Below are 280,112 nucleotides of genomic sequence, written 5' to 3'. Positions count from 1 at the left end.
GTCATAACAGGAGTCGGTAGAATACCCCTCCCCCCCCCCCCCCCCCCCCCCCCCCCCGTCAAGCACTGGCTTGGCCCTGACTGGCTCAGCAGAAAAGATCAAAAATCCCCTAAACCAATCAAGTGGGAAAGGAGGGGTTTATTCGACACCCCCTCCCGAAAACACACCCTTTATCCCTACACACAGAACACAACCGTAGCCATCTTGAAAAACCTCCGGTAGAAAGCAATGCATAGCATAAGCCAATACAATGCCTGCTACCCACAAAAAGTGTAAAGGTTTTACAACAACATAAGTCGCCTGTGCGTGAATCCTATACCCGTTGCCTATGTCATACATAGGAAAAAACGCCGAACGAGAGTAACGGCTAGGCCGTGAAAAAGTGTGCGTACGAGCATTACTGCAACTAAACAACACAGCATTGTGAAAACACATATACTTAGTTAAAGCAATGGAATAACACCAGTTCTAATTGCATGTGGAGCATCAAGCTAAATAGAACCTATTACCGAGTGTAAGTTGCAGACCTTGCTTAACCTCGTAACACAACACAACTCACCCCCCAACGTAAACAGGGTAGATCCATATATACACAACCCCACCATATGATTTGTTTGAAGAAACACACAGTTTGTTCGGCCAAAACACAGTCCCCCTTATGTCGGGGAACTTTTTTTATTAAATAATAAAGTTTAAGGCACAAAATCATAGAGGGGCCGGGAAGGGTGTAGGAGAGGGGATACAGAGGGGAAAAAGTCACTCCTAACGGCGTCTGCCACCTCGCGCCGCTCGAGTCTTGCCACCCCGGGGAGCCCCGGAGGGACGGTAGGTTACAGTCTGCTGGACACGACGTTCCCTACCGTCTCCTCCGGTCTGGGATGGGCCGGCGGTGGCCGAAGCGCCGTTTCGTCCCCTGGCCCTCTTGGCAGGGCCAGCAGCGGCGGCGGAGGCAGTGGTAGCGGCGACGGAGACAGCTCGACGTCGCGGAAGCCTTCTGCCCCCACCGGCAAGGACGGGAGGCGGAAAATGGGGTTGGAGGATGGATCTCTCCTCTGCCATCTCTCTGCATGTTGAGGTCATCAATTGCAGGGCCTTCCCGAACAGGCCAGCGTCGGAGAGGGCGGCCGTCAGAAGAGGGGCTCTCTTCTTCTCTGGCACACGGGCCTGCTCCAGCCAAAGGTGACGCTGGCCCAGGGTGGCCAGGGCGCGCACTTTCCCCATGGCTATGGCCAGCACCTGGGAAAGGTGCAGGACAGCTCCCGCAGCCTGGGTGATCTGATCGCATTTTACCTCGTTCAGATCCGTGCCGCCCGTCATTATCCCCGATACAAATCTAGCCAGGTGGGCGATGTTAGACGCCGCAGCCAGCGATTGTGTACCAGCGATGAATGACTGGTCACCCCAATAAGCCAATCACCTAGCCGACTTCCCCTGGAGGACCGGCTTGCATAGGGGTTCCCACACCATATCCGGACAGAGGAGCGCAGCCATCGGATTGTCAAGCCGAGGCACGCCCTCCCCCATACCTTTGACTAACCCCGACACCCGCGTAACTGGTACGTAGGCGGGAGTTAGTCCCATGATGTTGGACACCGCCTGACCCCGACGAACATAGGCCCCCATCGATGGGAAAAATGGGTAGACAACGTCCACCCCTCTCACTGGGGGACGCTGCCAGGGATGGCCTATGAGGTCATCAGGGACAGGTGCAGGCAATGGCAGCGGCAGCGGCACACCGTTTGCGGTGGCGGCTACCGCCATGAGCTCGGGAAACAAGGCCCGCAGTTCCCCCTGCGAACCTTCCTCCACCGACCCCGCATCCCTCGCATACAGCAGGCTGCGACTGGTCAAGGAGCCACAATCCGATGCGGCCGACAGTAGGGCATCCTGCTGATGAGGCCAAGGTGGTTCCTCGACATCCTCGAACAAGGCGCCCCATGGAGCCATTTCTCCCCCCTCCGGGGTCTCCGGAGGAGGGATACTCTCCTCCACGGGACCATCATACAAGAATCCATCCGCCTCTTCCATGAAGTCCTCAGTTTCCATCAGAAATCCAGAGTCGGACGCATCCTCGCTGGTCTCCAGCAGCTCCCCAAACCCAGGCCGTTCGCGTCTGCACGCCACCATCTTGCGACGCGAGCGAGCAGACGCGAAAAGTTTGCGTCGCAAATCCTCCGGCTCCAAAACAATCCCCCGTTCATCAACGGGCGATTCCCCAGAACCAGAGGAACCAGAGTCGAGATCAGGCCATCGCCGGAGCGACGGCACCGAACCCTCGGCTCGTCGGTGAGGAAAACTATCCACCGGCAGTCTCCCGGGCTGGGTCGGCAACCACGAGAGTGGCAACAGCCCAGCCCCGAAGCGCACGACGGAGGCGGGAATGGAGAACCGGTGGTGAAGAGTAGGTCTAGCGGGTCTACTCTCCGCGGAATACATTATGACCCAAAACCTTTTCTTATACAACAAAGTGAGAGAAGAAAAGATTAAGCACAATGTAAACCAGTCACAACTCTTTTCAACTAACAACACGTCAAGTGGGGTACTACCGAAGGCACTTACTTGTGGTGAAAGCGAGAAGGAGGAGAGCAGGTGACCACACACCTGCTTATGAAGGTAAGCTGATGAGGGGTGTGGTCAGACTAATACTGGTATTAAAGGTATATTTGTGGAATGTTATTCAGTACGCGTGCACGTACGCGAGGGAGTGCAGTAGGTGATGCCAAGCAGAGCCCCTTAACGAAACAGAACATGTATTATCTTTCTTCATATACATTTTATACATAATACTATTTCAAATTAGGAATGCACCGATACAGTTTTTGAGGCGGACACCCATATCCGGCTTTTCCCTACAGCACAGAATAGGAGTACTATAATCCTCTATAAGTACAGGAGAGCCTACGTTTCAGCACAGTAGGGTACTATAATCCTCCATAAATACAGGAGAGCCTACATTTCAGCAGAATAGAGTACTATAATCCTCTATAAGTACAGGATAGCCTACATTTCAGCAGAATAGAGTACTATAATCATCTATAAGTACAGGATAGCCTACATTTCAGCACAGTAGAGTACTATAATCCTCTATAAATACAGGAGAGCCTACGTTTCAGCACAGTAGAGTACTATAATCCTCCATAAATACAGGATAGCCTACATTTCAGCACAGTAGAGTACTATAATCCTCTATAAATACAGGAGAGCCTACGTTTCAGCACAGTAGAGTACTATAATCCTCCATAAATACAGGAGAGCCTACGTTTCAGCACAGTAGAGTAGCTACTATAATCCTCTATAAGTACAGGAGAGCCTACGTTTCAGCTCACTGAGCAAAATTAATATTCATGGGTGGGGAGGGAGGGGGAATAACTATTTGGATGTTTATTATACTTTAAAATGAAGTGATCCGTATTTCGCTGCCTGCGAGGTAATTAATGTGGGGGAAATCTTGAATTAAAGATGTAAATCTTGACACTTTGGCAGGGGGGGGTCGGTAAGGGACAGTGGTCTCCAAGGTCTGAATTATTCTTAGCGTATACCAATTAACACCATGTATCCTCTTTTATGTTCACTTCAATTAAGGGCCTTTACAATTTTTAACTTCTTTTCTTCTGCGTTAGTTAGAGGATGTCAGAGGCACTGATCAAAGGCGGGCGCTGCCGTCCACGCACCATAGGTAACGCTGCTTTGCATAAAGGAATCTGCATATTGAAGAAGGTTTTCATTTCAGTTTGCATGAATTAGAGCGCCAGAGGAAGTCGTACAAGCCGGAGACGGGGGGAGTTATACGGGTGCACACACACACACACACACACACACACACACACACACACACACACACACACACACACACACACACACACACACACACACACACACACACACACACACACACACACACACACACACACACACACACACACACACACACACACACACACACACACACACACACACACACACACACACACACACACACACACACACACACACATACATACATACATACATACATACATACATACATACATACATACATACATACATACATACATACATACATACATACATACATACATACATACATACATACATACACACACACACAATACACATACATGCATACATACATAGATACATACATACATACATACATACATACATACATACATACATACATACATACATACATACATACATACATACATACATACATACATACATACAGGGACCGAAACTAAAGCCCGCCGCCCGCCAGGGGCGGTCTGTTTTTACCTTTGGCGCATGACACTTAGAGGGCTGCCCGCCATGTGGCGTGTAGACGTGTAGTTCATAACGATACTCTTGTGCGAGTACAGATTATAGCCGCTCGTCTTTTTTTTCTCCGCCGCGAGATCGTTAAAAAACTACAAGTCCCACATTGCACTCAAGTCAACGGTCCAATCACAGTAGAGTGACGTGACTGGTTTCATGAGAAAAAAAAGCTATATCGGACCTCCACGAGCTAACGTTACTGTTTAAACAATGACCCAGTCAACTATTCACTTTTAGTTTAATACATGACGAGGCATTGTCTAACGGTATCTAGCTGGCTAGCTACTGATAGCTGCTGATATCAACAAATGCTCCAGCAATAGTCTACTCGAGTGCATAATACCTCCGTTCCCTCGTTAGCTAGCTTAGCTAGCTCACGTTAGATGATCCATCTGTCCCAGTAAACTAAATTGTCTTAACGTTATCTACCGGGATAGCAGTAGCTACAGATAGCTCCTGATATCAATGTCTTATAACATTGATTGAATGCGTATTCTAGCTGAGGGCATGTTGAATGTGATTTGACAAAAGAACGGTAACGTTATAAATAGGGTCCAGCTGCATCGCCGGAGAATCCTTGCATGCTGAATGTAGGGTCTAGCTGAATATAGGGTCTAGCTGCAGGGCCGGAGAATCCTTGCTGGAGCTGGAGGCTACTCAAGTATACACACAGACAGTGGAGCTGTTTGCAGATAGCAAGCATTTTGACTTATTGCGTGGTGGCGATGTCTCGCAGATAATACAACTACAAGTATGATTATATAATATATATTTTATTTAAAAAAAAATTTGTATATAAAATATATATATATTTTTTTTTAATCAAAATATTTTTGGCAGGTAAGAAATATGCTTGGCGGGTAGACTCTTCTACCCGCCACTGGCCGGTGAGTCAAAAAGTTAATTTCGCTCCCTGCATACATACACACACACACACACACACACACACACACACACACACACATACACACACACACATACACATGCATACACACACACATACACATGTATACACACGCACACACACATACATACACGCACATACGTACACACACACATACAAATATACACACACACATACACACACACACACACACATACATACACACACACACAAACACACGACATATACACAAACACACACACGCACAAGCACATGCACAAGCACATGCACACACACGTACCATATAAAGCATCATTACTGGAGCATAACTATTATCAAACTGCTATCAAACTCTCTTTTATGTCTCAGATCCGGCGAGATGAGGAGAAGACAGACCACGGCAACACCAGTTGAAGAAGAACTACTCTGCTGGTGTTTTGTTTTAACACCAGCTGTTGTAGAGCGCATGTGTCCCTGTTGGGGAGTGGTAGACAGAGAGCAGGAGAGCTATTGCTAAATTGGGTTGCAGGCTTTTAAGGAGGCTTCTGTTACAAGCTGTCGTTGGCTATTAAGAGTGTTAATAACGTTAAAGATTGTACACAGTGGTGTTAGCAGTGTTAGCGGTGTTAGCACCCAATAACAGCCATTCTTGGGAGTGAATGGTGTTAGCAGTGTTAGCGGTGTTAGCACCCAATAACAGCCATGCTTGGGAGTGAATGGTGTTAGCAATGTTAGCGGTGTTAGCACCCAATAACAGCCATGCTTGGGAGTGAGCGACACGCCCTGATTTATGTGGGTGATTTCCGAGCAAGAGCCTTCTCACGCTTTGTTTGTCTTTCACTTTAACCAGACCTAGCCTAATAAGCCCTCTCCTCTCTCCCTTCCTCATCTCCTCTCTCCTCCCCTCCCCTCCAGTCTCTCCCCTCCTTTTCATCCTCCCCTACCTTCCTCTTCTTTCTTCTTCTTTCCTCCTCTCCTCTCTCCTCCTCTTCTCTCCTCTGCCACACTAATTTGTGTATGCATTTCCTTTATATTATCTTGCTTTTAACCTAGTAGTTAGTATATTGTAGTGTGTGTGTGAGAGAGAGAGAGAGAGAGAGAGAGAGAGAGAGAGAGAGAGAGAGAGAGAGAGAGAGAGAGAGAGAGAGAGAGAGAGAGGGAGAGAGAGGAGAGAGAGAGAGGCCTCCCTACAGCTGGTGCTGAAGTCCTTTATGGCAGGACAGATAGATGCTCACAGGACCACACAATAAAACACAAAACAACCTGTTTACTAGTGTGGTAATCACTGCCACTTAATTACATTACGCTGCCAGACATCAATAAATCAATGAGCAAATGAACTGACCGGCTATGAGCAATCGCCATTCACTGTGTTCCAGAATTATTCTATTGATGTTCCACTAACGGCTGTCCTGGATATATTGAATGCTATTTAGGCGAAGTGCTGACATCATAATAAAGGGCCACCACGCTCTGGCCGGCTGTGTGGTTTTGCGAGCTCCAGGCTAAAGAGACGGCCGTCCTCTGAAGAAGAAAAAGAATGGCAATCCTCAAAGTCAATACTGCTACCAAGTACTCTATGTGGTCTATACCGAGTTACCGACTATAATGAGACTACGAATAGCCTGCTATACAAAACAGACCTGTGTACACATGACCATCAAACTAACTGAACACACCACCACTTAACACACTAGCACTGAATGAATGAATGAATTACTTGTATTTATATAGCACCCTTCACAGCACGAATGCACAGGGTGCTTTACACTACAGCTTAGTATATAAAAAACACAACAAAACAAAATCAGAAATAAATGACAACAACAACAGACAGCAGTTAAAAACAGTGAAACCAGATAAAAAAGTAGAATAAAAGAATTTGGATAAAATCATGAGTCACTAATTAAAAAACAAAACTATAGTAACAGTGAGGACAATAAAGAGTGCCTATGTATGACCAAAGGCTTGTCTAAACAAATGTGTATAGTTGTTTTTTAAAAGAGTTTTCAGAGGGGGCAATTCGCAGGTCTAGGGGGAGAGCGTTCCAGAGCCTTGGTGCTGTCACCTCGAAGGCTCGATCACCCCTTGTTTTAAGCCTGGACCTGGGGGACCACCAGGAGGTGCTGATCGGCAGATCTGAGTGAGCGGGTGTTGTTGTAGGGATGGATGAGTTCATGTATGTAGATAGGGGCCTGACCGTGGAGTGCTCTGAAAGTAAAAGTGAGGACTTTGAAGTGAATTCTATAGTGTACCGGGAGCCAGTGCAGGGATACCAGAATGGGAGTGATGTGACATTATTTTTTTGACCTTGTGAGTAGCCTGGCTGCAGCATTTTGGACCACAGAACACATTAGCACTGAACACACTAGCACTGAACACACTACTACTGAACACACTACTACTGAACACACTAGCACTGAACACACTACCACTGAACACACTACTACTGAACACACTAGCACTGAACACACTACTACTGAACACACTACCACTGAACACACTACTACTGAACACACTACTACTGAACACACTACTACTGAACACACTAGCACTGAACACACTAGCACTGAACACACTACTACTGAACACACTAGCACTGAACACACTACTAATGAACACACTACCACTGAACACACTAGCACTGAACACACTACTACTGAACACACTAGCACTAAACACACTACTACTGAACACACTAGCACTGAACACACTACCACTGAACACACTAGCACTGAACACACTAGCACTGAAAACACTACTACTGAACACACTACCACTGAACACACTAGCACTGAACACACTACCACTGAACACACTACCACTGAACACACTAGCACTGAACACACTAGCACTGAACACACTACTACTGAACACACTACTACTGAACACACTACCACTGAACACACTACTACTGAACACACTAGCACTGAACACACTACCACTGAACACACTACCACTGAACACACTAGCACTAAACACACTACCACTGAACACACTAGCACTGAACACACTACTACTAAACACACTGTTACTGAACACACTACTACTGAACACACTAGCACTGAACACACTACTACTGAACACACTACTACTGAACACACTACCACTGAACACACTACTACTGAACACACTACTACTGAACACACTACCACTGAACACACTAGCACTAAACACACTACCACTGAACACACTACTACTGAACACACTACTACTGAACACACTAGCACTGAACACACTACTACTGAACACACTACCACTGAACACACTACTACTGAACACACTACCACTGAACACACTAGCACTGAACACACTACCACTGAACACACTAGCACTAAACACATTACTACTGAACACACTACTACTAAACACACTACTACTGAACACACTACCACTGAACACACTAGCACTGAACACACTAGCACTGAACACACTACCACTGAACACACTACTACTGAACACACTAGCACTGAACACACTACCACTGAACACACTACTACTGAACACACTACTACTGAACACACTAGCACTAAACACACTACTACTGAACACACTAGCACTAAACACACTACTACTGAACACACTACTACTGAACACACTACTACTGAACACACTAGCACTAAACACACTACCACTGAACACACTAGCACTGAACACACTACCACTGAACACACTAGCACTAAACACATTACTACTGAACACACTACTACTAAACACACTACTACTGAACACACTAGCACTGAACACACTACCACTGAACACACTACTACTGAACACACTACCACTGAACACACTAGCACTAAACACACTACCACTGAACACACTACTACTGAACACACTACCACTGAACACACTACCACTGAACACACTACTACTGAACACACTACTACTGAACACACTACCACTGAACACACTAGCACTGAACACACTAGCACTGAACACACTAGCACTGAACACACTACCACTGAACACACTACTACTGAACACACTACTACTGAACACACTACTACTGAACACACTACTACTGAACACACTACTACTGAACACACTACCACTGAACACACTACTACTGAACACACTACTAATGAACACACTACTACTGAACACACTAGCACTAAACACACTACTACTGAACACACTACTACTGAACACACTACCACTGAACACACTATCACTGAACACACTACCACTGAACACACTAGCACTAAACACACTACCACTGAACACACTACCACTGAACACACTACTACTGAACACACTACTACTGAACACACTACCACTGAACACACTAGCACTGAACACACTACCACTGAACACACTACCACTGAACACACTACTACTGAACACACTACTACTGAACACACTACTACTGAACACACTACCACTGAACACACTACTACTGAACACACTAGCACTGAACACACTACCACTGAACACACTACTACTGAACACACTAGCACTGAACACACTACCACTGAACACACTACTACTGAACACACTACTACTGAACACACTAGCACTACACACACTACTACTGAACACACTAGCACTAAACACACTACTACTGAACACACTACTACTGAACACACTACTACTGAACACACTAGCACTAAACACACTACCACTGAACACACTAGCACTGAACACACTACCACTGAACACACTAGCACTAAACACATTACTACTGAACACACTACTACTAAACACACTACTACTGAACACACTAGCACTGAACACACTAGCACTGAACACACTAGCACTGAACACACTACCACTGAACACACTACTACTGAACACACTACCACTGAACACACTAGCACTAAACACACTACCACTGAACACACTACTACTGAACACACTACCACTGAACACACTACTACTGAACACACTACTACTGAACACACTACCACTGAACACACTACCACTGAACACACTACCACTGAACACACTACTACTGAACACACTACCACTGAACACACTACCACTGAACACACTAGCACTAAACACACTACTACTGAACACACTACTACTGAACACACTACCACTGAACACACTACCACTGAACACACTACTACTGAACACACTACTACTGAACACACTACTACTGAACACACTACTACTGAACACACTACTACTGAACACACTACCACTGAACACACTACTACTGAACACACTACTACTGAACACACTACTACTGAACACACTACTACTGAACACACTAGCACTAAACACACTACTACTGAACACACTACTACTGAACACACTAGCACTAAACACACTACCACTGAACACACTATCACTGAACACACTACCACTGAACACACTAGCACTAAACACATTACTACTGAACACACTACTACTAAACACACTACTACTGAACACACTAGCACTGAACACACTAGCACTGAACACACTACCACTGAACACACTACTACTGAACACACTAGCACTAAACACACTACCACTAAACACACTACCACTGAACACACTACTACTGAACACACTACCACTGAACACACTACCACTGAACACACTACTACTGAACACACTACCACTGAACACACTACTACTGAACACACTACTACTGAACACACTACCACTGAACACACTACCACTGAACACACTACTACTGAACACACTACCACTGAACACACTACCACTGAACACACTACTACTGAACACACTAGCACTGAACACACTACTACTGAACACACTACTACTGAACACACTAGCACTAAACACACTACCACTGAACACACTACTACTGAACACACTACCACTGAACACACTACTACTGAACACACTACTACTGAACACACTACCACTGAACACACTACTACTGAACACACTACTACTGAACACACTACCACTGAACACACTACCACTGAACACACTACTACTGAACACACTACCACTGAACACACTACCACTGAACACACTACTACTGACCACACTACTACTGAACACACTACCACTGAACACACTACTACTGAACACACTAGCACTGAACACACCATCACTGAACTGAACACACTACTACTGAACACACTACCACTGAACACACTAGCACTAAACACACTACCACTGAACACACTACTACTGAACACACTACCACTGAACACACTACTACTGAACACACTACTACTGAACACACTACCACTGAACACACTAGCACTGAACACACTAGCACTGAACACACTACTACTGAACACACTACCACTGAACACACTACCACTGAACACACTAGCACTAAACACACTACTACTGAACACACTACTACTGAACACACTACCACTGAACACACTACCACTGAACACACTACTACTGAACACACTACTACTGAACACACTACTACTGAACACACTACTACTGAACACACTACTACTGAACACACTACCACTGAACACACTACTACTGAACACACTACTACTGAACACACTACTACTGAACACACTACTACTGAACACACTAGCACTAAACACACTACTACTGACCACACTACTACTGAACACACTACCACTGAACACACTACTACTGAACACACTAGCACTGAACACACCATCACTGAACTGAACACACTACTACTGAACACACTACCACTGAACACACTAGCACTAAACACACTACCACTGAACACACTACTACTGAACACACTACCACTGAACACACTACTACTGAACACACTACTACTGAACACACTACCACTGAACACACTAGCACTGAACACACTACCACTGAACACACTACTACTGAACACACTACCACTGAACACACTACCACTGAACACACTACCACTGAACACACTACTACTGAACACACTACTACTGAACACACTACCACTGAACACACTACCACTGAACACACTACTACTGAACACACTACTACTGAACACACTACTACTGAACACACTACTACTGAACACACTACTACTGAACACACTACCACTGAACACACTACTACTGAACACACTACTACTGAACACACTACTACTGAACACACTAGCACTAAACACACTACTACTGAACACACTACTACTGAACACACTAGCACTAAACACACTACCACTGAACACACTATCACTGAACACACTACCACTGAACACACTAGCACTAAACACATTACTACTGAACACACTACTACTAAACACACTACTACTGAACACACTACTACTAAACACACTACTACTGAACACACTAGCACTGAACACACTAGCACTGAACACACTACCACTGAACACACTACTACTGAACACACTAGCACTAAACACACTACTACTGAACACACTACCACTGAACACACTACCACTGAACACACTACTACTGAACACACTACTACTGAACACACTACCACTGAACACACTACTACTGAACACACTACTACTGAACACACTACCACTGAACACACTACCACTGAACACACTACTACTGAACACACTACCACTGAACACACTACCACTGAACACACTACTACTGAACACACTAGCACTGAACACACTACTACTGAACACACTACTACTGAACACACTAGCACTAAACACACTACCACTGAACACACTACTACTGAACACACTACCACTGAACACACTACCACTGAACACACTACTACTGAACACACTACTACTGAACACACTACCACTGAACACACTACTACTGAACACACTACTACTGAACACACTACCACTGAACACACTACCACTGAACACACTACTACTGAACACACTACCACTGAACACACTACCACTGAACACACTACTACTGACCACACTACTACTGAACACACTACCACTGAACACACTACTACTGAACACACTAGCACTGAACACACCATCACTGAACTGAACACACTACTACTGAACACACTACCACTGAACACACTACCACTGAACACACTACTACTGACCACACTACTACTGAACACACTACTACTGAACACACTACCACTGACCACACTACTACTGAACACACTGTTACTGAACACAATACCACTAAACACACCATCACTGAACTGAACACACTACCACTGAACACACGTGGAAGTAACTGAGACAAATGGCCTCTGGACAAGGATGAATAAAACAGAAAATAATATGATGGTATAATCATCTCTGTAGACACTTACTGTAGCCTCGTCTTGTTTTGAAATGATTTAATCGCACACCTACGAAAGCCCTACCTGACCCACAAAGAAAATCTTGATTTGTCTGTATATGTATAATTGGCTATTTCAGTTTATTTTTAAATCTTCCCCAATGCACTCTCCCCTCTGTCTGTGCATGTGTGTGTGTGTGTGTGTGTGTGTGTGTGTGTGTGTGTGTGTGTGTGCGTGCGTGCGTGTGCGTGTGCGTGTGTGTGTGTGTGTGTGTGTGTGATTCTGATTCTCCTGACAATGTCAGGTTTAATCCGTTGCTCAAAGTGTTTCAAAACAAAAAATTGAAAAATGAACTCTTGACTAATTCCAACATCAAGACATTTGGCTGAGTGCTGTTTCTTTGCAGCGGTGTGTTTTCATAACCCCAGTGTCTCAAAGTATTATCAACAACCAAAAAATATTTTAGCTCAGCCTCCAGTTCCAGCAATACAACTGGAAAGGGGGGTTGTACCGGCTATAGGGTTGCACTACATACACATGATAGACCGCCATCTAGTGGCGGGGATAGGTAGGTGGACTAGTCGACTGAGAGGGTATATAATATTACTGTTGACTAGTATGCAGATAACGTACGTTTCAGAGAAGGAAAATAAAACATTGTATCACACCGACACGGTCTTGATATTAACGAGCGAGCGGGGCCTCTGTGATGCCATCGTTATTACACAGAAGCTGGGAAAGAAATAAATACAAATAAATAAAACCCTCACACGCTTGTGCTGTGTGGGACCAACAGATCCAGAGGGAAACACTAATGGCCCGTGTACAGAACGGGTCCTTTCAACTCACACACATACACACACACACACACACACAGTTAATAATCACACCCCGGTTAGGCCTAATCGCTAGCCTGCTGCGCGAGCTTGACCTCTCCTGGGGACGCCGCTGCAGTGAAATAACAAGACACATCTAGTGCTGGGGACGGCGTTCCGGCGCCCAACCTGTCTTTAAGAGTCGCCGAGGCCGCGCTCTCCCCGTTCCCCCCGTTTACAGTTAACAACCGCAGACGACCGCGTTGGTGTTAATGTATGCAACCCAAATAAACAGACGATAAGAAACAAAATGGCGCGTTATCGTGTGCATATTGGGGGAACATGAATATGTATACGTGGAGCGTTCAAACGCAGACACAAAGGGAGGCCTAACCTCTTGTTGTTGTTGTTGTTGTTGTTGTTGTTGTTGGCTCAGCCCCCTTTTCCCCACTGTGAACACCCTGCTCCCTTAATAATCACCCATCATTATGACAATAGATGTTAGCAAAAACACACAAGCCACGCACAAATCACACACAAAGACAGAGAGGCACACACACATCACAGCTTCATAAATAAGGTATTTCACTTATTTTACAAAGAGTCTCTGAACCTAACTCTATCTCTACGCTGTTTATTAACAAAAGAGTGGACAAAAAAGAATCCACTATACTACAAAAGTAAACCATTACTGTACAATACTGTTTCCCAACTGATCCAATTCCTTCTGACAGATCCTAATCATTCCTCATTCAGCGCTCGCCTCCTCCTCTCCTCTCCGTGCCGTGCAGGTAGGGGCTCCTGGCGGGCGGGGCCGTGCTGGGCGGCACCTTCACGCTCGCAGGCCGGCTCCCAGACCCTTATAATGTAATTGCTTTTCATTGATCCTGTCCGATCAGGTGGCCGCCGTTCATCCCTTACAGGCGGCGGCTCGCGAGCCCTTCAGCCCCGTCCTGAGGTGAGAAGTGTGTGTCCTTTTCAGCGCATATAAAGCAGACCTTTTCTCACACAGACACAGAGTGACACAGAGGGACGCTTGGCTCCCCTGAAAACTTCTGGTAAATAAGCATTCTGTGTGTGCATGCGTGTGTTTTAGTAAACATATGTACATGTGATTGCTGCTGCTACATTTACATATTACATTTAGTCATTTAGCTGACGCTATTATCCAAAGCAACTTACAAATTGTGAACAATAAGTCAGCAGTATAGGGATACATCTCTGGCAGCTAAGGGTCAGTGCCGTCGACTAAAAACACACTCCTTCAAAAAACTCCTCAAAACATGGCCTTTGACCCCTAACTTCTGTCTACCATGTTTGTTATTGTTGTTTTCCGCCCGATGTAAAGCGACCTTGGGTTTTATGAAAGGCGCTATACAAAACCAAGTTATTATTATTATTCAATCAATATCTGAAATGAAGAAAAAAACCTAACCTTCTTACTGTCTTATCCTATCATGCACTCTTCCTACTATACTATAATGTCTTCTTTACTACTATGCACTCAACACTGCAGCACCCACATTTCAGCACTGTTTGATGAACATTGTTACTCAGCTGTAAGAGTTGTACCCTTCCTGCTAACTTGTCGTACAGAACTTGTAAGTCACTTTGGATAAAAGCGTCAGCTAAATGACTAAGATGTTCATCAAAGAGAATCGAATTTGAGTGTTACACTCTGAGTGCATAGTACATAGATATTAGCATAATGGGTAGTTGTACAAGTATAGTAGCATAGTAGTAAGGTACATAATAGTAGTAGTAGTAAGAAGGGTTTTTCAGATATTGTTTGAGGAGCTGCTACATGCTACACTGACACCTACAGTTCAGTTCCCATGATGCAGCACCAGCCAGACCTCAGGGGCATGTTTGTGTTTTGCTCCATAGCTTTAAACATGGAAACAGCACTTACGCCAGAGGCATGCCGGAAAGCCGGAACACCGGAATGCCGGAACGCCCAAGCGACGTGAAGCCACATCATCATGTGAACGGGAGTCTGGCCGTTCACATCAGAATATTTTTTTTCTGCGCTGGTCGATAAGAGATTCTGCTCCTCTGCTGATCACATGTAGACATTTACATTTAGTCGTTTAGCTGACACTTTTATCCAAGAGCTAAGTTCTGTAGAACAAGTCAGCAGGAAGGGTACAACTCTGGCAGCTAAGGGTAAGTAATATTGTTCTTAAAACAGTGTCGAACCTGAGTGCTACAGTCTTGAGTGCATAGTAGTATTAGCATACTCGGTAGTAATATAGCCAAGGTAGATTCCTTAGTAGCAAAGTGCATAATAGTAATTTCAGATATTGATTGAAGAAGTGTGTTTTTAGTCGACAGCGGAAAGTTGGGCGGGTTTCAGCTGTCTTGACTGTGGTGGGATGGTCCGAGAATAGCCTGCTTCGCTTTGATGACCCCCCAGGAGCTCGGATAGAAGTGGGTCTGAGACGGATCGCGGTGCATTGTGGTGCTGAAGATCACACTGCCGGTCTTAACGTTACGACCGGTTAACGTGGTCGGAGAGAGTAAATCAGCTGCTCTTCCTGGCTCTTCAGCGCCCCAGAGTGTGTCCCCAGAGTTATGGTGTCTCCAGAGTTATGGAGTGTCCCCAGAGTTATGGTGTCTCCAGAGTTATGGTATGTCTCCAGAGTTATGGTGTCTCCAGAGTTATGGTGTGTCCAGAGTTATGGTGTGTCCCCAGAGTTATGGTGTGTCTCCAGACTTATGGTGTGCTGCCCGACAGACAGACAGACAGACAGAGAGGCCTTCGTTAACCAATAAGAAAGACGCATTTAGAGGCTCAGTTTCTCGGTGAGCAAGTCTTTGTTTGTCTCAGAGGACAGACGGTGAGAGAGGAGCGTCCTGTAAGGTGAGCCGGTCCGAAGATTTGGGCCCGGACTCTAGGCTGCGGTTACACACAGGGGTATTTTCGTTTCGTTTTCAAGGTCAGTTTCGCTTTCCAGAACGCAACGTAATGGCAGGCCAGTTAGACATTTGTTTTGCCTCCTGAGCACAGTGATGTAGTACAATGCCAAAGCAGTAGGTGGCAGTAGGTGGCGAACATGAAGGCAATTTTCAACCAATCAGAAAAATGTAATGTGCCAATACACTTCCTGCAAAAAAACAACAAGCCACCATCTTTAAATGCCTCACGTTAGCCATTTAGCCAATGTAGCATTTATTTTTCAGCAAAGAAAGTGCAATAAACAAAACGGATACATTCACTGTGTTCTGCCTCTCATTTGTTGATGAAACAAAACTAACATCAACACAATTGACCACCAAGAGCGGAGTTTAGTCTCATCGTCGCCGATTTTGTTAGCTTACATGCTAACACGATAGGGATATGCCATTATAACAGTATAGCATTGTGGCTAGCAGCTTGGTAACGTCAATGCTAGCAGAATGAATGGATGTAAACTTTATTTAACAGATTGCAGAATGGGTACAATACAATACGTCTAAATACACACAATTGTTAAGGGTATGCAGACTGTTGTAGCTTGGACTGGGCTCCTTATAACAACTAACAGGGTTTGGAAGTAGCTAACGTTAGCTCACGTTAGCCAGCCAGCACCAAACTGATGATATCAGGAGCTATCAGTAGCTAGATAACATTAGACAACGCCTCATGTATTAAACAAAGGTGAATAGATGACTGGGCCATTTTGTTTAATGCTTGTTAAGATTGAAAGAGGAGCTCTGAGCTAACAGGGTCTGGTAGCTAGGTAGCTACGGCAGGTAGCTAACGTTAGCTCACGTTAGCCAGCTGCTCATGCAATCGTTAATGCTAGCAGAATGAATGGATGTAAACTTTATTTAACAGATTGCAGAATGGGAACAATACAATACGGCTCAATACAAACAATTGTTAAGGGAATGCAGACTGTTGTAGCTTGGACTGGGCTCCTTATAACAATAACTTGACAACACATGGTAGCTGCAGCTATTTGGGACAGCTCTGCTGTCTGTCGTCACCGGACGTTGGTGAGGGCACGCAGATGTCAGTATCTACTGCGCATGGGCGTTGAGCAACAACGGCTCCATGCAGATTACATGACACGTTGTCGGCGAGTTTTGGCGAATATCCAAAACGGAAACACAATTTTAGCGTTGTCAGTAGGGCAACGCGTTATCCTGCCAAAACGGCATTTCTATTTAACTAGGACAGCAAACGTAATCATTCAGCAACAAAACAAAAACAAAAACCCCCAGTGTAACCATGGCCTAAGAAAGATTCCCCGGTAAGAAGCCAAGGCCAGGCGGCTGTGTGTCGGCAGGCTGGGAGAGTTCTGAGGGACGTTTCAGTTTGTTTGATTAACACGACAGAACGCATAATACCTCCAGGAATACATTTCTCCTAGTGCTTTTTCAACATGCCTCGGAACCCAACTGGACTACAGCCATTAGTCCGGAGTGTGGCGCACATACGTGCAAACGCGCACATGCACATGCACACACACAGACACACAGAGCGATCTCTCCTTCTCTCAGTGGAGTTGAATCAATTAATATGCAGTCCGGTTCTTGGTGGTATGTCAGGGTTCTGAGAAGTCTCCGGCGTTTCCCTTCCCCTCAACATCACAGTGACTTGCCTTTTTTGATAGAGCCATTAAAACGAGACTCAATTGTCTTATGATGCTCATTAGAAATATTAACCTTCAATGAGGAGAGAGTCGGTCCTTTCCCCCCCCCCCCTTTTTTTGGAGGATGAGGTTCCTTTGAAATTAATGGCCTAATTACAGAAACTAAATGCGTTATTACACTCATACGTAACCTTGACTGCAACTTCATTCACCATAGTTATGGGGTTATTTCACACAGGGAAAAAAAGGGGGGGGGGGGAGGATTTATACTCCTTTCAAGACGGTTCTAAGAATCTTCACATTACACATTATCATATCAGATACTTCCTGATCACGGAACTTAAATGGCTGGTGTTATCTTCCTGGGTGTGTAAGACATGTTCGTAGTGGATGTAGAGGTGGTTGTGAGTGACTGTCAGAAACAGTGGCGTCGTCAGCCCTGGGCTTCCGGGGCTTTAGCCCCGGATGTTTTTCTCCTAGCCCCGGATCTAAAAAATAAAATAAAAAATAGTTTACATTTTTTTTTTTTTTTTTATGTCAGCATTCCCATTGTCTGTGCTGAATGTTTGTTAGTGTTTGGTATTTTTTGTTGGTTTTTAGTACTTTTAAACATCCATTTTTAGTAAGTAGTTTTCATTTGATCCTATAATTTTTTCATTCACCGATTTGTGGACTTTTTTTTTAGTGTCCTGAAAGGCGCCTTATAAATCAAATGCATTATTATTATTATTATTATTATTATTATTATTATTATTATTATTATTATTATTATTATTATTATTATTATTATTATTATCATCATCCAGGAGGGAAAAGACAGTAGGGACTGCATCTCTGCCTGTCCTGACCAGGAAACACTTTGCAACTGTGATCTCCTCTGGCAATAGTTGGATATTGTAATGTGTGGCGAGGGGTTGCAGCAATTCCACTGAGAGAAACTGGTCTGAGGCTGGATAACATGCCTGTATGCCTCTCATAAGTTGTTATCCAACTCATGAGAACCTGCTCTCAAGCTCTTGCAGCATTCTGTCGACGACTGGATAGAACAGTCTCTGAGCTGAGGTCTGAGCTTGTGCCACAAGATGACTCAACTACATACTCGTCCATCCTTTTCTGCTTTCTCCTTTGGCTGGTAGTATGTTCCTCAATCCAAAGGCCATTACATATGGCCTTTGTCCTGTCATACATGTCCACTGCCATCTCTGAGGTGCGATAACCTTTGAGTGTGTCCTGCACTGTGCTTTTAAATAGTACAGATATTGAAGATGTGCACTTTAACGCAGCAGCACCTGGAGCCATCCATACCCATGTCCAGTGTCCTATAATAAGCTTTAATCGAACCCTGGTTCATTTCCTCGGATAGTCCGGTTGGTTTGGGGTGGTGTGAAAGCTCATTCACTCTTGCAAGTGAACCCTGCTGCGGTTCATTTGAGATGTGAATGCAAAGCGGACCAAAGGCAGGAAAAGACCCAAAAATCGAATATTTTTTTTATGAGAAGACTGAAACATATGTATATAATGAAACACACAATACAGTTTTTTTTCGATTGCCTAAGCATGATTTTGAAAACGGGGCCCGGTGTTTCAAAACACACAATTAGCACAACCACACACACAATTATCAGAACACATCAGATCCTTTGCTAAATTAAACACTTGTCAAAACCATACACTAATTTATAAAAACTACATTTTGTTACCATATGAAACACACGTTTCATATGACTTAATTCTGTTTGAACCAGTTACACACACTGCTGTGCTTAACCTAAAACACATTTAGCAATTCTACTTCTCAGTGATTAGAGTACTGTAAGTGAAGTACGCAGAGAATGTGCAAATATACAATAAATTCACCAAACACTACACAAGACCAATGCTGTGATGAAAATATAATTTATTTATCTACATATACCCAAATCAATGATGCAGACTGATGAAAATATAAATGTTCTCTCCATATAACCAAATCAGTCAACATTTCAACATGGAGAATCACAACAATACATGTCCCAGTTTTCATGCTACTATGTGCATAACACTGTAAGCTCAGCAAATATCAGACAAACATAAAATACTGTATCCAGTACAGGTTAAAATTACAGTAAAACAAAAAAAAATTGAAAAAATGTAAACAGAAAATACTAGACATTATCTCTTTGCCTAGCTGGATCTGGCAAGATAATTTTTTGTTGTGATTCTCCATGTTGACTGATTTGGGAAAATGGGAGAAAATGTATATTTTCATCAGTCTGCATCATTGGTTGTCTTGTGTAGTGTTTGGTGGATGTATTGTATATTTTCACGTTCTCTGTGTACAGTACTTCACTCTCCTTCCATTTTGGTTGAAGACAGGTGAACTCACCTGCTGCATTTTTATATTGCTTAAACCTGATTGGTGTATCTACAATTAAGCAATGGTGTATTTGTGCATCTGATAGCTGTGTTTAACCAATTGGCTCATATGTGTGGTAATTTGACATTCTGTGTCTAATGTAATGCAAGTGTGTTTAGTGTTTTGCAAATCACTGTGTGTATTGTTTTGCAAAAAGTGTGAGGCTGACATTGTAGGGGTGCAAATCTGGGCCTATATTTTGCTCCTTGAGTGTAAGGTTTTGATAATTGTGTAATACTTTTGATTTGAGTGTTTATGCAATTGAAGAAAACTGTAAAGACTAGAGATTAACTGTTTATTTCTTTTGTACATAGGCTGTGCATATGTTTGTTTGTTTGTTTATTTGCTTATGTGTATGATTCTTAACTGTGTTTTTATTTTGTTATTGGTGTATATGTGTGTATGTATGTACAGTATATGTATATATATATATATATATATATATATATATATATATATATATATATATATATATATATATATATATATATATATATATATATATATATATATGTATATATATATATATATATATATATATATATATGTATATATATGTGTATATATGTATATTTGTACTCCTGTTGGGGCTTCTTGGACCAGATCAATGTTTTATCTGGCTAAATAAAGGTTAAATAAACCCCCCCTCCACCCCCCCGGGCTGAAGCCCCCAATGTTTTCTAACCCTAAAAACGCCCCTGGTCAGAAACCCTTGCCAATCATCGCGTTGCAGTTGTCCGTATAAAATATGAAACAACGAGATATACGAGACCTCAATCATAGCTCTTTATCTTGTGGCGTGGTCGCGTATACCTATACCCGGATAACAATCTAACACCTACGTGAACAGTGTCGTCAAGAAAATCCACCGTGATCCATTATCTCCACCAGGCAGAGCACGATTGGTTGCTTGGTGAGTGTGTGTATGTGTGTCTGTTTGTGTGTGTGTGTGTGTGTGTGTCTGTGTGCGTGTGTGTGTGCGCGTGTGCGTGTGCGTGTGCGTGTGTGTGTGTGTGTGTGTGTGTGTATTTGTGTGGCTGGGATCATATCTGACCAACTAAAAAGCAGACAGCAGGCCAGGGACCTGAATTCTGGAATATTTAGCTAATTTTATTTTTATTAATTTCCATCATTGTCCATTGAAATACAGTAGATTCAATATGAAGTTTTAAACACAAAAGGGCAATACTAGACAGGTTTGCTGCTCAGAGTCTCAGGGAATCAGCTCTCTGGCCCGTTTACAACAATGAAATGCCATAGTGAACTTTCATGCATTCACATCATTATATTTATGACATTATAAGCCCTGGTGCATTGTTTTCCGCCTATGGCAGAAATTAACGTCTTTTCCTTTACCGCTTACCAGTAATTTGGTCCTTGATGCTGCATGTGGGGTTAATGGGGAAATTGTGTTTCACCAAAAGATTTTATGTTTTGTTAACATTCCAATTTCTAAAATCCAAATTGCTAACACTAAATGATGGGGTTTTGCAAAGAATGCACTGGCGCTGGTAACGTCGGGTGACCTGATCTGCAATACTAAGCTAGTTTTGGCAGAGAGAGACATGTAGATTATTACTTTGTTTACAGGACCACCGCTTCCACAGACGAAGCTAGGAGCGAGCTATTAATAGTCCATAATTTTTCTACAGCTGCAGCAAAGACTGGAAACTCTGGAGTAGCCAGAAAATACATCACCTGTGAGAGGTTGTTGCCATACCTATGCATTGCAAACATTTATGCATTAATTAATTTCCATCATTGTCCGTTGTTCAACGATTCTCTTCAGCTGCTAATCTGTGACTCACTTCCTATTTCCTGTTCCCATTTGCATGCTAATGCTAACAAATACACAGACAACTCTCCAATTGTAATTATTAGCATTAGCATTCTAACGCTAGAGTCGGTAAGAGCCTGTGCCTCTTCATCTGTCACCAGATGCTTTGTGCTTGGAACCCGTTTCTACCATGCTACCTATCACCCTTCCTATGCTTCCTAGCATCCTCCCCGTTTCCTAACATACTTCCTATGCTTCCTAGTTCCTATCACCCTTCCTATGCTTCCTAGTATCCTTCCCATGCTTCCTAACATCCTCCCTATGCTTCTTATCACCCTTCCTATGCTTCCTAACATCCTTCCCATGCTTCCTAACATCCTCCCTATGCTTCTTCATTTAGGTGTCATTAGACTAGAATAAGTCAAATTAACTTACTGTCGTTGTTTTGAGTCTCGAGTAGAGTAATGGCGGACTTTCAGGAAGTGAAAAAAAAAATAAGCGCTTCCGATTTGTGGTAAGAACAGCAGAGGTGGGTGCAAGCGGTGTAAAGTAATTGACAGAATCGACTGTCAATCAAAGTTTACACAATACACGTGAGGGCATGTGAACGTGAACAAATAAATGGTTTCTCTCCTGTATGACTTCTCATGTGGATCTTCATAGTTCCTGTCTGAACCATTTTCCACAAAGTCAACAACTAAATGATTTCTCTCCTGTATATGAGTTGCCATGTGGTTCTTCATAGTTCCTTACTGAATCCTTTTCCACAAATTGAAATAAATGGTTTCTTTCCTGTATGAGTTCTCATGTGTGGCTTCAGAAATCCTTTCATTACTATGTAAGAGAGAGAGAGATCATAAAAATAGAAAACTTTTATTTATTTATTTTTAAGTAATTAAAAAAATGTATTATAGTTTGCCCGGGCACAAATAACAAAATATCGGTATCGGCCGATTGTGTTATTTGAACAATCAGTATCGGTATCGGTCGAGAATTTTCATATCGGTGCATCCCTAATGCTAATGCCAATAACTATATTTGGAGAGTGGTCAGCGTGTTTGTTGGTGTCTTTGTTAACATTAACATGCTAATCCTAATAACCACAAAGAGAGCGGTCAGTGATTCTGTGTGTTTGTCTTGTGTGCATATCCGTCCGTCCGTGTGTCCGGCGCGCCGCCCGGTGGAGATTTGCGCTCCTACTGAGCGCTCCTTTCTAGCCGCGTACGCAGGCCAATCAGCTGCATTGCGATGCTTTTCCAGCCCGTCCTGCTTTCCGCTCCATTATGCAGTCTGTTCCCGAAGCAACAGCTCCCCCCGCTATAAGCGCCGACCACTAACACGCCGCGCTAATGTGATGTAGAAAAATTGTATAAAAAATGAATGATGAAATTCAAGGAGCCCAAATGAAAGAGAAAACTGATGCGTGTGCACGTGTGTGTGTGTGTGTGCAGGCCTGAGTGTGAGCTTGTGTGTGTGTGTGTGTGTGTGTGTGTGTGTGTGTGTGTGTGTGTGTGTGTGTGTGTGTGTGTGTGTGTGTGTGTGTGTGTGTGTGTGTGTGTGTGTGTGTGTGTGTGTGTGTGTGTGGGTGTGTGTGTGTGTGTGTGTGTCTGTGTGTGTTCAAAGGTGAGGCCTTGGGTGATAGAGCACCGGCTTCCTTTACCTCCTATAAGTACAGAGGATGATAAAAGCCGCATGTAACGACCTTGGTATAATGAAGGCCTGGTGATTTCCATGATTTCCCTGCTTTCATGCCACCGATCCTCCATTCCACATGAGAAGGGGGGGGGGGCTCTGTCTGGACAAACATTAGCCGACAACATTAGGCCTCGACTGAACGCCATCTCTCCTTACTAGGTTCCATTCATTCAAGGGACAGATTGTGATCTCCAGGAAAATTAATACATGATGAAACACATTTTTCTAAACAGGCTGCTTTTTTCTTGCTTTTTTTTGACCAATTTAAGTGCAATTTCCCCTAATTCGTGAAATTATTTAGAAAGTGATGTAATGCCGATTACCTTTTTTTATTTATTTTTTTTCGCACAAAGGAGGCGGCCCGTTCGGCGCGACGAACCGAAAAAAGCTTCAAACAGGCGTCTCGGCGCGGAGCTGATGAAGCGCTGTGGAACGACCTCCAAATGTGATTAGACTGTGGTAAACACAACAATAGGGAACAATAAACAAGCGGTAATTGGTGTGATCTTCCGTGCCGACAAAGGGAACGGCTCTTGATTCGATATGAAATATGAACATAAATGTTTTTGTACGCCATTGCCCCCTTTTTTCGGGATATCAAACGGACCCCGTTCACTACACGGTGGACCTGTCTCATTAAAAGAGAAAGAAGGGGCCTGTCTGGGAAAGATTCACATACGCTCAGCTTACTAATTGACATGACCCCCACTTCTGATTTGAGTGTGCCGCGCGTGTGCACGAGGTGAGGGGAACATACTCCACCAAGCTTACAGTGTGTGTGTGTGTGTGTGTGTGTGTGTGTGTGTGTGTGTGTGTGTGTGTGTGTGTGTAGGTGTGTAGGTGTGTAGGTGTGTAGGTGTGTAGGTGTGTAGGTGTGTGTGTGTGTGTGTGTGTGTGTGTGTGTGTGTGTGTGCACGCGTGTGTAAAAACATGCATGAGTGTGTGTGTGTGTGTGTGTGTGTGTGTGTGTGTGTGTGTGTGTGTGTGTGTAAACATGCATGAGTGTGTGTGTATAGATGTGCACGTGTGCTTGTGTGCATGTATGATCATCATGTATGAGTGTGAGAAAGCAAGAGAGAGAGATGAGAGAGAGAGAGATAGAGAAAGAGAGAGAGAGAGAGAGAGAGAGAGAGAGAGAGAGAGAGAGAGAGAGAGAGAGAGAGAGAGAGAGAGAGAGAGAGAGAGAGAGAGAGAGAGAGAGAGAGAGAGAGAGAGAGAGAGAGAGAGAGAGAGAGAGAGAGAGAGAGAGAGAAAGGAAGACAGAGAGAGAATGTGTCTTGCCAAGGGATCCCAGGTGAAGTGTGCCCCCTACAGGCGATTATCAGGCACCTCACACTCACACCTTCCATCCCCACTTACTTTGAGGGGAAGATGCGCGCACAGCGTATGGATTTCACCCGGCAGCGCGTCCACACATTCAGGTGAAACAATACATACTGTACCACACATGTCACACATAAAACAGTATATAAGCCTCCCACACATATCCGAGATCATCAGCTTGCCTCCTCACATCCAGGTCCCCCCCCCCCCCCCCCCGCCTCGCTCTCCATATCTCCAGCACACATAATACCTCTTTCATTAAAATATGATGAGAGAGAGAAACGTCTCTACAGACCTTCGGCAGAGGCATTGTTTCTCTTCTAAAGTCCTCTCGGATGGAGCGGAGTCGACTTCAGAGAGCCAGCGAGGCGCTTAATGAAAGGAGTCTCCTCCTCTGCGGCGGCGCTTCGCGCTGCGTATTAGGAATCTAAATGTTGACTGAAGAGGGTTTGATTTTCTCTCTGTGATTTTCTTAAGGAATAAAAACAGCGCTCGCGTGTTTACAGTGTAGCTCATGAAAGCCGCCCGCGAGGGGAGAAAGGCTTGTCACGATCCGGTAGCCATTTTAACTTTTGGGGGGGGGGGGGGGGGTTCGGTGTGTTTTAAGACGATATCGAACAAGGGGGATGTTTTACGACAGAGATCAAAGAATTTATTTATTTCCTAACAGTAGTTTCAACAGCGCCTATTATTGGACATCAGACACCTTCATAATTTATGAGTTCTAAAATATGGCATATGATCTTGCTATATGTACCAAAATACTCGCATACATTCCTTTCACATATGATGTTTAATGGGGAATAATAATATAATCATCACTAATATCCAGCTATAGATCACAGACAGTACTGGAAGGACTACAGTTCCCCGGCCCTTTCTCACTACAAGACACAATGTTCTATACCATTATACTTATCCCTACAATACATTTCATACCATTTACCGTTTGCACTCAAATCAAGTACATACTTCCTGCTGCACCCTCTCTAATGTGCAGGGGAAGCTAAAACGAATGAAAGTCCAGTATCATCCTGTACAATTAGAATGAAAACACAAAGAACTAGGGATGTCCCGATCGCATTTTGTCGCTCCCGATCCGATCCCGATCATGTGATTTTGACTATCTGCCGATACCGATTTTTCCCGATCCGATTTATTTATATATATATATATATATATATATATATATATATATATATATATATATATATATATATATTTTTTTTTTCCCTTAACACTTTCTGCGCCAACAATGAGTTCCTTTTTTATTTTAACATTCTATTCAATGTCACGGACCTGTATGTTGCCGTTAAAAGGCATACTGGGACCCTGAGGGTGCAGTACCGGCCAGATCCTGCCAGGTGGCAGTATCAAGAGTGCAGTAAACCCTGTTCCAGACCCTGTGTTACACTCAAATGTATCCGGGCGCTATATTTAGACGGAGCCGAGTGAATCGCTTCATCCGACCACTTCGAAACGCATCTGGCACACTCGATCCATAAGTTATGCCAAATTATGTCTGGGACCAGATGGACACCAATACCCCCGACCAAAGGTAAGGACTATCTGACATCAATTTCAGCTTGATCCAACAATGTTTTCATATCGATCCAGCTGATCGGCTTCTGTAGTGTTCAACACGAATGCCGTTACTGGCCATCAAAGCATAAAAAAACGACCCCCCCCCCCCCCCACTTTCATGCATTCATGATGAAACATAATACCTATTATATACATTTGATTTGGAAATAGTAGCGTGTCCAGGCAAGAAACGCCAACGCAAGTAGAATACACATAGCGCCCTATAACTCAGCGTTTCATGAATTATCCAGGATCACTCCTAAACTATACTTATATTCACCACGGGATAACGCGCAAATGTATGCATGAAAATGTTTCTCTTTTTTGCATGTTCGACGGAAGAAAGTCAGTGTCAAATGACTATAGTATTGTCTCCATAGCTATAATATAGAATATAGATATAGCTCTACAAACAGGGTGACGCACTTGTGTCTTTAAAGCGCCGTGGCATAGCTACAACGGGACCCGGCTAATCCCTGGCGCTGAATGAGTTTTTTTTTTTTTATTTAACAGTATCCAACTATCCATTATATCCAACATGGATATGGCTTTTTTTAACAGTATTATCCATTATATCCAACATGGATATATAGCTTATTTTTTTCACTTATTGCAGCATTGGATCAAAATTCTAAACAAAATAAAAATAAAGCTCATCAGTGGTGCACCACAAAATAACCATGTAAACTAAAACAAGTGATGTGCAGAATAGTGCAATAACAAAGGTAGTGCAGTAACAGAGGTAGCTTGACTAGCTTCACAAGTTCAGTTACATTCAGTCATAAATAATCAAATAACATATCAAATTGGCTTAGTGCAGAATAATTCTAGACTATGAACTAATCCAGTTTTTTTTTAATAAAAAAATTATAAAAAGTAAAAAATGTATCTGATTTTTTTTTTTTCGATTCCGATCTTCTGAATATCACGTGATCGGATCGGGTCATCCCTACAAAGAACCCTCCCTGCTAATGTGGGGTTTCAAGATTTCAAAGTTCTATTCTGTACAATGAGACGTTTTTGGTTGTTGTTTTTAAGCTCGATGCATATTGAATTCGAATGTGTTTACTGCGTGGCATAAAAGCCAGTTGTATCCTCTGTTGTTTATTGCAATTGTGAAATTGGGGGTAAAAAACGCATGAACGTTAACAAGAGCAGTAAATAAATCCTAAAGCAAAAGTAAATATGCTGAATTCAAAACATGTGGAAAAACCTTTAGGCGGCCTTTTTTCAACGGGAGAAGGGAGAGAGATGCGTCGAACGGGTCAAGAATCAACGAGATGAAGCTTATCTTTACAGAAGCAACCTGGCCGCAACCTTAAGGGTTGAAGGCAAATGGGCGGCTAGGTGGTGCAGTGGGCAAGGCGCTCACCACCAATGCAGGAGACGCTGGGTTCGAGCCCAGCTCTCCGCATTGCTATCAGCTTGGCTGGTCGTTCATACTAATACAATTGGCAGTATTAGGGGGTGGGAAGCTGATGGGTGGGGATCGGACGTTGTGGACAGCGACTCCTACAGGTCGGTTGGTGCGCCTGCGCAGCAGAATCAGGAAGCGACGGGGGCGGCGTGCCCTCCAAACGCAGACCCCCGACGCTGAGAAATCGCGCTGTGCCGGTGAAAAGATGCGACTGCTGCTTCCTCGAGTACCGGAGGGGACACGTGATGCAAGGCTTCGTCCACATTGCAGCCGGCTTGTGGGAGGCATGGCCTAACAGCATTCGAGACAGGGGAGGATGATACGAAATTGGGGATGGGAGAAAAATAGAAAATGGGAGAAAAAGTAGATAAAAAAAAATGTAAAAAAAATAGTTGAAGGCAAACACGTGCACGTTCTGAACACGTAAAAAAAATTAAACGCAGTCCGAAATGTCTCTACGGTACACCAGCAACACAACAATTTCAACTCTACTCACTCTCCTCATTAGTGCAGATTGCTTATCGCCTACTTCACAGAGAGTCCGCGAGACGTACAGCACGGCTGACAGCCATACGGGAGAGCTGCATACATGAACTCCGAGTCCTCGCTAGCTCTTTCCTACGCTAACCAGCTCTCCCCCTGTGGTTTCAGCCTCGGCCAGACCTTTGAAATGTCCTTCAAGGCGTGGAGGAAGGGGGGAAAAAACAACATGCACACACAGCTTTGGGTAAATCCTATTTGTACACTGTAATTACACTTTGAGAAGTTACAAAGGTTAAAGTTTCGAGACCTTCACTTTTTCCTCCTCTTCTTTCTGATATCGATTAGGGTCTAAGACACATGAAAGGCTCTCTGTAGCAAAGAACAAAGAGGTTCCTGATTAGGTCCCGTGCCTCTGAAAACTTTGAATGGTTCAGATTTGACTTACTGCTGTTATCAAGGGAAGCAATCAGAGGAATCCAGTCAATAATGTTCACAGCGGCGCATACAGCATTAATTTGCTCCTACAACCAGGAAAAAAAGCTACAGGCGCTTTGTGTGTTCATCCGTGTTTGTTTGTGTGTGTGAAAGAGACCTGGGGTTGAGGTGTCTTTATGTCTATAAAAGTACAGAGGAACACATTCTAATCGATGATATATGAATGATGTATGCCGCGCAATTTGCAACGAGTCAACATTTAGTAATGATGGGTTATCAGCGAGAATCAATATCTCCAAAAGTTGCTTCAAATGTTCCCCTGGCCACCATATACTGTAATACCCCAGTGAGCATGCTTATTTTTTTTAAAGAAGGTATATACATATATATAATGATATATGTAACACAGAAATAATAATAAAAAAGAGGCCTAATCAAACTGACCAGTTACAAAAAGATTATAATAAAAAAAGAAAATGTAAATGTGTTTACTATCATGCTACTAAATAATCTACCTTGCCTATATTACTACCTACTATGCTAATAGCCTTTACAAGACTGTAGCACCCAAGTTCAACACTGTTTGACGAACATTGTTACTCAGCTGAAAGAGTTGTGCCCTTCCTGCTGATCTGTTGTACAGAACTTGTAAGTCACTTTGGATAAAAGCGTCAGCTAAATGACTAAATGTAAATGTAAATGTAAATGCAGACTAAGTATAGGCTGATTGTGTGATACATGCTAATCCCACGTAAAACAAAAAAAGAAAGATGATTTCCAGCGGCTTCCATCAAACACACTAAACGCACTAACGTGATAAAGACAAAAGTTTACACACTAAGACGTCACACCGTGTGAACGGTAGAAAGTTATTCCCTCTCTTTTTCCACGGCGAGTGTCATGCGTGGCCGGCGCCCCATTATTTGAACTGACCTCTCAACCTTGATGCCGTCTGCGCGGGGGGAGAGCGGCGGAGGAGCCACGATGTCTGGGCCGACTCCTCTCCACACACACACACACACACACACACACACACACACACACACACACACACACACACACACACACACACACACACACACACACACACACACACACACACACACACACACACACACACACACACACACACACACACACACACACACACACACACACACACACACACACACACACACACACACACACACACACACACACACACACACACACACACACACACACACACACACACACACACACACACACACACACACACACACACACACACACACACACACACACACACACACACACACACACACACACACACACACACACACACACACACACACACACACACACACACACACACACACACACACACACACACACACACACACACACACACACACACACACACACACACACACACACACACCAATCAATAAGATTGTCCGACCCCGTACACACACACCCGGCCCGGGCTGCCTCGATGTGGGGAGAATAAAGAGGAAGGGACGGGAGAGAGAGAGAGAGAGAGAGAGGAGGCTGGAATCAGGCACAGATGTATCATTGTTATTCATGAAAAGAGAGGCAGGATGGAGTTTATATACAGTAAGGGGGCTAAATTGAACACACAGGGCCGGGTTCCTGGAAAGAAGTACTTCACTGAGAAGCAATTAGGGGGATAACTCAAATCTAGATTATGCATGGATAAAACGGAGCGAAATGTGGGTGTCGATTGAACCCTTTCACCACCACCACACTACAGAAGTGACAGGGTTAACCGTATGTAGTGTGGTTGTGAAAGGGTTAACCCTTTGTCGTGTGGCAGTGAATGGGTTAACCTTCTGTAGTGTGGTAGTGAAAGGGTTAACCCTGTGTCGTGTGGCAGTGAACGGGTTAACCTTCTGTAGTGTGGTTGTGAAAGTGTTAACCATTTGGTAGGGTGGTAGTGAAAGGGTTAACCTTCTGTATTGTCGCAGTGAAAGGGTTAACCCTTTGGTAGTGTGGTAGTGAAAGGGTTAAAAAAGGAGAGGGAAAATAAAAAGTATGGAACACGTTTAAAAATGGACAGTGTGTGTGTGTGTGTGTGTGTGTGTGTGTGTGTGTGTGTGTGTGTGTGTGTGTGTGTGTGTGTGTGTGTGTGCATGCGTGTGCATGTGCGTGTGCGTGTGTGTGTGTGTGTGACCACTTCTCAGCTGTCTTCCAGCTGTAAAAGGACATGTGGAAAACACTTCACATGTGACCAGTCAGATCACACCACCGAAATGAATGTTGTGAAGTAAGTGCCCTTCCAGTGAATGTGTCAATGCTGTTCTGGAACTTTACCTCATGTTGTTCAAAGCTCACTTTGTCTGTATCCCACTGAGCGTACAGTTGTTAAAAAGTGTAACTGTCTCTGTGTGTGTGAATATCTGAAATGAGGGGAGAAAAAAAGGGAAAAAAAGAACCTTCTTACTGTCATGCACTCTTCCTAATATACTAACATACACTCAACACTATAGCACTCAAGTCTTCTCTTCGGGGTCATCTGGCCCATTTAGGAAATCCCGGAACATGATATTGCATTGGTTTGTGATAGATTATTAGTTACTGGGTATTTCAAAGTACCTCATATTTGGGACCATTTTGAAGCTAACAACTAGGGCTTTCCAATGATATAAAATAAGTGTATGATTATCATCATACTTTTTATTATTATGGTTCATATGTAGTTGCACTTAATTTTCAAGCACTTTCCTTGCTTATTTTAGATTTATGTGTAATGAATGGAATGTAGACAATCTTGTTGGCAATATAGAACAGCTGACAGATTAGAAATAGCATCTATTGTTCAAAAGTTATGAATTAATTAATGAAACTAGATTAGATTAAAAAAAAATTAAAAAATTGTTACATATTGTTATAAAACTTTCATGTGTGTGTAAAAAATTGTCTTCAAACTTACCCCATTCTCTTCATAGAGCCCTGTCTTCCTCCATACTCTCTGCCGATCTAGACCCATCTTTCCTGGGTAGGGTAGGAGCGTGGCTCGCCCTGGGTCTCCCTGGCTCTCAGCTGGTGTTGATAGCCAATGCTAGCATGGTAGCTAGCGTCCAGCAACTAGGGCTTGTCGTCAATTCTAGGTTGATAAAATGAAATATGTTACATATACGAATATGACCCACTAATGAATACACTAAATACAGCAATGTAGCTATTTGAAAACACTGCATTTGCGAAATAAATACGTCAATTGTGTCACGCGTTAGCTCAGCAGCTAATGCATGCTAGCCCCTACTAGCCTGGGTGAAAATATTAGCACACAGCGGTACTTTTGAAAACAAGCTTTTTGAGTGGAAAATATGACCAGAATCTCTGGAAAAACATCTCACAAACACTATAGCAAGGATTCAATATCAAAGAGACGTTAGGGACTGCAACGTTCTCTGCTTCACCGAAACGTGGCTCACACCGGAGGTTCCAGACCACGCAATTCAACCAGCCGATCACTTCTTTATCCATCGCAAGGATTGGACAGCAGCAGAGTCCGGTAAACAACGTGGAGGAGGTATTGCCTTCATGTTTAACAAAAATTGGAGCGATCCAACTAACATGAAGGAATTATCCAACCACTGCTCCCCAGAACTGGAATATATAACCATCAAGTGTCGTCCTTTCTTCCTCCCGAGGGAGTTAACGGCGATCGTCCTGATCGGAGTGTATATTCCACCGCAAGCCAGCAACAAGGTTGCGCTCTCCAGACTACACGACGAGGTAAATAGAATACAAGTGCCGAACGTTAACGCCGCCATTTTAGTGCTGGGTGATTTCAATAGCGCCAATCTGAGAAAGGTATTACCTGACTTCTATCAGCATGTGACTTGCAACACCAGAGGCGGTAACATCCTAGATCACTGTTACACGCAATTTAAAGGTGGCTACAAGGCTCATTCTGATAGTGGCTTTGGTAAATCAGATCACGCGTCAATCTTTCTTTCACCAAAGTACAAACAGAGAATTAAAAGTACTCCTGTAGTCTCGCGAGAGGTGCAGAAATGGGATTTGACGTCAGAGGAGACGCTCCGGTCTGTGTTTCACGGCACAGACTGGAATGTGTTCCGCGACACAGATAACATTAATGTCTACACGGAGACAGTGCTGGACTATGTTTGTACTAGGGTGAAAGAAACAATCCCCACTACCACAATGAGAGTTTACCCAAATCAAAAACCCTGGGTAGACAAATCCGTCCGTGAAGCTCTGAGAGAGCGCACCAAAGCATACAACGACGGCCTAGTGGCAGGCAACATGAATGACCACAAGGTGGCGCGATACAACGTAAGGAGGACAGTGTCAGAGGCCAAACGGCGCTACAGGGATAAAATTGAACTCCAGTTTGAACAAGCTGACTCTAGAGCTATGTGGCAGGGGCTCAAAACGATGACAGACTACAAAGGCGCCTCCCTCAAACTGAACAGTGACATCTCCTTAGCAAATGACCTCAATACCTTCTATGCGAGGTTTGATGCTGGTAATAACAACACAACACCAGCTCACAAGCCACGGCAATGGGGGGGGGGGGGGTCGGCTGCTGATGGAGGCGCAGTGTTCAGGGTAACAGAGCATGAGGTGAGGCGGACCTTTAAAAAAGTGAATATCAGGAAGGCAGCAGGTCCGGACGGCATCCCCGGCCGCGTCCTAAAAGTCTGTGCCGACCAACTGGCCCCAGTATTCACTGACATATTTAACCTGTCCTTAGAACAGGCTGTCATCCCCACCTGCCTGAAGAAGTCCACTATTATCCCTGTACCCAAAAAATCCAAGCCTGCTTGCCTCAACGACTACCGCCCTGTAGCTCTCACCTCCATAGCCATGAAGTGCTTTGAGAAGCTAGTAAAGGGCTACATCTGCTCCTCCCTCCTCATCAACATGGACCCCCTGCAATTTGCATACCGCCCCAACAGGTCCACGGAGGACGCCATAGCCCATGTGCTGCACACAGCAGCATCACACCTGGACAAGAGGCAGGGGAACTATGTGAGAATGCTATTCATCGACTACAGCTCGGCATTCAATACCATAGTCCCCTCCATACTCATAGCCAAGCTCAGGGACCTGGGCTTGGGCTATGACCTCTGCCAGTGGGTCTTGGACTTCCTGACTGGCAGACCCCAGGTGGTGAGAGCAGGCAACTGCACCTCCTCATCAATCACCCTCAACATAGGGGCCCCCCAGGGCTGTGTTCTGAGTCCCCTCCTCTACTCCCTGTACACACACGACTGTGTGGCTCAGCGGAGTAGCAATACAATCATCAAATTTGCTGACGACACAGTGGTGGTGGGCCTGATCTCTGCCAACGACGAGAGGGCCTACCTGGAAGAGGTCAAGGTCCTGGCGGGATGGTGCCAGGAAAACAGCCTCTCCCTGAACGTCAGCAAAACAAAGGAGATGATTGTGGACTTCAGGAGGTCGGGGGTCAAGGACTACAGCCCCCTCAGCATCGACGGGGCACCGGTTGAGAGAGTCAACAGCTTTAAGTACCTCGGAGCCTACATATCCGAGGACTTGACATGGACCACACACATTGACAGTGTTGTGAAGAAGGCACGACAACGCCTCTACTTCATCAGGCGCCTAAGGAAGTTCCAAGTCAGTCAGAAGATCCTTAAGAACTTCTACTCATGTACAATAGAGAGCATCTTGACCGGCAACATCACCTCCTGGTTTGGGAATAGCACTGCACAAGACCGAAGCAGACTACAAAGAGTGACACGTTCAGCCGAACGCACAATTGGAGGGGGGCTCCCCACCCTCCAGAACATTTACAACAAGCGTTGCACGGGCAAGGCTAAGAGAATCATTAAAGACTCCAGTCACCCGAACAACTGCCTCTTTGAACTGCTGCGGTCAGGCAAGCGATACCGGAGTCTCAAGGCGAGCACAGAAAGACTCAGAAGAAGCTTCTATCCCCAGGCCATCAGGCTGCTAAACGAACAATGAATGAACACTACACAACAACAACCACCAAACGCACATAGCACACACATCCACACGCACACACTCACTTTAAACAAACACACTGTAGCACCCACTCCACACACTTTATAGCACACACCCACTTTAAACAAACACACTGTAGCACCCACTCCCCACACTTTATATTTATTGATGAAGGATTGCACTACAACTCGTACACCTTACTGTAAATTGTACCTAAAATTGTACCTCATCCCATTTCTGCTTTGCACTAGATAGTACTGTACATTAGTACACTGCATAGTATTGTATATTATATGGTAACTCAGAACATTGTACATATGTCTATACCGAACACTGTGACCTCATTTTTCTTCTTCTAAATTACATGCTTATTATGTTATTTGATACTATCTTGTCTAGCACAGTCTCTGGAGCGTAACAGTAAGAAGCATTTTGTATGAAAGTATTCTGTACTTCTGTATGACAACTATTAAAGAACTTGAACTTGAACTTGAACTATAGACGGTCATAAACGTTAACGAATGCTATAATAAGTCCAACAAATTACTATAAACAGTACTTGCACGGTCGTTTCGAAATTCTCAATCGCGCGTTGATTCCCCGGAGAAATTATTCTTTGACTCCTTCGCTCTGGGAAAAAATACTAAAAAACTCGGCCTGGTGTCGACGGGGGCTTTTATAGAGTTCGCTAAGACCTGCGGACTAATACTTGCTGTGCTTGTGGTGGTGAGTCTTCCTAATATGGTCACAAAAATTGGTGTCCCTCCGCCAAAAAATGGCCAGACAGGGTGGATCAGAATGACTACCGCGCCCTAGATCACGGCGCCGTGAGGGGCGACCCGGAAGAGCACGTGAACATTGTTACTAAGCTGATACTAGTAAATGAGTAAATGGCAACTATTCTGTACAATGATTTAGTGAAGTGTCAAGGAAAAGTTTCTGACTTTAGCCTTTAATGACGATTCACACTAACCAGCATATTCAGACTGCATGGAGAATCCTTGATGCAAACGAATGGTAGACTATGGTTACAACACACACAGGCATGACATGGTATATAACGTGTTGTGTTCGTGTTTTGTTTGTTAAAACCTTTATTTAAGGTAAATTAAGAACACATTCTTATTTACAATGATGGCCTCCTTAGCAAATGATCTCAATACCTTCTAGGTTTGAGGCTGTGAATAACAACACCAGCCTACAAACCACTGCAATGGAGGGGGGGGGGGGGGGGGGGGCACTGCTGATGGAGACTCAATGTTCAGGTTAACAGAACATGAGGTGAGGAGGACCGTTTAAGAAAGTGAATATCAGGAAGGCAGCAGGACCGGACGGCATCCCTGGCCGCGTCCTAAAAGTCTGTGCCGACCAACTGGCCCCGGTATTCACTGACATATTTAACCTGTCCGTCATCCCCACCTGTCTGAAGAAGTCCACCATTATCCCTGTACCCAAAAAATCTACACCCGCTTGCCTCAATGACTACCGCCCTGTAGCTCTCACCTCAAAGCTCCATAGCCATGAAGTGCTTTGGGAAGCTAGTGAAGGGCTACATCTGTTCCTCCCTCCCCATCAACCTGGACCCCCTGCAATTTGCATATCGCCCCAACAGGTCCACGGAGGACGCCATAGCCCATGTGCTGCACACAGCAGCATCACACCTGGACAAGAGGCAGGGAAACTATGTGAGAATGCTGTTCATTGACTACAGCTCAGCATTCAATACCATAGTCCCCTCCAAACTCATAGCCAAGCTCAGGGACCTGGGCTTGAACTATGACCTCTGCCAGTGGGTCTTGGACTTCCTGACGGGTAGTCAGGAAGGTGAGAGCAGGCAACTGCACCTCCTCATCCATCACGCTCAACATAGGGGCCCCCCAGGGCTGTGTTCTGACTTCTGAGTCCCCTCCTCTACTCGCTGTACACACACGACTGTGTGGCACAGTGGAACAACAACACAATCATCAAATTTGCTGACGACACAGTAGTGGTGGGCCTGATCTCTGCCAACGACGAGAGGGCCTACCTGGAAGAGGTAAATAATCTGTCGCAGTGGTGTCAGGAGAACTGGCTCTCCCTGAACGTCAGCAAAACAAAAAAGATGATTGTGGACTTCAGGAGGTCGGGGGTCAGGGACTACAGCCCCCTCAGCATCGACGGGGCACCGGTTGAGAGAGTGAACAGTTTCAAGTACCTCGGAGTCCACATATCCGAGGACTTGACATGGACCACACACATTGACAGTGTTGTGAAGAAGGCACGGCAACGCCTCTACTTCCTCAGGCGCCTGGCTAAGGAAGTTCCAAGTCAGTCAGAAGATCCTTACGAACTTCTACTCATGCACAATAGAGAGCATCCTGACTGGCAATATCACCTCCTGGTTTGGGAACAGCACCGCACAAGACCGTAGCAGACTACAGAGAGTGGCCCGTTCAGCCGAACGCACAATTCGCGGGGGGCTTCCCACTCTCCAAGACATTTACAACAAGCGGTGCATGGGTAAGGCTAAGAGAATAATCAAAGACTCCAGCCACCCAAACAACTGCCTCTTTGAACTGCTGCGGTCAGGCAAGCGATACCGGAGTCTCATGGCAAGCACAGAGAGACTAAGAAGAAGCTTCTATCCTCAGGCCATCCAGTCCCGGCGCCATGGGCGGGCATTAGGGGGCCGGGCCCGCCCACTGAGTCAGCTGTGCCCACCCTGGTCAATTTTTTGTCAATCAAAGTCGACTATCCAAATCCTTAGTCGGGGACAGCCCTAGTGGGCACTGATGTCAACAACAACACTACTGAAGCTAGCACGGCACTCTGTGAGAATTCGTTTTCTACCCTCAAGAACGTCTTTACAGAACATCGCCTTAGTATGCTTCATCGACGCAACTAAGGCCAATTTAGCCAGGCGCCTGAGGAAGTAGAGGCGTTGCCGTGCCTTCTTCACAACACTGTCAATGTGTGTGGTCCATGTCAAGCCCCAGCAGGTCTGTTATATATATCCGTTCAGTCTGTTTTTGTATAAGTGAAAGTTCTTAAGATTAGAAATTAGAAATTAGATTTTTCAATTGCCTCTCTGCTGTTTAGTTCAGCACCGTGGGCAGCGCCAAGCAAGCCACAGCGCCGCTGTCCCAGCTGAAACGTATAAAAGGGAACCTGTGTTGAAAAACCATTGTGCCCCCCGAGAAAATTTTATGCCCCCCCACTAATTTGTTTCTGCAGCCTGGTCTGAGGCCATCAGAATGCTAAATGACAATAACACTATGTAACAACCATCAAATGCACTCACAGCACACACATCCACACGCGTCGCACACACTCACTTTAAACAAACAACTCACTGCAGCACCCACTTTACCCACTTTAGAACACCTAAACACACTTTATATTTATTGGCAAAGAATTTGCACTACAACCCATACCTCATTACACCTTACTGTAAATTGTACCTAAATTGTACCTCATCCCATTTCTGCATTGTACTGTATAGTATATAGTATATTGTATTGTAACTCAGTTACTTTTCTACTCTGCATTGTACATTGTATATATGTATATATTGAACACTTTTGTCAAGGTCTACGTACTTGACTTCTATTTTATACTTACTATACTTATTTTATACTTATCTATTTTTATCTAGCACAATCTCTGGACCAAAACAGAAAGAAGCATTTTATATAAAGGTATTCTGTACTTCTGTATGACAACTAATAAAGAAACTTGAAACTATAGTAGTGAGAGGACAAACGGTCCTCTCGGAGGGTAACAGGAAAGGGGACAAAATAATGTAATAAAATAGAAAAGAGACATGATACATACATCACAGAGGTAATGGCAATAATTAAAAGACACATCAAACAAACAACCAAATACAATTACAATGTATGCAATGAAGCAGAACAGTTAAAAGGCTGGGTGACAGTTGCAGGTGTGTGTAAACAACTCTGCGATAGTCCTTAAAAGTAGTAAGGAGGATAAATTTGTCCATTTTCAAAGTATTTTGCATCTCGTTCCAACTGCTGGGAGCAGCAAATTGAAAGGAGGTTTGACCAAAGGAAGTGTTAACACGGGGAACATCTAGCGAGATATGGTGAGCAGCGCTGGTGTTATAGGGAGTATTGATTGATTGATTGATTGATTGAAAACTTTATTAACAGATTGCAGAATGGGTACAGTACAGTACAGCTCAATACATACAATTGTTAAGGGGATGCAGACCAGAGAAAGACTTTCGTCTTGTTTTCATCAGGGTCCCCCATTTTCAATGCATCATAACATATATGACATACACGACATACAGATAGACAGTACTGCTACATCTATACATTTATGACATACCAGATTTGCAAATACAGTACTGTTTTTGCAGTAGATGACATACTTACTCGAGTTATTGCAGAAAGACAGGTGAAACTGAATGCATCTGAACATCCAAGAGACTGGTGCATCATCTCCTCCACCTGGAGGAAGTTTGCTTTGCTGCACGTGGGAATGTCTCGCGTTACTAGCGCTTCCTGGTTACCAAGGGAACGAGAACTTGAATGCTGAGACTCGGCAGCGTTTTCACCCGCGAGAGCTGTGACGAGTTAATTACGCTAAATAAGATTTCCTGTGGAGAGGTTTTGCCTTCAAAATAAAGGCGCTGAACTTGGCACACATGCATGTGTGCATTAATGCGTTTGATCAAGTGCATGTTTTTGCAGTAGCCTACACAGCACAAATAAACAACATTTTGGGGGACCTCTCCATTACCTATATAGTATAGAAAACCCCATTGAACATATTTAAAAATAGTATGATGTTTGGCCTGATACAATGTGAAAGAAATATATTATTATTATTATTATTATTATTATTATTATTATTATTATTATTATTATTATTATTATTATTATTATTATTATTATTATTATTATTATTATTACTTCCTACTGCCGTTATAGTTTATGGCCCACGCATATGGCCTGAGTAGTATAGTGGATTAATGCACACAACACTACAACAGTGTGTCAGAGAGTGGTGTAAATGGAAATACGTATGACTCAATGATTCGAGTAGTAGTTGTCTTCAGAAACATAGTGCAACTGTGTATGTCATAAATGTATAGATGTAGCAGTACTGTCTATCTGTATGTCGTGTGTGTCATATATGTTTTTTTTTGTTTCCACTTTTTCTCCCATTTTCTATATTTTTTCCCATCCCAATTTCGTATCATCCAATTCAACCCTCCCCTGTCACGAACGCTGTTTCTTGCCTCCCACAAGCCGGCTGCAATGTGGACTAAGTCATACATAGCACAAGTCCCCTCCGGTACTTGAGGTAACAGCAGTCGCATCTTTTCACCTGCGCAGCTCGATCTCTCAGTGGCGAGGAGTAACGCGTGGGAGGCTCACGCTGCCCCCGACACTTCCTGATTCTACTGCGCAGGCGCACCAACCGACCTGTAGGAGTCGCTGTCCACAACGCCCGATCCCCACCCATCAGTTTCCCACCCCCTAATACGGCCAATGTGTATTAGTATGAACGACCAGCTAAACTGAAAGCAATGTGGAGCGCTGGGCTCGAACAGGCGAGCCCAGCGTCTCCGCATTCGTGGCGAGCGATGTGTCATATATGTTATGATGAATTGAAAATGGGGGAACCTGATGTAAACAAGACGAAAGTCTTTCTCTGGTCTGCATCCCCTTAACAATTGTATGTATTGAGCTGTACTGTACTGTACCCATTCTGCAATCTGTTAATAAAGTTTTCAATCAATCAATCAAAAACTGCATTTACTATTGGCAAGATTTCTTTTTTTCTAAAAGATAATCAAACGATAGGGAGGTACGTGAGTTTACAGTAGTCTGCCATGCATGGGTTATAGTTGTGGATGTCACACTCAAAGACCAGTGGCATTATAGCTGTCCCATATGTTTCTCAAACATACTTATGATGGCAGTTAGCTGTAAATAAATGGTAAATGGTGCATTTATATAGCTTTTATTTACATTTACATTTACATTTAGTCATTTAGCTGACGCTTTTATCCAAAGTGACTTACAAGTTCTGTATGACAAGTCATCAGGAAGGGCACAACTCTATCAGCTGAGTAACAATGTTCATCAAAGTGTTGAGTGCTACAGTGTAGGTTAGTTTATTAGGACAAGTGCATGACAGTAAGGTTAGTTAGGGTTAGATTTGAATAAATTTTTTTCTTTTTCTTTAATTTAATTTATTATTTCAGATAATGGCCAAAGCGCTTTTTTTTAATCCAAAGTGCATTACAATTTTGTTCCTCACATTGACCCATTCACTCACACACCGACGGCAGAGGCAACCATGCAAGGTGCCAACCTGCACATCGGGAACAATTAGGGATTAAGTGTCTTGCTCAAGGACACATCGACATGCTGCCCGGGAGGAGTGGGAATCGAACAAGGAACCGTCCGACTACGAGATGACTGCTCTACCTCCTGAGCCACTGTCGCCCCTACTGTCGCGCTGTGTTTCTGGAGACAACTACTACTCGAATCATTGAGTCATACGTATTTCCATTTACACCACTCTCAGACTGTCTGTTGTAGTGTTGTGTGCATTAATACACTATAATCAGGTCATGCCGTGGGCCATAAACTATAAGGGCAGTTATAGGGGCGACAGCTGTGGGGTCTTTCTTTGTTCATATTCTAAAGCTGTCATATTCTGTGTGACAGTGAACATACAGGATACATTTGTAAGCAATGGGAAGAGAATGTGTTGCATATGAGTTTTAGGAAGGAAAGTTGCTTTTATAGGATGATATACTGCGTGTCAGCGTGCACGTTGTGTGGCAGGGTGCAAACTGTGTGATGATTAATTGTGATGCGTGAACCAGTGTTGTAGTCGAGTCACTAAATCTCGAGTCGAATCCAAGTCTGAGTCACCAAAGAAGAGCCAGAGTCGAGTCCGAGTCGAGTCCCCATTACCCTAGTCCGAGTCCGAGTCCAAGTCATCAATGTCCACTCCACTCAAAGAGTCGAAGAACTGACATACAAATAAAAAAAGGTCTATACACATTAAACATAAATGACACAGCGGTCATCATTTCAAAGGGAGTTGATTTACTTTGTGACACAATAGCCAAAGAAAAACACTAGCCATCAATATCTTATGCCAAATGATTAGTGCCTATTACAAAAATAATGTCAAATAAATAACTCTATTTATCAATGAACAAGTCCGAGTCCTCGTCTGCACCTTCCGAGTCCGAATGCAGTCAATGAGTCCAAGTCCAAGTCATCAGTTCTCAAGTCCTGGACTAGAGTACTACAACACTGGTGTGAACCATGACATTAATGATGAAATGTGCGAATGATAATCAGTATACAGTGCGTGAATCAGAGGGCCAGGGCCACCTCAGGGGGTGTGCGAGCAGTGCGGTCGCACAGGGCCTCGCGGGAAGGGGGGCCTCGCACAAAATAAATAAAGAAAGAAAAAAAGAAGAAAAAAAATTGCGAGGCCCCCCTTCCCGCGAGGCCCTTTTTCATCACAGACCTAAAATCTAGTTTTTCTTATATGCTTATATATTTCACATTAGACACGTTTGTAGAATGTGTCTGACTTGTTCCTGGCTCTGAGGCTCTGCAGGCAGCTCTGAGGCTCTGCAGGCAGCAGAATTGGTTTCAATGAGGGGAGGGGTTACAGGTAAGGTAGCGTCTGTTGAGTTCATTGTGTGTGTCTGTGTGCGTGCCGCGCGCGCAGCATTGGAGGTTATGCCAGCCAAGAAGAGGACATCGTTCGGCAGATGGACTGAAGATGAAAGTTGTTGCATGTTAGACAGTTCAGTCAGGCTAGCCATCCCGGCTAAAGACAGGGACAGCTAGTTAGCTTTAGCTACGTTATAATATTGAGTGCTAACGTGTGGTTCAGTCGGGATGATACTCAACTCTTCCTCTCCTTCCCTCCCTCAGATATCCACGTCTCTGAGCGGATCTCGGCCTGTCTGTCCGACATCTCCGCCTGGATGACGACCAACCACCTCAAACTGAACCTAAGCAAAACAGAATTGCTCCACCTGCCGGCCAAATCCTCCCCCCTGACCGACCTCTCCATCACAGTCGAGAATGCAGCTGTGACCGCGTCCCCGACCGCCAAGAACCTTGGTGTTGTCCTCGACGACCAGTTGAACTTCTCTGCTCACATCGCAGCGACAACCAGAACCTGCAGATTCCTCCTGAGCAACGTCAGAAGGATACGCCCCTTCCTGACAAAAGAAGCCACCCAACTCCTCATCCAATCAACAGTCATCTCCCGCCTCGACTACTGCAACGCACTGCTAGCTGGCCTCCCGGCCACTGCCACCAAGCCTCTTCAACTCATTCAAAACGCAGCGGCCCGCCTGATATCAAACCTACCGAAGTCGGCCCATGTCACCCCACTTCTTAGGGACCTGCACTGGCTCCCCATTGCTGCACGTATCCGCTTCAAGGCCCTCGACCTAGCATACCGTGCAGCAAAGGGAACCGCTCCCGCCTACCTCCGGTCAATGGTCTCTAACTACACACCCTCAAGACCCCTACGCTCTGCATCTTCTGGCCGCCTCAGACCTACTCCTATCCAAGCTCCCGGAGGGTCATCAAAGAGAAGCCGCCTATTCTCAGTCCTTGCCCCACAATGGTGGAATGAACTACCCATCCCAGTTAGGACAGCCGAATCCCGTCCAATCTTTCGCCGTCGACTAAAGACTCACTTCTTCAACCATTATCTAAAATGATTAAAAAAAATAAAGAAAAAAAAAAAAAAAAAATCTAACCCTGACTAACCTTACTGTCATGCACTTGTCCTAATAAACTAACCTACACTATAACACGCAACACTTGATGAACATTGTTACTCAGCTGATAGAGTTGTACCCTTCTTGCTGTCTTGTCGTACAGAACTTGTAAGTCGCTTTGGATAAAAGCGTCAGCTAAATGACTAAATGTAAATGTAAATATAGCCATGATGATGTCGGCTAGTAGCTAGCTTAGCTAAAGGCTAACTAGCGTTAGCTAACCTAGAGACAGCGCGTGCAGCATTGTTATGCCAAGATGAAGAGGATGGTCGTTCGGCAGATGAACTTCGTCAACTTCACGCGGTTATCTCCATCCTCTTGGACGTTTGGTGAGTTTTTAATGCACTCTATTCTATTCCCGCCGTGGATATCTCTCTCTCTCTCTCTCTCGGGAGCCAAACGGGCCGACTAGCTGTTGTAGTACTAGTAGCTAACGGTGTGTGGCCTGGTGTCGGTACCTGGTGCGAGGGAGGTGAGCTTGGTGTTTCATTATGAGAATATCTCCATGCTCAAGTCGGCTATAGTCCGCGAGGGACTTGTTGCCGGCACCGCTATGGTAAACACCACTCTGTAGTGGGACGTGTATTGCCTTCTTTTTCCCTTCTCTCTTCGTATGAGAAGAGGAAACACAGCGGCTGTCTGAAGTGTTGGCCTGTATTGCTTTTCTCACGTTGTACAGTTTTTCAGTGGTAGCCGCATAGCTTGCTTCTGCGTTAGCTAATGGTTAGCGATAGCCGGGTTGAGCTAACTGTTAGCCAGTTAGCTGTTTAGCTACGACGTTAGCTGCCGGCTGCGCTCGGCTGGGAACGTTAGTTTGATGCTATCAGTTAGCCTAGAGTTAGCTGTTAGCTTGTGCTACGACCATTGACACTAGCCGTGAGAATAGCAGGGGGCCCTGGCACTCTGACTACGACATCATCTTTGACAGAAGATGTAGTCGGGCCTGCACCATGACAAGGCTCCGGCCATAGCTTCTTTTTGTCCCGCCAGCGAGAGGCCTTTCGTCAACGTGGAGACCTGTGTTGCGGCCTTTCGCCCTGCGTTCCTTGGTGCAGGTAAGATGTCCATTGGACATTACCCCACTCTTCCTTCCTTCCCCTCCCGAATGTTTTGTTAATAACGATTTTTTCCAGGCAAAACATATGTTACTTCACAACATTTGGAGATACGACATGTGCTGTGTGTGAATTGTCTTGGTCGTTTGTGTAGCTTGGGTAGCGTTGGCCAAAGCTGTGTGTGGCCTGGTGTCAGTACCTGGCTACTCTATTTGCAGTTAGCCTATTTAGCTGGTGTCGGCCATTGGCTCCTTGCTACTTTGTTTTCTCTGGTATAGACCCTCTTCTCTTTGGATTTAAGTGTTGATCTTTGTCCTTTTGGATCTATGTATATTCATGTTGCCTTTGTGAAGTTATCTTTTCCTTCTGTTTTGTTCTTCCATTAAAAGTTGAATATCCTTTAGGGGCTCATCTTTGCTTATCTCTCTCTCATACATGCTCTCTCTCTAACACACACACACACGACACACAGACATGCTCTCTCTCTCTAACACACAAACACACATGCTCTCTCTCTCTCTCTCTCTCTCTCTCTTTCTAACACACACAGTCTGCCTATGGCGGCCTTTCTCGATGGCTAGGCTGTGCTCGCTGAGTCTGTATCTAGTCAAGGATCTTCAGTCACAGTGCTCAGGTATTCTGCCACTGTGTACTCTCTGTTTAGGGCCAAATAGCATTTCAATTTCTTTCCAATGTGTCTCTCTCTCTCTCTCTCTCTCTCTCTCTCTCTGTACACTGTATATTGACTGTAGAACGGGCGCTCTCTCTCGCTCTCTCTCTTGCTATATGTTGACTGTATCATGCCCAGCCTCGGGCAGCGCTATTATTTAAGAATATGTTGACTGTATGACATTTATTTTTATTTTTTTTACCTTTTGGGGGGGGGGGGGGGGGGGGGGCTCGCGTTTAAAGCTCACACAGGGCCTCGCATTTCTCCCAGGCGGCCCTGCAGAGGGCATTTTGTGTTTCATTTTGGATAGAGTGTGTGATGCAATTAAGACATTTATCTTTTATTTTTATATTTAATTATGTCTACGTCTGTGTACGAAAGTATGGCACATCTAGTGCAAGATTCACACGAATTAGAGTGCCATTACGAATAGAACGCATGCAGTCTACTGGATAGACATGTCACCAGTTAATTACATAATCATTTGAAATGCACAAACATGCACACAAGTGCACTATTGATTATACATGAAATTTTTTTGTGTGCATGACAATTAAGTTAAGGGAATATGAAATGTATGCACAGTTAGTGCTGGGATGTTTTCTTTTTATTAGCAACTTGTTGTGTGAGTGTGGAATGAAAAGTGTGTAATGCTGTTTTCAATGGTGGCTTTTTGTTTTTTTCATGATTTGTTGTGTAGTGGAAAACTACTTAGAGGAACCTGCCAACATTATGGGAAATAACGGATAAGGATACAGGGGAGAGGGGTTTTTGACCAACAGCTAGGCTAGCTGATCCGCATCCATTACTTTGTGCTAAGCTAGTGTAACCAAACGGATTTGAACCTGGAATCATATCCACAGGTGGCTGCAGTAACCAGCTAAGCTAAAGGGTCAGACCCGTTAGCAGGTGCTGGTTGACTGTGACAGACTCGTTTAGTAGTTTACACAAGGCTAGCTTACAGCCGGATAGCTTTCTATTGAATGCACAGAGAGGAAATTGGTATCTATCTTCTTGTCTTACTCTGGAGAAGAGTCACTTATTGCATTTCATATAAAGTTGTGGTGTGTTCTTTTATAATTCTCTTTCTCTCTACAGGAGACCAATGTCATCATTTGGAATCCAAGCATAATTGGATATGTATCAAGACTCGTCTCAAGAGACATTTTAAAGACTTAAAAATTTAAAAGCAGCTAAAGACAAATTCACACAGGCTACAAATCAGTTTGGACAAATGTGTGGTATATCAAAAAATTTACATGGCAATAAAATAGATCATTATTGTAATTTATTGTAGTGTAACACCTTTTTTTAAAGTTAAGACACTGGTGGTTTATTTACATTTAGTGACATTTAAACATTAAATGTCAGTTTAGTTTTAATACCTATTTTATTTAACTATATGTAGCACCCTGAATATTCGACTATTATTCAGAAGTGCTGACTTGGCCTTTTATCTCCCCTTTGTGCACAAAGACATGTTAACCAGTTTCCCTTGATATTCTCCTGAACAATGACGCAAGTTTCTCCTTCTCTCACCGGCTGGAATATGGATTATAAACACTAACTGAATCATATTCAATTCACCCAGTTCTTCCTGTGGGGCTAGTTGGCGGTGCCAGCAGGGGGCGGCGGTGGCAGGCGGAGCGCAGGAGGGAGGCGTCGAGGAGAAGCAAGTCACCTGAATGGAAGTGGAGAGAACCAGCCTCTTCGGCGTTGAACGTGAACCTGAGAAGACGTGTCGTTGAGGAGCCCCGTCTTGAAGCACACGGGTGACTGTAATTGGACTCAAGTATATTTCGGGTTATGATAGAAATATAAGCGTTAGTAGCGTATTGAACATCCTAACGGAACAACCCTAGTGATACAGCGAGTTATCCTAGAAGCAAGCGGTATATTAAAGTGGCTAATGCTAACGTTATCCCCTCCAGCGAGGTGCCCCCGGAAAGCGTTGCCTGAAGAGAGCTGGTGGTTAGAGGCACCGTGCGTTGCTGCATGTTTGATTAGCAGGAGGGCCTTCTCAGACCCACAGAGTAGCTTCAGTTAAGGCAGCCATCAGATTATCACGCGCGCCAACACAGCTCGTCGACCAGCAGCTTGTCAGCACCGGCAGTCAGCAGCCTAGCACGGGAGTTTGTCTCGTCGGAGCAGAGGACGCCGCCTCTCCAGCAGAGGTCGCCACCACCCAGCACGCGCCTTACCACCCGGACGAGTGGTGGTGAGGGCGAGGCCGCCATCTTGGCTAAGTACAGTGGCACTTCGGTGACCAAGATCATATCGTACATTACACAGTGTGTCGCGGCCTACGGGTGAAGATAATGATTGCTAACCACAGTGCATAGGGGTACCCCACAAACATTTCATGCCGGCATTAGTTAGGACTTTTGTTTGGTAAAGTGGGCCCATATTTTCGTTTCATTTGAGTGTGATAACGTGTATGTTCATTCATAATAATTTCCCATCCAGTTAACCCTTCTCTTCTTGGGGGTAACGTAACGCTGCCATATATGTAAAGCCTTAGAGAGGTATTATTATTGGTACTAGCCCAGACGTGGGTAATGAGTCAGTTACATTGTAGTCTGCAATATCTGGGTCTATTATCTTTGGGTCTGCAATATCTGAGTCTATATTATTTGGGTGTACAATATCAGTTGTCTGCAAGGTATTGAGTTATAATAGGAAAACTACATTTCATTTGACCCATTGCCAGTGGTGCAGTGCTGGGCAACCGCGGTCAAACGACGTTTGGGCTTCGAAGTGCGCGCATCCTATTATTATGCAAAGTCTAGGTGATAAGTGCCTATAGACTTTGCATAATAATAGGATACCGTTTGGCCTCCGCCCATATTACGACTGCACCCCTGCCCATTGCTATTGAGTATTTGTAACTGACCAGTCCTTAAATAACACTAAAGGATGTAGATGGGAGTCTTGTGTGCGTGTCAATTCCTGAGCCTTAACACTAACCCTTTTGGTGCGGGTAACATTAATACATTTAACCCTTTCCTACCCACCTTCCCCTTTCAGTTATTAAGGTCTCTAGTGTCACTGAGGGAGGGTACTGCTTGCGGGAGGAACGAATCTATTTATTCATATATCAGTCACTAGGTGTGGGAGGGTTAACAGAGGTATTGGGGGAAGTGAGAGCGAGTTGGGGAGTACTGCTGACTGCCCCGGTGAGGCGAGGAAGACCAGAGTACCAAACCAGGTTGGTAAATCCCGGGCCCCATTCACTCCCACTGCCGGGCCCCAGTTTGACGCTCCAGGCCCGGCATGCCAATGCTATTTGCCTTATCTTCTAAGCATGACATGTTTTCTTTGTATTCATGTTTTCTGAGGCTACACTATGAAAGAAGAGGGCTTCCTCTCTCGTGTGGGATTATGTTTTGTATGTTCACCTTCATAAGGCCTATGCATGCGGCCCATAAGCTATAACAGGTAGTAGGAAGTGGTTTTTTAGGTTGCATTCTAAAGCTCCCAAATAAGAATTTGATACTACTATGGGTTTAACCTTGTGCGTTTATGGAAGAAGAGGGCTTCCTGTATCATGTGGTATATGTTTTGTGTCTTGTTTTATTCTGTACTTGCAGCCCATAGGCTATATAGCAGGGAGCTACTTTGCACACCACACACCACATCCCGACTGTGATTATTGTATTAAAATTAGGATATTTAATTTTTTTACTGTTGTTTCTGCTGCTACTCTGCACACACTATATCCATACTGTATTGTCCATACTGTTGTACTGTAATTTAGGGCTATTTCTAATGTTGTCCTGCTGTTATTTTATGTAGTATTTTTTATTGCCATTATTTTATTTTATTTAATGTCACTTTCAAAAATAGAAAGTTATTTTAAAGGAAGGAGGTACTGTATAGTATAGTTTAGATACATTAAGAGTTAAAATAGTAAATTGTAAATTGTATAGTAGTGTATATAGGAACCAGTTTCTCTGGAACTTAGCATGTCTTTTTTTTTACCATGCATATCTTACCTATTTAATTTTTTTCTATGCCTATATTTATTATTGTATTTTGCACAATCAATGCGGGCATGACCACCCGCATTTCACTGTATGCCCTGGTATGTATGTGACAAATAAACCTCTTGATTCTTGATTATTCTTTATGTTACTGCTGCAAGGCTGAGTAGCCAGGACAGAATAATAATATCACTCCTTTGTGCTTGTAGGAAGTAACAATGTGATGTGACAATAAATATCTGAATCTGAATCTATAAATGACCCAGAGGGTCACTGGACACTGCTTTACTTGAAACTCCATTAGTACAAAAGCAGAGACCTTCCTTTAACAAAGTATTTTTTTAAACTACTTTCATCAAGCCTTATATGTGGACATAGGTTAATCAAATGCCTGGGGTTATTATTATATCATCTAATATGTGCATTTATATTCGATTTCACCATTAATATGTTAAACTTTTCAACATTGTATAGGTCCTCTTATAAATGGCATTGCAATGATAACCTTTATTCTGAAGAATCGAGTAAATGTATGCCCGGAAGTAGAATTCCGTATTTAACCTGGCTTGTTGACACCGGTCCCAGCGAAATGAACATGAATGGGATACACAACAAAGCCTAGGAATTGCAGGTGATGTTTCACTTATGCTACTAGTTAGCGATTCGCGTTTTAATTTTACGAAATGTGTCCTACTTTCCCCAGCTACAAAATAACGTTACACGCATTCATTCGCTCTGCGGCTAACGTTAACGTTGCACTGCATCCATTGATGTCGCTCCTCTCTGCTAACCTTAACGTATCTGGCCAACGTTCATTCTGTGAGCCGAGCTGTTCAATTTAGGTGGTTAAAGTATTTGCGTGTTTATTAATATGCATGTGGGTTAGGCACTAAAGTAACGCTACCGTGAACGTTATCAGGTGGTTAATGGGCTAACAGCTAACGTTAGTGTGCTGTATAATGACAATGCATTATGAATTGAAAATGGGGGACCCTGATGTAAACAAGACTAAAGTCTTTCTCCGGTTCTGCATCCCCTTAACAATTGTGTGTATTGAGCCGTACTGTATTGTACCCATTCTGCAATCTGTTAATAAGTTTTCATTCATTCATTCATTGGTTAATGGGCTAATAACAACGAACGTTAGTTAGTTTGCTCCCCCATCCCGTTGGCTTTGACAGTTCGCGCGGAAATGTAATATTACTAACAGTCCCCCCTCTGGCAACTCTTAGCTAAGCTGCTATTAAGTTACAAGTCAGTAAACTAGTTCGCTACCTTCATGTAGCGTGAACATGTTTTTCTTCCCGATGAATTGAAAATGGGGGACCTTGATGTAAACAAGACTAAAGTATTTTTCTGGTCTGCATCCTCTTAGCAGTTGTTTGTATTGAGCTGTACTGTATTGTTGTTACTATTGTACCCATTCTGCAATCTGTTACAGTTTTCAATCAATGCTTTGCATATGTCACAAATGTAACTACTATATACCTGTATATGTCATGTATGTCCCTATGCCATAAATGTCATGATGTCATGTATGTCATAAATGTCACTGAATTGAAAATGGGGGACCCTGATGTAAACAAGACCAACGTCTTTCTCTGGTCTGCATCCCCTTAACAATTGTGTGTATTGAGCCGTACTGTATTGTACGGACCCATTCTGCAATCTGTTAAATAAAGTTTTCATTCATTCATGAATTGAAAATGGAGGACCCTGATGTAAACAAGACAAAAGTATTTTTCTGGTCTGCATCCTCGTAGCAGTTGTTTGTATTGAGCCGTACTGTATTGTTACTATTGTACCCATTCTGCAATCTGTTAATAGAGTTTTCAATCAATCAATCAATCAATGCTTAGTTGCTCCAATGAACATAAGCAAAGCTGTTTAGCTTTGATTGTGTAAAGGAATCTATGAAGACTGTATTTGAATAAGCTCAGCTGATTTATTGTTTCTGACTCTACAGAAGGTGTTTTTTTTACGAGTAACCAGTCGATGATCTACACATCTACATTACAACATGCAGCCTCAAGTGCTCGAGCCTGTCCTCAAGATGAAGGTGGATGAGCTCTTCCTGCAATGGTTGACTGAACCCACCACCCTGGCGGTTCTCAAGGCGGTTCTCAATGACTATCTGGATCTAATAAAGAGTGGACAGAACGTTAACCTGGGCTGTGTGGATGGCAAGGACAAAAGGTCATTGACCGTCAATAAGAATAACAATGTAGTGTCCCAGAAGAATCTAGCGGAGAGGGTATCCACTCCGCTCAGCGCCCCCTCCAGCCTCCCCACGTCTCCCCCCCTGCCCTCTGGGAGTAGCAGTAACGCCCGGGTGACGGGGCCCAACGGCAGAGCTCTGCGGAGGTCCATCGGCATCAAGAAGGTAAAACCCTTAATCCCACCATGATAACTGTTTTTGAAGTAAACTATTTGCACACATTAGTAATTCGAATCGACCTGCATGTTGCAACCTGCACGTTGCATAGTGACGTGTTCCCTCCCGTCAAAACTGTTATGAAACCGTTTCACAGGTTGAAACAAGATTCCGGGGAACTGGTGCCACAGGGCTTTCATCCAGGATTATGCTCAATAATAACAGGGTGTGTTGTACTGTGAGTTTGTGCCTGTTGGGAGTCACCTGTCATTGCTGTGACTTAGAGTCACACCTTTGCATGGCCCAGCATGCTCCGCTCCGTCCCAGTCAGGACACAGTGTGACAATGTGTTTGTGCTGCGATGGTTACCTTTTGGCGTGGAGATGTGAGGAACATGATGACACTTTGAGATGGGTTACCTGGCATGCCTTGTCTATTTTTGGAATGGAAATGGTTTAAACACAAACGCATGGTCAAATCTGCCAACTTGGCAGTCACTCTGTACTATGGAGTGCTCGCAATCTAATCGAGCACTGCTAATCCTAGTTACTGACGTGATAATCACCTTTTGCAACTAATTAAATATAAAGGCTCAATCGCAGATTGACTCTGCACTCGAAGAGCCAATTGGTAAATATAAGTTTTCAATGGCTGTATTTTTTGCCTGTACATTATTATATATTTATTTATTACCTTTATTTAATTTTTTTAACAAACAGTTACACACATTCACACCTGTGAGCTGCCCAGCACAGCACCAGTCGGACACTGTTGGCCACTGAGAAGTTGCCATGCTCAAAGCATAACCCTTTCACTGCCGCACTACCAAACGAAACCCTTTCACTGCGACAATACACAGAAGGTTAACCCTTTCACTGCCACACGACAGCCGGTTAACCTGTCGGTTGTGTGTAGTAAAGGGTTAACCTTCTGTCGTGTGGCAGTGAAAGGGATAATGATCAGATGCATTAATTCATTCACATTGGTAATGTTTGGAAATATTGAAGTAAATAGACTTATTATATTCATAATGGATTAATTAAGAAAGACGATTGGTTTGAGAAATGCAAACAACCCGGACAGTTTCCTCTCCCCTCGTGTGCAATGATGATGGGTTCTGCTTCTGCCATGTTCTGTTTCTGTGATGGCACTAGGGCTGTGTATAGGCTAGGGTTGGGCGATTAACATTCTGTGTGTTGTCGCAGTGAAAGGGTTAACCGTTTGGTAGTGCAGCAGTGAAAGGATTAATCAAGTTTCAATTTAAATCGTGATTTTTGGCTTCCCACGGTCATGAAAACTAGATAATCTAGAGTTAAAACGAGTATAGTGCTGCATGCCGTGTTGCTCTCATTTTGTCTTGCGTTGTAAACACAGCGCACCCTTGACTGCATTGGCTTGTCAAAAAATCACTGTGAAAAGGGTTGATAAGAATATGGTGATACTGATGTATACTGTATCACAATACAGGTATCACAATTCAATATATTGCGATATATAGCAATACTACTATAAAACACTGCAATATATTGAGATTTCATGAGAGACATTTCAGAAAATGTACTCGTTTTTGTTTTTTGTGCAATTTGAGTGGAGAGATTAGCATTTGTACTATCAGCGGGAAATAAAGGCGCTTGCAGGATTCTAAACAAATGTAGAAAATAAACAAAAGTAGTATTAAATGTACGAGTATCTGCTACAAGTTTGATATTGTACTATAAAATGTATGGTGTTTCTTGTATGGCCTGAGAAAAAGTATATAGTAAAGGAATATCTATATAATATTGTGGGGAAAGTATCACAATAGCATGCTGTATAGATATTTTTCGCACAGCACTATGACGACTCGTGGAGATGGGTCTGCCAATAATATGAGACTAAGCTGCTCTGGGGTGTATGTGAATAAACGCCACGTTTAGGCCGTAAGAGTATATGGTGAAAGAACCTGGGGGTCTTGGTTTTACCCCATATAGTGAATTATGACTTGTTAAGCATATCCGCCTAGACACTCACCAATATTTATACAGGAGCTCTCTGAACTGATCTCACTATGTGTTACCGGATATGATAAGGTGATCCTAAATGGAGACTTGAACATCCATTTTAATAAGAAAACAGACTCCAAAACTATAGAACTAAAAAATCTACTGGATAGCTTTGACCTAATACAGCATATAACAAATGCAACTCACAGGCTTGGGAATACACTAGACTTATAACAACAACTGGGCTAAGCATAACAAATATCTCTAACTGAATTACCTCTCTCCGACCATCACTGTATATTTTTTGATACTCAAATAACCCTTACTAAAACAAAAAAAGAAATCATAGTTAAAAAGAGGCTCCTAAACGACAAAGCTGAATCAAAGTTCATTGATCTTATCAGACTACATGAACCACACAATCATGACAGCTCTCTAAATGAAATGGTAGAAAATCTCAATGATGCAATGTCATCTATATTAAATTCTGTCTCCACATTAAAAACGAAAAAGAAGAAAACTAGAGCCTGGTTAAACTATAATACGGTCAACGAAGAAAAAAGGAAATGTAGTGCAGCGGAGCGAAAATGGAGAAAAACAAAAACCACCATATGCTGTGATATATACAAAGATGCTTTAACTGCTTATAATAACCATCCGCTTAGCAAGGAAAGATTACTTCTCTAAAATCATTACAGAAAATGCTGGAAACTCCAGAATCCTCTTTTCCACTATTAATGTACTACTCAACACTGCCCCTACACCTCCTCAGTCATCAACGGTTAAGTGTGAAGAACTTGCACTATTCTTTAACAACAAAATAACCTTAATCAGGGCCAGCATTACTCATGATGGAAATAAAGCTGATTGCGGCAAACCGTGCAATGTAACCATGAGAAGTTTCACATGCATCACATTAGATGTACTCTGCAAAACTGTCTCAGAATGTAACTCCTCCACCTCAGACATTGACCCTATACCTACAGCTTTCTTCAAATGGGTATTTAATAGTGTTTCAAGCCCTGTGCTAGATATCATAAACACTTCCCTTAGGACTGGTATTTTCCCGGATGCCTTTAAAACAGCAGTTGTAAAGCCATTACTAAAAAAACCTAACTTGGATAGTAATGAAATGGCAAATTATCGTCCAATATCCAACCTACCATTCATTAGTAAAGTACTTGAAAAGATAGTTTCAGTTCAAATAAATTCCTTTCTTGAAGAAAACAACATCTTAGAAGAATTTCAGTCAGGATTCAGAAAATATCATAGCACTGAAACTGCCCTCACCAAAATAATCAGTGACCTCAGACTAAACTCTGACGAGAATAAGATCTCCATCCTTATCCTGTTAGATCTCAGTGCAGCATTTGATACAATCGATCACGATATTCTAATCGATCGTCTTGAAAACCATGTCGGTTTCTCAGAACATGTGCTGGGCTGGTTTAAAACATACATCAGAGGGAGGAAATTCTATGTTAAACTAGGAGATCACATGTCTGATATCGACAACAACTATGGAGTTGCACAAGGGAGTTGCTTAGGTCCTTTACTCTTCTCCCTTTACATGTTACCGCTGGGTGATATCATCAGAGAACATAATGTAGATTTTAGGGATGCACGATATTGATTTTTTGATACCGATACCGATAATTTTATGCTCCTCAAGCCGATAACCGATATCGATAACCGATATTTATTTTATTATAATTTTTTTTAAATGTATATATATATATATATATATATTTTTTAGTATTTATAAGCTCCGACGTCATCGGTACTGCTATCGGTACTCGAGAAATTATGGATTTTTTTTTTTTTTTTTGGAATTTAAAGTGGAAATGAAGCAGTGCGATAAATACATATTCATAGCATCACATTAGTATTTAGATAAGCCACAGAAGAAGTCACGTTATAAAAATAAGCAGTTTCTAAGAAAAAACGATTTGTTGTGTACATTTCTGAAGCATTTAGCATTATGGGCGCGGCCATTTTGTTGCTAACGTCATACCGCTGGTTGGGTGTATACACTCTGGTTAGCTGCCTGAATGAATGAATGAATGAATGAATGAATGAAAACTTTATTTAACAGATTGCAGAATGGGTACAATACAGTACGGCTCAATACATACAATTGTTAAGGGGATGCAGACCTGAGAAAGACGTTTGTCTTGTTTCCATCAGGGTCCCCCATTTTCAATTCATATAGCCTATAGTGAATGGGTCAGTCAGTAAATAAAATGTTGCCTACAAAACAACGGGACCGCGGTGGTTCTGTTTGTATTGTACTCAGGCGGCGCGACCAGCCTGTTGGACAGGGAAGGAGGATCTGCAGAGAACACTTCATTGCCTCGGATTATGTTGTTGGGGTGGGATGTTTGTCCAGAAGACCACTAATCAGCTGAAGCCGGACGCGGTTCCCTCGGTCTTCGACAGACAGACCGGCGTTAGCTCTCGGGAGCGATCGCTAGCTAGTTGGCACCAGCCGGGGACCGGCGTTAGCTCTCGGGAGCGATGGCTAGTTAGTTGGCACCAGCCGGGGACCGGCGTTAGCAACCGGAGCGTCGCGGAGCATTCAGCCTGCTGGCTACCTAGACCCACTTCAACCAGCGTCGCGGAGCATTCAGCCTGCTGGCTACACAGCTTGTCGGTGTGCTGGAGCCTCTGCAAGCTAACGGTAGCTAGCTACACAGCTTGTCGGTGTGCTGGAGCCTCTGCAAGCTAACGGTAGCTAGCTACACAGCTTGTCGGTGTGCTGGAGCCTCTGCAAGCTAACGGTAGCTAGCTACACAGCTTGTCGGTGTGCTGGAGCCTCTGCAAGCTAACGGTAGCTAGCTACACAGCTTGTCGGTGTGCTGGAGCCTCTGCAAGCTAACGGTAGCTAGCTACACAGCTTGTCGGTGTGCTGGAGCCTCTGCAAGCTAACGGTAGCTAGCTACACAGCTTGTCGGTGTGCTGGAGCCTCTGCAAGCTAACGGTAGCTAGCTACACAGCTTGTCGGTGTGCTAGAGCCTCTGCAAGCTAACGGTAGCTAGCTACACAGCTTGTCGGTGTGCTGGAGCCTCTGCAAGCTAACGGTAGCTGGCTCCAGGCTCCAGCACACCGACAAGCTGTGTAGCCAGCAGGCTGAATGCTCCGCGACGCTGGTTGAAGTGGGTCTAGGTAGCCAGCAGGCTGAATGCTCCGCGACGCTCCCGAGAGCTAACTCCGGTCCCCGGCTGGTGCCAACTAGCTAGCGATCGCTCCCGAGAGCTAACGCCGGTCATTGTCTGTCGAAGACCGAGGGAACCGCGTCCGGCTTCAGCTGATTAGTGGTCTTCTGGACAAACATCCCACCCCAACAACATAATCCGAGGCAATGAAAGTGTTCTCTGCAGATCCTCCTTCCCTGTCCAACAGGCTGGTCGCGCCGCCTGAGTGCAGCCAGCCCGAGCCAACATGTCAACAACACTGTTTTTTTCACTGGTAGTTTGTGGAAATTAACCAACTTTCCTCCCTCTCACATGGTAAAATTAGTTTGAACAGCCAGGAGCAATACAAACAGAACCACCGCGGTCCCGTTGTTTTGTAGGCAACATTTTATTTGCTGACTGACCCATTCACTATAGGCAGCTAACCAGAGTGTATACACCCAACCAGCGGTATGACGTCAGCAACAAAATGGCGGCGCCCATGTTGAAAACAGGGATATTATATTATATTTTTCAGACAAATAAGATAGATTTCACATTTGATTATAGAACCCTGTCTTACACAAGGTACACAACAAACAAACTAGGATCACATTGCTCACTGCTTCATTTCCACTTTAAAACGTCGCAAACTAATCTTGTTGGCCGTTTTCTATCTCTCCTCCCTGGGTCTCTCTCTGCCTGCGCGAGCCGGCTGTGCTCTTACACACACACACACACTCACAGCTCTGCTCTCGACAGCGTGTGCGTGTGCGTGTGCGTGTGTGTGTGTGTGTGTGTGTGTGTCGCGCAGGCAGAGAGAGAGACCCAGGGAGGAGAGATAGAAAACGGCCAACAAGATTAGTTTGCGACGTTTAAATTCCTCAAAAAAAGTCAGGGTCTATTTTACTAAAGTCGATGCTGACAACGCTCGTTGCCACAAGTGCAACAAGACATTTGCCAGTAATGTATAAGCGCTGGTACTTGTCAATGTGGCTGGCGGGGAGCAGCTAACGTTATAGCTCCGAGTAGAATAATGGCCGACAATCCGGAGGCAGGGAGCGAAATTAACTTTTTGACTCACCGGCCAGTGGCGGGTAGATGGGAAGAATCTACCCGCCAAGCATATTTCTTACCCGCCAACTTTTCTTTGATAAAACATTTTTTTATTATTATTTTATATAATTTTTTTTTTTTAATAAAATATATATATTATATAATCATACTTGTGATTGTGTTATCTGCGAGACATCGCCACCTCGCTGTCTGCAAACAGCTCCACTGTCTGTGTGTATACTCGAGTGGCCTCCAGCTCCAGCAAGGATTCTCCGGGGGTGCAGCTGGACCCTAAACGCTACATTCAGCATGCAAAAGAATTCTCCGGCGCTGCACCTGGACCCTAGTCAGCAGCCCTCACTCATGCGATGTAAACCAGGGACTCGAATACGCATGTTGTTGTTGTAGCCACATTGATGCCAGGAGCTTTCTGTAGCTACTGCTGGATGGCGTTGGGACAACGCCTCAGTGAACTATTTAGTTTACTGCGACATTTCGTAGTGACTAGTTACCTAGCCAACGGAGGTATTATGCACTGGACTATTGCTGATGGATTTGTTGATGTCGGGAGCTATCCGTAGCTAGCCGGCTGGATAACGTTACACAATGCCTCAAAGTCATGTATTAAACTAAGTGAATAGTTGACTGGGTCATTTTGTAACGGTAGCTAACGTTATCTCACGAAGGTCCCACACTGACCAGACTAACGTCACGGTGAGGCAATAGCCTCTGTTTACATGCAACAGGTGGGGAGGGGGTAGCAGCAGCAGCAGCAGCAGCAGTGCGCGCTTCATGTGTGCTGAGACAGCGAGTGAGAACTCCGCTAAAGAATTGGATCATGATTTTCGATTTTCACATGACTATTTGATTGAGCGCCACACGGCGCTCAGACGTCTCAGTGGGAGGCGCCAAACGTAAAAACTGAGCGCAAATGGCGGGTGGCGCTCTCTAGTTTCGGTCCCTGTCTGGAGGTAAATAAACGAACGAGAGCTTCTGATTGGTGGTAAGAAGAAGAGGTGGGTGCAAGCGGAGGGGCGTAATTGGCAGATCGACTGTCTGTCTCCGAATGTAACGTGACTACGTCACAGACAAGAAGGGGAGCGCTGGATTTGTGATAAACTCCCTGTTCCTAAACCACACGCTATCAGTTTTACCACAGTACTGGCAAAACGGGAGGAGGCTATAATAAAAACAAGCGCCCTTCATCCAAATCCACCCACACCGGATTTATTTTAACCAAAAAATTTATTATATGTTATCGGAGCTATCAATAACGTTATCGAGTTTATCGGGATGACGTCATAATTGCTGATATCGGCCCGATAATTATCGGCCCGATAATTATTGTGCATCCCTAGTAGATTTCCATAGCTATGCGGATGATACACAACTGTACATATCTGCTGAACCAAATGATACAGCGATTAGCTCCATTACAGACTGCTTACTGGCAATAAATAAATGGATGAGTAAGAACTTCCTGAAACTAAACGAGAACAAAACTGAAATTCTAATTATCGGCTCCAAAACTAAAAAAGAAACATTAATAAAGAACCTGGGGGGACTAACCCCTTGGATCAAATCTGAGGTCACTAGTCTTGGGGTTATCATAGATTCAGAACTGAACTTCAATTCTCATATTAGCAAAGTGACGAAAACATCGTTCTTCCATCTCAGAAATATAGCAAAAGTACGACCATTTATTAATCAGAACGATGCTGAGAAGCTAATTCATGCATTCATATCTAGCCGGTTAGACTACTGTAATGCACTTTTCACAGGTCTCCCTAAGAAAACCACAGAGAGGCTTCAGCTAATCCAAAACTCTGCAGCCCGACTGCTAACTAGAACCAAAAGGAGAGAGCACATTAGTCCAGTCTTAGCTGCTTTACACTGGCTTCCTGTAACATTTAGAATTGACTTCAAGGTCCTTCTCCTTACATACAAAGCTCTAAATGGACAGGGACCTAGCTACATCGCCAACACTCTAATAAATTACACACCAGCAAGAACACTGCGATCATCAGCTGCTGGACTACTAGAGGCTCCCAGAAGCAGTCAAAAGAGGATCGGTAATGCAGCCTTTATCAACTATGCCCCAAAACGATGGAACAAACTACCCCAAAACATCAGGGAAGCCAACTCGCTAGACATCTTTAAAAGACAGGTTTTAAGCTATCTCTTTGCTCAGGCATTTCACTGATAGATATCTGCTACCACCTAGTGGCAAGAGGAAACATCAGGGATATCCTGACACAACTTGTATTTACCTGCACTATTCTTACCCTGCCTACTCTTATACACTGCCTATCAAATTCATGTGTCGGTTATTGCACTTTTTACTTCTTACTGATGACTATTTTTAAACTGAATCATTTTAAACTATTTTTATTATTTGCTAGATCCAAATGTGAAACACTGTGATTATTTGTTCATGCAATAAGTCCCACTATTTAGTATGGGTTCGAGTCCCTGTGATCTAGTATCACTAAAGTTACAGTGTGGGTTCGAGTCCCTGTTAGTATCACTAAAGTTACAGTGTGGGTTCGAGTCCCTGTGATCTAGTATCACTAAAGTTACAGTGTGGGTTTGAGTCCCTGTGATCTAGTATCACTAAAGTTACAGTGTGGGTTCGAGTCCCTGTGATCTAGTATCACTAAAGTTACAGTGTGGGTTCGAGTCCCTGTGATCTAGTATCACTAAAGTTACAGTGTGGGTTTGTGTCCCTGTGATCTAATATCACTAAAGTTACAGCAATATGTACTGTGAAGTATGTTGGGAATTACAGGAGTATTACTGAATAGAGAGCCTATTAGGATGCTAGATCCTAATGTGCAACACTGATTTGCCATATCTTGCTATGCTCGCTCATGCCTGTATTTTTTATGTCCGTTCTATTTTATAATTTTTTGACTATTTTTAAACTGAATCATTTTAAACTATTTTTACTATTTGTGTTACTGAAAACTGTAAGCGGAGAGCCTATTGGGATGCTAGATCCTAATGTGAAACACTGTGATTCTACCTGTCTATCTTTTTATGCTCGCTTATGCCTGTATTTTTTACTGTTGTGAAGCACTTTGAACTGCAACCTCTGTATGAAAAGTGCTATACAAATAAAGTTATTATTATTATATGTATTGTACATCACAGAACAATAATGCATTAAAACGTTTTACTCAACACAGCCTAAAATATTAAAGTGTTATTAGTGATGCACCGATGTGAAAATTGTGGCCGATACCGATAACCGATATTAATATTGCTGTTCTGGCCGATACCGATATTTACCGATGTCGATATCTATAGAAAACACTTTTTTATGATAATCAAATAAAGAGCTATTTTCCAAAACGCATAATTTTTTTTACGTTTGTAACTTATTTTCAGAAATGACTGATATTTTTAAACTATTTAAGGCCAAACCATGTAAAAAGAAAAAAAAAAAGATAATACAAAAAAAAAAAAAGATAAAAAAAAACGTGTTTTTTTTTTTTTTTTTTTAATATCGGCCCTATCTTGATATCGGACCGATACCGATGTGTAAAAAAACGGCCATATCGGCCGATATTATATCGGCGGCCGATATATCGTGCATCACTAAGTGTTATAGTGTAGAAATCGTCGGAAAGGAGAGACGCACAATTTCTATCTTGCGACAACACCAAGTAGTGTGTCATTTATTATTTTTTAGCACAAGTGACAGCTGTCGGATCTATGCCGTGCTAAACTCTGACAGCTCCTCGTCACCAAACATTTTATCAAAGACATTCCACCAGCGCGTCTTCTCTAAGCCCAAACCCCAAAACCAACCTCATTAAAGTGACAGTGCCCCATCAATACATCAAAACAATCTAATGGTGAATTATGTCCATAGCACCCACTACAATAGAATAGTAGTACTTTGTACAGCTCTGGCTGCAATTGTAGCTTACCACCACCGACCGGTATGACTGTGTATGAACGAATAATGGACTTGTAAGCGATCTGGGGTCACTGGGGTGTCATGAAGAGCGCTATATAAATCCAATCCATTATTATTATTGTTGAGCCCGAGGGAAATTCAGCACCACAGATCGCTCACAATAATCATTTAGGTGGTCAAAAATAAGAATAAAAATACAGTAAAAGATACATTCTAAAATATGTATATTCATTCTAAGATGCACAGTAAAAATTTACAATGAAGATGTAAAATGTCCAGGAAGATAATGCAAGAATTTAAACTCATTGTGCTCTTGTGGAGGAACGGGTTGACTCTGTTTGAGGACTCATTTTAGAGGTGACGGTGACAAGGACAAAGTTAGTTCATCTTTACCACAGAGATCATCAGTGATTTCCATAATTCATATAACATAGTATAATCTCAGTAAGTTACGGCGAGTACAGTGATGGAATCTGTTCATCTCCAGACACACTTCATCACCTTTTTCTTTTTTTTTATTTGCTACCCAGAACATCCTTTCTTGATCCTCCAATCACAACTGTTGCTGTCAGAGGGGAAACAACAGTGATTGGAGGATCAAGAAAAGAGGGCGGGGTTTGAGATGGGTCAATACACTCTTGCATCCTTCACGTCCCAAAAGTCCAGCCCCTCGTCGACATGCATTTTGACATTTTGTAATGATGATTATTGTCTCTCAAATAATTACGATTTAATTAATTATTTGGCTTAAATCCCAAAGTGTGCCCATAATGGTGAAGTCGAACGTTGCTTTGCACATGAGCTTGACCCAGTCTCCTGGCCAGAGAAAGTCAAGTTCTCTACTGAACTCCTAACCTAAATTGTATTTGATTAGCCATGTTTTAAAAATGTATTTGTATGAACCATCATGATTTGATGATCCACAATCCCATTCCAATAATGATGTATGGTAGCTTACCAATAAGGGCCTTAAAAATTTACAAATACTACGGTTTGCTGCACCTCTCCATCAGAGAGGGCCAACCAACTTTGTCATAAAGGACACCGTGATGAGTGATGAATCTGAGAGCAGAGCGACGACAAGATGGGAGCACGGTAGGGGTGGACGGTATGGTCTAAAATTTATATCACGGTATAATTTGAAGCATAGACGGTAACGGTATATATCACGGTATCATCGTTTTTGATTAAATTTTTTTTTTTAATTTTATATAATTTTTTTTTTTTTTTTATAAAATATATATATTATATAATTAGACTTGTACTTGTATTATCTGCGAGACATCGCCACCACGCAACAAGCTCCACTGTCTGTGTGTACATTAGTAGCCTCTAGCTACGGCCAGGATTCTCCGGAGCTGCAGCTGGACCTATACTCGAGTAGCCTCGAGCTACGGCCAGGATTCACCGGCGCTGCAGCTGGGCCCTAGTATTGGTATAACGTTAAATCACATTCACAAGCCCTCAGCTCGAATACGCATCGAATCAGTGTTATAAGACATTGATATCAGGAGCTATCTGTAGCTACTGCTAGCCGGATATATAACGTTAATACAACGCCTCAGTGAATTATTTAGTTCAATGGGACATTTCGTTTTGAACGGTGAACTAACTTGTGTTAACGTGAGCTAACGGCTAACGGAGCTATCATACACGTCTACTCTCTACTAGACTTGATGGAGCGTTTGTTGATGTCAGGAGCTATCGGTAGCTGGCCGACTAGATACCGTTCGGTTAGACAATGCCTCATCATGTATTAAACTAAAAGTGAATAGTTGACTGGGTCATTTTGTAACGGTAGCTAAGCTAACGTTAGCTCAGGGAGACGTCCCGTCCCACTAGACTACTAGTAACCCGTGTTTACATGCGTGCGGGAGGGGCTGGCATGCCCACTGCGCGAAGCCTCCTAAATAACTTTTTCCAGTTCGCACATATCTATTATCTATGACTAATTCTATCTATTTTTAGGGGCAAATGCGAGTGAAATAGTCGCGCTGTGGTTACATGACGTCATTGCTATTTTAGAGCTGCACTACCGGTTACACGGTATAGGCAAAATCCATACCGTAGAGCAAATTCATACCGTTTATACCGTATACCGTTTATACCGTCCACCCCTAGAGCACGGCACGACCGGCACGGCACCTATAGACTGACCTCTCCACAGCTCCTATAGACTGACCTCTCCATGGCTCCTATAGACTGACCTCTCCATGGCACCTATAGACTGACCTCTCCATGGCTCCTATAGACTGACTCTCCACAGCTCCTATAGACTGACCTCTCCACAGCTCCTATAGACTGACTCTCCACAGCTCCTATAGACTGACCTCTCCATGGCACCTATAGACTGACCTCTCCACAGCTCCTATAGACTGACTCTCCATGGCTCCTATAGACTGACCTCTCCATGGCACCTATAGACTGACCTCTCCACAGCTCCTATAGACTGACCTCTCCACAGCTCCTATAGACTGACCTCTCCATGGCTCCTATAGACTGACCTCTCCATGGCACCTATAGACTGACCTCTCCACAGCTCCTATAGACTGACCTCTCCACAGCACCTATAGACTGACCTCTCCACAGCTCCTATAGACTGACCTCTCCACGGCTCCTATAGACTGACCTCTCCACAGCTCCTATAGACTGACCTCTCCACAGCTCCTATAGACTGACCTCTCCACAGCTCCTATAGACTGACTCTCCATGGCTCCTATAGACTGACCTCTCCATGGCACCTATAGACTGACCTCTCCACAGCTCCTATAGACTGACTCTCCACAGCTCCTATAGACTGACCTCTCCATGGCACCTATAGACTGACCTCTCCACAGCTCCTATAGACTGACTCTCCATGGCTCCTATAGACTGACCTCTCCATGGCACCTATAGACTGACCTCTCCACAGCTCCTATAGACTGACCTCTCCACAGCTCCTATAGACTGACCTCTCCATGGCTCCTATAGACTGACCTCTCCATGGCACCTATAGACTGACCTCTCCACAGCTCCTATAGACTGACCTCTCCACAGCACCTATAGACTGACCTCTCCACAGCTCCTATAGACTGACCTCTCCACGGCTCCTATAGACTGACCTCTCCACAGCTCCTATAGACTGACCTCTCCACAGCTCCTATAGACTGACCTCTCCACGGCTCCTATAGACTGACCTCTCCACGGCTCCTATAGACTGACCTCTCCACAGCTCCTATAGACTGACCTCTCCATGGCTCCTATAGACTGACCTCTCCACAGCTCCTATAGACTGACCTCTCCACAGCTCCTATAGACTGACCTCTCCACGGCTCCTATAGACTGACCTCTCCACGGCTCCTATAGACTGACCTCTCCATGGCACCTATAGACTGACCTCTCCACGGCTCCTATAGACTGACCTCTCCACGGCTCCTATAGACTGACCTCTCCACGGCCTCTTCTGCAGAGATTCAGGCTATTTAACGGTTTAACCGCTTGATCTGAATCCGAGTGATGACCTCAGTAGGTGACACAGGATATACATTTTGACCAATTTGGAAACTTGGAAGCTTTTATTTGATATTTACCGATGTCGATATCTGTATAGAAAACACTTTTTTATGATAATCAAATAAAGAGCTATTTTCAGAAATGACATTTTTTAACTATTTAAGATACGTTAAATTTTCTTTTATAAAAAAATATTTTTTATTTTTTATTTTTATTTTTTTTATATATCTGCCCTATCTTGATATCGGACAGATACTGATGTGTAAAAAAATTACCATATCGGCCGATATTATATTGTGCATCACTAAATAAAACGTCTCGTACGATCGCCATCATGCGAGTATTTGATTGTCGCGGCGGCGTGATTACATGAATATGTGTAGCAGGACACTGTGTAACCCACATGTCATGAACTGAGCTTTGATTTGGTCTCTAGAAGACCCCTATGCTCTGCATCTTCTGACCGCCTAAGACCCACTCCTATCCCTGGGGGGTCATCAAAGTGAGGCAGGCTATTCTCTATCTTCGCTTCACAATGGTGGAACGAACTTCCCACCACAGTCAGGACAGTTGAAACCTGCCACATTTTCCACACTTCTTCAACCAATATCTGAAAAAAAAATAATAATAAAATTACTAACCTTCGTACTGTCTTTTACTAGTGTGCACTTTGCTACTAAGGAATCTACCTTGCCTATACTACTACCTACTATGCTAATATGTCTTTACTACTATGCACTCAAGACTGTAGCACTCAAGTCAACGCTGTTTGAAGAACGATCATACTTACCCTTAGCTGCCAGCGTTGTAACCTTGCTTTGGATAAAAAGCCGACTGAATGCTGACTGAATGGAAATGGAAATTATTTCCAAAAGGGTCTTTAAACCAAATTTGGCTGAGCATAAACTTCAGTTTCTAGATGGAAAAACCTGACTTAACTTAAGCTTTACCTTTCCAGTCTTGCCACAAGAGGCTGCTGAGTGGCCTGTAGGGCAGTGGGCAGTAGAGACATGTCCACTTAGACTCAGGCCATCACAATGGCCTCCATGGAGCCCACAATGTAGACCGTTAATGCCGGCAAATAGTTTCCAGGCCTCCCGGACTCCCGGCTATCCGTGGCACTCCAACTCTCTGTGTTGGTGGTCTCTGGGCTGGCAGGACCACGCCAGCCTGCCTTGGCCAGGGATCTCCAGAGGTGAACAGGATTTTATTGGGGACGGCTTTAATTATAGACTAGGATCTGGGATTAGAAAAGCATTTTTAACTCCTCGGCACCGTACGTGTCCGCCGGCTCCTGTGAGTCTGTAGTGAGGAGGGGATGACTGGGAAGACATTGGTGGATGTTTGATACAATGCTAGGATCGGTGGAGGTTGTGGGATATGATTACCGTGAGACGGCTAGTGGGCCCTCTACCTGTTGTTGACATGTTTAGGACAGACTAGAGGAGAGACTGTAGCCGGTAGGGGTGGGGGGGGGGAATCGATACGTAGTAGTATCGCGGTACTTTGCGTGGCGATACTGTATCGATACAGGGACGCCAAGTATCGATATTTAATTATTCATAAAAAAAAGATTTAAAACATTCTTTTGTATAAGGTAGTTGTATTGTTCATTTCAATACCTGTAATAGTACAGTAGTCCACACACACACACACACACACACACACATGTGCATTCAGTTAAGTTGGAATATGACTTGTAATACAAACAGTTCAGTTTGTCAGGTACATGCAACACAGATTACAGTGTTTACATCTGTCTGCTTGAGAAAATACCATGTTCTGCAATTAAAATGATTGAAGTGAGATGAACAGACTGAACTTTATTTTATTAGATAAAACATGTTGACAAAGTTTAACTTTGCAGTTGAAAAAAGGTAATAAAAGAAATTTGATAAAAAAAAAATCGCAATATCGCGTATCGCGATATATTTTGTATCGCGATACTATCGTGACGCAAGTATCGCGATAGTATCGTATCGTGAGGTCTCTGGCGATTCCCACCCCTAGTAGCCTGGTCCCGTCCTCTCTGGACATGTTTAGGACGGACTAGAGGAGAGACTGTAGCTGGTCCCGTCCTCTCTGGACATGTTCAGGACGGACTAGAGGAGAGACTGTAGCCTGGTCCCGTCCTCTCTGGACATGTTTAGGACGGACTAGAGGAGAGACTGTAGCTGGTCCCGTCCTCTCTGGACATGTTTAGGACGGACTAGAGGAGAGACTGTAGCTGGTCCCGTCCTCTCTGGACAGTTTAGGACGGACTGGAGGAGAGACTGTAGCTGGTCCCGTCCTCTCTCTACATGTTTAGGACGGACTAGAGGAGAGACTGTAGCTGGTCCCGTCCTCTCTGGACATGTTTAGGACGGACTAGAGGAGAGACTGTAGCCTGGTCCCGTCCCCTCTGGACATGTTTAGGACGGACTAGAGGAGAGACTGTAGCCTGGTCCCGTCCTCTCTACATGTTTAGGAGAGACTAGAGGAGAGACTGTAGCTGGTCCCGTCCTCTCTACATGTTTAGGAGAGACTAGAGGAGAGACTGTAGCTGGTCCCGTCCTCTCTCTACATGTTTAGTACAGACTAGAGAGACTGTAGCTGGTCCCGTCCTCTCTACATGTTTAGGAGAGACTAGAGGAGAGACTGTAGCTGGTCCCGTCCTCTCTGGACATGTTTAGGAGAGACTAGAGGAGAGACTGTAGCTGGTCCCGTCCCCTCTGGACATGTTTAGGAGAGACTAGAGGAGAGACTGTAGCTGGTCCCGTCCTCTCTGGACATGCTCAGGACGGACTAGAGGAGAGACTGTAGCTGGTCCCGTCCCCTCTGGACATGTTTAGGACGGACTAGAGGAGAGACTGTAGCTGGTCCCGTCCTCTCTACATGTTTAGGACAGACTAGAGGAGAGACTGTAGCTGGTCCCGTCCTCTCTGGACATGTTTAGGACGGACTAGAGGAGAGACTGTAGCTGGTCCCGTCCTCTCTGGACATGTTTAGGACAGACTAGAGGAGAGACTGTAGCCTGGTCCCGTCCTCTCCGGACATGTTCAGGACGGACTAGAGGAGAGACTGTAGCTGGTCCCGTCCTCTCTGGACATGTTCAGGACGGACTAGAGAGACTGTAGCCTGGTCCCGTCCTCTCTGGACAGTTTAGGAGAGACTAGAGGAGAGACTGTAGCTGGTCCCGTCCTCTCTGGACAGTTTAGGAGAGACTAGAGGAGAGACTGTAGCTGGTCCCGTCCTCTCTGGACATGTTCAGGACGGACTAGAGGAGAGACTGTAGCTGGTCCCGTCCTCTCTGGTCATGTTTAGGATGGACTAGAGGAGAGACTGTAGCTGGTCCCGTCCTCTCTGGACATGTTTAGGACGGACTAGAGGAGAGACTGTAGCTGGTCCCGTCCTCTCTGGACATGTTTAGGAGAGACTAGAGGAGAGACTGTAGCCTGGTCCCGTCCTCTCTCTACATGTTTAGGACGGACTAGAGGAGAGACTGTAGCTGGTCCCGTCCTCTCTGGTCATGTTTAGGAGAGACTAGAGGAGAGACTGTAGCTGGTCCCGTCCTCTCTCTACATGTTTAGGAGAGACTAGAGGAGAGACTGTAGCTGGTCCCGTCCTCTCTGGACATGTTTAGGACGGACTAGAGGAGAGACTGTAGCTGGTCCCGTCCTCTCTGGACATGTTTAGGAGAGACTAGAGGAGAGACTGTAGCTGGTCCCGTCCTCTCTCTACATGTTTAGGAGAGACTAGAGGAGAGACTGTAGCTGGTCCCGTCCTCTCTGGACATGTTTAGGACGGACTAGAGGAGAGACTGTAGCTGGTCCCGTCCTCTCTGGACATGTTTAGGAGAGACTAGAGGAGAGACTGTAGCTGGTCCCGTCCTCTCTGGACATGTTTAGGACAGACTAGAGGAGAGACTGTAGCCTGGTCCCGTCCTCTCTGGACATGTTTAGGACAGACTAGAGGAGAGACTGTAGCTGGTCCCGTCCTCTCTGGACATGTTTAGGACGGACTAGAGGAGAGACTGTAGCTGGTCCCGTCCTCTGGACATGTTTAGGACGGACTAGAGGAGAGACTGTAGCTGGTCCCGTCCTCTCTGGACATGTTTAGGACGGACTAGAGGAGAGACTGTAGCCTGGTCCCGTCCTCTCTGGACATGTTCAGGACGGACTAGAGGAGAGACTGTAGCCTGGTCCCGTCCTCTCTGGACATGTTCAGGACAGACTAGAGGAGAGACTGTAGCTGGTCCCGTCCTCTCTGGACAGTTTAGGACAGACTAGAGGAGAGACTGTAGCTGGTCCCGTCCTCTCTGGACATGTTTAGGAGAGACTAGAGGAGAGACTGTAGCCTGGTCCCGTCCTCTCTCTACATGTTTAGGACGGACTAGAGGAGAGACTGTAGCTGGTCCCGTCCCCTCTGGACATGTTTAGGACGGACTAGAGGAGAGACTGTAGCTGGTCCCGTCCTCTCTACATGTTTAGGACGGACTAGAGGAGAGACTGTAGCCTGGTCCCGTCCTCTCTGGTCATGTTTAGGACAGACTAGAGGAGAGACTGTAGCTGGTCCCGTCCTCTCTGGACATGTTTAGGACGGACTAGAGGAGAGACTGTAGCTGGTCCCGTCCTCTCTGGACATGTTTAGGACGGACTAGAGGAGAGACTGTAGCTGGTCCCGTCCTCTCTCGGAGCCGAACCACAACTGAATGTCGGCGTCAGCACAAGTCTGATGGTCAACATTTGCCTGGTTAGATGTAGGGATGCTCCGATATTGGTATCGGTATCGGCCACCGATATCAGTAAAATAGCTGGATCGGGTATCGGTAAAAAAAAATATATATATATATCTGATTTAAAAAATATATATATATTTTTAATAAGAAATAAAATAAGAAATAACCATTCAGTACATTTATATCTATGTGTTAATTTGTTCCATTTAGTTTCACTAAGTAAGGAAAGTAATGTTTTAAGTCAAGCCTGATGTTGCCTTGCACAAAAGAATGATCCCAGTCTCTTCCACACAGTGACAGTGAGGCATACAGTTTATTAATTGAATGAAGTTTATTTCCTGTCTTTGTTTACAACAAATCAAAAACACACTTGTGATCCTTTACAATTCTTAAAAACAAAATATATTTTAATATAAAAAAAACTTGTATAAATTCTGTTTTTAAACTTTTTTTGTAAAAAAAAAATTGGACAATGGGTATCTGAAAAAGTCGGATCGGTGCATCCCTAGTTAGATGTGCCTGGTCAACAACGGCCATGTGAGCCTGGAGTCGGACTTCAGTGTAAAGTAGCCCGGTCCCCTCTTCTTGGAAACTTAACGAGGCACAAACCTAGCCGAGCCATAAATGCCTTCGCCTGCTTCACTCAAACAAATACTCGTGTCATTAGCTCATCGAAGAGTCCGAAAGCGAAGCGAATGACTTATTTTCCTCTGAAGTCGCATTTAAGTATCGACTAGAATTAGTCTGACCGCAAGAGGTGAGAGCGAGGAATAACTCTGCATCATCATTCCCATCACTGTCTTTCTCCGGAGACTGGGAGTCTCTCTCTGTCATGGGGGCTCCTCATGGTGAAATGGTAAGATGTCTGACAGATGTGAGAGGGAGAGAGAAAGAGGGCTTTTGATTTCCACAGAACCCTCTTTCCTTCGGGCTGACCTTCGACCCACGTTACTCCCCTACTCCGGAGCGACTGCGGGACTGTTTGTCTGTTCCTCTGTGACATGGGACGGCATGTGTCTACAGTGTGTCTCACCATATTAAAGGGATTGTGATCTGGCGTAAAGTCATGCTTCTATTTTAAGACGGGCCAAAGGAATTCCTGAATACAAATACATTCTTCAAAGGATTAGCTAAAAAATTCAATTAACGTCATGCTGATGCTGGCCGGAGCAGCTGGTCCAACTGTGACACCAGGCCCTGATATAGATATAGCCTTGGTTCCCCTGTGTTGGCATCGAATGCCCAGCCCCGAGCCAGAGGGGAGAGGTGTGGCAACGCGTTCATCCTCTGTGTAATTCACTCTCAAAACGTCTCCTCTCGGATGCTCCTCATCGTCGGAATAAGTGGCGGTTGATCGTTCATTCTTGCTATGTCCAAACCACTTTCTTAACGGCGGCTTTGGTTTCAGCTCCACTATTTAGTTCCAACAGCTTTGATTGCCTCTGTTTTTAGTTTTCTTTAGTGCCCTATACGCGGCTCGGTGGTAATCTGTTTGCTGACAGGATCGACCTTGATCTTTTTATTACAGATTGTAATCTACTCATCGCGCCCCCTCGGAAACTCTGAAACTATGTGCTAATTATTGAGGACGTCTAAGAAATGAGATTCCGAAACGTCTGTGTAGCCTGCTGTATGGATTTAGCATCCCAGGCTATTTCTCAAGGTGTCCGTTTATAACCTGCTTGGTTGGGCCCAGCAGCCTTGAAGCTATTTGAGGCAGGGGTCATGGGTCATCTTGTCGGTTTCCTAACCTATCGGGAGAGACCCAAGTGCTAAACGGCTTCCCACAAGTGTTTTTTATTAGCATGTCTAGTTCTCTCCCATCAGCTATAGGAAACGTCCCATCTGTCAGGCTAACATTAAACTAGCTGACTAGCTTTATTTAGCCTAATATCCTCTGTCCTTAACTCAAGCAAGTATCTAGGTTCCAATTCGCCTTAAATAAACTCCTGTGATAGTTGTGTAATAAGGCTGCAGGGCCTATAGTTTTATGCTAATCTGACAACTTTTTTAACATTAATAATGTAGTAGTACATATATGATTGATTGGTTATTTTATTTCCGTGTCATCATGCACACAAAATGCCCAACCCTCATGGGTTTATAAGACACCAAAGATACTGTTGCAGTGTTCCATTATTACATTACATTTCATTATCTAAATACGGATTACATATATACAGATTTAAACAAAGTCTTCTCTCCCACACTTGACTAAATTAAAATCTGCTACAAAATCTGAAGCACAACTCAAGTTGTTCATTCATCCATCTCAAAATCAACATACATGGAGGACATTTGACTAAAAACTTAAAAGTACTTCCCATACGTCCTTGTAGACAGGACAGGACAGTAAAACAAAAAGTTAACCTCATTCTCACTTTCACCTCGCACACCAAACAAAGTATGTCCTCTGGGGTGGCATTACATCTGCTGGTCTCTAGAACTATCGGTAATGTAAATGGTGCATTTATATAACGCTTTGATCCAAAGAGCTTTACAATTTTTTTGTTCCTCACATTTTTTTTACCCATTCACTTGCACATTCACAGGCCACCATGCAAGGTGCCAACCTGCTCATCAGGAGCAATTAGGGGTAAGTGTCTTGCTCAAGGACACTTCGACACACTGCCCGGTAGGAGCGGGGAATCGAATCGGGAACCTTACGATTGCTAGACGACTGCTCTACCTCCTGAGCCACTGTCGCCCCCTGATGTCCCTGTGCACACAGGGATCTTTGGCTTTTGTTTAAATTAAATCTTTAATGCGATGTTTGTAATTTGTCTTTATATCAGATTATTTTTATTTTATATATATATATATATATATATATATATATATATATATATGAACCCGTCTGATAAAGCTACTACTATGTAATTTTTTTCATTTCTAGATGGAAGGCTACTGTACTATCTCCATCTGTAGCTCACATGGTCAGTGCTCTGACCCTTTGCCCCAGTCCTGGTGACACGTAGGCAGTATGGATCCTTCAGCAAACCTCCCAGGACAACCAGACTACGCTGCTGCATGATCACTCGTCTGCAAAGAACCAGCCGGGCGGCTCGCATCATGTTCTGCTTGTAGGCTCCTCTCTAAAGCCACCATGTTGCTCATGTTGTATCCCAAATCCCTCTCTTGGACATCAAATAAAGATTCATTCATTCATTTACATTTAGTAATTTAATTGACTCTTTCATCAAAGCATCGATTTTACAAAAAAGTTAGCAGGAGGGGTACACCTCTGGCAGCTAGGGGTAAATGGTGTCGTTCGTCCAGCAGTGCCAAGCTTGAGTCCTCTACACTCTTGTACATGGTACACACATAGTAGTATAGACATATTGGCTTAGTAGGTACTGGTAGTAGTATACTGCCCTGCAGAAGCTAAACACAGTAACTACGCAGTGAAACTGAGAAAATGGCTTTATACGTTTTTTGACTATCCAGTGATTTTGTAGTTACTGCAATTCTATACCCATTTTCTCTGAAAACAGAGCAAGGTTGAACTCTGAAACTTAACTCTGAAAGATAAAATGGGATATTGAGAAGTTCAAATTCACTCATAAACCCAATTTCAAATTTGTTATAAAATAAAAAGTATAGACATATAGTAACATAGAAGATGGCAGTATAGACATGGTACATAATTAGGGATGTCCCGATCACGTTTTTTTGCTCCCGATCCGATCATGTGATTTTGAGTATCTACCGATACCGACTTTCCCGATCCGATAAAAAAAAAATTTATTTAATTTTTTATCCCAATTTCTCACATTACATTCACCCTGAATGTTGACGTTATCCAGGTGAAAAGTTAACTTCATTCAAGCGAGGCATTGCAATCCTTGACAAAATCATTTGATGTATAATTAAATCAAAGGAAATGCGTTTGGGTCTGAAAGTGTGGCTGGTCTGCCGTTCTGCAGCTGGATACTATTGGTTTGTTTTGGCAAAATTATTCTGCTCTGTGTGACAATAAATAAATGAATGATGATATGCAATTTAAAACCAAAACTAAGGCCTCAGTATGAGTTTAAGACGTGAACATGGTCATGTTTGTTGAATAATACATTTTCTTTTTTTTTTGCCGATCCCGATCTTCGGAAAATCACGTGATCGGATCGGGACATCCCTATACATAATAGTAAAAAAACGGTAAGACGATTACAGTCCTGCACTCACACACGTGCACGCATGGATTTATTAGACTGGGTGAGGATGCAGCTGGGCCTTTCACCAGTACTTTCACATCATGCTGCTTATCGGTCCCGACTCCTCCTGGTCGGCCATCCTGTTCAGAGCCTCTGCAGGCATATATCAGTGATTCCATCATGTTAGACATGCTGACTACAGCCTGGAGCTGGACTGCTGTGGAGGCTTGTATTGATGGTTTGGGGAAAAGCCTGCGGGGCCCATTCCATTGGGTCTCTCCTACTACTACTCTGTGCTATAATTCCACAGGATTTCACTTTCGTGGAATATCCTCTTGTTAATAAGGAAAGGCATTGAACCAGGACCAAATATCGTATGTCACAATAACTTTCTTAGTTTTGACCATATTCAGTTTTCCAGCACTGTGACCCTAGGGCTTCTGTGAATAGCTGACCGACTGCTGTAAATCACGTCATCTAGACCTGCAACCGGTCATTAAGACCAGACTGGTCTATTTCATAATCTCCTCTTGTCGGGGGGGGGGGAGAGATAATGAACTAAACATGACTGAACACTCGGGATGCATTCAAATCCGATTGAAGAGTTTTCAGATTGTGGACGCGTAGCCAAGTCGGACGGAGGAATCCGTTGCTCTTCTGTAACCGCGACCTTCCCCCCTGTCGCCGCGTAGTCCATGTCGCCTTGCAACCCTCTCAGAGACTGATCGTCCGTGTGGCCCTCCGGTAAAGACTGCTGTTGTTTTGGACAGACGGCCAACGACTGCTCCAGGCCGAACTGGTGAGCGGTGATGCTCGTCGGGGGTTCGTCCGCGCTGGTCTTCCCAACGGCACATGCCTTCATACCACTCTCTCTCTCTCAGTCTAGTAGGCTTCCAGGCACAATGACTTTGTTTGTGAGCGTACAGTAATGCACGTGTGTGTTGTTTGTGTGACCGTCTGCACTGGCAGCTGTCCTGTCGGGACAAATCTCCAATTATTTTAGTCCACACACACACAACTGCATCTCATACCATTTGTTTGTTTGCGTGTACCGGTAGCAGTAAGGTACTTACGGTTTGCAAACCGCAGAGAGGCTGTTGCCGTATATAGAAACCAACAGATCATTATCTCTTTATCATGTGATAATGTCTCTGTGTATATGGAACAAACCTCCAGATTCGCTTCGCTCCGGCGAGAAACGCGGCAAGAACGTGGCGTCACGCGCGCTGACAGTTTCCCATGTGATCGAGGCGGCGTATTTATTTTGGCCCTCTGTGCTTTTTCCTTTTCATATTTGGTTCGAAATTGACAGGCGTTGTGGGGGGTGTGGCGTAGGGGGGGGTGGGGTTGCAACAAAAGGCAGATGGCGTGAAAAACCTTAACACAAACGGCTTATCAAGCGCGCACGGTATCCTGCGTTGCGGGGACAACGGGAACTGGCCTGGAGCTGGAACCATCGGAGGAATGTGGACCCTGTGATCCTGCCGTCTATAAATACTTATCATTTAAGCTTTTCTCCTAACACCCTTGTGTTTACTTATGTAGCTACGGTAGTATCGTCCCGCCAGGGTGCTTTCAACTTTCCCACGTGGTCCTGCGCACACACACGTGCACGCACGCACGCATATAATTTATTTAACGTCGATGCTGTTTGTACATTTTTGTCTGAAGGTACAATGCACATAATCCGAAGTACCGTCTCTACTTAATTAGGTGTGTTTGTGGAACAACGATAGGTGTTTCAACACGGGGCTCTCCCCCCGTACACACACACACACATACTGTACACACACACACACACACACACACCAGTCAGCTAGGCCCTCCTTCCATAGCAGGTAGCCCCCCCCCGCCAACCCCCACCCTGACCCCCCAGTGCCGTTAGATCAGCACATTTATGGAGAATTGGTGTAATTGCTGTCAGTCCAGGACCGGTTGCAAGGGGAAAGCGGATGTTTGTGTGAGGGAGGACTAAAGATGCACCCCTTGTTTCACCAGATCTGGTGTCTTGGGTTGCCCAAACGGTTGCTTGCCAGCGCTTTTAATAGGCGCAGACTGGTTCGGCCACCATTCTTTGAATCTTGACACTTCTCTCTACCCCCCCCCCACCCCCATACCGTCGACTCGGGCCCGTCACCTATAATAAGACGGTGGAATGGCTGGCAGCCCAGGACTGTGAGGAGAAGGCAAAACAAAGACCACCACAGGATGTACGACGCGGAGTAGCCGTTTTTAATACCAGCGTGGTCCTGTTGTCGTGCGTTTCATGTGATGACCGGCCATCCATGTCTGTCATGTTCATCAGTTCCTGGCATCCATATGAGTGAACCTACACGTGTTGCTAATTGCTGTTCATTAACATGCCTCACACACCTGTCCTAATCAGTTGAGTGTCTCAGTGATTTGGACTGTAGGGTACAGCAGATCTGCAGGGGCTTACATTAGACTACATCAGATCAGACACAGTAAAGGAACTGCAGGAGTTTCTATTAGACTGTACAGCAGACGTAGCAAAGGAACTGCAGGGGCTTTCATGAAAGTCCAGTCCAGCAGTTCCAAGGCCGCAAGCTAAGAACCTCACTTGAACCCTGGCTTGAATTCTGCCCACAAACAGCTGGATCTACCGGGGAAGAAGACAGGAAATAGCCTGGAGTTTTATTTAGTTCTTCTTCTGTGGCCCAGGACAGAAGCTGTGTTTTTCGCTCTGAACGTTTGGCAAACACGGGCGCTATTGTGAGTGGGAAGCTGGGGCGAGCGCAAATAACGTGTCACCCTGTCGCTCGGCCGCAACCCCCTCTAGTAGCGGGACGTGTGGCAGCCGCCACAAGCCGCAACAACAGGTCTGTCTCTTTGCATAACCTTGTATGAGCGCCGAGGAATGCAAACTGGAAAGGGCAGATCCACCATGCACACCCCTCCCAACACACACACACACACACACACACACACACACTGATTCCCACACACAATCTCTCCTTATCTCCCCAGTAGCTTTGAGGCTGGAGCTTCCTGACCCTGCACTTTGTGTGTGTGTGTGTGTGTGTGTGTTGTGTCGGGACACTGAGGCAGGACAGCAGGCAGAGCTGAGATTGTGTGACCAGATCTGTATACACACAGAGAGAGAGTGTGTGTGTGTGTGAGAGAGAGAGAGAGAGGGAGACACAGCAGCAGCTGCTTGCCGGCATTAAGAGGCTCTCATTCTGACACGGGACAAACACTGGGACACACAGGACTTCTGCTACTTTTGCCTACTTCTACACAACTGTGATTTGTACAACTGGAAGGACGATATCTGATTGGAGTGTGTAACGTGTGTGTCTGTGCGCGCGAGAGAGCGTCCCGTCCGGCACGAGGATGAGGATGAAGGAGCTGTCGATGCGTCAGGACCCTGACCTGAGGAAGGAGTTGGCGCTGCTGGCGCGCGGCTGTGACTTTGTCCTGCCCTCGCGCTTCAAGAAGAGGCTCCGAGCCTTCCAGCAAGGACAGGCAGGTGTTTTACTATCCCAGGTTCTCTCTGCCCCCCGCCTGCACGCCGCGGGCCCACAGGTTCCGTTTCACCGGTCTAGACGGATACGGACTTGTTCCTTTTTCCAAAAGACTGGTGTTGTTCAGTACAGGCTGGCTCTGTGTAAATATAGGCTGTGGCTCGGTAATACTGGTCTACCCTGTGTGTTGGTTAGACGGCGCTGTTGATGTCGGTATGCAGCACGGAGGCCGCGTCTCGCCACCGATGCCGACGCTAAACTGATGCCAAACTGATGCCAAATACTAAGTTATTATTCATCGCTTTTACTGAACAGTATAGACTTGGGACCATCGGTTTGGGTTCATTGGCCAAAAATGAGATAATATTGAGATTCATTATCAACTTTTCTCCCATTAGAGAGAACTACTAACAAGCCTGTGTTCAAACTGCAGCAAATCACATCACTTTGCTTTGATTTATTTTCAAGCATGTTTAGACGTTTCTCGTACAAGTTTCTATACAGATACCCTATTTTAGCCTGGTATCAGAGTGATATCTGATACCGGTATGGGTATCTGTGCATCCCTAGGTGTAGGTATTCCTCCCAATATCAGTCTGTTCATTAGGAGTTGGTGATATCGATCAGTCCTCCTACTAGTCTGACCGACGAGGGACAGGCCCGCAGATACTTGGAACTAGGGGTGTAAAGGTACACGTATCCGAACCGTTTCAGTGTGTACCATACCATACCGAACGGCTATGTACCCAACGAATACAACGGTATGTTAACCACTAATGGCCGCCCACCTGGGGCTGTTTTTTTCACAATCTAATATAATTAGACGATTATTAATTTCAATATAGAATATTCGTTGACAGCCCTACAAGTACAATTAGTTACTAGTGCACACTACATCACCCCTGAGTGGAACATCGAAAGCCAAACTTCCCCCCACTGTACCGAAAACCCGTACCGAACCGTGGCTTCAAAACCGAGGTACGTACCGAGTAACCGAACCGTGGTTTTTGTGTACGGTTACACCCCTACTTGGAACATAGTCCCTCTGTACACAAACGGCTAGTCGAGGCATCGCCGTGCTGTATCTTACAACAATCATCTCTTGTCGGAGGATAATCGGTGCGGTTGTGTTTTTTCGCTACTATCCCAACGTTCAAACCTTCAGACGAGCGACATTGCCATCCTTTCTCCTGGGTCGTCTTTTCCTGTGGCAGGTGCGCGGCGGTCGTGCTGCATCGTTGTGGATATGTGGCATATCTCTGGGCTTAGCAGCTGTGCTCGGGAGCTAGAAGCTTAGCATGGTAGAGAGGTGGAGGGGGACAGTTCATGCAGGGCAGCTGGAGATGTGTCCGTGTCCTTTTATAGACATGGCTGACACCCGCACACACGGAGGAGAGGAGAGCGGAGGAGAGAGAGAGCGGAGGAGAGGAGGTAGTTGTCACTTGCTGTTGACACTGTGCAGAGTCTACCTGATGGAATGCCATGGAACATCTCATAACCAGTAAAGCTAACGCACACGTACAAAAGCAGCCATACAAGGGCCCTGCTCCATACCAGTGATGAACATGGATAAATTTAGCCTGTACATGGCTACTATGTTTGTGTAACCATATGATTTGGCCTGATACTGTTGTGAAATCATGATAAAGGGAGTGAGAAGCTGTTGTAAATATGATGTGGCGTGTGTGTGACTGTGTATTGTGGAAGTCATAAGCCAAACATGAATTATGAGGGGTCGCTCGCGCGGCACCAAAACAAACGCAAGCCATTTTAATCTCTTAGCCAATGCCTATGTGGGTGTGTTTATGTGTTTATTTAAAGGCCACACGGAGAATAGATCCAGTGGGGTACTGTAGATTCTTGAGTCGTGTAAGTAGTCTTTTGGAATGAGGTAGTGATTTAAGCCTCTGCCAGGCTGTATTTAGCTCCCAGCTAATAGAAGCCACCTCACAACACTTTTAGATTTGAATCCCGTTTGGGGTGTTTTTGCATGAGTGTGGACGGGGGGAAAACACGTTTATCTGGTGCCATTGCCTACCAAACGGCTTTGCATGTAGCAACAACACTACAGCCAATGGCTCTCATTAGCTGACGGGAGAGTAAAGATGAAATATGATATCTTTACAGTATGTTTGCTATGCTGCTCGGTTGATGCAAATCACACCAGCGCGTATGGGATCAAAATTGACGATGACAGGTAGGCTCTGGTTCGAGGCTCTGATGTCATAGCTGTTGGACTTAAAAGGAGATATTGGTTTCCACTTCCCAGTAACGTGGGTTGTGGAGCCGAATAGCACATGTCTCTTCGCTGAAGCCCCCCCCCCCCCCCCCCCCCCCCCCGGCAGACAAAGCTGTCATTTTGTGTCCTGGTATGGATAGAGGCAGTGTTAGGGACACACACACACTGTCACACAGCTGTGATTGGGCTCCGACATACTTGGGGTTTTAAGTTACGGAGGGCTATGGTACTTTGGAATGAAATTCATAGGAGTTAGTTGGGATTGAGCTGGACAGATTGATCGTAGGGGTCGACCGATACCGATTTTTATTAGTAAGTCAGGAGGCCGATAGCCGATATTTAGGGCCAATATTTAGTTGCAATAAATGTAATAAAGAAACTGAGCAGAATTTACAGCAATACAAACCCCAACACAAGACTGCCTTTAAATGAACATGCATAATATGTTTAATAGAATATTTTGTAAAACAGGAAATATTTTAACAATGGATGAAGAAAAGTGCATGAAGTTCCCAGGAGGCACTAGATTCTGAAACGATCTGAATGGACTTTTAAAATAAAAAAAACATTTCTTTAAATTCCCTGGTGATGGTTGGGTGAAATAGTCCCACACTGTGCTTGTAGGTCTTTGATCAGCCAGCTACAATGAACAAGGAAGCATGCTGCTGATTATTTAATTCTAAATGTTTCAGCATGTTTTCCCATAGCCGTGTGTGCAGGCATGTAGTAGTATAATATATACTAGTATCAACTTGGACTATAAGTTGTGTGTCAGGGGAAGGCGACTACAGTGCTACGTAGGACTGCAGTGTCTTTAGTTACTTGGTTGGCTCTGCTTACGCCTATGTGTGGATCATATAATTTTTTAGCAGTTTATTTTTTCCTATGCCGAATATCATCGTGACTCTCTAGGTGGTTCTCTGGTTCATAGTTTATGGTATAGATCTACTGTTGGCATCCTACTTTCTTTGGTAGATCAGATCCTCATGAATAATGTTAAATAAACTGATCAATATTCCCTGCTTAGTTTTGTGGTGGAGAGGTTAATGATGCGTGTGGTCAAATCTTCATGGTTGATACACGTGTATTGTTAAAACACTGCTAATGAAATACAATTTTAGGTTAGGAGTTCAGTCGAGGACTTTACTTTCTCTAGCCAGGAGAATCTGTGGGATTGTCTTTTAAGCTATCTGGGAGGAAAGGGGGCGGGGGAGGGATTGATTGATTGATTGAAAAGTTTATTAACGGATTACAGAATGGTATTACAGTACAGTACAGCTCAATACAATTGTTAAGGGGATGCAGACCAGAGAAAGACTTTCGTCTTGTTTACATCAGGGTCCCCCATTTTCAATTCATCATAACATATATTACACACACGACATACAGATAGACAGTACTGCTACATCTATACATTTATGACATACCAGATTTGCAAATGCAGTACTGTCTGTGATACAAAAAGTGTCCAGAAAAGAGTGTATACATTTGACGTAGAAACTGTACATTGGAGGAGGTTGGGTAGTTGGGGGGAGGTGGGGGGGAGGTGGGTTGGGTGGGGAGGGGACTGTACATTGGAGGTGGGGGACACTGTACATTGGAATACTGACAAAGCCATACTTGGTCATTTACTGTACAACTGGGTTAGGACATTTGTAGGGGCCAGTTTCGAATTGCAGTCTCCCGTAGGTGTTCTTTGAGTGTTTTTGAAAGTGGGTAGTGATTCACATTCCTTTACAGCTTTGGGTAGGGCGTTCCACATTGGATGACCAGGTGAGGAAAGGAGGGTACAGGGGGGAGGGGAGGTGTTAACAGAAGGTCTTGAAAGGGAATTCCAGTTTCTTTGCCCTATATTAGTCTTTGCATTGAACAGGAACGTGACAGACTGCACGCCTGCATGGTGAAATGCACAACTAGACACACAGGGAGTATTTGCAAAAACCACCAATTCGAATAGGAGCAAATAGGGCTGGGCGATATGGCCAAAAATGATATCACTAACGATATGATATTGTTATCATATCACTCGATATCGATAATTATCGATATTGTTCTAAGTATATTATTTTTTTATTTTAAACAACATTATGTTTATTTTGCAGCAATTCTTTGTCGTTGCCGCCATCTTTAGTGTTACAGCCCCTCACACTCCAGTTCTCAGGCTGCAGCTGGTTTGAAAGCGAAAATAAACAGGCTTCTCTGCTGGCTGTGGCTCCAGGGGAGTTGAACAGTTCTGGCTCTGCTCGTTTCTTTTCTATCTTTTAGCGCTTTTTTGGTGGACAAACCACCGCACATGTGCACCATGACTCGCGACTGGAGACTAGCTCTGCTAGCAAACATAGCCTACTGTGTACACAGACTGTTTCAAACTGTATTTTAAATTATGAAGCAAACAAAATAAATGGACAAGAGAAAAATATATCTCAATTTGGTCAGTATTGTCATTTGGACAAGCAAAGCCATTACTTTAAGTTGCAGGCAAGAAAGACAAGTCTGTCCACTGTCTCTGGTTTTAAAGCTGCCCTGTTGCAGGTCACAAAAAATATATATTGATTGATATAATTTTTTTTATTATCGATCGATATCGATTATTAAAATATATCGCGATAATTATCGTTGCCGTTTTATCGCCCAGCCCTACACTGTGAAGCATTAGCAGAAGAAATTGCAGGATTATAGTCGAAACGCACTATGTATAACTAATAAATATAATTAATATCAGCCTGGTTACATTTGAAGGTTATCGCAGCAGTGAAAACTGTGTTCTCTGTAGGAATTGACAACCTGTTGTCGTGTGCATGTCGGACAGATGGGATAACGCAGGGTAACTTTTAAGGCGTCACTCTGTTAACACTTTGAATGTTATCAGCCCAACGCCTGAATGCCCATCACGACAAATATCGTTTTATTTTTTTTATTAGCGATCTGAATTCATATTTTATCAACCGAGTCTCCCGTTGGTACAGCAGCCCCTGTAGCAGCTCAGATTTGGAAAAAGCGCCCCCTATCATCTCCCAGATGGTAATGCACCCTTTTGGAATGGACTCAATGAAAATGGATGAGAAAAAAAACTCCGGAATCCACATTTTACTTCTCACGCATGTAACCGGAGATGATCCCAGTCATTGTGGAGCCTCAGGAATGCGTGGAATATGTGTTTACAGTACGTTGCATTGGATCAATAAAAGGATCGATTTTTGGAATGGCGATCAGGAATTGGAATAATCTTTTTGGATACCATCTGATCTCAAGTAAGGAATCTATTTTACCAGTCTTAGGATAATCAGACCTTTTTTCCCGGAGATATAAGCTTTTCCCCTATGTGTGATATGGCTGTTTGACTGTGCGCGCGATCAGGAACTAAGAGAATCGATTTTCAGCTTGCGGCACCAGCGTGCATACGTACACATATACTATCGATAATCTAGCGTTTATTTGAAAACTATTCATAAATAGGCCGAAAAATTACAATGTTCTAGAATATTCCAGTACAGGGCGTTTATCACGGAATCTTTTTTTTCCCCTTGAAAACGAGGGCTTTTCAAAATGCTATAAAATGGAAATGAACCGATAAAAAAACAATCCGCTTCAACAATGTTGACTGGAAAATGAGTCATTGATAAGCGACGGGTAGATTAGACACATAGCCATAATTTAAAACATAGATTAGGCGATATTACCGCTAACATTGAAGTGGATGGTGGGCATTCAAGCACTAAATGTGCGCCCCCTGCTGGGCACTGAAAGTGTTAATTGTGTCTGTATTTTGTCAAAAAAATGCGTCTGATTAGGACACCATGAAATTTACTGGAAGAACATCTAGCAACAATGGCGGTTGTCTCAGGCGGTGTCTCAGGATATGTGTCCTTTTGAGAGAGGGATGAGAGAGACTAACGTTACTGAGTGAGTTTTGTAACTATGGCATCACATGCTCTTCTTAACAACTACAGAGTTTATGGTAGGGGTGGGGTGGCCGTGAGTAATCAATGACTCGCCGTTTCAACTGAACTTGTGTGGTTTTTGAGGGTGCTTGCTTGATGATAATTTTTATCACAAAATGCTTTGTTTGTGCCACTCACCCACTGAAACAGAAATCTCTCTGAAATCCTGTGAGACGTGAGTTGTTGCAGGAAGACAACACTGGTCAGCTCTGGAGCATGAGTGGAAACGTTGTTGCATTGAAAGCTAGCTTTAGCGTTATGATCTAAAAGATAAAAACAACAGTTCCCGTTTGTGCATTTCCAAATTGTGCCAACATGTCGGCCACTTTGCATGAATGAATGAATGAATGAAAACTTTATTTAACAGATTGCAGAATGGGTACAATACAGTACGGCTCAATACACACAATTGTTAAGGGGATGCAGACCTGAGAAAGACGTTTGTCTTGTTTACATCAGGGTCCCCCATTTTCAATTCATATAGACATTTATGACATACACAACATACATGACATTTATGGCATAGGGACATATAGGTATTTAGTACTGATACATTTCTGATATAAACGGTATTCATATATACAGTACTGTTACCCCTAGATCCTGACAGAGTATATACATATGATGGGGAGGAGACTGTCTATTAGGAGGTGGTGGGGGTTTTGGGCATTTACGGTGGCCAGTTTCGAATTGCAGCCTCCCGTAGGTGCTCTTTAAGAGCGGTTTTGAATGTGGGTAGGGATTCACATTTCTTTACAGCTTTGGGTAGGGCGTTCCACATTGATGTGGCATAATTGCGAAACGTGTTTAGTCCCTTGTTTGAGTCAAATCTGGGTTTAACATGATTTGTTGAGCTTCCTCTGGTGTAGTGGTTGTGGTATTCACTGACCTTTGGGAAGTATTTTGACATGTACATGGGTACCTTAGTCGTATAGTGTATCTTGTAGACTAGGCCCATTGCAAGTTGCTGTACTCTGTCGTCTACTCTAAGCCATCCTAGGTTGTCAAAGTGGGCAGGGGTGAGGTGGGTTCTGGGGGTAAGGTCAAGTAGTTTCTTTAATAGTTGTCATACAGAAGTACAGAATACTTTCATACAAAATGCTTCTTACTGTTACGCTCCAGAGACTGTGCTAGACAAGATAGTATCAAATAACATAGTATAGCATGTAATTTAGAAGAAGAAAATGAGGTCACAGTGTTCGGTATAGACATATGTACAATGTTCTGAGTTACCATATAATATACAATACTATGCAGTGTACTAATGTACAGTACTATCTAGTGCAAAGCAGAAATGGGATGAGGTACAATTTAGGTACAATTTACAGTAAGGTGTACGAGTTGTAGTGCAATCCTTCATCAATAAATATAAAGTGTGGGGAGTGGGTGCTACAGTGTGTTTGTTTAAAATGGGTGTGTGCTATAAAGTGTGTGGAGTGGGTGCTACAGTGTGTTTGTTTAAAGTGAGTGTGTGCGTGTGGATGTGTGTGCTATGTGCGTTTGGTGGTTGTTGTTGTGTAGTGTTCATTCATTGTTCGTTTAGCAGCCTGATGGCCTGGGGATAGAAGCTTCTTCTGAGTCTTTCTGTGCTCGCCTTGAGACTCCGGTATCGCTTGCCTGACCGCAGCAGTTCAAAGAGGCAGTTGTTCGGGTGACTGGAGTCTTTAATGATTCTCTTAGCCTTGCCCGTGCAACGCTTGTTGTAAATGTTCTGGAGGGTGGGGAGCCCCCCTCCAATTGTGCGTTCGGCTGAACGTGTCACTCTTTGTAGTCTGCTTCGGTCTTGTGCAGTGCTATTCCCAAACCAGGAGGTGATGTTGCCGGTCAAGACAGGGTTTCCGTTAGAAAAAATTGTTGCCGGTCTCCGTGACCTGCAAGATTTCAACTACCGGACAAATGAGATTAATTCCGGTCATAGTTTATTAAGCTTTAAAACAATTGATAGGCAGGCTATATAAAGAATGTCATCCTCAAGGCATGTAGATTTATAATATTATTACTTAAAACTAGGCTACTTTTGCGTATACAGTCATTAATATATTCCAAATAAAATAAGTCCCTCGATACTCCGTCTCCGTGCTGCTGCTGACTTGAAATAAAATAGACCGCGTATGTGGCAGTCGGTCCGACACTAAACAGCAGTCTGTTATAATCACATTTTTATGAGCTAACGAATTCCGTTATATTGGACATTTGTATTAATTATATCAAGCGAAGAACTGAGAAAGCAGAGAGACGGCAACATTATTGTGGTTTGCGTGACTACTCTCTCCACCTCAATGTCACGCGGTCGAAAAGGGCGCTTGTCTATTGGACAGTGGAAATGTGTGTGTGGCTGCGATCCTGTGTGTGCGCGCGCGCGTGTGTGTGTACTGCGGAGCCCAGATCAGCGGAGCCGAGTTTTGACATGGCATTGATCCATTGTTCTATTGAAGCACATTACCACCATCCTCTCGCTAAACAACTTGTAGACCACGGTGTTTTTATGAGTGCCCACAAGTAGCCGTTTTAATAATATAATAAGCCGCGCGCCTCGGTAATAATAATAAGCCGCGTTTTTTCTTCCTTCTTCCCAAGATGCACAGACATAGATAGATAGATAGATAGATAGAGAGATAGATAGATAGATAGATAGATAGATAGATAGATAGATAGATAGAGAGATTAGATGCAGTGTGCTTGTTTTGCAGTGAGTGCTGCGAGCAGTGGTAATAATAATCACTTCCTATATTTGGTTCGCGTTTGGTCCGATGAAGCGAACCGAGACCTACGTTTTTAAAGCTCTCGCTGACAACGTCGTTGTCATTATTAGAAGCAACGAGGAAACAAATGTAATGATCGTTTCGTTCATCGCATAGGCTATTTAATTTTAGCCTATTTTAATACAATTCAAATAATCAAATTGTGCTTAGACTCAGGGAATTATTTTCACCGGACATTAAGACCGGAGAAATTAAATATGTCGGACTTCAAGAGATTTTGCCGGACAAATACCGGTAATTACCGGCTAACGGAAACGCTGGGTCAAGATGCTCTCTATTGTACATGAGTAGAAGTTCTTAAGGATCTTCTGACTGACTTGGAACTTCCTTAGGCGCCTGAGGAAGTAGAGGCGTTGTCGTGCCTTCTTCACAACACTGTCAATGTGTGTGGTCCATGTCAAGTCCTCGGATATGTAGGCTCCGAGGTACTTAAAGCTGTTGACTCTCTCAACCGGTGCCCCGTCGATGCTGAGGGGGCTGTAGTCCTTGACCCCCGACCTCCTGAAGTCCACAATCATCTCCTTTGTTTTGCTGACGTTCAGGGAGAGGCTGTTTTCCTGGCACCATCCCGCCAGGACCTTGACCTCTTCCAGGTAGGCCCTCTCGTCGTTGGCAGAGATCAGGCCCACCACCACTGTGTCGTCAGCAAATTTGATGATTGTATTGCTACTCCGCTGAGCCACACAGTCGTGTGTGTACAGGGAGTAGAGGAGGGGACTCAGAACACAGCCCTGGGGGGCCCCTATGTTGAGGGTGATGGATGAGGAGGTGCAGTTGCCTGCTCTCACCACCTGGGGTCTGCCAGTCAGGAAGTCCAAGACCCACTGGCAGAGGTCATAGTTCAAGCCCAGGTCCCTGAGCTTGGCTATGAGTATGGAGGGGACTATGGTATTGAATGCCGAGCTGTAGTCGATTAATAGCATTCTCACATAGTTCCCCTGCCTCTTGTCCAGGTGTGATGCTGCTGTGTGCAGCACATGGGCTATGGCATCCTCCGTGGACCTGTTGGGGCGGTATGCAAATTGCAGGGGGTCCATGTTGATGGGGAGGGAGGAGCAGATGTAGCCCTTTACTAGCTTCTCAAAGCACTTCATGGCTATGGAGGTGAGAGCTACAGGGCGGTAGTCGTTGAGGCAAGCAGGCTTGGATTTTTTGGGTACAGGGATAATAGTGGACTTCTTCAGGCAGGTGGGGATGACAGCCTGTTCTAAGGACAGGTTAAATATGTCAGTGAATACTGGGGCCAGTTGGTCGGCACAGACTTTTAGGACGCGGCCGGGGATGCCGTCCGGACCTGCTGCCTTCCTGATATTCACTTTTTTAAAGGTCCGCCTCACCTCATGCTCTGTTACCCTGAACACTGCGCCTCCATCAGCAGCCGACCCCCCCCCCCCCATTGCCGTGGCTTGTGAGCTGGTGTTGTTATTACCAGCATCAAACCTTGCATAGAAGGTATTGAGGTCATTTGCTAAGGAGATGTCACTGTTCAGTTTGAGGGAGGCGCCTTTGTAGTCTGTCATCGTTTTGAGCCCCTGCCACATAGCTCTAGAGTCAGCTTGTTCAAACTGGAGTTCAATTTTATCCCTGTAGCGCCGTTTGGCCTCTGACACTGTCCTCCTTACGTTGTATCGCGCCACCTTGTGGTCATTCATGTTGCCTGCCACTAGGCCGTCGTTGTATGCTTTGGTGCGCTCTCTCAGAGCTTCACGGACGGATTTGTCTACCCAGGGTTTTTGATTTGGGTAAACTCTCATTTTGGTAGTGGGGATTGTTTCTTCCACCCTAGTACAAACATAGTCCAGCACTGTTTCCGTGTAGACATTAATGTTATCTGTGTCGCGGAACACATTCCAGTCTGTGCAGTGAAACACAGACCGGAGCGTCTCCTCTGACGTCAAATCCCATTTCTGCACCTCTCGCGAGACTACAGGAGTACTTTTGATTCTCTGTTTGTACTTGGGTGAAAGAAAGATTGACGCGTGATCTGATTTACCAAAGCCACTATCAGAATGAGCCTTGTAGCCACCTTTAAATTGCGTGTAACAGTGATCTAGGATGTTACCGCCTCTGGTGTTGCAAGTCACATGCTGATAGAAGTCAGGTAATACCTTTCTCAGATTGGCGCTATTGAAATCGCCCAGCACCAAAATGGCGGCGTTAACGTTCGTCGCTTGTATTCTATTTACCTCGTCGTGGAGTCTGGAGAGCGCGGCGTTGTTGCTGGCTTGCGGTGGAATATACACCTACAAGGATGATCGCCGTTAACTCCCTCGGGAGGAAGAAAGGACGGCACTTGATGGTTATATACTCCAGGTCTGGGCAGCAGTGGTTGGATAATTCCTTCACGTTAGTTGGATCGCTCCAATTTTTGTTAAACATGAAGGCAATACCTCCTCCACGTTGTTTACCGGACTCTGCTGTCCGATCCTTGCGATGGATAAAGAAGTGAGTAGTCTGACCAGTTTGTTTTGTGATGTTTGTAATCTTGTTTTAAGCGCCTTTGAGATGCTTTGGTACCATGAGTTGCACGGATAGTCGTAGTACCCTTGAATGAGTGCTCCTGCCAGAGTCTTCAGGGTATTCTTGTTTACCAGAGAGGAGATCCGGTACAAGAATCTAGTTCGTTGGTTGACTTTTTTTTATTACATTGGATGCCATTTTGTCACAGGAAAGATTTGCCTCTAGGATGGAACCCAGGTAGGTAATTTCGTCTTTCTTTGTGACAATATTGTCACCCACTGTAACTGAGAAGCCGTTGGTCTTGCTGAGTTTGTTATTTGAACCGAAGAGAATGGACTCTGTCTTACCCAGGTGTAATGATAGTTTGTTATCAGCGAGCCATATGCAGATTTTGCCTAGTTCCGAGCTGAGGGTTTTTTCAACCTGCAACTTGTTCTTGTCAGAGACCAGCAGGGCTGAGTCGTCCGCAAACAGGAACAAGTTGCAGTCACAGGCTGACGACATGTCATTTGCATAAATTAGGAAGAGTAGCGGTCCTAGTATGCTTCCTTGTGGAACACCACAGCTCACTGTGAGGGGGGGGATAGAGTGCCGTTTACCTCTACCATCTGTTCTCTCCCCTCCAGGTAGGATTGCATCCAGCTCACTGATAAACTATCAAAACCAATTGCTTTTAGCTTGTCAATCAGAATGGAGTGATTGACAGTGTCGAAGGCCTTTTGTAGGTCCAGCATGACCATGCCGCAGTATTTGCCCGCGTCCACCTCTTGTTTGATGTGGTCGTTCAAATAGAGGAGGCATGTGTCAGTGGAGTGGGACGTTCTGAAGCCAGATTGGAATTTGTAGATTAGATTTTTTTCCGCCAGGTACTTTTCGACCTGTTCGCATAGCGTTGATACTTAGACTTTTTTCTTTTATCAAATTATATATTTTTTCTTTCACATGGAACATAAAACATGACAAAATACAATACAGTAATAATAATAGTAAACAGGACAATAATAGTAATGACAATAGAAATAACAGAAATAATAAATACAGAACATAAAATCAAATTATATTATCACAGACACCACAAAAGACATCCCTAAACAATTACTCGAGCACTACACTAAGTAATTCCTGCGAGTACTCGACCTGGGAAAACATTGCTCCTGCCCATCCCTAGATTATGGCTCCTCTTTCCTTCTCACCTTGGAAAAAGGGTCCTTGAAAAGTGCTGCTTGAGTGAAGGTAAACATGCTGCTTCTCCTCCCCCGCTCCCTCCCCAGAGCAGAGTGCTGTGTTCGCCTTATCCACTTCGCTGCCACATTGGTCAAGTTTGATGCAATGTGATGCGGTACGGATGCGGTAACGTGCCCGTTCAGTTCAATGTTCAGGGTTTCTGCGGGGTATTAAAAAAAAAGTCTTAAAGTATTACATTCATAATTCTCAATTTTAAGGCCTTAAAAGGTATTAAAAAGTCTTACATTTAATTTGCACAGCTATAAAGAATTTTGTGGGGCAGCCCAGGTGTCGGGAGACCAAATAATATAAAAAATATGAAATGTTTTTATATTCAAGTTGTTCTTTGCGGGGCTACCGGGTGCTTGGTTTGTCTGGCGAGGGCTTGTATGGAACGTGCAATAATTTAAATTGGTGCACAAGTGCAGCCGCCAGCTCAGTGTCGCTATGTGTTGTTTTTTTGCTAGTATGGTTGTGAAATTGGTATTGCATTTAGCTCTTAAGTGGTATTAAAAAGGTCTTAAAGTCTTAAATTCAACTTGTTGAAACCTGCTGATACCCTGATGTTAAAGCATAGCTATAAATAAATCTCACTTCAAGAACCAAATTAGTCAAGACACCAGACGGAATAGGTGGGAATCACAAGCTCATGATTACCTGACTCGGATTGTTTTTCACCTCTGTGGTTTTTGAAACACATGGCAGTGAATTAGTCATCAGCTCATTGAAATGCGTTCATAGTGATCTTGGAAAACAAAAGATTGTGGCTAATTGAGTCAGACTGTAGTGGCTGCATCAGAGGAGTGCATGCATCACAAAGGGGCAACTTCTATTATGCCAATACTGATAATATGAAAAATAGAATATCGAAGCCGATTCTTGTCCAGACCGATAATCCGTCGACCCCGGATTGAGAGAGCAGAGAGAAACTGAGCCTTGTAGTAATGACCCAGAGACAACAGACCCCTGTCACTCTAGTGTCTATAGTATTGAATTGAATGATCTTTTATTGTCATTCATTATACTCAGGTACAATGAGATTTTCACATGGCTTCTCCCGATGTAGTTAAAACAAATGAATAAATAAAAGCAGGACCAGGGAACAGCAGTAATGGCAGGAGCATATAATGCTGTGTACACGCACACACACACACACACACACACACACACACACACACACACACGGAGCACACATGCCTGCCCTGCTTGTATCTCCAAAGCTGTCATTAGCAACTGCTGTTTGCCTGTAATCAGTACTGGTATTTAAACTCTGCCAAGGTGGCTCCTCTCTCTCCATCCCCTCTCCCTCTCTCTCTATGCCCTCTATTTTCTCTCTCTCTCTCTCTCTCTCTCTCTCTCTCTCTCTCTCTCTCTCTCTCTCTCTCTCTCTATCCTCTCTCTCTCTATCCCCTCTCTCTCGTCATGGACACAGACACAGACGATGTGGCTCGTTATCTAGTCAATTGTTATCTATCCTTTTGCTGGATTTCATGCACATGCACACGTACACACACGCACGCACACAGGGTTGGCCTGATCGTCCATCGCTGATGGCTGACATTGATCACTGAGCCCAACATTGATTTTCTTTGTAATTCACTGGTATATTCCGCAGTTACATCACTATGACTAGTATTTAATATTTGTTTATAATCTGATGCTTAATGAGGCTTTTAGGCTACAAGGAGGAAGTGTAAGGAAGGACCGGGTCAGAAGGTGAGGGTGTGAATTATCTCAAATGTGCAACAAATAAAAATAGTAATTAATATCCAACATGCATACATATAAAAAGTATATGCAAAATTATAGTACCTTTTTAATAAAGAGTAGCCCTAAGACCACCACTCATCCAACATCATCGTCCATCACAATGTTTTGTCGCCCCACCACACACACACACACACACACACACACACACACACACACATTCTTCCCCCTGTTAGACCTAAGCCACTAAGCCTATATCATTATGATCTGTCCATGGGCTTCAGGTTTAGGCTTATTTGCTTGACCAGGGATGTCGGACACCGTATAACCTCACAGACCTTCACTATCTGAACAGAACATGATGTTTATCTGTGTCTCTTGACCTTCTACATGGGAACAACGCTGAAGTTGAGGGACATGTTAAACTTGTGACCCGAGCAAGAATCGATTGTCCGCGCTCAGGCACACATTGGAATGTCATGGAGGCCTGTGTCTGATTTTATCATCTCTACCAGGCCAAGCCTGGGGGGTTATGTGTTTGTGTGTGTCGGTCTGTTTGTGTATATCTATCCAGAGCTAATCTCACCAACTACAAGGCCGTGGTGGATGACACTGAGCACACAGGTTGGCGGCACGGACGCGACTCCTGAAATATTTTTCAAATCGGTCAACGACAAGTATTTTAATTTAATAAATGTCCATCATTGTCTATTCAAATAGATATTCAGTATAAAGTTCCACCTTTTGAACACAAGAGGGCGATATACTACACACTAGGGCTGACCTTCGAATTTTTTTGGCATTCGAAGCTTCGGGGCCGAGATTCGAAGCTTCGAGATAAAAAATAAAAAGATTAAATTCTTAAAATTTTTTATTTTATTAAAATTGTTTATGTTGTGGGACTTGTACAGCACTTAGACAAACAAAACACTTTGCTTTCATGAAATATTGTAAGCCGTCATTTGAGGCTTTATAAAAGCAGCACAATGAACACAAATCTGTCAGTGCCGAGTCCGACCTCATCTTAAATAACAAACAGCATAGCTTGTTGTAGTTAACAAAGAGAGGCAGAGTTATAGCAGAAAAAAGTGTTTTTTAATTTTTTTTATATATTAGAATTTTATTTTCCCTTCGAATCCTATGCCCATCGAACGAAGCTTCGAAGTATTTAAGACAGCCCTACTACAACTCGCTGCTCAGAGCCTCAGGGAATCGACTCTCTGGCAGCTGTTTACAACATGGAAATGCCATAGTGACCCTATTGTCGTTGATATACCTAATACCTATGCATTAAAAACATGCATAAATTAATTCCCATCATTGTCTACTGAAATAATTCCCACCCCCTCATGCTTGGAACCTGCTTCTAACATGCTTCCTATGCTTCCTATTACTGCCCGGCGCTAGTATGCTAATGATCATGCATAAGGAGCTCTCATAAGGAGAGCGGTCAGTGTTTTAATTTTTTTTTTTTTACAATCAAGTTTCATAAAAATCTTAGTCAAACCTTTATTATGGATATTAAAAATGCTGGCAGAGTACATGTTGTCGTGAACATTTTAATTAAATAAAGAAATTCCCTATCCATAGTCGCTGTGGGAAAAAATTAAATAAAATAAATTCCCTACCTACCCATGGCCTTAACTGACAACCAACAGGAACCAAACAATTTATTTGGTTAGGCCTTAGCTTATTATACAACTCTTACCTGTCCGATGCAAAGACATTAAACTCTATTCTGGGACCAAAGTCCTCTGTCCTTTTGACAGCAGCTATAACTTAGCTACATCTTTTAATAGTTTTATTGCTGCTTTTATAGTGTAGAAAGGTATTTTCTGTATCAAAAGAAAGACTCTACGTGAAGTAGGCGACATGTTGTTGGTACAATTTTGAAATGTACAAAGACTACTTGTTTTTATCTGATATGGCTGGTAGCTATATTCCAATGCAACAAATGTTTGTTTTCTTGGCTCACATCTCACAGATCCAGCTGCATCGCAAGGTAAACAAACACACACACACACACACACATTATGCCTCGCAGGATTCCAGAGAGACTGTTTGAGTGAGCTTTCCGTTTCAGTGTCAAAACAAGCACTTCTACTGGATGCACCTTACTTGGTAACCAAATAACAAGAGGGAATTATTTTCACAGGCCACTATGACCAATATGTTGGACTTCAACACACAGGTACGGTGGCTCATAATCATTATCGGGTCATTTAGCCAAATTATCTACACATAATTAATTTATAATACTAAAAAACACAAATCATCCGAATCCTGAATTGAGCTTTGAATGCCCATATACCGAACAAATTACGAACCATTGGAACGTTTGTGGCCAGCCCCAACACATTCACACACCACATTGAAGGGATTCCTCTGCCTGCCTCGATTCTCGTATTGCCATGAATAGTATAGACCAGGGGTCAGCAACCTTTTTGACATGGAGTGCCAGCCTGTTTGAAATATAGTTGTAACTAGTGTGCCTCAACAATATTCCGTGCATCGTAATTTTTTTTTCTCATAATCAGGTCTTTTTAATGATAATTTTTACATTATTACATCATTATTGTTATTGTTATTATTAACAATATTATTATGATGGTTGTATCAACCCTAAATCTGAGTTGGGGGGGGGGGGGGGGGGGGGGGATGCAATGCAGACAAACAGCTGACCATTTCACTCACATTTGCCCATTCATTTTTGGACACATCACACACCATCGGTGTGTGTACTGTACGTGTGCTGTCATAGATCCACCTACAGGCCTAATGGAGAACACCAGGAGAACACCAGGATGTGAATGGAGGGTGAATGTGAGGTATATCGTGTAAATACGCTTTGATTGATCGCAAGACTACACTGTAAAAAAACAATAATAATAAGTAGGGCTGACCTTCGAAGCTTTTTTTGGCAATCGAAGCTTTTTATCGTATGTTGTGGGACTTGTACAGCACTTTCGTAAACTTTGTTGTTTTTAAATGTGCTCTATAAATAAAGTGGGTTGGATTAATTAATTAACTAGCCCCTTTCGTGACTGACGCAGCCAACAAGGTTTCACTCGGCTGTGTGATTTAATTCAAGGTGGATCGCTGTTGTCGTTTGAACAACTTCAGATTTCATGGGAACTACCAATCCCCCAAATCAAGAATGTTTAAGATGAATGAAGTAAGATTTTGATTATTTGAAATATGGCCTGTGTAGACAAAACTATGCACAGAATTATGTCAGTCTACAAGGTCCGGATTCTACATGGGCCGGCAATGTAGACCTTGTAGACTCCACTACAGACCAATTATCAGTGAATGTTCATGCATTTTTAAGAAGGGCAACTTCCACAAAAAAAACAATGAACTCACCAAAACATCTCAGTAGCACCTTATCTAAATGTTCTATTTCATATATGGAGATTCATATTTATTTATGTATTGCATGCATTTCTACATTTTATTTCCTATTTTGTTTATTCATCCCAGTATCTTTCTTTCTTATGTGTGGAATTCTACAAGGCATGTAGGTGTATATGTGTTTGAGGATGATATCCTTCAAACAGGCAATAGTGATGATATAATTTGGGCAGTGCTGAGCTGGGTTACTTTCCTCCAGTGTATTTGTCCCCCGGCCCCACCCAATGGCCCCATGCGCGCACGCACGCACGCACGCACACACACACACACACACACACACACACACACACACACACACACACACACACACACACACACACACACACATTTAGTCATTTAGCTGACGCTTTTATCCAAAGCGACTTACAAGTTCTGTAACAAGACAGCAAGAAGGGTACAACTCTATCAGCTGAGTAACAATGTTTATCAAAGTGTTGCGTGTTACAGTGTAGGTTAGTTTATTAGGACAAGTGCATGACAGTAAGGTTAGTCATGGTTAGATTTTTATTAAATTTTTTTTTATAAATCATTTCAGATAATGGTTGAAGAAGTGAGTCCTTAGTCGACGGCGAAAGATTGGACGGGATTCGTCTGTCCTAACTGGGATGGGTAGTACACACACACACAGTTCAGTTACTGTGCATTAAGGTTTTCAGTTTTCAATCCATAATAAGTTAACAGAAAAATAAGTACACAACCACATTATTTCAACCTAATCAAACTATGTTTATTGTCATTGTTTTAAGAACACAAGTTGACTTGGTAATACTCACATTTTGAGTAAAACAAATGGCTTTTAACATGTGCAATGTTCAATGAAATAGAAAAATAAATAATCAAATGTGTTGATTAATCCCACTGGTCACAATGGTGACCGTAATAATGTTTTTGTTATAAGGCTGAGGCTCTGCAAATGTTACTGAATGATGTAGCAATGTATTTCCAGCTAAATTGAAATAATAAACAAATAAAGGGTCTCAATTAAATATGTGGTAGTAAAAAGAACCTGTGGGAGGATTTCAACAAGATAAATGCGACAACAGTGCAAAATATTTCACTATAATATTTCAAAGCAAAAAAAAAATATATATATATACCGGTATATAATTTTTTTTATTTAATTTTTTTTAGTGCTGCCCCCTGTGCCTAAATGCTCCCGCGTGCCTAGGGTTGCCTACCCCTGGTATAGACCTTGACAGCACCTTCAGCCCACCTCTCTCTCTCACCCACAGCTTGAGCCACGTGCCTAGGGTTGCCTACCCCTGGTATAGACCTTGACAGCCATAGATATATATAGAACACTAGATAGCTTGCCCGCGCTGCCGGCCAATGGAGAGCGACGTCGCTGAACCGCCGCCATCTTGGGAGGGTCAGCCTTGAGTGAGAGTGAGTGAGCTGCACAGACAAAAATACTCATAACTCGCTGAAATATTGACGGATTTACAAACGGTTTGGTTTATTACAAGCATTATTAACGTGGCTATGATTCAAGCGGTTTGTAAAAAAAAAACATCTTTAAATTTTTTTCTTTTTTATAAGTATGCAGTATCATTTGTTTGTAAATCCGTCAATATTTCAGCGAGTTATGAGTATTTTTGTCTGTGCAGCTCTCTCACTCAAGGCTGACTCTCCCAAGATGGCAGCGGTTCAGTGACGCTGGTGACTCCGCCTTAAGCTATCTAGTGTTCTATATACTATATCTATGTTGACAGCACCTTCAGCCCACCTCTCTCTCTCACCCACAGCTCTCTCTCTCTCTCTCTCTCTCTCTCTCCGGGCAACTTTGACAAATGTAATCAGATCTGGTTATTTCTTCAACTAGAATTATAATGTCAACTTAAGTCTTCTAATTGAATGGATGTATTAGCCAATACAATCACCAGCAGAAAATATTATTATATATTTTAATTAAATATTAATTAATTAATTTAATATTATTTGCACCATTTCAACATTAGCTTCCTACTCTCACGTGCCACTTATAAGTCCTACTGGAATTGTCAGAAGGTACTGTAGCAGCAGTGCTCCTGGGGGAGAGTGCCCCCGGGTGTTAACCCTTTCACTGCCGCACCACCAAACGGTTAACCCTTTCACCCTGCGACAATACACAGAAGGTTAACACTTTCACTGCCACACGACAGCCGGTTAACCCTTTCACTGACACACGACAGAAGGTTAACCCTTTACTATCACACAACACAAAAGTTCAGCGTTTACATTCCGCAGCGTCGGATGCTAACGGAGACTCTCCCCGTCTTGTGGTTCCCAGGCGCAGGTGAAGCCCGAGGAGCCGGTGGCCAGAGCGCTGAGTGAAAGCATTCCAAAGTTCTACTTCCCGCGCGGCCGGCCCAAGGCCAACCCCAACATCGACGGCCTCATTTCCAAGATTGAGAAAACATTTTCCCAATTCCCCAATGAAAGGGCCACCATTGACGACATGGGGCAGGTTGCCAAGGTGAGCATGTGATTTGTAGCATGGGGGCTCCATTATTTTCATTAGTGCTATTAGCCCCCCTCTCTCCCCCTCTCACAATGTTTGCTGCTTTTAACCCCATGGAAAATATTATCTCTGTTCCCCCAGAGGAACACGGGCAGTGACCCGAGGGGAACCTGCGACGTCAGTTATGCTTCCTCTGGGAAGTGCTTTAGTGAAGCAGCGTGCTGATGATCAACACGAGCGGCGCTATAATGTGTCACTGTGCTCATGATCAACACGAGCGGCGCTATAATGTGTCACTGTGCTGATGATCAACACGAGCGGCGCTATAATGTGTCACTGTGCTGATGATCAACACGAGCGGCGCTATAATGTGTCACTGTGCTGATGATCAACACGAGCGGCGCTATAATGTGTCACTGTGCTGATGATCAACACGAGCGGCGCTATAATGTGTCACTGTGCTGATGATCAACACGAGCAGCGCTATAATGTGTCACTGTGCTGATGATCAACACGAGCAGCGCTATAATGTGTCACTGTGCTGATGATCAACACGAGCAGCGCTATAATGTGTCACTGTGCTGATGATCAACACGAGCAGCGCTATAATGTGTCACTGTGCTGATGATCAACACGAGCAGCGCTATAATGTGTCACTGTGCTGATGATCAACACGAGCGGCGCTATAATGTGTCTGAATGTACATTATCTGTCTGAATGTATCTGTCTGAATGTACAGTATCTGTCTGGATGTATCTGTCTGAATGTACAGTATATGTCTGGATGTATCTGTCTGAATGTACAGTATATGTCTGGATGTATCCGTCAGAATGTACAGTATCTGTCTGGATGTATCTGTCTGAATGTACAGTATATGTCTGGATGTATCCGTCAGAATGTACAGTATCTGTCTGGATGTATCCGTCAGAATGTACAGTATCTGTCTGGATGCATCCGTCTGAATGTACAGTATCTGTCTGAATGTACAGTATCTGTCTGAATGTACAGTATCTGTCTGGATGTATCTGTCTGAATGTACAGTATGTCTGGATGTACAGTATCTGTCTGGATGTATCTGTCTGAATGTACAGTATATGTCTGGATGTATCCGTCAGAATGTACAGTATCTGTCTGGATGCATCCGTCTGAATGTACAGTATCTGTCTGAATGTACAGTATCTGTCTGAATGTACAGTATCTGTCTGGATGTATCTGTCTGAATGTACAGTATATGTCTGGATGTACAGTATCTGTCTGGATGTATCTGTCTGAATGTACAGTATATGTCTGGATGTACAGTATCTGTCTGGATGTATCTGTCAGAATGTACAGTATATGTCTGGATGTATCCGTCAGAATGTATAGTATCTGTCTGGATGTATCCGTCAGAATGTACAGTATATGTCTGGATGTATCCGTCAGAATGTACAGTATATGTCTGGATGTATCCGTCAGAATATACAGTATATGTCCATCTGTCTGAATGTGTGTCTGAATGTAATGTATCTGTCTGAATGCATTTGTCTGACTGTATCTCTCCAGGCACTTGGAGGTTTCTTTGTCCCTCCCTCCACTCCTCTCCTAACACGGCCCTCCTCTCCCCCCCCTGTGTCTCTGCAGGCCTGCGAGTGTCCCCTCTACTGGAAAGTCCCATTGTTCTTCTCTGCCGGAGGCGACAGGACGGGCTCTGTGTCCGTTCATAAGTTTGTTGCCATGTGGAGAAAGTAAGACAATAGTGCCTCTCATCCCTGACAGACACACAGGGACTCTCTCTCTCATCCCCAACAGACACACAGACGCACTCACTCTCATCCCTGACAGACACACAGACACACTCACTCTCATCCCTGACAGACACACAGGGACTCTCACTCTTATCCCCAACAGACACACAGACACACTCACTCTCATCCCTGACAGACACACAGACACACTCACTCTCATCCCTGACAGACACACAGGGACTCTCACTCTTATCCCCAACAGACACACAGACACACTCACTCTCATCCCTGACAGACACACAGACACTCACTCTCATCCCTGACAGACACACAGGGACTCTCACTCTTATCCCCAACAGACACACAGACACACTCACTCTCATCCCTGACAGACACACAGACACTCACTCTCATCCCTGACAGACACACAGGGACTCTCACTCTTATCCCCAACAGACACACAGACACACTCACTCTCATCCCTGACAGACACACAGGGACTCACTCTCATCCCTGACAGACACACAGACACACTCACTCTCATCCCTGACAGACACACAGGGACTCTCACTCTCACCCCTGACAGACACACAGACACACTCACTCTCATCCCCGACAGACACACAGACACTCACTCTCATCCCTGACAGACACACAGGGACTCTCACTCTCATCCCTGACAGACACACAGGGACTCTCACTCTCACCCCTGACAGACACACAGGGACTCTCACTCTCACCCCTGACAGACACACAGGGACTCTCACTCTCACCCCTGACAGACACACAGGGACTCTCTCTCTCATCCCTGACAGACAGACACACAGGGACTCTCACTCTCATCCCGACAGACACACAGGGACTCTCACTCTCACCCCTGACAGACACACAGGGACTCTCACTCTCACCCCTGACAGACACACAGGGACTCTCACTCTCATCCCGACAGACACACAGGGACTCTCACTCTCATCCCTGACAGACACACAGGGACTCTCACTCTCATCCCGACAGACACACAGGGACTCTCACTCTCATCCCGACAGACACACAGGGACTCTCTCTCTCATCCCTGACAGACACACAGGGACTCTCTCTCTCATCCCTGACAGACACACAGGGACTCTCACTCTCATCCCGACAGACACACAGGGACTCTCTCTCTCATCCCTGACAGACACACAGGGACTCTCACTCTCATCCCGACAGACACACAGGGACTCTCTCTCTCACCCCTGACAGACACACAGGGACTCTCACTCTCATCCCTGACAGACACACAGGGACTCTCACTCTCATCCCGACAGACACACAGGGACTCTCTCTCTCATCCCTGACAGACACACAGGGACTCTCACTCTCATCCCGACAGACACACAGGGACTCTCACTCTCATCCCTGACAGACACACAGGGACTCTCACTCTCATCCCGACAGACACACAGGGACTCTCTCTCTCATCCCTGACAGACACACAGGGACTCTCTCTCTTATCCCCAGCAGACACACAGGGACTCTCACTCTTATCCCCAGCAGACACACAGGGACTCTCACTCTCATCCCGACAGACACACAGGGACTCTCTCTCTCATCCCTGACAGACACACAGGGACTCTCTCTCTTATCCCCAGCAGACACACAGGGACTCTCACTCTTATCCCCAGCAGACACACAGGGACTCTCACTCTCATCCCTGACAGACAGACACACAGGGACTCTCTCTCTCATCCCAGACTGACCCATACAATCTCCCCCAAACAATGACTCACTGGCCAGGGAGCAGAAACGCCACACTGTGATTCTTCTATAAGGCCTTTTGTCCCTTTTTCATTTACAACAACACAAAAAAAAAGAAACCAATGATCACAAAAGGAGATCCCCCAACAACCACGAGGGAATAGCTGCTGTGTGTAACAACATATGAATGAACAAGTCCCTTCTCTGTCGTTTTCCTTCTGTCTCCGCGTTGAAAGCAACGGCACAGGGCTCCTCACAGTGTAGGTTTGTGTTGGGCCTGGGCTCGGCCCTGTGTGCCGCTGCATGCAATAGGCAAGCTGCCGCGTTAACGTACGAGGCCCCAGAGAGCCCGACTCCACTGGCCTTTGACACGAGCGCGCGTGACTTTCTGGTCTGGGGAGGGAGAGGGAGGCAGGGAGAGAGGGAGGCCGCAACGACCCCCTCCATTATGTCATCATCGTTGGCATGACACATCACCCGGTGGCAATTCAGAATCCTAATTTCCGAATCCATTAAAACCTATGATTTTTTTTAAAAACAACGATTCGAGACTTAGCGTCGTTGGATTTTTGAAGGCTAGAAGAAAGCGAGGAGGGGAGTAGGAGGGCAATAACCATCTGTTCTCTCTCTCCCTCCCGCTGCAGGACCCTGCAGACCCATCACGACGACGCGGCTAGATTCGTGCACCTCTTGGCCAAGCCTGGCTGTAATTACCTGGAACAAGAAGACTTTCTTCCATTGCTGCAGGTGAGAGGGCTTACAGCACACCCAGGGAGAGGGGGGGGGGGGGGCCTGGGGGAACTGCACCGGCGGCGGGGGAGGGAGGGAGGGAGGGAGGGAGGGAGGGAGGGAGGGAGGGAGGGAGTGGACGTAATTGCACGGCTTACCCTGCTGCAGTGTGACTGGGGTTCCCGAGAGACGGTGTTCAGGATTGACTGCTGCAGGACTGGAGCCCGGGAGACATGAGTGACGGCTGAGCCACGTGTCCGTCGAGCGCTGGAACAATAAACTAAACCATCGAGAAAGATGTGTAGCGTCTCGAGCATTCATTCCTTTGGGCCTTTTTGTACAGCAGGATTACCGTTTTATCTCCAGAAAACAATCCTTGTGCTCTTTATTTCGTTTAATTTCAAACCTTTACTTAAACTCGAAAGGCAAATGAGGTTTCCTTCATTTACAGTCACATCGAGTGTACTTACAGAAATGAGCAAAAATATACAAATAAGAAAAACAAACATATAAAATCACAACAATAAGACAACAAGACGAGGCAAAAAGCAAGGATACCAAATCAATTAAAACGCGTACAACTTGATTGACAGCGGTTGGAGACACAAGGTTTTAAACTCTGCAACAGAGAGGGGAGAATCTCGAGCTCTTAACACATTGTGCGCCAAAAACGTGATAACTCGTTATTGCCCGCCATGCGTTGTGCGCCAACAACGAATAAACTCGTTTTTGGGATCAATATTTAATTTATGGCATTATGGCATTCATAATTCACCCAGCCTCCCTCCAGGACTGCAGCTGGACCCTGTCTGATATTGCAACGCCTCAATACCGCCGTCCTGGTGGATGTCGGGCGAGTTACACTCCAAGCCAAACCAGAAGTGGCGCTCGGTGCATCGAGGAAATTCCTCCGGCAGTAATATCTTGTAACATGGGTCTAGATACACACTTGAGTGCATGGGATCGCTTTCTAAACACAATAATCAATATGATTTCGGCGTTTATTGCGTCATACAAACGGGAAATGGATATAGCAGATCGACGTCAAATAATTGGAATATTTTTCCTCCAGTCTCATCGGCGAACGGTAAGAGGAATATAACGTTATTTTCAGCCGGATTGTTTATTCATTTCATGGCAATCCATCTGATCAACATATCAACCCATACTAAATAAAGCTGTTACTGACGATCAAGGAATTATAAACGACCCCCCCCCCCCCCCTTTCCTTCACGCAGATGAAGCATAATGTATAACCGATCATATACATTTGAATTTTTTAATATAGCATGTATAGGAAAGAAACGCCAATCGATAATCTATCATATGCGTCAGGGCCTATAACTCGCGTTTTAGGAATTACTGCAGAAAACCTTAAAAACATACTTATATTCACGAGGGTACTAACACGACAATGTATAAATGAAAAAATATAACGTTCCGCACATCCGGAACGATAGATACCCGATGTTGAATGGGCCATAGTAATGTTGATATAGCTATAATATTTAAAAAGTTATAGCCCTGCAAAGAAGGTAAACATCTCCATAGGGTTACAGCACTGGCAGACTGGGCATAAGGATGGGCACAATGCCTGGCAGACAATGTGTTAAGGACCGTTGGAGTTCAACCCATGAGCTCAGTGTAGCTCAGTCCAACGTCGCTCCGCCCTCTCATGCAGATCTGCTGCGCTGGCTGTTTGTGTTCCCAGCCCTGGCAAGCTGTCGGTGAACCCCCCCCCCCCAGCTGGCCCCGCCCACTGCCCCCCCCCCCCCCCCCCCCCCTGATTCATATTCACGCTGGCAGCCGTGGCGGAGGCTGAGCCGGGCCACCCCGTTAGCATAGCGGCGCGGAGACGCCTCCTGGCACGCAGCGTTTAATTTGTATTGTGTCACTCGGGCGAATCGCCTTTGACTGTTGTGATGAATGAAATGCGGATTGCAGCGGAGTAGATCCGACTGTCCCCGCCCGCTTCCTCGGCGCCGTGATTTATGTGTTTTTCTATGATTTAATTTCTCACAGGAGGAGTCAAAAGAGTCACGGCGGCCAAACCCCCCACCCCCCCCCACCCCCCAAAAAATAAGGCATTTTAATTTCATTGCCACCTTCGCGTTTATGTCAACATTTCATTCCCCCAGCAGAGAGGAGGAGGAGGGGGGGGGTAGAGGAGGAGGAGGGGGGGGGGGGGGATAGAAGGGAAAAGAGGTGCGAGTGAGTTTGGTGGCAGGGATCTGGCTACGGTTCATTTTGCGATGCGGTGCCGCACCACATGAAAGACCTGGGAGATTCTGGCACGGGGAGGGGGAGCGGGGAGAGCAGCAGCAGCCCCTAGTCCCTTCAGCTCCCCCAGCCTGGGCCAAACCCCTCTGCCCACACAGGGTTAATCTGATCCATCGCAACAGTCTATTACATTTTATTAAAAAAAATATTTTTTTAAATAAAAGTAGCGTTTGAATTCAATGTCCTTTCCCATTATGACCTGCAGATCTTTTTTTTTCCTCTCGACATATAGCTGGATGTGTAAAACAGATGGCACTGTGGCGTATTGATCTAGATTGACGGTGACGACTTCTGATGTTGGGATGAATATGCATTCCCTGCCTACTCCCAATGTTTAATGTACGTCTTCCCAGCGAAGGGACGGACAGATGTGGTTTGTCTGTTCACTTGTCTCTCTGTGAAGAATCCCAGAAAGCAGTTAAAGGGGACATATTTGAGTCCTTTTCAACAAGTCGATGTAGATCTTTGAGGTCCCTTAAACATGTCTTTTTGACGTTTTTTTGCGGGGTGGAAAAAACACTGATTATACATTCTAGCCTTTATCTATGCCTGTAATGAGCGAGCTGCTTTTTATCATACAAATAAGATAATTATCTAGCAGTGGTGGATGAGCCTGTATAGTCTAATGAAATTCAGATCAAACTGTCAACTAGACGTTGCAGATCAAATACGACCCGAGATCCAGCAATGGCATATCAAACTTACCGTTAAAAATGTTATCGGAAACATATTTTAGGTTCCACTGTACGTAGAAATGGTTTACGAGCGAGTCGCCATTTTGTAGACTCATGTTATCAACTACAGCTATTGTGGCTGCAATTCTGAATGGCTGCTTTCAAGAGGGATGGTTCTTGTCACAGCTGAACTACAGAAACGGCACTATCTAAACATTTTCATTAGGGATGTCCGATATTATCGGCCTACCGATATTATCGGCCGATATTGGCATTAAAATGTTTTTTATACATTTCTATAACCTTTATTTACCCAGGCAAGCAAGTAAGAACAAATTCTGATTTTATTTATGTCAAAAGTATGCATAATGTTATGTTAATTCCACAACAAGACATATGTAATGTTAATTACCTGAAATTATACCGTTTTTGGGGGGGGGGGGGGGGAAACCCTGCATATATCGATATCGGTTGATATTGGTATCGGAAATTAAGAGTTGGACAATATCGGTATATCGGTATCGTAAAAAAAGCCAATATCGAGCATCCCTAATTTTCATATTTCTCAGTGTAGGATAACCCCCTCATTCTGTAAAAACAATGCAAATGTAATTTTCACAGGACCCCCTTTAAACTAGTGCTGTCAGGCGAAGAAATGTATCTAATTAATTACAGGATTTGTAATTAATTAATCTAATTAATCACATTTTAATCGCATAACCATTTTAGGCCTGATATTTTATATTCTATAATCATATTCAAATAGCATGTGTCCGGATGGCAGAATTCAGTACTGTATCTACAAAACCTTCTGTTTAATCATCTTCCTGCTTAGATTTTTCAGGTCTGGTCAATTTAGCATGGTGTTATTCAGTCGAAACAATATTTTTTTTAAGAATTGAATTGATATTCTCATTTGGTTCATTACAATTGACTCAAGCCTAGTAACAGACACAGTATTTCTGACACTGGGAATACATTCCCTGAGATCCATAGATGTCCCTAGAATCAGATACCAAGAACATGCAAATGGACTGTAAAAAAAAAAAAAAAAAAAAGTTTGTAAATGTTTATTCTACGTTCTTATGGAATGAAGGAGATTAAAAAAAAATTTATTGAGTTAATTTTCATAACGCGATAATTTGCTGTGTAATTAATTAATCTAATTAACTTGATAAACTGACAGCCCTACTTTAAACATATCCATTTGTTACTATAGAGCAGGGGTAGGCAACCCTAGGCACGCGTGCCTGCATAGGCACGCGGGGGCATTTGCATAGGCACAGAGGGCAGCAGTAAAAAAAATATATATATATATATATTTTTTTTTTTTTTGCTCTGAAATATTATAGTGAAATATTTTGCACTGTTGTCGCATTTATCTTGTTGAAATCCTCCCACAGGTTATTTTTACTACCACATATTTAATTGAGACCCTTTATTTGTTTATTATTTCAATTTAGCTGGAAATACATTGCTACATCATTCAGTAACATTTGCAGAGCCTTATAACAAAAACATTATTACGGTCACCATTGTGACCAGTGGGATTAATCAACCATTTTTATTATTTATTTTTCTATTTCATTGAACATTGCACATGTTAAAAGCCATTTTTTTAACTCAAAATGTGAGTATTACCAAGTCAACTTGTGTTCTTAAAACAATGACAATAAACATAGTTTTATTAGATTGAAATAATGTGGTTGTGTACTTATTTTTCTGTTAACTTATTATGGATTGAAAACTGACTGAACTCAATATTTTTAAGTTCTGGTAACTTATTATTATTTTTTTTTTACAGTGTAGTCTTGCGATCAATCAAAACTTATTTACACGATATACCTCACATTCACCCTCCATTCACATCCTGGTGTTCTCCTGGTGTTCTTCATTAGGCCTGTAGGTGGAGCTATGACAGCACACGTACAGTACACACACCGATGGTGTGTGATGTGTCCAAAAATGTATGGGCAAATGTGAGTGAAATGGTCGCACTGTATGCAGCTGTTTGTCTGCATTGCATCCCCCCCCCCAACTCAGATTTAGGGTTGATACAACCATCATAATAATATTGTTAATAATAACAATAACAATAATGATGTAATAATGTAAATTCTGGGTCTCAATGAATCCAAAATGTCAATGTGGGTAGAAGTGGTGGAGAGAATAAAAGCTAGCTTATAATGGTAGTGTCTGGTTAGGAGTGAGGGATAATGGAGGTACTATCCAAGGGGGGGTCCGGGAGGGGGGGGTTCGAGCTGGAGCATATGTGTGTAGGGTTTTAGAAAATAGGTATTAGGGGTATATTCTATACTAACATTTATATAATTGTAATTTCGCTGGATATACACTGTATACGGTTAAAATGTTATTATAGACTATTTTTGTTTTATCTTGTTTCTGTACTTGCATGTAATTTTAACCACCTTGACTGAAAGTTTCATTATGCATTATGTGTTGAGTACTGACTTTTAATAATTTTTGTTTTGCAATAATAAAAAAAATATAAAAAAAAATAAAAATACCTGATTATGAGAGAAAAAAATTACGATGCATGGAATATTGTTGAGGCACACTAGTTACAACTATATTTCAAACAGGCACTCCATGTCAAAAAGGTTGCTGACCCCTGCTATAGAGAGAGGGAGAGAGAGAGAGAGAGAGAGAGAGAGAGAGAGTGTGTGTGTGTGTGTGTGTTCTAAAAATGAGAGCACCAGACAGTGGGCTGACCATGCTTTGTGTTCTTCAGGATGTGGTGGACTCTCACACAGGCCTGGCCATTCTAAAAGAAGCAACTGACTTCCACACGCGCTACATGCAGACGGTGAGAGACACGCAAACATACACTATACACACCGAGTACGCTATACACACACAGAGTATGCTATACACACACAGAGTATGCTATACTCCATTATCCCATTTAAAACACACCACAAAACCCACCTGTTTAGGCAAGCGTATGTCTGATTTTATTGTAAATTTGATTGTGATTGTAAATTAACTGTTTTTAATTGTTGTATGGTGACCTTGAGTGCCCTGAAAGGCGCCTTATAAATAAAATGTATTATTATTATACACAGAGTACGCTATACACACAGAGTACACTATACACTATACACACAGAGTACACTATACACACATAGTACACTATACACACGGAGTACAATATACACACAGAGTACACTATACACACAGAGTACGCTATACACACAGAGTACGCTATACACACAGAGTACGCTATACACACAGAATACACTATACACACGGCGTACACTATACACACAGAGTACACTATAATAATAAATCATTTTATTTATATAGCGCTTTTCAATAACCCATAGACGCTGACAATAAGCAAAGGAACAGAGAAACATATAAACCACAGGGAAACGAGCAACAGTATGAATACACAAGACATAAAACCATGAGTAACCAGCAACAAATACAAAAGCCAGTAAGGGAAGAATCAGGGAAGCAAGGGAAGCTGAGGGGGGGGGGGGGGGGGGGGGGGGAGGGAGAAAGTAGGGAAGGGGAAAGGGAGGTGGTAGGTTGGAGGAGGGTGGTTATCGGTAGGGAAGGTTGTATGCTTGGGAGAACAGGTAGGTTTTGAGTCAGGATTCAAAGGTGGAGAGTCTCTGATGGTCTGAGGGAGGGTGTTCCAAAGTCGGGGTGCAGCTGGTGAGAAAACTATACACAGAGTACACTATACACACACGGAGTACACACACTATCAGAATCAGAAAGGTCTTTATTGCCAAGTAGTTTTCACATACAAGGAATTTGCTTTGGTTGTTTTTACACTACACACTATACTCACACACTAAACACTAAATACACACTACACACATGGTACACATTACACACACACACACACAAACAAGGCGTTTATGATGTATCATTGCCACACTGTCACGGGTAATAAGCGAGTCATTTCTGTCCTCTACGGAAGGTTGTTCCATGAAAAGCCCATTCCCCTCGTGCGTCGTTATCACGTCTGGTCCAACTCTGCATTTATTTGACAGTGTTTTTTTCCCTTTTATTTCCTATGGTTGTCAGGTGATCCAGAGGATATTCTACAATGTAAACCGGTCGTGGAGCGGGAGAATTACGTGTTCCGAGCTCAGGAAGAGCAACTTTCTTCAGGTTTGACAACTCTCTTTTTATTTTTTATTGTTCTTTAATGCCTTGTTTCCGTTTTCCACTTTTATTTGTGCCGTAGCCATCTTCAGATGACCAATTCAATGTAGGGATTACAACTAGGAAGTTGTTAAATCATTGATCCTACGAGACTTATTTTGTATTGTGTAGTAACATCATTATCTACTGTCTATTCCTGCAGCACTGCTTGTACTCTAGCTATCTTTAGTTTACAGAATCTGTGTATTCCATGTCGGGTTTTCACCTAGAAGTCTTCCCCACCACTACCATTTATTTTATTAAAATGTATTTTGTATATATTGTACTAATAGTACATTCTTCTCAATGTTGTATGAATGTGTCGATTGTCGAATCATCAATCTGTAAAAAAAAAAAAGCCATTAGTAGTTTTTGATTGTGACCTCCTCTGCTGTTGTCCCAGACCTTGGCCTTACTGGAGCAGGAGGATGATGTGAACCAGCTGATGGATTACTTCTCCTACGAGCACTTCTTCGTCATCTACTGCAAGTTCTGGGAGCTCGACTCGGACCACGACCTCTTCATAGACCAGAGAGACCTGGCACGCCATAATGACCAAGGTACACACACCTCTACATAGACCAGAGACCTGGCACGCCATAATGACCAAGGTACACACACCTCTACATAGACCAGAGAGACCTGGCACGCCATAATGACCAAGGTACACACACCTCTACATAGACCAGAGAGACCTGGCACGCCATAATGACCAAGGTACACACACCTCTTCATAGACCAGAGACCTGGCACGCCATAATGACCAAGGTACACACACCTCTACATAGACCAGAGAGACCTGGCACGCCATAATGACCAAGGTACACACACCTCTACATAGACCAGAGACCTGGCACGCCATAATGACCAAGGTACACACACCTCTACATAGACCAGAGACCTGGCACGCCATAATGACCAAGGTACACACACCTCTTCATAGACCAGAGACCTGGCACGCCATAATGACCAAGGTACACACACCTCTACATAGACCAGAGACCTGGCACGCCATAATGACCAAGGTACACACACCTCTTCATAGACCAGAGACCTGGCACGCCATAATGACCAAGGTACACACACCTCTACATAGACCAGAGACCTGGCACGCCATAATGACCAAGGTACACACACCTCTACATAGACCAGAGACCTGGCACGCCATAATGACCAAGGTACACACACCTCTTCATAGACCAGAGAGACCTAGCACGCCATAATGACCAAGGTACACACACCTCTACATAGACCAGAGACCTGGCACGCCATAATGACCAAGGTACACACACCTCTACATAGACCAGAGACCTGGCACGCCATAATGACCAAGGTACACACACCTCTACATAGACCAGAGAGACCTGGCACGCCATAATGACCAAGGTACACACACCTCTACATAGACCAGAGACCTGGCACGCCATAATGACCAAGGTACACACACCTCTACATAGACCAGAGAGACCTAGCACGCCATAATGACCAAGGTACACACACCTCTACATAGACCAGAGACCTGGCACGCCATAATGACCAAGGTACACACACCTCTTCATAGACCAGAGAGACCTGGCACGCCATAATGACCAAGGTACACACACCTCTACATAGACCAGAGACCTGGCACGCCATAATGACCAAGGTACACACACCTCTACATAGACCAGAGACCTGGCACGCCATAATGACCAAGGTACACACACCTCTTCATAGACCAGAGAGACCTGGCACGCCATAATGACCAAGGTACACACACCTCTACATAGACCAGAGACCTGGCACGCCATAATGACCAAGGTACACACACCTCTTCATAGACCAGAGAGACCTGGCACGCCATAATGACCAAGGTACACACACCTCTACATAGACCAGAGACCTGGCACGCCATAATGACCAAGGTACACACACCTCTACATAGACCAGAGAGACCTGGCACGCCATAATGACCAAGGTACACACACCTCTACATAGACCAGAGACCTGGCACGCCATAATGACCAAGGTACACACACCTCTACATAGACCAGAGACCTGGCACGCCATAATGACCAAGGTACACACACCTCTTCATAGACCAGAGACCTGGCACGCCATAATGACCAAGGTACACACACCTCTACATAGACCAGAGACCTGGCACGCCATAATGACCAAGGTACACACACCTCTTCATAGACCAGAGAGACCTGGCACGCCATAATGACCAAGGTACACACACCTCTACATAGACCAGAGACCTGGCACGCCATAATGACCAAGGTACACACACCTCTACATAGACCAGAGAGACCTGGCACGCCATAATGACCAAGGTACACACACCTCTACATAGACCAGAGACCTGGCACGCCATAATGACCAAGGTACACACACCTCTACATAGACCAGAGAGACCTGGCACGCCATAATGACCAAGGTACACACACCTCTACATAGACCAGAGACCTGGCACGCCATAATGACCAAGGTACACACACCTCTACATAGACCAGAGACCTGGCACGCCATAATGACCAAGGTACACACACCTCTACATAGACCAGAGACCTGGCACGCCATAATGACCAAGGTACACACACCTCTACATAGACCAGAGACCTGGCACGCCATAATGACCAAGGTACACACACCTCTACATAGACCAGAGACCTGGCACGCCATAATGACCAAGGTACACACACCTCTACATAGACCAGAGACCTGGCACGCCATAATGACCAAGGTACACACACCTCTACATAGACCAGAGACCTGGCACGCCATAATGACCAAGGTACACACACCTCTACATAGACCAGAGACCTGGCACGCCATAATGACCAAGGTACACACACCTCTACATAGACCAGAGACCTGGCACGCCATAATGACCAAGGTACACACACCTCTACATAGACCAGAGACCTGGCACGCCATAATGACCAAGGTACACACACCTCTACATAGACCAGAGAGACCTAGCACGCCATAATGACCAAGGTACACACACCTCTACATAGACCAGAGACCTGGCACGCCATAATGACCAAGGTACACACACCTCTTCATAGACCAGAGACCTGGCACGCCATAATGACCAAGGTACACACACCTCTTCATAGACCAGAGACCTGGCACGCCATAATGACCAAGGTACACACACCTCTACATAGACCAGAGACCTGGCACGCCATAATGACCAAGGTACATGGACCAGAGACCTGGCACGCCATAATGACCACATACACGCCTCATAATGAACAATATGTAAGCATGCACACGCTTCACTATGACAATTATGTATGTACACACACACACACACACACTTTACTGTGACAATTACACACACACACTTCACTATGACAATTATGTATGTACACACACAGACTTTACTGTGACAATTACACACATTTACAAACTTCACTATGAGAATTGCATACACCCCTCACACAGTAGACTCACTCACTCCCTCACTCCCTCCCTGGAGAAGGACCTCCCCTCGTAGCCTCCTCCACACACTCCAGGCCACATGTTCCTGTCTGATCTACTAGCAGGGAGGCCAGAGGGGAAATGAGACACAAGATCAATGGGAGAGAGTGTATATATCCTGACGGAATGACGCCAAGTCTGGAACCATTACTGCCACTGTGCTGCCAGAATGATGACCAGAGTATTTATGGTATTGTCGAAGCTAAAAAAGACCTACTCTCTCCAATGATCTGGATTTATGGGCTACAGGAATGGATTAAAGGGGCACTTCGCAAAAAAAAAAACAATGCTGATTTTATGTTGCACATAATCTGAAACACGCACACATCCAAAAACTCAAACAGTTTTACACACATTCATTTGGTTTGACAGTTATTGAGTAAATTAGTTTGAATATGGCCACCAGTGATGTCAATGAATGAATGAATGAATGAATGAATGAATGATTGTATTTCGGTCTTCTTTTACAAAGCAATGTACAGTAGTAGGACATTTATTAAAAAAAAAAATTAAGAACGTCCGAAAAGGTGTAGGCTGAAGCCGAGGCTTATATTGCTTACCCTTTTCACATTACATTATATAAAAGAAAATTCATAATTTAGCAAAAACGAAAGGTTACGAAAGTTTCATCGTTTTAGTGTACAGTTTATACAGTAAGCTACAAAACGTAGACGGTAGACAATTTATTTTCCTTTTTGTCACGATTTTAATAGTTATGTTCTAATATTATATTCATAAAATATAATTTGGATTATAATAAGGTTTTATATTTATGTATCACCTTATATTTGAACAATTTCTTATTTATGTATCAAACTACACATTGTTTTATTCGTTGTCTCGGTTATTCCATAGTTTTACCCCTTAACAGATTAATGAATGAATGAATGAATGAATGAAGTTTATTTTTCGGTCTTGTTTACAGACAAATCAAACACACCCGTGTGGACTTACAAAAAAAATAAAAAATAAAAATAAAATCACATTCAAGGCAAGCTCGCACACAAAATCAAAAATCAACGACCGAAAAAAAGGAATAGGCTGAAGCACATGCTTATTTTTGCCTATCCTTTACAAATTCTTAAACTAAATATATTTTAATATAAGAAAGAAAAACTTAAAATATTCTGCAAGATATAATTTTTTGAAAGAAAAAACTAATGTTTAATGTTTACTCAAAACTGTACTCCTGAATTATTTGATCCTTTAAGGCTTTTTTAAATCTCCCCTGAGAAGTACACAACTTCAACCCGTCACTAAGGCTATTCCATAATTTTACTCCCAAAATTGAAACACATCTAGCTTTTACATTAGTTCTTACCTTTTTACATGTTTTAAGAATACATAACCCTCTTAAATAATACTTCCCTTCTCTTGGTTGAAAGAGACATTGAATACAAACTGGTAGGCTTTTACTCTTAGCACGAACAATTATTTCCAAGGTTTTTATATTTGTCCTTGCCTTTGTGATATTGAAGACACGTGTTCCCCATATTTTATACCCGGCTCTCTAGTTTGGAACAACTCCTGAATGCAGCTTGAGGACATTGATCCATCCTTGTGTTAATTACAGTTCTATGGAATGTAATAGGGACTGTTTCCTATAATTAATTTGAGCTGTAATTAACACAACACAAGGATTCAATGTATCTGATATCACTGGTTGTCATATTCTAACAATCTTACTTTCATTAACTGTTAAACTAAACTAACGTGTGCAAAACTGTGTATCTGTTAATTTCATAAGCTGCTCTGTTTTTCAGCCTCGTCATGTAGTATTCAGTATAGTAGTCTTTGAGATTTTTACAAATGTAAAGTGCGGTACAAATTGAATTTATTATTATAGTAGTCAACTGGTCGTTTCATAAGCTGCTCTGTGTTTTTCAGCCTCGTCATGTTGTATTCAGTATAGTTCAAGTTTGTTTATTATTTGTCAGAACAAAATACAGAATACTTTATAATGAAATGCTTGTTTCTGTATGAGCCCCTGAGTGTGTGCTACATACAGTAAAAGGGGCTCATACAGAAACAAGCATTTCATTATAAAGTATTCTGTATTTTGTTCTGACAAATAATAAACAAACTTATAGTAGTCAACTGTTTGTTTCATAAGCTGCTATCTGCTCTCATTTTGTTTTTCAGCCATCTCTCACAAGATGATTGAAAGAATATTCTCAGGAACAGTAACACGGTAAGTGAACAAGGGCTAATCAAGGATGTGATTACAAGTCGTAATGCTTCAGTTCTGAGTAGGTGATACAGACCACTACAAACAACCCCTTGTCTCTTGAATGCTGCGCTCTTCACACCTGCCTAGTGTCATGTGGTTGAGCTCTGAGCCTCGACTTTGCGCCATCATCTTATTTTTCATACCAGTGCTCGTATTCATATGCTTTTTTGTTCTTAGGTTTAGGTTTACTTTATTTGATCAAGGGGGACAGGGTACATTAATAAAACGTTTTACAGATGTAAATGCACCCAATTTTAGCCAAAAGGCTCATTTCCATTGGCAGTCCCCCTGCCAGAAGGTACAGGCTAAAGTCCTGTGTGAATAAGGGTTAGCAATACAATCAAGATAAATACAATTAGAATAGAAACACAACAAAAGCACATAGACATACGATAGGGATACAGGTCACAATACAGTCATGGACACAAGGACAGAGCACATCATGACATATTAAAAGACCCAGACATAGACAAACGCACCATATCCACACACACACATACACACACACACACACAGACACCTCAGTGTTGACAATTCTGCTCATCAATGAGCCATTCCTTAACCCTGCACTTGAATGAATGATATGATGTGGACACTCTAATTGTTTGAGGCATTGAGTTCCTTGGCTCTATTTTATTTTAATTTTAAAATGTTCTTGTGTACTTTAGATACTACTGCTACCATGTATACTGCTACCATGTATATGTGTTTCATTACATGTATATATACATACATACATACCAATTATTTGCTTGTTCTATTCTCCATCCATCTACCATCCATAGCAACTCTATATTTGATCACAGACATCCTGATGGGGGGGGGGATCCCCTTTGAACGTCCCATCTGAGGTTTCTCTCCTCCTCGCCGCCTGTGGTGCTTTTATTCTCCTATTGCTAGGTGTTAGTGAGTCGTTCCTCATCTTCATTGGGGAAAGTCTGGGGGGGTGTTGCATATATGGATTTTATGGTTTTTTTTTTGTTCTGGATCTATTGTGATGTTTCTTCTTGACCTGTAAAGCCCATGGGGGGTAACTCCATGTGATTTGGGGCTATACAAATTGGATTGATTTGATTAGAACCCGAGAGCGTTTTACCTCCATGGGTTGCTTAGGGAATGCCCTGCAGTAGGTGGTCTCTGTCCGCTTCCAAATGAACCCTGGAGAGGTTCAGTGGAAGTGAGAACACATTTGGACCAAAGACGAGACACTCGCCCCAGGAAATTACTCATTTAATGAAGCAGATTTTGGCCAGTTTTCTATATATTTTTTTCACGTTTCACAAAATGCCAAAATAACACCATCATACTAAAGACTGAATGAGTAATTCATCAATAACGATTACAAGATTCTCTTCTGTTCACATACCAGTGTTGTAGTACTCAAGTCCGAGTCCTGGAATGATTTTCAGGACTCGTGACTCGACTTGAGCACTGATGACTTGGACTCAAGCATTGACTGCATTTGGACTCGGAAGGTGCAGACTCGGACTCAGACTTGTTAATGTTTAAATAGTTTTTTATTTATAAAAGAAATTGTAATAATCATTTGGCATAAGATATTGATGGCTAGTGTTTGTTTGTTTGGCTATTGTGTCACAAAGTAAATAAACTCCCATTGAAATGGTGACCGCTGTGTCATTTATGTTTGACACTTTGGGTGCCAGCAGGGGGCGCCAGAATTAGCGCTTGAATGGCAGCCTTTTTAGACTGATTTTCCGATATTTCATGATTTTCACGGAGCTATTTCTATATTATGGCTATGTGTCTAATACACCCGTCGCTTATCAATGACTTGCTTGCAGTCAACATGTACGAAACGGATAGTTTTTTCATCTGTACATACATTTCAGTTTTATACCATTTTGAAAAACGCTCGTTTTTGAAAATGTCCAGAAAAAAAAAGATTCTGTCATAAACGCCCTTTAGTGGAATACACAAAACACATTGTCATTTTTCGGCCTATTTATGAATCGTTTTCAAATAAACGCTAGATTATCGATAGTATATGTGTACTTATGCACGCTAGAGAAGCGGGCTGAAAAATCGTATCTATTTCCTGCTCAGCGCACACACACACACACATACATACACATATAGGGGACACGTTGAGATATATGTGAAAAAAACTCTGATTACCCCAAGACTGGTAAAATAGATTCCTTACCTCACATCAGATGTTCTCTAAAAAGATTGATCGCGTTTATTGATCCAACGCTGGGTACTCGAAACACATATTCCACGCTGTTCTGAGTGTCTACAATGAATGGGATCGGCTCGGGTTACATGCCTGATAAGTAAAATGTTGATTCCGGAGTTTTCTTTTCTCATCCATTTCCATTGAGTCCAATCCAATGGATGCATTACCATCCGGGAGACGATAGGGGGCGGTATTTTCCCTGTTCGAGCTCAGAGCCAGTCCCAATGGTAATGTGAGGCTAGATTGATGAAAAATGAATGGATATCGCTAATAAAAGCAATAACGATAAAAAAATTAGACTTCTCGTCATTGGCACTCAACGCATGGCATGAAATAACGAGATTTCTCGTGGCTGGCACTCAAAGTGTTAATGTAGATCTTTTTTTATTTGTGTGTCAGCTCTTTGACTGCGAGAGTGGAGTGGACTCGACCTTGATGACTTGGACTCGGACTCTTAACACTGGGGACTCGAGACTCGACTTGAGATTTAGTGACTCGACTACAACACTGTCACATACTGTGTGTTTGTTTGTTTAAAATATATTGTTTGTCATCAGTAGTGCAAAATGCAACCAATGGGGGGAAAAACTGCAACGAAAGTTTGGACCATTTCAAAATGACTGTTTTAAAGTAAGTAAGTAAGTAAGTAAGTAAGTATTTATAAAGCACCTTTCATACATGTCATGTAGCTCAAAGTGCTGTACACAATTATAGGCATATATAACGATAAAAGCAATAAAGTCATAGTGATCAGTTAAGATCAATGTTAAAAAAAAAAAAAAAATAATAATAATAATAATAATAATAATAGTAACGAAAAAATGAAAATAACGTAAAAACAGTCATTTGCTTACCAGTTTGGGAGAACAGGTCCGCACAAACATTTCCGCTCAGTGGCAACCGGAAATGCACTAAACCAATGCACTTGTATGGTAGGTAGCAATGTTTAGGTCTTATAATGCTAGTGTAGTTACGTTTTTATCAGTGGTCATAGTTGGGTCCATAGTGCTTTACCAAGTCCCACGGATCCATCAGTGGCCGTGTATTGTGTGCGTATGTACCCGTTCGCTCATGTGGTCAGTGGCCAGAGTTGGGTCCACAGGACTTATCCAAGTCCCATGGACCCATCAGTGGCCGCGTCTTGTGGTAGAAAGAAAGAAAAAGAAAAACGCATAAAGAAAACAGTCTAAAGTTTGAAAGTTTGGGAGGTCCGCAAAAACACGCCTTCAGCTCAGAAGCTGAGGTGTGTCAAAAACTTTTGAAAAACTGGAGGCGTGTCTCCTATTGTACCCATCCTTCATCTAAGAAGTTTGAAAGTTTGGGAGGTCCGCAGAAACACGCCTTCAGCTCAGAAGCTGAGGCGTGTCAAAAACTTTTGAAAAACTGGAGGCGTGTCTCCTATTGTACCCATTCCTTCATCTAAAAAGTTTGAAAGTTTGGGAGGTCCGCAAAAACACGCCTTCAGCTCAGAAGCTGAGGTGTGTCAAAAACGTTTGAAAAACTGGAGGCGTGTCTCCTATTGTACCCATTTCTTCATCTAAAAAGTTTGAAAGTTTGGGAGGTCCGCAAAAACACTCCTTCAGCTCAGAAGCTGAGGCGTGTCAAAAACTTTTGAAAAACTGGAGGCGTGTCTCCTATGTACCCGTTCCTTCATCTAAAAAGTTGGGTCCACAAGGCTTATCCTAGCCTCATGGATCCATCAGGTTTTTCCAAGCCATAACTATTTGTAAGCTAGACTGTATAGGTACGTTTTTAATTTTCCTTTAAAAATGTGTATAGAGCTGGCGTTTCTGATGTGTGTTGGTAGTGTGTTCCATAGTTTTGGGGCATAGTTGGCAAATGCCATACTTCCTATCCTTTTTTGGTTTCTGGGCGTGTCTAGTAAACCTGTAGTGGATGACCGTAGCGTTCTTGAGGGCAGATAACTAACTAAAGGGAGATTTATGGACATGGAATACTTGCCTGTAGTGTAGTTGATGCAATGCCATTAGCTTACTCACCAAGTCCCATGGTCAAGAGCTCTGGCCCGCTGCCTGGTTCATAGTGAACACGGAAGCACCTGCAAAGCCAAACATGGGGCCACGAGACTAAAGTTTTAATCCACACCACAACATGCAGGCAAAAGGGTTTCCAATGTCCGACTGAAGGCCTCAACTATTCCCTATGCTTGATATCATGTTAGAACACAACCCAGCGCATCACACTGAGACCTGGATATAGAATGTATGAATATGAACTCTGTGTCTGACTAGGGACAGTGCATCACACTGAGTTAAGACCTCAACCTGGATATTGAATGTATGAGGAGGAGTGCACCTGTGACCCCCGTTTTCCATCAGGGGAGTCGATGTGGACATGGTTGAGGAGTACAAATACCTCAGTGTGCACATCGACAACAAACTGAACGGGTCAAAACACGCAGAGGCACTGTACAAGAAGGGCCAGAGCCGACTCTACTTCCTCAGAAGGCTGAGATCCTTCAATGTCTGTACAAGGATGTTGAGGATGTTCTATGAGTCGGTGGTGGCGGGCGCCTTCTTGTACGCTATGACCTGCTGGGGCAGCGGACTGAGAGCAGGGGACACAAACAGGCTGGATAAGCTGGTCAGGAAGGCCAGTAGCGTGGTTGGGGTGGAGCTGGACTCCCTAGCGAGGGTGGCGGAGAGGAGGAGCCTTGCTAAGCTCCAGGCCATCAGGGAAAACCCCTCCCACCCACTATACACGGACTTGGCTGACAGGAGGAGCATGTTCAGTGCTAGGCTCACACTACCTAAATGCACCACTGAACGGCACAGGAAGTCCTTCATTCCAACAGCCATCAGACTATACAATGCATCACTGTGCCTCACTGCATCACTGAGCACAGAGTGACAGTTACCATCTTCCTGGACTCATACTTTTGAAACAGCACTGTGCAATACTACACCTACTGTAGACCTCAGTATATTTTTACTGTATTTATTTACTGTATATTTTATTCTATTTTATTCTACTCTTATCTTAGGCAATTTGATTTGTTTTGTCATTCTTATTTGTGACCTGTTCTGTCTAAATGTTTAATGTTGAGCGATTTGCAGTGTCAAATTTCCCTCTGGATAATAAGTATTTCTATTCTAATCTATGAAAATGAATATGAACTCAGTGTGATGCATAGCCCCTTTCGTGACTGCGATGCAAGCCTCGCTTGAATACGCAGTCACTGGCTCCCACGTTACTAGCCATGTTAATGTGCACATCAAGCACTGGTTAAAGACGAGCGGTGGGTCCAAAATATATCAGATATAAATTTCAAAGGTACCCACCGTTGCATTAGGGTTTCACACACACACGCTTAGGGGTTTGAAAGCTCTGCGTTGCTAATAAACATTGAAAATCATTTTTATAAACGAGTAAGAAAATCACTGAGCTAGCCTCGGCTAAAATGGCTGCTTCCGCATTTTCACGCAGGAGCGCTGTGATTGCTGGCTGCTTTGTCACGTGCCTGGTGCGCCCAGCAATCACAGCGCTCCTGCGTGAAAATGCGGAAGCAGCCATTTTAGCCAAGGCTAGCTCAGTGATTTTTTTTACTCGTTTATAAAAATGATTTAAAATGTTTATTAGCAACGCCAAGCTTTCAAACCCTGCCGCGTATGTGTGTGAAACCCTAATGCAATGGTGGGTACCTTTTGAAATTTATATCAGATATATTTTGGACCCACCGCTCATCTTTAACCAGTGCTTGATGTGCACATTAACATGGCTAGTAACGTGGGAGCCAGTGACTGCGTATTCAAGCGAGGCTTGCATCGCAGTCACGAAAGGGGCTATGTGATGCACTGTCCCTAGTCAGACACAGAGTTCATATTCATACATTCAATATCCAGGTTGAGGTCTTAACTCGGTATGATGCACTATCTCTAGTTAAGACCTTAACCTGGATATTGAATGTATGAATTATATGAACTCTGTCTGACTAGGGACACACTGAGCTAAGACCTTAACCTGGATATTGAAAGTATGAATATGAACTCTGTCTGACTAGGGACCAGCACATCACATTCAGCTGAGACCTTACCCTTAATGTATGTGGAATATGAACTGTGTTTCTAGGGGCCGGCAGCTGCATCCGGAAGGGAGGCTGACCTACGCTGACTTTGTCTGGTTCCTCATCTCTGATGAGGACAAGAAGACCAACACCAGGTAGCCACGATGTCCAGTTACATCATGGTCTTGTCATTCCTCTTTTCTAAAAGATAAAGACGCTGACGCGCGCCCCTGGATCTGTGTCCCTCTCCGTGTTCCCAGTATAGAGTACTGGTTCCGCTGCATGGACCTGGACGGGGACGGCGTGCTGAGTATGTACGAGCTGGAGTTCTTCTACGAAGAGCAGTGTCAGAAGCTGGAGACCATGGCCATCAAACCGCTGCCCTTCGAAGACTGCCTCTGCGAGATGCTTGACCTGGTCAAGCCAGAGGTTGAAGGTAAGACCTTCTCCACACACTGTCTGGGGCGACAGTGGCTCAGGAGGTAGAGCAGTCGTCTTGGTAATCGGGAAGTTTCCCAGTTCGATTCCCACTCCTCCCGGGCAGCGTGTCGATGTGTCCGTGAGCAAGACACTTAACCCCTAATTGCTCCCGATGAGCAGGTTGGCACCTTGCATGGTTGCCTCTGCCATCGGTGTGTGAATGTGAGTGAATGGGTCAAATGTGAGGAACAAATTGTAAAGCGCTTTGGATAAAAGCACTATATAAATGCAGCCATTTACCATTTACACACACAGAAGTTTCAAGTTTCAAGTTTCTTTAATAGTTGTCATACAGAAGTACAGAATACTTTTATACAAAATGCTTCTTACTGTTACGCTCCAGAGACTGTGCTAGACAAGATAAGTATGAAATAAAATAGTATAGCATGTAATGGAAGTAAAAATAGAAGTCACAGTGTTCAGTATAGACACTGGTATCACCTCCCGCTCCCTCCATAAACTGCAAATGGTCCAAAATTCAGCCGCCCGCCTCCTCACTAACACCCGGTCCCGCGAACACATCACTCCTGTCCTCCACTCCCTCCACTGGCTCCCGATCAAACACCGCATTAACTTTAAAACACTACTCCTCACCTTCAAAGCCCTCCACAGCCTGGCCCCCCCCTACCTGACTGATCTCCTTCTCCCCTACCGCCCCACCCGTTCCCTCCGGTCCTCCTCCACTGCCTCCCTCACTGTCCCGACATCCAAGCTTAAAAACTTCGGAGATCGGGCCTTCTCTCGCACTGCACCCCGACTCTGGAACTCCCTCCCCCAGTCCATCAGAGACTCCCCTACACTCTCCACCTTCAAAGCTCGCCTCAAAACCCACCTGTTCTCCCTTGCCTTCAACCCCCCCCACCCCTAAACCCCCCCCTCCCCTCCAACCTGATTGATATGTCTCCAGTTTTTTTTTTTGTGCCATCAGGCTGTCTCCCCCGTTCCCCCCATGGTCTCATGTTCCTTTTGTTTTTGTTTCTTTGTTGTTTTGTTTTTGTTTCTTTGCTTTCGTTTCTTTGTTTGTACCCCTGCTCCCGACTACTGTCAGCGACTTCGGGTTATTGAGAAGCGCTATATAAATTAAATGAATTATTATTATTATTATTATTATTATTATTATTATTATTATTATATTATTATTATTATTATTATTATTATTATTATTATTATTATTATTATTATTATTATTATTATTATTATTATTATTATTATTATTATTATTATTATGTACAATGTTCGATGCAGAATAGAAGACACACACAGGGTTCCTATGCAGGTCTAGAAAAATATGGCAAATTAACTCAATGATTTCTAGGTCTTACATTTAGTCATTTAGCTGACTCTTTTATCCAAAACTACTTAGAAGTTCTGTACAACAAGTCAGCAGGAAGAGTACAACTCTCATCTTTAAAAGTTTGTGCATGGTCTTCGAAGTCTCTAAGCATGGGGAAATATTCCTCTCCAGCTATTTCTATGTACGTAGTTAAGTAAGGGATAATGTATAGCTACGAGGTCATTGTCGCAAAATAATTGACCGACACGTAGTTTAAAATACCGAGCCGCTTCGGCGAGGTGTTTTAAACGTCAGTGAAGGTCAATTATTTTGCGACAATGACAGAGTAAAGCTATACATTATCCCGCTTATTACATGGCTAACTTACTAACAATATACCTAATTCATTTGACAAATCGCAGTTGTTCTGTGGCTCTGTCAGCCCAAATAAAGTGATTATTATTATCGCGGGCAGCCTCTGTTCTGGCTCCGCTGTAATCTACACACACTCTGCTGTCAGTGCAGCCGCGGCAGGTGTGTCTGATTTGCTGCACTGATGTGGGCTTGATTGCGAACAGCTGCGCACATCGGTCATTATTGTCCCACAGCGGTCATTATTGAAAAATAATGACCGCTGTCGGGGGGCTATTGACCAATCACAAGCATTTCGGCGAATGTGAAAACGCCATGTAATAATTTGACATATTTTGGTATTCACTCAAATGTATAATTTATTCTAAGAATAATCTTCAGCTTTAGTGTGATTTGGCCTAGTTGACGGTCATATTGCCAAGCCAATATTGGCATATATCCTACTGGATGCAAACCAAAAAGAAAAGAAAAAGAATCTTCAAATCCAGTCAAGTAATCAAAAGTCTGGAAATGTCTGGCATTTTTTAGATGGAAAATGTGTAGGCGGGAACCTCGCCCACACACCGTCGTATATGTTGAGTTTTCTTCCCGTAATGCCAACGGCAGACAGCCACGCACGTGTTAAGTCCATGCCTGGCCGGCTATTCATCATCAGCTGAGGAGACGGCAATAGAAGAGAGATGGATTGATCTGTCCTGGTCGGCTGTAGAATCCCCGCTGCCAACTGTCTGTGTCATCATCTCCCCTGTCGACAACAACCCTCCAGCGATTTAGGTCTTTAGGACAACATACTTTTATCTGAAGGGAGCATAACGTTCCTGTTAAACTGTCTGCGGGGTATTAAAAAGTATTTAAAGGTAGTATATTCATAATTAGAAAGTCTTACATTTCATTTGCACACTATGCACAGGTATTACACTTTTTGGGGGGCAGCCCGGCTGTCGGGAGATCAAATAATATTGAATATATTAAATGTTTTTGTATTCAAGTCGTAGATTTTTGGCGGGGCTGCCGGGAGCGTGGTACGTCTGGCGAGAGCTTGTATGGAACTTTTTTGGAAAAATACCTTTTTGCTAGTATGGTCGTGAAATTTGTCAACCCTTGTGCATCCCTAGCAATGGTGGAACTCACTGGGCTTAAGAGATGAAATGATACATCATGTTTAAAGCCATATAATTTTAACTGTTTACTATTTAAAAAAAAATATTCTACCCATGATTAACAGTAATAGCATAATCTCAATATATCTCTCAACAGATTACTCATATTTATGAATTATAACCACTCAAACCTGTGTTTGTTTGATACAACGTGTTTTTTCATCGAGAAAAAACGGATAAATGTTGTTTTTTACCATATTTCTCATATTTTTTTTGATAAATTACATTTAGAAATATCTCGACGAAATACCTCTGAATACGAATAAAAAAAAATATTAAAGATTCGATGACTAGTTCGGCCAGAAACGGCGTTGAGGCGAAACGTTACAAAGTTTTTTCTCATCGAAAAAAACTGATGAATGTTGTTTTTTACCATATTTCTCATATTTGTTTTTGATAGATTACATTTAGAAATATCTCGACGAAATACCTCTGAATACGAATCAAAAAAAATATTAAAGATTCGATGACTAGTTCGGCCAGAAACGGCTTTGAGGCGAAACGTTACTAAGCGCTCAACTTATCCAAATCTGGTGCGGGCGGTTCCAAGTTGTTTTGCGGCAGAAATCTTGGACTTGCCTCGCTGTTGGGAAGAGAACCAGACCTGCTCCGTGCAGGACACTTCCTCGTTGGCGCGCGCCGGCTTTGGGGGGCTTGTGTTTCGGCGTGTGGCGCGCTGTCGACTGCGCGGTCCGGTTCGTCTCTGGTTCTGTCTCAGAAAATCCACTCGCCCCCCCCCCACCACCACCCCAAACGATGTCTCCGGCGTTTCAATCACTAGCAGCCCGGTACAGCATATCTCACCTCCCTTGAATTGTGGCAAAGTTATCTGTGGAGCGATTACGCCACCATGCGTTTTACATCGGTAACAGCACATCCTGACCTAGACAGGGTCCTTAGCTCGTGGAATATGCAAAGGTTTGGAAGATATATCGAGAATTGAACGAATAAGAGCATATTTAAAAATGGTTAAAAATGCCGTTTTAACATGGGAGCGGACGGAGAGTAGAAAAAGGGACCAGGGGTAAAGAAGGCAGTAAATACTGTAACTATTTTTCTAGAGTGTTTCATGTTATAAGCTTTTCACACAATGAACATATATGTAAAATTAAGATATTTACCCAATTTCATGAAATAATAATAAACACAGACACCGCTGTGCTCACACACACACTCAAAATATTTCTAAAAAGTAGAAAAAAGGACCAGGGGTACACAAGGGTTAACACGTCTTAAATGTAACTGGTTTAAATCCTGATACCCTGTTTAAAGTGGGTAGCCACAGAAGGAGTCACACCCTTAAAGAAACACGCCAACATTTTGGGAAATTAGCTTACCATCTTCTCCAGAGAGAGACAAGAAGATAGATAGCGGTTTCCTCTCTGTGCGTTCAGTAGAAGGCTATCTCGCTGCACGTTAGCCTAGCTTAGCACAATGAATGGAAGCGGACATGGCCGGTTAGCCTTCAAGAGAGGTGTTAGTTGGACAATGCCTAGGCTAACCGGCCATGTCCGCTTCCATTCATTGTGCTAAGCTAGGCTAACGTGCAGCCAGATTGCTTTCTACTAAACGCACAGAGAGGAAACTGGTATCTATCTTCTAGTCTCTCTCTGGAGAAGACGGTAAGCTAATTTCCCCAAATGTTGGCGTGTTCCTTTAACTTTCTGGCATTGCAGACACACTCGACCAACTGACCTCTTATGAGACGATGACTTTTTCAAGGTGTTTTTAGGCTGACATTTCCCCTCCTGTCTGATCTCTGTCCAGGTAAGATCACCCTGCAGGACCTCAAGAGGTGCGGCTTGTCCCACGTCTTCTTCGACACCTTCTTCAACATCGAGAAGTACATGGACCACGAGCAGAAAAACCCCTTCTCTGTTGTAAGGGTAATATCACTGACGGATAACCTTTTATCCAATAAGACTGTATTCATCAAGCATCTTGGAGTGGTGATCTGAGACCAGTCACACGGGGGAAGTTGATATGATCACGTGACCCGAGCCGTCTGATCCCAGATCAGTACTCCCTATTCTTAAAAGTATGATAAATATGTGCCAACTCCATACAGATCTGTACACATTGTTGAGTGTATTATCTGTTGGGTCTATCAGAAAGGCGCAAAATACACAAATTCAAGACGAGTGATTTTCAATTGTAAGAAAAGCACAGGGGGAAATGACATGGTTTTGCGTAGGGCTGATCTGAATGCTTTGAAGCTTCAATCGCTACCCTGGTAATCCATGTCACAATCGTTATTCTAATGCGTTGTTTTCTTGTTGTTTTTGGTGCCGTTTCTTTTTTTACCCCTCCAAAAATGTGCCTACATCAGCATAAGAATGGAAATCCAACACAAATTTTGAGAATTGGTTCTTCTCAGACAATTGAAACTCTCGTGAGACACATTTAGCAATTATTCGACGATAATTACTACTGAAGCTTCGAGGCTCATGCATGATAATTGGGATAGCTCAAATTTTTTTAGAGGACAAAGCAGACTCATCGAGAATAACAACATTCTTACTTAGTATAAAACGATACTCAACAGCAACTTAAACTCTTAAGTGTTTATGAGTTGTTCCAATGTGATATGATCTTGTGATTCCTAGCGAGGTGGGCTTATGGGTAATTTATCTTCCGTTCCTAAGGAGGTGGAGAGTGAGGGTCAGGAAATGTCTGACTGGGAGAAATACGCTGCAGAGGAGTACGACAACCTGGTGGCCGAGGAGACGGCTGGAGACCAGTACAACGAGGGGTAAGGTTCTCTTTAAGACGTTTGATATACCAGCCAGGTGTTTGGGCGGAGTGATGGAACAACGTGACGCTCTGAACTACTTTTATACTGTAGCTACGTTAGCCAAATATTTAAGTTACTGACTCTCTGAACCACGTTTATGCTGTAGCTACCTACGTTAGCTAATTATTAAGTTACTGACGCTCTGAACCACGTTTATACTGTAGCTACTAGGGACGAGTTAGAATATTCGAATTTTCGAATAGTCGATGCCAGTCTCCACATTCGATAAATCTTTTTTGAAGCAACCCATTCTTAGTTAATTCCTTTTTATATTTAGAGGTAGCCTAATTTTCATAGCCTAATAATTTATCTAAAAGATGCACATGCTACTGTTTCTGTTTATTTATTAAAACCGATTGCAATGCAATGCTGTTAGTATAGGCTACGATGGTGAATGGTGTCATTTTGATTTATTGTCGGTCAGCTGAGCCGATCAACATTCTGAAGGATTATCTGAACTTCAGATTCTGAAGTGCCTATTTATGTCCAATACCCTTTGATTTTAATGATCCATTCTATTAAAAAGAATAACTGAATTTAACTGAAACTGAAATTAACAATATATTTTAATATAATTTTAAAGATTAATTCAAGTCAAGTCAAGAGTTTTAATTGTCACGGCATACAAGTATACAATGAAATGCGGGTGGTCTTGCCCGCAACGATGTGCAACAGAAAGTATTTTGTACTTCTGTATGACAACTATTAAAGAAACTTGAAACAATACAGTGGTACATATAATAGAATCCAATAAAAAAAAAACATTGTGCAATAAACAGGTAACGGGTAACATGGTGTGACATCTCGGTATCTGTACATAGTTATTTACAGAGCATATAAGTTATTTACAGAGCATATAAGTTATTTACAGAGCATATCATTAATTAATTGATTGAAAATGTTATTAACAGATTGCAGAATGGGTACAATAAAGTACAGCTCAATACACACAATTGTTAAGGGGATGCAGACCAGAGAGACTTTCATCTTGTTTACATCAGGGTCCCCCATTTTCTACTACCATGCACTCCTCCTACTATACTAATATCTCTTATGTCTATGCAGTCAATACTGCATCACCCAAGTTGCAGCACTGTTTGATCATTGTTACTCAGCTGTAAGAGTCGTACCCTTCCTGCTGACTTATCGTACATAACTTGTAAGTCGCTTTGGATAAAATTGTCAGCTAAATGAATAAATGTACATCGGAGGCCCTCTGAGAGGGGTCGGATGAGGCTACTGACCGGTGTGTTGTGTGGTTTTTAGGAACACCGCAGACTTCTAAAGGCAGGCTGGTCAGGTAAGAGAAGCAGGGTTTAACCTCTCCCTTTCTCTCCAGCCTCGCCTGGTTCTCAAACCCATTCCCAGCTCTGGGCCTCTGTTTTTAATCCAGCATCTTAACACTTTCAGTGCCAGCAGGGGGCGCATGATTTAGCGCTTGAGTGCCGGCGCTCTATTCAATGAGAGGGCGAGCACATTTGCGAACGCATAAACTATATCTTAAATTATGGCTATGTGTCTAATACGCCCGTCGCTTATCAATGACTTGTTTGCACTTTGCAGTCAACATTGTCGAAACGGATTGTTTTTTAATCGGTACATTTCCGTTTTATACCATTTTGAAAAACCTTCGTTTTTGGAAATGTCCAGAAAAAAGGTGATTCTGCAGGAATCGCCCTTTACTGGAATACACAAAAAACGTTGTCATTTTTCGGCCTATTTATGAATCGTTTTCAAATAAACGCTAGATTATCGATAGTATATGTGTACTTATGCACGCTAGAGAAGCGGGCTGAAAAATCGATTATCTTATTTCCTGATCAGCACACACACATACACACATGGGACACGTTGATATATCTGTGAAAAAAGCTCTGATTATCCCAAGACTGGTCAAATAGATTCCTTACCTCAGATCAGATGTTCTCCAAAAAGATTATTCCAATTCCTGATCGCCATTCCAAATATCAATCGCGTTTATTGATCCAACGCTGGGTGCTTGAAACACATATTCCACGCTGTTCTGAGGGTCGGGATGACTGCAATCGGCTCGGGTTACATGCCTGACAAGTTAAATGTGGATTCCGGATTTTCTTTTCCCCATGCGTTTTCATTCAGTCCAATCCAAAGGGTGCATTACCATCCGGGAGACGATAGGGGGCGGTATTTTCCCTGTTCAAGCTCAGAGAGAGTCCCAGTGGTAACGTGAGGCTAGATTGATGAAAAATGAATGGAAATCGCTAATAAAAAAAATAGCGGTTAATAACGAGATTTCTCATCGTTGGCACTCAACGCATGGCATGAACTAACGAGTTTCTCGTGGCTGGCACTCAAAGTGTTAGAGGGGGAGTGGTGATCCGAGACCAGATCGGCTCATAAGTCACGGGGGAAGTTAATATGATAACGTGACCCGGAGCAGTGTGATATGATCTGTACATATTTTGTTGATTTGTTGGGTCTATCTGATGGACGGATCAGAGGCTTGGACGGATCAGAGGCGGTGTACCAGAGCTTGGGAGTCAGTTTGGTTGAACTGGACAGCGGAGTTAATAATAATAATTAATTTAATTTATAGAGCGCTTCTCAGTAACCCGAAGTCGCTGACAGTAGGCAGAGAGAAAAAAACCCATAAACCATAACATAAAACCACAGGGGAAACGGGGTGGCGAGTGTGGGAGAGTCTCTGATGGTCTGAGGGAGGGTGCTCCAGAGTCAGGGTGCAGCACGTGAGAAAGCCTGATCACCAAAACTTTTAAGTTTGGATGACAGGACAGTGGAAGAGGACCCGAGGGAACAGGTGGGGCGGTAAGGGAGAAGGTCAGTCAGGTATGGGGGGGGGGGGGGGGGGCAGGCTATGGAGGGCTTTGAAGGTGAGGAGTAGTATTTTGAAGTTAATGCGTTCCTTGATCGGGAGCCAGTGGAGGACAGAAGTGATGTGTTCACCGGACCGGGTGTTTGTGAGGAGGCGGGCAGCTGAATTTTGGACCATCTGAAGTTCATGGAGGGAGCGGGAGGTGATGCCAGTGAGGAGGGAGTTGCAATAATCAAGGCGGGAGAAGATGAAGGCGTGTATGAGGGATTCAGCGGCAGGGAGGCAGTGTCTAATTTTGGTGATCTTGCGGAGGTGAAAGTAGGAGGTTTTGACGATGGAGCGGACATGGGGGTCGAATGAGAGGGTAGGGTCCAGGATGACACGAGGTTGCGAACTAGGGGGGAGGGGGTGATGGTAGAGTCGATAATGGTGAGTGTGATGGGTCCGGATCTGCTGAGGGTGGTTTTGGTGCCGATGATGAATAGTTCTGTCTTGTCGCTATTGAGTTTGAGGAGGTTATGGGTCAGCCAGGTTTGTAGTTCAGATATGCAGGACTCGATGTGACTGAGCGGTGGGTTGTGGGGGGATTGTGTGCTGATGTAGACTTGGGTGTCGTCGGCGTAGCAGTGGAAGTTGAGGTTGTATTTTCGGATGATGTGACCAAGGGGGAGTATGTAGCAGATGAAGAGCAGGTGGCTGAGGACTGGGCCTTGGGGGACCCCCTGGGTGACTGAGGAGGGGGAAGAAGTGTGGCCGGAGAGGGAGATTAACTGTCGGTGAGGTAGGAGGTGAACCAGTCAAGTGCTGTGCCCTCAACACCCAGTTGGTGCAGCCTTTGGAGGAGGATGGAGTGACACTAAGATCGAGTAGGATCAGGATGTTGAGGGCACCAGAATCGGCGGAGATGAGGAGGTTGTTGACGACTTTGACCAGTGCGGTGTTGGTGCTGTGTGATGGACGGAAGCCAGACTGAAGGGGTTCATAGAGGGTGTTGGACTGGAGATGGGAGTGGAGTTGGGAGGCAGCAATGCGCTCTAGGGTTTTGGAGAAAAAAGGAAGATTGGAGATAGTGCGGTAGTTGGAGAGGTTGGATGGGTCAAGGGTGGGTTTTTTTAGCACAGGGGTGACAGCGGCGAGTTTGTAGATGGAGGGAACGTGGCCTAGGGATAGTGAGTGATTGAAGAGGGCAGTGAGGTGGGGGATGAGAGCAGGGAGGCAGGCCTTGGTGAGAGACTGAGTAGTGGGGAGGGGGTCGAGGGAGCAGGTAGTGGCTTTGGAGGTGGTCATGAGGTCTGTGATGGAGTCAATGGGGGCGAAGGCAGTGAAAGGGGTAGGGGGGATGGAGTCAGGTGGGGGGGAAATGATAGTGGGGGTGGCGGAGTTGGCGACGCGAGCGGTCAGTGAGCTGTTGATTTGGGAGATTTTGTTGAAGGAGAGGAGAAACGAATTGCAGAGGTCGGGGGAGGAGACTGGAGTGTTATTGTCCGGGGTTTGGAGGAGTTTCTTGACAGTGGAGAAGAGGGTCTGGGGGTTTCGGTTGCTGCTGTTGATGATGGTGGATTAGTGGGCATATTTAGCAGCTTGGAGTGCATCACGGTAGGAGGAGATGTGCTGTTTATAGAGGTCAGCGTGGACAGTGAGATGGGTTTTTTTGTAGAGTCGTTCCAGTTGACGGCTGGTCTGCTTCATGGTACGGAGTTCAGGGGTGTACCAGGCGGAGGAGGTGGTGAATGAGACAGTGATGGTTTTTAGGGGTGCCAGTGAGTCAAGGAAGTCAGAGAGAGTGGAGTTGAGCAGGATAGCATAGTCGTCAGGGTTAGAGGGGGCAGAGTCAGGGGGAAGGGCAGAGGATATGGACTGGGACAGAGTGAGGGGGTCGATGGATTTGATGTTTCGGAAAAATATGGTGTGTTTTTTGGAGTGGTGGGGGAAGGGGAGCAGAGAAGAGGATGCAGTAGTGGTCGGAGAGTGGGAATGGGATAGGGTGTGGATTTGATATGGGTAGGGAGGCAGAGCAGACAAGGTTGAGTGTGTGGCCTTTAGTGTGGGTGGGGAAGTTAATATGCTGGGTGAGGCTAAAACAGTCGAGGAAGGAGAGGAAGTCCAGTCGAGTCGAGAGTTTTATTTGTATGCGGCTGAGTGGCGCAGTGGGCAAGGCGCTCGGCACTAACGCAGGAGATGCTGGTATCGAGCCCAGCTCTCGCCGTTGCTACCGGCTTGGCCGGTCGTCATACTAACACATATTGGCAGTGTTAGAGGGTTGGAAAGCCGGTGGGTGGGGATTGGACGTTGTGGACAGCGACTCCTACAGGTCGGTTGGTGCGCCTGTACAGCAGAATCAGGAAGTATCGGGGGCAGCGTGAGCCTCCCACGCGTTACTCCTCGCCACTGAGAGATTGCGCTGTTCAGGTGAAAAGATGCGACAGCTGCCTCCTCGTGTACCGGAGGGGACACGTGATGCAAGGCTTGGTCCTCACTGCAGCCGACCAGTGGGAGGCATAGTCTAGCAACGTTCGAAACAGGGGAGGGGAGAATTGAAGGGAGAATTGGCGAGGCGAAATTGAGATGGGAGAAAAATAGAAAATAAGGAGAAAAAGTGGATAAAAAAAATAAAAAAATTATTTGTCACGGCATACAAGTATACAGTGAAATGCGGGGGGTCTTGCCCGCAACGATTGTGCATAATACAATAATAAGAATCCAATAGGATGAGAATGCAACATTTATAATAATAATACAAGTAATAAGAGTAAAGACATATCGGGTATATGTACATGAGTTTTACAAAAGCATGGTAAGACATGCTAGGTCCTGTGATAGTGCAATACACTGTTAGCTACGGATGAGGCACTGGGTCTTATGTACACTACTATACAATGCTATACAATCTACAGTTATACTATGCGTCCTTATGCTAGCTTGCTATCCATCTGTTTACTATACAAGAACCACTCCCGTTCTTTTCTTTTTTTTTTTTTTTTAAGTGACCTTTCATTGTGTAAAGTGACCATAAGTGTGAGTGTGTGCAGCATGTGTGTGTGCAGCATGTGTGTGTGCAGCATGTGTGTGTGTTCATGTTAAAGTGACTGCTAGTGTGTGGGCGTATACAGTGTGTGTGTGCTCATGTGTGGAGAGTTCAGTGTTCAAGACTCTGATGGCCTGGGGGAAGAAGCTGAGCCGAAGTCTCTGTCCTAGTAGCTGGTGTTCGCAGGCGTTTGCCTGACCGCAGCAGCTTGAATAGGCTGTTGTTGGGGTGGTGAGGGTCTTTCATTATTCTGCAGGCTCTGGATTTGCACCTCTTGTTATATAAGACCTGCAGGGGTGGTAGTGCAATACCCGTGGTACGCTCGGCTGAGCGCACCACTCTCTGTAGGACCTTCTTGTCCTGTGCCGTGCTGTTTCCATACCAGGCAGTGATGTTTCCAGTCAAGATGCTCTCTACAGCTCCGGAGTAGAAGGACTGGAGTATCTTCAAGTTTCAAGTTTCTTTAATAGTTGTCATACAGAAGTACAGAATACTTTTATACAAAATGCTTCTTACTGTTGCGCTCCAGAGACTGTGCAAGACAAGATAAGTATGAAATAAAATAACATAGTATAGCATGTAAATTAGAAGTAAAAAAAAAAATTAGGTCAGTGTTCAGTATAGACATATGTACAATGTTCGATGCAGAATAGACGTAACTGAGTTACCATATAATATACAATATATATATATAATATATAGTATATTAGTGTACTAATATACAATACTATATAGTGCAAGGCAGAAATGGGATGAGGTGCAATTTAGGTACAATTTACAGTAGGTGTACGAGTTGTAGTGCAAATCCTTTATCAATAAATATAAAGTGTGTTTGTGTGATCTAAAGTGTGGAGAGTGGGTGCTGCAGTGTGTTGTTTAAGTGAGTGTGTGCGTGTGTGTGCATTTGATGGTTGTTGCATAGTGTTTATTGTTCGTTTAGCAGCCTGATGGCCTGGGGATAGAAGCTTCTTCTGAGTCTTTCTGTGCTCGCCTTAAGACTCCGGTATCGCTTGCCTGACCGCAGCAGTTCAAAGAGGCAGTTGTTCGGGTGGCTCGAGTCCTTAATAATTCTCTTAGCCTTCCCCTTGCACCGCTTGTTGTAAATGTTCTGGAGGGTGGGAAGCCCCCCTCCAATTGTGCGTTCGGCTGAACGTGTCACTCTTTGTAGTCTGCTACGGTCTTGTGCAGTGCTATTCCCAAACCAGGAGGTGATGTTGCCAGTCAGGATGCTCTCTATTGTACATGAGTAGAAGTTCCTAAGGATCTTCTGACTGACTTGGAACTTCCTTAGGCGCCTGAGGAAGTAGAGGCGTTGTCGTGCCTTCTTCACAACACTGTCAATGTGTGTGGTCCATGTCAAATCCTCGGATATGTGGGCTCCGAGGTACTTGAAACTGTTCACTCTCTCAACCGGTGCCCCGTCGATGCTGAGGGGGCTGTAGTCCTTGACCCCCGACCTCCTGAAGTCCACAATCATCTATTTTGTTTTGCTGACGTTCAGGGAGAGGCAGTTCTCCTGACACCACTGTGACAGGTTCTCTACCTCTTCCAGGTAGGCCCTTTCGTCGTTGGCAGAGATCAGGTTCCGCTGTGCTACGCAGTCATGTGTGTACAGGGAGTAGAGGAGGGGGCTCGGAACACAGCCCCGGGGGGCCCCTATGTTGAGCGTGATGGATGAGGAGGTGCAGTTGCCTGCTCTTACCACCTGGGGTCTGCCCGTCAGGAAGTTCAAGACCCACTGGCAGAGGTCATAGTTCAAGCCCAGGTCCCTGAGCTTGGCTATGAGTTTGGAGGGGACTATGGTATTGAATGCTGAGCTGTAGTCGATGAACAGCATTCTCACATAGTTCCCCTGCCTCTTGTCCAGGTGTGATGCTGCTGTGTGCAGCACATGGGCTATGGCGTCCTCCGTGGACCTGTTGGGGCGATATGCAAATTGCAGAGGGTCCAGGTTGATGGGGAGGGAGGAACAGATGTAGCCCTTCACTAGCTTCTCAAAGCACTTCATGGCTATGGAGGTGAGGGCTACAGGGCGGTAGTCGTTGAGGCATGCGGGCGTAGATTTTTTGGGTACAGGGATGATGGTGGACTTCTTCAGACAGGTGGGGATGACAGCCTGTTCCAAGGACAGGTTGAAGATGTCAGTGAATACCGGGGCCAGTTGGTCGGCACAGACTTTTAGGACGCGGCCGGGGATGCCGTCCGGTCCTGCTGCCTTCCTGATATTCACTTTTTTAAAGATCCGTCTCACCTCATGCTCTGTTACCCTGAACACTGAGTCTCCATCAGCAGACCCCCCCCCCCCCCCCCCCCCATTGCCGTGGTTTGTAGGCTGGTGTTTTTATTCACAGCCTCAAACCTCGCATAGAAGGAATTGAGATCATTTGCTAAGGAGATGTCACTGTTCAGTTTGAGGGAGGTGCCTTTGTAATCTGTCATTGTTCTGAGGCCCTGCCACATGCCTCTAGAGTCAGCCTGTTCAAACTGAAGTTCAACTTTATCCCTGTAACGCCGTTTTGCCTCTATTACTGCTCTCCTGACGTTGTATCTTGCCATCTTGTGTTCTTCCATGTTGCCTGTCACCAGCCCGGTGTTGTATGCTGATGTGCGCACTTTCAGAGCCTCACGGACGGATTTGTCTACCCAGGGCTTTTGATTTGGGTAGATTTTAATTGTGGTGGAGGGGATTGTTTCTTCTACCAGAGTACAGACATAGTCAAGCACCGTTTCAGTGTATTCGTTAATATTGGCTGTGTTATCACGGAATACACTCCAGTCTGTGCAATCAAGTGCAGCTTGGAGTGACTCCTCTGACGTCACGGTCCAATCTTCCCCGATACTCTGAACTTCCTTAACTGTCTCAGGTGGTAGAGGCGCTGCTTCGCCTTCTTTACGACTGAGTCTATGTGTGTTGTCCATGTCAGATCCTCTGAGATGTGGACCCCCAGGTAATTGAAGCTGCTCACCCTGTCCACGGTAGCCCCGTTTATCCTCAGTGGTGTGTGTCAGGTGTGAGGTTTGAGTTGGGTTGGTCAACATGGATGTTAAAGTCACCAGTGAGTACTGAGTAGGAGGCGGGTGGAGGCTATGGTCAGGAGGGCGGTAGAGAAGAAGTGCAGTGATAGAGTTGGGGAGGGAAAAGGCGAGGTATTCAAAGGATGACATGGGAGGGAGGTTTAGGTGCAGTTCAGTGATAGATAGGGAGTGTTTGTGAAAAAGCCCCTCGGCCAGAGAGGCGGGGCTTGGCAATGTAAATGTAGTTTGGGGGGGGTAGCTTGGTTGAGGGAGTAGAAGTCCAAGTTCTTCTCCCTCTTCCTCAATCTTCTCACTGGAACCACTCCTGGGCCGGTTTCTGTCTATTCTGTGCCTGGTTTTCATCAAAACACCCGCTCTGTTGTCGTGTGACAATTAATCCTTCGCCTGCCAAGTGACACGTATTGACCCTCGTGTTTTTCTTGGGTTTTAGAATCAATACGGTGTCTTTTGGATGAGAACAGATATTGGATGTTAACGGGTGACTTCCTGTGAGTTCTAACACGTCTCTTAATTCTGTGTCCAAACAGGACGGAGAACGGAGGACGGAGGACGGAGAAGAAACACTTCTTTGAGATCCCCAATCCACACTTCGACCTGGATGAATACGAATACGTCTTTGAATGACCCTCGACCCTACCGCCTTTTTTCCCTTCTTCTTCTTCCTTGATCCCAACCCCCCTGCCTAGCATTGGGCAACAGCAGCCCCTGGACGCTGGAGAAAAACACAGCGGTGTTGGTGGTGCCACGTGAGGCTCTCCGACAACAGTGACTTCACCCTCTCGGAGCAGTGAGGGGTTCTAAAGACTAGACAAACTTCTTGGTCTCACACCTATGACCAACGACGACGGCCTCGGCAACAGGACATGCCAAACACTGGACAGGAAGGAGACTGGCTGCACCTCTCCATGGCAGAGTTCATGACCTCACCTTTATTATTATTATTCCATCTCCTTCACTCGGATGAATTGAAGATGTTTTATGCCACTGATGATTAGCGTGAATGTTGTGACATCTGAACACTGCTAGTTACTCTGCTTCGCCCGACACGTCCGCCTCACACACTCTGTACCAGGGCTTCAAAATGACTTAACGTCAAAATATTGGCTAATAATATAACATTCCAGAGATGTTAACCAAAGTTGCTCTGTAAGACTGTAAATACTCTCGGTGTACGTTGTATGAGTCGAGTTCTGCAGAAACCCTGTAAATGCCAAACGAGCCACAATTGGGCCTACTGTATATAAACAGAGGCACAATCAAAGTGGCCAGCCATGTGGGTCTGTGTACAATAATGGTTTTAATTAATAAAGGTTCTCTTATCTGTCCAATGTAGGCTTGTGTGTGAAAGCTGGGTTATTTAAATAATTATTAGATGGTTATAAATAGATGTAAATATTTCTGTGTTTGCTGTGTTGTAAATTATTTGGCCAGATTTTGTTTTGGCCAGATAGTAATTGTTTCGTTTTTCTATCTTAAGTATTTCGTTACAATGTACATTGATACAGAAACGGAGGATGCACTTTTAGGGTTTTGTTCAAATAAACATTGAAAAGGGGGTTGTTTTCTTTATTATTGGAAGAGTTGGGAGAAATCTACAGGATTTACTATCAGTTATGTTCCCTACACCGAGTAGGATGGTTGTAATACAAGTTGCACCTAAGTAGAAATGTTAATTAATGGACAGTGGCTCAGGATGTAGAGCAGTCGTCTGGTAATCCGGAGGTTCCCGGTTCGATTCCCGCTCCTCCCGGGCAGTGTGTCGAAGTGTCCCTGAGCAAGACGCTTAACCCCTAATAGCTCCGATGAGCAGGTTGGCACCTTGCATGGTTGCCTCTGCCGTTGGTGTGAGGAACAAATTTTATTTACCATTAATAGAAATGTTAATTAAGTTATATCTAGAGAACACAAGGTAAAAAGACCGCTGCCAGAGGATAAACAGTGGGGTTGGTTGATCATTGATAAAAATACATCACTCTCAACCTGAAGTACTTCAAAGAACACCAGAACACATCAATTAGTATGGGCATGATTATATTTGAGGTTTAAAATGCATGCTGTTTGACAAACCATCCCTTTCTATAAAACATTGTATTCGACGACTACAAAACCCATGGTCCACAACCTCCATGCATTCATGACCGTGCGTGTCTAGAGGCCCAACGGGCTGCTGTTGCTACTTTGGCTGAGCTTGTTCAAATGTTTTATTTGTGTTTATATACATTGGTAGTGTTTACCTAAAGACCGACTGTTTCCTAGAAGGTGTGATATTTAACAGAACGGTAGTCGAGCCTTTACATGACCCATCACATGAAATTGGAAATACTTGTAGCGGATGCCCTATTTAGGTCACCAGAAGTGCAATTTTGCACTTATCGTCTCTAGGAAAACTGCCCTGGATTAGGCCCAATTACGGGTCAAATGTGATACAGCACCATCACTTACCATATATACAGTACCAAAAAAACTGAAGCCTATATCTGGAGTGTCCTGTGTTCAAGGGCAGCACGGAAATAACATGGCTACTATACATACAGTATGTGTCCGTATTTAGAAGTTTTCCACATGATAATACACTTGGTACTGTAATTAAAGTGCTTGTGACTGAGTACATGTCAGTTTGACAACACCAGCCTTTTTACTGCACTGACGAAACCAGAGACGAATATTAAAACACCACATCCTCTTAATGGAGGTTTTCAATAACTGCAAGGGGTCTGTGCATTTGGCGATAATACAAAACTGGATACTGGTATGTACAGTACGGACAGGAGAACAGACCAAAAGGTTCATGAGGTGCTGAATAAATCCTTGAGAATGAAATCACACATCTGCTCCATATCAGTTTAATTTGACCTCGACGTCTCTAGGTCTTCACACATCTTGGGGGGGGGACGGTGGCTCAGGAGGTAGAGCAGTCGTCTGGTAATCGGGAAGGTTCACGGTTCGATTCTGGCTTCCTCCCTGCAGTGTGTCGAAGTGTCCTTGAGCAAGACCCCCTAACTGCTCCCGATGAACAGGTTGGCACCTTGCATGGTGAGTGAACGGGTGAATGTGAGGTATAAGTTATAAAGCGCTTTGGATAAAAAGCACTATATATATATGCAGTTGAACGAGACCAGAAATTCACTAATGTGTTCTGGAGTTTTGTCTCCTACAAGAGACGTGTTTTACAATATATTATACCTTTCTATATTGGTTTTGTCTGTCTCCATAAGACCCAGAACGATTTTAGCTGAAACGCTGGTCAAATTAAATTGATTGATATGGAGCAGAGCAATGTAATCCTCAACGTTATGCACGTCCTAACAGAGCCAACACTAGTTCTGGGGTGCATCCTAACCGAGCCAACACTAGTTCTGGGGTGCATCCTAACCGAGCCAACACTAGTTCTGGGGTGCATCCTAACCGAGTCAACACTAGTTCTGGGGTGCAGAGAAAGAAGAGTTGAGCTGTCAAAAATGGTCAATATCAAGTAAAGTTCTCATCTCAGTACTCCGTATCAGTGACTACTCCGAAAGGAGTAGTACTTAGCATAGCACGGGGTATTGGTCCACCTCTAGTCAAGAGTCCATTCATTCCTATGTCCCATCTTGGCGGACAGGAGACCTGATGCTCCCCAACTAATGTCAACTTCCAGGTCACAGGTCAACAACGTCCACCGTGTCTTCGTCGTCACTGGCAACATGGGCGGGTCCTTCGAGCTTGGCTGGTTTTGGTGGTGTGTCTGTGGCAACGGGGGACGGATCCACCTCTGTCCTCTTCTCCTGGGGGCTAGAGTGAGGACAGACAGACAGACAAGAGAAACAAAGGGTGTTTTCACACCTGTAGTGTGTTTGCTTTGTTCCGATTCAGACTAATATACAATGTTGCACTTGCCCCTTGGTTCAGTTTGTGTTCACACGGCTATGTTAACAGCAGACCAAAACTTGTAAACAAACGCCACACGCGAGCAAACTGTTCTCTCATTGGTCAGATTCTTCGGGGAATTTTCTTTTGAGTCTTCCCTCGCAAATACACAATTCACAAAAAAGGATGGATAATTGTTTTACTTGGAATTATCTGGTTGATATACCAGTGTTCAGTCCCTGAACAAAATATTCAGGGTTCGATTGGAAGCGTGCCGAGACCACCCTTGGCCTGCTTGTTTTGTTCTGCACCCGAGTGCGATTGCTGTGTCCACATTATGCCCAAACGATCTTTGGGGGATGATCCAGGTTTCGAAACAACAGCTCCAAAGGAGCTAGGTGTGACCAGAGCAACTGAATTGTTGGGAAGCTCCATTCACTAAATGCCATGTCCTGTGTTTAGGTTGTCATGTGAGCAGTGAGTGTATTTTGGTTTTGGGTATCAGATACCCATTGTTCAATTAATAAACTGTATGCCTCACTGTGTGGAAGAGACTGGGGTCATTCTTTTGTGCAAGGCAACATCAGGCTTGACTTAAAATATTACTTGCCTAACTTAGTGAAACTAAATGTAACAAATTAACAGATATAAATACTGAATTGTTATTTATTATAAAAAAATATATATTTATATGTAAGTTACATTTAAATTGTCTCCAATACCCGATCTAGCAATTTTAGTCATATCGGGGCCGATATCAATATCGGAGCATCCCTACTTATAAACTACAATGTTGGAATATGAGGAGGCTCTCTGGCCTCACCTTGAGTTGGAACCGGCTTTCTTTCCTTTGGTGTCCTTGTGGCTGAACAGGCTGGGGGACTTATTTCCTGAGACAGAAGAGAGATGCACATGATACAGTTAGTATTTTGTAATATGGGTGTTAACGATTAGTTTAATTCAGATTACAAATATTATTTTTTCTATTGCACAGGACACAGATACAATAGTCAGTGTAATCAATTCATATAGTAATCAATTCATTTTCAATACATTTAATAAAAAATATGATTTTTTTTTTAACATGTCAATATTTTTTTTCTTTTGTATTTTTTTTTTGTATTATTTTTTAAACAAACACATAAACAAACATAACACACGATTAGATATACAAGCATTGTAAAACAGTGTACATCAGTTAACTCATCATTTGGATAAATGTCTTATACAAGATATACCCCTAATACCTGCTATCTATTCCCCTACACACATATGCTCTTGCTCGCACCCCCCGCCCTGGACCCCCCCATGGATAATCCATCAATTATCCTTCGCTCCTAACCAAACACTACCATTAAATGCTAGCTTTTATTCTCTCCACCACTTCTTTTATTTTTTTTATTGATCTTTTTCCCCCTCCATTTTCCTCCGATTTTCTCCCATCCCAATGTTAGTCGTATGCCAATTCCCAATCCCTTCCTGGTCGCTGCGCACTTACCCCCCACAGTCAGATCATCTGGGAGAGTGGAGGCTATCACGTGCTTCCTCCGACACACGTCCAGCCAATCACCGCTTCTTTTCACCTGGCAGCGCGGATTCTCACTGAGAGGGCGTAGCGTGTGGGAGGACCACACTATCCCCCTCAGGTCCTATCCGCGCTTAGCAGGCGCCCCGACCGAACTGTAGGAGTCGCTGTTTACAACTACCCGGACCCACCCCGCCAGCTTCTCCCACCCTCTAATACAGCCAATTGTATTAGTGCGGACGGCCAGCCAAGCTGGTGACAACCCCGGAGCTGTGAGCTGGATTCGAACAGGCGAATCCAGCTCACAGCTCCGGGGTTGGTGACGAACGCAATCTCCGCTCGGCCACCTAACCGCCCTTCTCTCCACCACTTCTAACCACATTGTCAATTTGGATTCATTGAGACCCAAAATTCTTGCTGTAGATATTTCTAGATAAATCACATCGAGATATGTAAGAATCCAGACCTTTCGGCAATTTTTTTCCGGTTGAAACCATCGTGATGCTATCAGTTTTTTAGCCACTGTAATACCAGATAAAACCAATCTCTTTTGTTGTATAGGTACTGCATATTCAAAAACATCATTCAGCAGTAATATAGAGGGGTGTACAGGTATATTCAGAATTAAGAGATTTGATAATTGCTGGGTCACTTCTTCCCAGAATATCTTAACTGGTGGGCAGTCCCAATACATGTGCATAAATGTCCCCTCGTCCCCATTTGTACATAAGGAGCATTTGGAGTCTTGTTTAAGACCCATTCTGTTCAGTCTTATAGGAGTCAAGTATGTCCTATGAATATAGTTAAGATTGATTTGTTGATGGTCCGGGTTCCTTGATGCAAGTCGAACATTTGCCCAGGCTTCTTGCCAATCAAAATCTTTTTCTAGGTCTGGTATATCCCTCCTCCAAACAGAGTCTAGGTGGAGGGTTTCATACAAAGCAGTTAGTAATTGATGATAAAAATCTGATACAAAACCTCTCGATGTCTCTCTTTCATAGAAAGATTTGTGGTATCTGTGGTGTGCAATTGGTATCCTTAATGGAACACCGTGAGTCTTCAAACATAACAATAATTGTGCGTAAAAAAGATATGTGGAACCGGTGAGATTAAACTTTTTTTCTATTTCATCATAGCTACAAATACCCTGTTTGTTGAAAACATCTCCTAATGTATGTATGCCTTGCTTTTCCCATCTAGGGAATCTTATAGGTCGTTTTCTAATCAGGAGTGCATTGTTATTGAATAAGGGAGTATGATTATGCCATTTATGTGGATTGTAATTTTTTCCAGTAACCATCTGGAGGGGGTAACGGAAGCATTGAGCTGATTAAGTTGATTCTTGGTAAGACATCCATCTTAACTATTGAAACCCGTGCCTGTACTGAGTTTTTAAGTTTTGACCACCTGTCAAGGTCGCATTTTATTTTATTTTGGATTTCTATGTAATTGTGTTTCACCGTTTGGCTTATGGTAGGGAATACTTCAACTCCCAAGCATCTAAAGTGTTTAACCATTCGTATTTCTTCTGGAAGACTTGTATTCATTGCAGGGTCGTTCAGTGGAAGGAAAGCCGACTTTGGCCAGTTTATTTTAAATCCCGATAGGTCGCCAAAGTCATTAATCAACTTGAGAAGATAAGGCATTGCGGTGTTAGGGTTTTGCATGAACAGTATTACGTCGTCCGCATATAGACTAATTTTGTGTTGTGTGCCCTTGATTACGATTGGTTCTATGAGTTGGGATTGTCTTATATATTGTGCTAAAGGTTCTAGTGATAAATCGAATAGTCCGGGACTAAGAGGGCAACCCTGTCTAGAAGAGCGTGATACCGGAAATATTCCGGAGGTGATTATACCTGTTGTAATCATGGCCGATGGGTCTTTGTATAATACTTTAATCATATCAATGAATCCTTTTCCTAACCCCATCCTTTCTAATACCGCCCATAAATACGACCATTCCAGCCTATCAAAAGCGTTCATTGCATCCAGGGACAGCATCGCCTTGGGTGTGGTGTCGTCCTTGCTGGCATCTAGTACGTATAGTAATCGTCTTATGTTGTCAGTGATCAAACGGTTTCTTATGAAGCCAGTTTGATCCGGATGAACTAAAGACGTCATATGCTTTTGAAGTCTGATGGCTAATACCTTAGAGAACAGTTTGATATCGGTTCCGAGGAGGCTTACGGGTCTATAACTACCTCACTCGGTGGGGTCTTTGTCTTTTTTAAGGAGGACTGTTATGAGTGCAATATTGTCGTTCTTATGAAAGTTCCCCTCCTTGACTGAGTATAAAATCATATTAAGTAATAGGGGTCCAATTATGTCCCAACATGAGAGGTACATTTCTGGTGGGATACCGTCTCTTCCAGGAGCCCTACCACTTTGCATTTCGGATATGGCCTTCCTGAGTTCCTCTAGTGTGATTGGTGTTTCTAACTGTTTAGCATCATCCTCTGAAAGTTTGGGGAGGTTAATTTGATTAAGATATGTGTCCATTTTGTTTTGATCGAAGGTCGTTTCTGATTTATACAAGTTGGAGTAGAATTCTTTGAATGTCGTGTTTATTTCTTTGGTGTCTGTTACAAGTCCTTGTTGTGCTTTAATAGAGGTTATATCTGCAAATTTTGCGTTAACTCTTAATCGCGTAGCTAGTAGGTGACTTGGTTTGGAACCTTGAGAGTAATGCTGTCGTCTTGTGCTACGTATTTGTACTTCAGATTGTTGTCTGTAAATGGCGTTAATCTCTATTTTTAGTAAATTAACTTGAGATTCCAGTCGAGCCGAGTCGTTATATTGTAAAGAAGTAAATAATGTAGAGTAGAGCGTTTCTAATTCCGCCAGTTTTGAGCATCGATTCTTGCATATTTTGGATGAAAAGCTATCCGTGAAATCCTTGATCATTCCCTTTACCGACATCCATAATATTCTAGGGTCCGGCACCGAGTTCACATTCTCTGGTAGGAATACTGAAAGAGCTTCTTTGAGTTGTGTAATGAATTCCTTGTTATTCAGCAGTGTTGTGTTAAAGCGCCATCTTGGGGCTCGGGATGATAGTACACCAAATGATCCTTTTAGGAGTAAATAACAATGATCTGATAATGCATTGGGTACCATCTCCACTTCATAGTTATCAAATAGTCTCGGTGTTGCGAAAACATAATCTATTCTGGATAGTGTTTTATGTCTTGCTGATCGACAAGAGTACTTCCGGGTCGTGGGGTTGAGTGATCGCCATAGATCATTTACACCTGTATTCTTTGCCCAATCCTTTAACGCATTAGATGACTTTTTTTGTTGGTTGGAAAAGGTGGGATAAGATTTATCCAACCCAGGATCCCAGATGGCATTAAAATCTGCACCAATTATAAATGAGTATTCTGGAAGGTTTAACATTTCCCTAGTGAGTGCAGTGTAGAAATTATTTTCGTATAGATTTGGGGCATATACCGCTACCAACGCTATTTTCCTATTCTTGTGTATAATCTTAGCTATGGTTATCCGACCATCTGCATCAGACCATACTCCCTTCAATTCAATATTCAATTTCCGTTTCACGACTATAGCAACTCCACGGGTTCTCGTTCCAAAGGAAGAGTGACTAATGTTATGGTATGTGTTGTCCGCTAACGTAGCTTTGTCTCCCACTAAAATGTGTGTTTCGCTTAAGAGAGCCACATCAACCCGTTTGTTTTTCATCAATGTGAGCACACTTTTGCGTTTGTTGATTATTTATTCCCCCAGTGTTCCAGATCATTATATTCAAACTAGCCATAATCTATATATATTGATTTGTATTTGTTGGTAATATTTCTGGAGTGCGAATTCACAATGGATTTATATCCCACTGTTGAGGTCCTGTTGAGAGCCGAGTATAAAAACATACATATATACAAAAATACCTGAACCCCCCCCCCCTCCCTTACAGAGTCGTACAAGGTACCTATTTGATACCTCCTTCGCGTACAACCTCTTCCTTTCCTGCACCTCCGGTCTGCCCAGGATGAGCAATTTATCCTAATCTTTCCTATGTATACCATAGGATCTATGCTTTAATTCTAATTTAATAGAATGTCACCTGTGACCAAGCCTCTCTCCCCTTAATGTAATTATAACAGAATGAAAATTATACCTCGATTGGTATACTCATTTAAACCTAATTTTTTTTTTTTTTAAAACCTTCTATTAACATTTTTTGGTTAGAACATTTCAGAATAACGAAATAAAGAATAAGAAATAGTGATGTTTAGAATTAGATATCGAAAACCCATCTAATCCGGGAATATCTACTTAATTTTTTTAAATACCTTTGTATGTTTACACATCTAAACAAGGAGATTTTAAATACTTGTATGCAGATCGTCCACCGTCATGCGTGATCATTAATCTGTTATGGTGGTCGTTGTTCTTCACGTCTATTTCATAACCAAGACTCATATCATTGTTATTTCACGGGGCCATCCTTGAAAAAGGTATTGTATTCCATAGTGCTGTCAGCCGCTCGTTACTTGCAGTTTGATGCTTTAATGTTCCAGAACATTTCTCGTGCCCTAAAACAATAACCATCCAGTGTATTCCAGAATATTCCGTTATGACTCTTAGCCTTCATGTAAGAAAAATAGAGTATAAAAATCTAGAATGTTCCAAAATGGTCGGTATCAAATCAAGATCTGCATATTACCGTGAATCTATATTTATATGGTGTTTAGCGTTTTATATCAAATTACTTATTTCTCAATGTTGTCAAAAGTTTGTATGTTGCCGTTTTTTGATGTCCATGCAATTGTAGAGTTATCCGTGAAAGATGAATCTTGTCATCCACTTTGTATCTTCTTCATGTATTCTTCTGCCGCCTTAAGCGAACGTAGCATGAATCTCTTTCCTTCTCCCTCAACTATGGAAAGATTTGCAGGGTACCGTAAAAAATATGATTTTAAAGTATTTTGCAGGTTATATATTTTTCTTTAGATATTTATACTATACATAAATACTCGTCATACCTGTATGATATTTCCGAATACATATACAGAGCAAATTCACAGACATTAACTTAAAAGCATATCAGGAGATAAATTATACCTGCGAGCTTCTAAATGCTGACCTTGCTACTTATCCGCCCAACAACCCACATGGTTATTACATGAAATGTAGTTCAAATGTAACTCATTAAGTTTAATGAACATAAATCTCACTTCCGTCTGCCTTTCAGATTAACAAGGTCTTCAAACCTCAAGGCTACTCTGGTTTCCTGGCTGTGTGGAGTTTCAGAGATTGGCTCCACAAATTAACTGATAAAGACTGAGGTGGCAGCCAGAGTGTAGTCATCTTTTTTTTGCAGCTCTTAAAAAACATTAGCTGGCTTTGATTCAAATTGAGCTTCATGGAAGAATCGTCAAGTAGCATTCCAATTCAATATCTTCATAAATTGGAGATTTATCGGGATTTAAGATAAATTGGCCGAAGTCGGCTTTCCTTCCACTTAACGCCCCTGCAAAAAGAAATATAACCCTCCCAGAAGAGATACCTATGGTAAAACACTTTAGATGTTTGGGAGTGGAAATATTCCCCACCATAAGACAAACGGTGAAGCACAATTACATAAAAATCCAAAACAAAATCAAAGACGACCTTGACAGGTGGTCAAAACTTAAGAACTCGGTACAGGCACGGATATCAATAGTTAAGATGGACGTCCTACCTAGAATCAACTTCTTCAGCTCAATGCTACCGTTACCCCCTCCAGAGGGTTACTGGAAAAAATTACACTCCTCCACATACAAATTTATTTGGAATAACAAACCACCACGTATAAAAAAATCCACCGCACAGAGAAACAAAGCAGATGGTGGTATGGCATTTCCAGATTTCTTCCACTATTTTAAGGCGTACACTTTAAGACCATTGACAACATGGTTTGATCCCCAAGCATTAGTATCCTGGAGAAATTTAGAAGAAAACATAGTAGCCCCACATAGACTGAAGGACATAGCACACACTAAACTATCAATCAAGCATTGCGAACGGAAATTTGGCCCCATAATTACTCATGCGATCCGGATATGGCGTGAAACACAGAAAAAATATTCTAACCCACATAAATGGCATAATCATACTCCCTTATTCAATAACAATGCACTCTTGATTGGAAAACAACCTATAAGATTCCCTATATGGGAAAAGCAAGGCATACACTCATTCGGTGATGTTTTTAACAAACAGGGTTTTTGTAGTTATGAAGAAATACGCAAAAAATGTAATCTCACCGAGTCCACACATTACTTTTACGCACAGTTATTGTTATGTTTGAAGTATCACAGTGTTCCATTAAAGATACCAATTGAACACCACAGATACCACAAATTCTTCTATGAAAGAGAGACATCGAGAGGTTGTTTCAGATTTTTATCATCAATTACTAACGTCCTCGTATGAAACCCTCCACCTAGACTCCGTCTGGAGGAGGGATATACCAGACCTGGAAAGTGATTTTGATTGGCAAGAAGCCTGGGCAAATGTTCGATTTACATCAAGGAACCCGGACCATCAACAAATCAATCTTAACTATATTCACAGGACATACTTGACTCCTATAAGACTGAAAAAAATGGGTCTTAAACAAGACTCCAAATGCTCCTTATGTACAAATGGGGACGAGGGGACATTTATGCACATGTACTGGGACTGCCCACCAGTTAAGATATTCTGGAAAGAGGTGACCCAGCAATTATCAAATCTCTTAACTCTGAATATACCTGTACACCCCTCTGTATTACTGCTGAATGATGTTTTTGAGTGTGCAGTACATCCAGAGCTAAAGAGATTGGTTTTATCGGGTATCACAGTGGCTAAAAAACTGATAGCATCACGATGGTTACAACCGGAAAAAAATTGCCGAAAGGTCTGGATTATTACATATCTCGATGTGATCTATCAAGAAATATCTACAGCAAGAATTCTGGGTCTCAATGAATCCAAAATGACAATGTGGTTAGAAGTGGTGGAGAGAATAAAAGCTAGCATATAATGGTAGTGTCTGGTTAGGAGCGAGGGATAATGGATGGATTATCCAATGGGGGGTCCGGGAGGGGGGGTACGAGCTAGAGCATATGTGTGTAGGGTATTAGATAGCACACTGGTTGAAGAAACATGGCTTGGCTTCAAAACCAAATTTTCAACGATACTAAACAACATGGCCCCCCTAAGAACCACCAGGGTAAAAGATCGCGCGGAGCCGTGGATGCACGCTGAAATACTGACCGCTATGAAAACCAGAGACAAAAAATGCTCTGAGTTTCGTAAAAGTCAGTCAACGCTTACTATAAGCACGAGCAGTGAACTCCAAGCCCACGTGACTGAACTCAAACTGGAAAGAAACAGACTAAGAAATGATGTAAACTCCATGATCAAAACAGCAAAAAAAAATCCATCAATGACAAAACCGAGGAAAACAAAAACAAACCACGTGAACTTTGGAAATTACTCAATAACCAACTAGGCTGCAGTAAAAAACTTAAAACCAGATTCTCAAACATAAACATAAAGACGGACAACACGCTCATCACAGAAAAGCTGGATGTAGCCAATTACTTAAATAGTTTCTTCACAAACATAGCCACAACACTGGTAAACAAACTACCCTCCCACTCAGGGCATTATGGGGTAGAACACATAGTAGCATACTACAAGAACCTAGGGGTCCACAAAGACGACTTCAAACTGGAAATAGTAACAACAGATGAGGTACTCAAAAAACTGAGCGCCCTCCAACCTAACAAGGCCACTGGCCATGACAACATCCCCTCCAAATTCCTCAGAGACTCAGCAGCCGCCATCACCCCAGTCATCGCACACATAATAAACCTCTCCATAAAACAGGGACACGTCCCCAAGGACTTCAAAATTGCGAGAGTGACCCCTCTGCACAAAAAAGGCAGTAAATTAGACCCAGGCAACTACCGCCCTGTTTCTATCCTTACCTCCATCTCGAAAGTCATGGAAAAAATTGTATACGAACAGGTCGAAAAATACCTTGCGGAAAAAAATCTAATCTACGAATTCCAATCTGGCTTCAGAACATCCCACTCCACTGACACATGCCTTCTCTATTTAAACGACCACATCAAACAAGAGGTGGACACGGGCAAATACTGCGGCATGGTCATGCTGGACCTACAAAAGGCCTTCGACACTGTCAATCACACCATTCTGATTGACAAGCTAAAAGTAATTGGTTTTGATAGTCTATCAGTGAGCTGGATGCAATCCTACCTGGAGGGGAGAGAGCAGATGGTGGAGGTAAACGGTACCCTACCCCCCCCCCCCCCCCCCCCCTCACAGTAAGCTGTGGTGTTCCACAAGGAAGCATACTAGGTCCGCTACTGTTCCTAATTTATGCAAATGACATGTCGTCAGCTTGTGACTGCAACTTGTTCCTGTTTGCGGACGACTCAGCCCTGCTGGTCTCTGACAAGAACAAGTTACAGGTTGAAAAAACCCTGAGCTCAGAACTAGGCAAAATCTGCATATGGCTCGCTGATAACAAACTATCATTACACATGGGCAAAACAGAGTCCATTCTCTTCGGTTCAAATAACAAACTCAGCAAGACCGACGGCTTCTCAGTTACAGTGGGTGACAATATTGTCACAAGAAAAGAAGATATTACCTACCTGGGTTCCATCCTAGAGGCAAATCTTTCCTGTGACAAAATGGCATCCAATGTAATAAAAAAAGTCAACCAACGAACTCGATTCTTGTACCGGATCTCCTCACTGGTAAACAGGAATACCCTGAAGACTCTGGCAGGAGGGTACTACGACTATGCTTGCACCTCATGGTACCAAAGCACCTCAAAGGCGCTAAAAACAAAATTACAAACATCTCAAAACAAACTGGTCAGACTACTGCTTGACCTTACTCCTAGAACCCACCTCACCCCTGCCCACTTTGACAACCTAGGATGGCTTAGAGTAGACGACAGAGTACAGCAACTTGCAATGGGCCTGGTCTACAAGATACACTACACGACCAAGGTACCCATGTACATGTCAAAATACTTCCCAAAGGTCAGTGAATACCACGATCACAACACCAGAGGGAGCTCCACAAATCATGTTAAACCCAGATTCGGCTCAAACAAGGGACTAAACACGTTTCGCAATTATGCCACATCAATGTGGAACGCCCTACCGAAAGCTGTAAAGGAATGTGAATCACTACCCACTTTCAAAAACACTACCAAGTATGGTCTTGTCAATATTCCAATGTACAGTTTTGTTTGTACAGTTGTACAGTGTCCCCCACCCACCCCTCCTACCCAACCTCCCCCCCCCCCACTCCTACCCAACCCCCCCCCCCCCCCCAACCACCTCCAATGTACAGTCCCCCCCACCCCCACCCCCCACCTACCCAATCCAATGTACAGTTTCTACATCAAATGTATATACTCTTTTTTCTGGACTCTTTTTGTATCACAAACAGTACTGTATTTGCAAATCTGGTATGTCATAAATGTATAGATGTAGAAGTACTGTCTATCTGTATGTCATGTATGTCATATATGTTACGATGAATTGAAAATGGGAGACCCTGATGTAAACAAGACGAAAGTCTTTCTCTGGTCTGCATCCCCTTAACAATTGTATGTATTGAGCTGTACTGTACTGTACCCATTCTGCAATCTGTTAATAAAGTTTTCAATCAATCAATCAATCAGGTATTAGGGGTATATCCTGTATAAGACATTTAACTAAATGGTGATTTTATTGGATGTGCACTGTTAATAATGCTTGTATATCTTATCGTGTGTTGTCATGTTTGTTTATACGTTTGTTTAAAAAATAATAAAAAAATAAAATACAAAAATATCTTCATAAATTAGACAGTTTTTGAGAGATTCTTCCCCTGAAAGCGTTATACTCTGGACAATCTCTATCCATATGCATACATGTCTTATCAGATTTAAATTGCATAAAGTACAAAAAACTTCCTGAAGATGAAGACATGGTTAGCTTCATCATGTGTCTTTTCTTTGGTGTCAAATATACCCTATGTACAATATTACAACTTCTGTTCTATTATATTTTTTCCATACCATTTTTCCATTCCAATCTGATTCTTCAGGTAAAGATTGGAACAGTTTAGTTACATTTTATTTCATTTCTATACTTCTTGAAAAGAGTAATATGTATACAAATGTGACATTGAGGGCTGACTATCAACAACAAAAAAAATATTTAAATTATGTTTTACATCATTGTTTTGTGACACACAAAAAAAACTATACCTTCTACCAGTGAGCTGGGTCTGATTGAGGGTGAGCGGGAGTGATTGGCCACAGACTGCTGCTTGTCTGAGCTGACATAGGACGCAGCATCCTCCCCCTCAGCGACAGCCAATAGGGAGGCTCGGTAGTAGATGAGTGGCTGCCAATAGTCCTCTCTGTTGCTCGTGATCTGCTCTCCAGTATACCTCTGTAGGTAGGAGTACCTGGATAGACAAAACACACACACAAACACACACACACACACACACACACAATGTAATGAGGAGACAAAGCACTGTGGCAGTTGTGAATGGCCAAATCCATAACACTAAAGATTGTGGATTGTGTACTACTACAAAACAGACGATTAGTAGATGTAATGGGATTTTAAATGTTATGTTACAGCTAAAAGACTGGGAATTGCACAGTGAGTGGTTGCTATGGTAACTAAGGACTCTGTGGCAGGTCGCGCATGTGTAGAAGCTGGTCCAAGTGGAAAAAAGGCATTTTTCGATCACAGAATTGTCCTTTTTGACCAAATGAACTGTGTTGTCAGCAATTTACCAGTAACTTCAAATATGAAAGAATGGAACAATGGAATGTACGACAAAGAGATAGAGGTTTTGTTAGTGTCTTTAGTTCCCGTTATCAACAGTGAACTGAATTATCTTTAGACAGACTTTTAATTACAGCATAGTGGTAAAACAAAAAGGTGGTATAGGAGCCAAATTCATATTTTACAGTTTATAATTACTATAACTTGTGTATAATGTACATTAATCTGTTATCTGTACAATTAGAATAATGAATAGTGGGGCGGTTAGGTGGCCGAGCAGAGATTGCGTTCGTCACCAACCCCGGAGCTGTGAGCTGGATTCGCCTGCTCACAGCTCCGGGGTTGTCACCAGCTTGGCTGGCCGTCTGCACTAATACAATTGGCTGTATTAGAGGGTGGGAGAAGCTGGCGGGGTGGGTCCGGGTCGTTGTAAACAGCGACTCCTACAGTTCGGTCGGGGCGCCTGCTAAGCGCGGATAGGACTTGAGGGGGATAGTGTGATCCTTCCACACGCTACGCCCTCTCGATGAGAATCCGCGCTGCCAGGTGAAAAGAAGCGGTGATTATTGGCTGGACGTGTGTCGGACGAAGCACGTGGTAGCCTCCACTCTCCCAGATGATCTGACTGTGGGGGGTAAGTGCGCAGCGACCAGGAAGGGACTGGGAATTGGCATACGACTAACATTGGGATGGGAGAAAATCGGAGGAAAATGGAGGGGGAAAAAGATAAATAAAAAATAAAGAATAATGAATAGTGTAATATTATTATGTTATTAAAATGTGTATGCATGTGTGTTTTAGTGTTAGTAGTAAACTCACAGAAAGAAATATGTTCATGTCGCACTCAACACTCTGATGAACATTGTTACTCAGCTGATAGAGTTGTGCCCTTCCTGATGATTTGTCGTACAGAACTTGTAAGTTGCTTTGGATAAAAGAGTCAGCTAAATGACTAAATGTAAATGTACGATGGGACCTGCGATTATGCCGTTAAACAAGACATATAGTTAGATGCTTGTGTGATAAGAGTGGTTGTGGAATATATGGATACAACAAGGCTATATTAAATATATATATTTCTCTATTACTTTGCAATATACCCACATTTACTTTAATTCTGAAGAGGAATCAGTGAGGTGTGTTCATTAGAGAAGAAGCCCATGTCAACTTAAAGTTTGCACTCTAATGCCAGTTCTAGATTACACAGGTGGGTAAACTATGAATTCCAGTCAATACACCAATAATGGCTATACAACATTTTATTGTATAATTTGGTTTTATTATCAACATTTTTACCCTATAGCCTATCTTTTAAGTAACTTGCATCAATTTGGTGCCATTTACAATATACTATGAATTTAAATTTAAAATCAGATTTATATCAGCTTAAAAATGCAGCTATACTCTTTATTTCACAAATAGAAACATGGGGTTAACTGAGTTTAGTTGCGTTTATCCTCCACCACACACACGGCTCATCAGTGCTTCCTGCATGCAGACACTCACACAGTCCTCTTGTCCGGTTTGAGCAGCTTGCTGGAGAACTCACTGAGGATGGTCAGGTAGGAGAGGTACGGAGGATACGGTTTGTCCGGGTTTGGAACGAAGCCTTGGAACACAAACTCTATACCGTCCCTACACGCACAGACACACATATATAGGGAGAGGAATTTCCCCAAGGGGATTAATAAAGGAACACTTGACTTGTGAGTGATCAGGATGGGTAAGATTATTTTAAAATGTACTCCTTTACAGAATGTCCTGCTCCATACTGGACTCAGGAATGTCATCTACTGGAATACTCCAACTCAATCATGTAATCTGATTAGTGTCCTCCAGGATTCAAAACATATTTTTGTTAACTTTACAATTAGTGTTCGATGACAGCCTGTCATTTGTATAGTGTTCTCATCATCTACAGCCAACGCGCCCCATTTATCACGCAAAACACACAACCATTAATATGGAGAGCTTTTTAAATACAACTCATTTCCACGTAAAAGCCGGTTATAATGAGTCCTTGGAATCAGTTGGCTTTTTCTTTGAATGTAAATTGTACTACAGTATTTGATCAACGTTCAACGTTTGACAGACTGAAACACTGATTAATGAGTCCCATTATTTCAAAAGATGTAAAACGTCGATAGTGTTGATAATCTCTCAATCAAAACAGCAAGGTAACCCCTGTTCTTTTTTGTTTTGTTTAGTTTTTCTTCAAAAGTTCAATTCAATTATTCCTGGTTTCCAGTCACTTTAAATGGTTAGTTACACCCCTCCCCCCGCCGCCCCCCAGTAAAAAATGCTTGCGCTGGCCGACCTGTGGATCATGGCCACAGACTCGCGGGACTTGATCTGGTCCCAGCCGAAGGTGAGGGAGAAGCGGCGGGCCAGCTCCTTGATGCTGCTGAAGGTCTGGACCGCTGAGCCACACCGCCCCCCGCTGGCCTGCTCCTCCTTCAGCCGCTGGAACAACTGGTGGGGGGGGGGGGGGGGGGGTAGGGGTAAGGAACAGGGAGGACAGAAACAAGAACATTCGGTTCCCTTGAGTAAGGGCTGGGCGATAATTCAATTGTTATCATGTATCGCATAATTGTATCATTATGATATTGTTGCGCACCATTCTGTCATCTAAAATGAATGATAGCGACAACATTATTAAGTAAAATCTTCAATGTGGATGATGTTTGAAAATAACAGTTTGAGTTTTGGTTTGATATCACACACACCAACAGCAATTGGATGATTTATATTGAGATTTTCACATATTGTGATATACATATATATTGTTATAGGTAATTGTGTTCATGTTGCCCAGCCTCTCAGACAGCTATGTGGTGCTGTTGATGGGCTGTTCCAGAAGGTGGGGGGGTGTATCTGCGTGGGACTGACCTGCTGCAGACAGAGCACCAGCGTGCGAGCGCTCTCTATCTTATCCATCTGTCTGGTCCTGCTCAGAGTCTCCTTGATGATGTCGCCCAAGTCGTTATAGTACTGGAGGACAGAGAGAGAGCGAGAGAGATAAATGTGTCGGATTTGATCGTTTAACGACACATAGTGGTCTAATGTTAACGATACCTCTTAGGTACACTCAAACATTATGGGAAATATGCTTACAGTCTTCTCCAGAGTCAGACAAGAAGATAGATTTCCACTCTGTGTATTCAGTAGAAAGCTATCCGGCTACAAGCTAGCCTAGCTTAGCACAGATGAATGGAAGGCGATGGGGACCACTAACCTAGTTCAAAACTACAGGAGAGCTAGGCTAGTGGTCTGTATCTGCTTCCATTAATTTGTGCTAAGCTAAGCACGAATAAATTACAATAAAGAACCTTGAACCTTGTCTGACTGTGGAGAAGACGGTAAGAGTCATAATGTTGGCGTGTTCCTTTAAAAACACAAGGCCATAGCATATCTAGGAGGCTAAAGAGTCCATTCTGAATACGACATCTACACATAAGGCTCACATTTCCCGGCAAACAGCTCATTTCAACAGTTAATCAGATCAAATAAACCACGATACATCAGCTTGTGTTCATCAGGTCCTGGTCCACAGTGTGGTCTGTGAAGAGCCTTTACCTTCATGTAATACTTGAAGATGTCAGCCGCCATGGACATCTCCAGCACCCCGTGCACTATGAGCTTACAGTAGGCCGCGAGCACGTTCCTCCGCTTGTGGAGGTACTCCAACTTCTCCACTTCTGAGTCCATGCTCACTGAGAGAGAGAGAGAGAGAGGAGAGAGAGAGAGACAGACAGGGAGAGAGAGACAGAGAGGAGAGAGAGAGAGAGAGAGAGAGAGAGAGAGAGAGAGAGGAGAGAGAGGAAGAGTGAAAGAGAGAGGAAAAGTGAGAAGGTGAAAGAGATGACGAGAGTGAGAGGAAGAGAGGGGAATAGAGAGGAAGAGTGAGAAGGTGAAAGAGAGCCGAAGAGAGAGAGAAAGAGAGGAGATGAAGAAAGTGAGATAGGAAGAGAGAGAGAGAGGAAGAGAGCGAGAGGAAGAGAGTGAGAGCGAGGAATAGATAGAGAGGAAGAGTGAGAAGGCGAGAGGAAGAGAGTGAGAAAGAGAGAGGGGAAGAGTGAGAAGGTGAGAGAGAGGAAGAGAGTGAGAAGGAGAGAGAGAGAGAGGCAGTAGTAAGGAGGGTGTGAAGAAAAATAATGATGAAACATGAAAGAGTGAGCAAGTGGGAGAGGAAAAGGAAGGAAATAACGAGGGGGGGGGGTAGTTTCAGGACAATGGCTTTAACAGGTGGAAATTAAAGATAACAGAGAGTAGAGTTATGGTTGTGACACCATGTGGGTTCAATCTTTCACAGGGCTAATAAAACCCTCCGGAGGCGAGACGGATTTAATGCTATTTTCTCACGGAAAGAGATTGTCCTTATTTCATAACTTAACTTAATGCCCCTGCGCCGAGAGTGATCTCCAACCCGCCACCCTAATAGAAAACAGTGTGTCTATATAACATAACCCTTATGAAGCAAATGCAATAAAACAATAGCTTTTTATTACATGTTCAAAAACCAATAATCCCATATTGCATTTGTTTGAACATATAAAAGAGTCCCATCAGGACAGTTATTGGCTCGTGTGGACGATCCATATGTGGATGCAATATGTCTCCAAAAGCAGGACGCTTGTAAAGATAACATATATTTGGAATTATAGTCGACCGTCAATGAATTCATAAGTTTATGTACAATACTGCACGAGAAATAGCCCTCTCTTTTTAATCTTATATTACAAATGTCTCATGTAATCCCTTTCGTCTGATTTTGGACGAGACAACATCAAATGTATCAATTTCTATGCTGTATTGCTCTGCATAACAAATACTACTGTCCTTGCAGACCCAAACAGATCTATGTTCAGTCTAAGTTTAAATTTAAGTTTATTTATAAAATAGCTAGGATTATACACAATAACAGGAAAATTGCATTGGCAGCGGTATATGCCCCGAATTTGTACGAAGTGGATTTCTTCACTTCACTAACAGGAGAAATGTTAAACCATCCCGAGTACTCATACATAATAGGTGCGGATTTTAATGCCATTTGGAACCCAAGGATGGACAAAACTTACCTTTCCTTCTCCAGCGAACAAAAGAATTCATCTAAAGCATTAAAAGATTGGTCGAAATCAACAGGAGTAACTGATTTATGGCGTTCACTTAACCCCATGACCCGCAAGTACTCCTGTCGTTCGGCGAGACACAACACACTATCCAGAATTGATTACGTCTTTGCATCCCCGAGAATATTTGATAAATACGAAGTGGAAATGACACCCAATGCGCTATCAGATCACTGCTACTTAATCCTGAAAGCAACATTTGGTACATTATCTACCCGGGCCCCAAGATGGCGTTTTAATTCGATGCTGCTTAACAACAAGGAATTCATTACACAAATTAAAGAAGCTCTCACAGTATTCCTACAAGTTAATGCTAACTCGGTGCAAGATCCCAGAATATTATGGATGTCGGTAAAGAGTATGATCAAGGATTTCTCGGATAGATTTACCTCCATATTGCGCAAAAATCAAAACACAAAACTGTCTGAAATGGAAACGCTTTACTCAACGCTTTTTAATTCTTTAAAATACAACAACTCTACTAGACTAGATAACCAAGTTAACATTCTAAAGACCGAGATCAAAGCAATGTACAGACAAAAATCGGAATTGCAAATACGCAGCACTAGACAACAGCAGTACTTCCAAGGTTCTAAACCTAGTCACCTATTAGCCATGCGACTAAGAATTAATGCAAAATTTGCAGATATAACTGCCATTAGGAAACAACAAGCTCTAGTAACAGAACCCAAAATAATAAACGATACATTCAAAGAATTCTACTCCGATTTATATAACTCAGAAACGACCTTTGATCAAGACAAATTAGACACATATCTTAATCAAATTACTCTCCCTAAACTTACAGATGAAGACGCTAAACGGTTAGAAGTACCGATCACATTAGAAGAACTCAAGAAGGCCATATCCGGAATGAAAAACGGCAAAGCTCCGGGATTTGACGGTATCCCATCAGAAATGTACATTTCTTGCTGGGACATATTTGGACCCTTATTACTAAATATGATCTTATACTCAGTCAAAGAGGGAAGCTTCATCGAACACCAAAATACCGCACTCATTTCAGTTCTTCACAAAAAAGACAAAGACCCCACTGAATGCGGTAGTTACCGTCCTTTAAGCCTCCTCGGAACCGATGTCAAACTGTACTCTAAGATATTAGCCATCAGATTGCAAAAGCATATGACGTCTTTAGTTCATACGGACCAAACAGGCTTCATAAAAGGTCGCCTGATCAATGATAACATAAGGCGAATACTGCACGTACTAGATACAGACAAAGAGGACATCACACCTAAGGCGATACTATCCCTGGATGCTATGAAAGCATTTGACAGGTTGGAATGGTCGTTTCTATGGGCAGTATTGGAAAGGATGGGGTTAGGAAAAGGTTTCATTGATATGATTAAAGTACTATACAAGGACCCATCGGCCATGATTACAACAGGCACATTCATCTCCAAAATCTTTCCGGTATCACGCTCTGCCAGACAGGGTTGCCCTCTTAGTCCCGGACTATTCAATTTATCATTAGAGCCTTTAGCACAATATATAAGACAATCCCAATCCATAGAACCAATCGTAATCAAGGGCACACAACAAAAAATTAGTTTATATGCGGACGACGTAATATTGTTCATGCAAAACCCCAACACCACATTGCCTCATCTGCTCAAGTTGATTGAGAACTTTGGTGATTTATCGGGATTTAAGATAAATTGGCCGAAGTCGGCTTTCCTTCCACTTAACACCCCTGCAAAAAAAGATATAACCCTCCCAGGTGCGATACCGATGGTAAAACATTTCAGATGCTTGGGAGTGGAAATATTCCCCACCATAAGACAAACGGTGAAGCACAATTACACAAAAATACAGAACAAAATCAAGGACGACCTGGACAGGTGGGCAAAACTTAAAAACTCAGTACAGGCAAGGGTATCAATAGTTAAGATGGATGTATTACCAAGAATCAATTTCTTCAGCTCAATGCTTCCGTTACCTCCTCCAGAGGGCTACTGGAAAAGATTACAAACCTCCACATACAAATTTATTTGGAATAACAAACCACCTCGCATAAAAAGATCCACCGCACAGAGAAGTAAAGCAGACGGTGGCATGGCAGTCCCAGATTTTTTACAATATTTTAATGCCTTCACATTAAGACCATTGAAGAAGATATGGTTTGACCCCGAGGCTTTGGTATCTTGGAGAAATTTAGAAGAAAACATAGTAGCCCCACAGAGATTGGAAGACATAGCATACACTAAACTTTCAATCAAGCATTGTGAGCGAGAATTTGGCCCAATAATAACCCATGCAATCAGGACATGGCGGGAAACTCAAAGGAAATTTCCTAACAACCAAGTATGGCATAATCACACTCCCATATTCAATAACAATGCTCTCTTAATGGGAAAACGACCTATAAGATTCCCTGTATGGGAAGAAAGAGGCATACACTCATTAGGGGATATTTTTAATAACAAGGGCCTCTGTAGTTATGTCGAAATATGCATAAAGTTTAACCTCACCGAGTCCACATGGCTTTTTTACATACAGTTAAAACTTTGTATGAGATCCCACGGTGTTCCATTACACATACCAATTGAACACCACAGATACCACAAATTTTTCTATGACAGAAATACATTGGGAGGTTTTGTATCAGGTTTTTATTCACAATTACTAACGTCCTCGTACGAAACCCTTCAACTAGACAATGTCTGGAGGAGGGATATACCAGACCTGGAAAATGACTTTGATTGGCAAGGAGCCTGGGCAAATGTCCGACTTACATCAAGGAACCCGGATCATCAACAAATCAATCTGAACTATATTCACAGGACATACTTGACTCCTATAAGGCTGTGCAAAATGGGGCTTATACAAAACTCCAAATGCTCCCAATGTACAAATGGGGACGAAGGAACATTTATGCACATGTATTGGGACTGTCCACCAGTTAAGACATTCTGGGAAGATGTGTCCCAACAATTATCAATACTCGTATTTTGGAATATACCTGTACACCCCGCGGTATTGCTATTGAATGATGTTTTTGAGTTTGCAGTGAACCCACAACTAAAAAGATTGGTTTTATCGGGTATCACAGTAGCTAAAAAACTGATTGCATCACGTTGGTTTCAACCGGAAAAAATGTGCCGAAAAGTGTGGTTTCTTACATATCTTGATGTGATATATCAAGAAATATCAACAGCAAGAATTCTAGGGCTCAATGAATCCAAAATGTTAATGTGGTTAGAAGTGGTGGAGAGAATAAAAGCTAGCCTATAATGGTGATGTCTGGTTAGGAGTGAGGGATAATGGAGGTACTATCCAAGAGGGGGTCCGGGAGGGGGGGATTTGAGCTGGAGCATATGTGTGTAGGGTTTTAGAAAATAGGTATTCGGGGTATATTATATACTAACATTTATATAATTGTAACTTCGCTGGATATACACGGTATACGGTTAAAATATTATTATTGACTATTTTTGTTTTATCCTGTTTCTGTACTTGCATATATTCTAACCACCTTTACTGAAAGTTTCATTATACATTGTGTGTTGAGTACTGACTTTTAATAAGTTTTGTTTTGCAATAATAAAAAAAATTAAAAAAAAAAAAAAAAGTTTATTTATAAAAATGTTACCCAGGGACAGTGCACATTAATCAACATCTTCACTTTCCACATCAACGTAAATGTGCCAGAGTTAGCTAATGAGGTAGATTTCATCTGCAGTCCACTCCCTGCCTACCATCTCTGTTGCAATGGGAATAAACACAGCCTGCCTTTGTAATGACGGGTCAATCGTCAGGTCAGGTTGAAAAGAGGACATGACTTACAGTCAGCTGGCAACTCTTTGGAGAGTTGTTAGTCATGTCTGCTGCCATGCATTTAATATCTGCATGTATTTAGCCATCACAGTGGATGGCTGTAGCTAGGGAATGCCTTGGCAGCACTGCTCTGACACAGAGTAACACTGCCATCTGCTGGACGGTCCTGCTAAGTGTTTTCCCCAATCAGTGGTGATCAAGAGAGTCAAGTCAAGTCAAGAGTTTTATTTGTCACGGCATACAAGTATACAATGTAATGCGGGGGGTCTTGCCCGCAACGATGTGCATAATACAATAGTAATATATAATAAGAATCCAATAGAACGACATTGTGCAATAAAACAAGTAAACAAAGTAGGGCATATCAGTATATGTACATGAGTTATTTACAGAGCATGGTAGGACATGCTAGGTCCTGTGGTAGTGCAATACACTGTTAGCTACGGATGAGGCACTGGGTCTTTATGTACACTCTTATACAATGCTATATTATACAATCTCAAGTTATACTATACTATTCTTAAAGTGACCTTTCCTTTTGTAAAGTGACCATAAGTGTGAGCGTGTGCAGCATGAGTGTGTGTGTACTCATGTTAAAGTGGCTGCTAGTGTGTGAGCATGTACAGTGTGTGTTGTGTGTGTGCTTGTGTGTGGAGAGTTCAGTGTTCAAGGCTCTGATGGCCTGGGGGAAGAAGCTGAGCCGAAGTCTCTGTCCTAGTTGCTGGTGTTCGCAGGCGTTTGCCTGACCGCAGCAGCATGAACAGGCTGTTGTTGGGGTGGTGAGGGTCTTTCATTATTCTGCAGGCTCTGGATTTGCATCTCTTGTTGTATAGGACCTGCAGGGGTGGTAGTGCAATACCCGTGGTACGCTCGGCTGAGCGCACCACTCTCTGTAGGGCCTTCTTGTCCTGTGCCGTGCTGTTTCCATACCAGGCAGTGATGTTTCCAGTCAAGATGCTCTCTACAGCTCCGGAGTAGAAGGACTGGAGTATCTTCCCAGATACTCTGAACTTCCTTAACTGTCTCAGGTGGTAGAGGCGCTGCTTCGCCTTTTTTACGACTGAGTCTATGTGTGTTGTCCATGTCAGATCCTCTGAGATGTAGACCCCCAGGTACTTGTACTCAAGGGCCTAAATACATCAGTCTCACCTTGGGATCCAGTCATATGAACAGTCATATTAAAACATACTGGTGCTCTTATCAAGTCACATTAAAACATACTGGTACCCTTATCAAGTGGGGACCAGTCCCATTAAAACTAACTGGAGACCAACCAGAGACAGATCAGTGATACATTCTGAGTAACAACATGTAGCTGTTAGGGTAACTCCACTGCGTGGAGGTCATTTTGTGAGGAAGCTTCGCAGAGCAATCAGGTCTTTACACTAGTGAGAACTACAGATCATACACTCTGGATCCATAATGCCCACGACTGGAGGAGATGGATTGTTCCCGTTATTAAATCCTAACCCATCAAAAGGTAAATATATATGTGAAAGGTAGTTCATTGCCTGCATGAAGGTGAAAAGAAAGTGTGATAAGAAGAAGCGGAGGCCTCACCCCTGCTGTGGCTCTCGCTTTCCACTCCGACAAAGACGTGGTCCTGTGTGAAGGCCAACAGCGCCCTCAGCAGTTTGGGGTTGGGGGTGTAGCGCAGCGGGCCGTAGGACGTCGGGTCCCACACATGGAGCTGGTAGTTATGAGCCGTCAGGACATCGCAGAGACCCAGGAAGGCCTGACGCGGAGAGAGAGAGAGAGAGAGAGAGAGAGAGAGAGAGAGAGAGAGAGAGAGAGAGAGAGCGAGAGAGAGATCTGTAGAAAAGAATGACAACAAACCCAAAGAGAAAGTTCTGAACCCAGTGGTTCCTGTCCTACCTGCTCTCTGACACTGTGGTCGGAGTGGGAGAGACCGCGAAGACTTTTCTCACAGAAAACTGTCATCTGGTTCCTCTGCGCCATAGCCTTCTCCTGAGAAAACACACACACACACACACACGCATAAGGAAAAGTGATATTGTACAAATTAACCAATGTACCGATTCACAAATGGCTTGTTAATGTCTCCACATCTCCAGGCACACGAGACCAACTCACCCTGGAGGTCAGCGTTTCCCCACTGGTGTTGAGGCTCCAGAGGAGAGAGAAACATACACACTGCAGCGCCTCCACCAGCACCTAGAGAGAGAGAGAGAGAGATCTTGTCCCCTTTGCGATATCTGGGTGGTATAACGTGTACAACACACTGCCCAGACTGCCACCAATAATCAATAAAGTTATTCAACACCCGACAGCCTTTTTTTTTTAATCTACTTTTTCTCCCCGTTTTTCTATTTTTCTCCCGTCCCCAATTTCGTATTGTCCAATTCTACCCTCCCCTGTCTCGAACGTTGTTAGGCCATGCCTCCCACAAGCCGGCTGCAATGTGGACGAAGCCTTGCATCACGTGTCCCCTCCGGTACTCGAGGAGGCAGCCGTCGCATCTTTTCACCTGCACAGCGCGATCTCTCAGCGGCGAGGGTCTGCGTGGGAGGGACACGCCGCCCTCATCGCTTCCTGATTCTACTGCGCAGGCGCACCAACCGACCTGTAGGAGTTGCTGTCCACACCGTCCGATCCCCACCCACCAGCTTCCCACCCCCTAATACTGCCAATTGTATTAGTATGAACGACCAGCCAAGCTGGTAGCAACGCCGAGAGCTGGGCTCGAACCCAGCATCTCCTGCGTTGGTGGCGAGCGCCTTGCCCACTGCGCCACCTAGCCGCACACCCGACAGCCTATTGACAGGTAGTCGGTCATGTCTGGACAGAAGCTAGCTAGCATGCTAGCTTTTCACAGACCCAGAATGTATCCATACACGTGTCTCAGCCATCAGTGTGTGAGCTTAATATCCACTTTCAACAGTTAGAATCGTGAGAGTATGGAGAGTAATCAGAACAGTATGGTTTTCTTGCCATAGGAAGGAGTCGTTTGCATGTGTGAGCGGGGGCGAGTACACAGGTGCATCGGATAATGGCGAGGCTTGTCGAGTTTGACTGTACCTGAGGTGGAACCCCTCCCTGAGTGGAGTCCACTGAGAAGAGAGGAGACAGCAGTTCAAAGAGGTTCCATCGGGACAGGTCCTGACCACTGAGACCAAAACACACACTGTAAATACACACCCACCACTAGAGGGAGGAAACACACACACTGTAAATACACACACCCACCACTAGAGGGAGGAAACACACAGTGTAAATAGACACACCCACCACTAGAGGTTTGATTGATTGATTGATTGATTGAAAACTTTATTAACAGATTGCAGAATGGGTACAATACAGTACAGCTCAATACACACAATTGTTAAGGGGATGCAGACCAGAGAAAGACTTTCGTCTTGTTTACATCAGGGTCCCCCATTTTCAATTCATCAGGACATATATGACATACATGACATACAGATAGTCAGTACTGCTACATCTATACATTTATGACATACCAGATTTGCAAATACAGTACTGTTTGTGATACAGAAGGAGTCAAGAAAAGGGAGTATATACATTTGACGTAGAAACTGTACATTGGAGGAGGTTGGGTGGGGGGGGTTGGGTACATTGGGATATTGACAACCATACTGGGTAATTTACATTGGGGGGGGGGGGGGCACACTGTATAAACAAGCAAAACTGTACATTGAGGGGGGGGGGGGGGAGGAGACACTGTACAAACAAACAAAATTGTACATTGGACTATTGACAAAACCATACTAGGTAAATGACTGTACATTGGAGGGGGTTGGGTTAGGATATTTACAGGGGCCAGTGTTGAATTGCAGTCTCCCGTAGGTGTCCCTTGAGAGAGGTTTTGAAAGTGGGTAGTGATCCACATTCCTTTACAGCTTTGGGTAGGGCGTTCCACATTGATGTGGCATAATTGCGAAACGTGTTTAGTCCCTTATTTGAGCCGAATCTGGGTTTAACATGATTTGTGGAAGGGAGGAAACACACACTGTAAATACACACACCCACCACTAGAGGGAGGAAACACACTGTAAATACACACACCCACCACTAGAGGGAGGAAACACACTGTAAATACACACACCCACCACTAGAGGGAGGAAACACACACTATAAATTAGGGCTGTCTTAAATGCTTCGAAGCTTCGAACGTTCGATTCGATGGCTCAAGCTTCGAACATAAAAAAAAATCGAAGTTTAAAAAAAAATAAAAAAATAAATATTAATTATTTTTTCAAACTTTTTTTTTTTACTTCGATTTGTGTGTGTGTGTAGGTGTGTGTGTGTGTGTGTGTGTGTGTGTGTGTGTGTGTGTGTGTGTGTGAACTACCCATCCCAGTTAGGACAGCCGAATCCCGTCCAATCTTTCGCCGTCGACTAAAGACTCACTTCTTCAACCATTATCTGAAATGATAAAAAAAAAAAAAAAATCTAACCGTGACTAACCTTACTGTCATGCACTTGTCCTAATAAACTAACCTACACTGTAACATGCAACACTTTGATGAACATTGTTACTCAGCTGATAGAGTTGTACCCTTCTTGCTGTCTTGTCATTACATTTACATTTACATTTAGTCATTTAGCTGACGCTTTTATCCAAAGCGACTTACAAGTTCTGTACGACAAGCCATCAGGAAGGGCACAACTCTATCAGCTGAGCAACAATGTTCATCAAAGTGTTGAGTGCTACAGTGTAGGTTAGTTTATTAGGACAAGTGCATGACAGTACGGTTAGTTAGGGTTAGATTCTTTTTTTTTTTTTTTTTTTTTTTTTGTCGTACAGAACTTGTAAGTCGCTTTGGATAAAAGCGCCAGCTAAATGACTAAATGTAAGTGTGTGTGTGTGTGTGTGTGTGTGTGTGTGTGTGTGTGTGTGTAGGTGTGTGTGTAGGTGTGTGTGTAGGTGTGTGTGTGTGTGTGTGTGTGTGTGTGCGCGCACCTTGTAGAATTCCACACATAAGAAAGAAAGATACTGGGATGAATAAACAAAATAGGAAATAAAATGTAGAAATGCATGCAATACATAAATAAATATGAATCTCCATATATGAAATATAACATTTAGATAAGGTGCTACTGAGATGTTTTGGTGAGTTCTTTGTTTTTTTGTGGAAGTTGCCCTTCTTAAAAATGCATGAACATTCACTGATAATTGGTCTGTAGTGGAGTCTACAAGGTCTACATTGCCGGACCATGTAGAATCCGGACCTTGTAGACTGACATAATTCTGTGCATAGTTTAGTCTACACAGACCATATTTCAAATAATCAAAATCTTACTTCATTCATCTTAAACATTCTTGATTTGGGGGATTGGTAGTTCCCATGAAATCTGAAGTTGTTCAAACGACAACAGCGATCCACCTTGAATTAAATCACACAGCCGAGTGAAACCTTGTTGGATGCGTCAGTCACGAAAGGGGCTACTTAATTAATTAATCCAACCCACTTTGTTTATAGAGCACATTTAAAAACAACAACGTTTACGAAAGTGCTGTACAAGTCCCACAACATAAGATAAAAAAAAAATATATATTAAAAAAGAAAATTAAAAAATATATTTTTTTTTTATTTTTTTTCGAAGCTTCGAATTAAAATCGAAGCTCGGTCCCGAAGCTTCGATTGCCAAAAAAAGCTTCGAAGGTCAGCCCTACATAAATACACACACCCACCACTAAAGGGAGGAAACACACACAAGCTATAAATACACACACCCACCACTAGAGGGATGAAACACACAGAAGCTATAAATACACACACTCGCCACTGCAGGGAGGAAATACACACACAAGACTGTAAATACACACACAAGACTGTAAATACACACACACACCGGCTGTAAATACACACACCACCACTGGAGGGAGGAAATACCTGGATACACTTTCATCATAAAAAGCAGGTAAAATCTCACTTGTGGAAAGCAGTGAATTTCTTCAGTGTAGCTACGATTTCTCCCGTTTTCTCCTCGTCAGCAGAGAAGATGTCATCCTACGGCAGAGAAGCGGTCATATAATGTATGTGTATATATGTTGCCTCTGCTTACTCCCTGTACCCTGTCAATACTTCTCTAGAACTTCTACTTATGGATCTAAGATAATTCTAAGATATGGAACACCCTACCTATGGACATTAGGGAGGCTAGATCTCTAAATATAAAAAAATAAATAAACTAGAAACGTACCTTTTCACCTTCCCTTTTAATACACTGCTGCTTGATTGTCTATTCTATTTTATTCTATTTTACTCAGACTATACCGATTTTAAACTATCAAGTTTTGTAATTCAGAACTGCACTATTGCATAATTTTACTCTGATATTATCAGGGTTGTCCTTGCGAGACCACGGGTCGGAACCCCTGGACAAAACGATTAGTGATACGTACAGTAACATACAGTAACGTACAGGCAGCGACAGCTGTCTTTATATCCTGTATTGACGGTGTGGCTCCAAGCGCCTTTGTGTCGTCTATTCTCAGAACTGCACTACTGCTTCCTTTTACTCTTGTCTATCCATTTGACTAACTGTTTTATTGCACTACACTATTGCACTATTTTGCTACTCTTTTGTCATTTTAAAACTGTCTATTTTATGTGTGACGATCGAGCCATAAGCAGGGAGGCCTGTTGGGATGTTGGACCCTAATGTGGGGAACTGTGATTTGGTGTTCTATGTTTTACCTCGACTTTGTATGCCGGTATTTTTATAAAAAAAAATGTTTGCTGTTGTGAAGCACTTTGTGCTGCATTACTTATATTAAAGGTGCTATACAAAAAAAGTTTATTATTATTATTACTTCTCTCTTAAAAATCAGTTACCCACCACTGTACCTCCTGAAGTTCCTTCCCATTGTTTCTATAAAGGTTTTCTTCATTATATTGTTTTTACATTGTTCCTTTCTTTCCCTTCCATTGCGCCTGTGGCTATGGTAATCATCTGGTACTTGAGCGAGACACTTGACCCCTAAATGCTCCCGATGAGCAGGTTGGCACCTTGCATGGTCGCCTCCGCTGTCGGTGTGTGAATGTGAGGCACAAGTTGTAAAGCGCTTTGGATAAAAGAACTGTATAAATGCAGTCCATTTCCCATGTATGTGTATCTGTGATAACTGTACAAATACACCTGACTTGACTGTATAGAAGTTCCTCCGTTTGTCATTAAAAGGGGCAATTCACTGGAAAAACACCACAGATTTATTTTGCATGTCATCTCACACATATCCCAAGGGTCTAAACTGTTTTGTACACATTCATTCAGTTAATGAGCTTGAATGTGGCCACCACAGCTCAATGGAATGATGTATATTAAAGAATAGAGGTAAGGATTGCAATAGGGGTTGCTATCCTTTCATCTACATAATTGAATTGAGCTGTAATTAACACAACACAAGGATTCAGTGTCCTCTGATGACATCACTGGTGGCCATATTCACTCATTAACCAAATAAATGCGTGCAACAGTTGAGAGCCTTGTGATAAGTGATATGAGATTATGTGTAAAATAAAATCGCTGTTGTTTTCCAGTGAATTGCCCCTTTAAGTATGTAGGTATATATTCAACATGACTCTCTGCCAACCTTTAGTGAGCTGGCCAGCAGTGATGCCAGTCTGTCTGTCCAGCGCTGCACCAGGGTGTCTCTGGCAGGGCCGGCCAGGGAGTGCCAACCTGTCCCCTCCCCACACAGGGAGAGGTAGGAGCGGGCAGCAGCCTCCAGCATGGCAGGGTCTGAGTAGAGCTCCATAACAGCTCCCATCTCAGCCAGCAGGCCTGACAGCAACTGGAGGGGAGAGAAAATGGGGGACCCTGATGTAAACAAGACAAACGTCTTTCTCTGGTCTGCATCCCCTTAACAATTGTGTGTATTGAGCCGTACTTTGTACCCATTCTGCAATCTGTTAAATAAAGTTTTCATTCATTCATTCATTCAAGGAGGGACACTTTACTTAGTCATTACCAGCAGAGGGGGCTAGAGGGACATGCAGTCTGTTCTTAAAAGGGAAATCAACCCTTAAAACAGAGTTAATGTCTGCTATTCACCTATGATCTTGGGACCGTTAAATCAATATAAACATTAGATTAAATCTTATTTACACATTATTCCCACATTCAAATATAGTGATATACAACTACAAGTCTAACAACAAGCTAAAATGAGCTACAGCCCTGGTTTAATTCCATAGGTTAACAGCTCCAGGTATACTGTAGCATTGGTCTCTATGAGGTTGCGATGAGGTCCAGAACACTGTGTTCTCTGCAGCAGGATACTCAGATTGTGTGTTATTTAGAGTGAGGTTGTGTGTTATTTAGAGTGAGGTTGTGAAGAGGTCCAGGTTGTGTGTTATTTAGAGTGAGGTTGTGTGTTATTTAGAGTGGGGTTGTGATGAGGTGCAGGTTGTGTGTTATTTAGAGTGAGGTTGTGAAGAGGTGCAGGTTGTGTGTTATTTAGAGCAGCGGTTCTCAAACTACGGGTCGCGACCCAAAGTGGGGTTGTGGGTATGTGACAGTAAAAAAAGTTAAAAAAAATTATAAAATCAATATTTTATATATATTTTTGGCAACATATTTTGCCTAAATATAAAAATATAGTGCTGTAATTACATTTTCTAATAAACATGCATGATCAAGTTCAACAACGTGTGCTTTTATTTTCCTTAATTCCACGTTGAACTTACGCAATACATTAACACATTGGACGCCAACAACGTGATAATTCGTTATTGCCCGCCATGCGTTGAACGCCAACAACGAATAAACACGTTGTTGGGATCAATATTTCATTTTTTCGCCATGGCATTCATAATTCATCCAGCCTCCCTCCGGGACTGCAGCGGCACCCTGTCTGATATTGCAATGCCTCAATACCGCCGGCTGGTGGATGATCGGGCGAGTTACACTCCACGCCAAACCGGAAGTGGTGCTGGTGCATTGAGGAAATCCCTCCGGCAGTAATATCTTGTTACGTGGGTCCAGACAAACACTTGAGTGCATCGGATCGCTTTCAAAACGCAATAATCTATATGATTTCGGCGTGTATTGTGTCATACAAACGGGAAATGGATCTAGCAGATCGACGTCAAATAATTGGAATATTTTTCCTCCAGTCTCATCGGCGAACGGTAAGAGGAATATAACGTTATTTTCAGCCCGATTGTTTATTCATTTCACAGCAATCCATCTGCTCAACATATCAACCCATACTAAATAAAGCCGTTACTGACAATCAAGGAATTATAAACTTCTTTCCCTTTCCCTTCCCTTCCCTTCACGCATGATGAAGCATAATGTATACCGATCATATACATTTGAATTTTTTAATATAGCGTGTATAGGAAAGAAACGCCAATCGATAATCTATCATATGCTTCAGGGCGTATAACTCGCGATTTTGGAATTACAGCAGAAAACCTTAAAAACATACGTATATTCACGACGGTATTAACACAACAATGTATGAATGAAAAAATATAACGTTCCCACATCCGGAATGATAGATACCCGATGTTGAATGGGCCATAGTAATGTCGATATAGCTATAATATTTAAAAAGTTATAGCCCTGCAAAGAAGGTAAACATCTCCATAGGCTTACAGCGGTGGCAGACTGGACCCAATGATGGGTACAATGCACGGCGCCCAATGTGTTAAGTGTGGGGTCGCCAAAAGAAATCCTAAATAAAATGGGGTGCTGGTATAAAAAAGTTAGAGACGCCCTGATTTAGACTGAGGTTGTGAAGCGGTCCAGACCTGTGTGTTCTCAGCAGCAGGATAGTCAGGTTGGAAGTACTGAGGTATCCTCATCAGGAAGGCCACTGTCTCAGGGTTCTCTGAATACTGACAACAAATCACCATTAGAGTCCACAGGTCACACACAAAGTACATGACAAGCGGAAGGACCCTGTAATACTACTAGTACTGTGGTAGAAGTAAAAGCCCTTCAGTTAAATACAATGTACTTATATTAAAGTATACAACTATTTGATACTGAATGTATTAAATTATCAATAGTAGAAGCACTGTTCTAAATGACGTTCCTATACTTCCTGGCAGGATATGATCATGTGCCCGGCGCCAAAACACTTCTCATCATTCCTCCCTGATATCCAGGCTACACACCAACACCTCTGCATCACGTGTACTCGTGAAGTATCTCGACAAGTGAACCAGACGACAGAATGAAGAGGAGAAATGACGTCTCGTGTGTTTCTCACCTTGGACAGCAGCTGAGGAAGCACCGTGAGGAAATGTTGAGTGAGTTTAGCACAGTCATCAACATGAAGCTTCTTCTCCCTGGCACTCATCACCTGGAACCAACACACACACACAATGGAAACATGTGTTACTATTAAAAATGTATACAAATAAATATTTCTTATAAAAAAGGTTACAAAGGATTTCTGGATATATTTATACATTTTGTTTAAAAGTTTGACTTCTAGATGGAAACACACTTCGTCTTTCTTAGCCCATTATAACTCAAAATACAGGTCTGTTTTATTCTAATTGTAAGGGCAACCGAACAACAAAAAGATGCCAGTGAGGGATATGGTACGAAGCTCTTTCAAACGTGTGGTGCTGTTGACAGTAAATCAGGTTGTCTCGTTGAGTGCATTTAAAAGGTTTTATTTTCACTTGCAGGGTGGATAAAGCAAAGCATAACATAAACTCGATGTTTAAACTGTAACTTAAACAAATAAACTTGTGTTGCAAAATAAACCAGAAAATAACTAAAAACTGAAAACCAACTAAAGATGCACGGTTGAAAAACTGTGGCTTCCCTGTGACTTTTCCCCAATTCCCTCCCGCTGCGCACCTGTGACACACATACAAATAGGCTGTGCCCAAGATCATCTGAGCCCCGCCTATGCCACCTGCCCAGCTAATTAGTCAATAATCTCAATAACACCTTTACAATAACACAGCACCTTCATACACTACACAAGTAACCACGGTAAAATCATCAAATTGGCTACAACACTAATGTTCACAAAACATTACAACTGTAAACAAACATTTTCAGACCCCAAAAAAGGCATGTAAATGTCCTGCTTATACCCGTTACATTCTGTCTGTCCTTGTTTCTTTGTAAAGGCTCAAACAATACATTTCAGAGTAGGAAAAACTGTCCTCAATCTGCCAATAACGCAATAAAAGCTTCCTTCGAGCTGTAAGTAGACATGGAGGTAAAGCTTCATAGAGCTGTAAGTAGACATGGAAGTAAAGCTTCATAGAGCTGTAAGTAGACATGGAAGTAAAGCTTCATAGAGCTGTAAGTAGACATGGAAGTAAAGCTTCATAAAGCTGCAAGTAGACATGGAAGTAAAGCTTCATAGAGCTGTAAGTAGACATGGAAGTAAAGCTTCATAGAGCTGTAAGTAGACATGGAAGTAAAGCTTCATAGAGCTGTAAGTAGACATGGAAGTAAAGCTTCATAGAGCTGCAAGTAGACATGGAAGTAAAGCTTCATAGAGCTGTAAGTAGACATGGAAGTAAAGCTTCATAGAGCTGTAAGTAGACATGGAGGTAAAGCTTCATAGAGCTGTAAGTAGACATGGAGGTAAAGCTTCATAGAGCTGTAAGTAGACATGGAAGTAAAGCTTCATAGAGCTGTAAGTATAGACATGGAAGTAAAGCTTCATAGAGCTGTAAGTAGACATGGAAGTAAAGCTTCATAGAGCTGTAGGTAGACATGGAAGTAAAGCTTCATAGAGCTGTAAGTAGACATGGAAGTAAAGCTTCATAGAGCTGTAAGTAGACATGGAAGTAAAGCTTCATAGAGCTGTAAGTAGACATGGAAGTAAAGCTTCATAGAGCTGTAAGTAGACATGGAAGTAAAGCTTCATAGAGCTGTAAGTAGACATGGAGATACAGCTTCATAGATCTGTAAGTAGACATGGAAGTAAAGCTTCATAGAGCTGTAAGTAGACATGGAGGTAAAGCTTCATAGAGCTGTAAGTATAGACATGGAAGTAAAGCTTCATAGAGCTGTAAGTATAGACATGGAAGTAAAGCTTTATAGAGCTGTAAGTATAGACATGGAAGTAAGGCTTCATAGAGCTGTAAGTAGACATGGAAGTAAAGCTTCATAGAGCTGTAAGTATACATGGAAGTAAAGCTTCATAGAGCTGCAAGTAGACATGGAAGTAAAGCTTCATAGAGCTGTAAGTAGACATGGAAGTAAAGCTTCATAGAGCTGTAAGTAGACATGGAGGTAAAGATTCATAGAGCTGTAAGTATAGACATGGAAGTAAAGCTTCATAGAGCTGTAAGTAGACATGGAAGTAAAGCTTCATAGAGCTGTAAGTATACATGGAAGTAAAGCTTCATAGATCTGTAAGTAGACATGGAGGTAAAGCTTCATAGAGCTGTAAGTAGACATGGAAGTAAAGCTTCATAGAGCTGTAAGTATAGACATGGAAGTAAAACTTCATAGAGCTGTAAGTATAGACATGGAAGTAAAGCTTCATAGAGCTGTAAGTAGACATGGAAGTAAAGCTTCATAGAGCTGTAAGTAGACATGGAAGTAAAGCTTCATAGAGCTGTAAGTAAGTAGACATGGAGGTAAAGCTTCATAGAGCTGTAAGTATAGACATGGAAGTAAAGCTTCATAGAGCTGTAAGTATAGACATGGAAGTAAAGCTTCATAGAGCTGTAAGTATAGACATGGAAGTAAAGCTTCATAGAGCTGTAAGTAGACATGGAAGTAAAGCTTCATAGAGCTGTAAGTATACATGGAAGTAAAGCTTCATAGAGCTGTAAGTAGACATGGAAGTAAAGCTTCATAGAGCTGTAAGTAGACATGGAAGTAAAGCTTCATAGAGCTGTAAGTAAGTAGACATGGAGGTAAAGCTTCATAGAGCTGTAAGTATAGACATGGAAGTAAAGCTTCATAGAGCTGTAAGTATAGACATGGAAGTAAAGCTTCATAGAGCTGTAAGTATACATGGAAGTAAAGCTTCATAGATCTGTAAGTAGACATGGAGGTAAAGCTTCATAGAGCTGTAAGTAGACATGGAAGTAAAGCTTCATATAGCTGTAAGTAGACATGGAGGTAAAGCTTCATAGATCTGTAAGTAGACATGGAGGTAAAGCTTCATAGAGCTGTAAGTAGACATGGAAGTAAAGCTTCATAGAGCTGTAAGTATAGACATGGAAGTAAAGCTTCATAGAGCTGTAAGTATAGACATGGAAGTAAAGCTTCATAGAGCTGTAAGTAGACATGGAAGTAAAGCTTCATAGAGCTGTAAGTAGACATGGAAGTAAAGCTTCATAGAGCTGTAATTAGACATGGAGGTAAAGCTTCATAGAGCTGTAAGGACATGGAGCTAAAGCTTCATAGATAAATATAAATATTTTATAAATAAATATTTGTATCGGTCACTAACCCTTTTCCCTCCATTCCTCCCTGGCAGCACAGGACCTTCTGTCGTCTGACGCACCGATGCCACCAAGATCTCCACGACCACAGCTTGCTCTGCCTGGGTCAGACCTAGAGATACAGTGTTGGGTCAGACCTAATGATACAGTGTTGGGTCAGACCTAATGACAGTGTTGGGTCAGAACGAATGACACAGTGTTGGGTCAGACCTAATGACAGTGTTGGGTCAGACCTAATGACACAGTGTTGGGTCAGACCTAATGACACAGTGTTGGGTCAGACCTAATGACACAGTGTTGGGTCAGAACTAATGATACAGTGTTGGGTCAGACCTAATGATACAGTGTTGGGTCAGACCTAATGACACAGTGTTGGGTCAGACCTAATGACACAGTGTTGGGTCAGACCTAATGACACAGTGTTGGGTCAGACCTAATGATACAGTGTTGGGTCAGACCTAATGATACAGTGTTGGGTCAGACCTAATGACAGTGTTGGGTCAGACCTAATGATACAGTGTTGGGTCAGACCTAATGACACATTGTTGGGTCAGACCTAATGATACAGTGTTGGGTCAGACCTAATGACACAGTGTTGGGTCAGAACTAATGATACAGTGTTGGGTCATACCTAATGATACAGTGTTGGGTCAGACCTAATGATACAGTGTTGGATCAGACCTAATGACACATTGTTGGGTCAGAACTAATGACAGTGTTGGGTCAGAACTAATGACACAGTGTTGGGTCAGACCTAATGACACAGTGTTGGGTCAGACCTAATGACACAGTGTTGGGTCAGACCTAATGACACAGTGTTGGGTCAGACCTAATGACACAGTGTTGGGTCAGACCTAATGACAGTGTTGGATCAGACCTAATGACAGTGTTGGGTCAAAACTAATGACAGTGTTGGATCAGGGTGAGAATCTTAACTATCCTCTGCATTAATTTACTGTCCATTCACCATTGAGCATTGTAGTCAAATCCTGGCTATGCAAATTGTGCCACAATACTTATTTAATGTTTAAAAGTTTGAATATAGCCTATATAAGGCAGACGTATCTGCAGAATCTGGCATCAGAATCAATGAAGCCAGTGTACTTTCACCCAGGTGGAGCCAGATGACATGGCCTCTTTTATGTTTATGCTTTATGCCATAATGATAAGTTTTGGATTTCCAGTACAAAGGGGGTTCAAGTTCAAACATACAATGGCTAATTGACATCTTTTGTCGTTCTCAACATCAGATTCATTGCACTGCTTTGACAAGAGCACAGCAACGCCTTTTAACCCACACACACACAACCTTTTAACCCACACAACCTTTTAACCCACACACACACAACCTTTTAACCCACACAACCTTTTAACCCACACCCACACACCCACACCCACACCCACACACACACACACACACACACACACACACACACACACCTGTGCTCTGCGGGGAGGGGTCCTGCAGCAGGAGGGATGTGAGTGTGGGCCAGTCCTTCAGCAGGACTCCTGCACAGTCCCACAGGCTGTCCACCAGGTACACCACATGCTGCTGGAGCTGGAGACAGAGACACACACAGAGACACACACATATAGAGACACACACACAGAGACAGAGACACACACACAGAGACACACATATAGAGACACACACACAGAGACAGAGACACACACACAGAGACACACAGACACACAGACACACACACACACACACAGACACACACAGAGACAGACACACACACACACACAGAGACACAGACACACACACACAGAGACAGAGACACAGAGACACACACACACAGAGACAGAGACAGAGACACACATAGAGACACACAGAGAGACACAGAGACAGACACACACAGAGACAGAGACAGACACACACATAGAGAGACACACAGAGAGACACACACACACACACACACAGACAGAGACAGAGACAGACACACACAGAGACAGACAGACACACACATAGAGAGACACACACACACACAGAGACAGAGACAGAGACAGACACACACAGAGACAGACACACACAGAGACAGAGACAGACACACACATAGAGACACACAGAGAGACACACACACACACAAGACAGAGACAGACACACAGAGACAGAGACAGACACACACATAGAGAGACACACAGAGAGACACACACACACAGAGACAGAGACAGACACACACAGAGACAGACACACACATAGAGAGACACACACACAGAGACAGAGACACACACAGAGACAGAGACACACATAGAGAGACACACAGAGACACACACACACAGAGACAGAGACAGACACACACAGAGACAGACACACACAGAGACAGAGACAGACACACACAGAGACACACATAGAGAGACAGAGACAGACACACACAGAGACAGAGACACACACACAGTGTGATTCTCTTATCATTGTGATCCTGTGGGAGTGGACAGCGATCAGAAGGTGACATCGTCCACAATCCACATACATGGACATAGTCCGGTGGCTTAGCAAAATTATGTGGACGCGCCGGATAAAAGCACAACATTTTGGTGCTTTTATCCGGTGCGTCCACATCCTTCTCACTTCTGGCGCTAAGCCACCGGACTAACACCAACAGTGAAGGCTCAACCGGCTAAAGTACACAGTGCTTCACCTCAGACTCCTGGTAGAAGTGCAGCAGTTTCCTCAGCGTGGCGGCAGCGGTCTGTTCCGTCTGGCTGTCCTTCTCACCGGCCCCCTCCTGGGGGTCAGATGACGCGGGGCCTGGGCTCTTCAGAAGCCTGGGAAAGACCAGTAACATACCGGTGGTCAGTCAACCGTCGCTGGAGTTCATTTCATTGCATATTTTCTATGATGTGAAATCCACGGTGACGCGTGTATGTAAACAAATCCGGCGTTTTCGGGGTTCAACGTGACTAAGTCTAGGGTTTTCAAGGGGAGAGTTGGCATGGTGCTATTCACAGCAAAATAAAGACAAGACGGTTTTAGAAAAGGTGACAAAACGCTCTGCAAGTGGCTTCTTTTATGCACATCGTCTCGTCACATAAATATGGGTTGATCTACCACGTGTAAAGCAGCTCCCCGGCAGTTGCGGCTAGAGGGCGCTGTGAGCAGTAAACCAACTGAAACAGCTGCTTGTAGTCCTCTGGACTCAGCAAGTCATCACATGACCTGGTAGGGAGGGGGGAGAGAGGGAGAGAGAGAGAGAGAGAGAGAGAGAGAGAGAGAGAGAGAGAGAGAGAGAGAGAGAGAGAGATGAAGCCAATTAAAGAAAAGGAGGGAATAAAGAGCAAAGAGGACAAGTATGGCTGCTAACTCACTTGGACATGAGTGCCAGTAGTCTCATGGCCTGTAGAGACACCTCACTGTCCTTATCCAGGGTCATGGTGATAATACGCTCCTGGAGAGAAAACACTGTTACACTATGCATGTGTACACACACACACACACAACTAGGGCTGACCCCTATTAGTCGAATAATCGATCGAAAGGAGCCATAGTCAACTGCCAACCTCTTAGTCGAATGCAAAATAAATATATAATATTATACATTTAAAAAAAATATATATATTTAATTAAAAAAAAATTATTATCATTCTTTCCTAAAGAAAAGAGGCCTAGAAGCGTGGCTAACGCTAATGGCACGCATACCAGAGGCTAACTGCCTAAGAAAACAGGCACAGAGGCACTGAAAGAGGATTTCACCCATCTAATGAACACACTAGACTAGACAAATATGTAAGGGATAATGTATGGCTACGAGGTCATTGTCGCAAAATAATTGACCGACACGGAGTTTAAAATACCGAGGCGCCGCGCCGAGGTGTTTTAAACGTAGTGAAGGTCAATTATTTTGCGACAATGACCGATGACACACACACACACACACACACACACACACACACACACACACACACACACACACACACACACACACACACACACACACACACACACACACACACACACACACACACACACACACACACACACACACACACACACACACACACACACACACACACACACACACACACACACACACACACACACAGTATAAGCAGGGTTGGTTTACCTTGAAGCGGCTGGTGAACAGATCTAGTTTGGGCAGGAGCAGAGGGTCTACATACATGCCTTGCAGACCTAACACACACTTCAGACGCACGTCTGGTTGCTGAGGAGGACGATAATACACAGCAGTCAGTCAAAGCATGGATAGAACAAGAAAATATTATGTTTTTATGCAATAGAGCCTTGAATGTACTCCAGCTTTGCTTGCTAATTGTTTTACAAGGTTTAAAACTAAGTTGTAGTTGTAAGGGCCAGTAGTGTAGTGGATGCTAAGCTAATAGCTAACTTACTTACAGAGTCCCATGGTCAGAGTTCTGGCTGGTTTCCGAGCAAACTGAAAGCAAACAGGGTCTTGAACCCAACATGTTTTAAAGCCACACTCCAACATGCAGGCAAAATGGTTACCCATTTCTAACACAACATCATCGTCCTCCAGCACTTTGGATGCTGCCATCACTTGGCACTATTCTTTTCCTTGAAAAAAGCTGGTGTATTACTACGTGCTGGAGCCGTTTTAAACGGGTAACGCAGCCTATGAGCTGTTTCACAATTCTGGAGGACCGTGGTTTCGTGTTAGAAATAAGTTACCCTTTGCCTGCATGATGGGTTGTGGATTTGCTTTTTTTGGTTCCGTGACCCCGTTTCTGCAGTTTGCTGTCAGTCTCGACTCTCTAAAGCTTCCCAGTCCGCTTGGAACCCGTCCAGAACTCCGACTACGGGACTCGATAAGTAAGCTAATAGCTTAGCATCCACTACGCTACTTCCAAGTATTTCATACAACGTAATCCTTGTGTCTGAAAACTAAAGTGTTACACTCTTACCATTAGGGGACTAAATGGTCCTCTTCAAAAATGCCATCAAAATATTACATGTTGAAATATAATTTTTCCACTTTTCTTTCATAAATCTTTTATTAAACTTCAGCCCTGATCATAACCACCAAATATTCAATTCATTTTAGAATTATAACCCTTTAAATGCCAGTGTTTGTGATGGCACAAGACATTGTAAATAAACAAAAAAATTTATATTTTCAATATATCAAATGCAAAGTGGATTTTTCTGGGGGGGGGGGGTATTACAAGTCAAGAGTTTTATTTGTCACAGCATACAAGTATACAATGAAATGCGGGTGGTCTTGCCCGCAACGATGTGCAATACAGTGGTACAACATATAATAGAATCCAATAAAAAACAACATTGTGCAATAAACAGGTAACAAGCCGGAGGCTAGCATATGTCAATGATTAGCAGCAACGCCGATTTTGATGTATTTTTTTTATAATACAGATGAGTACCTGGATAAGCACTGCTACTATCAGTGCACCTCTAGTAATATAAATCCCATTAACACAATGGGGACCAGCCACGTATATATACGGCTTTCGGTGCCATGCGTTGTGGCCCAGAGGCACGTACATAGCCGTGGCAAGTTGTTATTGTTTTATTCCATTAATAACCAGATCAAGGTCCCCGATCGACTCTGCAGATCTACCCTCCTCTGTGGAATCGGCAACATGCAATACCGGCCAGATCCTCTTAGGGGCGCCATCGCTCCACTGCAGTATCATTGTGGGCGAATGGAATTTTTTATTTTTTTACCTTTCAGTGGAGGATCATATTACCCTGATCCCAAACCAACAGCATGCACCGTGTATCACGTTTCGAAGCGGAGATTTCACCATGGAATAAGGGGATTTATCATCAACCAATGGACATATCGATCTACCAGATGCCGATCGATAACGGGGAAATGCTGCCTGGTATCACACGGGCTGACGGTAAGACCTTTATCACCTAATTTACAGCCGGATTGGAGTTTGCTGTGCAACGCAAGCAGTCGATCTGTGAATGTGGCTACTTACACGGACACTGTATTGGTAATCAATAATACTAATCGACGTCCCCCGCCGCCCCCCTTTCATCCATAGATGCTCTGGGATAGTCCGGATCATAAGCAGTTTGTGTTATTTCATTAGCATATATAAAACGGGAATGCCGTTGAATATAACAACGTTAGTAGCCTTTAGCTCAATAACTAGCTTTCCAGAAAATATATGAGACGAAATCTGCGATAAAGCTTATATTCACAGCGCTATAAGATGACAACCGATGCATTTTTTTTCTTCTTTAAGCCATTTTGAAGGGACGGTTTATGCACTCAATTGACAATGAGAATGGACAGATAGCAACACTATAAAGGATAGATATAGCGGTTACAAAACCCACATTACCCATTCCCCGGTCCTCTAGGGAAGTGTTAACAGACTGACTTTACCTTGTCATACATCATCCAGCCCATGTATTTGAGGTGACTGTCGGTGAGAAACACACTGCTGTAGAGTTTCATCCACACAGCCAGCGCCTCCATGCACATCGAGCGGATCTCTGGAAGCACGTCACTGCAAACATACAAGTTTGTCTCAAGATTTGTCACGTCCAAACACACACAAAAGAAGAACCCCTGGACACAGTCTCCTGCAAATCTAAGTGAAAACGGCTGTTTCCTTTGATGCCCTCCAACTGACTCTGAACCTGAAGGTTTTTCCTTCTTTTGCTGCATTTAAAAGTGGCGGCTGGGTAGTGGGTAGCATAGAGGACTAAGCGCCCGCCTACCACCGCAGAGACTCTGGGATCTAATCCAGCTGTCAGCGGTACCCTCGGCTCGGTCAGTCGTCCCTACTAACACAATTGGCAGTGTTAGCGGGTGGGAAGCCGATGGGGTATGTGTCCTGGTCGTTATAAAACAGAAACTCCTACTCGTCGGTCGGGGCTCTTGTTCAGCAGAGAGGGGATCTGGGGGAAATAGCGTGAACCTCCGCTCGTGTTACGTTCCCCCAGTGAAACTCCCCGCTGGCAACTCCACATGTATTGGAGGAGGCTACACCCTCCCCAGACCGACAGTGGGGCAATGCACGCAGCGACCAGGAAGGGAATTGGCATAACGACTCAGGGCTAGATCCACAAAGAATGGATTGCACGGAGCAAGTTGCACCCTTACTTAAAATTCATTATGAATTGGACCCTGATGTAAACAAGACGAAAAATATAATTTGTTCAATCAATCACCGTGCAGATTGATTGAATGAATGAAAACTTATTAACAGATTGCAGAATGGGTACAATACAGTACGGCTCAATACACACAATTGTTAAGGGGATGCAGACCAGAGAAAGACTTTCGTCTTGTTTACATCAGGGTCCCCCATTTTCAATTCATAATGAATTTTAAGTAAGGGTGCAACTTGCTCCGTGCAATCCATTCTTTGTGGATCTAGCCCTCAATTGGGGGATGGGAGAAAAATACAGAAAATGCGAAAAAGTCTTCAGTCTTCTCAGATTTTGTATTGATTATTCTTGTTCATTGTGCCTATATGTATGAAATTGCTGATAAACTATGTCTTGTTTTGTAAGCTCGTCATCGCTGTAAAGGAGGGTAACCTCAGTGTCTTACGAGTTGAAATAAAGGTTTGAAATGAAATATCGGGAGCAAAATTTGGGTCCCGACACCTTCCGGTTCATTCAATAAATATTCTAATTGCCAATACAGATGAAAGCGTGCGGGTAGCTCTTTCTCTTGACACGCCTGTCACTCAGGATAATTCAGGTGTGCAAAAAGCACCTCTCTTCTCTCACAAGCTCTACACTCAATATAGACACAGCGCCTGAACGCACACGAAGCCGCAAGCTGACAGCCAGAGCGTGAGAGGAACAGTCGTGGACATGTACGCACCGGTATCTCTTCAGGAAGACGCCTTTGAAGATGGTATCCATCATGTTTTCTATCTCGACTCTCTTCTCCTGCAGCTGAAAGCCCATGAGATAAGATAAGATATGATTAAATCATCTTGTGGATTTGGAGAATCACCACACCCCATAATGTTAAGCCTCTCAAGTGCCATCACTTATTTTGGTGCACACTTTACACTTACTGAGTGTTACAGAACATCCGTTCCCTAATTTGACTTATTTTTGCTATTATTTTCAAATGTAAATCATTTGTAAATATCTCTGTCTTTACAAGTCAAGTTTACTGTCTATTAGTAGGGGCATATAATGATCTCAATACAGAATCAAAGTAAAAAATTTCTTTTTTTTATGTACGCTCGATAGAGTATTAGAATTTAAAATTATATTGACTATTTTACTATTCTCATTCTCTTCCCTAGGTCTCTAATTATTGTCTCTGTTTACCTGGTGGTATGGTATGGCTACTGCTATTAGCATAATGTTAAGTCTCATTTTCATTGTGAACTAAAACCTTTATTTTTCTGAGCTAAACCAAACTGTGTAGTATATCTATATACAGAGAGTATATATAATACAGAGCTCTAATTTGATTTTTATATATATATATATATATATATATATATATATATATATATATATATATATTAGGGCTGACCCCTATTAGTCGAATAGTCGACTAATCGATCGAAAGGAGCCGTAGTCGACTGCCAACCTCTTTGTGGAATGCAAAAAAATATATATATATTATATATATATTTTTTTATCATTCTTTCCAAAAGAAAAGAGGCCTAGAAGCGTGGCTAATGCTAATGGAATGCATACCAGAGGCTAACTGCCTACGAAAACAGGCACAGAGGCACTGAAAGAGGATTTCACCCATCTAATGAACACACTAGACTAGACAAATATCAAGATGTATCCATCAGTGGACCAATTGCATGCTTTTGCAGAGGACAAGAAGCCTTCAGTCGACTCCTTCAGACATTAAGCACCCCCACAGCCCAAATGGAACGATAATATATATATTTTTTAAGTACCGGTATACTTTTTTTTCTTTTTTTCATAGTTTTTTCATCATTTTGGCCAATAAAAGTCGACTATCCAAATCCTTAGTCGGGGACAGCCCTAATATATATATATATATATATATATATTAGAGCTGGGCCGTTAATGGCGTTAACGTGCTGCGTTAACGCTATACTAGTATCGCGCGATAATATAATTAACGCATTAATCTAAAAAAAAAAAAAAAATTAAAAAAAAATTTCTACCTTTATTTACCCAGGGTAGGTTCGCTGAGCACAGATGTTCTTTTCCATTCACACCTGGGAGCTGCCCAGTACAACCACAGTTGACACCATTGGCCACTGAGCAACTCCACTGGAGCAGTTGATTCAAGCCATGTCACATAGTTCAAGTTTGAAATGATTCTTTCTGTTTTGCTCCTGAGAGTGTGCTAGATACTGTACTGTACTGGTAATATTATCTATTTGTGTTAACTTCTGAATAAAACAACTTATTAAACACAAGTACATCTTATTGAACATTATTTTGATATTTCATTACCAATTATCATAGCAAAACAGCTTTTTCAAACAGTCTGTAATGCATTTTGGAAACGGGAGATGGGCTCATGGTGTAATGGGCCACCTGGCCTGAGAAACATAAGGAGGAAAGAAAAAGTAAGGACTTACTTCTGGTCATTATTTGGGTAGAACACACATATTTTGAATGCCTTCGGCAGGTTTTTTTCTTTTTTTTTAGCCATTTTAATCTAGATTAATCTAGATTAAATCCAGGATTGCAGATAGATTAATCTAGATTAAAAAAAATTATCTATGCCCACCTCTAATATATATAAATCAAATTAGAGCTCTGTAGTATAAATACATTTTAACGCATAAAGCAGGGGTCAGCAACCTTTTTGACATGGAGTGCCTGTTTGAAATATAGTTGTAACTAGTGTGCCTCAACAATATTCCATGCATCGTAATTTTTTTTTCTCATAATCAGGTCTTTTTAATGATAATTTTTACATTACATCATTATTGTTATTGTTATTATTAACAATATTTATGATGGTTGTATCAACCCTAAATCTGAGTTGGGGGGGGGGGGGAATGCAATGCAGACAAACAGCTGCATACAGTGCAACCATTTCACTCACATTTGCCCATTCATTTTTGGACACATCACACACCATTGGTGTGTGTACTGTACGTGTGCTGTCATAGCTCCACCTACAGGCCTAATGGAGAACACCAGGATGTGAATGGAGGGTGAATGTGAGGTATATCGTGTAAATAAGTTTTGATTGATCGCAAGACTACACTGTAAAAAAAATATAATAATAAGTTACCAGAACTTAAAAATATTGAGTTCAGTTATTGTGCATTAAGGTTCAGTTTTCAATCCATAATAAGTTAACAGAAAAATAAGTACACAACCACATTATTTCAACCTAATAAAACTATGTTTATTGTCATTGTTTTAAGAACACAAGTTGACTTGGTAATACTCACATTTTGAGTAAAAAAAATTGCTTTTAACATGTGCAATGTTCAATGAAATAGAAAAATAAATAATACAATTTGTTGATTAATCCCACTGGTCACAATGGTGACCGTAATAATGTTTTTGTTATAAGGCTCTGCAAATGTTACTGAATGATGTAGCAATGTATTTCCAGCTAAATTGAAATAATAAACAAATAAAGGGTCTCAATTAAATATGTGGTAGTAAAAAGAACCTGTGGGAGGATTTCAACAAGATAAATGCGACAACAGTGCAAAATATTTCACTATAATATTTCAAAGCAAAAAAAAGAAAGAAAAAAAAAAATTACTGCTGCCCCCTGTGCCTATGCAAATGCCCCCGCGTCAGGCACGCGTGCCTAGGGTTGCCTACCCCTGGCATAAAGAATCAAAATTCGAATTTTGAATCATGACCTCCAAATGAGAATTCACACCGAATCTGAAAATTTGTGTATCGATAAACCCCTATCTAACGGTACCATAGCCATCACTGTGGAAGAATCAACATTGTGACCTTAAAATGGCTTTGGAGGAAATGATTCCACCGCTAACGGGCCCAGGGCGTGGCTGTTACCTCTGCGATCTTCTTCTGCGTCCTCTCCAGGCGCGGTGTGCTCCGCCGCCCCGTGGTCTTGTTCTTCTCCACCTCGTACAGCCTCTGGCTGTTCTCCACGCCCACGCCCAGGCTCAGAGACACGCCCACCAGCGAGCTCAGCAGCTTCACCGCTGGGTGGACGAGGACAAAGGGCAGACGTCAAAAACACAGTGTTTTGTATACGTGAAACCTGTGTGTGTGTGTGTGTGTGTGTGTGTGTGTGTGTGTGTGTAAAAAGGAAATGCATTGTACAATTTGTAATGCAATTACATGTGTGAAACATTACATTGTAAAATACACTCCTGTATTCCTATAGGGACCCAACTGCAAAATTCCCTGATATTCCCGACTTCGCCAAGAGACTTTATTTTTCCTGACTGGAATATACACCTTTTTCAGTGATATTCCACAAATTCGGTGATATCCCACACATGTCATCGTCACCGGCGGGAGCTCCTGGTAAACCCTGCACTGTGTTTGCCACCCGTCCTCCATTACCTGTTTTCCTTCGGTCCTGACGTGCTTTATCGTGGGGGGGGGGGGGGGGGGGGGGGGTCTTAGATGGGGATGTGGTCTATGTGTGGGGTGTTCCGGGGGGGTTCACATTCGAGCAACATTGTACTATTGTACTTATTTTATGCCTATTCTTATGTCTGCACATTTACGTTGCACTACTTTTATTGTCTTTTATACCTATTCTTATGTCTGCAATTTATTCATTGTTTTTATTCTGTCAATTGTGTGCTGATTTTATGCCTATGTTCATTTTATACTAATTGCTGTGGGGCACTCTGGACTGCGGTCCATGTGTGAAAAGTGCTATATACTGTAGATAGTTATTCATATTTATTATTATTATTATATTGTAAATACATATGCATTGAAATGTCTGTAAAAGATAACATCAGTTAATCTGTCCTCCATCACTGTGCTGCAGAACTGGCCCCCATCTTCACCAACATTTATAACACCTCCCTCCATAACTGTTCAGTCCCCCAATGTTTCAAACAGTCCACCATCATCCCTGTACCAAAATCCAACAATATCTCCTGCCTTAACGACTACAGACCAATTGCCCTCACATCCGTAGTAATGAAATCATTTGAACGCATCATTCTCACCCACCTTAAAACCAGCACCACCCCCCTCATGGACCCACATCAATTTGCCTACAGAACCAACAGGTCTGTGGAAGACACAGTCAACACAGCCACTCATCACCTGCTGCAACACCTGGAAACCCGCAACTCATACGCCCGCATTCTGGTCATGGACTTCAGTTCCGCATTCAACACAATCATCCCAGCCAAACTCATCAATAAACTACTGGACATGAACATTGACCCCTGCATCTGTCACTGGATCCATAGCTTCCTCTCCAACAGACAACAGAAGGTCAAAATAAACAACATCACATCCCACCCTCTATATCTCAGCACAGGAGCCCCCCCCAAGGCTGCGTCCTTTCACCCTGGCTTTTCTCCCTATACACCAACCTGCTCATATCCCTCCACAACTCCGTCAAAATATACAAATATGCAGACGACACAACCCTTATAGGCCTCATCACAGACAATAATGAAACAGAATACCGTACACAAATCAACCACACAATCACCTGGTGCACAGACAATAACCTCCTCCTCAACTCATCAAAAACCCAAGAACTCATCATCGACTTCAGACGCCAGCCAAACCCCAAAACCCCCATATCCATATTCTCCGGCAAACCCACAATCACCACAGACTCCTTCAAATTTCTCGGCACCCACATAAGCAATAACCTCAAATGGAAAACCAACACAGACCACATCCACAAAAAAGCCAATCAAAGACTCTTCTTCCTCCGCCAGCTAAAAAAATACAGAGTCAGAAAACATCTCCTGCTCCGCTTCTACCAGGCTATCATTCAAAGCATCCTCACCTTCTCCATAACAGTTTGGTACAGCAGTCTGGACACTCACTCCAAAAACAAACTCCAAAGAATAATCAATAAATCCTCCAAAATAATCCGCACCCCCCTCCTATCTCTCGAATCACTACCGCCAAAGCACAATTAGAAGAGCTAGAAAAATTCTCTGACCCCACTCACCCAGCACACCACATCTTCCAGCTGCTGCCCTCCGGGAGGCGCTACAGATCCCTGACCACCAAAACATCCCGCTTTAAAAACAGCTTCTTCCCCACTGCCATACGGACACTGAACCCTGTAGCACCCCCCCCCCCCCCCCCCCCAACCTCTGTTGCTATGGACATGGACATAAACTCTGAACTTTGATATTGAGGTCTTGTAATTGTGTATTTATGTATTTAACTGCATGTAGTATGTACGTAATGTAAGTGATGTTATATGTTCTATGTTCTATGTTGGAACAATGCTGTAATATGCTGCACTGAAATCAAATTCCACCAGCCTGGCTGGGTGGTCATTAAAGATAATTGATTGATTGATTAAAGTCTCAACGACATTGAAAACGAGGGTGACCTCAATTGTCCTTTCGGGAATAAATAAAGGTGTGAATACCCGCCAGCGTGCAGGTGTGTCTGAACGCTCGCACGCAGGAGTCCGACAGCTCCGTGAGCAGGGAGATGACCGCGTCCATCAGGTAGCTGTCGAAGATGACGCTGTACTGACACTGAGAGACCAGCACCGACACGAACTCACAGAACTCGGAGCGGAACCTGCGCCAGTACGGCCCGGGCATCGTCAAGGGGTACTCCCCGCTGTCCTGCGGGATACAGGAGGGAGGGTGGGGGGACAGCGGGGGGAAGGGGGGGGGGGGTTGCAAAATGTAGCGCGAGACAGAATGAAGGGGGTCAGAATGCACAAGTACAGAACAATGAAAAGAAGTTTGTCATCCAACCAGAGTGAAAATGTAACAGTAAAGTGTGATAGAAATATACAATGTACGGGTGATTAGACTGGGTATAGAACATATAAATGAGTTCTATGGAGTATAGTGCTAAAGAGATGTATGTGCAGAGTTGTAGTAGTTAATATACAGTGATACAGGTATAAGACATTATGGCCAGCAGCGTAACTAGTAAGAGTAAGTAAGGGATATGTACAGATATGTAAAAGGATTATGTGCCGGTATTTACAGACAGATGTGGATAGATAAATATATGGTAAGAATAATATATGGGTTATATGCAGGTGTAGGTACCGTATATAGAAGGATTATATGCAGGTATGGATATATATATGCTGTAAATTGTATATATATACAGTATATACAGCACTATTGTACATGCCATCATATCAAAATGTAGTGTGAGACAGAATTAAGGGGGTTAGATTGCATTATTATTATAAACGAATTGTCATATACAAATAACATCCAGCGCCTGTCGTGGATGATGCAGGTGCGATTGAAGATCTTGAAGAGATTGAATTGGTGCAGTACTGACTATGTCCATGGGCCACGTGACTGTGAGGATCCACGGAAAGGCCAGGAACTTCTTATACTGCAGCCCAGAGCCCTAAAACACACACACACACACACACACACACAAAAAAAAAAAAAAAAAAAAAATGGGACGACCACGTTTCAGGACGCACTGGATGACGCCGACTGGGGAATGTTCAGGAGGAGTAACAGTGACGTCAGCGATTTCACAGACGCTGTGGTGTCATTCATAACAACACTGGCTGATAGTATCGTCCCTACAAAAAAGGCGAGGGTGTTCCCAAACCAGAAACCATGGGTGGACAGTACTATCAGAGCAGCCCTGAACTCTCGCACCACTGCTTATAACCGGGGCAGAGAGTCAGGAAACATGGAAGAGTACAAGACAACAGTCTACACTCTGCGCAAGGCTGTCAAACTTGCTAAGAGGACGTATGCCGACAAGATGGAGGCACAAATGGCACAGAATGACACAAGAGGATTATGGCAAGGACTGAGGGCTATAACTGACTACAAAGTCAGCGCCCCCTCAATGGGGAGCGACGACGCCTCCCTTGTGGACAAGCTCAACACCTTTTACGCTCGGTTTGGTGCAAACAGTGGCACTGCTAGCCCAACGGCTAGTGACGTCACTGGTGCGCCGGCTGATGTGGAGGGGGGGGGGGCATCCGCGGGGGGGCGGGGACGCTCTCTCATTGACGGTACACAGTGTGAGAAGAGCATTTATGCAGGTGAACACCAGGAAGGCTGCTGGCCCAGATGGAATAACAGGACGCATACTTAAGTCCTGTGCCAACCAGCTAGCCCCTGTGTTCACCGCCATATTTAATCAATCCCTGGCGGAGTCGGTGGTCCCTGCCTGCTTCAAGATGTCTACCATCATCCCTGTACCGAAGAAACCCTCCCCAACATGTCCAAATGACTACAGACCGGTGGCACTCACCTCTGTGGTCATGAAATGTTTTGAGAGGCTGGTCAAGGACCACATTTGTGCCTCCCTCCCCAGTGATATGGACCCTATGCAATTTGCATACAGGACAAACAGGTCCACTGACGACGCGGTCTCCCAGGTACTGCACAGCACCCTCTCCCACCTTGACCGTCAGAAGGGGGGCTATGTGAGACTGTTGTTCATTGACTACAGCTCAGCGTTCAACACCATAGTCCCCACCAGACTGGTGGACAAGCTGATCGAGCTGGGTCTGAGCTCCGCCCTGAGCGCCTGGGTACTGGACTTTGAGTGAAAGACCCCAGGCGGTCAGGGTGGGGGGTCAGACCTCCAACACCATCACCCTGAGCATCGGGTCCCCCCAGGGCTGTGTTCTAAGCCCCCTGCTGTACTCACTCTACACACACGACTGTGTGGCCAAGTTCAGCTCCAACTCCATAGTGAAGTTCGCAGACGACACAGTGGTGGTGGGGCTGATCTCGGACAACGACGAGAAGGCCTACCGGGAGGAGGTTGAGGTACTGGAAGGCTGGTGCCAGGACAACAGCCTGCTCCTGAACATTGGTAAAACCAAGGAGCTGATCGTGGATTATAGGAGAGGACAGCAGGAGACACACACACCACTGATGATTAACGGGGCTACCGTGGACAGGGTGAGCAGCTTTAAGTACCTGGGGGTCCACATCTCAGAGGATCTGACATGGTCAACACACATAGACACAGTAGTAAAGAAGGCGAAACAGCGCCTCTACCACCTGAGACAGTTAAGGAAGTTCAGAGTATCGGGGAAGATACTCCAGTCCTTCTACTCAGGAGCTGTAGAGAGCATCTTGACCGGAAACATCACTGCCTGGTATGGAAACAGCACGGCACAAGACAAGAAGGCCCTACAGAGAGTGGTGCGCTCAGCCGAGCGTACCACGGGTATTGCACTACCTCCCCTGCAGGTTCTATACAACAAGAGGTGCAAATCCAGAGCCTGCAGGATAATGAAAGACCCCCACCACCCCAATAACAGCCTGTTTCAGCTGCTGAGGTCAGGCAGACGCCTGCGAACCCCAGCTACTAGGACAGAGCGGCTTAGGCTCAGCTTCTTCCCCCAGGCCATCAGAGTCCTGAACAATGAACATTGAGTACCACTGTAACACTTTAGCATGAGCGGGCACACACTCAGGCCGCACGCACCCTCACTTATTGCCAAAAGGAAAGGCCACTTTAAATTAGTATTAGCAACAGTAACAGTGTATTGCACTACTATTACTACTACTGTTAACTGTCAACTGTTACCCGTCATTGCACAAATTTATTGTTACCTGCTACCTGTTATTGCACAATTTTATTGCACACATTTTTTGTATTGGATTCTATTATATGTTATATGTTGTACCAATTGCACATCGTTGCGGGCAAGACCACCCGCATTTCATTGTATATCCGTATGCCGTGACAAATAAAACTCTTGACTTGACACACACACACATAGCTTCAGCTAAATTGCAAAAGATGATGTCATACAGTGTGAGTGGCGCAGAGAGAGAGAGAGAGAGAGAGAGAGAGAGAGAGAGAGAGAGAGAATCAATAATGAGTGTGAGAAAGATGAAAGACAAACAACCTCTTACCTCATCAAGCTTCTCAACCATCTTGCTCATGACATCACTGTCTTGTCTGCTGTGGAACATCTCTGCTGTGACCACCCCTGAGACACAGCCCAATCAATCAAATATAAACACTCAACATCACCTATGACCACCCCTGAGACACAGACCCACCAATCAAATATAAACACTCAACATCACCTATGACCACCCCTGAGACACAGACCCACCAATCAAATATAAACACTCAACATCACCTATGACCACCCCTGAGACACAGACCCACCAATCAAATATAAACACTCAACATCACCTATGACCACCCCTGAGACACAGACCCACCAATCAAATATAAACACTCAACATCACCTATGACCACCCCTGAGACACAGACCCACCAATCAAATATAAACATCACCTATGACCACCCCTGAGACACAGACCCACCAATCAAATATAAACACTCAACATCACCTATGACCACCCCTGAGACACAGACCCACCAATCAAATATAAACATCACCTATGACCACCCCTGAGACACAGACCCACCAATCAAATATAAACACTCAACATCACCTATGACCACCCCTGAGACACAGACCCACCAATCAAATATAAACATCATCTATGACCACCCCTGAGACACAGACCCACCAATCAAATATAAACATCATCTATGACCACCCCTGAGACACAGACCCACCAATCAAATATAAACATCACCTATGACCACCCCTGAGACACAGACCCACCAATCAAATATAAACACTCAACATCACCTATGACCACCCCTGAGACACAGACCCACCAATCAAATATAAACATCATCTATGACCACCCCTGAGACACAGACCCACCAATCAAATATAAACATCATCTATGACCACCCCTGAGACACAGACCCACCAATCAAATATAAACATCATCTATGACCACCCCTGAGACACAGACCCACCAATCATATAAACATTAAACATCACCTATGATCACTCCTGAGAGACATGGACCCATCAATCAAATATAAACACTCATGATCGACCCACAGTTTTGTCTACAGAAGAACCTGGCATGTCCGTCTGAATGATTAAGTAATGCATGTCAGTACTAGGGTGGTCAATTGTCCCTAAGAATACTATTTGAATGGGGTGAATTTGAATGAAATTCTAATATTAATGATAAAATGTAAATACAGTCAAATTACCACATCGAAGCAGGTTCATTGCGTGTTATATTTGCTATTATGGGTAGCACCAATAGGAAACTATCATTAGGCAGTGGGCTGTGCTTTGCAGGCACACTTTTCCAAAATCAGTAAAAACAGAAGAACCAGGGATGCCTTTTCAGTTGCCCTCATATCAATAATAATAATATAAAAAAAACATGTATCATAATTTATTTACATTCCACTGGCAGTTTGGTCTTCAAATTCCTTTTTTTCCTTGAAGATTAAAATATTGAAATGCATTCTGACAGCCCTAGTCAGTACAAATATTCTCGAGTGACGTCTGAATGGTTTCATGCTACTTGTTATGTCTTTTCCAATCTTCCAAATACTCCCATCACTTTTGTCAGTGAAGATCAGAGTGATTATACAAATGGTGATTATATCCGTCAGATAGGCTGTCCATACAGCCTGTATATGGAACTAGTCTTATAAGACAAACTAGCCGAGGACCAGACTTGCAGGAAGTGGCTTGAGGACTGTTGGCCTGGTTCAGAGAGGAACGCCAAGCCGCTAGAAACATTCTGTTTCAGATTCAGATTCAGATTCCTTTATTAAGCCATTTGTGTAAAAACACATTTTTTACAATTGTTGCAGCGTTACAGTGTATGCAATTTTTTTCCTTCTTTTTTCACAGTAAACGACAAACACCAACACAGACACAGGACAAAAAAAACAGTGCATTGGAGGATTAATCAATTAAATACATATATATATATAAAGTGTAGAGTTTGATCTCCACTGTAATGGTTAGCCAGGCAGTGTGATAGACTGTTTTTATTAATAAGATGTCATAAGATGTCCTCAAGAATCTCAGTACATTTTTTAATCCTATATATCCGTGATAATGATGTGTGGATTCAAAAATGTGTGTGTGCACGTTTGTGTGTGTATGTGTGTTTGTGTGTGTGTGGCGAACGCTTGCCTTTGCATCCGGAGCACTGAATGAAGAAGCTGATGAGATCCAGGAGAGCAGAATCTCTGTCCATCACATAGGCCTCAATCCAGTCATCAACCACAGCCTGTTTAGAAGATACATCCAAACAGAGACAACTAGAGTTGTTTTGAAAAACTCATGTACATATATCTATGTCTTACTCTTATGACTTGTATTATTGCACAAATGTCACATCTCATCCCTTGGATTCTTATTATTGTATTATTGTATTACTGTACTATGCACAATCGTTGCGGGCAAGACCCCCCGCATTTCACTGTATACTTGTATGCCGTGACAAATAAAACTCTTGACTTGACTAGAGTTGCATCCTCCATCAAGGTACAGCCATCAGCAAACTAACATGCATGGCAGGATTTCCAGTAGGAAAGGTGTTAGGTGATAGTGGCTTATTGGGGCACCACCTTGATGGGCACGATTTGTCAATTTGTTGGATTTATCTTTGAATAATGGAATTTTGTAGGATTTTTCCAGTTAACACTTTGGTTGCCTTGGGTTAAATTCATGATATACCATAGGTTGCCGGCTCTATTTGTCTATGGAGAAGTACCCCTTCTTTGCATGGCTATAACTTTTTAAATTCTATTGCTACATTGCCATTATTAGGGCCCATTCAAAGTCCTATATGTATTGTTCATTGTGTAGCAACGTTAAACTTTTTCATTCACATATTCATAGTAAAGTATGGTCTAATGTATAAGTATGTTTTCATCTCTTTCTGCAGCTTTCTCCAGAACGTGATCTATAGCCCCAAATGCATTATATTGATGATGCAATACAGTTTTATGGCAATCAGCGCGATATAAAAAATTCCAACTAGACGTACTTCTAGAAGTTACTACACGTCATCTGATGTTGACCGGATGGGCTAGGGGGCGTTTATAATTCCGTGGGCAGCGTTATACCAATCATCTAATGTGGGTCAAATGTTGATAATAGCAGTTAGTATCGAAGACGGTAACGTTACACGCTGAAACTCACCCCAGTCTCCGCGCGCCGTTGGGCGATCATCGTAGAGTAGAAGTCTTATCATTATGGGATGTAAATTTACCCGGTCCATCTCCAGCTTGTATAATGGTATATACGTCCAAATCATGTTGTTTATCGAGTTATTGGCAATCGATCACTGTGTAGCGTGACGAGCCAGAGTCCCGGGACCTATAGCGAGTGCCCGGAAGTACTACGGACGTCTAGCACAACCTCTATGGCACATCCTGTTAAGCGATTGCGCCGATCGGCCACCAGATGGCGCTCCTGAACCGCCAGAGAGCTCAGTGGGTCCTGCTGGTGGATCTCAGGCCAGCGGTCCGATCGCAGATTTTTGAAATATTGATATAAGGACGCTGTACAGCGTCCTCCGGCAACTTGAGCATGGCCAGCAATGACGTCTAAACACGTTTCATGGCAGTCAAAGTGTTAAGGGATATTCTTTTGTTATGGTGGCCCAGCTTATCTAGACACAAGCAACCCTGCTAGCAATAGATTTTTGCATTCACACTGGTGTTGCAAAACAGCCGAAATGAACGAAGAATCGCAATTCGACAGGTGATTTAGAAACAGATTGGGCTTTCAAATCAGAATTAAAGAGACAGTAAAGAGGAGCTGGTCACTGATCACAGATGAGTCATACCCTCAGACCTACATTTATACGACATTAATTTCCAACAAAGCATTGCGATTGGACGAGAGGCATTCCATGAGTGCCAATAATCTTTTTTAATACAAAAAAAGTTGTATATAATTTCTTGGACAAATCGCTTACAGACAAAGACACACAGTAGAAAGACAGACGTCCTATACCTGCATGGCACTCCTGCCCATGGTGACCACCTCAAACAGAGTGACAGCCTCGACATCCCCATGTTTGCCACGCCCGCTCTCCGCCCTGTTGGCACTGCCACGGCTCACCTTGGCACGCCGGCGCTTCACATTCTCAGAGCCCTCTCGCGCCCTCTTCTTCCCCCTCTGGGGGTCGGAGAGACACGTCAACAACACACACGGCACATTTTGATGACCAACATAAAGACCGTCGCAAGTGTGTCATATCCTTTATTTTATTTATTTAACCAGGCAGGGCAATTAAGAACAAATTCGTGTTTATAACAACGACCTGGCGAGAGAACAAAAAGGCCTCTCGAAGGGAAAAGGGCCAAAAAGATTAAATGAAATAAAATAATAGAAAAGAGACAGATGATACATACACCACAGAGGTAAGGGAAATAATTAAAAGACATCAATCAAACAACCAAATAAAATGACAAGGTATGTAATACTACATGAAGCAGGTGTGTGTAAACAACTCTGTGATAGAGTCTTTGAAAGTTGTGAGGGATCAATCAATTCTAAGTCTTTTGCATCTCGTTCCAACTGCTGGGAGCAGCAAATTGGAAGGAGGATTGACCAAAGGATGTGTTAACACAGTGTTATCTAGCGAGATATGGTGAGAAGCTCTGGTGTTATAGGGAGTAGATGGCCATTTTAACAGGTGTATCAATCAAATAAGGAGGGGTCAGACCAAGGAGGGTTTTGTAAATGTGTAAATCAATTAATTTCTCATTGAGCCAATTTACAGATGCGTATAAGTCACATACAGGCAGTGTAAACAATATAATTAACTATGAATGTGCAGATAATTGAGCAAGTAGGCAGTCTAATTTAGGTGCAGATGAGGGTCTGTATGCCCTATCCGTTATATTATACATTACAATAAATATGGTTACAATACACACTAAAATCTAAATATATACTCTGAGTAAGTAAGTAAGTAAGTAAGTAAGTAAGTAAGTAAGTAAGTAAGTAAGTAAGTAAGTAAGTAAGTAAGTAAGTAAGTAAGTAAGTAAGTAAGTAAGTAAGTAAGTAAGTAAGTAAGTAAGTAAGTAAGTAAGTAAGTAAGTATACACAAGTGCAGTGTACAATAATAATGACAATAATGTCCTCTATGGCCAAAACCTCTGGTAATAAATTAAGAATAAGGCTAAATGATTTGACTGTACATCATAGGCAATGGCATGTACCCAGGCTTCCCTCATAAAGCAGTAGCAAGTACTGCAACCACTGGTTGTTTGAGTTTCCACCTCGTAGTAAATCCTCAATTCTAATCACCATTTTCACTGTTTTCCACATGAAGCAGAGAAGAAATCTATGCTGCTGCTTTATGATATCAGAGATCCATTGCTCAGTATAATTACTGTGGCTCATAGTCATCTCTGCCGGTGGCTACGGCCAGAGAAAGCATTCCTCCAGGACCGGAGAGGGAGATCAATAACACCTACCGCACTCTTCTGTCTGTTCTCATTCCCAGCTTCATCCCCTGAATGATTCAGGGCTCCAGCAGAATGGACCTCCGCAGCAGACTCACTGGAGAAGCAAACACGCAGAATATGAGTTTGTCACAGGGCTGGGCATTACTATGTCCACTTACACATCTGCAGATGTCGTTTTTACTACATAATAATAACCTGTTTTTTGGTTCATTGTAGTGCGTGTAATATAATGCATATTATTAGAGAAGAATACAATAGAAGTACTTTATTAATCCCAAGGGAAATTCAACACCACAGATTGCTCACAATAAACCTGTATGCGCAAATTAACAATAACAGGGATGGAGGACACTGAAGTCACAGTTTATGGTTTAATTTATAAATTGATGTGCAGTGGAGGCCAGCTAATTCGTGAGCAGATGATAATGGGGGGCAAGGAGGAGGTGAGAGAGAGACTTATCTTCTTTCAATGTGCTTTCAAACACAGACCGGTTATGATACATCCCCTCAAGTTCTTCTTTTACAGACGGTCACCCTAAATACTTATAAGGTAAACCTCTCACTGGCCCTCCACTGACCACCTCCATCACAGCCGTCTTCCATGTTTGTATCAGTTTTTTTTATTTACAGAGTGACTCCCGCCACAGAATTGTGATGAATGTCAAGCAACTTCTGAGAATTTGTTATGTATTTATTTATGTATTATTATGTTATACTCTATTATTATTACTACCATTTCTATTATTGTCTTTTCCCCCCCCTGCCTATACATCCCCTCCCCCCTGCCCCCATGCTGCAATGACACCTGTATTTCCCCAAGGGGATTAATAGAAGACTTGACTTGACTTTAAAGCTGCAGTAGGCAAATTGTGAGAAATGTACCTGCCCAGCAGAAATAGAGCAAGCTCTGCATCACTTGTCAAGATGATGCACGCACACAAAAATAAGTTTTACACAAATTCCCTGGGGCACCAGCAGCTTTAAGCTGAATTCACACACAAAAATAAAAAAATATATAAATATTTCCCAGGCAGGTGGTTTTATACATTGTGTGTACTTAAAGATTTTTTTTTACCGTATTCTATTTATTTCTGGGCTTTTTCTGTATTTTTCACCCATCCCAATTTAGTCGTTATGCCAATTCCCTTCCTGGTCGTTTCGCGCATTGCCCCACTGTCGGCCTGGGGAGGGAGAGTGTAGAACTACCACGTGCCTCCTCCGATACATGTGGAGTCACCAGCCGCTTCTTTTCATCTGACAGCGAGGAGTTTCACTGGGGGAACGTAACGCGTGCAGAGGTTCACGTCATTTCCCCCAGATCCCCTCCCTGCTGAACAGGCGCCCCGACCGACCAGTAGGAGTTGCAGTTTACAACGACCAGGACACATACCCCACCGGCTTCCCACCCGCTAACACTGCCAATTGTGTTAGTAGGGATGACTGACCGAACCGGAGGTACCGCTGACAGCTGGATTAGATCCCAGAGTCTCTGCGGTGGTAGGCGAGTGCTTAGTCCACTGAGTTACATTGTGTACTTTTTGACGAGGAACACGATGATGAAACACCACTTGGCAGGCCAAAAACAATCCGATTATTGATGCAGGTAGTTGTTGTTTTTAGCCAATCACATGATTTGCCTGCCAAGTGGTGTTCCCAGGGTCACATCGGAAAACTAAGACCACCAAGTGCTGGTGCCTCTGGGAGTCTGTGGAGAACCTTTGTTTTGCACGTGCATGGCCTTGAAAAGTGATGCAGAGCTTGCTCTATTTTTGCTGGGCAGATAAACTCACTCTTGCTCATTTCTCAGAAGTTGCCTACTGCAGTTTTAAGTAGTGTTTGGCCTCTGTTCTACACTTTTCTCTGGCTACATTCACACTGCAGGCAAAAAGTGGCACAAATCCAAAAAGAAATTTAGAAGAAGAAATCTTTAATCATCTTCATGCAGATTAACACACACACATGCGAGATGAGCGACCCACAGGAACACACACACACACACACATGCAAAACTGATACAAACATGGAAGACGGCTGTGATGGAGGTGGTCAGTGGAGGGCCAGTGAGATGTTTACCTTATAAGTATTTAGGGTGACCGTCTGTAAAAGAAGAACTTGAGGGGATGTATCATAACCGGTCTGTGTTTGAAAGCACATTGAAAGAAGATAAGTCTCTCTCTCACCTGCTCCTTGCTCCAATTATCATCTGCTCAGCAATTAGCTAGCCTCCACTGCACATCAATTTATAAATTAAACCATAAACTTCAGTGTCCTCCATGTTTACGTCCATATTTCTTATTGTTAATTTGTGCCTACGGGTCAGTTCAGGAGCGTGACAAGTTCACACTGGAATCTGAAATTGGCCAAATTTTTTTTGAATCTGAGCATTAAATCAGAATTGAGCACTAATGCTTGCAGTGTGAACATAGCCTCTGTTTCAAAGCTCCTCCAAAGAAGGAATGATATTATTATTAATGTGGCCAGCACCTTGTGGCCAGTGGCCTCCAACCGAACAAGGCCACTGGCCATGACAACATCCCCTCCAAATTCCTCAGAGACTCAGCAGCCGCCATCACCCCAGTCATCACACACATAATAAACCTCTCCATAAAACAGGGACACGTCCCCAAGGACTTCAAAATAGCGAGAGTAACACCCCTGCACAAAAAGGGCAGCAAATTAGACCCAGGCAACTACCGCCCTGTTTCTATCCTTACATCCATCTCGAAAGTCATGGAAAAAAATAGTATACGAACAGGTCGAAAAGTACCTTACGGATAAAAATCTAATCTACGAATTCCAATCTGGCTTCAGAACATCCCACTCCACTGACACATGCCTTCTCTATTTGAACGACCACATCAAGCAAGAGGTGGACGCGGGCAAATACTGCGGCATGGTCATGCTAGACCTACAAAAGGCCTTCGACACTGTCAATCACACCATTCTGATTGACAAGCTAAAAGCAATTGGTTTTGATAGTTTATCAGTGAGCTGGATACAATCCTACCTGGAGGGGAGAGAACAGATGGTGGAGGTAAACGGTACCCTATCCCCCCCCCTCACAGTGAACTGTGGTGTTCCACAAGGAAGCATACTAGGACCACTACTGTTCCTAATTTATGCAAATGACATGTCGTCAGCTTGTGACTGCAACTTGTTCCTGTTTGCGGACGACTCAGCCCTGCTGGTCTCTGACAAGAACAAGTTACAGGTTGAAAAAACCCTCAGCTCGGAACTAGGCAAAATCTGCATATGGCTCGCCGACAACAAACTATCATTACACATGGGCAAAACAGAGTCCATTCTCTTCGGTTCAAATAACAAACTCAGCAAAACAGACGGCTTCTCAGTTACAGTGGGTGACAATATTGTCACAAGGAAAGATGAAATTACCTACCTGGGTTCCATCCTAGAGGCTAATCTTTCCTGTGACAAAATGGCATCCAATGTAATAAAAAAAGTCAATCAACGAACTCGATTCTTGTACCGGATCTCCTCCCTGGTAAACAAGAATACCCTGAAGACTCTGGCAGGAGCACTCATTCAAGGGTACTACGACTATGCTTGCACCTCATGGTACCAAAGCACCTCAAAGGCACTAAAAACCAAATTACAAACATCTCAAAACAAACTAGTCAGACTACTGCTTGACCTGACTCCTAGAACCCACCTCACCCCTGCACACTTTGCCAACCTAGGATGGCTTAGAGTAGACGACAGAGTACAGCAACTTGCAATGGGCCTGGTCTACAAGATACACTACACGACCAAGGTACCCATGTACATGTCAAAATACTTCCCAAAGGTCAGTGAATACCACGATCACAACACCAGAGGGAGCTCCACAAATCATGTAAAACCCAGATTCGGCTCAAACAAGGGACTAAACACGTTTCGCAATTATGCCACAACAATGTGGAACGCCCTACCCAAAGCTGTAAAGGAATGTGAATCACTACCCACCTTCAAAAACACTCTCAAAGAACACCTACGGGAGACTGCAATTCAAAACTGGCCCCTACAAATGTCCTAACCCAGTTGTACAATAAAGACCAAGCATGGCTATTCCAATGTACAGCCCCACCCAACCTACCCAACCTCCTCCAATGTACAGTTTCCATGTCAAATGTATGTCAGTACTCCAATGTACAGTGTCCCCCCCCCCCCCTACCCAACCCCCCCCCAACCCCCCCCCCCCCCCCCCCCCCCCACCTCCAATGTACAGCCCCACCCCACCTACCCAACCTCCCCCAATGCACAGTTTCTATGTCAAATGTATATACTCTTCTTCTGGATTTTTTTAGTATCACAAACAGTACTGTATTTGAAAATCTGGTATGTCATAAATGTATAGATGTAGCAGTACTGTCTATCTGTATGTCGTGTGTGTCATATGATGAATTGAAAATGGGGGACCCTGATGGAAACAAGACGAAAGTCTTTCTCAGGTCTGCATCCTCTTAACAATTGTATGTATTGAGCTGTACTGTACTGTACCCATTCTGCAATCTGTTAATAAACTTTTCAATCAATCAATCAATCAACATCATGCAGGGCACAGGCTGTGGACACAGCCTGGTTTCATGTAGTTTCAGTGTATTACGTTTTGTTGTGTTATTTTGGAGAGAGTTATGTATTATTTCCTCTTGTATCATGTAGAAACTCTTTCTACAAGAAACCTTTTGTAGAAACTGGCCCCGGTAAATGTCCAACCCCCCCCCCCCCCCCACCTGATGTACCCAACCCCCTCCAATGTACAGTTTCTTACCCTTTGAATGTTTTTTTTTTATGATCTCTTTCTCGTAAACAGTACTGTATATTTGTATGTCTTGCATGTCATAAATGTCTTGATGAAACAGTACTGTGTATATCTGTATGTCATGTATGTCATAAATGTCTTGATGAATTGAAAATGGGGGACCCTGATGTAAACAAGACGAAAGTCTTTCTCTGGTCTGCATCCCCTTAACAATTGTGTGTATTGAGCTGTACTGTACTGTACCCATTCTGCAATCTGTTAATAAACTTTTCAATCAATCAATCCTTGTTTCTCCCACTTCTGCTTGGTCACCCTTACAGAGTTATATATAACATGTGGAATTGCTGTAACAGAATGACACAATGACCCGTAATAAACACAACAGAAGGGGCCTTACTTCTGTCCCGAAGACCTTGGAGCAGCTGCGGCTGTGGGTTCTGCGATCATCTCTCTCCTCAGAGCATCTTTGAATGGGGCTCACGCGTGTGCTTCAGGATCTAGCAGCATGATTGAAATATCCACAGATGTTTTAGCCGTGCTGAAGAAGGGATATAATATTAGAAATGACATAAATACAATGCAAATCAACTTCAAACGGAGAAGATCAAACATGGAATGTGCCAAAAAGTACTTAGACAATACAAACAATACGAGACAAGAAACTTGTCTGAGTTGGGCTTTTCATTTAGCAAAACAGCCGACAGTCTGTTTAATCAGCTGACAGTCTATCTAGAAGCAGGCTAGCCTATTTATGCATCTCTCCTGTGAATTAATTAATTTAGCTGCTCCCTTTGGTTGGACTGTGTGGAGTGAGGAGGTGAGGATCAACATAAGATTGCAGGTTGAGAACTTTCTTGTACAACAGAAATATGCTGATGATTTCACAGATGGCCATCAGCTGATGATGACATACCATATAGACGGTCGAAGGAAGGTACTCTAGGTGGCAATGACGTCAATGACGACTAATTGTTGGTGAACTTGACATACTGCATTCATAAGAGAACAGACAGGCCCGCCGCCTGTCACACCTGATCAACACATAATTAACTGAGTATACGCATAATACATTGTAAGCAAGTAGGCAGTGTAGTCAAGGTGCAGTGCAGGTGAGGGTCTGTATGCCCGACCAGTTATATTGGTTACAATGTTGTTATGTGGGATTGTTAAAAAATGCTGCTTATATTGACCCCCCAGCTGTCATAAAGAAGCCTAAGCACATCCTGATTCAGAGGGACGAACAGGTCGAACATTGGCTAATCGTGTGTCTTAAAAAGAACACGCATCACAATACCATTGGTCACTAGCTCTGTCGCTCAGGAATTTTCCGAAGGAGGCGATGTTATCGGCTCTGATTGTCTTTCTTCCAATGATCTCTCTGTCTCCCTGCAAAAGCCATTGGGACTCAATGGAGTTTAACACGATTTAAACTCAGAATAACCATATAGGCTACTGTGGGGATTTGTGTGTAAACAAATACAACGCAGATTACTCCGTTACTTACACTACAGCAGCAGCTCACTGTGTTAAGCCGCTCAACTGGGTTAAGTCTTCACCAAAATAGCGTCTGTACGTTACAGCATATTATTGCAAACCTGCTACTGAAAAGACAGTTACTTACTTACCAATATACCGGGGAGACACGGACGGGAGTCTCCGGGAGGGAACAGGGGACGCTGATCGCACCGTGTTGGTTCAGCCCTTCTCACAGCAACAGTAGGAGGAGTGAATCTTGTGAGCATAGAAATAGAATAATGTGAATGGACATTCCCACCATACACATCATCAACGCTCTGAGTCTGCAATAAACGGAACGGGGAATAATCAAGCCATGATGCAAAGCCCCTCTGGAGGGGGCAGTAACTAATTCATCTCGTCATTTGTCACCTATTGCATTTGCATGCATATGGTACATCATGCATGGTACTGCTGCATTTATATCGCGCTTTTATCCAAACTGCGCTTTAATCGGGAGGCGATGTCTTGCTCAATGACACTTCGACACACTGCCGGGTGAATTGATTGATTGATTGATTGATTGATTGATTGATTGATTGATTGAAAACTTTATTAACAGATTGCTGGTCTACAAGATACACTACGCGACCAAGGTACCCATGTACATGTCAAAATACTTCCCAAAGGTCAGTGAATACCACGATCACAACACCAGAGGGAGCTCCACAAATCATGTAAAACCCAGATTCGGCTCAAACAAGGGACTAAATACGTTTCGCAATTATGCCACATCAATGTGGAACGCCCTACCTAAAGCTGTAAAGGAATGTGAATCATTCACTACCCACTTTCAAAAACACTCTCAAAAAACACCTACGTGATACTGCAATTCGAAACTGGCCCCTAAAAATGTCCTAACCTAGTTGTACAGTAAATGACCAAGTAAGGCTTTGTCAGCATTCCAAATAATGTACAGTGTAAAATGTGTGTGTGTCCCCTACCCAACCCCCCCCCCCCCCCCCCCCCCCACCTCCAATGTACAGCCCTCACCCACCCAACCCCACCCCACCCACCCAACCTCCTCCAATGTACAGTTTCTACGCCAAATGTATATACACTCTTTTTCTGGACACTTTTGTATCACAAACAGTACTGTATTTACAAATCTGATATGTCATAAATGTATAGATGTAGCAGTACTGTCTATCTGTATGTCATGTATGTCATATATGTTATGATGAATTGAAAATGGGGGACCCTGATGTAAACAAGACGAAAGTCTTTCTCTGGTCTGCATCCCCTTAACAATGGTATGTATTGAGCTGTACTGTACTGTACCCATTCTGCAATCTGTTAATAAACTTTTTCAATCAATCAATCAGAATGGGTACAGTACAGTACAGCTCAATACATACAATTGTTAAAGGTCAACCTTCACGTTGTATTTTTGTTCAATAAACAATGTGGACTAGGCCAACAGTGACTTTCATGAAGAATGGAAAAACAAAAGTATTGAAATTGACCCAGTTTTAGCGTTTTTATCAAACATTTTGTCTGCCCAACACAATCACCACGCACATGCATATTTTAATCAATGGTTCATAACGTGCGTGTGTAATCGAAATGATCGTCACAACAGGTGCAGGGCACCAGGGGGCTCACCAGGGGGCGCTGAGAGTCACACACAGCTAGTGGCAGGCACTGATATAGTGATATATGCTTGCTACTACTAGCCGAATGAAAATGTATCTGTTTCACCTAACACTATTGCTCCGTGATTATAGCCACCCATCTCTAAAGCCACAACCACGTTACCATATTTGTAATAATGTAAATCATTGTGTCGTTGTACACATATTGTGTTTATAATGTTAGTAGCTAACATAGCTTAGCTTGGTAGAGCTATTGTGCTAACAAAATATCCCGACATCCGGCTCGCTGGCCGGCATGAACGGCCGACCCAAAATGGTTCTCTCCTCTCTGTACACCCCGTCCCCACGGGTACCCTGCCGGGGGGGCCCATGGACGCGACAACGGCGACAATGGTGGCAGCCTGTAGGGTGCTCGAGCCCATAAAGGCTAGTGGTACACGAACGATAGCTATGAGCTAACAACGGCCGCCGCTGTTGTCGCGTCCACAAGCTCCTCCGCAGGACACCCGCGAGGACGGGGGCACACAAAGAGGAGAGAACCATAGGCTAACGTCAGTGTAGTGGTCCCGACTGCAGGCAGCAGGGACGGCGGAGCTATATAGGCTAACTGTGATGCACCGAGTGGGCCACCATTGAACTAGTACTATGACCCGGACGGGCAAGGCATTTCCTGAAGTGACGTCACGGCCATGCTAGCTTTTAGATTCGGCTCATTAATATGCACGTGCACCTGTAGTGATGTCGGCGTTTGATAAGCTTTTTTGATTCGCGCGTGCATGTTATTCGTGCGTGGACCTTTTTAACTCTTTCAGAGTGGCATTTCCGGTGTCAAATGGAAAAAAATAAATAATGAAATTATATACCAATGATGTAAACTACCCATAATTGATCAGTAGGGTTTAACCTGGAGGTTGGGCTTTAAGGGGATGCAGACCAGAGAAAGACTTTCGTCTTGTTTACATCAGGGTCCCTGTTGAGATCAGAGGTTCTGTGTAGGATTGTTAGTAACTGCCTAACTGTACGGCTGTTTACACTAGTAACTGTTTACCTGCATATATAACTGTCCCCACTAGAGGGCGCTCTAGGCGGAACCACCCAGGTACACCACCTCGGGGCAAGTATAAAAGTGAATGTATCCTCCCACTTCCTTCTCTCCCCCATGTCTCTCAGAGAGAGAAGAACTGTAGAACTGCTGCTGAACATGTGAATAAATAAACCACGCCAGTTTGGGCTCAAGATAGAAACCATGCATCTTGACCACATTATTGTCGCCCTATAGCCGAATTCTGTTAACAGGTTATGGGCCCAGATAACGCCGGGGCGAAATAATAAGGGTAGCAAGATTAGCTGAAGTATAGGCTAGGTTAGCGCCGGGAGCACCGCGCGGCTAGACGCTAGGCCAACGAGAGCTAAAGCTACGCCTACCACCAACGGTGAACATGAAAGCCAAGAAGACTCACAGGAGAGTCAAGAAGGCAGCAGCCGGGAGTCGCTGGAAGGCAGCAACCAAGAGCCCAGAGGAGGCGGCACCGGGGGAGACGGAGCATGCTGAGCACAACGGAGGCGAGGGGGAGAACCACACCTTAGAACGCGTGGCGGCCAGAGGGAGGAACAAAGGGCCACTATTCAATGGAAAAGCAGAGAACTATGAACTCTGGGAAGAGCGCATGCTATGCTACATGCACGGTACGGGGCTGAAGGAGACGATCCTGGCGGCCCCCACGGGAGAACTGACGGCGGAAGATCAAGGCCTAGATGACCAGCGTAACGCAAGCGCGTACTGTGAGTTAGCGCCGATGCTCGACGACACCAGCTTGAGGCTGATATTCCGCGACACAAAAGACAGAGGCCGAGAAAGCCTGGCGGTATTGAGAGAGCATTTCATCGGGCGAGGGAGACCCCGAGTCATGGCCCTCTACATAGCACTGACGACCCTGAGGAAGGGACCAACCGAGACTGTGACCGAATACGTCAACAGAGCGGAGCGGATCACGACGCCATTGACGCCAAGCGATGGGCTAATGATGGCGATGATAATGAGAGGACTACCGGAGCTGTACAAACCGTTCACACTCCTGGTAACACACGGTTCAACGGACATGACGTTGGGACAGTTCAAGGCTAAGTTAAGGAACTTCGAGGCCTCAGAAGATACCCAACCAGCCGCCGCGGAGGCGGGAGAGAGGGCGCTAAAGGCCTGAGCGACGCCAAGGGAGAGATCCAGGACCACGACGGAGCAGGCGTGTTGGCGATGCGGAGAGAAAGGCCATCGGAGAAGTAACTGCACGAGGACTGTCTGGTGTGGCCCCTGCAGATCACCGCGGCACGCAAGCAGAGCGTGCATGATGAAACGCGACCAGGGCGCGCGACACGCGCATGGATAAGATGGCGGCGATGGTCGGCGTGAGATGGATCGAGGCGACGACTGGAGAGTAGCGGAACGAGAGGACTTCATCCCCAGGGCGCAGACGGCGTATGTCATCAGTAGGGATGGGTACCGAATTCGGTACTTTTGAGGCACCGAACCGAAACACGTCGGTACTACCGAGTATCGAATCAAGTGAGAAACAAAAAAAAAATAAAAAAAATAAAAAAAAAATTTTTTATTATTTTTTTATTTTTTACATTTTTTTTTTACATTTTTTTCTTTTCATGTCAACGTTCACACGCACAATATATGCTTACCTAGGATTTGACTTAATTCAACAACAAAGCAGTCGGAGCAATGACAAGCCGAAAACTGTCGAAATTGTAGTTATTTGAAGTTTGGATTTTTTTTTTATGATTGAGGTAGGTAAATTAAATTTCTTGAGACTAAAGTACCGAAAAAAGATACCGTTGGGTACCGGTATCGATTCACAGGTACCGGTACCGGTATCGGTTCAAATGTGAAAGGTACCCATCCTAGTCATCAGGCCAACGCAGCTGCAACAGGCCCAAAGGAAGGGACTGATCGTGGACACAGGTGCGTCGTCCCACATCATCAACGACAGGAGTCTGTTCAAGAACTTTGACAGAACTTTCCGCCCGGAGGGACACAGCATGGAGCTGGCAGACGGAAGGCGCATCCACGGGTTGGCGAGAGGAAGAGGGGACGCACAGGTATACCTCACGGACAGAGGGGGGCGCCGGCGTACAGTGACGTTAGGAACGCTCTCTATGTGCCATCGTTCCCACAAGGACTATTCTCTGTAATAGCTGTTACTGCGAACGGGGCCAGAGTGTCCTTCATGGAAGGTAAACATTTTCTTGTAGAGCCCAACGGTATACAATTTGACATAGAAGTGTATCAGAGAATGTATTACCTGAAAATAGAGTGTAATGACAATAATATGTGTAAAGTAACCGTCAGCCACGATATTCAGACATGGCATGAAATTATGGGTCATTGTAATTACGAGGATTTACTGAAACTGCAAACAGTGACAGAGGGCACATTGAAGGCGAAAAGCGTAGACCTGATAAAGAATGTGTCGTGTGCATAAAGGGGAAGTTTGCTCAATCGAGAAAGAGGAATCCCACAGAAAAAGTAAAAGTACCACTTGCGTTGGTTAACACAGACCTTGCCGGTCCAGTAAGGAACGAGTCCATGGCTTTAGATATGTACAGTCTTTTACAGACGTGTACACAGGGGCAGTGTTTGTTTACTTTCTTAAAGCAAAAAGTGACACACTCCAGGCCACGGAAAAATTCCTGGCGGACATAGCCCCTTATGGTACAGTAAGATGTTTGACCGAATTCACAAACAGAGAGTTTCAATCACTGTTGAGGAAGAACAGGATAAGACACGAGACGTCATGTCCATATTCCCCACACCAGAACAGAGTGGCAGAGAGAGAATGGCGCACTCTTTTCAAGATGGCTAGGTGTAAGCTAGTAGGCACTAGGCAGTAACTTACCTAAGAGCCTATGGCACTATGCGGTACAAGAAGCCGCTTACACCAGAAACAGGTGCTTCAATAAGCACACGGGCACCACCTTATATACAGCACTGACAGGAAAGAAGTGTAATCTAGCCAGAATGCACCGATTTGGATCAGAGTGTTATGCGTACCTGCAGTCCCCCATTTTCAATTCATCATAAACCGGGATTGAACCGGGAACCTTCCGTACCAGACGCTGTACCTCCTGACCCACTGCCCCCCCCCCCCCCCACACACACACTGATTTAGTTAAAGTTTGCACTATGCCCTGATATCTACCTCTCATCATAATTAGCTATGACATTGTCCTATATATAATCAACATCTTAAAAATCCTAGCATAAAGGTATGAGCGCCTACACACATAGTAGCTTATTATATTGAATTTGTGGATTTTGTTCAATACAGAATAAATACATTATAGATGTTTTTTTTTTTTTTTTACTACTGCCACATTCACACACTGACGGCGGAGGCAACCAATGCAAGGTGCCTATAATACAATGCAACATATTATAATAAAAGCAACAACTAAGCATTATACATGTATTGTAAACTAAATATATCTATTTAGTAGGAAACTAATAGTTGAATCAGTCTTATCAGTTTTGGATTATGGTGTTGTAATTTATAGGCATATGCTGCGGCATCAACTCTTAAACTTCTGGATTCTGTAAATCACTCAGCATAGGTTTATTACTGGTGACAGATATGATACTCACCATTGTGTCCTGTATGACAGAAAGGCGCAACAAACACTGGTATTTATTTATTTTGTAAAGCCCTTATTGGTAAACAACCTGTTTATATCTCTTCACTGTTAGATTGGAATATTGGAACATATCGAATGACTGGATGGTTCTTAGGGTCCCTCAGATTTGTTCTGATCGAGGGAAGTCAGCTTTTCCCCTTGATGCCTCTAACTCATGGAATGTGTCCTTCAACTCTCTGAAATTGGAGGTTCTCCCTTCCCTTGGAATGTTTAAACGTATGATCTCAGACCATTGTGTGACTACCTGTAACTGTTTTAGCTGATATTTTAAATTATAAAAAAAATAAGAATAAAAATGTGTGAATACTGCTTGTATTATACTGTTTACATTTTGTACAATCGTCGTTTCTGTAAATGAGGGACACCTCAGAAGCTTACGATTTTAAATAAAGGTTGAAATGAAAGATCAGAATATTAGATGGACAAATTACAAACAAAAAATATAATACATTAAAAATGGGATATCATTTATAAAATGGCAGGTCTTTCAGTGAGTTACAGCATGGACTGTGCTGACAAAGGACTAGCCCTTTAACTTGAATGAATGAAGAGGTTTTTCCATATGGCGCTGTTGTAGGCTTGCCTTTTGTCCACAGGATGGCGACATCGGTCATCTTTCTCTTCCATTCGGAGGAATGAATGAATGAAAACTTATTTAACATATTGCAGAATGACTACAATACAGTACGGCTCAATACAGGGGATGCAGACCAGAGAAAGACGTTTGTCTTGTTTAAATCAGGGTCCCCCATTTTCAATTCATAATGACATTTATGACATACACAACATACATGACAATTATGCCATAGGGACAAACATGAATACAGATATATAGAAGTTACATTTGTGACATATACGATATGCAAATATACAGTACTGTTACCCAGAGATCCTAACAGAAAATATATACATATGATGGTGAGGAGACTGGACATTTACAGTGGCCAGTTTTGAATTGCAGCCTCCCGTAGGTGCTCTTTGAGAGCGGTTTTGAATGTGGGTAGGGATTCACATTTGTGGGTAGGCGGGGTGGGGGAAACTGTACAACTGTACAAGCAAAACTGTACATAGGAATATCGACCTAAACCATACTTGGTTCTAAGATGAGGGTCTCGTGTATTCTTGGGTTAGGTCATTTACTGTACATTGGAGGGGGTTGGGTTAGGACATTTACAGGGGCCAGTTTCGAATTGCAGTCTCCCGTAGGTGTTCTTTGAGAGTGGTTTTGAAAGTGGGTAGTGATTCACATTCCTTTACAGCTTTGGGTAGGGTGTTCCACATTGATGTGGCATAATTGCGAAACGTGTTTAGTCCCTTGTTTGAGCCGAATCTGGGTTTAACATGATTTGTTGAGCTCCCTCTGGTGTTGTGATCGTGGTATTCACTGACCTTTGGGAAGTATTTTGACATGTACATGGGTACCTTGGTCGTGTAGTGTATCTTGTAGACCAGGCCCATTGCAAGTTGCTGTACTCTGTCTTCTACTCTAAGCCATCCTAGGTTGTCAAAGTGGGCAGGGGTGAGGTGGGTTCTAGGAGTCAGGTCAAGCAGTAGTCTGACCAGTTTGTTTTGTGATGTTTGTAATTTAGTTTTTAGAGCCTTTGAGGTGCTTTGGTACCATGAGGTGCAAGCATAGTCGTAGTACCCTTGAATGAGTGCTCCTGCCAGAGTCTTCAGGGTATTCTTGTTTACCAGAGAGGAGATCCGGTACAAGAATCTAGTTTGTGTAGTTCTTGTACGGTACAAGCCCACACGTTCTTCCGTTTTTGGTGCACACCTTTAAAATGCTTTGAAATGGATAATTTTATATAGAAATTCAGTAGCCTATCCACAAAACTAATAGAGATCTGAGGATGGAACTATAGATAGTTAGCAACAGACAAATATAAGAATGCACTCAGTAGAGTACAGACCTCCTCCAAGCCCTAACAATCTCCTGAAGAGAGTTACCGGTAGCCAGTCTCAACAGACCTAGGTATATTGTACAACCACAGGGTGGCGCTAAAGGAAATGTAACAGGGTCACCCAAATCAACCGGTTTCTCCCTCTAGTGGTCATGAATAATATTTACCCGTAAGGGCCAGCAGATAAGCACATCTGTGCCATGGTGTCACCTGAAAGCATTTAATTGTTTCTTTATCTTGGGGTCATGAATGTGCACAGCAAATGTCACGGCAATCCAGCCATTACCCTTCAAGATATGGTGAAAACAGACACACATGGGAGAAAACGGGTAAAACACACCTTTATGGATTTCTCTTATCTGCTGAATAGCTTTATTTGAAGTTTTCACATTTTGAAAAAAGTAAAACGAAGAAAGCAAGATGACACAAGGGGTATGATACACAAATGTATGTGCAAAAACATCTAAGGCATATTACACAGACATTACTAAATCAAATGATCAATGTTAGTCCCCCCCCCCCCCCCCCCCCCCCTCCATTACATAAACAGTTAACAGTGTTGATAGAAAACCGTGCAAACAGCGTAGAAAATTATAATCTTGTGTCAAATTCGGCACTCCCACGTCTTTCTCCTTGAAAAGTATCCATACAGAGTACAGATGTTCTTCTTGGCTCATGGGTGATACGCAGCTTCGTCATAACCGGGAAAAAGGTCTTGCCGTCTACCATTGTGACACTTTGGAGCGAGATCACGTACAAGTTGTCCTAAGACACATAGTAACGAAGGACAACTGACGAAGCTACCTTGCTGTCTCTGTCCGTAACATCTCCTCCTCTCATTCACACACACAAAACTACACGCAGGATTTCTTCTCTATTTCTGTTTCCCCGTCCGATATCCTTGAATAAAACTCTCCCTACATTATATTTCTTTGCAGTAAAATCTATAGACTTTATTTAAAAACATCCAAGTTTAACGAGCCTTCTACAAATGCTTAGAAATAAGATCTCTTGAGGATGATGAGGTCACAGGTTTCACAGGCAAAACAGCCACATGTAACAAGCTGCCTCTCAGGTAGAGCTACACACTTAACAAGCTGCCTCTTACGTATAGCTACACACTTCAGAAACAAAACCACAAGGTGGGTGAACCCTGTGTGAGGATTGGTTTACCAAATAGAAAGCGTTAGCTAGCAGGCAGCATTTAAAACATTATGGAACAACCAAAAGCATTGGCAATATAGCATCTGGGACATTGCATGTACAGCTGCCGTTAAGAATTTGTGGCACCCTATAGGTAAATGTGAACAAAAAGGCTGTGTTAGAGACACTTAACCATTAATTGAGTTAAAATTATTCAAAGAAAATTAATTTAGAGAGATATAGAATATATGTAGCCTACAGTATATTCTGATTAAGATTTTACTTTTTAAAGTTCATTCATGTTCAATTAATGTCCAACTTTATTAAGTCAATGGAGAAATTGGACTGATTACAGAAAAAGTCACTGAAATTGCACATAGGTCTGTACATATCACTCACTATTAAACATTTTTCATAATAATTCCTCAGGGTGCTAATTATGCATGGTTAAGAGAAAAACAATAATTTCTTGATACATTGTTTTCATTGAACAATGTTAATTCAATTAAAGGTTAGATTTCGCTCTAGAGGGTAAAATAAAGTGTGAGATAAAACTGATAAAAACATTTATCGTTTTTCATCTTTTCTTCCCATTTCCCCAGGGTGCCAAGGATTATTCAGAGCACTGTATTGGAAACCATCATCTAGTAGGTTTACTGTTGTGCTATCATAATCGGGGGTGATTATTCTTATTCCTCACATTATTTCAATTAGTTATGCTAAAGCTTCAAATCAATATTTATGTCTTTGAATATTGAACAGGGTAATACAAAATTTCATAAAGCATCATTGTCAAAACATACAAAAAGAAACGATAAACATTCAAACATCTCAATGCCATTAGAAGAAATGCTGATGAATTCAGAAAATCGCACCGTTTCTGCTCAAGTGGAGTCACCTCCTCTTTCCAAGTGTTAAAAGCACAATAACTTATTATGATCAGACAAGCCTGAGTATCGGCTGAGTATAGATCATGGGCTTCCTCGACTTATCCTAGAATTATGAGAGGAGGACAGGTCACAGGAAGTCATCCAGCACTGGGAGACAACAACTACTTCTCACAATGTGATCCGTCTCCCATGGTGGCAACGACGAGGGAAGCCATTTCTGGACGTCATTCGTTTCCATCCTCTTATTATTTCCCGTTATTCTAGGACGTCATGCATTCGTGGCATGAAGGTTTATACAATTAGTGCCGACTACTCATCCTTACTCTTCTCTGACCCTGTTGCCATGGTGACCGTGGCTTCGTAGCAGTGTTCTCCTCCGGACTCGGGCGAGTGGCCGACGCCGGGGAGGCAGTCGTACCCTTTGCCCGCCGAACTCATGCGCTTGCGGTTGCGCGCGCCGGGCTGGTAGAGCTGCATGGCGGGACGATCCTGTCAGGGAAACGAGAGAGCAGACACATGGGAGAGAAGAGCAACGCGCCGTGTCAACAACAACCACAATCCAAAGCACTCTCTGGGCTCTGGAGGGATAGAGTTAACTTTACATGTTTCTCCTCTTAGCCATTTGTTACAATAGAGTAGTAGCAAAACTTTTCGAATTGTGATCGCTGATGTAAAAAAGCTTTAACATGCCGGTTATGAATATAGCATCCATTGTATTATCAGTATCATCAATATAGCTGTGCATATCTTGGCCTAATTTTACCTGGTATTGTAAATCATATCTATTGTTGGCCTACCTCTTGAATGATTGGCGTCGCCCCCCCCTTGCAATAACTAGTAATCATCAAAAGCTGTTGTTAGCCCCCTTCCCATGTTATAGTATATACGTACTTGTCCCCTCATATGTAAAAGGGCTATCTGTACCTTGGCTGGCAGAGCCCCTCCTATCTGGTGTGGCCCCTCTGAGTGGGACGTCCCTCTGTCCTGATGCACTAACACAGACTGAGAAACATGACCTGGGTCAATGAGCAGCCCAAAAGGGTGCGTTACTTCAGCAGTTATGCAGATATACTGTATTTGTGCAGTATACCGTTTTATGTGACGATATACCGTCTATTTTATGTACCGAACTGTATGTGCCACATTTCAAATCTCGCCAACCCAAATAGGATGACCGCGTATCCAATACTACTTGTAGATGTTGAGTTGAAGTAAAAATGCAGGCAATGCGGCTACTTTCCTGCACACAAGCAGCATATCATTATCCATAAACCACAAAGGTACACTATAATAAACAATCAACACTCTGGATTACGTGACTGCGGTGCACAGGTTATGAGGAAAAGAGCTTTAGCGGTGTACCCAACCGCCATTCTCGCGCTCACCTTCTCGCTCACCTTGTTTCGCAGGCGATCCTTCCTGCTACCCAGATCCTCCCTGTCCTCCTTGCCCAGTTTGTCTGCCCCGTCGGGGCAGTAGGAGTAGCCCTGGTGATGCCCCTCTTTCTTGGCTCTGTCCTGGCAGTAGCCCTTGCCCCACTTTGTCTCATCTTTGCGCCTCATAAACTTGTCAAATTCATAATGGTGGCGCTGTCGCTTCCTCTCGTCGTCTTTCCCACGGTGGTCCTTGTCTCTCTGCCGGCGCCCGTGCTGCTCCTTGTCGCTCTCGGGCAGACCCCTAGTGACAAAAGTGGACATTGCATGAGACACCAGATAATTGAAATAATACCAAATGCTCATTTTATTAAATTGTATGATTTCTAGAGTTTTTATCACCGATCATGCCATACGACTCAAGCTCCTTACTTGTCCTTATGTTCCTTTGACTTCATTTGTCCACCGGATTTCTCCCATTTGCCCCTCTCTGTCTCACCACTGTCCCCTTTGTCCTTCAGACGCTCCGAATCCACGTCATCGTCCCTGTCGCTCTTCTTCAGGAGCTAAGGTGAGCAGAGAAGACAAATAAACACATAGGGCTCTAGAACTACCATATTGTCAACTAAAATGTTTGTTGAACATGACAAACTCTTCATATATTTTCTACAATCTTTCATTCAGAAAGCAAACGTAAAGTTAAAGAAGACACCTTGATTTTGATGTCCTTCTCAGACAGTTTCTTCTGCTTCTCTGCCTCCTTCCTTTTGCGTCTCTCCTCCTCCCTCCTCTTCCTCTTCTCCTCCTCCCTTTGCCGCTTCTTCTCCAGCTCCCTTCGTCTCCTCTCCTCTCTTTTCTCCTCTCGGATTCTCTGCCAAGATATATATATATTTTTTAAACTTTACGAGAATCATTTCAACGTGTAAAAAAGAAAATACTTGAAAAAGTGGAAAATCTTAAAATAAACGGTTATTTTCTTGCCTGTTTTTCAAGTTTCTTATTCTTGATGTATTCCAAAAGTGGAGTCGTTCTTTTGGCTGAAACCAAGCCGTTACACAATGTCCAAAGGAAAAAGAAGGGAGATTTAGGTCCAATATTCTTTTTGCACAAGTGGTTGCAACTCTGTGGAGTAATAACTATATATATATATATATATATATATATATATATATATATATATATATATATATATATATATATATATATATATATATATATATATATATATATATATATTATTATTATTCTTTTTTTCTTATTATATATACATCTTGTTGAAACTAGTCATCCTAAACTAAACCAATTAAACTAATAGTCATGGGATTTTGTCCCAACTAGTTAATAATAATAACTAATTAGCTGTGCATATAGTTTCCTAGGATATACATACATAAATCAATGAGTCCACTAAGAGGGGACAGCCCTAATTGCAACTCATGAACCACTACATAAACTGCACAGTAAATTTCGCAGAGTAAATTTTACTCAAATCGAGTACATTTTACTCAAACTGAAACTCAAACTGTAAAATTTACTCTGTGAAATTTACTGTGTGGGCCTGTGGGCCATGCTACTGTACCTATGAGCTCCCTGGTCTTGGCCTCTATCTCTCCCAGCAGGGTCTCAGGGTTGGCCATCGACTTCTCCTCATCACAGGAGTAGTTCTCCAGGAAGCGCTTGTACTCTGGATCTGAGGAGAGACGGCCCGGGTGGGCGGGGTCAGGAATAATATGGCATCATATTTAAAGTAATGGGAAGCCAAACTGAGCTAATCAGTCAGGAACACACACTAGAATAATAATTTGGGTGTCTGTCAGCAGGCTCAATAAGGTCAATTCAAAATCCATTAGATTGTTTAGACTTGGTGATGTAATCTTATTATTTTTGGATTACTTTACCTCCAAAGTCAAGAGGATGTGAAGTAAAACAGTCTAACTTCAATCAGTACTCGACATCAATCAGTACTCTTATTGTCATCTAGCCTAGCCTACTACCACTGTTTCAAGAGGTGTAAAATGAAGGTTGTATAGAGAGAGCCACAGCCACTGAAGAAGGCAGAAGAGCCAAAATGGCTGCTATTTATATTAATCTTGATAATGTAAAATAAATATTGAAAGATTCAACTGAACTGTCCTGAATGCGGTCCGTGTTTATAGAGGTTTGTATAGTCGCATCACCAAACAGGAAATCACCTGTTTTATCAAAGGTATTTGTAAAGCCGATGATCCCAGTAATGCCAATTATAATATATCAATATTATTGCTTTGCTTTATTTCCTTCAAATAGGCCCTATTGTCGAGAAATTGAATCAGAATCAGATGCTACTTAGAATAATCTACATCATGAATTTCAATCATAAAGATGTATATTTTTACTTTGACTTTTTTATTATTAATCAGGGTACTGTAATAAATGTACATGTAACCTGTTACATGGCAGAGGTCAGCCCTGTATACCAGGATAACCTTTAAAAGGAACACGCCAACATTATGGGAAATGCAGTTAATGTTGACATGCTCCTTTAAGATGGATCACAGTCTGTAGTCCAGTACTGTAATACCAGGATAACCTCTCAGGTGGTTCAGTCTGTAGTCCAGTACTGTAATACCAGGATAACCTCTCAGGTGGTTCAGTCTGTAGTCCAGTACTGTAATACCAGGATAACCTCTCTGTGGATCACAGTCTGTAGTCCAGTACTGTAATACCAGGATAACCTCTCAGGTGGATCAGTCCTGTAGTCCAGTACTGTAATACCAGGATAACCTCTCTGTGGATCAGCCTGTAGTCCAGTACTGTAATACCAGGATAACCTCTCAGGTGGATCAGTCCTGTAGCCCAGTACTGTAATACCAGGATAACCTCTCAGGTGGTTCAGTCTGTAGTCCAGTACTGTAATACCAGGATAACCTCTCAGGTGGATCAGTCTGTAGTCCATTACTGTAATACCAGGATAACCTCTCTGTGGATCAGCCTGTAGTCCAGTACTGTAATACCAGGATAACCTCTCTGTGGATCAGCCTGTAGTCCAGTACTGTAATACCAGGATAACCTCTCTGTGGATCAGTCTGTAGCCCAGTACTGTAATACCAGGATAACCTCTCAGGTGGATCAGTCTGTAGTCCAGTACTGTAATACCAGGATAACCTCTCAGGTGGATCAGCCTGTAGTCCAGTACTGTAATACCAGGATAACCTCTCAGGTGGATCAGCCTGTAGTCCAGTACTGTAATACCAGGATAACCTCTCTGTGGATCAGCCTGTAGCCCAGTACTGTAATACCAGGATAACCTCTCAGGTGGATCAGTCTGTAGTCCAGTACTGTAATACCAGGATAACCTCTCAGGTGGATCAGCCTGTAGTCCAGTACTGTAATACCAGGATAACCTCTCAGGTGGTTCAGTCTGTAGTCCAGTACTGTAATACCAGGATAACCTCTCAGGTGGTTCAGTCTGTAGTCCAGTACTGTAATACCAGGATAACCTCTCAGGTGGTTCAGTCTGTAGTCCAGTACTGTAATACCAGGATAACCTCTCAGGTGGATCAGTCTGTAGTCCAGTACTGTAATACCAGGATAACCTCTCAGGTGGATCAGTCTGTAGTCCAGTACTGTAATACCAGGATAACCTCTCTGTGGATCAGTCCTGTAGTCCATTACTGTAATACCAGGATAACCTCTCAGGTGGATCAGTCTGTAGTCCAGTACTGTAATACCAGGATAACCTCTCTGTGGATCAGCCTGTAGTCCAGTACTGTAATACCAGGATAACCTCTCTGTGGATCACAGTCTGTAGTCCAGTACTGTAATACCAGGATAACCTCTCAGGTGGTTCAGTCTGTAGTCCAGTACTGTAATACCAGGATAACCTCTCTGTGGATCAGTCCTGTAGTCCAGTACTGTAATACCAGGATAACCTCTCAGGTGGATCAGTCTGTAGTCCAGTACTGTAATACCAGGATAACCTCTCAGGTGGATCAGTCCTGTAGTCCAGTACTGTAATACCAGGATAACCTCTCAGGTGGTTCAGTCTGTAGTCCAGTACTGTAATACCAGGATAACCTCTCTGTGGATCAGCCTGTAGTCCAGTACTGTAATACCAGGATAACCTCTCTGTGGATCACAGTCTGTAGTCCAGTACTGTAATACCAGGATAACCTCTCTGTGGATCAGTCCTGTAGTCCATTACTGTAATACCAGGATAACCTCTCAGGTGGATCAGCCTGTAGTCCAGTACTGTAATACCAGGATAACCTCTCAGGTGGATCAGCCTGTAGTCCAGTACTGTAATACCAGGATAACCTCTCAGGTGGTTCAGTCTGTAGTCCAGTACTGTAATACCAGGATAACCTCTCTGTGGATCAGCCTGTAGTCCAGTACTGTAATACCAGGATAACCTCTCAGGTGGATCAGCCTGTAGTCCAGTACTGTAATACCAGGATAACCTCTCAGGTGGTTCAGTCTGTAGTCCAGTACTGTAATACCAGGATAACCTCTCTGTGGATCAGCCTGTAGTCCAGTACTGTAATACCAGGATAACCTCTCAGGTGGATCAGTCCTGTAGTCCAGTACTGTAATACCAGGATAACCTCTCAGGTGGTTCAGTCTGTAGTCCAGTACTGTAATACCAGGATAACCTCTCAGGTGGTTCAGTCTGTAGTCCAGTACTGTAATACCAGGATAACCTCTCAGGTGGTTCAGTCTGTAGTCCAGTACTGTAATACCAGGATAACCTCTCAGGTGGTTCAGTCTGTAGTCCAGTACTGTAATACCAGGATAACCTCTCTGTGGATCAGTCCTGTAGTCCAGTACTGTAATACCAGGATAACCTCTCAGGTGGATCAGTCTGTAGTCCAGTACTGTAATACCAGGATAACCTCTCAGGTGGATCAGTCCTGTAGTCCAGTACTGTAATACCAGGATAACCTCTCAGGTGGTTCAGTCTGTAGTCCAGTACTGTAATACCAGGATAACCTCTCAGGTGGATCAGTCTGTAGTCCAGTACTGTAATACCAGGATAACCTCTCTGTGGATCAGCCTGTAGTCCAGTACTGTAATACCAGGATAACCTCTCTGTGGATCACAGTCTGTAGTCCAGTACTGTAATACCAGGATAACCTCTCTGTGGATCAGTCCTGTAGTCCATTACTGTAATACCAGGATAACCTCTCAGGTGGATCAGCCTGTAGTCCAGTACTGTAATACCAGGATAACCTCTCAGGTGGATCAGCCTGTAGTCCAGTACTGTAATACCAGGATAACCTCTCAGGTGGTTCAGTCTGTAGTCCAGTACTGTAATACCAGGATAACCTCTCTGTGGATCAGTCCTGTAGTCCAGTACTGTAATACCAGGATAACCTCTCAGGTGGATCAGTCCTGTAGTCCAGTACTGTAATACCAGGATAACCTCTCAGGTGGTTCAGTCTGTAGTCCAGTACTGTAATACCAGGATAACCTCTCAGGTGGTTCAGTCTGTAGTCCAGTACTGTAATACCAGGATAACCTCTCAGGTGGTTCAGTCTGTAGTCCAGTACTGTAATACCAGGATAACCTCTCTGTGGATCAGCCTGTAGTCCAGTACTGTAATACCAGGATAACCTCTCTGTGGATCAGTCCTGTAGTCCAGTACTGTAATACCAGGATAACCTCTCTGTGGATCAGTCCTGTAGTCCAGTACTGTAATACCAGGATAACCTCTCTGTGGATCAGCCTGTAGTCCAGTACTGTAATACCAGGATAACCTCTCTGTGGATCAGTCCTGTAGTCCATTACTGTAATACCAGGATAACCTCTCAGGTGGATCAGTCTGTAGTCCAGTACTGTAATACCAGGATAACCTCTCTGTGGATCAGCCTGTAGTCCAGTACTGTAATACCAGGATAACCTCTCAGGTGGTTCAGTCTGTAGTCCAGTACTGTAATACCAGGATAACCTCTCTGTGGATCAGTCCTGTAGTCCAGTACTGTAATACCAGGATAACCTCTCAGGTGGTTCAGTCTGTAGTCCAGTACTGTAATACCAGGATAACCTCTCAGGTGGTTCAGTCTGTAGTCCAGTACTGTAATACCAGGATAACCTCTCTGTGGATCAGTCCTGTAGCCCAGTACTGTAATACCAGGATAACCTCTCAGGTGGATCAGTCTGTAGTCCAGTACTGTAATACCAGGATAACCTCTCAGGTGGATCAGTCCTGTAGTCCAGTACAGTAATACCAGGATAACCTCTCAGGTGGATCAGTCCTGTAGTCCAGTACTGTCTGTAATACCAGGATAACCTCTCAGGTGGATCAGTCCTGTAGTCCAGTACTGTAATACCAGGATAACCTCTCAGGTGGATCAGTCTGTAGTCCAGTACTGTAATACCAGGATAACCTCTCAGGTGGTTCAGTCTGGTGTCCAGTACTGTAATACCAGGATAACCTCTCTGTCTGGTGTCCAGTACTGTAATACCAGGATAACCTCTCTGTCTGGTGTCCAGTACTGTAATACCAGGATAACCTCTCTGTCTGGTGTCCAGTACTGTAATACCAGGATAACCTCTCTGTCTGGTGTCCAGTACTGTAATACCAGGATAACCTCTCTGTCTGGTGTCCAGTACTGTAATACCAGGATAACCTCTCTGTCTGGTGTCCAGTACTGTAATACCAGGATAACCTCTCTGTCTGGTGTCCAGTACTGTAATACCAGGATAACCTCTCTGTCTGGTGTCCAGTACTGTAATACCAGGATAACCTCTCGGTCTGGTGTCCAGTACTGTAATACCAGGATAACCTCTCTGTCTGGTGTCCAGTACTGTAATACCAGGATAACCTCTCTGTCTGGTGTCCAGTACTGTAATACCAGGATAACCTCTCTGTCTGGTGTCCAATACTGTAATACCAGGATAACCTCTCTGTCTGGTGTCCAGTACTGTAATACCAGGATAACCTCTCTGTCTGGTGTCCAGTACTGTAATACCAGGATAACCTCTCTGTCTGGTGTCCAGTACTGTAATACCAGGATAACCTCTCTGTCTGGTGTCCAGTACTGTAATACCAGGATAACCTCTCTGTCTGGTGTCCAGTACTGTAATACCAGGATAACCTCTCTGTCTGGTGTCCAGTACTGTAATACCAGGATAACCTCTCTGTCTGGTGTCCAATACCTTCTTCAATGCTGCCAGCTTTGGCATCTTTCTTCTTGAGCTTCTTTTTGGAGATTTTCTGAAAGGGCGCAAACTCTACCACAGCTGGGTACTCCTGGCCTGTGTGTCAATATTGAAGAGAACGGTAGATTATCACCAGACTTTACCACAGCCGAGTGCTCCTGGCCTGTGTGTCAATATTGAAAACAAAGGTAGATCATCAAAATATTTTGTAATCAAATGGTAACTATGGCACCCCGGATAACATCTTTATCCATACCACCGTGCTGTGTCTATAGAATACTGTTAGTCTATAGACAGAGCACACTCCTTGTATTATGTTTCCTCTCATTAGATGGTTTGGAACTCATCTCTATGGCACCATAAACTAATTCCCACTGCTCGACTTTGTAATAAAACATGGGGGTCTCATATTTGACAGGTACCAGCATTGTTTTGTTTGACGTGCAGAAATGAATGACTTTTACTCTTTGGTTATTGATTAGGCCAACATAAAAACCTCACCATAATATGTTCTGCCAAAGAATGCCACACATCAAGTACCAAAATGATAGTATATATTTTTTTATATAAGGTGCCAGTTGAAATCAATGACATAAAGATCTGTTGGACAGAGTTACCTTTGTTATCAATGAAGACGTAACCATCAAAGCGGTCTCTAAAGAGCAGGATATCCTCTGGGCTTTTGAAGTTGATATAAGCTCTGGAGAACAGGTGAGGATACAGGCTGCAGAGAGAGACAGTGTCACAAGCCACAAACCTAAAGGCTGCATGATGTGATTCAATTCAGTGTTCAGTGCAGGGGAAATGTTTGGTTGCTATATGAGAAGAAAAATATATAGGCAGAGCAATCAGGATAAAAGATCACATTCTGCACACACCCATAATAACATTTATAGAAACTTATGTATTCCTATTTTTATGGATACATATAATCCAGCACACAAGAGTGTTGAAATAATTTATATTCCATTTCATGAAAGTCATATAAAACAGGATTTATATCAAATAAAATAAAATGTTGATCTGAAGACCCCTGGTGTAACTGAGGGGTACAATTCCCTGACTGTATTGATAAGTATGGTATCATTAAACCACTACCACTTTATGTACTTTAACTACTGGCCATACAGTACACGATATCTAAGTATGATGAACACTTTCCCACATATGAAATCAGGTCCACACAAAGGTAATAGTCAAATATTTAATATATAGCAAAGGGTACATATAATAGTTACTTATTACATTTATGATTTGAATGCACTTGTAAGGCAAATGAGTATTCGTAGGCAAATCAACACTGAATGTCCAATCTCTGGTTACGCAGGAAGCAAGTATACAACCTGGCTCTTAGGGAATTATAACGATGGCACTTAATGATTATAGCGGGATATACTGTAAAGGGTCCTGCCGGTTGTAAGCCAGTAGGGGGGGTAGGAGAGCCGTCGGCTGTATCCCGTCTGGTCAACGATTTCTAGGGAGAATTCAGGTACAGAACACAGTGCCCGTAGAATCTTGATCCACAGATGAATACACTTGGGCTCTCTTGTAGACGATAGCTGTAGCTGTAGCTGTAGGTCCACAACAAAGAAGAAGCTAGGCGACCTCAGTCTGGTCTGAGCGCCGTCTCACCTTGGCTCCTCTCGGGGTAAATCCAACACTCACCGGTGTTGGCGATTATCCGCTCCACAAATCAAAGCACCAAAGCAAATAGATATTCCATGCCGTATAGGGCTCAGCAGTCGTCGGGGTAGGTAATACAATGTGCAGGTCCACTCGGTCCTCGCCTAGAACTCCTCGGATGAAAGCACCACGTGTGGTCTGCCCAACCTGGTTAAGACTCTAGATAACACGAGGAAGCGATGGGGGTGCTGCTCACTTTAGAACTCTAACCGCACGATGCACCATACATAATAGACTATTATTACTTAATAGAAATACGGTGCCAAACTCTGGCAATTCAGCTATTAATTCGCACGAGGTCTCACTGCTATTCTAAGGCCAAACAGGCCGTACTACACCGCACGCGGTATCGTGGGGTGAGGCTTCACGTCTTGTTACTTAGTTGGGTAGAAGGGTAAAGGACTAAAAGGAATTCTACATTTCTTGCGCCATATTTATATGCACGGTGGACAAGTAGTGCCGCTCTGCTTTCGGTAGCCGTATTCCTGCGCGGAGCTGGGGCTAGTAAGGGCATGTCTCGTCGGTACCTTTGAACTTGAACGCCAGGGGCTGGTCCCTGGCGCCTGGTCCTTTTGTCCAATAAGAGAATGAACTATTATGGGCTGTAGTAGAATAAAGGGATATTCCGTGTATATGTACAAGGAATATACAAGGGATATCAAACGATATACAAATACTATTCAATATATATCCATAAATAAATATATATATTCGGTTTAATCTGATCCTTCACAACACCTGGTGTGTGTGTGTTGGATTACTTTCATGTTGGATACTATTATTACTGCTTAGTTACCACCCTGCAGGAACATTGTGCAGGGCGCTCACAAACCCTCTTGAAGTGTGCAGGCTCTATTTACTTTAGGTTCATTAGCCCATTTCCCCAGGTGACTGTAGACACATTTTAGCTGTTTATCTGTTCAGTCAATATAGGCTCATGCTATCATATCATTACCTTTGATCCGCTGGGAAGAACTCGAAGTAGTCATAGGATGGAAGAGGGCTGAGGTGTTCTTCTAGCTGCTCTTTTGACAGGTTAGGTGGAAGCCTTCGAATTACCACCTGTAACCAAATTGTTTATGTGAAGCATTTTGTTCAGATTCTCTATGATGGGATTGTTTTCTCTGTAAGGCTGGTGTTGCCGTTTGTATGGTCTGTTCTTCCTGTAGTTAGTAGCCCACTGTAACTAATACAGCTTAACAAAACATGACTTGAGAACCTGTACTGGTGAAAATAGATATTGTAAACTGTTAAGACAACTCTAGGCTACAATAATATGACTTAATCAGCGATGACCATGTGAGACACACACACGACAGTGTTCATACAAGGGCAGGATGAATGAATGAAATGAATGAATGAATGAATGAAAACTTTATTTAACAGATTGCAGAATGGGTACAATACAGTACGGCTCAATACATACAATTGTTAAGGGGATGCAGACCTGAGAAAGACGTTTGTCTTGTTTCCATCAGGGTCCCCCATTTTCAATTCATATAGACATATATGACATACATGACATACAGATAGTCAGTACTGCTACATCTATACATTTATGACATACCAGATTTGCAAATACAGTACTGTTTGTGATACAGAAGGAGTCAAGAAAAGGGAGTATATACATTTGACGTAGAAACTGTACATTGGAGGAGGTTGGGTGGGGGGGGTTGGGTACATTGGGATATTGACAACCATACTGGGTAATTTACATTGGAGGTGGTTGGGGGGGGGGGGGGCCGGGGGGCACACTGTATAAACAAGTAACACTGTACATTGAGGGGGGGGGGGGGGAGGAGACACTGTACAAACAAACACAAATGTACATTGAACTATTGACAAAACCATACTAGGTAAATGACTGTACATTGGAGGGGGTTGGGTTAGGATATTTACAGGGGCCAGTGTTGAATTGCAGTCTCCCGTAGGTGTCCCTTGAGAGGTTTTGAAAGTGGGTAGTGATCCACATTCCTTTACAGCTTTGGGTAGGGCGTTCCACATTGATGTGGCATAATTGCGAAACGTGTTTAGTCCCTTATTTGAGCCGAATCTGGGTTTAACATGATTTGTGGAGCTCCCTCTGGTGTTGTGATCGTGGTATTCACTGACCTTTGGGAAGTATTTTGACATGTACATGGGTACCTTGGTCGTGTAGTGTATCTTGTAGACCAGGCCCATTGCAAGTTGTTGTACTCTGTCGTCTACTCTAAGCCATCCTAGGTTGTCAAAGTGGGCAGGGGTGAGGTGGGTTCTAGGAGTAAGGTCAAGCAGTAGTCTGACCAGTTTGTTTTGAGATGTTTGTAATTTTGTTTTTAGCGCCTTTGAGGTGCTTTGGTACCATGAGGTGCAAGCATAGTCGTAGTACCCCTGAATGAGTGCTCCTGCCAGAGTCTTCAGGGTGTTCTTGTTTACCAGAGAGGAGATCCGGTACAAGAATCGAGTTCGTTGGTTGACTTTTTTTATTACATTGGATGCCATTTTGTCACAGGAGAGATTAGCCTCTAGGATGGAACCCAGGTAGGTAATTTCATCTTTCCTTGTGACAATATTGTCACCCACTGTAACTGAGAAGCCGTCGGTCTTGCTGAGTTTGTTATTTGAACCGAAGAGAATGGACTCTGTTTTGCCCATGTGTAATGATAGTTTGTTATCAGCGAGCCATATGCAGATTCTGCCTAGTTCCGAGCTGAGGGTTTTTTCAACCTGTAACTTGTTCTTGTCAGAGACCAGCAGGGCTGAGTCGTCCGCAAACAGGAACAAGTTGCAGTCACAAGCTGACGACATGTCATTTGCATAAATTAGGAACAGTAGCGGTCCTAGTATGCTTCCTTGTGGAACACCACAGCTCACTGTGAGGGGGGGGGGATAGGGTACCGTTTACCTCCACCATCTGTTCCCTCCCCTCAAGGTAGGATTGCATCCAGCTCACTGATAGACTATCAAAACCAATTGCTTTTAGCTTGTCAATCAGCTGGATGATGTTCTGCATACCTTTAATCTCTCCTCTCGTGTATACATGCTATCTGCAACCGCAAGCTTTATGTCCGCATAAAATATATTAAGACATGGTCGAACATGGTCAATATTTAAACACTTAAAATGCAAGGGCACTGTCTTGCGTCGCTCCCCTCCGTATCCCTGCTGTCGCTGTCCGCGGTGCTGAACTGATCCCACCTCCTCCTCCATATCTCCTGCTCACGATACACGGCATACAGTAAACAATGCGCAATCGCAAAAAGCTGCGCGCACGTACCTTTGTGAAAATCTCTTTCTTCTCTTCCTTCTGCTTAGAATTGACGGCGTTGTTGCCTTCTTGCTCTCTTGGGATATCTCTACTAAACTGGATCTCAACGACGCTTTTCTCCCGGCCACCGGTCATTTGGTCCTTTTCAGACCTCATTTCTCTCCATCTCCTCTCTCCCCTACGAACGTCACTGCGCGCTCCTCGCGAGAGTTTGGCTGATATCGCGAGTAAAAGAGCTACCGTCTCGATAGGAGGAGAAGCTGTTTACGTTCGTGTCTAACCAGCTGGCACACCGCCTGTGTTTATTATAGGCCTATACACTTTTACCATAATATATAAAATATCGATTGTGAAAACACGCAAGCAACAAATAGAGAACAAAACATCTGCAACAGACAATTGGCCGCCTTTTGGCCGGGCTTTATTGGATCGTGATATAACATTATTTAAGAGGCACAATTGTTCCCACAACTCATTCAAATGTATAAATGTGCTCAACAGGCTATATACATGATCATCAGCAATGCCAAACATTTCGAAAGCAAAATGAGCAGATGCAATGGGCCATTATTTAAATTGTATGTATCTGTGTGTATGAGATATCATGTGTGTTTGTGAATAATGTGGGGGGGGGGGGGGGGATTTTTTGTGTGTAGTTATCCTATATAGGTTTAAGAGGGGAGGTCGCTTATAAGCCTTTTTTTTTTTTTTTTTTTTTTTTTTTTACCTTTCCTGCACATTTGAACTGTTGTTCTTTTACTTCTTTTATTCCAGAATGTATGTTTATAAGTGCAAATAACGATAAACTAATAAACAAATAATTTTAAAGTCCAGCTATAGTATTAAACACATTCACTGAAATCAACAGGCTGTAGAACACAAAGGCGTTGTATAGTATTTTGGAACCTTCACATTATTATGCTGGACCACCACGATGAAAGAGCAGCAGCTCGTTCATCACCTCTTGTTGTCAGGGGTCCGACATCGACGCGCCCCGGAGGAGGTCGCTCTGGTTGTCGGCGCCGCCGGGGTTCAGTTCGCGCGGTGGGTCGGAGGAGGAGGAAGTGCTCCATGCGTCCGGACTGCTGGAGGTCTGGCTCAGTGACCGTCCGTGGATATCTCGACTTGGAACTGGAAACAAATGGGACACGTCGTTATATTTGATTCCATGCAGTGTCTATTGTAATGCATAATCTAACCGAGGGTAAATACAGACCATCATCTGCACCCTGATGTAAACAAGACGAAAGTCTTTCTTGAGCCGTATACTGTATTGTACCCATTCTGCAATCTGTTAATACAATGTTCAATCAATCAAAAAACCTCGAGTACTGCACATACTTGCTCATTATGCGTAGTTAATTATATTGTTGTATTGTTTACACTGCCTATTTTTTTTTTACTTTCATACTGTACTATACGTATGATAGTGTACTTGTATAATATACCCTGAATTTCCCCAAGGGAATCAATAAAGGAATATCTCTTATCTTATCTTACAATCACCCAGAGACAGTCTTTAACTCACCACTGAGGAAAGTCTGCCTGCCACTGCTGCTCTCCTCACGGAGCCGGGGCGAGGGTCTCTCCGGGCCCGGGGTGGCACTCTGCAGGCTGGGCACGAAGGTGGAGCAGGTGTCCAGGTCCCGACACACCCCCCCGTCTTGGGTGTAAGTCACGGCGGACTTAGACGGTGTACAGCCCATCTCTTCTGATGCCGCTGCCACACTCCATCGGGGCAAGGAACCCAAGTAGCATCATCATCACCAGGTGGCTTCTTCGTTCCGAAGGTTGCCTATCATCACTCTCACTCTCCAACCCATTCTGTCCCCACTTCTTCTCTCCAACTCCGTGACTCCGCCTCTCACTCCGCTCCAATCACTGACGTCGTCTACCCAGCCTCTTCTTGGTCCTCCACCTCCTCTCTCTCCATCCACCTTCCCCATCATCACCACCTTCTTGAACATCTCTTTACATATCTGTAAATTGTACCTAAATTGTACCTCATCCCATTTCTGCTTTGCACTATATAGTACTGTACATTAGTACACTGCATAGTATTGTATATTATATGGTAACTCAGAACATTGTACATATGTCTATACCGAACACTGTGACCTCATTTTCTTCTTCTAAATTACATGCTATACTATGTTATTTGATGTTATTTGATACTATCTTGTCTTAGCACAGTCTCTGGAGCGTAACAGTAAGAAGCATTTTGTATGAAAGTATTCTGTACTTCTGTATGACAACTATTAAAGAAACTTGAAACTTGAACTTGATCTCCTCGCTGGAGCCTCAGAACATGCCTGCACAACTCCATATTTCTCTTTTTTAGCCGCTCCAGCAGCGGTCCTCCTCCTTGCATACTCTTCTCAGTACCTCCTCATTCTTGATCTTATCCTTCCAGTATATGACACGCAAACGAGAACCGGACAGAGATTGGAGGCTATAAGAGAGATGTCCAACAACCTCGGTATAGTTGTCAGGCAAGGGATGGAGGAGTTTCCTGCTCTCGTTTGAAGCGAGGTGGCATCGTCCCTCCCTCCCCTCCGGCGCGCCCGCGGCCCCGGCATTTGAATGGGTTGTGTTGTGCTCTCCGAGCGGCTCTCCTGTGTGCAGGCGCTGCGAAGTATAGCTACCGAATCCAAGCGGGTTCCGACTGAGGTTATAAATCACACACTCTCTCACACACAAACACAAAGGAGGCAGTCTGAACACCAAATACGAGCTACCTTTCTTTATCACTTTCGGTAGGCTGCGCTCAGTGCGCGGTCAACCCCTCACCGGAGCACTTAACCTGGCTGTTGGCTGATCTACAATGTACACACTGAGTAAATATTCGTCGCAGGGAGATCTGGGCTGTATTGCTACTTAATAATAATAATAATTAGCTCATCAGCTGGAGTGAGGGAGAGCAACAGGGTCCAATCTTATATAAACTGACAGTGGGATAAGTGGCAATACAATACATTTCAGGTTGTTTGCAATAGTGTTATTTGGCATGCCATGCTATACACTGTATAATAACAATGAATGTACACACTGTATATACACACACACTGTCGATTTTGTATCTACATCACTGCTGTGAAGCACGTTGGGCTGCAATTCTTGTATGAAAGGGGCTCTACAAATAAATTATCATCGTTGTTATTATATATACTGTTTTAGCCAGTGTTTTAAATGGAGTAGATATATAGACATATTATTACATGTTATTATATATGCATATATGTTATTATATGTCTATATATCGACTCCATTTAAAACACTGGCTAAAATAGTTATATTAACCAGGCAGTGTATTACTATTCATACTCATACCACTCTATATAATAACATACATTAGCTTAGCATATATACTCTGTACTTGCACAATGACGAATACATCGAATCTAATCTTAAAGGCATGCCCTACTTTGATTACTTGTATTATTGCACAAATTTAGTTCGCATCCTATTGGATTCTTACTATTGTATTGTATTATGCACAATCGTTGCGGGCAAGACCCCCCGCATTTCATTGTATACTTGTATGCCGTGACAAATAAAACTCTTGACTTGACGGGATGTTTATAGGCTACCATGAAAATTATACTGGAAATAGGCCGAGCAACATGGGCTGAGAGGAAGTATAAAGTCACACCTCGGTTACATCACCACCTTGTTAGCTTTCTCCAAAAGATACTACTGCCCTTTCTTTCACCATAAGATCGAGGCCTCTGCTAAGAACATTGGCAAACTGCACGCAACCATGTCCTCCCTCCTCAGTCCTCACTCCCCCTCCACACCACTCTCTGCCGAAGACCTTGAGATTTTCTTCAAGAAAAAAAGTGGAGAGCATCTGTAGCTTTTTCTCCCAACCCAAGCCCATTCCAAATGCTGAATAGAGAACCTCATCCTTCACCCAGTCAACTTTCTCTCCCATTACAGAAACACAAAGGCCTTGACACTGGTAACGTCGAACCGTCTCACTACATGCCAGCTGGATCCGACACCCTTCCCACTCCTCCAGACCATAGCACCACCAGACATCCTCCCATTCCTAACAGCAACCATCAACTCCTCCCTCAACTCAGGGCGGGGTGGTTCCCACTTCCCTAAAACAAGCCAGTCACACCGCCCACAAAGGACAACTATCGACCAGTCTCTCTTCTCTCCTTCCCTTCTACAGTAAACCACTTGAACGTGCTGTATCCAACCAACTTACTGATGATTTCTTACAGAATGACCTCGTAGACCCTAATGAGTCAGGTTTCAGGACTACCTCCACAGAGAACTCATAGGGAACTGCTCCCCGCCCCCACACCAATGTAGTTTCTTCCCCTTCGGATGTATATATTTTTTACGATCTCTTTCTACTACAGTTCCGTAAACCAGTTTGTATCATAAATGTCATGATGAATTGAAAATGGGGGACCCCGGTGTAAACAAGACGAAAGTCGATTTCTGGTCTGCATCCTCTCTTAGCAGTTTGTTTTGTATTGAGCCGTACTGTATTGTACCCATTCTGCAATCTGTTAATAAAGTTTTCAATCAATCAAAAACCTTCAGTCAATGGTCTCCAACTACACACCCTCAAGACCCCTCCGCTCTACATCCTCTGGCCGCCTCAGACCCACTCCTATCCGAGCCTCAAAAGGGGCATCAAGGAGAAGCCGCCTATTCTCGGTCCTAGCTCCACAATGGTGGAACGTACTTTCCACCAGTTAGGACAGCCAAAACCCGACCAATCTTTCGCCGTCGACTAAAAACACACTTCTTTAATCAATACCTGAAATGAAAAACAAACAAAACCAAAAAAAACACTAACCTTCTTACCGTCTTATACTATCATGCACTCTTCCTACTATACTAATATGTCTTTACTACTATGCACTCAACACCAATGTTTCAGCACTTTGATGATCATTGTTACTGTAAGAGTTGTACCCTTCCTGCTTACTTGGCGTACAGAACTTGTAAGTCGCTTTGGATAAAAGCATGAGCTAAATGACTAAATGTAATCCATATACAAATATTTTCTCTACCAGTCCGTTGACTGACAGCGATATTTTCCCAATCTTGATTCCAGATTTTATGAAACTCCATGCCGTTTGAACAGTGTAACGCGTGACAAAAATAAACCTGCCTACTCTCATTATTGCACAAAATGCAGATAAAAGTCTTAAAAAGATAGACTTTTTTATTTTGTTTTTTATTGTAGGAATATTTCTTCTTTTCACTTGCATTTCAGCCATTTCTGTAAAGTACAAATCCACAGGTAAGCAACACAGAGGGTCCTGCCATGGCAGAGGTTGGTGAGTACAGTCTGTTAGTAGGTGACTTGAAGAACGCTGCTGCATTTGTCCTGTTCAGTCAATCATCAGGTTCAATGCCAATTGATTAGTTTAGAACCGATCCCGGGGCTTGGGTCTGTGGTTATCTATGGTAATCAGTCACTAGGACAGGTCCCACCTCCGGCCGAGAGAGAGACGGCGACGTCATCACGTGCTGGCGTCGGACATGGAGGTTTCTAGCATCATGTCGCTCTCGTACATGTCACACTCTAGGGTTAGCGAGCGCCGCAGCGGAGCCTCCAGCGAGGCCCCCAGTGATGACCCCAGCGATGACCCCAGCGAGGCCCCCAGCGAGGCCCCCAGCGAGGCCTTGTCCTGGTTCGGCGTCGGCGTTATCTCCAGGGACATGCTGTCGTCCAGCAGCAACGTGGCGTTGGGGTCGGCGGGCTCCAGCGGCGTGTTCAGCATCTTCATCAGGGCCGGCGTGGTCAGGCTCCCTCGCACCTTATCCTTTATGTCCGTGCCTGGATGTAAACAAACACCTTACTGTTAGCATAGATATTAGATAGCAATACAGTCAATAACCTTATCCTTTATGTCCGTGCCTTGATGTAAACAAACACATTACTGTTAGCATCGATAGTAATAGTCAATAACCTCATCCTTTATGTCCGTGCCTTGATGTAAACAAACACTACATTACTGTTAGCATAGTAATAGTCAATAAGAAAAATACATTACTCATTACAATAATATTGTTTGTGCCGATTTACTTTTTCTCTTCAGAAATGTTTTCACACATTCCTGTGAGATGGTAAATTAAGGATAGATTTGGAAATTGTGTGTAAGTGCTGTCCAAGAAATATGACACCAATTGGCCTGATGTGGGTGCCATTATTAAAAGGTCATAACTCCTATGCCATATGTCAGACTTACACAAAACCAGGTAGAGACAACCATCTCTCACTCTACAAATTTGCCTCAAGCAGGGTATCTGCAGGTTTAGCCCAGTCATATTTAATGCTTTTTAAGACTTTTTAATGCCACTCAGAATTTAATTTAATACCAATTTCACAATAACAAAATGACAAAAATCATGCAATGACACCAATTAGTTTAAGTTTAGAGACACATTGGTCCAAAGATGTTTATTAAAACATAACTTGGAAACTTAAAAATCTTGAACTTAAGGAGTAACTGGATTGGATGAATTTCAACAAAGGGGTGACCAAACATAAATAGCAAATATAACAAAATATACCAGGGGCCAAGCAGCAAGTGCAACAGCCACTGTCAGAACACATAACTATTACCACCCTCCCCAGGGTATCAAAAAAGTCAACCAACAAACAAGATTCTTGTGCCGGATCTCCTCTCTGGTAAACAAGAATAGTAATACCCTGAAGACTCCAACAGGAGCACTCATTCAAGGGTACTACGACTATGCTTGCACCTCATGGTACCAAAGCACCTCAAAGGCCCTAAAAACAAGATTACAAACATCACAAAACAAACTGGTCAGACTACTGCTTAACCTCACTCCTAAAACCCACTTTACCCCTGCCCACATTCAAAACCGCTCTTAAAGAGCACCTACGGGGGGTGGGGAGCTCCAGTAGCTCACCGCGTACCTCGAACGCTATTTCGGCGTCGGGGACAACCGTGTGCGTCACGGATCTGGGGTACACGAGTTCGACTCCCGGACTCGCCGTATTTTCTCAGTGTCTTTCCCCCCATCTATACCCCATTCAACCTGTTTCTGTCGGTCATACTTGACCAGAAAAAGCGATAAACGCGAAAAGAACCAGCTGACTGAGTAGGGTCGAGCTGCAGACTCGGAGCCTCGAGGTCCAGATTGGTACTTCCGGCCTGCCACAGGACTAATGCGGAAGTATCTCGAAGTACGTCTGACGTAATAGTCCTGTGGCAGGACTATGCGGAAGTATCTCGAAGTACGTCTGACGTATCTCGAATTACGTCTGACGTTTCTCTACGTTAGCTAAGCGAACATTAAACGTTGTATTCATAAAATAATATAAAATCAGCAGCATGGGGAGGGCCGGGGGGAGGGGAGGTACAGGTAGTAGAAGACATAGAGGTACAGGTCACATAATTATAGTACAGTGGAGAAGTAAAAATGGAATAAAAAGGCAGTGTAAACAATATACAATATTATTAACTCTAATAATAACACGCCTCGCGGGCTCATTATAATACGAGAGCCGTGGGTCTGCATTGTATAGAGCGGATCCCCCGGCCGTATTCAAGCGCTGGAGCGCTTTGCGATGGATCAAACTGTATTAATATAGTAGTAATAATAGTAGTTGGCTAGTTGCGCGCTTCTGGCCACCTCCCGCAGTGCGCGCATACACACATACTGTCTGTAGCTATACAGTACGTGCAAAATTAATTGTCAAGAGCCAATCGCACAGGTTGCCTCATCTCATCTGGCTCTGCAAATAGATCTAGAGTCTGAATATCATATAATAGCCTGCTGATGATCTCTCTCTCTCTCTCTCGAGTCAAATCCATTCTGAGAACGGAATGCAGTGCCCGCGACGAGGGTCTTGATTGATTGATTGATTGATTGATTGATTGAAAATTGTATTAACAGATCATGCTGGACCTACAAAAGGCCTTTGACACTGTCAATCACTCCATTCTTGATTGAACATTTTATTAACAGATTGCAGAATGGGTACAGTACAGTACAGCTCAATACACACAATTGTTAAGGGGATGCAGACCAGAGAAAGACTTTCGCCTTGGGGGGGGGGGGGGGGTCGGGTAGGAGGGGTGGGGGACACTGTACAACTGTACAAGCAAAACTGTACATTGGAATATTGACAAAACCATACTTGGTCATTTACTGTACATTGGAGGGGGTTGGGTTACAACACAGGAGCAGAGTATAAACAACAGTACAGGAATGAGAAACAGTACTGTACTGTTGTTTATACTCTGCTCCTGTGTTGTAACCCAACCCCCTCCAATGTACAGTAAATGACCAAGTATGGTTGTCAATATTCCAATGTACAGTTTTGCTTGTACAGTTGTACAGTGTCCCCCCCCCCCCACCCACCCGACCCCCCCCATCCACCTCCATTGTAGGTCCAGCATGATCTGTTAATACAATTTTCAATCAATCAATCAATCAATCAATCAATCAATCAAGACCCTCGTCGCGGGCACTGCATTCCGTTCTCAGAATGGATTTGACTCGAGAGAGAGATCATCAGCAGGCTATTATATGATATTCAGACTCTAGATCTATTTGCAGAGCCAGATGAGATGAGGCAACCTGTGCGATTGGCTCTTGACAATTAATTTTGCACGTACTGTATAGCTACAGACAGTATGTGTGTATGCGCGCACTGCGGGAGATGGCCAGAAGCGCGCAACTAGCCAACTACTATTATTACTACTATATTAATACAGTTTGATCCATCGCAAAGCGCTCCAGCGCTTGAATACGGCCGGGGGATCCGCTCTATACAATGCAGACCCACGGCTCTCGTATTATAATGAGCCCGCGAGGCGTGTTATTATTAGAGTTAATAATATTGTATATTGTTTACACTGCCTTTTTATTCCATTTTTACTTCTCCACTGTACTATAATTATGTGACCTGTACCTCTATGTCTTCTACTACCTGTACCTCCCCTCCCCCCGGCCCTCCCCATGCTGCTGATTTTATATTATTTTATGAATACAACGTTTAATGTTCGCTTAGCTAACGTAGAGAAACGTCAGACGTAATTCGAGATACGTCAGACGTACTTCGAGATACTTCCGCATAGTCCTGCCACAGGACTATTACGTCAGACGTACTTCGAGATACTTCCGCATTAGTCCTGTGGCAGGCCGGAAGTACCAATCTGGACCTCGAGGCTCCGAGTCTGCAGCTGGACCCTATTGAGCTGACTGGTCAAAGTAAAAAAAAAAAAAAAAAAAAAAAAAAAAAAAAAAAAAAAAAAAAAAAAAAAAAAAAAGCACCTACGGGAGGCTGCAATTAGAAACTGGGCACCGTAAATGTCCAAACCCCCCCCACCCCCCCTCCTAATGTACAGTCTCCTCCCCATCATATATTTTCTGTTAGGATCTCTGGGTAACAGTACTGTATATTTGCATATCGTATATGTCACAATTGTAACACTACAGTACTATATAGTATACCTGTATGTCATGTATGTCCCTATGCCATAAATGTCATGTATGTTGAGTATGTCATAAATGTCATGTCACTATAATTGAAAATGGGGGACCCTGATGTAAACAAGACACACGTCTTTCTCTGGTCTGCATCCCCTTAACAATTGTGTGTATTGAGCCGTACTGTATTGTACCCATTCTGCAATCTGTTAAATAAAGTTTTCATTCATTCATCCAGTTGTTTTGTTTTTGTGGTTTTGGTTGAATGAATACTTTGTTTAACAGATTGCAGAATGGGTACAATACAGTACGGCTCAATACACACAATTGTTAAGGGGATGCAGACCAGAGAAAGACGTTTGTCTTGTTTACATCAGGGTCCCCCATTTTCAATTCATAGTGACATTTATGACACTCAACATACATGACATTTATGGCATAGGGACATACAGGTATATAGTACTGTACCGTTACATTTGTGACATATACGATATGCAAATATACAGTACTGTTACCCATAGATCCTAATATACATGGGAGGATACTGTACGTCATTAGGAGGGGGTGGGTGGGAGGAAAAAATACATAGTGGGTGAAGATCTCATTGAACATAAACACAAACGTGTCCTTGTTTACATCCGTGAATAGATTATTTTCAAGTTAGACCTCAGCTTCAAGCTTTGGCGTGGAGCCGAATGTTATCCGGACTTCTGTTGGTGCAGATGTTATAGTCCTACCTGAGATGGCGCAGCTGGTGTGGAGGCAGGGGCCGAAAATAAATGCGAAATAGTAGTTTGCAGGCGGTTTTTGCAGAACGCTCAGCATGTGCGACGCGACTGCTTCTTTTTTTTTGCAACAGGGCTTGTAATGGTCTTTGACTGGGACCAACCATCGCGCAAACAGTGGATTGTCGAGCCAGTTCTCGTTAAATTGGCACTTAGTTTCCCATATTAACGAGTGCAAATGCTAAACTAAACTAAACGTAACGTTAGCGTTATCGCTTCGCCTTGCTAACGTTAGCTAGACTCCGTTGCCGAAATGGTTCCCCGGCCAACACATTACACAAGGAGTTGTGTTGGTTCCGCCCCATTCCGGTCTGCGTGATTCTACAATGAAAAAGTCAAACTTTATCTCCCGTTATAGTTTTCCCCCAGATTTCATAATAAAACATAAGATGACATGGGATTTTATCTTTCCTTTCTATGGCATTTTTAAGACCTCTGAAAATGGATTTAAGACATTTTAAGACAAACTAAGGCCTTAATAATTGATAAACAAATTTAAGACCTTTTAAGACTTTTTAAGGATCCGCGGACACCCTGTCAAGGACCCATAAAGTCCACCATATTGGATTTTTTTTTTTAAAAACACATGTTTGACATCTCCTAAACTGAAGGTACAATTGCTACCAGATGTTCTGTGGATAATTGTTTGATTAAGCTCATCAAAATTGACCAATTAACTTCAAAGGGGCGTGGCTTAGCACATATAGTCAACAACCATTGGGCAGATCGTCACAAAACTTGCAGGACATGTCCACATACAGCAAGTACCTGAAACATACCCTGAAAGTTTCATTCAGATAGACACTAGGGGGTGCTACAAATGCAAAAAATGTGTGTTGGCATGACACAATTCAGACTATAAGTCAAAAAGTGTTTGTCCAATCATTACAACTCGCACTGTGAAATTATTTTGAAATCTGAATGATCCGTGTTGGCTTCAAAATGTTTTTTCTCCCTTCCATTACCTATATAGGCATCTGTGTCACCAATATACATCTCGATGCAGTGGCCCAGCATCGTCACAGAAAACGTGTCGTCCCTTTTCAGTCCAAGTGCCTGTGGTACAGTGGAAACAAATCCATGTCAGGCATTTAGTAGAAAAACAAACGTGTGGACATTGACCTGAAACAGATGTGAGCCAGAATCATGCTCTATGACAGCGCTCTACACCAGCTAGTGTCCATTGGCCAGTTGCACAAAACATCCTACGTTTTTATGATTCCATTTCATTTTATTGTTTCTAGGTTTAGGATATGTTCAGGGCAAAGTTGGATAAATATTCCACAGTTGCCAAGGTGATCAATATCGACCTAAAATTGTGTTTCTTCAGTAGCCATAACGATAGGTTATAACTATAACCAAGTTCTGTGAGTAAAATAACCAAGTTCTGTGAGTAATGGTGACGCTCGGCGTCACTCTCTGCACTGTACCTCGCTTGTGCACGCGCACTGAATAAAAAATTCCACAATGCACCTTTACATCCCAACATCCGTCTGGCCACACCCCCATCAGCTTACCTACATAAGCAGGGGTGGGGCCACACACTCGCCTCCTTCCCAAGCTTTCACCACAAGGCGAGATCAAGGGCCGCAGTGGCGTCGGACGCCGAGCGTCACCATTACTCACAGAACTTGGTTATAGTTATAACCCATCGTTCTGTTTCGTAATGGCTCTCGCTCGGCGTCACTCTCTGCACAAGGGAGGCCGAGCGAGAGCCATCGGCCGACAAATATACCCCGCTGAGGCCCCCCACAACCATCAGATCGGGGAGGACCGAGCCCCCCCGACCCCCCCTAATGGAGGGCACCCCCCCTATTGGAGGTTCCCGGGAGGGCGACGGACCCGACCATGCGAAGAGGCACTCAAGCAACTCAACGCACAGGGTGAGCAGACCGTGGCCTGACCCCACGACTACACACACGCACAACCCGCATGCCACCCGGGAACGAACGGAAGGAACAACCTCGTTACTGCCCCCAGAAATCACGGGGTCAAGAGCAAACCCAACCCCGTGGCAAGGCCGTAGCAGCGGAGCGCGAAGGAAGACCCAGACCCACCAAAGGGACTGGAGCCCCTGGAAAACGGGGGCCCGGAGAGGTCAATGACGCCAGGCATCAGGACCCCACCAGGTGGTCACTTAGTGACACCGCCCCCCACATCGCCAGCGTATTCGGATCAGGCCCCTCCAAGAGCGGGCCCTTTCCCCCCAACAGCACACCGCCTGGCATACTGACCCTGCAGAACAGGCAGTGAGCACGGCCGTAACACTCAAGGTTAACCAACGGAAGCAGGCAGCGTACCGGGGAAACCAGGCAACAGGCTGTAACCCGAGCCTGGAGCACTGCGGACGAGACAGGCGCCAAAGGAGTCAGCTGAAAACAGCCGCCCCAGCGGAAGGGGCGTATGCTGGCGTTGTTGATCACCATGACAAAGCCTCCTTTAAAAAAAACCCACCCAGAGGGGTTGAGACAGAGAAGGCTGACATGATTGGCAGACGTCATGAACGTGCAGGGGCACACTCAACCGGACAACCCGGGAGTTGACACTGCTCCAACACACCAGAGAACCAACCACCATGTCGTTACCCTATGCGTGGTTGTTCCTATAACCCCTCAGGAAAAACTCAAACACACCTGCAGGTGTCATACCGCAGTACAAGTGTTGCAGTTTCCCAAAAAAGGGGGTTATCCCAGGCCTACGGGTCAACGAACAGTACTTCGGACCGGGCCCGGCGGCACGGGAAGCACAGTTACCAGAGGAGGTCTAAGACCACCCCAACAGCCCCCTCCACGCCATGCGTGAAAGAGGAGCGAAAAGAATGGAGAACCAGCCCCAAGCACACCGCCCTTGGTATTCCCAGGCGGTCTCCCAACCAAGTACTAACCAGGACCAAACCAGCGTAGCGGCCGAGATCGAACGAGATCGGGCGTGTACAGGTTGGCATGACCGTAAGCCATTACGACAGTGCAGAGTACAATATGTACCCAACAAGGGTCTCCATAGCGCCTAACCATGTGACACCCGGACCGACCTGGCATTTCCCCCCCCCGAAAAAAGCACAAGTCCCTCAGGGTACCAGAACAGTAGATCTGCATCCCCGGTGGACAACGGGTTAACTGACCTGGACCAGCGTGACCAGACCAGTCCCTTGTCCTAACCACGCCGACATGCCCACTCCAGGAGAGGGGGTAGGTATGCGTGTCGATCTAAAACATGAAGAGGGCGCCACCCAGACGGTCCTCATTTAGACCGTGCTCAGTGGCCCACCCCAAGGGCGTGAGACCCCTCTACCTATGTTCAGATCTATTCCGTTAACATCCCCCAGATATGAACGAGAATTCATCGAGACAACCTAGTAAACTCGCGCTCGGAAGAGACAAAACCCCATCCCAGTTGCCCTATAAAAACGCTGTTTTAACAAGCAACCAAGGCGCACTTAGCCCCTGTGTGATCCTGTAACAGAAACACACCGAGCCAGCACTATGTATGCGTCGAGACCCAAACACACCAAACATTGTTCCTCCAAGTCGCCTGGGAGAACGACACGGAGCCGGCGTGCTTCATGTACCTTCCTCTTTTTATTCAAAAAAGAAAGAACACAGACTGACATGAATCCCTCGTGACGCAGGCTGAGGGTAAAAATTGTTTACATTTTTACATCCCACCACCCTCCCACAGGGAGGAGGCGGAAATCGCCAGAGAGACTTCCCACACGAGCTGTATAGATTGAAAAGAATATAGTGCAACATTGAGCTATGTAATATTTGGATTAGGGCTCTCCGAGGAGGCACTGAACCAATACACTCAATAATCGAATTGAATCGAATCGAATACACACACAATAGAGCAGAACTCCTTTTTGAAGTTCTACTCATCTTGACAATCTGAGGAGGAGGCTCTGAACTCTGAGGAGGCTCCCTCACAGGGAAGGAGAGTCCCAACTCACAGCCGGCCCGAGTAGGAGCTTCGTGAGGAGGAGCCCTGACCACTCTCTGAAACAGATCCATCATATGGACCTGAACAGCACATGGAAGTCTTACCAACAGAGACGCGCACAGTGACGTACTCTATGGCGGAGGAATTTCTGCGGTGCACACGCCCAATATTCCAGGGCGTGGGACCAGGAAACTCCCCCCCCCCCCCCCTTCTTACCCTGTAACGTGCCGAACAGAAACGTGACAGGAACCTTGAAGGACAGGAGGTTTTAACCCCTGACCAATCAGAAAAGGGGAGGAAAGGATTACCAGTTCACCCCTTTACGACCCCACACCCATGATACGATGTAATGACAAAAAAGAGTATGACACAGCCATAGTCAGCTACATGAAGCGTCTAACAGCTTCACACAGCTCATGTACTAACCTGCTATCTGATTTTTACTAAGGAAAAAACACAGAATAGAGAGGGCCCCCTTAAGAGCCCCGGTACCAGACTTGCACATGTGCTTCTGTGGCCAACCCAACCCAGTTGTAGATCACAAGATACACACAACCCTTTATCACCATAAAAAATGGCAAATAGACTCTACAGAGGAACGCCGTTTTTCATAATGAGAATACACAATTCTCGATTAGTATCGGCCACAGGCCTTGCTAAGCACACACGAAAAGTTACCAAACAATCTTTTCTTTAGGAAAATACAGTTCCTCAAGCGGTTCTAGCACAACCCCAGCAATCAAGCTAAGGGTTACATCGTATCCCACCACACAGTGACACAATATATTGTAAACAACATGTCTGAGAGGAGGGTGAGGAAGTCCCCAGGGAACCGGGGGGAAACACACCTCCTACCTTACCCTTAATACGGCCAGTTGAACAGGTAAACCTGTTAATATGTGAACACACTGTTCATCGTCATTACAGGCTGAGAAAATAATTCATTCTTCACTCATATGTCACTAAGCATAGCTTTATAGGTTAGTTTAACCCCCTTAGTTGTGAGTACACAGTACATGAACACACATGATGTTTCTCAACACAACAAACCAGATCATTTTTACATCTGTAACAAACAACCCGAGTTGCATGGAGAAGCTAATACCAGTGACAACAATTCACACACAACTCACCTTTTAAGAGAGAAGAGAAAAAGAGATGTCAACACAGTTTACAACAGTGATTTTACCAGACATCCGGCGGAGCCAGCACAAGTCCCATCTGGGCTGTAGCCGACTTGAACATGGATCTCCCGATAACGAACATCCATGCCCACATTTCCTTGTGAGGGTATACTCTCATTTGTATATGAAAGATGGGGCCTACACGGTGACAGAGAAGCATCCACTCGTCCAGAGAATCCTGGGATCACCAGTTACTGGTCGTGGCCCACTAGTTGACTATAATGGGCTTCAAACCAAGATCCTCCGCCGTCGCCTAAAAGGCTGAACAGAAGGACCCTAATCTGGGGCCGGTTTTCGTAAACATTGTCAGCTAGCCCCCATAGCACTAACAGACAAGTGGTGCTCGCAAGCAAACATTACTCACCAAACCTGGAACCCACCGCTTCTCACAACAGTCGGTGCGTCCTACAGTCCAGCTGTGTTGCTGGAGGGTCTTACCCCATCCAGCCGCAGGAAGGAGGATTGTAGTTGGGAGGCATGTTAGCGGCGTGAACTCCTAATACGGAAAAAAACGGTGGAGGTGTAGAATGATCATCATCTTCCAGACACTCCAGTAACGAAGACAATATCGCCGTATTTTCTCGAAAAGTAGTGAGAGAGAAAATAAAGATATGATGTCAACGTATCTCTTGTTTTCCAACTTTCTTCAACTAGCAACCTCGTCAAGTGGGGATCTACCGAAGGCACTTCCTTGTGGTGAAAGCGAAGGAGGCGAGTGTGTGGCCCCACCCCTGCTTATGTAGGTAAGCTGATGGGGGTGTGGCCAGACAGATGTTGGGATGTAAAGGTGCATTGTGGAATTTTTTATTCAGTGCACGAGCGAGGTACAGTGCAGAGAGTGACGCCGAGCAAGAGCCATTACGAAACAGAACCTTAACTTACACTAAGCAAACAGCAATAACCACTTGACTTCATACATTTGGTTAAAGTCATGGTAAATAGGATGATGGGAGAAGGTTGATACACAGAGCTACCAGCCACCAATGGCAGAGAGAGATGTAGCATTGTGTGTTCACAGATGAGATATATCTATATAATACAAGTTGTGATAAGTCATGGTGATAGTCCTTTCTTGCAAGACATGACTCCGGTATTTACTTTATTTAATAAAGTACAGTGTTAATTTTGGAAAACTTGTGTTGTCCATTTCATTCACTAATGTCCAAAAATCAAAAGGAGACCAAATTGGACAGAGGAAGAAAAACATATTGTACTGGATGACTACACACAAAGAGGAAACATTCTCCAGAGAAAATATGATCCAAAGGTTACATCTAGTCTGAAACAACAACAAATGTGACTAGAGATCAACGCATAAACTAAACACAAGATCAAGAACAATGTCAGTGAAAAAAAAATATATATAATAAAATATATGACATAATAACATCAGCAATAAAATTGTAGACTTGTTGAGGTTGGTCATTTTGTGTTAAAGTTTGTTGCCAAGTGAATTTAATTACTCAGGATAAGGAAGACAACTGAAATATTAAAGATACATCTTAAGGACAGGATATGAGGTGAATTTGTGCAACTTGTATTATTCAAAAGGAAATCTGAAGTACATTTTTGGAGGGGGAAAAACAAGGGGAAAAACATAAATTAAGAAGCTTCATGAAACTGTACAGATTATTTACGCCACAATCCAGTGAGACAGGTCTGCCTAGAAAAAACTGGCTAGTGTTTTTTTTCTCCTCCACCAAATGGAAAACCTAAAACATCCACAACACTTAACATGTCAATCCATATATCATACAGAGTATTTAAGTATTCAATTATTTAATATCTGTCCGTGTGCATAAAGCTCCTGGTGGGTTCCAGCAGTGTCTTCTTCCCTACATACAGTAGGTCTCCTGAATGGATTCCAACATATCATGTTTGCCATTACTTGGACTCAAGTGTGTTTGAGTCTTCAGGCTGATTTATGCTTGGGTGCTCTAGCCTTAAGGCAGATTTATGCTTGGGTGCTCTAGCCTTAAGGCAGATTTATGCTTGGGTGCTCTAGCCTTAAGGCAGATTTATGCTTGGGTGCTCATTAAGGCAGATTTATGCTTGGGTGCTCTAGCCTTAAGGCAGATTTATGCTTGGGTGCTCTAGCCTTAAGGCAGATTTATGCTTGGGTGCTCTAGCCTTAAGGCAGATGTATGCTTGGGTGCTCTAGCCTTAAGGCAGATTTATGCTTGGGTGCTCTAGCCTTAAGGCAGATTTATGCTTGGGTGCTCTAGCCTTAAGGCAGATTTATGCTTGGGTGCTCTAGCCTTAAGGCAGATTTATGCTTGGGTGCTCTAGCCTTAAGGCAGATTTATGCTTGGGTGCTCTAGCCTTAAGGCAGATTTATGCTTGGGTGCTCTAGCCTTAAGGCAGATTTATGCTTGGGTGCTCTAGCCTTAAGGCTGATTTAGGCTTGGGTGCTCTAGCCTTAAGGCAGATGTATGCTTGGGTGCTCTAGCCTTTTGACAACCGTCGCTCGACAGAAATTGTGCACTCAACATTTTTCCTTCCTGTTGCATACCTGCAGAATTGTGTTGTGTTGAGGACACTGGTGTATCTTTGCACTAGGTGAGTGGATGAAATGCCAGCCATGCCATGGATATGAAAACAGTTGATCAAAGTGTCAAGCATCCTAGCATAAATAGGCCTTTAGAGCTCCTCCCTTGTGGGAGCTGCCACATTGGTGAGGTCATCATCTATCAAGACTATATTGGAAAAAGGAAAACAAAGTGACGGGTGTTAAGATGGAAAACAACAATACCGTATGAAAGTAATCGATGGCGCTCTCGAAATCTCCCATGAGGCTGTGCACATATCCTATGGCAGAGTAGGTGGATGCATGCTGGGGGATGAGCACCAGAGCCTGGCGGTGGTATTCTAGAGCCTGGTCGTACTTCCTACAGGAACAACACCAAAACACACAGCTCAGAAGTGTCCATGTCCAAGACTGAGGAATTCCACTGCTTGCAATTTCCCTTAAAAAGGAACACGCCAACATTTTGGAAAATTAGCTTACTGTCTTCTCCAGAGAGAGACAAGAAGATAGATACCAGTTTCCTCTGTGCGTTCAGTAGAAAGCTATCTGGCTGCCTAGCTTAGCACAATGAATGGCCGGTTAGCCTAGGCATTGTCCAACTAACACCACTCCCGAAGGCTAACCGGCACTGTCCGCTTCCATTCATTGTGCTAAGCTAACATGCAGCCAGATAGCTTTCTACTGAACGCACAGAGAGGAAGCTGGTATCTATCTTCTTGTCTCTCTCTGGAGAAGACGATAAGCTACTTTCCCAAAATGTTGGCGTGTTCCTTTAACGTACATATAAGCAATCTGATAGGGCTGTGCAAAGTGGGGCGGGGCCCTTTTTGGCCTTACAAAGGGTTCCAGAGCATGACGTGAGATAGGAATTGGTCTATTTTCATGCATTTTGATTACATTCGAGTAGTGATTTTGAGACACTACTCACTAAACAATTAGGACAATGCATATTATCAAACACGATGAAGCTCATGTTTAAATGGTAAATTAACTGCATTTTATATAGCGCTCCTTTCCAAAGCGCTTTACAATTTATGCCTCACATTCACCCATTCACTCACTCTCACACACAGACGGCAACCATACAAGGCGCCAACCTGCTCGTCTGGAGAGGTTAGGGGTTCCGTGTCTTGCTCAAGGACACTTCCAAACCAGGATTATAGCAGGAACCTTCAGATTATTTGGCGGCCGCTCTACCCCCTGAGCCACTTCCGCCTACACGTTACATTTTCAGAAATAAAAGCCCCCCCCACACATTACATTTTGGCCCATGGCCCTCTGGGCACCCTGGTTTATAGTTTACATGGGCTACTCAAACTGAGTGGGACCAGTGAACAAACACTGGACATGTGAAGCCTCCGTCCAACAATAGAGACGAAACAGTCGCTTACGTCCCGTTCCAGTTTACATAAAAAGAAAATTACCCAGGCCATTCAAAACAGGACACTTGTGCTCTAACTGCAAGCCCCTCGTATATCTGCCGAGTGGCCATGCATAATACATTAAAGGATCTTTGCATGGATTTGAGGGCCCTACTTATGCAGAATGACTGGAGCAGCACAAACTACGTGTACATCTCTGAAAATAGTCTGTGTGGAGGGCATGAGAAGGAACGAGGTGAGATGGGGAATGGGCAGAGCGGACCAGAGTGCACTACAAGGCCTACTAGGCATTTCTGAGCAGCCTCTTCAGGATAAATTTAGCCTCCTCCAGTCCTTCAGTAGTAACTCTATACGTTACCCGAACGTACCGCTATACGTTAGATGCTAACCTCATCTCAGGCAGAGAGACACTTTGAACAACCATGTGGACGCAACACCTGACGTTAGAACTAATTGCTTTAAAACTTGAAATGTATCTCCACTCGAGCTCTCAGGAGACAAAATAGTACTTGCATAAAATATTAACACTTTCTCTGCCAGAGACGCCTAAACTAGTCATTCCCCGCCATGCTAATTCTGCCAATGACGCCGTAACACGTCATTGAGATCAATATTTCAAAAATCTGTGATCGCAATCATATTTCTCCCCCGGAGACTTGAGATCTACTGTTGATCCCCTCTCAACTCTCCAACGGTTCAAGATCGCCATCTGGTGGCGGATCGGCGGATCGCCCAAACCGGAAACAGGAAACGGAAGCTGGTCCTCATTCCAATTCGGTCCGATCACTCGCTAATAGTCCCGGGACTCGAGCTAGACACAATGGATAGCAATCCGTTACCAATAACTCGATAAACAACATGATTTGGACGTATATACTATTATACAACCTGGAGATGGATCGCATATTTCTACATCCCATAATAGGAATATTTTTGCTCCACGCTCATCGCCCAACAGCCCGAGGAGACTGGGGTAAGATTCAGCATTTTTTTTTACCGTGTTCGATATAAACTGCTCTAATGATCATATCACCCACACTAGATGAATCATCTAACGTTGGCCACGGAATTATAAACGACCCCCCCCCCATCCGGTCAACATCAGATGATAAGTAGTAACTTCTAGAAGCACGTCCACTTGACATTTTTTATCTCGCACAGATCGCTATCAAACTGTATTTGATCATCAATATAATGCATTTAGGGCTATAAATCACGTCTGGAGAAAGCTGCAGAAAACGATAAAAACATATTTATACTTTAGACCGTATTTTAGTATGAATATGTGAATGAAAAAGTAGAACGTTCCTACGTCCTGAATGATAGATAATTGACGTTGAATGGGCCATAGTAATGTCAATTTAGCAATACAATTTAAAAAGTTATAGCCCTGCAAAGAAGGGGAACTTCTCCATAGACAAATAGAGCTGGCAGAGAGGGGTATAATGATGTACATAAGCCTGGCGAAGAAAGTGTTAAGTCTCTACATTTAATTAAAAACAACTTTTAAATACTCGCCTATATTGTGCAGTGACCGAAAGCAATATATTTGAAATCAACTGCAGTATTCCATTACAATAGTCAATAACCTAAACCCTTCTCCTAATCAAATTGAGTATATATTTAGTATGTACGTTTTTGCTAAATAGTTTTAACTGCTGATGTTGTCTGCCATGATGCCGTCTTAGAAGAATAGAAGAAGCCAGGGCCGCAATTCCGCAGCTCTCCGGCAACATTCTGTCTCCAAAGAGCCTAATATAGGTCACAATTGGATCAACACTTACTTTAGTTTTCGACAAACGTGACCCAAATTGTTCAACAAAGGCTCCCATTTGTCCACCGTGACCTAAAGACCAGAGAAGAACAGATTAAGACTTTGCACACTTTGTTCAATGAATTCAGTGCTTATTGGACAAAATGAGCCTCTACCTCACTCCCTATGGCTTTGATCTTGTCCATGGCATCAAGGAACAACTTCTCAGCCGTCTTCCAGCTGAAAGAGGACATGTGGAAAACACATTCATATGATCAGTCAGACATCATTTGATTGATCAAAGCCTCCTCCATCCCACCCCGGAGGCTGTGGTCCTCTGACTCTGGTCTCCTCTCCATCCCTCCACCAACCTGCACAGTCGGTCCCCAGAGCCTTCTCTGTTGCCGCACCCACCCTCTGGAACTCCCTCCCTCCAGACATCCGCAACGCTACACCCCTGGACTCCTTCAAATCACAACTCAAATCTTACCAAATGTATTAATGACCTGACTTCCTTCTTTTTGTTCCTCTGATTTCCTTCCTCTTAAGTGTGTCCCCCTCCTTTGTTAAGCGCCTTGAGTTTCCTGAAAGGTGCTATATAAATGTAAGAAATTATTATTATTATTATTATTATTATTAAGTGTCCAATTGAAATGCCATTCCACTGAATGCGTCAAGTGTTCTAGAATGTTACTGTGTGTTGTTCAAAGCTCACTTCGTCCGTATCCCACTGAGCGTACAGTTGTTAAAAGGTTGTGCGTGTTGTGTTGTGTTTGCATGTTTACAACTTACTCTCCGTTTTGGAAAGCGACCACAGCCACCTCGTGCATGACGAAGGGGTCCTCGGGGGCGATACTGAGCGCCTGGCTGAAGAAGCGCTCGGCCAGCTTGGAGTTGTTGGTCAACCCGTACTCCAGACCGATGTACAGCATGGGCAGGTGGCACCTGAACGGAAGAGGACAGGTGGATGTGCCATCAGTCATCAGACCAAGGCTACGGTCACACTGCAAGCCTTAGCGCTCAATTCAGATTTATTGCGCAGATCAGATTTCTTTTGTTTTTTTGTTTGACTGTTCACATTATATTTTAAATGTGGCCAATATCAGATTCCAGTGTGAACTGGTCAAATTAACAATAAAAAAGACATACAAATGTCTATTTAGAGTGACGTGAAAGTAGTCTACAAATCCCATGACCGTTCAGACTGAGGTCGCATTGCGAAATAAAAATAAAAATCAGACCTGTATCCAATTTAGGACCACATATGAAAGTATCCCAAATCAGAATTGAAAAGATTTGTCTGCAGTTTGAATGTAGCCTAAGGGCTCATTCACATCTAAATCAGACCAATGCTTGATTCCACCTTCTTTTTTTTATTTATCCTTTATTTATCCAGGAATGTCCCATTGAGATACAAGATCTCTTCTTCCAGGGAGTCCTGAACGGGGGTAGCGGCGTTCCATGAGAAAGTTGAACTGGAGTCAACTTTTTCCATAACGCAACTCCTCCCAACACTGCAGCAGCCAATCAATCACCGCAGAATTGGGGGGAGGGGTTATAAAAGCTCACTGTATAGGGTGCGGCTGGGTAGCGCAGTGGACTAAGCACCCGCCTACCACCGCAGAGACTCTGGCATAACGACTAAATTGGGATGGGTGAAAAATACAGAAAGCCCAAAAATAAATAGAATAAAATTAAAAGCTCACAGTATGATGATGTCACACAAATGGCCCATCCACACCAACACAGCACTCTGCGACGAGGTGCTGCATTGTCTGATTAGATCTGAATGAGCACAAAGGCACGAGGTTCTCAACCTTTTTCTGTCAGTTGACCCCATAATGAGGCTTATAAAAAAATATATAAATACTAGGGATGCTCGATATTGGCTTTTTTACCGATACCGATATTCCGATATTGTCCAACTCTTAATTTCCGATACCGATATCAACCGATATCAACCGATACCAATATATGCAGGGTTTCCCACCCCAAAAAACTGAATAATTTCAGGTAACTAATAATTTCACTGGATATATATATAACAAATATTGTTATTGTTTTTTTCTTTTTTTAAACAGATACCGATATTTTCCGATATCACATTTTACTGCCGATATCGGCCGATAATATCGGTCGGCCGATAATATCGGACATCCCTAATAAATACCCATGACCCCCGTGCTTAAAACGCATGCAAATTGAAGTGTATTCACATTATACCGATTACACATCAAACCGAGTGCATTTTTATTCCAGTGATTTCTGTGTAGTATACAAGCAATGGGCAGCACTTTTTCATTTCAAAATGACAATCTGATATAATTTCAGTCAGACTAGGACCGCATTTTCTTGTCAGGAGATTTTTTCGACCCATAGATTGAAAAAGGCTGGTTTAAAAAAGGTCAAAACTAGTCTAGTCGGAACTGTCTGCCTCGTTGTGATTAAAGATCCACAGAAACAGCATTCACAGAATCTCAAGCGACCGGAGGGCACGGTTCAAAATCTAAATCTTTCTTGGTGTTTGCCCTCAAGAGCAGAGGGACGTAAATCACAAAGAAGGTACATTTTCCACGAAGGAGGACAATAATGGATTTCTTTAGATGAGAATAAGGACGGAATGATTTGAGATGTTTTGGCACATAGTGATAAATAGTTCAGAGAACTACTAGGTGCAAAGAAAAGGGGTAGAAATGGAGGAAAAAACATTATTCATTTCATATGATCTTTAAAAAAGTGCTATATATAATTCAGCCACTAGATGCCACACTAGAGCACCAGCACGGCAATTATCCAATCAGGTGCATTCCATGTGGGAAAATGGGAAGTAGGAAGGGAATACATGCACGCAACATGTAAACAACATTCATTTTGTACCTACCAAAATGTTTTAAATGATAAAAAGGCATTATCAAAACATTTAAGGGAAAAGCAATACTTTTATTTCACACCTTTCTAAAAGATCAGTGGCTGTATTATACTGTATATATTTAAATGATCAATACGCTCCATCAAATGTTATCTATAGCACCTTTAAGTTCATGTGATGGTTAAAAGGACCATACCCGTCTTAATTTCTCGCCATAACTGGAGATGGCCCCCGTCTAATAAGATACCAATTAATAACAACCACATTATTCTGCTTTATTACCAATCCAAATGCCGAAGTTTAAAGGCTTATAGTAGAGTAATACAGTAACATTAGCAAACACAAAAGGTGCAGTGGTTTCCAGAAGGGTGAATTACCTACGACTAGAGACTTTCAAGTTTGATGGATTATATTTCCACCCCTTTTCAACATCAACGGCAGTGTGAAAGGTAGGCTGAGATCTACAAAAACATACACGTCATATACTTTTAATACTTAATTTATGCAAACAAAATTACTTAAAGATAGGGACACTGGTAATGACAAGCAGTCAAAGTTATACTGATTAAGTCGTGCAAGTATCCCAACAGCAGATATGTTGACGTGGAAACTACATCAAACCATTTACGTCAGTAGCCTTTTCTCAGGAGTGCCATCATTTATTTTTTAATACCTCGCAAGTCCATTAAATTATACTCAACAGAGCTTGGAGAGAATTAGGTAAGAGTGTGCCTACCCTTTCATCAACTGGGCAGCTGTGAAGTAGGCAGCCATAGCTTGGTCGTGCTCGCTCTCCACTGCAAACGAATGACCGTAGGCGATCCATGCCGGACCATACGTCCTCTCCAGAGTGGTGGCTTTGCTGCAAGAGACACACGGTACCCACTAGTGTTACTGGAAGTGTGCATGTGAAGTGTATACTTTGGTAGGTCGTCTGAAACAAAGCATTTCATGTGCGAGGATACTTGCCTAAGATATCTCCGTGCATGCTCGTTTTTGTGGCCAACCATCAAATAGTAGCATCCGACAGCAAACCAGGACACCTGGGTAGAGTTCAATTTTTTATTATTAGGTCTGGGTTAGAAGAAATAGTGAGAAAGGGGTACAGACAGAGCGGTGACGTGGTGATGGCACTTACTGGGTTGTTGGGGTACAAGTCTACAAGCTTGTGTGAGAGGTAGAACAGCTCTGTGAAGAACATAATGCTTGAAATTAGAAAGTGATAGAAAATTACTGTTTTACAGATTTGTGATATTAATATATTTATGTTGCAAGACTATAAAATGCATCCCTGATGTATTAAACAGTAACACCATCCAAATTAAGAATCCCATGGTCCTTATTTTCATGGTCTAGGAAAGTTCAATCAATATTTGTGAATATGACATACTCTCTCGTAAAGCCAGAGAAGTAGAATAGTAGTCAAATAATAATAAATAAAAACAGGTTATGTTTACAGCCTCTTCACAACTGTTAACAGGCCGTTCTATGAATTAAATTACAACAGGCCATGGAGATACATTATAATATATAGACCGATCGATTATAAAAGATAGTTGCCAGTTGTTGCAGCCCTACAGAACTTATGCATCATGCAATGCAGTAGCTCAAAGTGTGTTGGTTGGGTGTGTGAATTAGTAAGAGAGAAACCCAATAGCCTGGCTATAACCTATAGGTCTGCATATAACCTTTGACATAGATAATAATTAGAAAAATTATTTTAGATTTTGCCATTGTTATTTTAGGTTTATGTACATCATCTTTAATAAATGATTTCCTGATGTGTCAGTGAGAGTAGTTTCATGCACAAAAATCATGAACGCATCAAGTATGTCCTAATGCAGCTTGTAATGTCAGTAAGTGCATATATATTATGGGACTAATTAGCATATTCAATGCTAATTTCCATATTTAATATCGTGAAATACACTTCCAAAATCAAGTTCAATATTCTCACCAACCCCTAAAATGTGACCAGCCAATCAAAAGTTATTCAACCAAGTATGTTATAATTTAGCTAAATTTGGTTCCGTTTATTTAAATTCTAGTGTTCCATTAACTTAATGATAAAGCAACCTTTTTTATAAGATGTTAAATACGGGCCCTACCTATACTCATATAGTCCTGGCTGTTCTCAGTGTCATCTATATCTTCTTCACCAAATTCATTGCCTATAGTGCAGCTTCAGACTTTATACTTGATGACGTCACAAATTTGAGATTTAGCAATAAAGTTTGGGGATTTTAGAGCAATTTGTTTGCGGTTCTGGACCGTCATGGACCATTACATGCATTTGTCATTTTTAAATTGGGCGTAGTTCCCCTCTAAGATTCGGACTCAATATGTCCCTGCCATCATATACGTTACCATTTGCTTTGCTGAGCTCCACCAATGTTCCTATATGTACAGGCAAACAGTTGGCATGGAATGGGTCGTTCACCATCACCCTAAAAGAAATAAAAACAATATAAATAAGGTTTGTATTAACTGGGGTCACATTTAAAATGGTAAATGGACTACATTTTGTTCTCAGGTTTGGATTCTTTTTTTGTTTGCTCGGTGGAAGTAGCTGTTCGGGTACGGCTTTATCGAACAAAACTACAACATAAATAAAAAGATTAAAACACTCACATAGATGTGAGCTTGTAGCACATCTTGAAGTCACAGTTGTAATAATGCCTTTCGGCGAGAGAGACGACTACGTCCAGGTTGTGTTGAAGACCGTTCACCATATCTGGCACCACCATGTCACTGGGCTTGTTATACTGAAGGAGGGAAGAGAAGGAGGGGGAAGGAGAGTGAGAAAATGGGGCAGGAGAGAGAAGGAGGAGGCCATTTTCAGCACCATGGACAGCGTCAGATTGTGCTCACATCAGTGCATGTGAGCGGATCGGAGCGTGAGCGGCGCGGGGCGCGGAGCGGCCGGTTTTGACGTGAGCGAGGAGTGGGTTTTAAAATGAGTCGGCGCGACGTCCGGAGCGAGAGTTCTCCTCCGCTCCAATCCACTCCAGGCCGCTCACAGTGGTTTAACACTGTTGATGTAATATATACATGCAGTACAATGCCAAAGCAACAGATGGCGATGTACAAACATGAAGGCCATTTTCAACCAATGAGAAGGGTGAACCTGTGATATCCTCTTCAGGCTTTGTCACTGTAGAGACGCCCACACTCACTCCTGGTAGAAAAAGTATCGACGCCATTGTTGTTGACGTTAGCTTACATGCTAACGTTAATGGCAGCGACCATAGCATTGTGGCTCGGCTAGCCTATCATCGCTTAATAGAGCAGTGAATGGATAAACAACGTTATTTAACATTGCAGAATGGCTACAATTACAATGCGGCTCAATACAAACAATTGTTAAGGGGCCCAGGGGGTGTAGACTGTTGTAGTTTGAGCTCATTTACACCATGCTCCAAAAAAAGAAGAAAAAAAACTGCCGAGCGATCTGGCGCGGGGAGCGCTCGATTCAAGGTGAGCGGGGAGCGAGCGGAGAGCGACTTGGGGGCGGGGTCAACATGAGTGATTAGCGGAGCGGACCAAGCTTTAAAGAGCGAAGAGCGGATTTCTCGGCCGCGCCGATCCGCTCACGTGGCCTGGCTCACATGAGAGAAACCAAACACGTTGCAACAGGCAATAAAAAGGCTCTTGCAGCTAAATCACAGGGTCCCAAGTTGCGCTTGTGGTGGATGGTAGGGGTGGACGGTATAAACGGTATACGGTATAAACGGTATGAATTTGCTCTACGGTATGGATTTTGACTATACCGTGTAACCGGTAGCGCAGCTCTAAAATAGCAATGACGTCATGTAACCACAGCGCGACTATTTCACTCGCATTTGCCCCTAAAAATAGATAGAATTAGTCATAGATAATAGATATGTGCAAACTGGAAAAAGTTATTTAGGAGGCTTCGCGCAGTGGGCGTGCCAGCCCCTACCGCACGCATGTAAACACGGGTCTAGTAGTCTAGTGGGACGGGACATGGGAGGACGGCGGCGTCTCCCTGAGCTAACGTTAGCTTAGCTACCGTTACAAAATGACCCAGTCAACTATTCACTTTTAGTTTAATACATGATGAGGCATTGTCTAACCGAACAGTATCTAGTCGGCCAGCTACCGATAGCTCCTGACATCAACAAACGCTCCACAAAGTCTAGTAGAGACGTGTATGCTACCTGTTAGCTCACGTTAGCGCAAGTTAGTTCACCGTTCAAAACGAAATGTCCCATTGAACTAAATAATTCACTGAGGCGTTGTATTAACGTTATATATCCGGCTAGCATTAGCTACAGATAGCTCCTGATATCAATGTCTTATAACACTGATTCGATGCGTATTCGAGCTGAGGGCTTGCTGAGCACAGTTAAGTAACGTTATACAAATAGGGTCCAGGTGCAGCGCCGGTAAATCCTGGCCGTAGCTCTGCTCGAGGCTACTCGAGTATAGGTCCAGGTGCAGCTCCAGGAATCCTGGCCATAGCTGGAGGCTACTAGAGTACACACAGACAGTGGAGCTTGTTGCGTGGTGGCGATGTCTCGCAGATAATACAAGTACAAGTCTAATTATATAATATATATATTTTATAAAAAAAAAATTAAAAAATTATATAAAATAATTTTTTTTTATCAAAAACGATGATACCAAGTTCAAGTTTCAAGGTTCAAGTTTCTTTAATAGTTGTCATACAGAAGTACAGAATACTTTCATACAAAATGCTTCTTACTGTTACGCTCCAGAGACTGTGCTAGACAAGATAGTATCAAATAACATAGTATAGCATGTAATTTAGAAGAAGAAAATGAGGTCACAGTGTTCGGTATAGACATATGTACAATGTTCTGAGTTACCATATAATATACAATACTATGCAGTGTACTAATGTACAGTACTATATAGTGCAAAGCAGAAATGGGATGAGGTACAATTTAGGTACAATTTACAGTAAGGTGTACGAGTTGTAGTGCAATCCTTCATCAATAAATATAAAGTGTGGGGAGTGGGTGCTACAGTGTGTTTGTTTAAAGTGGGTGTGTGCTATAAAGTGTGTGGAGTGGGTGCTACAGTGCGTTTGTTTAAAGTGAGTGTGTGCGTGTGGATGTGTGTGCTATGTGCGTTTGGTGGTTTGTTGTTGTGTAGTGTTCATTGTTCGTTTAGCAGCCTGATGGCCTGGGGATAGAAGCTTCTTCTGAGTTTTTCTGTGCTCGCCTTGAGACTCCGGTATCGCTTGCCTGACCGCAGCAGTTCAAAGAGGCAGTTGTTCGGGTGACTGGTCTTTAATGATTCTCTTAGCCTTGCCCTTGCAACGCTTGTTGTAAATGTTCTGGAGGGTGGGGAGCCCCCCTCCAATTGTGCGTTCGGCTGAACGTGTCACTCTTTGTAGTCTGCTTCGGTCTTGTGCAGTGCTATTCCCAAACCAGGAGGTGATGTTGCCGGTCAATGCTCTCTATTGTACATGAGTAGAAGTTCTTAAGGATCTTCTGACTGACTTGGAACTTCCTTAGGCGCCTGAGGAAGTAGAGGCGTTGTTGTGCCTTCTTCACAACACTGTCAATGTGTGTGGTCCATGTCAAGTCCTCGGATATGTAGGCTCCGAGGTACTTAAAGCTGTTGACTCTCAACCGGTGCCCTGTCGATGCTGAGGGGGCTGTAGTCCTTGACCCCCGACCTCCTGAAGTCCACAATCATCTCCTTTGTTTTGCTGACGTTCAGGGAGAGGCTGTTTTCCTGGCACCATCCCGCCAGGACCTTGACCTCTTCCAGGTAGGCCCCCTCGTCGTTGGCAGAGATCAGGCCCACCACCACTGTGTCGTCAGCAAATTTGATGATTGTATTGCTACTCCGCTGAGCCACACAGTCGTGTGTGTACAGGGAGTAGAGGAGGGGACTCAGAACACAGCCCTGGGGGGCCCCTATGTTGAGGGTGATGGATGAGGAGGTGCAGTTGCCTGCTCTCACCACCTGGGGTCTGCCAGTCAGGAAGTCCAAGACCCACCTACCGTTACCGTCTATGCTTCAAATTATACCGTGATATACATTTTAGACCATACCGTCCACCCCTAGTGGATGGTCATGTAGGTGGTGCTGAAAATATCCCAACTTGTTTTTGCCGCTATAGAGTTTGGTTAGCCTACGCATTTGGTCTAGCTAGCAGCTTGAATAAGCACTAGTTGACTGTAGGCCAGTGTTGATTTCGTCAGCAATTTCTTATTTTAGTTTTAGTCATGTGTCAAATGCTCTTTTTCGTTTCATCATATTTAGTCGCCAGCCATTTATATTTAGTTTAGTCAGTTTTAGTCAACTACAGGTCTGAGCATTTTAGTCTTCGTTTAGCCTTGATTTAGTCTTTTGTTTAGTCTCGCCACTCAGTTACAGCCTCATAAATTGGCGTGAGCAAAAAAAGCTAACGTTAGTGCTAGCTGGTTAGACTTATGTAAGCTATGTAATGTGTTCTATTGTGGTGGATCAACATAATGTAGCGATCCGTCATGCAGTAATGTAGGGAAGAAAGAGGAGTTTCCTTTTCTGTATGGTGCTTTATTTCCAGCTCAATATGGGGTTTTACAGGTTGATAATTCCCTTCTCATACACAACACAGCTGCCTACCTGCTAATACGCTAGCTTCACAACAACAATGTAACATGCGGTCCGTCCTCCCATATCTCCCGGGGGGAAACAACAACACCCCCAGCATAACAGTGGTGCCCCTAAGACCATACAACTAGAGCGGCACACACCCACGGAACGATGTGTTGGGGATAAGGGTTCCACACGGACAATTATGTTTGTTACTTTCCTGTTGGCAAACGAGTTCCTGTTAGCTAGCAAGTAAAATTGAAGTTGATGTTGATTGAATAAACTTTTTGCAAGATTTGTATCGTAGTTTTTAGTCAACGACATTGCATGAATAATTTTGTGACGTTAGTGTCACATGATCTCCATTAAAGCTTTGTTGACGACCATATTTAGTCATCATTTTTGTTGACTAAATTAACACTGCTGTAGGCCTAATAATGGTCTCATGAAGTTACCGACAAAGATATTACTAACCTTTGTTGCTACAAGCAAGCCAACTACTAGCTACATCACTTAGCAAAATGAAAAAATTATCACGGTTAAATAAGAACGATATTCCATTTGTTCCATCCAGTTTAATAAAGAAGAAAACAATATACAAATAAGTCTCGGACGACTGCAGGTGTATTTACAAGTAGCGTCTCAACTTCCTGTTCCGGTCGCTGCGCTACTGTGCAGGACCGTCTGTTATAGAGGCGCTGTCTAGATATTCTCTATCTCCCCCAGAGTCTTTAACATACTGTGTAAAGGCTGAGAAATAATAATAAACAAACACACAAAAACGTGGACAAATACCTGTATAACCCACACCCAGGCTATGTGACTATAAATCATGTGTCCATTATGTGACTAGCCCATGGAATAGTCCCTGTGCCAGGCAGGCACTCTGGTCGCCCTGGTGGATCGGCGTAAGTCCGCCCTAGGTGCAGGGGACGACACAGTGGGCCCCGGTGGGGGATCGGCTCCCGGGTCCAAAAGGGGCCGGTGGTGACGCCTGAAGGACCGTGTGCGAAGCAGGCGGCGTCCCGCGCCGGGGTTGGCTCGCCAACGTGAGTACCGGTGGCGATGTGGGGGACACAAGGTCGCAGTTGGGGTCAGGCAGACGTGGTGTGACAACGAGTGCTGGTGGTACGGTGACACGGGTCGCCAGGTGGTTGTAAATTGATCGAGGAGGTGGAAGGTTGTTGCGAACAGGGCTGAACCTGCGCAGGAACCTCCTGTTCCGAAGTGTGACTCTGCCCGAGCCGTCGACCTTGACCACGTATTGGTCATGCTGGCGTACCTCCACAACACTGCCAGTCCTGTCCCATTTGTTGGGGTAGGGCCCTGTCTGGTTCTGTACACGGACCATGTCCCCTACCATGAGTGGCGGGAGGCGTTTTGTGTGCTCTGCCCAGGCATCCGCTGTGCGGATGTGGCGTTTGCGGAGAGCCTCCTCCCTTGCCGTCAGTGTCTCACGCCAGGTCTCGTGTGGTCTGTACTTCCCAGGTACAACCGGGATGAAGTCACGTATCGGGCGGCCGAAGACACACATTGCCGGAGATATTTTCGTGTCAGGGTCAGGTGTGTTACGATATTGCAGGATCGCTCTCTGCACAGCATCTGTGTCAAGCTCCCCCTTTGGGCCGGTGTTGTCAGTGATAAGGCGTTTCATTGTCTTTACCCCAATCTCAGCGCGGCAGTTGCTGTGGGGGAAGGCCACAGATGAGAGGCGGTGGTGTACGCCCCATCTGTATAGAAATGACCTGGTCTCGGTGGAGGTGAACTCTGGGCCCCCGTCTGATGTGAGCTCTTCTGGCGTCCCGTACGTCACGAAGGCCCGACGTAGGTGATTTATGAGGCCGGCGGCGCCCCCCGTCGCCTTCGAGATGATCGGCCAGTTTGAGTACCGGTCCACCGTCACGAGGTAGTGCATGCCCCTGTGCATGAAGAAGTCCGAACACACCGCCTGAAAAGGGTAAACAACTGGGATCGGCGGGGTTGGCGGCACTCCAGGCTGTGAAGGTGCCATCCGGTGGCAGTGCTCGCAGTTCCTCCGAGTGGCGCTGATGTCAGCCGACATGCCTGGCCAGAACACAGAGGATTCTGCGCGGGCGGTCATCATCGATACGCCCTGGTGGGCAGCGTGTAGGGCGCTCAGCACTTCTCTGCGGAGAGAGAGTGGTATAATCACCCTGTCCTTGTACAAGACCACCCCATCAGTTGATGTGATGTTCTCACGGTACTGGTGGAAGTCACGGATCGTCGTCGGCATCTCGAATTTTGAGTCGGGGATGCCGTCCGTCGCCATTTCCTCCAGGGTGCGCATCTCACCATCGCTGCTGGTGGCCTCCCTGACACGATCCCATGTCACTGACCGCAATGATTCAAAGCCCGCAGCACACCATGCCAGGTCATCCTCCTCAGTGTCGTCGTCATTCCCTGGCTCGGTCTGGCGTAGGAAGGACAGTACATCAGTGTGCGTACTGGGTGGGAGGTGGGCGTTGTCATCTGGAAGGTCCATAAGTGATGACCGTGTGGTGCCAACCGGCCTACGTGACATGGCGTCCGCCGCCTTGTTCCTCATGCCCGGGACATGCACGATGCGGAAACGATAACGCAAGGTCTTCTCCTTGAGGTTCCGTAGGCGTGGGTTTGGTATGTCATCGAGCGCCCTGTCTGCAAGGAGTCTCAGCAGCGGCTTATGGTCTACAGCTACAATCAAGTCCTCGCATCCCAACACAAAGTAGCGTGCCTTGTCCAATGCGTCCGCGACCGCAAGAGCCTCGCCCTCTATGGGCGCGTACCTGGACTCCGCCGCATGCGTGAATCTGCTGCCAACCAGGGTTATCTTCCACCCATCAGTGCAGCAGAAGGGTCTGACTGGCATACATCGGCAATGTTTCTGGAATAACCAGAATCCAATGCCCTCCTTTGACCAGTCCGTGGCGATACATGTTGGCCTGGTTTTGTCAAAAATGCGGACACCACGCTCAATTTCTTCGATGATCACATCCTTTGACTCACGGAATATGTCTTCCAACTCCGCGGACCACTCGAAGCGTTCTCCACTCTTCAGGAGCTTCCGGAATGGCTGCATACGCTTGGCCATACTGAAGGCGTAGGCCACCTGGTTGACCAGCCCGAACCACGACCTGATGTCCGTGACATTACGTGGTTGTGGGAAGTCGTGTATCGCCTCCAGGTAGCGACTGCACGGTCGCACATCAGTCATGGTGATTGTAAAGCCAGCGAAGTCCACTGTGGGTGCGCTAAAAATGAACTTCTCCGGGTTGAGGACTATTCCATTCCGGCCGCATATGTCCAGCCACTGGACCGCCTGGAAGTAGCTCTCCTCAATCGTATCTGACCATAGTAGCGTGTCGTCTATGCACTTAGTTTTGTTGCCTATGTCCGCGACAACCTCGTCATACCGTCGCGAGTAACCGTCCCCCGATGCCATGTACCCCTGCGGGGCCGACAGGTACCGGTAGCGGCCCCATGGGGTTATGAACGTCGTCTTGTGGCGATCGTCCTTGTGTAATGGGACGCTGTGGTAACCATTCCAGGCATCGAACACAGTCTTGAGTTTCCCGTTAGGCACACATCTCGCTTGGTGGAATGGAGATTGGGTGTGGTGGGTCTCGCGGAGTGCATACTTGTTCAGGGCCTGGAAGTCGACAGTGCGTCGCGGTTTGCCTGTCTTCTTCGCGCAGATCACCATGCGATGACACCACGTCACCGGTGTACCGATTGGTACTTCCTCCAACACGCCGAGGCGGACGTCCTGGTCGAGGCCTGCCTTTACCTCCTCTTGCCAGTGTAGGGCCACGGGGATGGGGGTGTGACAGGCAACCGGTGTCGCATCCTCATTAAGCATGAGGCGGAGTGGTGGGCCGGTCATTTTCGGTAATGTCTGGTGGGGGCATGTGTTAAATGTGCTCTGAGCGTACAGTTCTAACAAGTGTCTCCGTAACGCCTTCCTGTTAGCCTCGATCGCCAACATGGGGAGTGTGGTTGGCCTGGTCGGCGGCTCTGCACGCCGCGGGCAGTCACATACTTCTGATGTCGCCAGATTCACCTCCCCGAGTGTTGGGAACTGGGCGGAGATCATTCCCAGGTCCACGCAGGCTGCGCGGGAGAGAAATATGCGGTCTGAGGTGTCCGTCACATACGCGATTTGGCGTGTCTCCAACCTTCGAGCGTCACCACTGTTGCCGGCGAATCTGACTACCGCAGCTCCGAGGATCCGAATTCCCTTATTGTTCGCAGCTTTCATGGTCATGGATACAGGGATGAGGTCCTCTGTGCTTAGGCCCATTTGTTGAGCTACTTTAATGCCGATCAGGCAGCTTTGGCATCCCGTATCGGCCATAGCAGGCAGGGATACTGCACGGGTGCGTTTTAGGAGGTCAAAACCCAGAGCCTTGTAATCCTCGTGCTCGGTGGTGAGAGTGAGGTTGACGTATGGCTGCGGGCTGGACGCACGCTTCATCCACTTGTCGCACATATCATCGTACAGGTGGTGAGCGAGGGGAAGCGTGCGTAACTCGCCATCTGTGCCGATTGTGCATAGCTCAACGAATGCTGCTGTCTGCTCGTCACACGTCCAGTCTGTCTCTCCGGGTGGGGGCCTAGTCGATCGGCCACCCAGGCAGGCCCTCTCGAGGTGATTCTGGCGGCCACACTTCCGACACTTTTTACCGTATGCTGGGCACTCGGCACGTCTGGCGTGCCACTGGGGTGTTTTGCCGTGGCCCACCTCGCCGCAGTGGATGCATACCCCTTCGGGCTTGGCCTTTGGTTTCTCTAGCCTGGCTCCTCCTCTGGCGCGGGTGTCCTGTTGTCTCACCCGCCTGTACGAACTGCTGACCGTGTCCGCGCTCTGAGGGTCAAGCAGGCGCGATGCCGAGCGCTTTCCAGACTCCTTAGCCTCGATATACTCGATCATGTCCTTTAGTGGCATGTTCTGGTTCTTCTCACCGAGCAGGTCGAGCTGTATTTCCGAATCTGCAATGCCACGGGCAATCACGTCACGTAGGATCTCTTCCGTGAAGTTGTTGACTTGGTCGCACCCTGTCCTAGTGCATTTCATCTGGTACTTGCACGTGTCCGCCTGCCCCTTGATGCGGGCGTGGAACGACTGGATGGGCTCTTCATAACCCTGCCGCATGTTAGACAGGGCTGCCCGAGCTACCATGGTGTTCTCTGCGCGAACGGCGAGTGCCTTCATGGCAGCGAGGACGTCCTCCTCGTCGTTGCCCGCTAGGCTCCTGCCTGCCGCGCGTGTGAGGTCCTTCCTCAGATCCTCCTCGCAGCACTCCAGTAGCTGTGAAACTATGTCGGGCCCGACCAGCTTGGTGCCTGTTTTATACTCACCCCAGCGGGTTACAAAGTATGACCAGGCCTCGCCCGTTCCGGCCAGTGCTATGGAGGGACGCTTTAGCTTCTCCATTTTAGCATTTGCGCCCGGCGCCCAGGGGGCTGCGCCTGCGACATGTATAGTGGCGTGTACACTTAACATGGCCGCCACCACGGCCGCCGCTACATGCTCAGCTACATAGTCACAATCCTCAATAGGGCACTCTGCATTTATAAGCACCATTGTCAGTTATTTGGATGAATAATTAATAGCTTGCTTCCAATGTATAAAAATTACTTCAGACTACAGCTGTAGCTCCAAAAAAATAATCCCTTTTGGCATCTTCCGTTGGAACTAATAATAAAAGTCCACTATAATCCAATGAAAGCAAAAAATAATCCATACCAATTGTCGACGTTAACAGTGTCCTGGTCCTTTAAGTCGACAAGGTGCCGTGTTGTTTGCCGACGGCTCCGTCGACTATCCGACTTTCTCCGGTCTGTTTGCGCACCTCGTCGTCCTCCTCTGATCCACAGTCCACTGATCATATCCGTTGGACTACATCCAGATATTTGTATATAAATAAGAACGATATTCCATTTGTTCCATCCAGTTTAATAAAGAAGAAAACAATATACAAATAAGTCTCGGACGACTGCAGGTGTATTTACAAGTAGCGTCTCAACTTCCTGTTCCGGTCGCTGCGCTACTGTGCAGGACCGTCTGTTATAGAGGCGCTGTCTAGATATTCTCTAACGGTCATCCCTTGTGACGCTGCCATTGGATTCAGTTAGCCGTGCAGCTGGTGAGAAATTCGGTGGACACGACGCTTCTCTGTTAAGCAACACTGGAGGAAGGCACTTGCGGTTGCCATGGCTACTGGCTGTGTCAGCTCAGTTAACTCATTGACTGCCACGCTGGGAATGGGATATGACTATGTGCTGCCACGCATTAAACCAATGGAGTCGCTCACCTTGTTTGCAGGGCTATAACTATATATATATATTATAGCTATGGATGCAATACTATGGCCCATTTGACATCGAGTATCTATCGTTCAAGATGTGAAAAAGGAATAATTTTTCCATCCATACATTCCCGTTTTATACCGTGGTGAATATAAGTATGGTTTTAGAGTGGTTTATGGTCATTCCTGGGAGGCTAGTAATAGGCCGCGATGCATATTATACTTAATCCATTGGCATTTCATCCCTATACACGCTACAATAAAAAATTCAAATGCATATGATCGGTATATTATGTTCCATCATGAATGCATGAAAGGGGGGGGGGGGTCGTTTCTGATTAATTGATTGTCAATAACGGCATTCGTTAGTACAACAGCATGCGCTGATCAGGGCGATGGCTATGAAAACAAGGCACAATCAAGCTGAAATTGATGTTAAATTGCTCTTACCTGTGGCCGGTGAGATTCCAAAAAGAATATTCCAATTATTTATTTGATTGCCATCTGGTAGATCGTATGTCCATTTGGGCCACGACATAACCCACCACAGCATAATGAATCGGGGGTCCCGAAAACTATTCAATGCGATCGGGTAAAGCCCTCGGTCCAGCCCGGAGGAATTTCATCGACGCACAGCCACATACACAGAGTCTCAAAGGGAGTGCAACATCGACTGCATACCACCAGGCGGCGGTATTGCACTTTTGCGATCTCAGACTCATTCCCTATGGTTACACAGGCTCCCTGGATGGATAACGATTGGAAATAGCGGAAATAACGATCAAACGTATATATACATATGGTTGGCGTTCAACGATTGGCGGACAAACATGTATACAATCGTTGTTGGCAGGGAATGAGTTAAGAAAAACATATGGTAATGTTTGTAAATTTATTAAATTGAGGAGATCATGTTTATGGGTTGGTGAGGTGTCAGGTATGTATGCAGTGTCTCTGTACCTTCTTTAACTTGTTCTCAAAGAGGAAGTGAAGCAGCTCCTCTTCCTCCTTGGTACATTGTTGGCTCAGAGGAAGACAGTCCAGGAAGTCCTTTTCTATGAAGATGTGAACAAACACAACTTTCAAAACAAGGTCACCAGTCACACCTATACAGTCACATAACAATTAACTAAACACCATGGTATTAGGGTGCGCCCGAATGAGACCTACATTAGCCAAGTCTTGCAGTGAAAAGTCCCTGTGGCCTCAAATGCCCAGTTAAGAGATGATTAAAATGTATTTGAAAATATATTAACTCAAAATTAGGGCTGGGTAATCGAAATTCTATACTTTTATGGTACCGATTGATTGCTTCAATACTACGGTCAAGAAATGCTGTGGTATCAAAATTAGATTCCGATACCCATGTAGTTAATCCCATCAGTGTCAGTGAGCCGATAAGCATGTTTACTCTGACATATAACATTGATTCTGTTCCAACTACAATCCAAAAAGTAACAAGAGCCTCCACACAGCGATGTGCATAACTAGGCAAAGTTTGAAAAAGGTATTGTTTTGGTATCCGTGTCAAATCCCAGGTATCGGTATTGAAGACCGTTGAGCGTACATAGCATGATACCCAGGTAACCCAGCCCTGCTCAAAATAACCCAATCTGACTGTGAGGAGGCCCAGACTGTGGGTCAGTACCACCGAGAGGGCAGTGCTGGCCCAGACATTCCCCTCACACTGTATGCAGGACTGTGGGTCAGTACCACCGAGAGGGCAGTGCTGGCCCAGACATTCCCCTCACACTGTATGCAGGACTGTGGGTCAGTACCACCGAGAGGGCAGTGCTGGCCCAGACATTCCCCTCACACTGTATGCAGGACTGTGGGTCAGTACCACCGAGAGGGCAGTGCTGGCCCAGACATTCCCCTCACACTGTATGCAGGACTGTGGGTCAGTACCACCGAGAGAGGGCAGTGCTGGCCCAGACATTCCCCTCACACTGTATGCAGGACTGTGGGTCAGTACCACCGAGAGGGCAGTGCTGGCCCAGACATTCCCCTCACACTGTATGCAGGACTGTGGGTCAGTACCACCGAGAGGGCAGTGCTGGCCCAGACATTCCCCTCACACTGTATGCAGGACTGTGGGTCAGTACCACCGAGAGGGCAGTGCTGGCCCAGACATTCCCCTCACACTGTATGCAGGACTGTGGGTCAGTACCACCGAGAGGGCAGTGCTGGCCCAGACATTCCCCTCACACTGTATGCAGGGAGGGAACACCTCAAAACAACATCTCACTTTAGTACAGACTTAGGCAAACATATGGGTGTCGGGTTTTCCAGACTGGCAAATGGCAACAGACAGTGCACAGATATTCCAGGCTTTCCGATACTTGGGAATTGTTCAATCAAATTGACAATTCAAATCATGATATTTTTTTAAAACTGCCACAGTTTGAGGAAGTCTCTCTCTGTTGCAGCAGCCTCCCCCCTCAGGGGCCATGGTTGCTTTGTTATGGTTATGTGTAGGGATGTCCGATATTATCGGCCTACCGATATTATCGGCCGATATCGGCATTAAAATGTGAAATCGGAAAATATCAGTATCGGTTTTCAAAAGAAATTAATTATTATTTTTTTACATTTCTATAACATTTATTTACCCATGCAAGCAAGTAAGAACAAATTCTGATTTTATTTATTGTCAAAAGTATGCATAATGTTGTGTTAATTACACAACAAGAGATATGTAATGTTAATTACCTGAAATTATTTCATTTTTTGGGGGGGGGGGGGGAAACCCTGCATATATAGGTATCGGTTGATATCGGTATCGGAAAAAATTAAGAGTTGGACAATATCGGTATAGGTAAAAAAGCCAATATCGAGCATCCCTAGTTATGTGTATTAAAAAGAAAAGGCTAGCATATAAACAGTTAGCAAGTTGTTGAGGATGCATGCTGGAAAACTGAATAACCACATTCAGGAACCTGGCAACTATTTCTCCCCACACCATTTTTTTTTTGTAGAAATGAGTGCACAATCGAGTTATGTTAATTAATTAAACAGAGGCACAGTCTAGTGCGTTTCACGTTCAGAAACATTAAAGGATCCATAGCCAGCACCGCTAAGGCCCCGCCCGCCCCCTCACCTTCCTGTGCAGTCAGCATATGGTGGGATGTTAAAAGGTCGAAGGCTTCAAAGCAATACACGTCCAGTTTCAAGGCCTCTTTGTAGCTGGAAGTGGCAAGTGGCCGGTTGTCCATGGCATCATAGATCTTCCCCCGCAGGAGGCAGATAGAGCTGTTGATCTAAAAGAGAGAGAAAGAGAGAACATCACCCGGTAAATACCAAAAACACAACCCGGAAATACAATACAATCCAAAAAGAAAAATTGCATTGTGAAACATAAAAATGGAACTCCCAACTGCATCAATCTGTGATTTGATGCACAGTTCAATCTGTGATTTGATGGGAGTTCCATCCCAACTGCATCAATCTGTGAAACCGTACTTTTCGGACTATAAGCCGCGGCTTTTCCCCCCATTTTTCGACCCTGCGGCTTATATAACGGTGCGGCTTATATGTGACTCGACGTGACCAAACCCGAAAATGTAAAAATCTAAATATTGCTTTTTTGACTGCATTGAAATGTTATTTATCTGTTCCCTTATTTGCTAAACTTAATACAACTTGTAAATGAGTTAATTCTTGTTATTTGTCCGACAGTATTGTGTCCCAATGCTAATTACATATGGTAATTAAACATTAAAACACCTGCGGCTTATAGTCCAGTGCGGCTTATATATGTACACATCATTCAATTTAGCTGCTGCGGCTTATAGTCAGGTGCGGCTTATAGTGCGAAAAGTACGGGTAATCAAATATATGTGGGTATTATTCACAATACAAAACAGTATTATGAATAACTTACTGTAAGGATTTAACTGCATACATTCACTTAATGCTGACTGAATGACAATGTCCACCTATGACATTTTATTTTATATCAGAATGAACCAAATCCCATCACATTAAAAAGGATCAACACTGACAACAAACACACCAACAAGACGTAGCCAAAACCAGGAATTTGATTTGATTTATGAAAAATTGCAAGACAAAAGAATCCAAAGGATGACATGAAAAGTGTGAACACTTCATTCCATCATGGTCCCAAATAGTCATATCCTCATATTCAAAATTCATAGAACTCCACATTGCCAATTGGTGTAAAAAGAAATAATAATAATGTTGCAATTAACATTGGCATTGTAATTTTACCTAGACTTGAGTGTAATGCTCATGGACTATGCTGTCCCTTAGTTGCCCCCCCCCCACTGTTAAGCGCCTTGGGTCTCATGAAAAGGTGCTATATAAATCACAGAAATGATTATTATGATAAAACTGGAAATATGTGTTTGCGAGCTGTATTTAATTAGAATACAACAGAAACATATGGCTTCCTGGTTGAGAGCCAAGTGTAGGAAGAGTATTGAGAGTAGACGGAATGCATTGTAAAAAACTACTTTTTTTCTTTTTACAAACTACACTATGTTGCCTTTGTGCTTTGCTCCCATATATCCTTAATTTAGTCTGTATGCCAATTCCCTCCCTGGTCATTGTGCTGCCCTGCTGTTGGTCTGGAGGGGGGGGGGGGGGGGGCTACCCCATGCCTCCTCCGATATATGCATGAATATAGAAGCTAGCCGCTTCTTTTCACCCGACAGCTAGGAGTTTCACTGGGAGAGTGTAATGTGCATGGAGATTCACGTCATCTCCCCCAGATGCCCTCGCTGCTGAACAGGCAGTAGGAGTCCCTACTTCACCGACCAGGACGCGTCTATTCTTTTACCAACGGATTTCCAGTTCCGCGTTCGCGTTCTGCGATCTGATTGGCCACTGACGTTCCTGGTGCGATCTGATTGGCCACTGACGTTTCTGGTCATGTGACATGTGCGCCCAATCGCGTGACTCGCCCATTTCCGCCTCGAACAGCAGCAAACTACCTAACGCCTAGTTTATCACTGGTTAAGCTTAGGCGACTCTTTCGAAGTTGGTTAAGGTTAGAGTTTGGAATCAGGGCTGGTGTTCTATCGCCCTGCTCTAAGACAAACTCTAACCTTAACCAACTTCGAAAGAGTGCCTAAGCTTAACCGGTGGCAGAACTTGCCGTCACACGATTGGCGCGACCAGAAACATCAGTGGCCAATCAGAGCACAGAACGCGAACGCGGAACTGGAAATCCGTTGGTAAAAGTATTCAGGCGACCAGGACTCATACCCCACCGGCTTCCAACCGCCAACACTACCAATAAAGCCAGAGGTACAACTGCCGTGATCTCTGCGGTGGTAGGCGAGTGGTTAGACCTCTACACTACCCAGCCGCGCCAAGTTTGAAACCTTTATCGACATGTTAATTGTGGTGTGGTTTAAAACGTTATTGTTTCAAGATAACGTTTGCTGCTTGTCTGAAGGCTCTTGGTCAGCCCAGAACCCGGCTGGGACCTCCCGACCACAGGACGCTGTATATAAGCTCATGGTTATGCATCTACCGGTATTACACTACTGGCAAGTATTTCACACCACTTAACCCTTTCACAACCACAGTACACTACCCTTTCACTACCACACTACAGACGGTTACGTAACCGTCTGTCTGTAGTGCGGTAGTGAAAGGTTAACCTTCTGTAGTGTGGTAGACAGTGAAAGGGTTAAAAGTACAAATAAATCCAAACTATCCCTTTAATCAAACTGTGGTCAAAATGTGAGAGTCCATGCTGCACTGAACCCCTGGCAAAAGAATCAGCTGGATTGAACAGTTACACACCCTTACAGAGCATTCATCTGTGCATATGGCTACAAACGGCACAAACAGACAGAATCTAAAGGATAATGCAGCAAGTATGTATAAGTATAAAGTATGAAAGTTAGGGTATTAGTAGTGCCAGAGATTATGGCATTACAGAAAGGCGATTCACCACAATTGCACCATAGCACAAGACATGAAATGTCTGGATGTAACAGTACTGTATATCTGTATGTCGTCGTGTATGTCATAAATGTCACGATATATATATCTGTATAATCTGTATGTCGTGTATGTCATAAATGTCATGATGAATTGAAAATGGGGGACCCTGATGTAAACCAGATTAAAGTCTTTCTCTGGTCTGCATCCCCTTAACAATTGTGTGTATTGAGCCGTACTGTATTGTACCCATTCTGCAAACTGTTAATAAAGTTTTCAATCAATAAAGCAATATCAATCACACCATAGCACAGGCTACATCAGACTCCATAGCACAAGCTACATCAGACTCCATAGCACAAGCTACATCAGACTCCATAGCACAGGCTACATCAGACTCCATAGCACAGGCTGCTAGACGCCACAGCACGGGCTACATCAGACTCCATAGCACAGGCTGCTACAGACGCCACAGCACGGGCTACTTCAGACTCCATAGCATGGGCTACATCAGACTCCATACAGGCTACATCAGACACCACAGCACAGGCTACACCAGATCAGACACCATAGCACAAGCTAAATCAGACTCCATAGCACAGGCTACAGACACCACAACACGGGCTACATCAGACAGTGCCTGTAATAATTAGGCCACTGGCATCATCACTCGTCAGAATGAGAATAAGAAATGAAAATTAAGCATGAATAGTATGCATATGATCTACTCTAGTGATTTAGTGGTAGCTGATATGGTACTCTAGTGATTCAGTAGTAGCTGATCTACTCCAGTGATTCAGTGGTAGCTGAAAGCTTACAGAAGCAGGGGCCATGCTAGTCTATTCTAGTGATTCAGTGATAGCTGGTCTATTCTAGTGATTCAGTGATAGCTGGTCTATTCTAGTGATTCAGTGATAGCTGGTCTACTCTAGTGATTCAGTGGTAGCTGATCTACTCTAGTGATTCAGTGGTAGCTGGTCTATTCTAGTGATTCAGTGATAGCTGGTCTACTCTAGTGATTCAGTGATAGCTGGTCTACTCTAGTGATTCAGTGGTAACTGATATACTCTAGTGATTCAGTGATAGCTGGTCTACTCTAGTGATTCAGTGGTAGCTGGTCTACTCTAGTGATTCAGTGATAGCTGGTCTATTCTAGTGATTCAGTGATAGCTGGTCTATTCTAGTGATTCAGCGATAGCTGGTCTATTCTAGTGATTCAGTGATAGCTGGTCTACTCTAGTGATTCAGTGGTAGCTGATCTACTCCAGTGATTCAGTGGTAGCTGGTCTATTCTAGTGATTCAGTGATAGCTGGTCTATTCTAGTGATTCAGTGATAGCTGGTCTACTCTAGTGATTCAGTGATAGCTGGTCTACTCTAGTGATTCAGTGGTAGCTGATCTACTCTAGTGATTCAGTGGTAGCTGGTCTATTCTAGTGATTCAGTGGTAGCTGGTCTATTCTAGTGATTCAGTGGTAGCTGGTCTATTCTAGTGATTCAGTGATAGCTGGTCTACTCTAGTGATTCAGTGATAGCTGATCTACTCCAGTGATTCAGTGGTAGCTGAACGCTTACAGAAGTAGGGGACATGTCCCAGTCCTTGGCTGACTCTTGTATTCCATTGTCCTCTTTCCCACTCTTGTCTAGCAGTTTTTTGCTGGATGGTACCTCCATGTCCAGGATGTCCAAGGCCTGCTGGAACTCTTTGGCAGCATACTAGGGGGAAAGACAACCCAAAGATGACCATGTCTCCAACATGAAAGGTACCGGTATGTGAAAAGCCCAATTCCAACATAGTCAAAAATTAACAAATAGCCCTACTTGGCAATATATATATATGGCTAATATCATAAATATGCATTCAACTGTTTGTGTTTTGTTGTTGCAAGGAGGCAAATACTCACGTGGCACCTAGCAGCGAGATATTGACAAGCACCATACAACTGTGTGGGAGGGGAGAGAGTGTTACTTCATATATTGCAGACAAGAGGGGAAAAAATTACTAATTGAGTAAAACACAAGGGTTCAATATAAGTTTCTTCAATTTGTTTATACAAATTAGAGATGCACTGATCCAACATTTGCAGTGCCGATACCTCTATACCTGAGCTTTGGGTATCGGCAGATAATGAGTACTGATCCAATACTTTGATTGTTACTTTTAATGAACAGTTCAGACTTGGACCATCATTTTGGTGCCATTGGACTAAAATATTGATATAATAAATGCAGTATTAGAGAGTTAATGTGTAAAAAATCAAGTCAATTTGTTTTTATTTCTGGCATGTTAAGACATTGTCACAGCTTTTTTTCAATTACATACAGTCAGAAAAACATGCTAATTTACCCGGCTCTTCAACCATAGCAGTAGGTAGTCATAATACCAGTATAGTATCAGTATCGGTGCATCCCATTGTGGGGCGGCGTGGCTCAGGGGTAGAGCGGGGTGTCCAATGATCGAAGGGTTGGTGGTTCGAATCCCGCTCAAGCCCATGTCCATCCCATTGCCGTTGTGTCCTTGGGCAAGACACTTAACCTACTTGCCTCGTATTAATGTGTATGCATGTGAATGAATGTTGGTGGTGGTCGGAGGGGCCGTAGGCGTTGATTATTCGCCACGCTTCCGTGAGTCTGCCTCAGGGCAGCTCTGGCTGCAATTGTAGCTTACCACCACCGGTATGACTGTGTATGAACGAATAATGGACTCTGTGAAGCGCTCTGAGTCAGAGCAACAGTCAGTCAGAGAAGAGCGCTATATAAATCCAATCCATTATTATTATTATCCCCAATACAAATCAGACCACCATTCATTGCACGCCGTTGTGTCTTCTCAGTCTGGGTCACTTACCTTGTCTAGTTTCCGTGAGCGGAGAGCATGTGAGGCTCGGTGATACTGGGATGTAAGGTAAAGGCACTGTGCGAGCCAGTAGACGTCCTGGGCCTCCTCTGCATTCAGAACACAGAAGCAGCATGATTTCATGATTCTGTGGAACCGCCACCACTAACCCAACCCCCTCTAATAATGTAGTTTTATGTATGTCATATGTTATGATGAATTGAAAATGGGGGACCCTGATGTAAACAAGATGAAAGTCTCTCTGGTCTGCATCCCCTTAACAATTGTGTGTACAGTCTATTCCCCATCATGTATATATTCTCTCCCCACTGTATGTATATTTCTCTCCCACCCCCTCCTAATGTACAGTCTCCTCCCCATCGTATGTATATACTTTGTCAGGATCTATGGGTAACAGTACTGTATATTTGCATATCGTATATGTCACAAATGTAACAGTACTATATACCTGTATATGTCATGTATGTCCCTGTCATAAATGTCATGCTGTCATATGTTGTGTACGTATGTCATAAATGTCACTATGAATTGAAAATGGGGGACCCTGATGTAAGCAAGACAAACGTCTTTCTCTTGATTGATTGATTGGAAACTTTATTAATAGATTGCAGAATGGCTACAGTACAGTACAGCTCAATACAACATACAATTGTTAAGTGGATGCAGACCAGAGAAAGACTTTCGTCTTGTTTACATCAGGGTCCCCCATGCATCCCCTTAACAATTGTGTGTGTATTGAGCCGTACTGTATTGTACCCATTAAGGCATTCTGCAATCTGTTAAATAAAGTTTTCATTCATTAATTCACATAACGGACAGTAATATCATCACTCACCGTGGGAAAGGGATGCTATCTTGTCGGCCCAGAACAGAGCACTTTGATACTGTTGCTGTAAACACAACACAGACAGCAAGTTAACAATAATAGGAGTCACTCAATGTCATATAATATTGAATTGTTTAATTCGTATAGAACTAGTGGTGGCTGCTCAAACAAGACAGGCAGCCTGTCTGCCCGGCAAGACTCACGTTAATGCAAGGTTTGCCTGCTAGCTATAGCTAACGTTAGCTAGCAACTCTACCGAGCTAACATTACCCAGAAACTCAGAATGAAAACAAAACATTAGTCTTACTTGATCAATGTAGTGCCGTACTCGCTTTCGAAGTCTGTCGAGATTCATTGTGATTCTCTAATAATTGTCGCTTTGATCAGCAAAAGTGTATCATTCTTACATTGCGGTACAACTAAAGTATACCTAAACACAGTCGGTGCACATTGGGGCTAGTTAGCTGCTCACGTTAGCTGCGCAGAATCAAACCCGCGGCTTCTTCTTTCTGCAACGGGTGTGTCGCGAAATGATGTCGAGGCAACTGGCACTGGGCGGATGGTTCCTCCCCTATGGTTCCTCCTACTTTGCGATTTGACTAAGCACCATAGATATCTATAGAATATATCTATGCTAAGCACCACCATACTTGATTGATTGATTGATTGATTGAAAACTTTATTAACAGATTGTAGAATGTGTAAAAATACAGTACAGCTGCTCAATACTAACAAGTTACAACTGCTAAGAGGATGAATACCAGAAAAATACTTTCGTCTTGTTTACATAAGGGTCCTCCATAGTCCATGAATGAATGAATGATGAATGAATGAATGAATGAATGAATGAATGAATGAATGAAAACTTTATTTAACAGATTGCAGAATGGGTACAATACAGTACGGCTCAATACACACAATTGTTAAGGGGATGCAGACCAGAGAAAGACGTTTGTCTTGTTTACATCAGGGTCCCCCATTTTCAATTCATAGTGACATTTATGACATACGTACACAACATACATGACATCATTTTCAATTCATCAAGACATTTATGACATACAAGACATACAAATATACGGTAGGCCTATACTGTGTAAGAAAGAGATCATAAAATAATATATACATCCGAAGGGGAAGAAACTGTACATTGGGGGGGGGGGGGGGGGGGTTTGACATTTACCAGGGCCAGTTTCTAATTGCAACCACCCCGTAGGTGCTCTTTGAGAGCGGTTTTGAAGGAGGGTAGGGATTCAGATTCCTTTTATAACACTCTACAAAAACGGAAAAGGATGTGGACATGACGTTATGTTTTAATACAGTATGAGGATAATAGGACTTCCGGTTCCGTTCCACAGCGCATGGCTGGCTGATTTTTCGGTGCTCGACAACCAGGCCACATTATCCCTGAATACGTTTTATTTTTTATACCATTTGATTTTCCAGAAGTTAGAATTATGTCTAAACATACGCAGAGCAAGTTGGGAACCCTGAACGACGTGGATAGGGATCTCATCAGGTCGATATTCCGAGAGGAAACGGACGCTATCTTGGCTAAGCTAGCGGGCAGGGTGGATGCATTGCAGGAGGAGGTGGCTGCAATAGACACTCGATTAACCGTGGCAGAGGAAGATATGTCCGCGTCGTGCAGGCGGCTGAGACCGACGTCGCGGGAATATTAAACTTGGAGGACAGGCTACGTGATTGTGAGATGAAGGCGGCAGACCTGGAGGACCGTGGTAGGAGATGCAATGTGAGAATATATGGACTGCCTGATGAAACACAGAGGATGACGACCCGATAAGGTACCTTGAGGAAATGGTCCCAAAATGGTTCCCAAAGCTAGCTCGACCTGAGATCGAAAGAGCGCATAGGATCTTTAGACCCGCTACCCAGTTGAAGGGCGGACGTGCAAACCCTCACACATTCATTTTCTGCTGCCTGAGATTCCAGACGAGACAGCATATACTGAGAGAGGCCAGACATAAACCTTCGGTTGTGAATGGCTGTACATTGAGATTCGCCGCTGACTTTAGCGATTACACAGCTAAACAGCGAAGATCATTCGCAGGCGCTATGGATCTGGCACGAGAGCGAGCTGTGGAGGTGTTTCTGCTATTCCCAGCAACGCTAAAGGTAAAGACGGGACGGGGAGAGGTATCGTGCAACCGGCTGTTGTCACCATCCAAGGCGGAGGACTACATTCGAAGAAGCAGCACGGTCGCTCCGACGAGGGGGAGCGGACAGGCCGCGGTGGAGCATGCGCCGAGCGACGGGCAATGAGGGGCTGGAGCGGGTACCTGAGGCGGGCTTCACACGTGGCCTGCTAACATGCTAGCTATCCAGGCTAGCGTCCCTATAGGGGCGGAGCTGGTTCCACATGTGGGCGGCTAGCATACAAGCTAACCAAGCTACCGTCCTCACTGCACGTGTGCTTTTAGCACACCGGCTAGCTAGCCGGCCCAGCATTATGGTAATCACATTCGACCGCTGCTTCCTCAATCCTCAAGACGGTAATACCTGACTTCTCTATACGGTACTGTTTCAATCACGAACATGATTACGGACTAATTGAATGTAATTCAGACGCCCTATACTCTTATCAGTTTTTTCATTATTATTTCTCTCTTGCCCTTTTTATCATCCAACACTTTAACTATCCAGTAAACGGCGCGAGGATTGTTACGTGTGTTTATTATCTTTATTCGGCTCTAACCGGGCGGGATGAAGATCACAATCTTCACTCAAACAGACTGAATATGCTTATGATCCGTCCATTCGAGGGGGTTGTTCCCCTTTGCAACGAACTGTATGCGGGTGGCAGGTCGAGGCTACCCTACCGCTGTGGACAATGTTGTGCATTTAACTCTCCTTCTTGTCATAACAGAATACAAGTCTGTCGCCGACGCTGCGCAGCCTCAACGTGGACAGCACAGTAATGATCAGGGTTTGTTTCCAAATGGTGTTATTTCGACATGTGTTAAGAGTACGTCACTTTAATCAAGTTCAGTTCGGACGAACTATGTTTCATGTGCCTTTTTCGTATGAATAATGTTCTATGCACTGAATTCTATATAGACATAGATTGATAGTCTCTGTTGAGAGACGGGGGAGTCCGCCTATTCCTAATTTGTTACAATATACAATTCTGGTTAGAATGGTAAAGTTACATAATGTGGTCCTGGTTGCTGTGACACGGTCACAGTGCCAGGTAATGTTTGATCGACATCGGACAAGATATTTGAGGGGGACACACAGGTTTTTTTGTTTTTTATTTCTTTTTGCTCGCTCTATTGTATGTCTGCTCTCGCCCAACAGGTCCTTAGCGTGGTGTTGTGTATATATTATGGTGCTCTACTTCAGGGGAATAACGTTCAATCATACTGCAACCTGGTTGGACTATGGCTAACTTAAACATCTTGATCTGGAATTCAGGGGGGCTTAATATTCAACATAAGTGCACAAGTGTACTTACATGGATGAAAAGACAGGTCGATGTGGCTTTGCTGAGTGAAACGCATCTTTTAAAGGCTGACAGTGCTAAACTTGCAAACAAATTTTATCATAATATAGGCTCCTCCTCTTTTAGCACTAGATCCCGGGGGGTAGCCATAGTGGCTAAGCGGAAGCTGAATATTAAACTATTAGACGTGTGGTCGGATGCTGAAGGACGAATCACTATAGCGAAAATGGAATACACTAACAGGAAAATTGCTCTTATAGCTGCATACGCCCCTAATGTGTATGACGCACAATTTTATACTGCACTCACTACAGATGCTGAAACTACCTGAGTACTCATTCATAGTGGGTGCTGATTTCAATGCCATGTGGGATCCATTGATTGATAAATCCGGATGCTGTAACCCACGATCAAAAGCAGGCATCCGCGGCCCTACGTGGCTGGTCTAAGGACATGGGGGTTATGGATATGTGGCGGGTACTCAACCCAACCTTGCGAGACTACTCTTTCTTCTCCGCGAGACATAAAACGTTCTCCAGAATTGATTATGTGGAGGAGCTGCATAAAACATTGATGTCTTCTATGCAGCGCAAATATTCTAACCGACTGGAGCTCCAAATTAAAGTGGTGAAAAAGGAGATAAACTCCATTTAAGACAAGTCTGAATTTCAAATGCACAGAACAAGACAACACTATTACTTTCATGGCTCTAGACCAAGTCACCTACTGGCTATGAGGATACGGGCCAGCGATCAATTTGCGGATATCCCTGCCATTAAGAACCAACAGGGGGAGATAACCACCAACCCCAACAAAATCAATGATTCATTTCGCTCATTTTATTCCAACCTGTACGAGTCGGAAGTGGTCTTTGATCACGCCAAGCTGGAGGACTATCTTAGTCAAATTAACCTACCACAAATCTCAGAGGACGCAAAGCGGTTAGCTGAACCTATCACACTAGATGAACTCAGGGAAGCAATTGTGGACATGCAGCGGGGCAAGGCTCCTGGTTGAGACGGCATTCCACCGGAACTCTATACTGCGTTTTGGGATATACTTGGTCCCTTATTACTTTCAATGATTTTACACTCAGTCGAGGAGGGCAATTTCTCCAGGGATGTCAATATGGCACTTATATCTGTTCTACTCAAGAAAGATAAGGACCCCACGGAATATGGCAGCTATAGACCCTTAAGTCTCCTCAGAGCCGATCTCAAGATAGATGCTAAGGTGCTAGCCATCTGACTTCAAAAGCACATGACGTTTCTGGTTAACCCCGATCAGACTGGCTTTATAAGAGGCCGTCTGGTCACGGATAATATCAGACGGTTACTACACGTGATTGACGCCAGTAAGGATGTTGCAACCCCTACGGCCGTCATGTCCTTTGACAGACTGGAGTGGTCGTATTTATGGGCAGTACTAGGAAGGATGGGATTGGGCGAGGGTTTCATTCACATGATCAAAGTTCTCTACACAGGCCCATCTGCCATGATCTTGACAGGGAAGCTTTGCTCACCACTATTCGCTGTTTCGCGCTCTTCTAGACAGGGTTGTCCTCTTAGCCCAGGACTCTTTGCTCTTTCACTCGAACCCCTAGCGCAGTACATGAGGCAATCACGAGTTATATCCCCTGTGTCAATTAAGGGCACACATCACCATATCAGCTTATACGCGGATGATGTACTCCTATTTATGCAGAACCCGGCCGTCTCTCTGCCCTACCTTCTCCAAGTAATAGATGACTTTGGCAGCCTATCTGGATTTAAGATCAACTGGCCAAAATCAGCCTCCTTCCACTCAACGAGGCTGCGAAGGCAACCCTCCTTCCAGCAAATATTCTCATGGTAGATCACTTTAAATGCCTTGGGGTTGAAATATTCCAGACTGTTAACCAGACTGTAAAGTATAACTACTCCAGCTTGGGTGCTATCCCTTAGTTGGCGCTGCACCGATGGCTGCCTTTCTGATCGCTCCGTCGAGACTGTGCTTTCTCTTGTTAATTTTTATAGTATTAGGAGTTTTATTTGCACCAACTGTTGGTGCATTATATGTGTATGACCGTCAGTCAATCATTGACATTGGATTAAGGAAAACTTACCGATTGGATTGCTCTCTGGATCGGATCGCTGAACAGCAGCAATGGCCCGCCGAGATCCTTTGTTATGGCCATGGCCAAGACCAGGAGAAGCCACCGCGAATACGTGGAAAGAGAGCCGGGGTCCGAAACAGACTGAGGTCCAAACGACACAGAACCACATTGCCCAGCATATTGTTGGCCAATGTGCAATCGATAGGAAATAAACTGGATGACATCAGAGCACGGATCCAATTCCAGAGGGACATTCGGGATTGTAACGTCCTGTTTCACAGAAACTTGGCTGAGTCCAGATGTCCCGAATCACGCAATAGAACCGGCAGACCACTTCTTCGTTCTCCGCAAGGACCGGACGGCAGAAGAGTCACTAAAGAAGAAAGGAGGCGGCATTGCCTTCATGATAAACAAGG

General features: G+C 43.8%; 4 protein-coding genes across 7 annotated transcripts; 1 reads left to right on the top strand and 3 right to left on the bottom strand.

Annotated features, from left to right (window-relative positions):
* The first annotated feature begins 50,812 nt into the window (after positions 1-50,812).
* Positions 50,813-138,649, top strand: ppp2r3b (protein phosphatase 2, regulatory subunit B'', beta). Of its 2 annotated transcripts, XM_084310544.1 has the most exons (14): positions 50,813-50,883; positions 52,219-52,635; positions 98,624-98,809; positions 100,415-100,518; positions 102,900-103,002; positions 108,691-108,765; positions 110,001-110,087; positions 110,524-110,680; positions 115,737-115,785; positions 122,111-122,200; positions 122,306-122,481; positions 127,098-127,210; positions 127,976-128,082; positions 137,525-138,649. In XM_084310544.1, exons 2-14 carry the CDS (start codon positions 52,273-52,275, stop codon positions 137,619-137,621), a joined length of 1,707 nt encoding a protein of 568 aa, XP_084166670.1. In that variant the 5' UTR covers positions 50,813-50,883; positions 52,219-52,272; the 3' UTR covers positions 137,622-138,649. The 2 variants fall into 2 exon arrangements, with proteins under 2 accessions (XP_084166670.1, XP_084166671.1); XM_084310545.1 differs by lacking the exons at positions 50,813-50,883; positions 52,219-52,635 and adding an exon at positions 78,356-78,608 and having other exon boundaries at positions 127,098-127,216; positions 137,525-137,661.
* A 186-nt stretch (positions 138,650-138,835) lies between these two features.
* LOC311225313 (cohesin subunit SA-2) lies at positions 138,836-204,292 on the bottom strand. 2 transcript variants are annotated; one of them, XM_084310543.1, is made up of 32 exons: positions 204,213-204,292; positions 202,989-203,129; positions 197,842-197,926; positions 196,370-196,534; positions 194,537-194,633; positions 192,411-192,487; positions 189,844-189,915; positions 188,957-189,161; positions 186,412-186,563; positions 183,287-183,360; positions 181,832-181,955; positions 179,558-179,656; positions 178,803-178,882; positions 178,546-178,653; positions 178,136-178,262; positions 176,934-177,051; positions 175,502-175,605; positions 172,328-172,420; positions 171,864-171,950; positions 169,697-169,897; positions 168,034-168,110; positions 165,157-165,244; positions 164,212-164,292; positions 163,993-164,085; positions 163,678-163,852; positions 156,767-156,903; positions 156,080-156,181; positions 155,508-155,662; positions 154,697-154,825; positions 152,656-152,858; positions 141,667-141,733; positions 138,836-140,768 (listed from the first exon to the last, which is right to left on the bottom strand). In XM_084310543.1, exons 2-32 carry the CDS (start codon positions 203,036-203,038, stop codon positions 140,636-140,638), a joined length of 3,558 nt encoding a protein of 1,185 aa, XP_084166669.1. In that variant the 5' UTR covers positions 203,039-203,129; positions 204,213-204,292; the 3' UTR covers positions 138,836-140,635. The 2 variants fall into 2 exon arrangements, with proteins under 2 accessions (XP_084166669.1, XP_084166668.1); XM_084310542.1 differs by having other exon boundaries at positions 138,855-140,768; positions 204,217-204,292.
* A 10,350-nt stretch (positions 204,293-214,642) lies between these two features.
* On the bottom strand, positions 214,643-227,932 carry upf3a (UPF3A regulator of nonsense mediated mRNA decay; the record flags this gene model as incomplete). Its single annotated transcript, XM_084309445.1, has 10 exons — positions 214,643-214,822; positions 215,719-216,010; positions 216,139-216,272; positions 216,419-216,577; positions 216,688-216,743; positions 217,286-217,396; positions 222,844-222,942; positions 223,464-223,570; positions 225,485-225,591; positions 227,786-227,932. The coding sequence occupies 10 exons, from the start codon at positions 227,930-227,932 to the stop codon at positions 214,643-214,645; spliced, it is 1,392 nt and encodes a 463-aa protein (XP_084165571.1).
* A 4,088-nt stretch (positions 227,933-232,020) lies between these two features.
* On the bottom strand, positions 232,021-274,637 carry cdc16 (cell division cycle 16 homolog). 2 transcript variants are annotated; one of them, XM_084309622.1, is made up of 18 exons: positions 274,446-274,637; positions 274,148-274,202; positions 273,304-273,401; positions 272,360-272,398; positions 272,031-272,171; positions 267,638-267,797; positions 265,498-265,592; positions 254,282-254,415; positions 254,018-254,097; positions 252,789-252,838; positions 252,620-252,693; positions 252,387-252,512; positions 249,574-249,726; positions 248,958-249,021; positions 248,813-248,874; positions 245,872-246,007; positions 238,965-239,055; positions 232,021-233,585 (listed from the first exon to the last, which is right to left on the bottom strand). In XM_084309622.1, exons 1-18 carry the CDS (start codon positions 274,491-274,493, stop codon positions 233,269-233,271), a joined length of 1,923 nt encoding a protein of 640 aa, XP_084165748.1. In that variant the 5' UTR covers positions 274,494-274,637; the 3' UTR covers positions 232,021-233,268. The 2 variants fall into 2 exon arrangements, with proteins under 2 accessions (XP_084165748.1, XP_084165749.1); XM_084309623.1 differs by lacking the exons at positions 273,304-273,401; positions 274,148-274,202; positions 274,446-274,637 and adding an exon at positions 272,803-272,909.
* Positions 274,638-280,112: the final 5,475 nt, after the last annotated feature.

This window comes from Notolepis coatsorum, assembly GCF_963971535.1.
Source record: "Notolepis coatsorum genome assembly, chromosome: 3".
In the NCBI taxonomy this organism is placed as follows: Eukaryota; Metazoa; Chordata; class Actinopteri; order Aulopiformes; family Paralepididae; genus Notolepis; species Notolepis coatsorum.
Note: the sequence above shows the minus strand (reverse complement) of the source record. Positions and strands in the feature narration are given on the sequence as shown.

Bases quoted from the DNA above. Each gene is read 5' to 3' on its own strand.
- ppp2r3b (XM_084310544.1), top strand. From the start codon at position 52,273: ATGCAGCCTCAAGTGCTCGAGCCTGTCCTCAAGATGAAGGTGGATGAG. The intron at 52,636-98,623 runs GTAAAACCCTTA...TGTGGTTCCCAG, and splicing joins GGTCCATCGGCATCAAGAAG to GCGCAGGTGAAGCCCGAGGA. The intron at 110,088-110,523 runs GTTTGACAACTC...CTGTTGTCCCAG, and splicing joins GGAAGAGCAACTTTCTTCAG to ACCTTGGCCTTACTGGAGCA.
- LOC311225313 (XM_084310543.1), bottom strand. From the start codon at position 203,038: ATGATCGCAGAACCCACAGCCGCAGCTGCTCCAAGGTCTTCGGGACAG. The intron at 196,535-197,841 runs GTAGGTGTTATT...TCCGACCCCCAG, and splicing joins AGAACAGACAGAAGAGTGCG to AGGGGGAAGAAGAGGGCGCG. The intron at 178,263-178,545 runs GTAGATCAACCC...GGTCTTTCCCAG, and splicing joins GGGGAGCTGCTTTACACGTG to GCTTCTGAAGAGCCCAGGCC.
- cdc16 (XM_084309622.1), bottom strand. From the start codon at position 274,493: ATGAATCTCGACAGACTTCGAAAGCGAGTACGGCACTACATTGATCAA. The intron at 272,172-272,359 runs GTGAGTATTTGC...CTTTCCCCCTAG, and splicing joins ATCTCGCTGCTAGGTGCCAC to TATGCTGCCAAAGAGTTCCA. The intron at 265,593-267,637 runs GTGAGGGGGCGG...ACATCTTCATAG, and splicing joins TATGCTGACTGCACAGGAAG to AAAAGGACTTCCTGGACTGT.